At 43.4% G+C, this 281,974-nt stretch overlaps 7 protein-coding genes and 1 long non-coding RNA gene across 34 annotated transcripts; 6 read left to right on the top strand and 2 right to left on the bottom strand.

Moving 5' to 3' along the window:
- Positions 1-4,004: 4,004 nt before the first annotated feature.
- ETV5 (ETS variant transcription factor 5) lies at positions 4,005-44,441 on the top strand. The gene is made up of 13 exons (XM_083741891.1): positions 4,005-4,133; positions 6,162-6,305; positions 6,450-6,537; positions 6,678-6,725; positions 6,974-7,024; positions 20,260-20,389; positions 21,480-21,770; positions 26,203-26,459; positions 29,162-29,233; positions 32,927-32,995; positions 33,444-33,613; positions 40,326-40,427; positions 42,299-44,441. The coding sequence occupies exons 2-13, from the start codon at positions 6,261-6,263 to the stop codon at positions 42,518-42,520; spliced, it is 1,545 nt and encodes a 514-aa protein (XP_083598017.1). The 5' UTR covers positions 4,005-4,133; positions 6,162-6,260; the 3' UTR covers positions 42,521-44,441.
- Positions 44,442-87,698: 43,257 nt separating this feature from the next.
- TRA2B (transformer 2 beta homolog) lies at positions 87,699-108,881 on the top strand. Of its 7 annotated transcripts, none has more exons than XM_083741958.1 (10): positions 87,699-87,807; positions 98,336-98,613; positions 98,889-99,022; positions 99,984-100,146; positions 102,527-102,715; positions 104,594-104,709; positions 105,484-105,570; positions 106,126-106,206; positions 107,287-107,360; positions 108,333-108,881. In XM_083741958.1, exons 4-10 carry the CDS (start codon positions 100,114-100,116, stop codon positions 108,341-108,343), a joined length of 591 nt encoding a protein of 196 aa, XP_083598084.1. In that variant the 5' UTR covers positions 87,699-87,807; positions 98,336-98,613; positions 98,889-99,022; positions 99,984-100,113; the 3' UTR covers positions 108,344-108,881. The 7 variants fall into 7 exon arrangements, with proteins under 7 accessions (XP_083598084.1, XP_083598080.1, XP_083598078.1 ...); XM_083741953.1 differs by lacking the exon at positions 87,699-87,807 and adding an exon at positions 91,551-91,704 and having other exon boundaries at positions 98,336-98,570; positions 99,984-100,236; XM_083741955.1 differs by lacking the exon at positions 87,699-87,807 and adding an exon at positions 91,552-91,704 and having other exon boundaries at positions 98,336-98,570; positions 99,984-100,188.
- LOC310846036 lies at positions 106,216-106,903 on the top strand. Its single transcript, XR_014565105.1, has 2 exons — positions 106,216-106,457; positions 106,490-106,903. It is a non-coding gene; the product is annotated as an uncharacterized lncRNA (long non-coding RNA).
- A 9,760-nt stretch (positions 108,882-118,641) lies between the features above and the next one.
- IGF2BP2 (insulin like growth factor 2 mRNA binding protein 2) lies at positions 118,642-181,920 on the top strand. Of its 2 annotated transcripts, XM_083741856.1 has the most exons (16): positions 118,642-119,243; positions 120,559-120,619; positions 155,928-155,976; positions 159,421-159,472; positions 161,537-161,600; positions 162,988-163,260; positions 167,522-167,656; positions 169,765-169,887; positions 170,502-170,637; positions 170,896-171,024; positions 173,195-173,263; positions 176,142-176,258; positions 177,730-177,804; positions 179,161-179,292; positions 179,583-179,696; positions 180,298-181,920. In XM_083741856.1, exons 1-16 carry the CDS (start codon positions 119,069-119,071, stop codon positions 180,391-180,393), a joined length of 1,800 nt encoding a protein of 599 aa, XP_083597982.1. In that variant the 5' UTR covers positions 118,642-119,068; the 3' UTR covers positions 180,394-181,920. The 2 variants fall into 2 exon arrangements, with proteins under 2 accessions (XP_083597982.1, XP_083597983.1); XM_083741857.1 differs by lacking the exon at positions 173,195-173,263 and having other exon boundaries at positions 118,725-119,243.
- A 2,221-nt stretch (positions 181,921-184,141) lies between these two features.
- Positions 184,142-204,356, bottom strand: SENP2 (SUMO specific peptidase 2). Of its 12 annotated transcripts, none has more exons than XM_083741870.1 (17): positions 204,233-204,356; positions 202,146-202,201; positions 200,537-200,646; positions 198,855-198,930; positions 197,319-197,400; positions 197,033-197,193; positions 194,187-194,286; positions 193,540-193,622; positions 191,451-191,496; positions 190,399-190,459; positions 189,113-189,277; positions 188,265-188,396; positions 186,815-187,018; positions 186,634-186,713; positions 186,073-186,157; positions 185,385-185,480; positions 184,142-184,985 (listed from the first exon to the last, which is right to left on the bottom strand). In XM_083741870.1, the coding sequence occupies exons 1-17, from the start codon at positions 204,316-204,318 to the stop codon at positions 184,923-184,925; spliced, it is 1,686 nt and encodes a 561-aa protein (XP_083597996.1). In that variant the 5' UTR covers positions 204,319-204,356; the 3' UTR covers positions 184,142-184,922. The 12 variants fall into 12 exon arrangements, with proteins under 12 accessions (XP_083597996.1, XP_083597997.1, XP_083597999.1 ...); XM_083741871.1 differs by having other exon boundaries at positions 194,187-194,290; positions 197,037-197,193; XM_083741873.1 differs by lacking the exon at positions 204,233-204,356 and adding an exon at positions 203,978-204,198 and having other exon boundaries at positions 194,187-194,290; positions 197,037-197,193.
- On the top strand, positions 204,304-213,427 carry TMEM41A (transmembrane protein 41A; the record flags this gene model as incomplete). The annotated part of the gene is given in 6 exon segments (XM_083741959.1): positions 204,304-204,466; positions 204,469-204,583; positions 207,754-207,907; positions 209,390-209,551; positions 210,343-210,481; positions 211,296-213,427. Coding segments are annotated over 6 exon segments (957 nt in total). The 3' UTR covers positions 211,520-213,427.
- A 1,052-nt stretch (positions 213,428-214,479) lies between these two features.
- On the bottom strand, positions 214,480-255,761 carry MAP3K13 (mitogen-activated protein kinase kinase kinase 13). Of its 9 annotated transcripts, none has more exons than XM_083741802.1 (18): positions 255,150-255,760; positions 251,450-251,579; positions 243,766-243,911; positions 242,596-242,823; positions 235,855-236,429; positions 234,238-234,421; positions 232,481-232,672; positions 232,203-232,361; positions 231,870-232,028; positions 230,313-230,421; positions 229,300-229,409; positions 228,617-228,733; positions 227,766-227,903; positions 226,065-226,776; positions 225,806-225,876; positions 221,128-221,184; positions 220,402-220,699; positions 214,480-219,634 (listed from the first exon to the last, which is right to left on the bottom strand). In XM_083741802.1, the coding sequence occupies exons 5-18, from the start codon at positions 236,354-236,356 to the stop codon at positions 219,533-219,535; spliced, it is 2,910 nt and encodes a 969-aa protein (XP_083597928.1). In that variant the 5' UTR covers positions 236,357-236,429; positions 242,596-242,823; positions 243,766-243,911; positions 251,450-251,579; positions 255,150-255,760; the 3' UTR covers positions 214,480-219,532. The 9 variants fall into 9 exon arrangements, with proteins under 9 accessions (XP_083597928.1, XP_083597929.1, XP_083597932.1 ...); XM_083741803.1 differs by having other exon boundaries at positions 242,596-242,724; XM_083741806.1 differs by lacking the exon at positions 255,150-255,760 and adding an exon at positions 252,454-252,894 and having other exon boundaries at positions 242,596-242,825.
- Positions 255,762-256,951: 1,190 nt separating this feature from the next.
- Positions 256,952-280,740, top strand: EHHADH (enoyl-CoA hydratase and 3-hydroxyacyl CoA dehydrogenase). Its single transcript, XM_083741827.1, has 7 exons — positions 256,952-257,374; positions 264,441-264,544; positions 266,838-267,013; positions 267,383-267,494; positions 268,257-268,361; positions 273,839-274,180; positions 278,137-280,740. Exons 1-7 carry the CDS (start codon positions 257,301-257,303, stop codon positions 279,405-279,407), a joined length of 2,184 nt encoding a protein of 727 aa, XP_083597953.1. The 5' UTR covers positions 256,952-257,300; the 3' UTR covers positions 279,408-280,740.
- The last annotated feature ends 1,234 nt before the right edge of the window (positions 280,741-281,974 follow it).

Raw genomic sequence — 281,974 nt, 5'->3', positions numbered from 1 at the left:
CAAGCTTGCAAAGATTTATCATTTGCCCGATAATAAACGTTGGAAATGCAAAGAGACTGAAGGTACATTCTTTCACCTTTGGTGGACATGCCCAAGGATTAAGGCTTTCTGGGAGATGATCTACAATGAAATGAAAAAGGTATTTAAATATACCTTTCTGAAGAAACCAGAGGCCTATCTCCTGGGCATGGTCGGCCAATTGGTGCTAAAGAAGGATAGAACTTTCTTTATGTACGCTACAACAGCAGCAAGAATACTTATTGCAAAGTACTGGAAGACACAAGATCTACCCACCCGGGAAGAATGGCAGATGAAGGTGATGGACTACATGGAACTGGCGAAAATGACTGGCAGAATCCGAGACCAGGGAGAAGAGTCAGTGGAGGAAGATTGGAAGAAATTTAAAGACTATCTACAGAAACATTGTAAAATTAATGAATGTTAGAAGGATGTTGGAATGAAGTTATGTGGCTTTAGCAGAAATGTTATAAAGGTTTAGAAAAAAAACAGACTGTTAATTGGTGAAAGGAGGGAAAGTAGTTATATTAATATTAAGATAAATTACAGGACAAAAATTGGAAAAGATGGAAAGGATTTGCTGAAATAGCTAACCGAACTAGAACACAAAAAAGGGAGGTGTGAGGAGGTCAAGGAAACAAGCAAATGAAAGATAAGTTATGGGAAGATTTGCTGTCTTTTTTAATTGTTTGTATTTTTCTGCTTTTCTTTTTTTCCCTTCTTTTTTCTTTTACTTATTGTGATGTGTTGTTTTGCTTTTGTTTAATATGGTGTTTTTACTTTTGTTTTTTGTAACCCTTAAAACCTAAATAAATATTACTTTTTTAAAAAATAAACTTTATTTTAAGTGATATACTCTGCTGAATTCACAAATGTGAGGAAAGAATGATAATATCTAATAAATATATCCTCTCCTAGCATCTGTACTTATTCCTACACAAAGTCTCTAAGTAGCCCAGCAATTACAGTAGAGCTTGCCTAGGAACTGAACCCAGGACCTCTTGAACCCTAAGTGACCATCATGCCCCTAGACTAGCAAGCTCAACTTGCCTTATGCTTTCATTCCTGACCATATATAATAGGTGTATGTATATATATGTGTGTGTGTGTTTGCTCTTAGAGAAAGACATGAAAAGACGTGAATTAAAGATAATCCTCGCTAGGAAAAAGATAAAGTAACTCTCAGCAAGGAGAAGGTGAAACCTCGCAACAAGCTGCTCTGCTTCCTCGTGCAACCCGCCTGTCTGTCTGAAACAGCAACTGACGCCAAAGCATGACTTGGAAGCACTCACTGGTCCGGACCCAAGTGTTCCCACAAGTTTAATTACATTGCTATCAGTTGAACAATTCATAGGAGCATGTTAAGATCAGAACAACTCAACGGGTTGTGAATTGGTAGTGTTTTTATAAGCCACCAGAGCAGCTTTTGCCAATGCAGTGCCCTGCAGATGTTTTGGACTACAACTCCCATCAGCCCCAGTCCCATCAGCCCCTGCCCATCTGCAGGGCATGACGATGGCAAAGGCTGAATCCGTGAGATAGTGAGGAAATGTGTGGAAGTGAAATGGCGTGGGTCAGCTGGTGAAGCCCAGACCAAGTTTGACTTCTCTTTTTCCTGCTGGCTTTGTCCCACTTTTCTGCCTCTTCTTACTCAGAGCTACTCTTGCAAGCCCTCTTTCCTCTTTCCCATGCCACAGTCTGCATCTGCTGTCGCTACCTCTACTTCTGTATGAACTTCAGGCCCATGCCACCTCGACTTCCCTTTTCCCTCACACTGTTTCCTTGCTTACTTGCCTGCTGCCGCCATGTGCACACTATCCTGTACCTCCCTTTTAAGGCTACCTGCATTGCCCAACAAACCTCACTTGCCAGGTATAATGGGCGTCCATTCTGAGATGATCTGTGCCAATGCCTTAGACTCACCCTCCCAGTGTCACTGGCGAAAGTGGCTCCCTCCAGTGGCAGAGCTTCATGCTCTGGCACCGGGGGAGGGGGGCGGAGAGCAGGCGGGGACATGGCTGGCACGCGTCCTGGGGGCGGGGCGTGCCACCCACAGGGGCGTGGCGCCCAGCACGGGCAGGGGGGCAGCTGCGATGGCACCCCACCAGGATCACGCTGCTGGGGGCAGTGCGCTCCCCCGCTCCCCCTTCCTCCGTCAGTGGCTCCCTCTCCACTTCAGAACTGAGTTTAGGGCCCTAAAAGATCTCACTTGAGCAAACTGAAATTCAGGCAGTCTGGGGGACCCATTGACTTGCTGACTAGTTGTGCTAGGTATATATGCTACCTCCAGGATTAGAGGCGCTGCCTTCATGGGCAACCTTTAGCCATCTGTTTGGCTATTGTGGGGAACAGGATGCTGGACTAGACGAGTCCTTCATTGGATCCTGCAGGGTGCTTCTTGTTTTCTCAACCTGTAAGTAAGAATAGTGTCTCTGAGTGGGTGCAGCCCAAAAGCACACTTAGAGCAGCAGTAGAGAAGCTGCTTTGCATATGGGGGTCTAGTTTAATCCCTGGCATCTCCAAGCATGGGCATAGCCAAGGAGGCAGGCAGCTGTCCCCACTAAATCTATCAAAATCAATAAAAATCTGAGGTTCTGCCCCCCCCAACAAAAATCATGGCTACGCCCATGTCTCCCAAATCCCAAAGGAGTCCTGAAATGCCAGTCAGTGTAGGAGGGCCAGTGGTCTGACTTGGTTAAGGCAGCTTTCAAGCAAGTAAACAGGCACAGGGCACTGTAGTTACAATGCAACTCAATGCCTCTTTACTCATAGGGAAGACCCCACTTCATGCCAGGTTAAGTGTGTACACACTGGGTTGCAGCCTGAGGCTATTCCAGAAGTCCCAGGAAGGACTTGCAGCAGTTTCTGCAGCCCGATCCTATCGCACTTCTCTTTTGAGTTAAGCATTACTGGCGCGACCAGAGCATGGATCTGTCCAGCGACCCAACGGTCTAAGCCTATGCGTGCATGGGCTGAAATGTTAACAGCATGGGGAGGCAAACTAAGGTCCAGGGGCCAGATCCAGCCCAATCGCCTTCTAAATCTGGCCCTCGGACGGTCTGGGAATCAGCATGTTTTTACATGAGTAGAATGTGTCCTTTAATTTAAAATGCATCTCTGGGTTATTTGTGGGGCCTGCCTGCTGTTTTTCCAAGAGTAGAATGTGTGCTTTTATTTAAAATGCACCTCTGGGTTATTTGTGAGGCATAGGAATTCGTTCATTATTATTTTTTCAAAATATTATCTGCCCCCCCACACACAAGGGACAGTGGACCGGCCCCCTGCTGAAAAAGTTTGCTGTTCCCTGGTTAACAGGCTTTGCACTGTTTGTAACGAAAAATGCGGTCGTTGGATTAATGCCCCAGACGAAAGGCCAGAAGATTTTGTTCCTGCCATTTCCCCCTTGCAGCTGAATGAGCAGGGCAGTGCTGGGGGCACGGTGTTCCCTCACTGATTTCTGGTGGGGGTGGTAATAAGAATGAAGTTCAGGTGCCAAGATCGAGGGCGACCTGCTATGGCGATTATTTCTTATTCCGGCCGCCGCCGAGCTGGCCGGTTGTCGTGAGATGGTCCTGCGTGCGGCCACGAGGCGAAAAAGAAGGCGGCGGCGGCACGGGACTGTGGGCAGCCAAGGAGCGTTCACTTCGTAACGGAGCTGGCAAAAACAGACTCTCTGCCGCCGAGCTGCGCGTTCCCTTTAAATCCCTCCCTGCGCCTCTGCCTCGCCCTCGGAACGCGACCATTCTTTCTTTTCCTTTTTTTATGAATGAAAACGCTCCTCGAAAAAAGTATGTAAATCAAGGCCGCCTTGATTGGCTATATTTCCCTGGAGGAAAAAAACATTAGGCAGTTCATCGTTGCGAGGAGGCGGGCTTAGAACGCACTGGCTGGGCCGCCGCAGCCATTCAGGACCGGGAGGCGTTGCAACATCCGAGCGCCATTGGGTGCGTGGTAGGGTAAACAAGCTGAGACTGACAACCTCTGGCGGGGCCGTGGGCCAATGGGGACGGGGCAGGGCGGGCTCTGGAGGCCGCTCGGGGGCTCCGGCAGCAGCCCGAGGAAGAACCAGGGCTTCTAGCGACTGCACAGCGGCAGCGCGCTAGTTCTATGGCCAGGTGAGGAGGGGCGAAGGCGACGCAGCCTCCGGGGACTGGGGTCGGGGGTCCTGAGCGGTGGGGTGCTGGGAGTTGTGGGATCGGCTGGGCGGCCTGAGAAGGAGGCTGGCGGGGGCGCAGGTGTTCGGGGGTGCAAAGTAATGCGCGCGGGGGGGTTATGTTTGGGTAAGCTTGGGATGCCGTGGCTGAGATGGAGGCAGTGATTCGGTCTGCTGGAGCCTGGGGTAAGCAGTGGGGCTGGATCTCAGGTGCGGGAGGGGGCAGCTCTGGGGGCTGCAACAGAGTGCCGGGAGGAGAAGCTACGGCGTAGCCTTTCCAAAGGAAGGCTGCACAGCCGCGCCGCCACAGGCTGCAGCAGGCACTGGCTGGGTCGGGAGGTGGTTGCTAGTGGTGGTGATGTGTTTTTTTGTGAATGTGGGCGATTTTATGAATGGAGCTGGTTTTGTGTGAATGAAGCCTTGAGTGCGGGGGCGGGGGCTGCGTCTCCTCGCGGCGTTCTGCACAGGGCTGTAGGGGTGGGGGCGCCTCTGAAGGCGTTTCGTGAATGGAGCGAGCTGGGAAGTGCGTGCCTTGTTTTTGTGAATGGGGCCCTACGCCGGGGATCTCGTTACACTCTACCTGCTCTTGTTGCTTGCTCTGCCATTCATAAAACTTAAGCCAGATTTGCACACGGGGGAGGGGATGCTAATTGTATTGTTTGGCTGCGTTAAAGGCTTTTCCTAGGGGTACGGGGGGGGGGGGAGAGAGGGGAGGCGAATCGCAGCGGCCAGATAGAAAAGCGGATTTAGTACGCGCGACATAATGTTTTTAAAGATGTTGCTTCCAATCGCCGTTTTTGCCAAAAAAAAATTTTGCTCTGAATCGACGGGGCAAGTTCGGAATGGAAGATATGTGTGTCCGCGGTGATATTTAGGAGCAGTTTGCAATAGTTGGCCAGCTAGGCTAGATAAAGTTCATAACCGATCTCGCTACCACCACCTTTCTTTCGTCTCTCTCTCCCCCCGCCGCCAACCCCATGTTATGAAACGCACTCATTTTTTTATTTTTTTTTAAGACCACAGATTCTGTATTTTTGAGAGGAGTTCGTAGAAAACACTGCCTTTAAAATACTGCTTCTTTTAAACAGGCCATAAATCTCTCTTGTGTTTAAACTTCACGGTGAATTTACTTAAGGGGTGACTGAAAACTGCCCTTTGCTTAGCAGATTTCTTGAAGATATACGAGCTGCTCAATAGCAGCAAAAGTTGCATCAGCAGAACAAGGGACCGAGCAGTTTTCCATTTCGCGCTGGGTCTTATGCCAGCCTAACATGGATATTTCTTGCAGTGTGTTTTTAAGCTTTCGAGTAAATTATCCGAGATTTCCTTGGCGATCAAAGGTTTAGATCAGCAAAAAAATAAGCTACTTCAAACAATGCTTGAATGGCTACAGTACCAGTTTCTGGTAGCATTGAAATCAAGGGATCTTTTCGGTTTGCATTGGTTAGGCATAAGTTAAAAGAGCATTGGCTCTCTTTGTAACCTAGAGGAGTTGCATGCAGATAATTATCATCTCCAGAAAGCCAAGCTGTTTCGCTAACTCCAGTCGACTTTCCTGTGCACTTGTTGCTATTTATATTTTATCTTTCGACCATGTAGGGAGAAAATGTACTCCAAGCCATGTGATCTCTGCCTTATAATCCATGCCGTTCCCTATGTTTGTTCTTAAGCGGTTGTAATTCGCATTTAGTGATGTCACGACTGTTTCCATAGTAACTCTGTGACATCATGGATTAAAGGTTGGGGCTTTGGTGTGTTGATTTAAAAAGAGCAGCAACTTAATGAATGGATATCATAGCAACTAGCTAGAGGGGGGTAATACTATAATTTGTCTTCCTCCCTCCCCCATGTTTAATGTGTGTTAACTAAGCACAAAAGATAATCCTCAAAGCTTGCAGAACATGCTTGTGTGCTGTTAGAGATGGTCTCTTCAGGTGCCTTAAAGGCAGAACATTGTCTGATTCCTCTGTCTTTCTCTTCTCCCTTCCAGCCTGAAATCTGCCAGAACTAGATTCTGAAAACTCTTCTCATCCTGGAATTACTCAATGCTAAAAACGTTCGAGGGAATATTAAAGAATTTGCAAGCACAATGGATGGTTTTTATGATCAGCAGGTCCCTTTCATGGTCCCTGGGGTAGGACTTCATTTTTTTTTAATGTGGTTTTGTTTTCTTATCATGTGATGCCCCCTGCTCCTTTGTACAAAGTTCATGTTGCTTCTGCTCTTTTGTGTTTTTGAATGATTGCCCTTCATAGTTACATTTCTTTGCTTCTACCAGAAACCTTGCACAGATGAATGTCGAGGCAGGCCAGTAAATGACAGAAAAAGGAAGTTTCAGGACACTGACTTGGCTCATGATTCTGAAGGTAGCGAAGAATTGCCTCCTTTTTGTTGTTGATGATGTTTGAAAAAAGCATCTTTGAAACATCACCATTTTAACCAGCATGTGAAAAAAGCATGTAAGCAGGAAAAAAATACGCAATTTTTTGTTCTTATTTTCTTTCAGAATTGTTTCAGGATCTCAGCCAGTTGCAGGAGGCTTGGTTAGCTGAAGGTAAATCCTTGTTGATATCACAATTCTGTGTCCCATTGAGCTTTGATAATCTATTGGCTATGATAATTGGTCGTGCTTGTCATTTCTATGGAATCTTTCTTCTTTTTTTCCTTTTTTTGCTATTTTGTAATGTATGTCATTAATATTTATTTTGGCTTGTGAGCTCCTTTGTCTTTAGATAAGGAAATGTAGGCTTTAATTTATTAATTAATTGGTGAAAAAACCTTGTTTTTTTCCCTTTCTTTTAGCCCAAGTTCCTGATGATGAACAGTTTGTCCCAGATTTCCAGTCTGATAACTGTAAGTCATTCTCTTGTTCATTTGTCTGCCTGCTGTGAAATCTGTAGTGTCATTGCAAAATGTGTGACAGGTTTTAGTTGCTCCCTTGGTTTTTGCTTCTGTTAATTTAATGTAGCTCCAAAGTGTATTTTTGCAAGTTTTTTGTTGAATCTGTGGATCTTGACGAGAAGGGAGCAGACAGAAGGTGTGGACACTGACTGTTCTGTTAACGGCACTGCTTTAATTGGCAGACTTAGGATATTTATTTGAGCATCTCTGGGGCTGCCTATTAACCTTGATCTCTGCAGAACCCTTTCAAGCCCCCATGAATACTTCATAATGTAAGAGATATTAAAATCCATTTGACAGCAAACACAAGAGCACTCTGTCTCTCACCAGCCCTGTGCCTTCCAATTCCCTCAATGACTTTTCTGGCTATTATAGCCGCAGCTATAGCGAAGCTGTGAAGGACAAAGCTTTGCTGGTGAAACTTGAGCAGCTTTGGGGAGCATTCGTCATTGGCAAGCCAGCAGCTCTGAGAAGGCGGCTAGAGCAGCCGTCCCTCTCGCACTGCACCACCCCCAAAACTCTCCCTTACCTGCAGCATCTGAGAGCTCAGCACCTGGGCCTCTGCAGGCAGCAAGCTATTTAGGCACACATGCTTTCTGCATATTTTTTGACTGTGATTTGGGGGCGTTGGAGGTTAAATAAAAGCAAGATGATGTTCTTAAAAGTGTAAAGTGGAAATGTCACTCCGCATCCACTCAGGGTGTGTGTGTGTGTAGCTGTTCCGATTGCCACAGAATTTGAAGGGAAGAAAACATAGCCTGCAGTGGAACGGATTCTTGATTCAAACTCTGTCACAGCATGCAGTGGTGTATCTTGCGCTACAGTAAATGCATGTTAATTATTGCCCTTTGATTACTTTGAAGTAAGTGGGAAGCTTGCCATGAAAGCTTCCTCAGACTGGTTGGTGTGTGTGTGTGTGTGTGTGTGTGTGTGTGTGTGTGTTTGTTTTCTTTCCTCCTCCCTGAGATGAAAGGCAGCCTGGAGTAAGAAATTTTCTCTCTGTGTTGACATTCTAACCCAACCCTTCCAGTTCTCCTGCTCGGAGCAGTATAAACTGCAGCCGGGCTGTGTGGGAGGAGATGTTGTTGGCAGAGGCGCGCTCTCTCTCAGTAAGCTTTTACGGTTCAGGAGCCTGAAGGATTGTGGGGAAAACAAAATGTCTTCTCCAGAGTTCTGGGCCTCCGCAGCAAACCTTTTGTGAGAGGAGTTCTGTTTGGGTTAAAAAGACTTTTCCTTCTGGCCTGAGCATCCTCTATGTATTCTGTGTTTGTGGCGAGCAGGTCGATGGCAGGAGGGGATTCTCAATGGAAGCTGTTTATATATCAATGAGTTGCTTCCTGCCTGGAATGGATCTAGTAATGCCAAATTTAAATCTTACTGGAACCATGTGTCTGCAGGGGAGACAGGCTTCCCTTCTGACCTGTAGAGGTCTTTCAAGCCACTCAGGCTAGTGAAACCGATTGCCAGGGGTTGAAGAGAGGATTGTGCCCTCTGTATAGCAGAAGGGCTAAATTCTGAGTGAAGGTGAGAAGACATATCGCTAAAACCTGCTAAAGTTCCCAAAGGGTGAGGGGATCTGCAAAGTGTAACTCTATGGCCTTTGAGAGGCTCAGTAATTCAGTTTGCTGTATAGCACCAGAATAGCTGATTGAATAGATGAATAAAGAGAAATGAACAGGACATCTTTTGCACTTGAAAGGGTTTCTGGAGCTCTTGCTTAATATGTCATAGATGGATGTATGATGATTCATGGTTTGCATTATTACTGTGGTTTCTGGCACAGAAATCAACTGCTGCATGAGTAACATGCTAATCCTAAACACCCTTAACTGGAGTTCCATTTAAAATTGGTGCGACTTGGTGCCAAGTAAATGAGTTTAGAATTGGGGCTGTTCAGGAGACAGTTGGTGCTGTTTTGCCTCAAAATGTTTGCTTGGAATGTGTGGTCTTAGAATTAGGACCAGTCCTATATATTTTAATTTGGATGATGGTGGTGGGTTTTCATTTCTTCTTCTGCTTCCTATTATGTAATTACATGAATGCATTTACTTGAGTACCCTTGTAGGTGGCACTTAGAAAAGCTAATTCTTTTGCAAGGTCTATAAAAAGCACAATATGTCTGCACACATCTCTGCCTCTGTTCTGACTCTCGTTCTCTAAGAATGGCACTGTGACAAGCTTTAGGTTAAGGTGCCTGTTTCCTATTACTTGTTGGTCTTACTGTCCTATTTTTATTTTTCTACTATTTCTTCCGCTTTAATGAGGGCTCTTCCAGATGTTGGGTGACATCCAATGCTGTCTGCACACTTGCGTAATGAGACTTTTGGTTTCTCTTTGCCCCCCCCCCACCCATGTGCTCCCCAAATCTACTCTGAAGGATTGGGGGTTGCAAGGGGGAGGAGAGTAAGGAGAAGCCCCACAGCACAAGAGGATGCCTGCTCACACTACCTTGGATCTCGCCCACTGTGTTTTTCAGACAATTGTTAGCGTTTGTTGAGCAGGCTCCAGATGGCTTTCCTCTATGGTAACGGTTCTGTTTTGGTGAGAGAGATGAATTCCCTTGGCTAGCAAATTACATAAAGGTTAGCTCTCTCCGTGTTTGTGTGTGTCACCTCTGACATCGCCAGTGGACCACTCTCTTCCCTTATCCACACATCCTATCCTGTGACAATTTAAAAATGCTTGGGAGGATGAGCTCTCCCTTTCTGTGCCCAACAAGCATCTTATTGCTATTTGCTATTTCAGGGGTTTCTTATTGCTCATATTTTTTACATTTTAAAATGTGGGCTACTTTGGACAACTGATTGAAAAAGTGAAATGTACAATGAAAAGAACAAAGAAATGAAGAAAACGTCAATGGTTTTTTTAAAGGAAAAGTGAGATATATACATGAATTGTAACTTGCCCAGGGATAATATGATGGAGGTGAGGTTAAATGTAGAGTTAATACATAAAATATTGATTAGAATAAATGATCCTCAACCAAAAAAAAGGTGCAGGAACACTTGTGTAGCCTCAACATGGGAACCCAGCCAAGCTGCAACTCTTCCCCACCCCAGCTATAGCCTGCCATTTTGTCAACTTTTTTTTCTTCCTTTGGAGCAGTAAGGGTGTATTTTCTCTTGAAGTAGCCTTCGATAACCCTGTGAAGGTTAAAAGGGTGAACAGTTACAACCTTCTTCCTGTACGTTCCTGATAATGACTTGAATTATTAAACAGGCAACTACTTCCTGTGGCTAAGGATGGGTTAGTGGATAAAGATAAAGCAGCCAAGGGAGACAATGGTATTTCAGAGAGTTGATAACAGTCTTGAAGAGGGATTGCGGTTCCTAATGTATACACTCGAACTTGCTTTACTTTATGATTTATTGTGCTGCATTTGGACTTGCCTGCTATATTTAAGCTCCATTGTGGGTCTTAAGTTAGCCATCACTAACTTAGCCCTTTGTTGTTGTTTAGTCGTGTCCGACTCTTTGTGACCCCATGGACCAGGGCACGCCAGGCACTCCTGTCTTCCACTGCCTCCCATAGTTTGGTCAAACTCATGTTGGTAGCTTCAAGAACACTGTCCAACCAACTCGTCCTCTGTCGTCCCCTTCTCCTTGTGCCCTCCATCTTTCCCAACATCAGGGTCTTTTCCAGGGAGTCTTCTCTTCTCATGAGGTGGCCAAAGGATCTGTCCTTCCAGGGAGCACTCAGGGTTGATTTCCTTCAGAATGCATAGGTTTGATCTTCCTGCAGTCCATGGGACTCTCAAGAGTCTCCTTCAGCACCATAATAACTTAACCCTATCTTCTATGAATGGGTACTGGCCATGATGGCTTCATACTACCTCCAGTGTCAAAGAGGCAATATGTCTCTGAATACCAGTTGCTGGGAATCACAAGTGGCAGAGAGGGCTGCTGTGCTCAAAGCTCCCATTGTTTTCTGTGCATTTTGCGACAGGGAATTTCATCAGCGCAGTTTCTGAGCTCTGGGTGCAGTACTGCGCCGAAGATTTCAGATTAAAACTGCAGAGTGGAAGGAAAGGAGGGCTTTTTCTGCCTCCCCACTTCTAACTACTCTGAAGACTGGAGAAGAGACCCTCTTAAGAATATTAGGGGGGTGGGCAGGGGAAGGACTAGACCACGTGAAGAATGAACATAATGTTTTAGCAATTCATTCATTTTCAGCTTTGTATTCTTGTTATAAAAAAAGCACGCCTAGACATTCCGTTGTTGTGCCCCTAACCAAGGTGTAAGATGCCCTTTAGCTCCTGGCTTTCATATCTCAGATTCTAACACTGGCTGTCCTGTGTCCTGCTTGCAGGCTTCCCATAGGCGTCTTCTGGTTAGCCACTCTGAGAACAGGATACTGGACTAGATGGGGCTTTGGCCTGATCCAGTGGTGCTCTTTGCATCTTCTTAACTCCCATTGTTTTCAATGGTTCTACTCTTAAATCAGAATTCAAGCTGTTGCTCCAGTTAATGACTTTATTTACAAGGTGGCTTACACAAAATCAACACAGCGAAACCTAAGACGAGAGTGAGATGCAACAAAAAACAAATACAGATTACTTTTGGTAAACTGATCTGGATCAGTGTACACCTGCTTAAGGAATGACATACACTTAGGGCAACACCAGCTTGGCATTTGAGCCTTAATCGCCTTGCCTCTTGTCTTTGCAGAATGGATGAGGTCAGAGATCAAGGGGCAAGTTTTTGTATCCTTTTGTATGGGGAATAACATTTAACTTTCGTTCAGAGTCGGCTCATTGAAATTACTGAATGTATGTTTGCCATGGCCATTAATTTTAATGGGGCTACTCTGAGTAAAAATCTGTATAATGCTACTCAAAGTGTATACGTCATAGGAAGCAGTTCCCTTCCTAAACAACTTTCAGTTCTCTTGAAAATATTGTTGGTCTCTCAACAATGATCTCTGTGTTGTGACAACATAGCTAAAGAAAGTGCCTAGATTTCTGCTGATCAACTCCCATCTCTTTCCTCATGAAGTACCGGTATTTTTAACCACTTCATTTGGGGTCAATTCACATGAAAGACTATTTTGATAATACACTAGTGCCAAGAATGGGTAGAGAATGTTGAAAACTCAGAATTATGCTTTCTGCACTTCACTTTTTCCTTGGTGAAAGCATACAGGTGCATTACTGTGTGTGTGAGATAGGGAGAGAGAATTTGAAGAAATTGGGGCAATTGTTTTCTGGTTTGCGTCACATCTATTTGTAGACACCCTTTGTGGGTCATAAAAAGGGGAAAGAAGAGCAGAGTTCAGAGATAGGTTCAAAATTGCATGAAAAGCCTTGAAGCATAGAGACTTTGTCCCTTGCCCCTTGATCTCTGACCTCGTCAGTTCTGCAAAGACAAGAGGCAAGGAGATTAAGGCTCAAATACCAGGCTGGTGTTGACCTGAGTGTACGTCATTCCTTGAGCAGGTGTACACTGATCCAGATCAATTGGCTTTCCATACCCACAAAGCCACACGGTTACCAAGCAACCTGTTTGTGTGTACAAGTCGCTTAGGAGTTGGGAGCAAGCCGCTTCAATGTGGAAACCAGGTAATGATGGCTGCAGGTGGTTGGTATCATGGGCAGGTGGTTGGTATCATGCAAGCAAAGATACATCCCTGCATAGAGTCTTAAATAGATATCACCAGCTTTCTAACTGCAGTGTGAGGATTTGAGCACAATGCAGTATTGGCAAAGAGTTTGCGGCCGCATACCCTGATATAACCCATGCAGGCACTACAAACAACACTGTGACTTCTGAGAAGTCGCTGTCCATAGGGAAGTATCCAACGAACACATCCTGTCAGCGCAAGGGTTTCCATTTGTGCAACATAGCTCCCCCCCCCCTGTACACCCCCAAAATCTGTTCTAGAGGTTTCCCAAGCCCTCCAAAACAGATTTGGGAATGGTGCAGGGTACGCGCAGGGGGAGGAGGGGGGAAGTTCCATTGCGCAAGCGGAAATCCTATGCGCTGACGGGACACGTACTACTGCCCAAACAGATTAGATAATTTGCCTCCTTCGGGCCACAGGCTCCTTTTTTGACTCTAGTTCTGTTTTTCCAGCTTATGAATGTGTGTTTCCTCCTCTGAAAAGTGTGCGAGTCATCAGACTCATGGTGAAAATGCGTATTTCAGCACAGGCCTCCATCAGGAAAATCACACGGTGCAGCTTTTGCTGCACTGTTCTGCTTGAGAGTGTGGAAGGGGAATTTCATTCCCATCACCCGCCCCTCAAAAGGATTCCCAGCAACTAGAAAGAAAGCAAATCCAAGGAGAGGAGTATCAGGCCAAACATTCTCCTTGATGTGCTAGATTTCTATATGCAGGGAGATGTCAGGGGGAGACATGCATTCCAACACGTGATCCCGCAAAGAATCTCTAAAGCGGTGCAGTCTAGCAGCACCACGTGACTCTGCTGATGGTGTATTCCAGGTCATTCTATTTGCAAAGTTAGAGCTAAGGCAGTAGGAGAGAGTGTGACTAATTTTGAAATTTGGACATTCAGGATCAAATGGGACACCTGTCTTCTAAACCTCTTTCACCCTCTGAAAGCTTACCTCTTTAAACTGGCAAACTGTACCATGATAACTCCTGGTGAAAGCAGTATTGTGGTGTCTCTGCTATGGCATCTGGGAATGGGGTAGAGAGCTCCGCTGGCACAAAGCTCTTTGCATGCAAGTTCCTGGCTGATTTCTTGGTGCTGCTTCAGCATCTATTGTCCTGCTTCACTGCCAGTGCACAGATAAACAAGGCAAAAGCCCTTGGCGCCTCCCACCCCAAGCAGCGCTGCATTCCTGACTTCCTCTCTACCTTGGCGTGTTGAGACATAACCTAGAGTTGTGCTGCTTGCTTCTTTCTTTCTAGGTTCTAATTATAGTTAATGTATTAGAACAGGGAAATGAGAATGTGTGCTTTCTCTGAGGCAGACACACAACACACACACACACATAAATATCTGCCTTTGAGGCACTGAGCTCTTCCTCTGACTGCTGGCATAGGTGTCAGCACCCAACGAAGGCCCTTTAGGGATGGGCTGCTTCTCTTGTTGCCTGGTAAGGCTTCAGAGGCTGCCGTTGCTAGTACAGTGGTACCTCAGGCTATAGACGCTTCAGGTTACAGACTCCGCTAACCCAGAAATAGTACCTCAGGTTAAGAACTTTGCTTCAGGATGAGAACAGAAATCACACAGTGGCAGCAGCAGGAGGCCCCATTATCTAAAGTGGTACCACAGGTTAAGAACGGACCTCCAGAATGAATTAAGTTCTTAACCCGAGGTACCACTGCTCAGTAATGGATTGGGTGGTTAGGAGGGGTGTGCAAGGGGGGGAGAGAGAGATAGTACCTTGGTTTTCAAACAGCTTAATTCATGAGCAACTTGGAACTCCAACGCCGCAAACCCGGAAGTAGGTGTTCTGGTTTGCGAACTTTGCCTTGGTTTCCGAACGTTTCGGAAGTCGAATGGACACATTCTGTTCGAAATCCAAGCTATGACTATTAAAAGTTTGATTTGCTTTGGAAGTTTTTAGGTGGAGGTGGTGTTTTGTTCCTTTTCCCCTTTGGCTGCTCAGAAGCAGCATAATGCATGTCTGTCACTTGCTTGATCAGGATTTCCAGACCTGTCTCAAATGTGCCTCTTCAGTGCGGATGCTGCCTGCCTTACTGTGTTTGATGGAATGCACACTTGGATAAATGACCCAGTGGGCACCTTGCTGTGGATTGAGGGGGGGCAGCATCCCATTGAAAACTTGGCAGTTCCAGTAGGCAATGTCTGCACTTGAACCTGTGTCTGATTTTATCCAGCAGCCCTTTTAAATTGCAACAGTGCTTTGGCTTTCATGGATGGAAGCGGGGAAAGGGAACTTGTGGTCATCCAGATGTTGTGAGGAGGGACTTCTTTTAGATAAGCAGGATTTCCCTGCATACTACAGAGGCCTCTTCAGTTTGTGAGGACTCCTTCCAACCCTACCCCCGTCTCTCTTGTTTGCATCCAGAGTTTCCATACAAGAGACATCCAATGGTGTGGGATGGGAGGGATTTTTCAAGCTGAAATATTGTGTGGGTGGGACATCAAAAGCCAGCCTGTACAGGCAAGTCTTGGCTGGGCTCCTAAAAGAGTTCATATGGGCAAATATCGGTGAGCCTGTGCAGTGAGGGAGTTGGCAGAGGGATGTGCTATTGTACTTTGTTATCCTCTGTCCTGGGAAAGGTGGTATCAGACTTAAAGAAACCAAGCCATGTTTTGAGGTTCAGCACTGCCCACCTTCCTAGGAGCAGGGTGTTTGGTGTAGTATCATCTGGCTGTCCAGATGAATGATGGACTCCATCTTCCATCAGCTCCAGACAGCATGGTCAATGGCTGGCAATGATGGGAGTTGGAGTCCAATGACATCTGGAGGGCCATAGGTTCCCCACCTCTGCCGTAAATGGTGGGAGGATAAGAGCTCTGCAGGTTGAAACCAAAAACTGGGGCTGTCTCCAGAAGCTAATGTGAGAGCCCATGTAACTTGCATAGGATGTTACATGTCTTAAGCAACATGTTACAGCTTCCAAATATCCTTCAAGAGCTGCCCCTTCTTGAACTCAGTAAGAAAGTGCTTTTCCCCCTAAATTGTAGGTGTTTCTTTTTATTTGGCATTATACTAGCAACATCTTTTGTCTTTCCTCCTCCGGGACCCCTATTTGCTGCCTTTTTTTCCTTTTGTGAGCAGTTTTTGAGCAATTTGCACCATTTTCACAATGCTGTAGTCCTCAAGAAATGCTATTTTTCCTACACTGGGGATAATTAGCCCCTCTCTTAATCCTCCCCATTAATGCAGGGGCTACAGTAGCTGCTAATAGATGGAGCTGAGAGTGAGGGCACCGTTAGCATCAAGAGGAAATATTCTGTCCACTGGCAGGCAGCCGTTGTTTTGAAGGGGAAAAGTTGATTTTACAAATTATTTTTACTCCCCACCCCCACCCCGGCCAAAGGGCATTTCCGGACCTCACCACAAGTGGGGTTGCACAATCATTTGCAATGAACTCTTTGGAGAGGCTGACTCCCTCCTAGCTATGCAGGCTGTTTCTGCAGTGTTTGAATTCCTTACATAAACGTTGCCCGCAGCACAAGCTTCTCTGTGCAGGACAGCTGGTCTCTGTTATGATCTTAAGTGTCATTTCCCTTCCCCTGATTGGTAGCGCTCAGCTGTGGGGAGAGAGAGGGGGTTTTTTTGTGAATGGATGGAGTATTCCAAATTGGTTGTGAATGGAGGGTGGTGCCTGCTTGCAGATTCTCTCCCCCTCCCTCAACCTCCTTCTTCAATGAATAACTAAGCCCCATTGTGCTGCTGGCAGAAAAACAACCGCTCAAACAACACAGAGACTGTTGGAAAGAAACATGCTTGTGACTGACAGCTGGAACACCTCCAAAGCTAGTTTCCTGCTGTTTGCTGCTCAGCAAGGCCATGCCTATTAGGAAGTGGGGGTGGGAGAGGACAGAGAGCAAATTATAGGGAGTGGGGGGACGGGGACACATTAACACTTGAAATGCCAACATACTGCCAGAATGAAAATGTATGAGAAATGCAGCTGCTGGTGGTTTCTTTTTTAAACAAAAACACTAGAGTTTAATGAAATGAGTTGTACTCTTGACTTTTTTGTGTAGCCTTTTCAAACAAGCAAAACCTTATCCCTAAAAAAAAAAGCAGCTCAATCCAAGGCACTCTTGGCTCTTCTCTTTTGCCCTCCCGTAGAAAGAAGGATTTGAACAGGTCCAGGGCTTAGCACTAAATGTTCCCTCCCAGATGTGTCCCAACTGCCCCAAAGGAGTGGATGTCTCTGCCCATCTCTGACAGCACATAGAATGCAGGGAACTGCTAATTGGCGGTGATGGCTGGAAGCTGTCACACCCAGGCTATCCTCTCTCACGGGCAATGGCTGTGCGCTTAGCCTTTGTGGAGATAATACTCCACTTCCGACTAAGCCAAGCTGTTCTGTTCTGTCACTATTTAGGTACAGAACTCTGACGCACTTGCCTTCTCCTAGAACGTCTTCTTTTAGAAATTAATTAGGCTAAGCATATATTAGTTGGTTTAAAAATTATATATAGTAGAAGAACTCTCTGCTGTGGCATGAGGGCCATCACCAGCCTTCCCTTCATTTTGAGTTCACCATTTTGGCATTTTAGAGGGCCTGGGTCCTTTGAACCGTTCCCCTCCCTCCCCAGTTTATATACCTTCTGGAGACCCCTTGCTCTTTCTAACTCTAATCTGAAATCTGCTTCCAAATTGCAAAGTGGCAGAATGTGTGCAAGTTGGAATGCATCCTCTTTGGTGATTGCAGAAGGAGAATAGGGTTTGACTTCCATTTCCCTTTGGAGGATTATTGACTGGTCTAGCCAGGGCAACGTGCAATCTCCCAGCAACTATCCAGCGTGCTCCAAACTGGTCTATGTTTTTCTTGATGCCCCCACAAAGCATGGGAGAAGGGCCACAGCTCAGTGGAAGAGCCCAAGCTTCCAGGACCTAGCATCTTCAGGTAGAGCTGGGACAAAACCCTGGTCTGAAACCCTGCAGTGCCACGACCAGCCTGCTAGATGGACAAATGGCCTGATTCCATATAAGGCAGCTTCCAATGTCCCTATGCTTCATCTGGAGTGAGATATTCTCTTGTGATGGAAAACCAGGTTTGGTCTCCTTCAGAATACATTCATCCAGATGCTGGAACAAATAACCTGCCATTCTGGGCTTTGTGTTTTCTGCAGCATTGCAGTGAGTAAGCCCCTGCTGTTATCCCTCTGCAGGGGTGGGGAGGAGTATGCTGTAAAAGGCAAGTTCCTCTAGTAGGACAATTATCTGTGGAGTAAAAGGATGGGAGCCAATTAGACTGACAGCTTCCACCAGAACTAATACTAGGGAAGCCAGTGCCTGGAAAACGTGGTGGTGCAATATGGTGTAACAGTAGAAATTGTATTGGGTGACGTTAAGGAATGAGGCTCTAACCTGCAGATCTCAAGTGTAGCATAGTGATTGAAAGGCACCTGGGAAACTAGATGGAATAATGGAAATTATAATAGAAGCTCTTAAACAGACACTACTGGCGACTAATGACACTTCTTATGTTAACAGGAGTAGAATGGTAGCTGGTCCACCAGGGTAATTTTGGTATTTCTATATAGAATAGATGATGAAGGGTGGGGTGGTTCCTTCCCCTACCCCATCCCTATATATCATGGCACCTTTTGCAACAATATTAGAGGCAATGGCCAAATCTTAGAACTCTAGGATATAACACTTCCTTCTGTTATTTGGGGCTCAGGCAGTCAGGCCAAAAGCTTCCAAGGGCTTTCCCCCCTGCTGTTGAGATACGTTTTGCTGCAAGCTTTAAAGATCTTGCCAGTTTGGCAGTACATTCCTATATGAGGAGGGCCATGCTGCCGCAGATGCCCAGATGAACAGATGATGACAGAAGTGATTCTGATGGCACATAATCTTGCTGAAACAGGAATCTGGGACGTTCTACACAATTCTGTCTTAAACCTAGGAAAAACCCATTCTAGCTGAGATTAGGGTGTGTGCTTCGTGCCTGTTGATTAAAAGCTTCCTGTGAAGAAACTACATTCATGCAGCTTTTGCACAAGTTTGGTACTGCCTTGTGTAGTAACATGGAATGCAAATAATGCTGTCAACATGATGTTCTGCGTGCTTCAGAGATGAGAATGTACCTCTTAAAATGAGGGATCTGATGAAAGGGCCAACTTAGCCAATGACCAAATGCAGACATTTGTTGGGTTCAGCACTGTGTATTTTTAGAACCAGTTAAGCTGAGAGTTGCTGTGACCCTTGTTGAGGCGAGGTGTTTTTTCTAACAAGGTCGTTCCCTGCTTTGTAATTTATCACCCGGCATTGGCATAGCTGCAGCCTTTGCATCCTCGGAAGTGGACTTCTGTTGCCAAGTCTTGTTTAGGCAGTATAGCGATGTGAAGGATGCATCCCTCTCAAAGGGACATTGGAATGCTAGGAGAGCAAGATTGAACGATCCAATTACAAGCCTAGTTCCCTTATTTCTCTCCATGGAAGCTCAGGACAGGTACTTGCCCAAATTAGCCACATCCCTTGACATTTTCCGATAGCATTTATTTTTGTTGTGTTGGCATAAAATGAGGTGGAAGACACAGAGGAGTTGTGTTGCACTCAGAGTGATCCTAGAAATCCTTATGTGTGAGACAAGAACAGTTGGTGTGATATGCAAGTAGTGGAACTCATTGGTGTGGAATCATTTCTGCCTTACAGCTCTGTATTTCAACCACAATGTTTTTCTCAAGCTGTATTCCATAGAGGTTTAGTGGAGTTCCATAAAATGCAGCTTGTGTACCATTAACCATATTTCCCTGCAATACGCAGCTTGCAGCCAAGGGCTGAGTTTGTTTCAGAGGCACCTGAGGACATGCCCTAGACCTAGAATATGCCCCAGAATTCCCTGCAACATGCATGATTACTGCTGGAAAGGAAGGGTGGTTAAACTCCATGGTTCTAATAGAATCCTATTCAAGATGTAGAAATGTGCCCATGCTTATGGTACCAAACATGTACCACCATGTTCTCAGTTCCTCTGCGTATACAATCTGGTATCCTGAGTTCTCCTCATGTTCTGTTCATGCTATCTTGGAATATGCCAGAAAGTGGAGGTTTGGTCCTTGGGAATGAGAAGTTGTAAAAGCCATGCAGAAACAAGTGTTCTGTGACAATTACCACCCCCACGTTCTCATTCATACCCTCCTTTTCCCCACCCTAAAATGCTCTTGCTGCTGCCAGCAGTTAATCTTTTGCTGCTGTGATGCAATGCCTGCTGTATCCAAGTCTAGCAATGTGGATTTCTGCCATTCGCACAGCCTCCATAGTTCTGACACATTGCTATGGAAGTCTAAATGTGCACCTCTCCAAAGACAAGTAACTCTCCTTAAGGCAAGGAGAGAGCTGTGCATGCATGCTCATCACTGTGTAGTGCTGTGACACTAGTATGCACAACTTTAGCTCTGGGGCAGTGAGCAATGTCTGGTTGCAATTTTTTTGGTTATTCCAATCCATGGGAATATGGTTAAGTGCTAAATTACATGATTGCTTGCTTGCTTGCTTGATTGATTGATTGATTGATTGATTGATTGATTTGTTTGTTTTTCTTCCACTTTTAATTTTTATTCAGTGGTACTTCATGGACCGCCCCCAGCTAAGATCAAGAGGGAACTCCACAGCCCTTCTTCTGAGCTGTCTACCTGTAGCCACGAACAGGTGCTCTGTGCTAATTATGGAGAAAAGTGCCTCTACAACTATTGGTAGGTTGGATGAATGGTGCACAGCTTAAGATGCTTTTGGATGGCTTGGGGAAGCATGGAACCTGAACTGGGTTCAGTTACAATTTGCCTCAGTTATGCTGATAAAAACATTAAGAACCACTTAGTTGGGAGCTGAGCTTGGTAGGCAAAGTTGGGACCATCAGGAAAACAGAAACCAACTTAGATTTGCATTCCATTTCTAGGAAACTAAATACATGCCCATGTTGTAGTGCTAGTTATTACTCAGTATTCAGATGATTTGACTAATGGGCAGAAAGTTTAGACTCCACTCTTCAAATCCTTCTTGTGGTTAACCACATCCCTTGGCAGTAGGTCACACATCCAAAGAGCATCATATGTGCTGGTGTGCATGGTACCTGTGATCTTCTAAACTTAAGATATTCAGGTAGCTTCTTTAACTATAAAGCAAATGACAGTCTTAACATTTACTGCTATTGGGGCTGAGTTACACCAGGCCCTTTCTCGTGTACCAAAAATCTTCAAATAGCAGTGGGGAGGGACACATAGTAGATTGCTTGTGTCTTATCCGTACATGCAATCTCTCTGAAGCAGACATGCGTGGCTTTTGCACACAAGTGTACAATAGGTAAATACTCCATCTTACACTCATGTAGGCGGGAAAGCCACATTTGAAGCAGCCTGTGGGCATGATTGGGTGTTGATGAGTGACAGGCTTATGTGCCATTCAGATCGCATCAAATTCTTGTTGGTTATCACAAATGGGGGAATAGAAAGCTCTCCCCCCCCCCATGTTTTTCAATGCAATGAGTTTGTTCCTGAAATAATGGTGATTTTTTTTTATAAGAAAAACCAACAACAATTGGAAGCTACAGTTATCTCCGAGAAAATTGTGAGCGAAGTGTTTTCGAAATGAGCCCTATGACTCAGCCTGTTTTGTCGCTTGCCTGAAGTACAAAGATTCCCTTGAGGCTGTGAACAACCTCAACTGTTACTTCCTGACAACCATGAAATGCAAACAAGCCAGAGCTGTCAAGTGCAGCCAGCAGAAGCTGTGGAAATGGCTGCTGCCCATATTTATTACGGCCCTCTCTGTCTTCTGTTCACACAGTGCCTACGACAGGAAGCCCCCTGCTGCATTCAAGCCATTAACTCCGCCTGCCACCCCAGCCTCACCTGCGCTCCAGAGCACCTCCCTTCCACCCCCACCTCTGCCAGCAACACCTGCCCAAACTCCTGCCCATGCCCCCAGCACAGGCCCTCTGCAGGGAGCGCCCCCTCCACCTGTCCCTCATGCCCTTCAGGAACCAAGGCAGCAAACCTTCGCTGTTCCCCGGCCGCCTCATCAACCTATTCAGATGCCAAAGATGATGCCTGAAAACCAGTATCCAACAGAACACAGGTAAAGAGAGAAAAGTACATTAGTTCTTTTTGTTTTCTTTTTTACAAATCTGCATTCAAGGGCATTTTTTTTTAATGGAGCTAAAATATAAACTTGGCAGCATTGCTAGTGCACACTGATTGGCACACTGAGGTGCTGTGTGTCATTCTTGAGTGCTGTCGGGAGATTCTGAGGGACAAAGTCTTGTTCTTATTGCAAGAAGGCATGCAGCTATATCCTGAAGTCGCTGAGGAATGCGATGTTTGATTATTTGAAGTCAGGGGAAGATGTTCAATTTGGAATTGAGGCAAAAGTTCACGACTTCAGAACTATGACTCATAGCTGAATTTACTTCCCTGGTATCTAAGGAATGTGGCTTTCTGGCAGGCAGCATCCCACTTTCTGGTCCTGCCATCCCAGGCACATTGTATGCTGGATGGATGCTAAATTAGGGTTGCCATATTTCAAAAAGTAAAAACCAGGACACTCCAAAAGTTGCCCTTGCTAAATTTAATAACTGCCGGCACTTTGAATCTTACCATTTTAATATTGGGTACTTGGGTCCCTTTCAGTTGCCTTCCTCCTCTTCTGATGCAGGAGGCCAGCCTTTTCCACTCTTCTTCTCATTTGCCTTGGGAGAAAATGGCTTGGCTTCTTCCCTTTCAGGAGTAACCTACTCCTACAAGAGACCATTGTTTCAGCTTTACAGAATACGAATTCATCAACAGTCAGGCCTGTCTTTCAAACTGGAACACACTATTTCATTTATTATTAAAGATTTATGTCCTGCGCTCTGATAAAATGGAAATGGAAATACAATTTAAATAGATAAATAGATAAAACTGAAATAGATTCAATTCTTATCTTTTAATAGTTTCTCAGGGGCTTATTTATCCTGCTTGTATTCACAGTGGCATTTGCCGTCAATGAAACCCTCATGTGCTTGGTTGGTTTTGTTTTTCCATAAAGTTCTCTAATCTCCTTTTCCTTTCCTGGTGATTCATTGATCCACAAGACAAAACAGTGCCCTGGTTCACACAACACGCTAAGCCAAACCTTGGTTTAGCAAGACAGTGTGGGCTCCGGGAGAGGCCATTTTGCTGCTCTGCCACACTGCACAAAGCCAAAGTTTGGCTTAGCATGTCATCTGAACTAGGACTTGTGGTTGAGCCCTTTCTTCACTAAACACAAAAGGTGCTTCCCTGTCCTGTATTTTACGATTGCTCTCTGTGCTGTGGGTTAACTGATTTAGTATATCTGCCAAAAAGATGCTTATAAATCTCCCTCATTCTGAGCCTGCATTGATATTTGCATTTCCATTGATCTTTAGAGCTATCACTGTTTTCCAATTGCCAGCTCCCTGTGGTGAATGACTCCCATTAGATTTAACAGAAATTTGTGCACTTGATATTGTGCAGTCTATGTCTCCTGTTTTCATTCTGTGGCTTGCCTGATACTTCAGCCTTCCCATCTTTACTAGAATCCTTTTTCTCTCGCAATTGGGATTGGTGACCTTGTGTAATTACTGCAAACTCCTTTGACACTTGCCCAAATTTTATTCCAACTGCTTACATCTTGGTGGTTCTTGAGACACATCCCAGTTCCCCAAGTGTTGAGCAGAAGGCTAGGATCCTAAGACCACAGGCACCCCAAGGAATGGGATTTCACAACTAGAGCTGAGGATAGCTTCTGTTTGGGTTCTTTGTTTTGCTGTTCAGGAAACTACTCTGCCGTTTTGGCCACTGTAGATGTTCCAGATTTGCACAGGGCAAGCTTTTAAAAGTGCCCTGAATTATTTGCATGGATGCAAACCTTTGCAAATGGGCCATGAAACAACCACCATTTGGCATTTGGCAAGGAGGCAATTCTTAGAAATGCAATCAGCCCATGTGTATGTAGCTCATCTGTGCACGTCTTCCCCATAAAAAAGATAGAAAATATTGGGTAGGGGACCAATGTGAAATGAGCTCTTAAAGCTGGAGCAGGTGGGGGTGGGGAGGACTTGAAGGTCGGTATGCAAAGCTACTCAAATCTGTTTTGTGCAGAATGCCGTGAGAAATGCTCTGCTAATCTACACAAGAGATGAAACCATAGGAACATAAATCAACATTAAAGCTTCAAAAGATGAGCTTACCTCCAGAGAGAGATCTGTGCTCATCTGTCTCTGTGACCCTATCTCCACCTCATTTCTTTCTTTTTCTTTCTTTTTTAAAAAGCAGCTTCTCTCTATCACCAGCATCTAAAATTGCTTTTTAGACCCCCAGGCCCTGAGCTCCCAATGACCTTAAAGCTATGCTAGGGACACTCTGCGCAGTCCCATCTGGAAGTCCCTCTTCCTGCAGAGGCCATACCAGCCCAGCTCTAGAGTTACATTCTGGAAGGTTAGAAGGAGGTGGATCGGAAGTTGAGTAATCTGGGCCTGTCAGCTGCAGAGGATCATGTTACAAAGCCAAATGGAGCCTGTGCGCCTCTGGGTGCTTGGGAAAGGAATTGATTGATAGCAATCGCCTTTCAAAGTGTGAAGATGCCTCAGCAGAGCGGAGGGAAGGGAGAGGGCGGGCCTTGCTTGCTAGCCTCTCAGACTTCAGAAGGAGGACTCAAGGGGCTTCTCCCCTTCTACAGCTTGCTTAATCCTTTTAGGGGCTCACCAAGACACATCTAATTTGGGAGATATAGAGCTATTTCAGGTGCCCATCATCCAGATGTCCAGGTTCTGCCCCCCTCCCCCCACAAGCATAAATAACTGATAGGGAGATGTGTCTATTTTTATTTTTATTGTTTTTTAAATTTCTATACCACTTTATATTTTAAAGAAAAATCACAAAGCGGTTTACAGCATATTAAATCAATAAAACAATCTGAAGAAAGTCCAATATAGAATATATAGTCAAAGCAACATAACAGAAAACTAAAATGTTAATTTAAAGATTTCAAAATAAAACATTACAAAGGAGGTCAACTACAGAATACGTATTTAACCTCTCCAGCTGTTTTTAGACTCCAGTTCCCATCATCCCTGACCACTGGTCCTGATAGCTGGGGATGATAGGAACTGTAGTCCAAAAACAGTTTGGGAAACCCTGGTCTATACAGTCCCCACAGCTGGTTCCTGTGAATAATGGAGGCATCCGTGGAAAATGGTCCTGCCTATTTCAAGTCATTTCCCATCCTTTTAAGAATCCAACCAAGAATCTGGTCCACTCCAGGAAACTAAGCTAACATCTGGACATGCACTTAAGAGTAATTTCTTCCTAAATGACTCTTTTCCTTTTATCTCCAAACCCTTTTCAAGACACTGAAAAGCCCCCGGGCCAGAGTGGCATTCTGTCAATAGGTGTTCTGTTAAGATCTTAGATCTGAGGATGAGTGTTGCTGCTCTCCTGCCAGGGCTCTGCTTTGTTGAGCCTCTGTGTGTTCCATATAGCCTCAAAGCATTTCAGAAAGCACACACATTTTCTCCTGCATGGAGAGTTAAAGGCTTTAATCCCTCGCCTTATAGACAGATTAGCAGCCACTTTGCATTCATAGATTGCTGAGTGGATTCAAAATTACATAACCACTTGTTTGGTTTACTAAAATGTCGCCATAGTGAAATAGTCCTGTTCCTGTTCTTTGGCAAAGGGCAAGCTGCTTCTTCCTCTCACTGGAGATGGTCTTGCCCAGTTGATGGTCTAGCTCGATCAGTTCTAAGGCTGCTCCATCGTGGTGGTGTCCCCCAGGGCTGTCATATATTATGTCAGGTGTGGGGCAAGTAAAATGACTGGCCAAAGGGAGTTTGCAGGTGCTGCTGATTGGCAGCAGCTACAATGCCCATGGTGCAGTGTTTTGCAAGTGCTGCCAATCTGCATGCAAAGCTGAGCAGATACCTCTAGTCTCCTTCCAGCTCCTTCTAGCACCTCCTCAGCAGAATTCCTTTTCAGAGCACTTGTTATCCCACAAAATGATCCAGATGTTGGCTCCTTGCATGTAGACAGGGCTGTATGCCTCCAGTTTGGTCATGCTATCACAGGCACCTCAACTGGGGTTCCACCCCTTCATAACAGATGGTTGTTGCTATATTGGACAGGACTCTTGGTGTTAAATATGGATTTCTGTAAGCTACGTATGGTGGGCTGTTGAAGAAATGATTCTGCATCTGAAATGAAAGTTCAGCATCAGAACTTCTCCCTTTTCAGGGGTGTGCAGCCTGGAGGAAGGTTGTAGAATGGGGGTAGCCAAGGCACTGCTCTCTAGATGTTATAGCTCCCAACACCATTGGCCATATTGACTGGGGCTGATGGGAGTTGTGGTTTACAGCATCTGGAGGTACCACATTGGCTGTCCTGCTGTAGTGGGTCTGGAGTGTGTTGACTGTGATTATAACTCTCTCCCTCTCCCTCTTTCTCTTTCTCTTTCTCTCTCTCTCCCTCTCCCTCTCCCTCTCCCTCTCCCTCTCCCTCATATTTCAACCAAGGTTTCAGAGACAGATGTCTGAACCTTGCCACCCATATCCTCAGCCAGGACTTTCTGGGGACAATCGCCCTGTCTACCACAGGCAGATGTCGGAGCCTATTGTTCCAGCAGCTGCCCATCCTCCTCAGGGATTCAAGCAGGAATACCACGACCCGCTCTATGATCACGGGGTCCCAGGCATTCCAGGGCCCCCAAGGCATGGGTTCCAGTCTCCAATGGGAATCAAGCAAGAGCCCCGGGACTACTGCATTGATTCAGGTGAGTCAATTCACTTGAATCCCTCTTAGCCACATGCAAAGGCTGGCTTGTTCCCACTATCTCATCAAGCACATAAAGTAGCCAAGGTGAACAGTAGTCGCTCTGTAGCCCAGGAAAGGGGGACACTGTGGCTTTCCAGATGTTGTTGGACTTCCATCTTCCACCATCCCTGACCATTGGCCTTGCTAGCTGGGGCTGATGGGAGCTGGAGTCCCACAACACCTGGAGAACCACAGGTTCCTTATCCTGGTGCAGCCAGTGGTCCAATCTTCAGGCAGTCCTTGGAGTATGGAATAAATCCTGTTGTGCTTGTTGGATCACCCAACAGTTTGGAGAATACATCCTTCCTTGGCAACAATGCAGGCACCGGTGAGCCCTTGCATGGTTATGAGAGATGTCTCACCTACAGTATGCATTTGTTCTAGACCCATGGTTCTCAACTTGTGGGTCCCCAGATATTGTTGGACTACAACTCCCATCACCCCTGAGCTCTGGTCTTGCTAGCTAGGGGTGATGGGAGTTGTAGTTCAACAACAACTGGGGACCCACAGGTTGAGAAAGGCTATTCTGGACATTCCACCAGGCTCCTCCCATGTTAGTTTTCTAAAACCCCACCCCTTTTTACTGTTCCTTTAAAGCTCCGCTGTTTTCTTCACATTCTAGCAAAGGGAGAGGGTGGAGCAGCTGTCTATTGTGGCAGCGTTTAACCTATTTAAAATGTTAGATTATCTCTTTCTGGCTTTGGGGGGCGGGGAAACAAATGTTAAAATCAGGCATTCAACAGATGTAGCAGAGAAACTAAGCTTCCATAATCTGAAAGGCATTACTGGTGCGGGAAGTGGAGCAAAGAAGAGAAGGCAGCTTTTCACCTTTCTCTGCAGCAGCTCTTTGTCTTCCCATCTTCTCTCTGGCAGCTCTAGCGTTAAGCGACCGGCTCCATGGAGCAGCTATGAACCTGCAGCTGAGCACTCACCTTGGGACATGCAGGGGGGAAAGGAGGAGGGGGTGCCTGATCACTTTAGATTGTGCAGCTGCTGTTGGTGCAGGGCCCACTACATATCTGCAAATCGCCTTAGGCCTAAAAATACTGTGACCTCTTGGAGGCAGGGTGGAACAGATGGGGAAAGATCTAAAGTTAAAGGCTTCCCCCCCCCCTCTTTCCCTGCTTCTCACGTGCTATCGGAGGGAATGCAAAATATTAAGCTTGACTTTTTCAGTGTGTCCAACCTCTCCTGCAGGTTCATTAAGTTATTTTCTCACATGCTCTTGGAAAGGCTTTGCCTTCTCGGGAGAGACAGCTGCAGCAGCAAAAGGGATTGTATTGCAGCTTCCAGGAACAATATGATGTACCTGATTTTTCAAGGCATCATATTATTGCCCACAAATTCAGGTCATCTATTTAGCTGTTGATTCATCTTGTCTCTTGATGCCAAATCCCAGTAGGTTTTTTAAAAAAAATGTAGATGGCAGAAATAGTTTGCATCTGAAGTCCGGCCTCTCAGATGAGGGGAAATTCATGGAAGGGGCTGTAGCTGAGTGGCAAAGCACCTGCTGTGTGTACAAAGGTCATGGGTTCAATCCCTGCCATCTTCAGTTAAAAGAGTCAGTTGCAAGTGATGGGAAATGGCCTCTACCTCAGATTCTGGAAAGCCACTAGCAGGGAGTGTAGACGGGACTAGACCACATGCTCAGGTTTCTCTTCCATTACTACTATGACTTGCTAATGTGAGTTAAGTTGAAAGATCAGACCTTCAAAAATTATATATTTGTTTTTGGATAACCACATTGCCCAGTCTTCCACTTCAGAGATTGCTTCTGGACCACCATTTGTCTCACAATGGGTTTACCTATGTAGTCTGTGTGCCAACCTTAAAACCATGTAGAACAGTGTTGGGGAACTTGTCACTCTCCAGATGTCATTGGACTCCCAACTTCCATCAGCCCCAGCCAGCATGTCCCAACCATCAGGAATTATGGGAGTTGCACTCCAGCAATGTCTGGAGGGCTCCAGGTTTCCCATCCATGAATCAGTTTAGCCTATAGGATCTTGGCACACAGAAATGCGAATCTTGCTATGCATCTACAGTTGATTGTTGGGGCCAGGCAAAATGTGCTTCACCACATAGCTGGATTCTACAGATAACCAGGGTCTCCACTTGGTGAGTTTTGCCGCAGCCTCTGTGGCACAGACTGTTATCTGAATCCAGCCGTGGAGAATTTTCACAGAACCTGCTTCTGTTTGTGGGGTTTGCAGACGTGTAGAAATTGGATGCATAATAATTTGTGCATGGTTTCCATTTAATTTTAAATCCCACCTGGGCCCATTCCAAGGTACATTTAGAAAGCTCTTGGAAAGCCTTGCAGTACAACACTATATATTTTTACTTGGAAACAAGTCTTATGGTTGTCAGTAGAGCTTGCTCCCAGCTTGGGACTGCAGCCTTCAAAAGTAATGGTGCAGAAATACATTTCTTTCCAATCTGGATGGAGGATGCACTCTGCAAAACATTCAGAGAAGCATTACTGGAGAATCGTAAAAATAAATGCTGGATTTCCGAGAAACTGTCAAGTGGAATCGTGCAAATCTAGACATTGGTGCACTGGGGATTTTCTTCATTGGTCTGTCCACTGTTTAACCTGGAGAAGAAGTGAAGTGTGTTTGGTTCAGGGTGGTGTTAACCCCAATTCCATCTTTATTTCAGAAGTGCCTAACTGTCAATCAGCATATGTAAGAGGAGGAGGAGGAGGAGGTTACTTCCCCAACAGCCATGATGGTAAGTGGGGAGTCAGGATGTACAACAACCTTCACAAACTTTGTGCCGTCCATAAATTTTGGACTACAAGTCCCATCAGGTGCAGCCAGCATGCTGGCTGGGTCTGATGGGAGTTGTAGTCCAAAACATCTGGACAGCACAAGGTTGACCAAGGCTGAGTTACATGTATATGCTTATGTATGTCTATGCACATATGAGGTAAAATGGAAATGAATGTAGATGTGATTATCCCAGCAGGAAGTGAAAGGGAAACACCTTCTCCCATGAAACCAGAAGTGCTGGCTTACATGCCTAGCTTAGAGGCCCTTTTGCTGTAACATTAGAGACAACGTTAAGGGAATTGTGCCAGGAAATTTAATAATAGCAAGACACTTCAAGCATTTTTACAGAGCTTAAGGGTGTTGAGAGGTCTTTATTTTTCTGATCCTTACAGCAGCCTAGGGCTATATGATGGGGGAGGCAAGGCTGCAAGAGAGTGGCTTGCCTAAGACCACTTGTTCATTTTTGTTTATCATGTTTCCATCTTGCTGTCCTCAAAGGAGCTCAAGGTGGTGTCTACACAATCCCCTCTCCCTTTTAGCCTCACAACAACCCTGTGAGGTAGGTTAGGCTAAGGGTTGGTAACTGGTCCAAATGAGCATCTGAACCAAGGTCTCCCCAGTCCTCATCAAGTGTTCTAACCACTGCACCACACTGGCGCTCACCTAGTGAATTCAGTGGTTAGGTTTGAACCAGGGACTTCCTTGTGCTCTAGGCATTTTCCCTTCTTCCTCTTACTATCTCTGAGCCTGTTTTTATGGCTCTTTCCTGACTCTTCTTGTGCTGTGAAACTCACTGCCCTAATTGAGGTGTACTGATTGCTCAGCAAACTCTGGGGAAGATCAACCCACATTGAGCACTGATCGAGAAGACTGATTGTCTCAGCAACAAAATTCAGCCACGCTGAGCTTTCTTCAGTCCGCTGAGTTCTGTGTTAGATCTTCACAGATAGTAAGTGCTCCTACCCACCCCAGCAGAAAATTGGCAGTTGCCAAGAGTAAGTATGTCATCTTGCAGCTGTTAATTATGTATTTATGCCATAACTTTAAATGGACTGGGGAAGCCAGTTTTATTCAGATTGTGATGTTATCTGCCTTCTAGTAAGTCTTTGTTGTCTTGCTATAACTCCGCTTCCCCCAGCCTGATGCCCTCCAGATGTTTTGGACTAATTGCTGGGATTGACGGGAGTTGTAGTCTAGAACATCTGGTGGGCACCAGGTTAGGGAAGGTCGAGTTACTGCAGGAGTGAAGAACCTGTAGCCTTTCAGATGGTGTTGAACTGCAGCTCCCATCTTCTCTGGCCATTGGCCATACTTGTTGGGCCTGATGGGAGCTTCACAACATGGCAAGTAGATTGACAGGGCTGTTTTCAGGCCTGTCAGAAATTCAATATCTCTTTCACCCATTTCCTTCCTTGGACACAGATATGGCTCGTTCCATTTTACCCACAAAGTTCCTTCCTGCCTCCTCCTTTGGCACATTAGGTGGCAATGCCAGCTGCAACCGTGGCTCTAAACACCTGACTTCAGTGGAACTTTATCTGAGCAAGAAGGGTCTCTCTCACATGTATACAGATAACGCAGGAGAGAACTATCTTTAAACTCAGTAGCTACACCCTGAAGCAGCAAGCCCATTTTGGCATAGTTTGAATGGAGGGGGTCCATCTAATAATCACTGCCCTTACGATGACAGCCAAGGGCTCTTCCACATGTGACAGATTTCCTACACTGGCATGAAGTTTGCATGTATTCCATGCTATGTACTGAAAATGGCTATCTTACTGATAAAATACCAAGGAGGTTTGGATCTACTCAATGCCTGGGAACTTTGCATATGCCACCTGTGATTGAAGCGACATAGGAAATAATTGTAATAAACAAAATCAAGTTCCAGAACACTGGCCTAGCTGATAAATGTGGCAAAACAGATCCATGTTTATGTGTCACATTTTTAAAGCAGTTTGCACATATACACAAATCATATTTGTGTGAAGCATTCCTTCATGTCACATTAACTGTGATAATGACCATAGCTGGAAGGATAATGGATCCATTGGCCACAGCCAAAAGAGGGATTTCATGGCAAGGTTGTTGATTGTGATTTTCATAGTGCAGAACTAGAGGTTACATGTCAATGAAAGATTTTGCTTTCAAACCAGTTTCCAAATAAGGCATGTGACATTTTTGTAGTCTCCAGGATCGGATCCTTTAAACTGCTTCTTGGATCTGTTTTGAGGAGGCAGCCTACAACAGGATCCCTCCCTCCCTTTCTAGTCCAGGGATAGGAAACATGGAGGCCTCTCAGATGTTGGACTACAACTCCCATCACCCTGACTCTTGGCCATGCTGGATAGGACCAATGGGGAGCTGGAGGTCCAACAGCTTTCCCATCCCTGTTCTAGTCAGTTTGCAAGTGTTCTGGCAAGGCAGATGGTGGATCCAGTTACACATCGCCTCACTTGAACTGGCAAAGCACTTGCAAGTTGATCAAAGGGGATGGGTGGATGGAGAGTCCAGTATCATCAGTGAGCAAAATGTGCAAAGCCTGGCTTGTCCTCCAGGCCCTACTTGGCATGGCTGGTGTAGTGATTAGAGTGTTAGACTAAGACCTGGGAGACTGGGGTTCAAATCCCCACTCAGCCATAAAGCCAGTCACCCATCTCTCAGCTCCTTGGAGGAAAAGTGGGATATAAATGTAGTTAAGTAAATAAATAAAAATACAGCCACTGATGTTTGTTTGTTAAAATTGTTGACTAGTGGAAATGGCTATAAGTAGGAAAATAAAGTGAAAGTGTTTTGCTGCTGCTGCTGCTGCTGCTGCTGCTGCTGCTGCTGCTGCTGCTGTGTATCCCTCCCTCTGTTGCAAATGCACAGCTATCCTGCAGTCTGTGCTGAACTGGAACTAGACCCACAGTCGTAACAGGAAACTGCTCCATGGACACAGAAATCTGTTGACAGCTTAAAAGTGATATGATGAAATGCAGTGTAGAGATTTGGTGAGACTTAACCAATGCAGTTGGAGCACATGGGAAGGCTCTTTCTTTTTTAAAAGCAGTTTAAACTGCTTAAGAGTTTGGTCAGATCCAATCAATAGGGATAAAAAGCAACCCTAGGAAGTTCTTAGATTTTTTTGTTTTTTAGGGTATTCTTGAGTGCCACACATGCTGATACTCTTGCAAGCAACATTGGGGTGCTTCTGCACAGACCCCCATGCTTGTCCCAGCCAGTCTAAATGCCGGCCTGGGGATGGGGAGAGGCAATGCAGGGGACAGAGTTCAAGTGAAGGACTGCAGTGCAAGAAAACCAGCTTCTCAGTACTTTGTTTGCAGTACTTTTTGCTCCACTTGCGGTTTAGCACTTCTGTGTGAAACCAACTATGTGGGAACTTTCTGTCTGGACAAGCCCATGGAGTTGGCTGAAGCAGCAGCTGGCACATTGGCAAATAAGCATTTCAAGGCCTTACCTGTTGCTTTTAATGAATGGCTGAGTAGCTGCCATTGCTGCCAACAAGCAATGCAATGAAGCGAATCAAACCGTCCAGGAAGGAACAGCTTAAGTGTGTGTGTGTGTGTGTGTGTGTGTGTGTGTATGAGCAAGTGCAATACATTGCAGAGAATTTGTGGTGAGCTAAGAGATGTGTATTTTATCTTCCTAGGATTCCCCTATGAGAAAGATGCCCGGCTCTACTTTGATGACACCTGCGTTGTACCAGAGAGGATGGAAGGTAAGGGACTGTCTGCTTAGGTTTGTCTGGGGTGAAGAGATTTTGCAGAACTCTAGAGAGCTCAGAATTGGCCACTAAATAGCCAATTCGCCCATGGGCTTCAATAAGATCTACCTCGTTTGTGCTGAATATTATGGGGAAATTTGCTGCAAGACATAGGGCTCCAGGATTAGAGCTAAGTACCAATCAATTGGATGCTAAAGCCTATGAAGGAAGTGATGCCAGCCAGGTACAGAGTTGCTTTCACATTCAGCTGCCTCTATAGCATATTGTTTCATGGGGAGAGGAGTAAAAAAAAAGAAGCATCTGCAGCCAGATGTGTAGCCACTTCCTCGCTCACCTGGCTTCTGTCAGACATCCAGAAGTTAATGGAAACTGCAGCAGGGGAGAGGTTGAGGCACTTGGGATGTCAGTTCTAACTGGTGTGTGTTGCTGTTGTTGGGAACAGGTAAAGTGAAGCAAGAACCCACAGTATATCGTGAAGGACCTCCATACCAGAGGCGAGGGTCGCTCCAGCTGTGGCAGTTCCTCGTCACACTCCTCGACGACCCAGCCAATGCTCACTTCATCGCCTGGACTGGCAGGGGCATGGAGTTCAAGCTGATTGAGCCAGAAGAGGTAAAGGAAATCTGAGAGTGAGCCTGCAAAATGGCTGTGACGGTTGCACTTTTAATTTACTGACTGTCAAAACAAAAGGTTTGAATTTCAGCTGACAGAATGGCTGGAAGCCTACTAGAATGTAACAGAGGATGAAATGCTTGAAGTTCAAATGAAAGTGTCACTGGGAAAAGGGAGCTGGATGAGACCTTAGGCTGGCTGATGTGAAATGCTGCCGCTTAGTTTCTGTTGACCTCTGGACCAAGCCACTTAACCTGAGGGCCTAGTAGCACTAGGAGAGACCTGCCAGAGTAGGAAGGTTTGGGGTCTTGCTAACTGAAGGGGGCACAGGTTGTGGAGTAGGGCTGGTGATGACTTCGGCCTTATAGTGGAAACTGGTGTGTGTTTTTTGCTTGGTGCTAAAATTGGACATGTACCAGAAAGATTGCAAAAAGTTGGTGGTTTTGTCCTAATTCATTCCCAACTATCCTTTTCTGTCTAAAATGACTGATGTTGAGAATCGAATAGCAGTGGTTCAGGACCAGTCGCAGGGTAGCCAGCAACCCAGATGCTTGTTCAGGAGCTTCTGTAAGTCAGCCTGGTGGGACACAATGGCTGCAGTTCACTGATACTGGCGCACCCAACCTGGAATGATGCCTGTTGAGGCAGGGACATGGCATGACAAGTGCTCCCGAGAGAAAATACCAATGATGTGTGCCATGCTGGCCGAGCATTGCCCTCATGCAGAGATGCATGAGCACCCGATGTGGTGACAGTTCCTATATCTACCCATGGTAGAAGTGTGCGATGTCACCTTTTGCACACTATGCATAAACAGGGTATCTCTTGTTGGTGCTTCCAGTGAAACTTCCAAATCTGCCTCCTTCACTGCTGAGCAGTGGTGCACTATGCAGGCATTTCATGTGGCAACTTGGCAAGGGCACAAGTACACCCATCTCCTCTCTGAGTCCTCATTATTAACTTACTCCAAGTTGCAGATGGCAGGGCTCAATGTCCAGGGCTGCAACAGTGGGCAGAGATGCTGTAAATCAGGCATAGGCAACCTTTGGCCCTCCAGATGTTTTGGCCCACAACTCCCATGATCCCTAGCTAACAGGACCAGTTGTCCGGGAATATAGGAATTTTAGTCTGAAACATCTGGAGGGCCAAAGGTTGCCTATGCCTGCTGTAAGTGAAGCCATTTCTGGCCTTGTTATTTATTTGCTTGTTCATTCTTTCCCGGTCCACATTAAGGTCAGATGGGGAAACTGCAGAGCAGCAGATGGCACAAGGCTCTGCTTCCAAATTTCTTGCTGAACCTGTTGAGCACAAACTTGCTTAGTTTGGCTGTTCCCGGGCCTGATTATTTGCCAGCAATGGCTCCCTGTCTTAACTGCTTGGGTTGTCTTTCAGTCTTCAGAAGATCTTGTCCAGCTAGTGTGGTTTTATAACCTTATTAGAGATAAAATGCAATTGGATTAGACCAAACACAATGCACCTTGTCTGAGGCTCTGATTCTGGAGCACGACTGCAACCTATTAGACACTGCCTGACTCAACAGAACGTTCTGTTCAGTTCACACTGGGGCCCCTGCACACGTTCTCAAAAGTGGCTTTGACTCTGAGCCAGGTGGGGTGAGGAAGTTGTGGGACTCCACTTGCAGTCTTGGTGTGCAAGAAGAGCATTGGCAGGGTCTGATAATCTCATGGCGAGGGAGGCCCGAGTGCAAAACGTGAGGTGGGCTCTGATGTGCAAGATGAGCCTGAGGCTTCCTTTGGATCCTAGAGCTACAGAGGAGAGGGGATGAACCCTGCACTCTCTCCAGCCCCAACCTGAAATTTGTTTGGATTCTACTCTTGGTGAGTGCAAGTGCAGAACTATAGCAAGCCTTTGTCTCTCATCTCCACGGTGGAAAGGGGAGGTGGGGGGGCTGTATCTGCACCTGATGGGTCCCCTGAGATTGGAGCACCCATTGGGCGCAGAGGCAGAGCAAGCAGGGAACCTTCCTCCTGTAGCTCAGAACCACTGTGGAGTCAACAAAGTGGGGAATTGCTCCTATACCTGTTGGGTGTTCCGTTTCGGAACACAAGGCACAGAGGGTTGTACCTAACTAAATGCTATCCAGAGTAAAGGTAAAGGGACCCCTGACCATTAGGTCCAGTTGTGGCCAACTTTGGGGTTGCAGCGCTCATCTCGCTTTACTGGCTGAGGGAGCCGGCGTACAGCTTCCGCTTCTAAGCCGCTTCTGGCGAACCAGAGCAGCACACGGAAATGCCATTTACCTTCCCGCCGGAGCGGTACCTATTTATCTACTTGCACTTTGACATGCTTTCAAACTGCTAGGTTGGCAGGAGCAGGGACCGAGCAACGGGAGCTCACCCTGTCGCGGGGATTCGAACCGCCGACCTGCTGATCGGCAAGTCCTAGGCTCTGTGGTTTAACCCACAGCGCCACCCATGTCCCTTGCTATCCAGAGTAGATCTGTTTAAATTAATGGATCTAAGTCATGTTCGTTAATGTCAGTGGGTCTCTTTTGAGTAGAACCAAGTAGCATATAATCCATTGGCAGAGCCAACCTCCACATACCCCAAAGCTCTGAGCTGTTGGGGAGTCAGGGTTTATCTTCTGCCCCTGCAACCACCAGCTCCAAGCTTAGAGCAGGAAAATTTCCCCCTGATTTCATGAAACTTCTCTGAAATATAGCATATAGTCAGATTCTGCCCTTTGGATGATAAAGGGTCTCACTGTGGGACTCACTGGGGATATGTAGGTCTGAGCGCTAATGCTGAGCTATCCCTTACCCTTTTCGTTCCATACCGATTTCTGCTTTGTTTGTTTTTTCTGTTCTTTTGTTTTGCTGTTTGCTTCTCATCAGCTTTTAGGGAAAGTTGTGGGTGAGTTGTTGTTAGTTTTACAAATGTGCACGATACAAAAAGCAATCAAAATTTGCAAATGTAAAAAGTAGACAGCACATAACACAGAGTCTAGCCAGGATCCATTTCTTGCATGTTGTTTTCTTCCTGGTCCTTTGGCACAGCTTACTTAGCTTTACATAACAGCTCTCCAGATAGCAGGTACAGAGAGTGTGCTTCTTTTCTCATAACTAGAGGCACAAGAAGTCTACCCCCTTTTAAACAAATAAATATAAAGCTAAACACTGTAACGTGAAAAACAGTTCTGCTTCTTGGTCCACCATGTGATTGGTAAACTGCAGCAATAATATGCAGTGAGCAGAACAAAATATAAAGACACTGGAAATATAAAATAAATGGAAGACCAAGATAAACAGTGACCTCATAGGGATAGAATTGTTCAGAAGTCCATCAACGCAGTGGAGCTATTTTCTCAATGTTCTGAAAAAATGCTGATGGGAGGCTAGTTCATTCACCCATTTCGGACAATTCTTATTCATGGGGAACGTATCAGTGGGAAGGCCAAAAAAAAAGCTACCTATTTGTTAATTAGTTATGGTAGAAAACTATTGCTCTCAGCATTCTTAGAGAGGCTGCAATATGTGTTTGCTGCATGTCAAATTTTGCAGCTCTGCAGCAATCATAAACTATAACAATATTTTTCATTATAGTTTGAAAGAGTAGTTTGTTTTTGCAGGTCATATTCAATGACGAGGAATAAGCACTTCCTTTTTAAAAGGTAAAATACCTGAAGCACCATCACTGATTAACAGTTTGGTGTGTTTATTTTTCTTGCTGATGTGCTTCTTCATTAATAAAGATAACCTAAATTGGTTAAGTAGACTGAGATTGATACAAAACACAAAGAAAACATTTCATAGCGATGAAATCAGGAAACAGAGACTCACATTGGATAGTAAGACCTTGATCTTGGTTTCTACATGATCCTGCTGTGTTGTTGTTCAGGATCTGTCCTTCCAGTGAGCACCCAGGGCCGATTTCCTTCAGAATGGATAGGTTTGATCTTCCCGCTGTCCATGGGACTCTTAAGAGTCTCCTCCAGCACCATAATTCAAAAGCACCCATTCTTCGGCCATCCTGCTGTATTTTTGTCTATTTGTATTTTCAGCGTTTTGTCTTTCATATTGTTCATTATGCATTATCACTGCAGGTATTAAATTACTTTGTGACAACATAACACATCTTATTTTTTGCCATTACACATATGAGCTTCCTAACACATATATTTTTAGTGATGGATTTTTTATGCTTCCAATTTTATTCGTATTGGCTCATCCCTCTCTCTCCCCCTACTTCCTCTCTACCACATCCCCCTCTCCCCCCCCCACGCCCCACTTTTCTCATTAAGCTTCAGACACTTGGTTGTGCCTTGCAGAAAGGCTTTCTGCTAATTCCCTCTGTTGCTGAGTAGGCTTTGCTCTGTCGTCGCCCTGTGGAGACACTGGTTTTTGTAAATAAACCCTTGAAATTACCGAGAGGAATCTTGTGGTGTGCTGGGTTGTGCTGAATGATACAGAGAAGGAAGCTGTTTGACTAATAATTGAAACCAGCTGCACAGCTGAGCCAGGCAGTGCATGGTGGGTAATTATCCATAATATACAGTACACTCGGCATGGAAATTGTGGTTTTTCAAACAACAATTTGGCAGGCCCCCCCCCCCTCTAGTCAGAGGTCTGTGAGAGTCGGCCGTTTCACTCCCTCTCCATTAGGAAAAGGCATGGCTTTGATCTGGAAATGCTTGAGCCATGAATCTTGCGCTGTCTGGCAGTTTTCCTTTGGCGAGTACTCCAGAGGAGCGCAAGTGGGAGATGCACAGCCACATTGCAGGGCCCTGCTCCCCACGCACACAAGGTGAAAAGCTTTATACATTTGAAGCCTCTCCTCTCAATGAAGTCTGCCCCAAGTAAGTGGAAGTGGGTTCTCTTATATGATCAAAAGGCTGTTAAGAGACCTTGCTTTCTGACCCTATGGTCCAGCGAGAGGATAAGGGGCTTTGGAGGAGTTTGTGGCTTTCTGTGCCCTGCTGTGCAGCAGCAAGAGGAAGCTCTTGCCATGTAATCAAAGCCCGTGTGCTGAGAGATGGTTATGTAACAGCAGCTCCAGGGCTGCTTGGAATCTGTGCATTGGCAACGCACTCTCCGCTCTCTTCCTGTCGTTACATCCATATGCAAAGAACTTGTGTCTGAACATGCAAAATGTAACCGAACATGCTTCCATCCTGGAGCCTGTTAAGAGAGGCTCAGTCCCCCGCGATACTGAGAAGCCTATTGCTCACTGTTGCCTTAAAACAACACAGCAGAGCTTCTTGTGCTTTTTCTTCCTTTTGACACTGCGGCAACTGGTGTGCTGTTGAACTTGCTAAGCGCTGCTGTATGCGTGCTGCTGTGCTTTGCTCTAGACATGTTCCTCCTCAGGGTACGAGAGATGAGCTGTGCTCAAGGTGGCAGGACAGAAAAAGCTGACTGCGAAGGGGAGAAAGATGTCAGTACTGCTGGAGGTTTTCCTGGAGCTCTAATTGAAATCCTGTAATAGATGGAGAAGGGGCAGAGAGGCAGGTAGTGGGAAATAGATGCTTTTCTCTGTGTTGGAGCTGCAGTGAGGCAGGGTGCTGCTTTCTCTAAGGATGGTGAACCTATTTAATTGATCCTTGCATCTCCATTCCTCTTTCTTTGCTCTGATGAAAAACCAAACTGACTGGGTGCACCATACGAATGTAGCTATCTGCTTAGCTGCTGAGTTCACTGGAAACACCCTGTGTATTGGCTCGGACTGCTGTTCTGGGCCTTTGCGATGCCTCAGGTGGATGCAAGCTGCCTCGGTGCACTTAGTGCAAGGAAATCCCATTAATCTTCTCTGAGTGCCTTGCAGATTGTCCATTCCAGAAATCCCCTGGGAAACAGTGGGTTGGTTGGCAGCAGGCTTATGTCATCAGAACCTGCTCCCAAAGAGAGCTAAAATGAGTAATCCCCTCCACACGACTGCTCCAGAATCATATTAGAATTGAGTCGGTGCTCTTGCAACCCATTAGGAACACACTCACTGCAGCATTGTTGGGTTTCCTGGCCATGCCTTTGCTGGCTTTGGTTTCCATTGCAGTCAAAAAGTGTGACATGCTAAAGGTCTGTTGGTCAGTACTCTGTGCCCTGGCCAGCAAAGTTTGGCTGGTTGTCTGTGACTTTGTGAAGCACCAAGAAGCAATAATTAACTATGTAATAATTAACTCCAGCAGAATTTTTCTGAGCCTTTGAAAAGTACATAGAGCTGAAAGGGGGGGGGGAGTATCACTTTTCCAACTTTCTTATTCAACTCTGTGCTTTTCAAGGGAGGAAAGGGCAATGCCCCTCACCTCCTCCTAAGCAAGGGGGCCCAAGGAGGCTCAGTGGCTTCATAGGTGTCATGGTAAGGCCCCCTGGAAGATGCCAGCACCCTGTTTGATTCACCCTGTCTAGGCCTGCATAAAAGTACAGTGGTACCTGGGGTTACATATGCTTCAGGTTACAGACTCTGCTAACCCAGAAATAGTACCTCGGGTTAAGAACTTTGCTTCAGGATGAGAACAGAAACCGCGCAGCAGCAGCAAGAGGCCCCATTAGCTAAAGTGGTTCAGGTTAAGAACAGACCTCCGGAATGAATTAAGTACGTAACCAGAGGTACCACTGTAGTTCAGAACCTGTGGCCTTGCGGGTGGTATTTCTGTCTCCTCTAGAGAGAAGGGCTTGATCACAAAGACTTTCCACCCAATATGCCCAAACATTGACAAGCACTGCAGAGCTTCATGGCTGTATTCTTCACCTTCTTAGGTAGCTCGTCGGTGGGGGATCCAGAAGAATCGTCCGGCAATGAACTATGACAAGCTTAGCCGTTCTCTGCGCTACTACTATGAAAAAGGCATAATGCAAAAGGTGAGCAGCCCACTCCTTCCTCCGAACATCCTTGGTACGTGAGAGCTGTGTGGTTGTAAAGGAACAGTCTTTGGCACAGTTATGGCTTACTTTTCAGGACCACTCTTCCTCCTGTTCCATCTGCCTAATTGGAGGGAAGACAGCCAACACACCATTTCTTGGGGCATTTCCAGACAATCAGTTTACAGCATGCAAAAAAGCAAATTGATTTTTCATTTCTTTGCACCGTCGACATTTAATTTCCCCAGTCCTAAAGCTGCAATACTATGTTGTGTGTGAGGAGATTCTTCTCTTCCTCCATCCAATAGTACACTAATATCTCTTGCATTTGTTGCATGGAACGTGAGTGTTGTGAGCCACTCCCTGCTGCTTGTTGCACCTGAGATTTCTCAGTACCCTCCCTGGGACCTTTTCCATAGTATGTCTTTTGATGTTTGAAGTTGCTTGGTTAGGTATATACTGCATTGTCTGTAACACTTCTTTATCAATTACATTTCTGCAGGAAGTCTGTCATTGACTTTCTACTCACTATTGATCCAGGGGCAGATTCCAGCGTATAGTTAGCAGAGTAAAAACTTAAACACATTGCAGGATTCCCAAAAAATAGACCAGAGGCAATTAATAGTTCATCCAGCAGAGTTTTACTGCTACTAAACGCAAATGAGCATAATGGTCACAAATCCAATACATTGAGGATTGGCACTATCCATAAGAAATCCAGTTGCAGCAGACTTAACTTAAACTTAAGGTTTAGACTTACTATAAGTTATTTTAACACTAAACATACTATGTACAGAACACCACTCAGCTTCTCTGAAGGAATAACCCAAACATCATGAACCCTCTGCTTGTTTCTTTCACACAGAGAAGCTTCCAGAACCCTCTTGAATTAATTAGAATAAGAAAGATCGCTGCACATCAGATCAATACTTTCTGCACTAAGAAATGCAAACTGACAAACTCCACCACATCTAAACCTGACTTGAAGTTCCCAAGTAGCTTGTCAAGGCTTACTTTTGTTTTCTTTGCTTCTCTGAAGGTTGTGTGACATGGGCTGAACCCCAGCAGGCACTATTGTTCAAAGAATGGAGCCTATGAGATTGCCATTCCAATTCTGCATTGTCACCTTAGCAAAGCTTTTCAAAGAGTCTGTGGCACCTTAAATACTAAGAAATATATTATGACACAAGTAACTGTGCCCCAACCCCACAGCAAACCTGTTTCCTTACATTATATTCCTTACTTGTATATTGCAAGTTCTTTGTGTACTCTGTGCAAAAATCTTACTGCACAACGGCAGACTACACTTAGCCTTGCCCTCATTCAGTATATATCATGCCCATCCCACTCTCAGGTTCTGAGATTTCACCAGGCATACTTTTGAGTCTATTTTTGCCAGTTTAAGACCTAGAAATATCCTTCAAATAAATAAATTAATTAAAAGAATGGTTTTCTCATGATGACTAATATACTGCAGCCTACACTTCTGCAATGTTCTTGTAGAATCTCAGCTCTCACACAGCCTAGCTATAATGCTTTACAGACTTGTACGAATATCCTAGAAAGGATAAAATAAAAAGCCAGGTTTTTGAAAGGCGCTTGCTTGCACATGCTCTGCACTCTTTCTTCACAACAGATTTTGAGAAGTTATGTTGCTACTGGAAAGTAATAAAGGGCAGTAACAATTAGAAAGAAACCCCTGAAGAACATGTTACAACTGCTATAACAATGACTCTTCACTTCCTGTCTCTCCTGCATAACTTCCTGCCTGTTAATCCATCTTCACATGGCAGTTGAACCATCCCTCCATATATGCAGTCATACATACCTGCCCCTTCCTTACCTGTATTGCCCGTCTTCTTTTTTTTAAGGTGGCTGGAGAGCGGTATGTCTACAAGTTTGTTTGTGACCCCGATGCCCTCTTCTCCATGGCCTTCCCTGACAATCAGCGCCCGTTCTTAAAAGCTGAACCAGACTGCCATGTGAACGAAGATGACACCTTACCTCTGACACACTTTGAAGACAACTCCGCATACCTCCTGGACCTGGATCACTGCAGCAACCTCCCCTACGCCGAGGGCTTTGCTTACTGACTCACCAGGCAGCTTGAATGCTGACCTTAAGAGACTCTGGTTCCAACAAATAAGGGCAAAAATGTTTTGTTTTTTGTTGTTTTTTTGTAAAGAATTTCTGCTGTTCATAAAACTGCTCTTTGCAAATATTATCGGAAGAGCCTAAAATACTTTTAACGGCCCTCCACCTTGAAGACAGACAGTAGCATGGCTAGTGAGTAGGGCCTCCTGTTGCGGATCGCTTCAGCTGCCACCGTCAAGAACAGCTGGGGAGGGACTTGCAACAGGGGCTGTCTTCTGGGCCCGGTTGCTTAGGGTCGTGTGTGACAAAAAGGTGTTCACAGGACTTGAATAGACAGTGTGTGATTAGCAAATGTCAAGAAAATACGCTATGTAACAATCACAATCCTTGTATCTACCTTGTATAATGGAAAGGGCTCCCGGATGCTAACATAAGCCCTTTTCAGATGGGTCACGGCTTAGTGTGGTGCTTCTCCTGGCATGGCTGAATTAGCTCAGCCCCTCTGGGTTCTCAGTCGACAGCTCTTCAGTCTGAGGAAGCCTTTCCTTCTGATTATTTTTATTTGTTTTGTGTAATAATAATGATAATAATAATAATAATAATAATTTTGGTCCATAATAAGCAAACCCAACATAAAGGACAGCACTTAACCTACCAGATCCCTATGAGCCACACAGGCACTTGGCCGCCCCCTCTGGTGCAAGGCTGCGCATGGATGGCTTGCTTTTAGGGGAAGTCGGGGGCTCGGCCAAAACTCTTTTTATGTTGTGGGGCAACATTTGTAACCAGGTTTTTTGTAGGTTTTTGTATCTTAAGGCTAAACCAGCTTTTGGCAAAGCTGAGCTGCTGCTTTTTTGCTTCCAGCAGCGCCAACGCGAAGGTTGCTGCAGCTTGGCGGGGAATGGTGGAGTCCCTTGCCCTTCCATGTGCATATCTGCTTTGTGCTGTTCTGCAGTGAATGCTGTCCAGGACAGTTTGTACAGTGTGCTCTGCATTCAGAGTATGCTCCCGCGCAGCAGCAACAGCAGCAAATGCAAGCTGCTTGGCTTTCCCTGCAACTGGGGACTGTATGTATATAATACAAGGCAGCTCCAGCCATTGAACTTCTCCCAGGCAGGGCAGTCCTGACCGTGTGGCGGCATTGTCTTGTAACAGCTGAACTACCTTTTCCAGTTCTCCCTAGCCTTGCGAGCAAGAGAGGTGCAAGATGTGTATACAGACATATTTTTTAGCTTCATCTGTAAGTTGCATTACCCTCCTTCAGTTCATGCAAGTTGCATATTTTAAGAGGATTTTTTAAAAAGGAATATATATATATATATAACTTGGGTTTGTAAAAAAAAAAAGAAAAAAGAAATCAGAGAGGAAGGGGAATTGGTCAGAGTTGATCATTATATGTAAAAGATCTCTGGATCCTTCAGAAATTCCCCCTCTTCTTGCTGCGAGCTGCATTCAGCATGCACCTGTACCATGCTTGACCCAAATATGCATATCTTTCCCTGCGGACTCCAATTTTTGTTGTAAATGCTGTATAGGATTTATCTTTATGCTTTGATAACTTTGTTTGGGTTTTTGACTAACTTCACTTCTTCTTTTTTAAAGTATGAAGATTAACTCTTTGTAGACGACTCAGCAACTCTCGCCAGAAAGTATCACATGGCCTGTCAAAAAAAGCACAGGGCAGCAGCAAAGTCAGCTGCAGCGCCCCCCCCCCCCCAAATTATGCCCCAGGGCTTAACCAAAACAGTGGGTTTCGTTTTGTTTAATTGGTTATGGGAAGTCTATAGTGCAGAAAGGGTTAATCTGAGGATTGATGTGAAATGACTGTTGCCTGAGCAGGGCTATATAATATATCTCCTGCAAAGCTGCATTACATTCTGTACTGTGTACAATAAAGGATTTTTGCTTTCTGTTCAGGCACTGCTGGTGTGCTCCCTCTCATTCAGTTGTGTTACCAGCACTGCCACGCAGAAATGGATTGACACTGCCCTGTCTGCTCCTGGAGTTCTGGAGAGCTCTATCCCTGGGCAGGATTCACCTAACAAACCCCAACAATGGAGCCCCTATGCAAGGTCTTCCACAATGGGGCTTTCCTCCTCCCTTCTTGTTCCCCTCACACTCCCTGAAATTAGCTCAGGGGGAAACTCAGAAATAAAACCCAGAACAGCACACCGAGGGAGGGGGCTTGTTCTGTCTCAGTTCTGCCTTCACCTCAGTTTTGCCTGCTGGGCTGCAGTCCCTCAAGCAAGCAATCTTGTTTCCGCAAAATTAGCACTATTTCAAGGACCTCTATATTCAATGGACATGGAAGTGAGCGGTTTTCGCAGAATGTCTTATCATAAGGTGTTTTGACCCAAAAGTTTGTTTTCCTCTAAAAATCAACATCTCTTGCCCTCCATTTCTTCTTCTCACCTTGCTAGCACTTCTACAGCTTCCCCTACAATACCTGTCCCCCAAAATGTTATTCTATAATTCCTCACCGGCTGGGGCTGATAGAAACTGGGAATCCAACACTATCTGGAGGGCCACAGTCATGCCCACCTCACCTCAATCCCAGGAATAAACAGGCTGCATTGTTTAATTCTGCCCTTCCTAGAAGGAGCTCAGGACCAGTATATATGACTGTGTTCTCCTTAGCCCCTTGATCCTCACATCAGCTCTGTGATAGGTTAGGCTTGGATACTGTGACTAGTCAAGAGGCTTTGTAGCTGAGCAGCATTTTGAATCTGACAGAACAATGCACTGCCCACTGCACTATAGTGGTGGCACTCACTTGGGATGCTCTTCAGTCAAAATATTTAGAAGGGCAGGCTGCTATGTAAATTGATGTCTCTTTTGCAACTGGGTAAAACAGTGATGCAGTTGGATCAGATCCCAAAATGGACACTTAAAAAGGGGGAAAGGGTTAAGTAAGCCTCAAGTTTCCTATAATTTTTGCTTCTGTTACTCTACATCTGCCCCCTGTCAATAACATGCTCTCCAACTTCCGTGCTTGCAATTAATTGATAAACTATGAACAGTTAATCACTACTAGCCTAAAGGACACATGCTTTCCCTGCAGATGCTGCTTCCAAGATGGACTTTGCAGAGCTTTGGGATGCACAGTCTTTCAGTATCAGCTTTCATTACCTTGCAGTCAGGAGTAGAATATATTTCCAACTTGTTCATTGGATGAGCAGCATTTACCAATGACCTGGATTTAGCAGCAGGTCACTTTCCTATATCGTGCCCCCTCCCTCTCCTGTTCCCTTGCCCCTTGGAATGGGGCTTTCTCCAGCCTTTGGCGAAATTCCATTTCCCAGCCCCTGGAAGGTAACAGAAATCACAGCTAAATCCTTATGAGCGGCATCAGCTGATTACAGACATGGTGTGTGAGCAGCCTGATAGCAGCTTGAGCAAAGTGCTCTCTCTTGAACTAGGAGATAAAATCTACTTTACCTAAGCATTGCCAACCAAAGCACATTCTGCTTAACCATCTACAGAGAATAGACGCAGAAAGAAGCCTGAATATCTTTTTTAAATCTATTGTGTATGGTGACCACTTTCTCATTGCTTACAAAAGAAAGAAAATCACCAAATGACAATTTTGCATAAAATGTGCTTGTGCCTATATACAGTATATGCAGAAATAATTAAACTGAAATATAATACCTATGGCAAGGTATAGTGTGATTAGGTGACCTGTGTGCTACTCGTACCCTCCTGCTTTCCCCTATCCTTATTGTCCTCTTAATTTTTTTAAAAAATGTAATTGTGGTTTCCAATTATTTACTTAAGGGTCGTAGTAGACCAAAACCCTCCAGTGGTAAAAGCCTGAAAGCCTTACCCTGAGTGCCATAAAAGAAAGCAGCTTCCAGGACACATAAAAAAACTTTCTAAAAAGAAAGCTTAAACCCTGCAGCTCCCAGCAATGCTTCCCCCACAGCCATCATTCATTCAGCTCCAACCACGAGCAGCAGAGATGTCGTCTCCTATCACTGCAAACTACTATTGGATTGTGGAAGAAGAAGAAGAGTTTGGATTTGATATCCCGCTTTATCACTACCCTAAGGAGTCTCAAAGCGGCTAACAATCTCCTTTCCCTTCCTCCCCCACAACAAACACTCTGTGAGGTGAGTGGGGCTGAGAGACTTCAGAGAAGTGTGACTGGCCCAAGGTCACCCAGCAGCTGCAAGTGGAGGAGCGGGGAAGCGAACCCGGTTCACCAGATTATGAGTCCACTGCTCTTAACCACTACACCACACTGGCTCTCACTGGAGAGGTGCCCATGTACCCTGGAGGACTGTCCAGGGTTAAACAGGGCATGTGGACATCCTTTTCATCAGCAGTTGAGTCACACAGTTAAGGAGTAGAGCCCACCATAGCTGCCAGTTAGGGAAAGATGACAGAGAATGCAGCTTCTCCTAACAGTGCATAAGACAATTGAAACAGGATTTAACAACACAATGGATTAGCTTTATAAAGCCCCTTGAGACTAAAATAACTGAGTTGTCAGGAGGGGGGAGGGAATAACACATATTGAAGGCTGCTAATGAAGCCTTTGAAATAAGCCTCAAGCAGCAACAGAAAATTTCAACTGGCAGCAAAGGCCCTGCAGATCGCAATGGAGGATCTTGAGAAAACAAAATTGCCAACAGAAATTGAACGGGGGAGGGATGTAAAAGAATTTCTGACCTGGTGATTTTCTGAGCTTTTACCAGACCTCACAATTACTGCAGTGTATTCTCAGAGACCCTGGGACGCGGGTGGCGCTGTGTAGCCTTTTCTGGGGGGGTGGGTGTTTGAGTCAGTTTTAAACTGACTGCTCAGAAACCCATTCCTTCACTAGGACTTGCCGATCAGAAGGTCGGCGGTTCAAATCCTGGCGACGGGGTGAGCTCCCGTTGCTCGATCGCTGCTCCTGCCAACCTAGCAGTTCGAAAGCACGTCAAAGTGCAAGTAGATAAATAGGTACCACTCTGGCAGGAAGGTAAACGGCATTTCCGTGTGCTGCTCTGGTTCGCCAGAAGCGGCTTAGTCATGCTGGCCACATGACCCAGAAGCTGTATGCTGGCTCCCTTGGCCACTAAAGCGAGATGAGCGCGCAACCCCAGAGTCGGTCACGACTGGACCTAATGGTCAGGGGTCCCTTTACCTTTACCTTACTCTCAGAGAGCCCAAAATCCGCATTTGCAAAATCTGTTGCAGAAGCAGAAGAAACTTCCATCCCTCTGTGAATAAATTACAAAGAGCAGGAATTTCATTTTGTTTGGGTTTCCCATCCCAGCTGATGGTGGTCAGTAGCATCTTGGATAGTGGGGGTGGGGAGGGATTCCAGAGTTATGGAAGTGGTCCAGGATGATGGACATTCCAAAACCGGATTTCATGTCTTTTGAATTATACAGGCCAATTGCACTTTTTTAAAAAGATTTTTATTAAAGTTTCAAAAATTATATAAAAACAAAACAAAACAATAATACAAACAGACAAAAATAAAAACAAGTATAATTTCAATCCCTTATTTTCTTATAACTTACTTCCCCAACTTCCTCATACCTCCCCTTTCTGTATTCCAATTTCTAATTTATTAATTCAGCAAATCCTTTCCCTTAATTTTCATTTAATTTTTGGCCTTTCTTTTCTTTTTACTTATCCATTACAGCTGGAAACCACATAATTTCTAAACCAACATCATTCTAACATTCATTAATTTTGCAATGTTTCTTAAGATAGTCCTTAAATTTCTTCCAATCTTCTTCCACTGTCTCTCTCCCCTGGTCTCGGATTCTGCCAGTCATTTCTGCCAGTCCCATGTAGTCTATCACCTTCATCTGCCATTCTTCCAAGGTGGGTAGATCTTGTGTCTTCCAATACTTTGCGATGAGTATTCTTGCTGCTGTTGTAGCATACATAAAGAATGTTCTATCCTTCTTTGGCACCAATTGGCCGACAATACCCAAGAGAAAGGCCTCTGGTTTCTTCAGAAAGGTATATTTAAATACCTTTTTCAGTTCATTATATATCATTTCCCAGAACGCCTTAATCTTTGGGCACATCCACCAAAGGTGAAAGAAAGTACCTTCATTTTCTTTACATTTCCAACATTTATTATCAGGCAAGTGGTAAATTTTTGCAAGCTTGACTGGGGTCATGTACCACCTATAAATCATTTTCATAATATTCTCTCTTAGGGCATTACATGCCGTAAATTTCATTCCGGTGGTCCACAACTTTTCCCAGTCAGCAAACATAATGTTATGACCAATGTCTTGTGCCCACTTAATCATGACTGATTTCACCGTTTCATCCTGCGTATTCCACTTCAACAGCAAGTTATACATTTTTGACATTTTTTTTGTATTGGATTCTAACAATTCTGTTTCCAATTTTGATTTTTCCACCTGGAAGCCAATTTTCCTGTCCATCTTATAAACCTCCATTATTTGATAATAATGAAGCCAGTCTCGCACTTTATCTTTTAATTTCTCAAAACTCTGCAATTTCAGTTTGTCCTCCAATTGCACTTTTGAACCAAGACTGCAAGCTGTTTGTAAGGGTTGGGACCATTGTGCACAACTACATTAAGACAGAAAAAAACAGGATTCGAACCAGGAACATAGTCTGCAAGCTATGTCTTCCTGGTCCTGATTATGGGGATCATACACGCAACACATTCTGATGCCATTGCTGTTTAATAGCAAGAGGGAGCATTTCTTAGCAGCAGGAAAAAATACACATGGTAGCCACACCTCTCTCATTTAACAGAAATCACTTAGAAGGTATCTGTACATTTTGCCCCATAACTTTCTAGGACTAGAAACTTGCCCACAGGATGCCATCATAGGCAACTTGGTGCCAGTAGGTACTGGGTTGACAACCCCTGGCATAAACAGAGGAAACCTGAGTTTAATTTAAAAATCCTCCCAATAGAGACAGGTTGGTGTTTGGGAAGCCTGTGATTTCTCAATAGTTCCATGCAGTTTTCAATACCCGAAAGTCAAGAAACCAAATCAACATGCTCAACTAAATAATATTAATTATGGGACTCTATCCAAAGACACTAACTTATATATTTGGAATGACTTAAACTTATCCTGGCTGAGCTGAGTAGGCATAATATTAAAATCTTGCCCAAGCTAAATTTACTGTTTCCAGTACTGTATATTGCAATATAGATTGATAAGTGAATGGAGAAATTCACTTTAATCCTGTCAGGTTTGAATAAAGAAATCTGAACACAAAAATCATAAGGTGAGTCTACTAAACTCCACCTACTGTATATTCTGCAAAACAATTCATTGCAGTCCTGGAAATAGACCCAAAATGCAATCCCAATTTCCTACTGGCATGCACAAAATCAAAGAACCATTTAAAAATGTTATAATATGGGAAACAGTGGATGACTAAAATTTTTCACTTTGGAGGGTTTTTTGGGGGAGTGGAGCTCAGCACTTGCTCAATTCTTTTAGGTAAAGTTTAGAAACCAGATAGGAACTTGACCAGAACTTGACCAGAAAAATCTTTCAGCTACTAAAGTCTTCCCGTACCTCCTAGCTCATCCTATTGCTATACGTAGAAAGCTAATAATGCCCTCTCCCTTTAATGTGTTCTTTTCTCCACCTTTTCTAGCTTGCTGACATAATAATTCCACAAAACCCCAATAGACCTGGAGCTAATAAGTTTCTTTAGAGACAAGGCAAGGTTCCTACTTGAACATAATTAGCTAACAGCAGCTAACAAGCCAAAGAAAAAGTGAAACTAAACAAGGCTGCAATTCTATCCACACCTACCTAAGAGTAATATCTATAGAGCGTAGTTGGGCTTATGTTTGAGTAAACCTTTAATAAAAAGCCATGTAAAGCACCTGTGTGGCATGTGGAAGGTCCTGGTGTTGTGCTATACAGCTGCTGACTCATATTTGCGTTCATGAACATGTTAAACTGAGCTCAAGCTGCCAATGTGTGGAGTTGAGCAAACTCAGCCTTTCCTCCCCTGCTCTCGCAGACTCTCTCTTCTCCTACTTCCCAGAACAAGCTGGAGCTGCAGCATGGCTCTGAGCTACATGAAACACCAGGTGAACTGAATCTCTCCAAAAAGAGATTTTGACAGCCTGCAACTTTGCTAAGTCAAAGATTGCATTACCATTTTTGCAATGAAACCAAGTTGTTTTCAAGTTTGGAACCTTTTTCTTCTTCGTTTTACTGCCAATGGACGGAGACTTGTTTGCTGTAACTTCTGAAACTTTGTAGGTAAAAATCTTCACTTATTTGCAAAGCTAAGTGTCCGTGATTTATTCTCGCCTAATTATTTTCATGGGGATCGTTTGTTTAAAGGCGGATAAGGACAAATGAAAATCTAACCAAGTTTTAATGTGCTTGGAGCAGTCACCATTGTGCTAACTCTGTTATGAAAACATAAGAATCTGTCTTCCAAATCTTTCTCTTCAACATTGGGTAACTAATGAGGCATCTAATCATAAGCCTGCATTTTTTATCAAAGCTTATATATTGCAATCAAGGCTTGTATTTAAAAATGAGCTTAAAAAAAAAGGATTTTCAAATGTTTCATGCCAGGCAGAAAGAACCTTGGCAAGAGGTTTTTCTCCTAAGACAAGGGGGCCCCATTGATTTATAGTAGAAAAACAATTCTCAAAGTCATAAAAAAGGGAGAATTACATATGCTGCCCCAAGGCTGAAAAAACACAATTAAAGGCAAGGGTAAATAGTAAAATAATACCAATGTGCCTCTCAGTAAAATGAGCCAGATCTTCTTTCCAAGGTTGAAAGGCCAAGAGCAGTGAAAAAGGCAACTGGCTTGGCTAGAAGAAAAGAGAGCATTTTTGGGAAATTTTCTAAAGCTGTTGGGAAGAGCTAATGGGAGAAGCATCTAGCTGGCTGGGAAAGGAGGGGGAAAGGGGGGAGGTGTAAACTGAAGAGGCTTCTTTTTAAAAGCTGTTTTTTACTGAGTTCCTTTTTACTTTACAAAGGCTTTATTCTTTTAAAAGGCTACCTATGATAAGTGAATGAAATATATTAGCTTAAATATATTGGCTTAAATGTAATTATGCAAAGGATTTAAGGAATGCTAGATTCTTATTTCATATGGTTGTAAGAGTTGTATTTATCCTGAAATTAAGTCAGCCACCAGCCTAGCCCCCCTGCTAGACAGAAGACGCCATCCAAGCACTCTTGATATATATGGTTGTCAGGCATTTGTTTAGAAACTTTCAAATGAAGGAAATCTTTCAATATTGATGTGAAACTCAAGATCCTTGACATCTGTTGAACATAAAAATGTAAGATTAAACATTTGTTTTAGAAGGCAATAGGGCAAGGAGGGCAAGAGGTGAGCTGGTAATTAAGATTCCATGTAAGATATATTATTACTTATTTGTCATTTATATATAGCTCTTTGTCTCCCTTATAAGGGCAAGGAAGTGGGTGTATCTTTTGTGGGTGTATCTTTTGTGATTGGTTCTACCAAACAGCCAATAGGAATTTCAACCAGGCTGATTGGACAGAGGCAGCCACAGGAGGAGCAAAGGGGGCTGGATTAAGGGAATATAAGTGCTGGCCAGGATGGCAAGAGGCCAGGCCAGAGCTTGGTAACCATATACCACTGAGCCTCTCATTTATTTGTCTGACAAATAAATTATTATTTTAATTTCTCTATTGCTGCGTTGAATATTTCATTCCAGCTAAGCGTTAACCACAAGCAGGGTGCTACATTTTATGGTGCCACTGTGACTCGGATAAGTGGTCTGCTGGAACGCAGCCCCTTCGCCCTACTGGGCAGGGTACAAGAGAGAGGACCACTGCTTACCCAGCGCGCACTGGTAAATTTTTCCAGGGGGAACGCAGAAGACTCGTCTGTCTGATACCCTGCTCACTGGCGGCGACGGACCGGGGGAAACAGGGAACCAACCAAGGGTAAGTGCACAAAGGGATTTTTGGCCCTCCAATTAATTGGGAGGAAGAGAAGTCTTGATCAAACTTCTGCGTCTCAGTAAGGGGAAACTGAGTACGCTAGGTGGTTGGGTACATCAGATGTTGGTCTGGTGGAGGAAAAGGGAAAATTGGGAGGTAGAGTGTGGTGAAGTATCTAGCGCATTGTATGTGTGAGAAAGTACAGAGCAATCTGTAGCTGACCTGAGTGTGTGAGTGACTGAGTGGATACTTCACAGGGCCATACAATGGGAGTTGGGGGTTCAAAGGGGGAAAATACACCTCTTGAGTGTATGTTAAATAATTTTAAGAAAGCCTTCTCAGGGGCATATGGAGTCAAAATGACGCCAGAGCGCTTGAGAACGTTATGTGAACTAGAATGGCCGAAACAAAATACTGAATGGCCATCTCAGGGAACTTTTGATATAAATTTAGTAAGCAAACTTTGGTCTAATATCGCCAAAGAAACTGGAGGGTGCCCAGAACAATTTCCATATATAGATTCCTGACTGAGCACATTAAATAAAAATCCTCCATGGATAAGGGAATGCAAAGTCAAACGATGCAAATTATTGGCTGTAAAAGCTGAAGCTAGGAAAGGAATCTTGCCAAATAAACTCAAACCCATTTTTGAGGGACCAGAGGAAGAGGTGCTTCCACCTCCACCCTATGCTCCACATCGAAGGGAGCTTAATTCAAACACTCCGCCAGTTGTAACCCCAAGGCAAGAAAGTGGAATGAATAATGGGAGTGGAGTCACAGAGCTTGATTCCTTGATAGATTATGATAAATATCTTCAGGAGGCATTGGAGTCCTATAATAAAGCCCAAGCAGAAGTGGTTATTCCACCTGTGACTCCTAATAGACCTGCATCTACAGTCTCCTTTAGTGGAACAACTGATTGCCCACCCCAAACCCCTGTACATCCAAGTCCTAGAGAATTATTACAGAAGTTACAGGGAGACCTTAATCGGTCAGCAAGCAATACAGCCAGGCGTATAAAGCTGCTAAAAGAACGCCTTGGGACAAATACCATCCCCTATGATTTGAGGCCCCTAGAGCAAAGCGAAGAGAAAGATCACGTAGTAGCCCCTCTTAGAAGAGTATTTGATGCACTTGAGGAGCCTGCGCTGGTTAACGGGCAACCCGGACCACGGCCACCTCGAACTTCGACCCTGCAATATATTCCATTCACAACTACAGATTTGATGAATTGGAAAACACACACCCCATCTTTTGCAGAAAAACCTCAGGCTATGATGGACTTGGTGACTTCAATAGTAAATACTCATAGCCCTACTTGGACAGATTGTCGCCAGCTCCTAAATACTCTTTTCACCACTGAGGAAAGGAGAGACATAATTGAAAAGGCACAGATATATTTGCGTGAGCAGGCCAGAGTGGGAAATATTTTTAATATTGACCGTCATCTCCAAGATAACTTTCCCTTGGAAGATCCTAATTGGGATCCAAACAATGGAATTCACCTGGCCAGACTTACCACCTACCGCCAGACGCTTGTGCAAGGTATCCGCAGGGCATGCCAGAAGCCCACTAATATGTCTAAAGTCTCAGAAGTAGAACAGAAACCAAATGAGAGTCCAGGAGACTTTTTAGAGAGGCTGCAAGAAGCCTATCGTATATGGACTCCTTTTGACCCTGAAGCCCCTGAAAACAGCAGAATGATTACTGCTACATTTGTGGCCCAGTGCGCTTCTGATATTCGTAAGAAAATTCAGAAATCAGAAGGATGGGAAGGGATGCTGATGAGCCAAATTATGGCCATTGCACGCCGAGTTTATCGGAATAGGGATGAGGCTGAGAAGCAAGAGAAGAAGAAGTGGCAGAAGGAAAAGATGGTAATGCTAGCCACAGCAGTGAAGCAAGACCACCGCCCCTTAAATGGAGGGAGAGGGCGAGGAAGGAATCCACCACTGGGAAGGAATCAATGTGCAAATTGCAAGAAGGAGGGTCATTGGAAGCGAGAGTGTCCTGAACCCCTGAGGTTGGAAGAAGTACGCCCAGGCCCAGGCCCAGGCCCAGGCCCAGGCTCCGGCCCAAGAAACCAGGGACGGGGACGGGGAATGATCCGAAATGGAAGATATCAGAGACCAGGACAAGGACAGAATAGAGACAATTTCATTGGACTGGCAGAAGAGGATTTTACTCAAGACTAGGAACGACCGGACTCCATAAAGTTAGGCTTCCAGGAGCCCACGGTCACGATTCAATTAGGGAGCCATTTAATAGACTTTATGATTGATACTGGGGCTGAATACTCAGTACTCCCAGAACTATTGCAGAAAAAGGCATCCAAAAGTGTAGTCATTAAAAGTGCCACTGGACAGTCAGCTAATAGGTCTTTCCTCCAACCTTTGGAATGCCAGATTGGGGGACATCGTTTAACCCATCAGTTTTTGTATATACCTGAGTGTCCAATACCTCTCTTAGGCAGAGATATGCTGTCCAAATTGCAGGCCCAAATCACCTTCACTCCTCGAGGTCCAGAAATGAAACTGCCATCAAAAGCAGCAGGAATAATTACCCTCTCAGTACCTAAGGAACAATCATGGCGCCTAATGTCAGCCCTGCAAGTCCAACCCACATTGGATACAGAATTAAACAAGCTCCTCCGAACTCTACAGGTGCCACCAGGAGTATGGGCCGAAAATAGCCCACCAGGAATGGCTAAGAATATAGCTCCAATTGTAGTAACCCTAAAACCTATGGCTACCCCCGTATCTGTAAAGCAATATCCCTTACCCCGGCGAGCAGCAGAGGGCATCCAGAAACATTTGGACCGCCTATTAAAATATGGTCTGCTTAAGCCTTGCCAATCAGAATGGAACACACCCCTTTTGCCTGTTCGAAAACCTGGGACAGATGAATACAGGCCAGTGCAGGACTTGAGGCTCGTAAACCAGGCTATCGAGACCTTGCACCCAAATGTACCAAACCCATATACCTTGTTGAGTTTGATCCCACCAGAAGCAACATTTTTTACTGTATTGGACTTGAAAGATGCATTCTTCTGTTGCCGGCTGGCACCACAGAGCCAACCTATATTTGCCTTCCAGTGGGAAGACCCTTTGACAGGAACAAAAGGCCAGCTAACCTGGACAAGATTGCCCCAGGGATTTAAAAATTCCCCAACTTTATTTGGCACTGCCTTGGCGAGGGATCTAACAAGTTACCCCTCAATACCGGGAGAAAAGGTGGTTCTGCAATATGTAGATGACCTTATATTAGCGGCAAAGGATTTTAATACCTGTAAAGAAGGGACAGAGGAACTGCTCCACTTGCTCTGGGAAGCTGGCTACCGAGTTTCCCAGAAAAAGGCACAGTTATGTTTAGAAAAGGTCAAATATTTGGGCTTTGACATCTCACACCAACAACGAGCATTGAGACCAGAGAGGAAAGAAGCTATTTGCCTTATCAAGGAACCTACCACAAGAAAACAACTTAGAGGATTCCTGGGAACAGCAGGGTTTTGTAGACTATGGATACCTGATTTCAGCAGTCTGGCCAAGCCCTTACATGAAAGCACTCGAGGTGCAGAAAAGGACCCATTCGTATGGGGACCTGAGCAGAAACAAGCCTTTTTAGTTATCAAACAACGACTTATGGAGGCCCCAGCCCTTGGATTGCCTAATTCGGAAAAACCCTTTCAGCTGTATGTACATGAACAGAATGGGATTGCAGCTGCAGTCCTGACCCAGAGATTAGGAAGTTGGAACCGCCCAGTAGCTTATTTGTCTAAACAATTGGACTCAGTAGCAAAAGGATGGCCTCCATGCCTAAGGGCAGTAGCGGCCACTGCAAGCCTTGTCAAAGAAGCTGATAAATTTACCTTCGGCCAGACGATGTATGTGAATGTACCTCATGCTGTTCTGACACTCATGGAATATAAGGGTAGTTATTGGCTAACGAACCCAAGGATGGCTAGATACCAAGGCCTATTGTGTGAAAATCCCAGGATTCATCTACGAGTAGTGAATATGCTCAATCCAGCGACTTTGCTGCCCCTACCAGAGGTAGATGATGAGGAATCACATGATTGTCTCCAAGTAATGGATGAAGTTTATTCCAGTAGACCTGATCTGAAAGATGAACCATTGAAAAATCCAGATGTTGTATATTATACGGATGGTAGCAGTTACCTTCATGAAGGTGCCAGACGAGCAGGATATGCTGTGGTCACCAATGAGGAAGTTGTGGAAGCTGAAGCTTTGCCTGCTGGCACATCAGCACAAAAGGCTGAACTTATAGGCTTAACTAGAGCTCTGCAATTGGCAGCTGGATGTAAGGCAAACATCTATACTGATTCTAAATATGCCTTCTTAACCCTGCATGCACATGGAGCTCTATGGAAAGAAAGAGGTCTAATAGGAGCCCACGGGAAGGCCTTGAAATATGGACCTGAAGTAGAAATCCTGTTAGAAGCAGTATGGGCTCCAGAACAGATTGCTGTAATGCACTGCAAAGGTCATGGACGAGGAAGGGATCCAATAACCAGAGGAAATCATGCTGCTGACAAAGCAGCCCGAGAGGCAGCCCAAAAGCCTGTGGGAGGATTTATAGCAGCCCTCATACCAGAGGTAGTTCCAGAAGAAGTTAAACCTCACTATACCCCAGAAGAGAGGAAGTGGGCTGAACAGGAAGGAGCGGTTATGAAGGACGGTTGGATGATCCTGCCGGACAATAGGATTTATGTACCTCATCATCTAGCAGGCACAATTGTAAGAAATTATCATGAATCTACTCACCTTGGCGGTACTGCAACCAGAGAGAGTCTCAGTCAGAAGTTGTATATTATTAATCTATCACAATTAGCAACTTGCATTTCACAGAAATGTGTTCTTTGTGCTAAAAACAATCCCAGGCAGGGACCAGTACAACCTCCTGGAATTCAACATGTGGGATATGTCCCCATGGAAAGTCTAATTGTGGACTTCACAGAGCTGGTCCCTTCTAAGGGATTCAAGTATCTCCTTGTGTTTGTAGATACTCTTACCGGATGGGTTGAAGCTTTTCCCACCCGAACTGAAAAGGCACGAGAGGTAACTAAGAGACTCCTCACTGAATTGATCCCAAGGTTTGGATTACCTAGATGCATTGGAAGTGATAATGGGCCAGCGTTCATTGATCAAGTAGTACAAGATGTATGTCGAGTCCTACAAGTAAAATGGAGACTGCATGCAGCATATAGGCCTCAGAGTTCAGGGAAAACTGAAAGAATGAATCGGACTCTGAAAACCCAATTGGCAAAATTAACCCAGGAAACGGGATTGGGATGGGTAGATGTGTTACCCATAACACTGTTTCGTGTTCGGTGTGCACCCACAAAAAGACTTAAGTTGTCACCTTTTGAGCTCCTGTATGGGAGACCGCCCTCCTTTGTTCAGGATATTCCAGCTGACCTTAAACAAATAGGAGATCATGTGACACAGGGACAAGTGCAATCTCTCTCCCGTGTTTTTGTTTCTCTTAACAGGTGGGCCCTCGAACGCACGCCGTGCAGCATTGCCGAGCCGATTCATCAGTTCCAGGCTGGCGATAGCGTATGGGTGAAAGAGTGGAAACGTGATCCACTTGCACCAAAGTGGCGTGGACCTTACACCGTCTTGCTCTCTACTCCAACAGCGGTGAAGGTAGCTGAGGTGACCCCCTGGATTCATCACTCTCGTTTGAAGAAGTCCGAAGGCAGTTGGACGTGCAAAGGTGACCCCTCTAATCCTTTAAAACTAACTCTCTCCAAAACCCCCTGTATCTAGCCCTACCGGGAACGGGCTAGGTCACGGGCAACATTTGACGACCGGCCTGCTGCAGCCACAACCTGGAAGCTGGCTGACCTGCGCACGCCTGAAGCTTGAGGAGCGTCTGAACCAGCGACTGTGAACGGAAAGATTCTCTAATACAATTGATTGACTGCCCCCTTGTGGAACAATTATCAGAGATATTACTCATTGGGGATCCTCGGGATATATGTTTTGGTCTTGGTGGTACCCCATTTCTGTCACTGGGGGAATTATATTGGGGCTAATAATTATTTGCTATCACAATAAGGTAATCTTTTGTGGAAGGAATGCATATACTAGACATCAACATGATTTTATTATTAATCCTGATCCCTTGGGAAGGGGAAGGGTCCTTGAATCTGACCAAATTGGCTAAATATGGATTCAGCCATGACCACAATATGTGGGTAGGCTTAGCTGAGATGGTAGCCAATGTTGCAAATAGGACCAATTGCCTTGTTTGCTCTCTTGGGCCAGATGATTCAGAGGGAGGTATGCCCTTATTACCGATACCATTAGATGCCATTGGTATGGTAAGCGAAATGCCACACCAAACAGAAATACAGAATTTCCCCGGATGGAACTCAACTAAACCATTACGAGTTATACCTGTACAAGGGGAATTCTGTGTACATAAATCATCAGATGCAGCTGATTCTCCCATGATAGGCTCTTCTCATTGTCACTATACTTGGGATTATATTAAGAATAGTCATACCTGGGCACACGGTACTACCTATCGAACTCGGAATACCTTGCCCTGTGCACCTCCTTTTATTCACGCATGGAAAGTGGTGTGGAACATAACTGTGACAGAAAAAGGCAATCTAACATACTGCACTGTGAACTCTCTACCTCTTTTGGTATTTCGCCTTCTGTACTCCACGTACCAAAAACCTCAGACCCGATGGTTGTGGTGGATATGTGGAGAATGGGCATACAAAAAGCTCCCTTCCAAATGGAGTGGGACTTGTTTCTTGGGTTGGGTATTACCACCAATGTGGATTATGCCCACTAGTTCGCCAGGCGAACACGAAGGAATGCTGATATTTCTCATATAGCAGGAGGAAGTACCCAAAGTTGGAGCGGTACTGATGATTGGCCGCCAGAGCGCATTATAGCCTATTATGATCCTGCCTCCTGGAATCCTGGTGAGCTCATACAAGGGGCACGGGATCCTATTTATAATCTAAACAGAATAATTCGATTGCAAGCAGTAGTGGAACTTGTAACCAATGCAACGGCCCAGAGTTTGAGACTTATTGCACAACAGTTGGATGAAAGTAGAGCCGCCATTTTGCAGCTGAAAATGGGAATGGATTATGTACTTGCCAGGCAGGGAGGCCTATGTGGAGTCTTGAACTTGACAGGGAATGCCTGTTGCTTTAACATTTCAGATAATGGTGAGGCAATCCGTGTGTTGGCCACAAAGATGGAGAATATAGCACATGTCCCAGTACAAACATGGGAAGGATGGGATATGGGATGGCTCACCAATTGGTTACCTAATGTCACAGGACTCAAAGGGATACTATTGTCTTGCTTGTTTTTCTTGACAGTAGTGGTAATGGTTTTGTGTATGATGCCATGTATCATTTCATGTTTTAGAAGTACAATTAGCAAGATGGTTTCAAATGAAACTCTACCTCATATCATGGCCCTATACAGAGCTTTACCTCAGGAATATGATGAAGGTCAAGCTATCAAGGACACTTGGGATGAAGGTCCTTGAGCTTGAAAGGGGGGAATGAGGCATCTAATCATAAGCCTGCATTTTTTATCAAAGCTTATATATTGCAATCAAGGCTTGTATTTAAAAATGAGCTTAAAAAAAAAGGATTTTCAAATGTTTCATGCCAGGCAGAAAGAACCTTGGCAAGAGGTTTTTCTCCTAAGACAAGGGGGCCCCATTGATTTATAGTAGAAAAACAATTCTCAAAGTCATAAAAAAGGGAGAATTACATATGCTGCCCCAAGGCTGAAAAAACACAATTAAAGGCAAGGGTAAATAGTAAAATAATACCAATGTGCCTCTCAGTAAAATGAGCCAGATCTTCTTTCCAAGGTTGAAAGGCCAAGAGCAGTGAAAAAGGCAACTGGCTTGGCTAGAAGAAAAGAGAGCATTTTTGGGAAATTTTCTAAAGCTGTTGGGAAGAGCTAATGGGAGAAGCATCTAGCTGGCTGGGAAAGGAGGGGGAAAGGGGGGAGGTGTAAACTGAAGAGGCTTCTTTTTAAAAGCTGTTTTTTACTGAGTTCCTTTTTACTTTACAAAGGCTTTATTCTTTTAAAAGGCTACCTATGATAAGTGAATGAAATATATTAGCTTAAATATATTGGCTTAAATGTAATTATGCAAAGGATTTAAGGAATGCTAGATTCTTATTTCATATGGTTGTAAGAGTTGTATTTATCCTGAAATTAAGTCAGCCACCAGCCTAGCCCCCCTGCTAGACAGAAGACGCCATCCAAGCACTCTTGATATATATGGTTGTCAGGCATTTGTTTAGAAACTTTCAAATGAAGGAAATCTTTCAATATTGATGTGAAACTCAAGATCCTTGACATCTGTTGAACATAAAAATGTAAGATTAAACATTTGTTTTAGAAGGCAATAGGGCAAGGAGGGCAAGAGGTGAGCTGGTAATTAAGATTCCATGTAAGATATATTATTACTTATTTGTCATTTATATATAGCTCTTTGTCTCCCTTATAAGGGCAAGGAAGTGGGTGTATCTTTTGTGGGTGTATCTTTTGTGATTGGTTCTACCAAACAGCCAATAGGAATTTCAACCAGGCTGATTGGACAGAGGCAGCCACAGGAGGAGCAAAGGGGGCTGGATTAAGGGAATATAAGTGCTGGCCAGGATGGCAAGAGGCCAGGCCAGAGCTTGGTAACCATATACCACTGAGCCTCTCATTTATTTGTCTGACAAATAAATTATTATTTTAATTTCTCTATTGCTGCGTTGAATATTTCATTCCAGCTAAGCGTTAACCACAAGCAGGGTGCTACACTATGAGAATATATGTGTGAAATCCTAGAAAGCTGCTGCTGATCAGTGTAGGCCAGACTCCCTCAACCTCGGCCCTCCAGATGTTTTGAGACTACAATTCCCATCATCCCTGACCACTGATCTTGCTAGTCTCATGGGAGTTGTAAGCCAAAAGCATCTGGAGGGCTGAGGTTGAGGAAGCCTGGTGTAGGCAATACTGAGCTAGATAGTGCATTTCTTAGTGCAGAAAGTGTTGAACTGATGTATAGAGATCTTTCTTAGTCTACTTAATTCAAGAGTGTTCTGGAAGTTTCTCTGTGAAAAAACAAGCAGAAGGTTCATGTTCTGAAGGGCCAAGGTTGAGGAAGCCTGGTGTAGGCAATACTGAGCTAGATAGTGTCAGTTTGCATTTCTTAGTGCAGAAAGTATTGATCTGATGTATAGAGATCTTTCTTAGTCTACTTAATTCAAGAGTGTTCTGGAAGTTTTTCTTTGTGAAAAAACAAGCAGAAGGTTCATGATGTTTGGGTTATTCCTTTAGAGAAGCTGAGTACAGCTGGTTTAAACTGGCTCTCTTATCTCTTCTGTCAAGGTCATGCTGACTATAAAAGTAAGGTCAGAAGCGAGCCTAGGTTTCACTTTCTCTTTCTCTTTTCCTTCTAGTGTAGTGTTCTGTATATAGGTTAATGTCTAGTCTTATTATAAGTTATTGTAAACTTAAGTCTGCTGCAACTGGATTTCTTATGGACAGTGCCAGTCATGAATGTATTGTACCATCAAATCACAGCATTGGAAGAGTTCCAATAGAACATATCATTTTAACTTCTCTTAAGGGTTGGACATTTTTATGTTAAGTAGCCTTGAAAGTTTCTTCTTTCTGTCTCTCAGGAAAGAAAATCTTCAATCTCCTTAGGCAGTTTAGTTCCATTGTTGAACAGCTCAACATCTAAACCTAAGTGCAGCACATCCAGTTCCTTTGCCTTTCCTTGTCTTTCCAAACAAGTCTACAAGTCTAGACCTTTTATATTCTAGTTTTCCTCTGAATGTTTGCCTGTTTTTGGAATCGTTCTTGCACAGAAATGCCAAGAGAGGGAGAAGGGGAGCCCAGTTAAAATAAGCATGCAAATTAAGTGAACGTATGACTTTGGCTAATAATGACAGATACTGGAGAGCTTCGCTAATTGGGGAATTTGGCCTATCTAGTGAAGGTTCTCTTAATGGGATTGGCTCTCCAAACTAGACAGAAATTATTCAGAAGTTCAAATAGCACTCTAAAGTCTGTTGCTTCCCCACTATGCTGAATTTCATTGTAAGCTGTGTAAAAGAGTTATTCTAATGCACTTTCTTCCCACTGCGCTATTGCACACTGGGCAATTTTTTAAAGATATCAGCACAACTCAAATTAGCACACTTTCAGTGGATTTTGATAAGTTTAGCCAGTTTTATGGCTGTTTCAGCACATGTTCAAATTGCAACTTGCAATGTCCTAATTATTAGCCCCATTCTGAAAGCTCCCCTCCCCTCAGGGTATGAAGAATCAAAACAAAGCATGAGGGGGCAGGGAGGAGAGAGAATGGTCATGTGAATCTGCCATTACACTTGCAAAACTACCTGTGCCTTTGGGCTAAAAAAATATATCCAGGAATGCAATTTATCTGTTGTTGAAGTCCAAATATGGACCAGGCATCTATAAATATATTGCACTATATTCAAGTGGCAGCTTTGGAATGAGTCAAGCCTCATTTACTTGTGATTTCTTGATACTAATCTGACATGTTTATTGGGGCTGGGGGAGGCTCTGCAGTAAAGCACAGCTGAAGGATTCCAGGAAGTCAGCAGGGGCCAGCAATTACTAGAATTTGTCAGCCAATAACATAAAGCTTCTTTGCGCTGAGAATCTATTTTAACCCAAGCGTTTCAGGAATGGTATAAAAACAAATGTGGTCATTCCAGCACTTCCTGTACCTAAGAATTACTGGTGCTTTTGGAAACTGAGAGCCTATATGGTAGACCTTCATATCTCTTGCTTTGTCTATTTCTATCTTCCTGCTTCCAAAACAAAGTGCAACATGCTGATCTGATATGTGTAAGTACCAGTACATGTGTGTGCATTATCAGGTTTGGTTTCCATAGTGATTAATATACTTTAATGTGGGGTATTGCTCTTGAAAGGATGAGATGCACTTCCAGGAAGCCTTATTTCCTAGAAGGCGCCTCTATGAGTAGAAATTAACATTATAATGAAAGCACAGGCTTTTCCCTAATTTATCAGTGGCATGAATGCAGCTGGATAACTGATCTGCAAGACAGAGTGGCTTAACCCTTCACCCACCAATTGATGCTCCATTGCAAACGTGCCCCCTGCCAGTTTTGAAATAATTTCCCCAAGATGGACTCATAGATCAGAGGTAAGTTGTCTAGCTAAGGCACAAACTACCGAGGGAACCATTTAAAGAGGAGAATATGAGGGCATAAGAAGGATAAAACACACCTCCTTCCTACCCACCAGTCCCCATCTGTGATTGATCTCATTCCTCTTACCTTAGGACCAAACGTGACACACATGAGATCCATCGTAAGATCTCACATGGGTTTTCATTAATTGGTAATTGTAGGCAGCAGGGAGAAGGCAGAAATCAGGCTGGGATCACAGCACCAAGGGAGGGAGATTTTTAACCTTTCCCCCCTGAATTGCTTTCCTGAGCTAAAATCCACCCTGAAACTCCTGGTTCCACACTGGATAAGACCTAGTGGCACAGCACAAATATCAGTGCTCCACCTGTGTGGCAAACAGCAACATTGGGAAAGCAATTTTAATTGATTCAAAATTAAAGCCCCAAGCACCATTCTCCTGTTCTGATCCACAAACACATCTCATGGCTGCTATGAACTCTAAAATGATTTGCCCTATCTGAAGCATTAGTTGCATTCCCAGCAAGTACAGATTTGGGAGCACGTGTTTTCCAAGATAATTTCTAGTTCAGTCACTGAGATTTCTGCCCACCACCCAGGAAACCATAAACCTGAGCAGCTCAAGCTCTGTACACACTGTAACTTCAAAGGACATTTGAAGCCTAAAATATGAAACTAATGTAGGCTCTGCCAAAAGTCAGGAAGGCATATCATGACTGCACTTGCATCCTGATTTGGCCAACATAAGAGGCAAGCACCCATCTGAGCACGCATGGGACTAGAGTGTTGATATCACACTGGCAGACCATGCTCAGTGATTAATGCAGCCTCCATTCTGCCTCCTGACCTCAGTAATTCACAGGATGAGACTAATTAGAAGCATAATTTTTTTTGAAGGCTTTGGTTGCTGGAATCAGCACTACTGAAGATCTAAGGCACCAAGGGAATTGCTCTCTTGCTATTGCTAGGTAAAATGTTTCAGTATAGACATACTGCTCATCATCAAACAGCCCTTCCAGCATGCAAAATGTTTTACAATTCATCAACAACCAAATGAAGGAGGTTGGCTGAAAGTTTATGGTTCTCTTGGTCATCTGGCAAACTTCATGCAATTTGAACCTGGCTTTTCTACTGCTAAGCCCAGTGTGATGTGTGTATTGTACACACTGATCTAATGAGTCATATAAATAATTCCTAGCTAAACTTTAATGAAAAGCAGCCTTCGCCAATCTAGTAACATGCAGATCTTTTATCTCCCATCAGCCCTGACCAGCATGGGCAATGGTAGAGACTATGAAAGCTGCAGTCCAGAAACATTGGAGGGCACCACTTTAGCAAAGGTTATTGTAAAAGAACATCGCCACTAATTTCTCATTCTTTTCTTGATACCAATGATTGTACCGGAACTTTCTGCATGCGAGGCCAATGCTCTACCACTGAGCTGTGGCCCATCCCCAAAAAGCAGAAGCAGGTGCTAATAGTAACGAGATCTATTCATCTTTTTTAAAAAAAAAATCAAAATCACAATGTATTTATTTCAATATACTGAAGAGGGAAGTGTCAAAAAGTACAGGAAAAACTTGGTGGCCAAGGTTATGCAAAGGATGCTCATGCTATAGATGAAGATAACACTTTCTTGCTGTATCAAAACTTGGTATGTTAGCAATGCCTCTCCACCAGCTGGCCTCTTGCCACATCCAGTGACAAAGCCACTGGCTTTTATTCTTCCTAGCACTAAAATCTCCATTGTTTGAGAGCCCTGTAGATTGTCATCATCATCACCACAAGTATGGCTTGAGGAGCTCAGCAAGTGAAAACTGAATTATATGCTAGGGATGCGAATTTTGTAAAAGCAAGCCACTGACAAAAGAGGTAGACTCATCATTGCCATGGAAACACTTGGATTTTTCTTTTTTCGTAAAGCAACCTTGTTCTACTTAAAGACTTTTTGCCTACATTACAAAACATATCTACTGTGAATGTTCCAGACTGAATGAGTCACTGGAAATTATTATATTCCTGAGACACCCAGGAGGCAACTTCTATAAATTTATAGTATCAATGATATAAATCTCCTAACTGTACAGTGATCAAGTTTTTCATGGACTGATCCATTTTCCAACACAATTATCTACCCAGAGAAGAAGGCTCTTGTAGAGAAGAAATATCATTAATGGTGAAAGCATATGCTTCGTATAGACCAGCTAGGGAACTTTTGGGTTTAACTGAAGCCCCATACTCCAGAGTCTCTCTGCCAATAAAAATATACCAGCAGAATGTTAGGGCTACACACCGGAGCACTAGGCTAGCATACACCTTCCACTGGTACAACTCTGCCAGCCATTAGTCCAAGAGAGGGGAATGACAGTGGCATGACAGGAGGAATGGGATTGCAATGTAAGCCTTATACCATTGTAAAACACTGCCTATCCTTGTGAAGTGAGTCTTCAGCATCCAGCCCTCTCCCCCATATATATTCTGAAGGATCTGACCTCCCCCGCTTCTCCTCTTTATACAGAGTCATGAAGCCCAACTCATCGCAGACACCAGCCCCTTTCTTTTAATTACCTAACAGCATCAACTTAATTACATAAAGCAATACAACTTGGTCCTTTGTCAGCTTCTGTCTCAGCACCAGGTGTCCTTTGCCTGGAATCAGAAGACGTTGCCTCTAGCTGTTTTTGCTGGTTTCAGTCTCAATATGAGAGGTGGTCATGGCTCCAGCTTCAGACAATGGCCAGACTATTCACATCCTACTGTTGGGGGACTGATCTCCTTCCTGTAGTTTCTAACTTTTCCTTGGCTGCATGTGCTCTTTTTGTGCAGCGACAGAGCCTGGTGGGGACAATTGACAACTGGTTGCTGCCATACCAAGCCAGTCACAGCTAAGGGCCGCTAATTGATGGCTGATTCAGGATTTTAAATTGTGCTCTTATATCAAATTTCCTTTTCTGCATATACTGTAATGTTTTATTGTTGCTATGGCCATTGGCTAATGTGAATAAAGTTTTAACTTAAGCCAATTGCAGCCAAACCATGTTTACATCTGAGCAGGGCAGCCATGGCATGGAATGGATACAAGCCTCAACCGTCCTTGACCTTCCACAGCTCTAGCCGGCCCTTTCTTAAACTCTTCTCCTGGTCCCTACACCAACTAAACCTCTCCCATTGTGAGGAGTAGAAATTGCTGCCCTTCCACGCCCCCACAGCAAAGCATTAACCATGTGCTAAGTCACAGCACACCACCAGCAGTATATAAACCAGGGGCAGAGAGAACATAATTCAGTTAGTAAGGCATATGGCATGGGGCTATCTGGCCTCATGTACACACTTAGAGCACACAAAGGGGAGCTTTGGAGAAGTATACTATGGACCAAGGACTCTTTGCACAAACTTTATGTATAGTAATTTGAAATAGGGCCTTCTCTGTAGTGGTGCCTGACCCATGGAATTTCCTCTACTGTGCCCCCCACCCCAGATGTATGTTTGGTGCTGTTACTGTTTACTTCTGGTGTCAATTAAAAACATACCTGTTTCTCCAGGCTTTTGTTGTGCACTGCTCTGAGGCACGAGTGGCACTTTAGTTGCTGTCAGTTTGCTGTATTATTGTTTTACTGTTCCATTTTAAGCTGTTTTAATGACTACTGGTTTAAAGTTTTCCTTTTTCTTTTTCTGGAATCATGGAGCGATGAAGGCCTAGATTCAAACTTCATGCACATATAATTAAGTAAATAAATCAGTTTTGTCAAGAATATTGTTTAAGAAGTTGCAAGAGACAGAGAAGATTCTAATTTCGGTCTGGACAAGATACAAAGATTTATTAGAAAACAAGACCCCAAGGTGGTTGTCACCTATGGAAGCTAAGGCTCTGAAAAGACTCAATATGGAGGCCAAATGGCCGAAATATTGGGAGATACTAGAACAAAATGGAGACACATGGAGATTGCAGAGTTTTGAGAAATTAAAAAATAAAGTGCAAGATTGGCTACACTATTACCAAAATAGAGAGGTTTTTAATATGGATAAAAAAATAGGTTTCCAGGTGGAAAAATCGAAATTAGAAACGGAATTGTTAGAACCTAAAACCAAGGTACTGTCAAGAATGTACAACTTGCTGTTAAAGTGGAATACTCAGGATGAAACGGTCAAATCAGATATGATTAAGTGGGCACAAGACATCGGTTATAACATTATGTTTGCTGACTGGGAACGGTTATGGACCACTGGTGTGAAATTCACGGCATGTAATGCCTTGAAAGAAAATATTATGAAAATGATTTATAGGTGGTACATGACACCAGTCAAGCTTGCAAAAATATACCATTTGCCTGACAATAAATGTTGGAAATGTAAGGAAACTGAGGGAACATTCTTTCACCTCTGGTGGACGTGCCCAAAGTTTAAGGCTTTCTGGGAAATGATCTATAATGAACTGAAAAAAGTATTTAAGTATACCTTCCTTAAGAAACCAGAGGCCTTTCTCTTGGGCATTGTCGGCCAGATGGTGTTAAAGAAGGATAGAACTTTCTTTATGTACGCTACAACAGCAGCAAGAATACTTATTGCAAAGTACTGGAAGACACAAGATTTGCCCACCCTGGAAGAATGGCAGATGCAATTGATAGACTACATGGAATTGGCAGAAATGACTGGCAGAATCCGAGACACGGGAGAAGAACAAACGGAAGAGGATTGGAAGAAATTTAAAGACTATCTGCAAAAACATTGCAAATTATTTGAATGTTAAAGAGATGCAGGATATAAAGATAGTGCGGCATTAGTGACATAGTTGAAAGGAATATGCAAAGATGTTTTATGAGCAATAAGTAAAGAAATATAGCAAAATTAATCAATGTTAAAATGATGGGGGATTAGAAGATAAGTGGGTAGTAGCGGTAATGGTTAACTTAAAAGAAAATAAGCAATATTAAAATTAGTCAAAATAGAGGCAGGATTTGCTGAAAATAAATCAGAAATTGGAATACAGAAAGGGGAGGTGTGAGGAAGTCAGGAAAGTAAGCTACAAGAAATTAAGATTTGAATTTATATATTTCTTTTTGTTTTTTTACGTTTTATATTGTGTTTTGTCTGTTATTGTGTTGTTTTGTTTTGTTATGATAAAAAATTGTTGAAACTTTAATAAAAATTCTTTTTAAAAAAAGAGGGGGGGAAAAGAGAAGATTCTAATTTCGAATGACTTTGCTGTTCAAAGTTCTAAAAAGACAACGCTAGCTGGCATCTGCACTGGACTTTCCGGATCGAGAGCTTTCATTTTGAAGACTTGTTCCTAGCCTTTTCAGAAGCAAAAGAAAATCTTCCAAAGGTAAAGAGGCTTGTCTGAGTTAATCAGTACATTTAGGTTAATATGGGTCACTTAACCCATATCATGCTTGGCTGGATTTTTATTCTGAATTAAAAGTAGCTTTTAGGTTAAACTAAGCTGTCTTCCCAGCCAAGATACAGGGAGTAGCAATGAAGAGAAGACGAAGAATAGTCCTGTCCTAAAGCTTAAAGTGTAAATGAGCTATAAAGTCGTACCTTGGTTTTCAAACAGCTTAGTTCACAAACAACTCAGAACTTGAATGTCGCAAACCTGGAAGTAGGTGTTCTGGTTTGCAAACTTTACCTCAGAAGCTAAACGTCTGGCACAGCTTCCAATTGGCTGCAGGATGCTCCTGCAGCCAATCGGAAGCCACGCTTTGGTTTCCAAATGTTTTGGAAGTAGAACAGACTTCCGGAACACATGCTGTTTGAAAACCAAGGTACGATTGTAGTACACATTTCAAAATTAAGAGGCTGATTTATAGATACCAGGCAACTAAGTGCCTCTTATATTTGATTATCAAATGGGGGGAAGGTTCCTGGGTGCCTTGTTTTACAATTTTAGAAGGCATTTGTCATCTGTCAGACAGGTTTGTACCTGCATAGAGTTGATGAAAGAAATCCTTTAGTAGCCTTATACATCTGGTATATCAATTATGAAATAAATAGTGTTTGTTAAAAGCACTGTTGACTTGCAAGAATGTAGCATTTCAACTTAGAGAACCAGCCTACAGAATCTATTTACCTAGTGCAAAAAACATCCCCATGATCCTGAATTGTTTAGATAATAAACATTATTTGCCTAAAATGTTTAAGATATTCTGGTTTGTCCCCTGGGGAGATTTCCTAGTGTCTACTATGGAGCTGATGAATTCCCACCAGTAAATTCAATTAAATATTCTCATCTGCTGAGTGAATTTGTGGTGTACATCATAGAATACTAATTGTATTCTGCTCTGCTGGAGTGGTTAATTTAGGAAGCCCGAATCCAGAAATTATGATATACCGAGGCACAAAAGTGCAAAGTACAAACTAACAAACTAATAAATTGCTAGCTAAGTAGCTCTCATGACAGAGCACTGCATGTCCTAGACATCTTGATGCATTATATGTTTGCCTCAGGTCTGCACTACGTTTGTTCATCACTGGCAGAACTGCGTCTTTACTTCGGACTGGTTCAAGTACAACTAGAAGCAAAGATTCAAAGGTTCTGAAGTAGGCCCATGTTCGTATTCACATTTTTGAGAGATGGACATAGGCAGTTGTAGAAGGACAATGTAGGGTTTTTTCAGAGCAGAAGTGATTACATCATCTGCCAAATAACAAACCGTCTTTGCTCTGGTATGTAAATGAGAGGATAATGAGACTTTCAAGTTCATTTATGATTGACTAGCATAGAGAAAGTTAGAGAATGATAATTGGCCGAATACTTCTTTCCTTTTCTTTGATGAAGTTGTCATTAAAATTCTGCACGATATTGATCAAGAGCAGATTCCAGCATATAGTTAGCAGAGTAAAAACTTAAACACGTTGCAGGATTCCCAAAAAAATAGATCAGAGGCAATTAATATTTTATCCAGCAGAGCTTTACTGCTACTGAAGTCAAATGAGCATCATGGTCACAAATCCAATACATTCAGGATTGGCACCATCCATAAGAAATCCAGTTGCAGCAGACCTAAACTTGCAATAACTTACAATAAGTCTAAACCTTAACACTATACAGTGGACCCTTGGGTTATGTTATGTTCAGGTAACGTAACTTTCAGGTTGCAGACACAACAGACCCGGAAGTGGGTTTGCTGCTTGCACACACGCAGAAGTGCTCTGCGCACCTTGCACATGCACAGAAGTGTTCTACGGCGCTGCGTGCATGCACAGAACAGGCACCTCCTGTTACGAAGATTTCGGGATACAACCAGGCCTCCAGAACAAATCCCATTCATAACTGGAGGTACCACTGTACAGTATAAGAACACTACACCAGAAGAAAGAGAGATAGAAAGAAAAAGTGAAACTCTGGTTCCTTCTGGCCTTTGATAATCAGCATGACCTTGACTGAAAGAGATAAGAGAAGAAGTTTAAGCCAGCTGTACTCCGCTTCTGCTTGTTTCTTTCACACAGAGAAGCTTCCAAAACCCTCTTGAATTAATTTGAATAAAGATCTCTATACATCAGAGCAATACTTTCTACAGTAAGACATGCAAACTGACAGAAGTTTCTATCTCACAGGTGTGCCAACTCTAGAGGGCCAAGGTGTCTTCCGCCCCCTCAATAGTTGTTTGAAGGGAGGCTGGTCTCCTCAGTGTTGAAGAGGCCTTCTGCACCTCAGCATCCTCCAGAGGACGCAACGTCGTGATGCACGGTGTCAGGAGACGCCATGGAGACCTGCACACCCTGGCATGAGGTTGCAACAGCCTGTGCAGCGTCAAGAGATGCTGCAGGGCCTGGCGCAGCCCAGCAGAAGGGTGTACTGGCTTGTGCGGTGCTGGGAGATGTGTGTGACGTCACACACACACACAACGCACACCAGGCATCCCTCAATCTTGGGGTCAACCTGGTACCTCTGCCCTATCAAGTCAGCCTAATGGAGCTTACCCCCCCAAAAAAACAATGCATGGGATTGCAGTTATGCTGAGAATAATAAATTGGATATTATGCTATGTATTGCTACTCTTCAGTGTATGTGTGTAGATAGGTTGATAGAAATAGATCACTGTGACTGTACAGTGGGACCTTGGGTTACAGATGCTTCAGGCTACAGACTCTGCTAACCCAGAAATAGTACCTCAGGTTAAGAACTTTTCTTCAGGATGAGAACAGAAATCGCATGGCAGCGGCACAGCGGCAGTGGGAGCCCCATTAGCTAAAGTGGTACCTTGGGTTAAGAACAGTTTCAGGTTAAGAATGGACCTCCAGAACGAATTAAGTTCTTAACACGAGGTACCATTGTATACATTTTTACACAGCTATGGACTCTCCTTGTCTACTGTAGTGGCTGCTGGGCATCAGCTGAGGGGGTTGTTCTTATGGGCCATGTTTGGCCTGAAAATTAAAGGAGACTGTTGGTTTCCTCTAATCTCACTTGGGAGAGTGGGGGTAAAGTCATAGCAGTGCTGTGGAAAGCGTCCATGAGTCCAAAAAGTCAAAGTTCAGAGCATGTAATTGCATAGCTGCTTACAATTTTTTGACATGCCAGCAAGCACCTTGATGGGGCTATCTCACGAGTGTGAAACAGTCTTGGTTACTTAATCTACTGGAATAACTGGAAACACAATGTTCCTTTCAAGGCTAATTTTCTTCTGGTCTCATGAGTAATTATATCCTGTGTTGTTAAACCTTTCTCTGGCGTGCTCATTAATTTTATTTCTAATGATACTTGGTTTGATATTCACAAATTCTAGTAACAGTTCATGAGCAATTCTTTAGCATGAGGAAATATATCACTCAAGCAGAGATGACAGCAATTTTTAGAGTGCTTTGTACAGCTAATCCCATAACAAGCCCATCAAGACAGCAGTTCTTCATTATTTTTCCCTCATGGTTGCAGGAAGTACAACTTTTGCCTGTGAAAGATTTAGAACTGCTTTTCCACACAGCTACCTGATGCAATGGAGGGAACTGTGCATGAAAAGTGCACAAGAGGGATTGTGTGCATGTTTTGCTAGCCTATTAGACTGAAGGCAATGTACTTTTAGTACAACACATGCATTTTTATTGTTCATTGGACATCATTCATGTCTGTCTCCTTGAGGATGCACTACCTGAGCATTGACTGCACGGTGTATGGAGAGGGGGGTTACTTGGGAAAATACAATTCTGCCCTCTCCCAGGTTTGGCATCCATGGGGTGGGGCAGACACTGTGGAATGTAGTTGTGTCAGTTTTATTACTGAAGAGCATTATAATTATTCCTATGCCAGTGCCTGGCGTGCTCTGGTCCATGGGGTCACCAAGAGTCGGACACAACTAAACAACTAAACAACAAATGCCCATGCCATTCTGTAAAGTCTTCTTTGAAATTTATTTGCATATTATTATTTTGTAGCTGTGCAGGTCTGATGCTATTCTGAATAACATAACCCATATTCTGAGGCATTCATTCATGTCTATGTGAGAAAAAGAAAAAGTGACAAACATCTGGCTATACTTCCTATCGAATGTTGCAATATTTTAATTTTTTAAAAACGTATTACTTTTGTGCTTTCTGGAATAGTCATCCAAGGTGGAATCTACACACATTAAAAACATTTTGAAAATGCTTTTTTAAAAATAGTTTTGAAAAATGCATTGAATTTGCTATAGCTCACAGTCACCATCTAGCGTCACAATTGTATGTTGCACTTTACAACACATTCCAAAAGTTATATTTGCAGCTGTATAATTAAGTCCTAACTGTTTTTAAATGAGGGATGGACCGAGCACTGACTATTCTCTGTGCTGCAGCTATCTTCCTAGTCAATGTATCGAGATTGGGATTTTCAGCCTGAGAGACACATTCTTTTCTGGGCAACCTTCAAAGGACCACATACAGTGAGATGAGTGAAGCCAGTATCATTGAAATTCTACTCGATATTGATCCAGAGCAGATTCCAGCGTATAGTGAGCAGAGTAAAAACTTAAACATGTTGCAGGATTCCCAAAAAATAGACCAGAGGCAATTAATATTTCATCCAGCAGAACTTTACTGCTACTGAAGTCAAATGAGCATCATGGTAACAAATCCAATACATTCAGGATTGGCACTGTCCATAAGAAATCCAGTTGCAGCAGACTTAATTTAAGCTTACAATAACTTATAATAAGTCTAAACCTTAACACTATATACAGAACACCACACTAGAAGAGAGACAGAAAGTGAAAGCGACACCCAGGCTCCTTCTGGCCTTATTTTTATAGTCAGCATGACCTTGACAGAAGTGATAAAAGAACCAGTTTAAGCCAACTGTACTCAGCTTCTCTGAAGGAATAACCTAAACATCATGAACCTTCTGCTTATTTCTTTCACGCAGAGAAGCTTCCAGAACCCTCTTAAATTAATTAGAATAGGAAAGATCTCTACCCATCAGATCAATACTTTCTGCACTAAGAAATGCAAACTGACAGCCAGAGGCAAAAGTAAGTGTAAATTATACCTTTCTGCAGTAGGGTAGTTTCTCCAGATGTTCCCACATCCCATCTAGACAAGCGTTTCCCAAACTTGGGTCTCCAGCTGTTTTTGGACTACAACTCCCATCATCTCTAGATAGCAGGACGAGTGATCAGGGATCATGGAAACTGTAGTCCCAAAAATGGCTGGAGACCCAAGTTTGGCATAAACACTGAAGAGAGACATTCCAGGCAAGCAGCACCAGTCAGGTGTGTGGCCTTGGGAGAGGTGTTGCACTATACGCTGGGAGAGGTCCAAGGGTCAGGCCAAGGGGCTTCGAGGGTTGCATTCAGCCTGGTTCTCCATTACTACATTACATGGTAATGAGATACTGTGGTGTTTGCACAGGACTGGGCCTTGCAAAAGTCTGAAGGATGTGATGAGGCACAGTTTTCATACTGAAAGGATCTCAAGAGCACTATGGAATTCACATTGCTGGCCACATAGCACAGATTGCTGCCTCGCAGGAAATGTGTGCGGGGGAATGGGCAACCTCAAGCTGAGGAGCCAAATGCAGCCCTCCAAGCTAACTAAAATTATTTAATCAGTTGACAACCCTACTTCTTTGCCAACTGTGTGTGCGTGTGAAGCTTGTTAACAGACATGGAGCTTTACATTTGATCCAAAGAATGTGTTTAGTCATTTTCAGTGACTTACTTAAATGTAACCACCAGAAGAAGAAGAAGAAGAAGAAGAAGAAGAAGAAGAAGAAGAAGAAGAAGGACGACTTTGTGAACAATACCAGAAATCATTAGAAATATCCCCCTCGTAATACACATATCTGAAGAATCCTCAAGGGAACAACAAAAAGTTCACTTCTGGGGCAGAGAGAAATATTGGCAAATATTGCCCTCTGGTGTCCAAGTGAATTAGTTACTTTCCCTTAAGGCTTTTTTTTTTTTTACAGTACAGTACTTAACAATGAAGAGTGATAACAAATATTTTATGAACAATCTCTCTTTTTCCCAAATTTTTTTTTATTGGGTTTCCAAAAAAAATTAAACAAACAAACAAACATAAATCATAACCTTATTTAAACCAATCTTATTGACATTGTTAAGTGACTTCCTCGTATCCCCCTGGTTGAATTTCAGTGTATATCATTTTAACGGTTTTCCAACAAATATTTTATGAACAATCTTAAAGCAGGGTATGCAACACCTAGAATAAAACACCAAAATATATTATTCACAACATCAACAACCAGTAAAACAGCAAGCCCCACCAGGCTGTGTGATGACTAAAATATATCATAATGGCTATCTTCCATCTTTTACAGGCTTTTGATAGGGGTTGCTTTGAAGTAAGACCTAGCCAGCAGCTCAGCCCTGACCAAATACCTTTAATAACCCATAGCATTCAAGTGATTGCCTCCTTGGGAACTAAGATGGCCCAAGGAGGCCAGGTGATGGTCAGAGGACATTTCCCTGTATTGACATAGCTATATTTCTGATTGTTTTAAGCATTGAGTATTTCAGATTTTGGTTTTGATGTTGTGGTTTTTTGGTGTGTGTTTCTTTGTGGTTTTTTGTTACCACGCTGTGGTCTGTCTAAGGGCAGGGTGTAAGATTATTATTATTATTATTATTATTATCCCTCCTCAGAAGGGAGAGAGAAGAAACAAGTTGCAGAACTGCAGTGTGCACTCAATGTGTATCTTTTTAAAGAAACACAATTATTAGGAAATTACAATAAGCGTCCAAGCAACTACAGTGGTACCCCGGGTTAAGAACTTAATTTGTTCCAGAGGTCTGTTCTTAACCTGAAACTGTTCTTAACCTGAAGCACCACTTTAGCTAATGGGGCCTCCCGCTGCCATCGCGCCGCCGGAGCACGATTTCTGTTCTCATCCTGAAGCAAAGTTCTTAACCAGAGGTACTATTTCTGGGTTAGCGAAGTCTGTAACCTGAAGCGTTTGTAACCTGAGGTACCACTGTACCTTCCAAAGGAAGCCAAACCCAGGACTGGAGTGCATTACTGGAAGTTCTTGCTTCTTAGAACAGTGATGAGGGGTCGGTGTAAGACTTTCGTCTGCTCACTGGAGGCAGAATCCCTTGCTTTTGTTAGCTCTATGTAGCTGAGACTGGTACAGGAGCCCTGAGAGAACAGAATGTTGGCAACTCAAGTAGACAGAAGGGAGCTAGGTCAGATTTCCCTTCTGTGTTTCCCACTGGCCTGGCCTTCCCCAGATTCCCCTGAATTGCCTCCTCCTTCTACAGTGGCACCTTGGTTCTCAAACTTAATCCATTCCAGAAGTCCGTTCCAAAACCAAAGCGTTCCAAAACCAATGCACGCTTTCCCATAGAAAGTAATGCAAAACGGATTAATCCGTTCCAGACTTTTAAAAACAACCCCTAAAACAGCGGTTTAACATGAATTTAACTATCTAATGAGACCATTGATCCATAAAATGAAAGCAATAATCAATGTACCTGTACTATAATATAAATAAGACAGTATTGTAGATGATAAAAATGAGACCATTGATCCATAAAATGAAAGCAATATGTACCTGTATTATAAAATAAATAAAACAGTATTGTAGATGATAAAAAACCCTCGGCACATGTACATTTTATTTTTTTCTCCATAACCATTAATCAGATCTCTTTGAAATTTTACACAGAGCTCAATAAGAGGATGAGGATTTCAGGAAAAAATACACCAGCACTCAAAAGACTTTATAAATGCCTTTAATATATATATATGTGTGTTCTTTTTTGGTGGAAAACCTCAATTTTCAGCGTATGAGTATGATGGAACCCAAAGTTCTTGATGTTGAAAATTATTGCAAAGGCATGCTCTTTCTCAACAAAGAATGAAATTTATTGTCAGGGGCTCAGGAGCAGAGGCACAGGAGAGGGAGGAAATGGAGAGCGAGGGGGAGGAATCCGAGGGGAGCGTAGGCGGTGACAGTGGTCAGAGGGATTCCACGAGCCTCTCCAGCGAATCGGAAGATTCACAGAAGGGAGCGCCGATGGCCAGGGCAAGGGGGGTGCCAAGGGGGAAACCCCAGAAGGAAGGGGCCAGCGGGGACTCCCAGAGCAGCAGTTGGAAATCAGGACCAGCTTCCCCACCAGAGCGCAGTGGGGGGGAGGAGTCCCAGGAATCGGGACCAGTGTTCTCACCACCAGCGAGAGGAGATGAGTCAGGATTGGCCACGCCTCCATCAGAGAGCGGGGAAACGGTCAAGAGGAAGGTTACCGGCTGGGCGCGCGCGCCAAGTTCAAATGTACAGGCGAGCGGCACAGCAGGTAGCCCGGATAGGGAGCCAGGTCCTAAAGCCCGCCGGAAGGAGGGGCAAGACTCAGGGGGGTCAGCGTCAGAAGAGTCCAGAAAGGAGGAAACCCCAGGGGGCAGAAGGACCCAGAGGAGGAAAGAACAACGGAAGAGGTGGAGTAAGGCTAGAGTCTTAAACTGGTGTCTAGGAGGCGGAGACTCAGATGGAGCTTCGCCGGTCTAAGTTCTAAGACGTAGAGTTGCACGCTGCGGTTTGGAAATGGAAACTAATCTTCAATAAAGACTTTTATACGTTATTACTGACTAGCGTTGGTCCTCTGTGAGCTGGGACCTGGAGGCAACCCTGACAGTAAGCTCCATCTCCTAAAAATAAAACCTCGCAACGTGAGTGGACGCAGCGAGGGGGCGAAGATTGGTGCTTCGCGAGCTCACGAAGGCAGGACAAGATGACTACCGAACAACAAATAACAGACCTGCAAAACGCAGTGGCACAACTTAACTCAGAAATACTGGCATCCAGGAAGAGGGAAGAAGAATCCGCTGCTGTCTGCAAGGATCTGCAAATCAGGTTGGAAATATTGGCTAAACAGGGGGCGCCGGGAACCAGACCAGAGGGGATTGGGCTGGGAAAGAGAGGAGGCACCCTTGTGTCGCATTTCGATGGGAATCTGCAGCAGTATCCTAACTTCAGAGCAGACGTGGTTTTCGCCCTAGAATTGCTGGAGAAGGACTTTAGAGATGAGCAGGAGAAAGTAGGCTTCATACTGACGCATCTCCACGGAGACGCCAAAGCGTGGCTGCGGAATCTGTACCGAGATAAGGACCCAGCCCTCCAAAATGCGAAAGCCTTCCTTAAGGCGATCGATGCGTGCTTTTTATCAGAGATTGATGTAGATATTGCCAGAAAAGAGGTACATGGATTGAAACAAGGCAGAGCCACTGTCAGGCAATATCACTCCCGCTTTTTTGCATTGGTCAACGCGCTGGGATGGGAAAAAGATTCAGCTGCCGTCAGGGACCTGTTCTGGGAGGGGTTGAACGGGGCTGTGAAAGACGAAATTGCGAGGGGGGAGCGACCCCAGACCACTAAAGACGTGATCCAGAGAGCGCTGACGATTGGGGTGAGGCTGGAGGAACGTTCCTGGAGCAAGGACGAAGGGCGTTGGGGACACACACCAGCAAGAGCACCTCCTTTCTTTCCCAGGGACACAGCGTGCGCTCAATCCACACCTCCACTGGGAGGGGGAGAGGAGCCGATGGAGTTAGGTGGTGCCAAGGCTCAGTCAGCAGCCAGAGCCCTAACGCCGGGAGCAGTCAAACCGAAGCCTCCTAGAGGGAACAGGAAGTGTTACATCTGCGACAGTGCTCAGCACATGGCGAAAGAGTGTCCCCAGAGGATTCACAAGCACACTGCAGCCTCAGCGACAGTAAAAGAAGCAGTTCAGCAGAAAGAAGCACAGCAGGGAAACGAAGAAGTCTGGCTGGAAGTGGAGCCACTGGGGCCCAGCCAGACGAGTCAGTGAAGCAGTCCCCAGGAATCTTACAGCCCACAGACCCCCTCCCACCCAAACCAGTGGTGCAGCTCACCGCATCCCTCCAGCTTCCCAATGAGCTCGCCATGGAAGTCCCTATTACCATTGACTCTGGTAGCAATGCAGACTTTATAGGAGTGGATTTCATCAAGCAACAAGGCATAGCGCTCCTGCCTGCCACGATGCCCCTGAAAGTAGTGACAGTCGACGGCAGAGACTTGCTGGGGGGACAGGTGGTGCAGCAGACACCGCCAATGGTCATGCAAATTGGAAATCACCGCGAAGTCATCAGCTTCAACGTCACCCAACTGTCGGACATGCCCATAGTACTGGGCATGAGTTGGCTGGACAGGCACAGCCCGGCATTAGCATGGTACCAGCGTCAATTGACCTTCTGCTCCTCCTACTGCGCAGAACACTGCATCCTCGCTAACCAGGAAGATGAGGGGCACGAAGATGGACCACAGCTACACTTAGGCATGTTGCAAGCGGTACCCAACAAGTACAAAGAGTTTTTGGAGGTCTTCTGCGAGAAAGAAGCGGACAAGCTGCCTCCCCACAGGCCCTACGACTGCAAGATTGACCTCCTGCCGGGGGCGACGCTGCCGACGGGGAAACTGTATTCCATGTCTGAGGATGAACTGCAGGAACTCAGGGAGTTCATAGATCACAACTTGAAGCGGGGATTCATCCGATAATCCAAAGCAGTGGGGGGCAGTCCCGTGTTTTTTGTGAAGAAGCGGGACACGCCCCAAAAGAGGCTTGTAGTTGATTACAGAATTTTGAATTCGAAAACCAAGCCCACAGCCTTCCCCATGCCCAAGATCGATGACCTGCTGGCGACGGTGAGGAAGGGTCGCATCTTTACCAAGTTGGATCTACGCGGAGCGTACAATCTCATAGGCGTGAGGGAGGGCGACGAGTGGAAGACGGCCATGTTTACGCCGCTAGGCACCTATGAATATAGAGTTATGCCTTTTGGATTACAAAATGGTTCCCACTGTTTTCAAGCCTTCATGCACCACGTCTTAGCGGGTCTCCTCTACAAGAAGTGCGTCTGCTTCCTGGACGACATCCTGATCTTCTCGGAGTCGCAGGAGGCCCACGAGAGAGATGTCAAGGAAGTCCTGCAGAGGCTGAGGGAGCACAGGCTTTATGCCAAGCTGGAGAAGTGCCAGTTCGACATGACGGAGGTGGATTTCCTGGGCTACAAGCTGTCCGACAAGGGGCTCGCCATGGACAGCGCCAAGGTCCGCTCGGTGCTGGACTGGAAAAGCCCGTGCAATCGGAAGGAGGTCCAGAAGTTTGTCGGCTTTGCCAACTTTTATCGCAAGTTTATCAAGGGTTTCGCTATGCAGACGGTGGCCATCACCGACACCCTCAGCTCCAAGAAGAAGAAGTTCATCTGGACGGAGCAGGCGGAGCAGTCCTTTCAGAAGCTCAAGCGTCTCTTCGCGTCCGAAGAACAACTACTACATGTGAACCCCAGCAAACCCATGAGGGTTGAGACGGACGTCTCAGACAGAGCCGTGGCGGCGGTCCTGTTGCAGCGAGACCACCAAGGGGACTGGAGGCCGTGCGCTTTCTACTCCAGGAAACTCAGCAAGTCGGAGCAGAACTACACCATCTGGGACAGAGAGTTGCTGGCCATTCATGCAGCATTCAAGGCGTGGCGGCACTTCCTCATCGGAGCCAAACACACAGTGCAGGTCCGCACGGACCATAAGAACTTGGAGTACTGGCGCACGGCGAGGTTCCTGAACCAGAGACACATCCGCTGGGCGGAGTTCTTTGCAGATTTCGACTTCAGGATAGAATACATCCCGGGAGACAACAACATCATGGCGGATGCGCTATCCAGGAAACCGCAGTATCTCGAGGAAGAGGCACCGCCGGCGGCCAAGCACATTTTCGCACCGAAAGCGTGGGCATGCGCCTCAGCCACGGTGGACCTGGACGCAGTATGTCGCACGCTGCAGACGGACTCCTTCGCACGAGCCAAGATGGAGGAGGTGCGCAGCAGCACAGTGAAGGACGACGAGTTCCAGATACGCGATGGACTGCTCATACGCAAAGGGGCCCTCTACGTGCCGGGAGACAACCTCCGCGCGAGAGTACTGCAACAGTTACACGATGCGCCCAGTGCTGGGCACTTCGGCAAAAAGAAGACGGTAGAATTAGTAGCCAGAGACTTTTGGTGGCCCAAGATGCGGGGAGAAGTCGCGGATTACGTCAATAGGTGTGACACCTGCCAAAGGGCCAAGCCAGTACACAGGCCGCCGGCGGGACTGTTGGAACCGCTACAGACCTCGCTCGAACCGTGGGAGAGGGTGGCCCTGGACTTTGTCACTGATCTGCCCAGCTCGAGGGGCAAAACAGCAGTACTCGTGGTAGTAGACTTGTTCACCAAGATGGCACACTTCATTCCTTGCGCGAAGGTGGCCACAGCGGAGCAGACCGCCAAGCTGTTCATAGACCACGTGTTCAAGCTGCACGGCCTGCCACGGTCTATCCTGTCCGACCGGGGGCGCCAGTTCATCTCCAGCTTCTGGCAGAAGTTGATGGGCATCCTGAACGTCAAGGTCAGCCTAGCGTCGGCAAGACATCCGCAGACCAACGGACAAGCGGAGAGGGTCAATGCCATCATGCAGCAGTACCTGAGAGGCTACGCGAACCAGCAGCCCTCGACCTGGGTGGACTACCTACCGCTGGCCGAGTTTGCCTACAACAACACGAAACACATGTCCACGGGGGTGACACCGTTTTTCGCCAACAATGGGCGGCATCCCAGAACCTTCCTGGGTTTAGAGAAAGTGAGGGAGGGGGATCCGCAGGGAGCAGAGGCCTTGGCAGCAGAGTTACAGGAGGTCCACGAGCAACTCCGAAGGCAGTTAGAGCTAGCTAAACACGCGTACAAAATGCAAGCGGACAGACACAGGAGAGTTGGGGAGGACATCCGGGTGGGGGACTGGGTCTGGTTGGCAGCCCAGGCAGTGCCAGCCAGATCGTTAGATAAGAAGAAGCTCGGACACAAGCAGATAGGCCCTTACCAAGTCGAGGCACAGATCAACCCAGTGGCCTTCCGGTTGACACTCCCGGAGGGATCCAGAATGCACCCGGTCTTTCATAGATCGGTGCTCACGCCCTACAAGGCACCTCACAGGTTCCAGGCGCCAGGGTCAGCTCCTAGCCCGCTCAGAGATGCGCCCACGAAGGGGGGCTCGCTGAGGGCAGAGCCGCTCAACGAGGTCACAGAGATTTTGGACTCGAGATGGGGGGAAGAGGGGGTTGAATATCTCCTCGCCAGGGAAGGTACCCCGGCCAGTGCCAACAGCTGGGTACCGTACTATGCGGTAGAGGAGCACTACCTCAAAGACGAGTTCCACGCACTTTTCCCACACAGGCCCATGCCGGCAGATTATTTCGACGAATATCTTTTCACACCCACACTCTCAGCCAGCACCTTCCAGGGTTTCTCTTCAGCTGAGGAGACAGCGCCGGAGACTAGCTCCCCAGAGGGATCACTCTCAGGGTTTGGCACAGGTGGATCTTATTGGTGGGAAGATCAACCTGAGGTGGGCTGGCGCAGAGAACTGCCGAGAGGACCATTGCACGCAGTGTCATCCCAGGCGACAGGGGGAGAGGGGGTCATGGACGAGTTGGGGGACGATCCAGGGTTCGAACACACCGCCCAGGAGATGGACGCAGAGGAGATCGCCGTCGATGAGACCATGGAGGACTTCCCGGATTTATCCGGCTGGCTGCACGCCACGGGGGACAAACTGTATCCTGCACTCACCCCCACAACACTGGAGCACCCAGAACCCGCACCTGAAGAGGGGGAGGGGGAAGGGGGGGCTTCGAGGGGGGGATGGATGTCAGGGGCTCAGGAGCAGAGGCACAGGAGAGGGAGGAAATGGAGAGCGAGGGGGAGGAATCCGAGGGGAGTGTAGGCGGTGACAGTGGTCAGAGGGATTCCACGAGCCTCTCCAGCGAATCGGAAGATTCACAGAAGGGAGTGCCGATGGCCAGGGCAAGGGGGGTGCCAAGGGGGAAACCCCAGAAGGAAGGGGCCAGCGGGGACTCCCAGAGCAGCAGTTGGAAATCAGGACCAGCTTCCCCACCAGAGCGCAGTGGGGGGGGGAGTCCCAGGAATCGGAACCAGTGTTCTCACCACCAGCGAGAGGAGATGCGTCAGGATTGGCCACGCCTCCATCAGAGAGCGGGGAAACGGTCAAGAGGAAGGTTACCGGCTGGGCGCGCGCGCCAAGTTCAAATGTACAGGCGAGCGGCACAGCAGGTAGCCCGGATAGGGAGCCAGGTCCTAAAGCCCGCCGGAAGGAGGGGCAAGACTCAGGGGGGTCAGCGTCAGAAGAGTCCAGAAAGGAGGAAACCCCAGGGAGCAGAAGGACCCAGAGGAGGAAAGAACAACGGAAGAGGTGGAGTAAGGCTAGAGTCTTAAACTGGTGTCTAGGAGGCGGAGACTCAGATGGAGCTTCGCCGGTCTAAGTTCTAAGACGTAGAGTTGCACGCTGCGGTTTGGAAATGGAAACTAATCTTCAATAAAGACTTTTATACGTTATTACTGACTAGCGTTGGTCCTCTGTGAGCTGGGACCTGGAGGCAACCCTGACATTTATGTTTTTTTTATTCCTTGTAATGAAAATTTTACGTTTTTTGGACATCGTGGGGGGAAAAATGGCTACTGGGTACAACTTTCCTACAATCCATAGCTGTAATAGAAAAAAGTAATGAAACAAAGTTGTTCATCATAAAAATTAATATAATATTGGTTATCATAAGTTGTTGTTTTTTTTCAAAAGTGCATACAGTACTTGTTTTAATTTAGGGATATTTGAATTTGAAGTTATGAAAATTGGCAATCAGGAAATCAATAAAAAAATACGTTTAGAAGCTTTGAATGCTGACAAATTAAGTAATAAGACCTAGCAAGAAAAAGATTAAGAGAATTTAAAATTGTGCATTTTATTCAATTACGCAACATTACATGATCCCCAATTTGTTTTTCAGAATATTATTGCATACATAGACATGTCTGTCTTACAAAATAAACGAAAAGAAAAGAAATGATGTTTGTGTGCCATCTTGAAATAATGGATGCATGGAGACTTTTTAACATTTATGTTAAATATATTGAGGCATAATTCACAACGAGGCAGTTTTATGACAGCAGATACATTAATAACAATAAAGACAACAATTAAACTAAAGTAAAAAATTAAGTAAAAAATTACCATAACAGATTGTGCTATTATCACAGTTGATTACCTTACAAGTTCAATGCTCCTCAGTTTCTTTGCTGTAGCCTCAGTATCACATGTAAGTTTTCCATTTTTTCTTCCATCAATGCTATACACTCGTCAGGAAAGAAGTCTCTTCTGCCAATGATTGTCTGCGGGAGTTGTACAACACCAAGCATATGAGGAAATGGTAATGCGCAAGAATCGTCATGGCTAGGCCAGCAGAATGAAGGTGAAGGTCCCTTTGGGTGAAGAAATTTTACAAAAGCGTCTCCCTCGTCTTCATTAATCTCTGATATCATTCCAAAGTACCACAAATGATCATACTTGCAAGCGACAGAACATCCAGGATACAGATCATTAGCATTCACAGGAAGTTTGGGGAGGCTCCTCAGGTTTAAAGTGAAGGAGGGTTCTTTATCAATGCTCATTCTTCTTACTTCAGTTGTGCCTGTAGAGTTGAGTGGTTTAAAGTTGTGGAAACTGAGTTCCAGGGACTGTCTGCATGTCTCTGAAACGGGTTTTGAGGGAAGAGCGGATTATGTCTATGTCTTCCTTTGCAATATAATAGAATCTGACCTTTTCGATTTTTTTGTCACAGAAATCAAAAAATGGTTTTGGAGTAGTACTCTGCTTGTCAAAGGGTCTCTGAAGACTCTCTTTTCTAGCTAGACGTTTTGTAGTTCCACTAATACCGTCGCATTCTGACTTGCCATGACTAGTGGCAAAGAAAGACCACTGTGCATTTATTTGGTAATCTTCCTGATGGTGACAGAGATTTAGGAAGTTGAACTTATTTTTGTACTGTGCTGCACAGCCATCACTAAAGTAGTGTATCTGTTTGATGTGAGGAAATTTATCTTTTATATATTTCAAAACTATTTCTTGAGTTTTGTATACCATATTCACATCATGCTTTAAATTATCAGAAACAGTGCAATGGGGCGAGATCATATTCTCTCCGTCAGAACTTTTATAATGCACTACCACAGGATGCAAAAGGGACGAGGGTGGCGCTGTAGGAAAACCTCAGTGCCTAGGACTTGCCGATCATATGGTCGGCGGTTCGAATCCCTGCGGCGGGGTGAGCTCCCATTGTTCGGTCCCAGTTCCTGCCCACCTAGCAGTTCAAAAGCATGTCAAAGTGCAAGTAGATAAATAGGTACCGCTTTATAGCGGGAAGGTAAACGGTGTTTCCGTGTGCTGCACTGGTGCAGGCTCACCAGAGCAGCTTCATCACGCTGGCCACGTGACCCGGAAGTGTCTCCGGACAGCGCTGGCCCCCGGCCTCTTAAGCGAGATGGGCGCGCAACCCCAGAGTCGGACACGACTGGCCCGTACAGACAGGGGTACCTTTACCACAGGATGCAAAGTACAAGAATCATTTGAGGAATCAAATGTTCTATTTTGTCTATTAGGTCATCAATGAACTCATCTAGTGTTGAAGTGGTTTTGATCAAGTGTGTTCGATCTGTGGAAATCTATTGTGAAAATTCAATGGAGTCACTTCTTGATAGCCAAACCGTTTGAGATAGAGGGGAAAAAATTAAGAGGGTTTCTTGCAACCTTAAGGGGGTACATCAAGTATCATCAAAATCTGAGACGGTGAGTGATATGACCGCATTGACATGACATGGAAAGACCCAGCACTTACTTCCGGTTTTTAGGTGTTTAGGAACCAAGGCATTTGAGAACCAAGGCTGCACCCTCCACCTCCTTCCACTAGTAACTGCCTCTTTCTCCTCAGCCACCATGTCCATTTGTGACTATTGCAGATATTAATATTGCATAGCCTGAAGCAACTGGAAGCATAAAAACTGACTCCTTTTGGAATAAAATTTGTCTGACCCATTTGTTCAATTCAAAACTATACTTGCAGAACTTTATTCAAAACAGAACAAAAACATCAGATGCATCCAAATAATTCTACACACTGTCTTGTGCAAGTCCAGCACAAGTTCATCTTCTTAGAAATACAGTTGTACCTTGGTTTTTTAACAGCTTAGTTCACGAACAAATTGGAACTCAAACACCGCAAACCTGGAAGTAGGTATGTCAATTTGCAAACTTTGCCTCAGAAGCTGAACATGTAGCGTGCCTTGGTTTCCGAACATTTCAGAAGTCAAACAGACTTTTGGAACACATTCTGTTTGAAAACCAAGGTACGACTGTAAAAGATACTGTATTTCCAAACAGATGTGGAAACAAGGGTATGTGTCTCCTTACAGCCTCCATTAGCCTGAGGCTGTGTGCTGCTGGAGAGCTTCATTTACATCCTTACTCCCACAGAGCCTGAGAAAAAAAGACTCAGCCACCACCCTTCCAAGATGGAAGGCTATTGAATTGCAAATTCCCCAAGTGTTAGCTACTAGAAAACAACACTTAGGAACTCAGAGTCCTATTCTTTTACTTCAATATAGCCCCATGGAAAAACCCCAAGTTATAGCCTTTGGTAATACACAATGGCATTCTCCATTTCAGTATAAACAATTATACTTACCTGAGACATCACCAGGAGTCAGTAGCCGACGGCAACAGCCTCCCATTATCCATATTGGAGATGAACACTACTTATTTAAATGTATTTAGAAAGACATTTATTTAGAAATAGAAGGTGGCTTGCTTCAGCCCTGCCATTCTCTTCGTTACTCTCACAGGTAGGGAAAACTGCACAGGCTTTTGACATTCCCTAAATGGCGCAAACAGGAACTGTGAGGATAGTTGCAATCTGACAGCATCACCCAGGCACCTCCACTGGCTTCTGCCTGGCAACTTCATCCCTGATGTCAGCCTGCCAACTTCCACCAGCTTTCCCCATGAATATCCACTGGTTCATCCATTCTCTGTGCACCTGGAGGACAAACACCCCCCCCCACACACACACGAAATGCATAATTCCCAATAAGGTCTTATATGGAGGGCAACCTACGCCACTCCTAAAAAGCACCATTTACCTTGACCACATTCAGAACCTCCCATTCACACACACGTTTACTCATCAGTCATTCACATACACACCCAGCTTCAATCCACAAATATCCACACAGCTGCTGTCAACAGGGCTTCCAAAGGTGAATTTCAGCCAGCTTACATACACAAACATCAGCCTTCTTCTGCCTTGTGGCATCCACTGGCTCTCAAATGCAAACTTCACTGGTGTCTACTCACCAACATCTACCAGCTTCTACCAGGTCCACTGCCAGACATCAGCAAACTTCCAACTGTGGGTATCAACTGCCTTTAAGCTGCAATCCCACTCAGCAAGCAAACTTGCCTTCTCATTGCTCCACAGCTGGGTGATCACTCCCATCCATTTGCCAGTTTGTCTCCAACTGGAAGTAGACTGCCCAGTGCTGAATGCCATAGCTGCTGCCCACTATGTTGTCTTCGGGAGGCGGGGAGCTTTTGCCTTGGATTTTCTGTTGGCCCACCTTTATATAGCTACTCAGCTCCCATGTGCTTTTGTGACATCACAAGCATCACAAGCAGTCCCCAGCCAATGGCAGCAGTTGAGGAATCATCATAACCTCTCCAGCCCTCAGCAGTTCAACCGCTTGTTTATTACTCAAAAGATGTATGGCCAGGGAATAGCACCCCATAAATCCAGGGGGGTAGGGTATTTTTCAATGGCTGCACCCCTTTGTGTCAACATCCCAGGTAACACATGCCAGGGAGTGGGGAGTTAAAAAGGGGAACAGAGTGATGAATGTGACTCTTACTTTGTACAGTGGGCTCCGTTCCAGAAATTTCTACACCACCACCTACTCCATCCAGTTACGCAAAAGGCACAATGACATTTAAGGAAACATCCCAACCAGGCAAAAGCACTCAAGGAGGGGACAAGATGTTCTTAAGGCCTCTGTGTGCCATCTCTTAGATTAGGTGTGTGCAGCCTGTAAGCCTCAGCCTAATTAAAAAAATCATCTGCAAGTTCAGACCTCTTGCAAGGACAATCTATCCCCTCGCCAGTAACTTGCTGGGCAGAGTGGGAGAGAGAAAGGGGGAGTAGTGTGGTAGGAAGAGTAAAATGGGACTGCAGCTGAAAAAAGACTGCCTACCTGTCTTAGATTTTGTTGTCCCCGAGAGGGGGCAATGACAATAAAGATATTATTATTATTATTATTATTATTATTATTATTATTATTAGATGGATAAGCTGATGGGAGTTGTCCAAAATTTCTGGAGGGCACTAGGTTGGGGGAGACTGTGCCATACAATGCTGATATGTATATTATTCTATCTTTGGAAATATGGGCTGACTGCACATTATGCAACCTTAATGAAGCTAAGCACATGCGAGTCTCCTAAGTGCCTATATGGGAACCTTCAGAACCCCAAGTTCTATTGAAGAAAGGTGGATTAATGAATAAATAAATGTCCTATTTTTGCCATTCAATTACTTTTTATAACCCAGTTCTACATTTGTTTGAAGGTTGGATCTTGTTTTCTGACAGGTGTTATCCAGGATACCAAACTATTGCTGTGAGTTTATGGTCCTAAGTAGTGTCCTTAGTGTAACAAACGAAGTGGCTTTGTGTCAGAGGACAAGCGAGTGGGGGGGCCCTCCCTCACCTGACTGGTAGTGAGAAAGACAAAGACCAGAGCTGTGTGCCTGTCACCTGGGCTAGAAGCGGGCAGAAGCCAGAGGGTAAGAGCCATGCTTGATTTCTTTGGATTCCAAGGCTGTGACTGTGGGAGAAGCAAGACCTTCTTGAAATGTTGATGCTGAGAGCCCCTCCATCATAGGCTCAGGTTGTGTGTGTGTGTGTGTGTGTGTGTGTGTGTATACTGTATATCTGTAAGCAGTGCTTTTTTTCTTTAAAAATGTTTAGGGGTACTCTCATTTTGACTCAAGAAAATCACCATTTTATAGTTCAAATCAGGAAAAATAAATACAGTAAATAGACAAAAGTACAAAGATTCACAAAATGTTTAGGGGTATGCATACTCCTGCGTTGTCGTCGTCCCCTGAAAAAAGCACTGTCTGTAAGTAAATTGTATATCCTAAAGATACCACTCTCTCCTCTATCCCTCATTCCAAGTGTTATAAGAAAAACTGCTCCCTTTCCCTTATGGGTTTTTCCGTATAGAGTCCTTAGGTGGGTTACCTATCAGTAGGAAAAAACATAAGAGGCAAACCATAGTATATTTAGAAGCAAAGCAGCTAATAAGCCTGATGTTTATTAAAGGAACTGTTGCCTACCCTGTAGTCCAAGACCACCCCCCAAAAACACCATGCGTACATCACAGGTGATCCACAGCAGAAATCTGACCTGCCAGGATACCTGATAATGGTCAATGAATGCATTACCTGGGTAGTCTGACCATTCTTTTGTAATGGATAATACTCTAGGTCCTGAATCTAGGTCACAGGCTCGCCCTATTCATACACATATACGCCCTTAAGACAGGATTTGCTAGCAAAAAGACAATGGGAAGGCTTTCCCCATTTGCTTCCCGTACTGCAGACGAATATTTAATAATAATAATAATAATAATAATAATAATAATAATAATAAATTTTATTTATATCCCGCCCTCCCCAGCCGAAGCCGGGCTCAGGGCGGCTAACAACAATCAACAATCAAACAATCAGATTCTAAAAAACACATTCTAAAAATATTTCATTATAAAAATCAATTAAAATCAAATTAATGGCAACTAATTAAGCAAGATTCTAAGCAGGTTGCCAGAGGAGGGAGTCAGGCTGCACCCTGGCCAAAGGCCTGGTGGAACAACTCTGTCTTGCAGGCCCTGTGGAAGGATGTCAGGTCCCGCAGGGCCCTAGTCTCTTGTGACAGAGCGTTCCACCAGATTGGAGCCGCAGCCGAAAAGGCCCTGGCTCTAGTTGAGGCCAGCCTAACCTCTCTGAGGCCTGGGACCTTGAGGATGTTATTATTTGCAGACCGTAGGTTTCTCTGTGGGGCATACCAGGAGAGGCGGTCCCGTAGGTACGAGGGTCCTAGGCCGTATAGGGCTTTAAAGGTTAAAACCAGCACCTTAAACCTGATCCTGTACTCCACCGGGAGCCAGTGCAGCTGGTATAGTACCGGATGAATGTGATCTCGCAGCGAAGACCCCATAAGGAGTCTCGCCGCGGCATTCTGCACCCGCTGGAGTTTCTGGGTCAGTCTTAAGGGCAGCCCCACGTAGAGCGAGTTACAATAATCCAGTCTGGAGGTGACCGTCGTATGGATCACAGTGGCTAGGTCAGGGCGAGAGAGATAAGGGGCCAACTGCTTAGCTTGGCGGAGATGAAAAAATGCCGCCTTTGTTATAGCTGTAATCTGCGCCTCCATAGAGAGGGAGGTATCGAAGATTACACCCAAACTCTTATTGGACGGTGCTGGCACTAATTGCACCCCCGCAAGAGATGGGAGTTGCCCCCTCAATCCCATATCGTCCCGCCCCAGCCAGAGGACCTCTGTCTTCGAAGGATTTAACTTCAACCGGCTCCCACGTAACCATCCAGCCACAGCTTCCAGACATCTCGCCAGTGTATCGGGGGCCGAGTCAGGATGGCCATCCATCAACAGATAGAGTTGGGTGTCATCGGCATACTGATGGCAACCCAGCCCAAAACTCCGGACAAGCTGGGCGAGGGGGCGCATAAAGATGTTAAAAAGCATCGGGGAGAGAATCGCACCCTGAGGCACTCCACACACCAAGGAGTGGCGCAATGACAATTCCCCCCCCCCGAGCGCCACCCTCTGTCCCCGACCAGAGAGAAACGAGCGCAGCCATTGAAGGACTGTGCCCTGGATCCCCACGTCGGCAAGGCGGTGGTCCAGGAGTTCGTGATCGACCATGTCGAAGGCTGCTGACAGATCTAGAAGAATCAGCAGCCCCGACCCGCCTCGATCCAGCTGCCTACGGAGATCATCTGTTAGGGCGACCAGAGCCGTCTATTTGAGATCTATTTGAGATCATTGGGAGAGTCAAAATGGCTTCAGGATTGCTCTCCCATACTATTTCAGACACATGGTTCATATATTTAGATATGTGTGCATTTATGAGTATTTATTCTATATTTGAGACCTTGAAATTCTTATAAGACAAGGAAACCGAACCCCTGGAATCCCGCAACTCTCAAGACTGGGGTGGCGAGCAAGAGTGTTCACAATAGCAAAGACCAAGGCCGTGAGTTTAACAAGGATCTCTGCAAAATGGCACTGAAACTCAAAACAACGGTGACTGCAAAATAAAACACCGGGGAGACGACCCCCAACCGCTCCGCGCGTGCACACAGACGATACACGCGCAGGTGCTGAACTGGCAGCAGCTACTCGGCAGGGCGATCACTAACGCCGAGCGCCACCAAATATCGCGGGGCAGGCTCGCTTCTCTTCCTAGCGCCGGAAGCTCCGAGCGAGAGAGGAGGAGCGAGGCGGCGGGCGCTCGCTCGCGCGCGGAGGCGGGGCTTCTGTGGCGTCGTCACTTCCTCTGCGGAGAAGGCTCGCGAACGGACGGTTTGGCTGTAGCAACCGCGGTCGGCGTCCAGCGCTGCGAGGCGGGAGGATGAGCGACAGCGGGGAGCAGAACTACGGCGAGCGGGTAATACGCAGAGCCTGCAAGCGCAGCATAAGCGGCCCGCTTGGCGGAGAGACGGAGCCGGGCCTTGTTTTTAGTTCGTTCCTCCCCCCCCCCCCGTCTCCTGCAGGCCGGGCGCGAAAAAAAACTGCCTTTGGGATGAAGGTACACGCGGGGCGGGGGATGAGGAGGCGGGAAGCTGCTTAGCGGCACCCGCTGCTTCTCTCCCTTCCGCCCCCCCCCCCGCCACTTTACCGCGCTGCGTGTCGGTTTGGCGCGAGAAAATGGCCCGCCGTTTCCTGCGAAGCGGTTGCACTCTGACGTAGCGCTCCGCAGCGAGCCCCGCTCCCGGCGCCATCTTGGGGCTGGTGACCCGAATGAGCGCGCCGCCGCGGGGACAAAATGGCCGCGCAGGCCTTAAGAGGAGCGGGGATGCGAGAAGCTCCTTCGTCGCCTCGGCTGCGGCTCCCTCTAGAGAGGTAGAGAAAATGGCAGGGCTCTGGCCCCCGCGATGCTTCAACCCAGGAAAGAGACGCTGTGTCCAGCCCTTTCCGCAGCCTTGCTAACGTACTTGGGACTGTTCCCGGGCGTGCGGAGAGGATAGCTGCACCAGTCTCGATTGGCCTGGATGGCAAAGGAATCGTTCCCGTGACGCTTCTACGTTGAGCTTAGCGGTCGCACTCAGCATTTCACGTGGAACAAATTTCTGGCTATCGAATACCTTCCAGTGTACTTTATTTAAAATAAACAGGCCAAAACCTTAGGGTATCTTAACGAATGAAAACATTTTTTTGCGGTTTGAGCTTTCATGGAGTGAAGTCCACAAAACTTTATGCCATAATAAAGTGCAAAAGAACTTTTCTTCTTCTTCAACAGGCTAACTTGGGTACCCTAAATGCTTATTTAAGGTACTTTTTTGAAAGGGTATTTTAGATTCAGAATAAGTGAAGCATTAGATTTCATTGAGCTAATTGGTCAAAGTGCTGGAATCTGCATTTCAAGTTGCACTGTGCTTTTTAGGTTATATGTGTTGTAATCACCAATAAAGAGCCCAGTCTTGGAATGATATTGCTGAATTTCATGCAGAGGCATAAAAACTTATGTAAGACAATACTTTGAGTGTGTGTATCAAGTGATAATGAGTGATATAGAGATGTCTGTAGCTTTACAGGTTCTCTTGACTGTAGACCAAGGAGCATTTTAGACCCCTGGCTAACGTGGTGGGAAGGAGGTGGGGTTGCCTCTTTGTTATGCCAACTTCCAGTATCACAGCAAATGGGCCCAAGTCAGGTCTGTTGCAATCACACTATCCAGTGGATTCTGTGATGCTTGGCTCCAAAACACCCAACTTTTTTTGAGGAAGGAGGATTACCTTGTGCCGATTACCTTTGAGGATTGTTCTGATTACCACCTTTGGGCAGATGCAGTAGGATATCCCTTCCTGTGATGTTCTCCCACAGGTAGAGAGATACCACTGCTCCATCCACGCCTCCTCAAGCTTGGTGGATTGGATTGTTTTGTGAGTTGGCTTCTGTTGAAAGCTGCATTGTAAAAAGTCACTTTTTTGCTCAGAGGGAATGAGCAAGTGATGGAAGGGGGAGGAACTGAACCCACAAATGCTATGAAAGAAGTAAAATGGCCAAGTATACTTTCAGTTCAAATGTCTAGTCTCTTTTACCATATTAATCTTGCACAAACAGCTGTCAACAGTAAGTCAGTGTGCAATTTAGTAGTGTTATTGGGCATTGCATGACTTGATTGAGACTCTTTCACATGGGAGCTAGTCAGCTGGTAAATTGCTGAAGGTAAAGTTATGATAATTTGTTAACTCTGATCATAAAGAGATTCTATGTATTTCTCAAGACTAGAGTATGGGTGGAAAGCATATGAGGCTCCCACCTTGCAGGTTGGGGTCTGGCCAGTGCCTGGATGGGTGAGTGCCTGGAAGTCACATGTATGCCAGCTTAAGTTCTAGCTGAATCACTGAAGTTTGGGCACTTTCCCTTCCTGTTGAGCTTCAGAGTATGCATGTTCATGTATACACAAAAACAACAGAGCTAGGAAGGAATGACTTAAGGAGAGGAAACCTTTCTAGTTTGTTTGCTTCCCATTTCTGATGCACTTACGCTTGTGTGAGCTATAAATTCCCTCTAACAAAGTGGTTACCTTCCATGCTGAGATGGAGATGGTGAGGTCAGCAAGAAAAGAGAGTATTGCTCAAGGAGTGGTACTGTTTCCATGTTACATTTTTAGGGGTACATCAACAACAAAAACAATTTGTGTGTGCATATGGCAAACATTACAAATTACATTGATCAATGGCTATAGGCACTGGAACTGGCTGTAGCTGCTTTATTTGCAGTAGCACGCACATCTTTTTCCTGCTGATTAATTGTCCTTAAACTACAGTTCAGTTTAAATTGGACCCCATCTAATACTGAATGTAAAGTCTAGTTGGCTTTGTATCTATGTTGTTTTGGTTTTGAGAGACTTGAATGATAATGCAGGTGTTGGGTGGGACAAGGCTGTTAATTGTCACTTGGTTAATTGATTATAGCTGCCATTCAGCCCTGACCATTCTTTTCCTTGGTTAGACTGAATCTTTCAAATGATTGAAACATAGGGCAAAAATGAGTGCAAATAGATTTTTGCTTTTTATTCAAAAGAAGTACAGTGACTGGGGAACTTGGAAAGTAAAGATTACATTCGGAGTATTGTGGGTATGATTACATTAGAAAGAGAATGAGCTTCACGGAAGAGGCACATTCTAAAGAACATTTAGCTTGAAACAAGTCGATTGCTGCTGCTGAGTGGTGGTATTTCAATTTGGGCCACATGGTAGCAATATCACTCATTGTTAAAATGTTGTTACTTCCCTGGAAATTTGAATGGTTCTCGATCTGAATACATTGTTTCTAAAACCGAGTCTATAGCAGAGGCAAACAACTTCACATGCTGCATTTGCTAGTTAAAGGCCTAGGAACCACCATGACCAGGGGTCAGCAACCTTTTTCAGCCATAGGCCGGTCCACCATCCCTCAGACCATGTGGTCGGCCAGACTATATTTGGGGGGGGGGGTGAACGAATTCCTATGCCCCACAAATAACCCAGAGATGCATTTTAAATAAAAGGACACATTCTACTCATGTAAAAAGACGCTGATTCCCGTTGGGCCAGATTGAGAAGGCGATTGGGCTGCATCCAGCCCATGGGCCTTAGGTTGCCTATCCCTGATCATGACCAAGACTTCACTGTGTGACAGTTTCTACTCCTTGGAGTAGCAGAAAAGGAAGAACTGCACTTTAACCTGACTGCTGGTAATTCAGTTACCATTACCTCAGGCAAGAGATTACTGTGGGAAGGGAGTGTGTAAGTGGCAGAAGGAACATGGAAAGTAAGAATGAAGTACAGTCATACCTTGGTTGTTGAATGGAATCCGTTTGACTTCCGAAAATGTTCAAAAACCAAGGTGCAGCTTCTGATTGGCTGCAGGAGCTTCCTGCACTCAATCGGAAGCCGCGTCAGACGTTTGGCTTCCAAAGAATGTTTGCAAACCAGAGCACTCCCAGATTTGCTGTGTTCAGGAGCCAAAACAGACGAGTACCAAGGCGTTCAACAACCAAGGTATGACTGTATAGGAGTTGTTCATATGGTGAAGATACAGTAAACGATTTAGCCACTAGACTGGATTTGTAGACTGGAGTAAATACACAAGATTGAGTAACTTGAGATGGCACAATAGGAATGTTGTGCAAGAAGTTGCACATCTGCCTGAGTGATTAATGCTTTGAAGTTGTGTCTTGATCTGTATGAATGGGGGGTTGTTGTGGAGGAATCATAGGTTCAGTTCACCTTTCAAGAATTACAGGAAGAAAGGTTTGGCTAAGAATTGGGTGATTGAGCCAATACCTGATGAAGGATAAGGAAGAGCTTGCAATTTAATAAGACTTGATTGCTGATATAAGAAATATTTATGCATTAAAGGTAAAGGTAAAGGTACCCCTGCCCGTACGGGCCAGTCTTGACAGACTCTGGGGTTGTGCGCCCATCTCACTCAAGAGGCCAGGGGCCAGCGCTGTCCGGAGACACTTCCGGGTCACGTGGCCAGCGTGACATCGCTGCTCTGGCGAGCCAGAGCCGCACACGGAAACGCTGTTTACCTTCCCGCTGGTAAGCGGTCCCTATTTATCTACTTGCACCCGGAGGTGCTTTCGAACTGCTAGGTTGGCAGGCGCTGGGACCGAGCAGCGGGAGCGCACCCCGCCGCAGGGATTCGAACCGCCGACCTTTCGATCGGCAAGTCCTAGGCGCTGAGGCTTTAACCCACAGCGCCACCTGCGTCCCGATTTATGCATTAACTGAACGTCAACTAAGTAGTGTGTGCTTTGACATGTAAGTTGATGTTTTCCAGAATATGCCTTGTGTGCCATTCTGCCATAAAACTAATTCACCCTATCTTCTCCAGGCAAGAGGACTAGAAAAGAAAAGAAATGGAGGGATTTGCCCGTTAACCTTTCCAATCAGAAAGGGTAGTTCTGTGGGCTCACTTAAATCATCAGAGCAATGTAGGGAATAGAGCAATCCACATCCATTCTTGCAGAATACAAATCTATACAGTGGGAAAATAACTCCCATATTGCAGAAATGATGCATCTATGAACCATTTTCTTGCTACATCATATCTTGGCATTCCTGTGCTACCTTAACCATTTTCAGTGGTGTTTGAACAGGAGAATATGTGCATAGTATTTTAAAAGGAAATTGTATTAACGATAATAGTGTTGTTATAATGGGTGGCTGGTAGTATTTTGTTGTTTGGATTTTTACATTCTGTTGGAAGCCCCCCAGAGTGCTGTGTCAAGCCAGTCAGATGGGTGGGATACAAATAAATTATTATATTTCATTTTATATGTTTTGCTTTTTTGTTTAAATCATACTGTTTAGAGTTGTGGGAATCACTTAATTTAAAATCGTCTTTCCTTTTCTTTGGAGTTGTTCCCATAATAATGTCACTGGCTAGAAACCTCCAAAGATCATGATGCTTGACTTCTAGATCTAGGGAATGTTAGTTGCTTATCAACCCATTATACTTATTGTAGTGAACTCAGATTCTTTATTTGAGTAGCCAATTTGTAGTTGAATAGATTTCCCAGCAGTGGGAAATTACAAATAAAAGAGGATAGATTGTTTTGGTCAATATGATTTCAAGTCAAGTATTCAGCTTTTATATTTTCTGCACAAGCATTTCTACTAATTAAAATTTTGAGACTGCATATTCTGCATGATGGTAACAATCTCTACTCAAACAATCCAATAGCTATTGCACAGTGTAGATTTCCTTAGGACAGCAATGTGAAACTTGAGGATTTCTGTTTTCTTGTGTCCATATACATTGAAGAAAAAATTTCTTGCTTAAGTGTCCAGCCTATGTCATGAAAATAGTTACCTGAGGACAAGGTTGTGGTTTGTCCCCATCCCAACACATTTCGTTTCAGAGGAAGTCCATAATGTGTTCTTATAGTTTACGCTATTTTAAGAATTGGGTTTAGAGGTTGTTAAAATACACCATCTAATTGCATATTATGATAATGCATTGTTTTAATTTTCCTTAGACTTCCTTTGATAGTACATGTGCATCTAGTATGTTGTTCATCAGTGGTTTTGTCAGTAAAATCTTACTACTCTATCATCATCCCATATGTTTTAGGATTTGGGGGCCATTGTCATATGTAGAAAAAATTAATAATATTTAAGCAGTAACCAATTAAGTAGCTCCATTAGCCCAAGGATTTCAATTTGTACAACAGAACCTCTTTCTACTCACACCATCTCCGCCCTACGCTCTTCCCACATCTGCTTCATATGGTGGAGGTGGGGACTCAGAACAGATCTGGAGGTGGGAAGGGAGAGGGAGAGGAAGTTCAGTTGGCAACCAGAAGTCATTCAGCTAATAGAACTACTTGATTGGATAGTATCCTTTTACTACTAAGACAGTTCATCCCTACTGTTAACATGGAAGCTCTCAGAATTCCATAAGAAATAGAATCTGTGAGCACAGAAACATTCTAGTAAGTGCAGAAGTGTTTTCAGTTGTGCAAAGTTCAAAGGTTAATAAAACATTAGCATAAACTAGAGTTGTTATTGTAACAAGATAGAATTCTCCATTTCTTCATTGTTGTAGAGGTTAGGGTACAGTCTACTTACTATAACTTGCAAATATAGGCTTGTTAATGAATGAAGTATCTTAAATTATTTTTTGAAACCTGGTTGGTATGGCTTTTCAGTAGTTCTATATGCTAAAAAGAATAACACCAAACTTGAGCAGAGGTATGTAAATTGAGTTTGGGACATACTACTAATTTCTTAATGTTTATGTGAGGAATGGCACATGGAGTTCGTGGAGTTTTGGTGTTGTAGTCTAAGATCTCATTTCAGTGGTTACACATTAATTTTGAAGTAGGAATAACTAGCACATTCATAGCTGGTCAATCATTTTTCATTGAATTGCCATCATTTGAAAAAGAAAGTCATACTAGAACTGCATATCTAGTTAAAATAGTGCAAACACATAGCATTTTTTCTAGTTTCAGTCTTGGCACTAGATATCTATCCTGGAGTTTTAAATATTCTTCATCCTGTTCTTTTTTTATTAAGGTTAATGTTGAAGAAGGAAAATGCGGAAGTCGCCATTTGACAAGTTTTATAAATGAGAATTATTTGAAGCTCAGGAATAAGTGAAGCTGAAATTTGAAAAAAAAGAAAGTGAATGCATGCTAATTATCAGACCAGAAGTCCCACTTATAGAATATTGAGCAATTTGTGTGAAGTGGGGAAGATGAAAGAAGTCAGAATTTGAAACGGAAGAATGAAGAAAAGAAATAAAAATGAAGTTAAGATAAGAAGTAATCTGGAATCTGAAAGCACTACGCTAAGTAATTACTAGTCTGTTTATGTGTCCCTGTATATTTTGCTAAACATGCATGCATTATTTGTTTAATAGAAAAAACATGCAGGTTTTAAAAAAATAAGTGCTTAACAGGTGCAAAAAAACCATAAATCTAGGCAGTTCTAATGGCAACTGCCCGGACACATAATGGAGACACAGATCATTAATGTTTTTGATACCTTTTACCAGAGCTTGTTTAGAATAAAGTACTGGAGAAGTAGCATTCAAATTAAACTAAACTATTTTTTTTTCTACACGCAGGAGTCCCGTTCCGCTTCCAGAAGCGGAAGCGCTCACGGTTCCGGCAAGTCTCCAAGACACTCACCTGCTAGATCTAGGTCCAAGGAAGGTTCAAGGCGATCTAGGTCAAAGTCTAGATCAAGATCTGAATCTCGGTAAGCCAGTCTGGAGGAAGAGGTTGGTGTGTCTAAAAACCTTGCTGTGTTTTATCTATAAGAAAAGCAGTTTTGGAGACAACTGTAAGTTGATGTGGATTTTGTGTGTGGTGCAATTATAGACTAGATTATTAGGTTGTAGCCTTGTCTAGCCTGAAGACACCATTGCAGCAAGGAGTTGTTGTAAAGCTTTCTGTGGAAAGCGGCCTCTTTCAGCAATAGTCTCAGCAAGCATATGGCTGTTTTGTAGGGGCATGGCATAGGCCGAGCCTATTAGCCGTTCTCTTACCCTGCTATTTAAGACTACATTGGGTATCTACTGTTATATTCTTGTATTGATACTTCTTCATGTGGAATCTTTCCCTGGCATTAGTTGAATAACCAGTATTTCAAAAAGTATTTCTGACTCCCAGATGAAGCACTTTTAGAAACCTGTTTCTATTTGCTTGCAAACTTTCAGTTAAGCTTTGTATATCTATTCTAATGGAATTTGCTCAGATAGATATTCTTGCAGGAAATTTTGGTTTGGCTACTGTAAAACACAGAGAATCTGTATATAACGAAAGCAGGGCTTGGCACAGTCACTGCATGGCTGAAATCAAACAGGCTGAGACTCAATGTGCATACCAACATTTTGATTTAAATAATCTGATAGGAATCTATAGCTCTGCATTTTTACTCTAAACTTCACTGCCTCTGCATTAAGGTCTTCAGCACAGGCCCTGTTACACATCTCACCTTCATCAGAAACTTGATGTTCACAACAAAGGACGGGGTTTGGGTTTTAGTGTTCTGATTATTAAAATCCCTTCTTACCATTGACTGTCAGATGTTTAGTGAAGGCCGCATTGATTAGTTGTACCCCAGACTGGCACTTATTAAGACTAAAAATACAGTAGACATAGAAACTTTCATCTTTGACGCCTGTAGTTCAGCATAATCTTAGTTTTCATATTTACAGATCCAGATCAAGGAGGAGTTCTCGCAGACATTATACGAGGTCACGCTCACGTTCTCGATCCCATAGGAGGTCAAGAAGCAGATCTTACAGCCGCGACTATCGTCGCCGACACAGTCACAGCCATTCTCCTATGTCTACTCGGCGGCGTCATGTTGGCAACAGAGTAAGGCTGGGATGGCAGCAGTTGACCAGAGATAATTCAGCTGTGTGTGTCTTTGGAGGTTCTAAAGTTTTCAAATTACCCAGAAATCATGTAAAAGTTTTAAGTTGATTTATAATATGTCTCACAAATGGTATTTAAAATGTTTGGTGGATTTCACTGTGGGCATAGATGGCATTTGTACTAATATTTGTGCATGGTTAAACCTGAACTTGTATGTTTAAGATTATTATTCCACTGCTTGAGAAACCTTTAAGCTAAGCTTTATTCTAATTTATTTTGTTTCAGTGTGCAGAATTTGGCACTTCCCCCTAAGAATGGTGTATTTTGTCTAGATTAGCTAGTTATGACATAATGGCTGGGTTGATATTTATAATTCAGTGCAGGTAAAATAATGGTTACATAATCAGTTCCAGTGTGTTGTATTGCATTTTGCAGGGCTTTCTTTAGAGGTAGCAGAAAGTGCTTCCTTTGAGGGAGCTCTTGAAATTTACACATTAGGGTAAACTTCAGTCCCCTGACATTCTCCAGCAGCTCCTCAGGGGACACGAAAGATTGCATTGGGGAGGATGGTCTTAGAAGCCCCAGAGTGCAATTAGAATTATCTTAATTGGATTCTTCTCATAGCAACTTTTACTAAATGGATTACCTGTTCTAGAAAAATGTTAACGACTGCAATTGGTCTTACAGGAAAAAGCAAGGGGTGAGATGGCTAAAAATAGCTTTATCATGTATAATGACATAAGAATCCAATGTCTCTATTCAGACCAGGTCTCTCCATGGTTTTAAGTTTGGTAATAAGTTGCAATTCAGCAACTTCTCTTTCCAGTCTCACCTCTTGCTTTTTCCTGTGAGACCAATTGCAGTCGTTAACAGTCCTCAACAGGTTTAGCACACCTATCAGCCAATCACCCATTCCCACCACCCTTCTGAGTAATTCCCCACCCTCTCACTATATACAGTGGTGCCCTGCAAGACGAATGCCTCGCAAGACGGAAAACCCGCTAGACGAAAGGGTTTTCCGTTTTGGAGGCGCTTCGCAAAACGAATTTCCCTATGGGCTTCCTTCGCAAGACGAAAGCCCATATGGAAATCTCCGGGACAGCGGGGAAGCGCAGCGCGTCTTCCCCACTGTCCTCGGACCTCCTCTGAAGGCTGGCGGTGGGGCGGAGAGACCTTCTCCCCGCGCCAGCCTTGGGATGGCTGTCCTGAAGACTTGCGGTGGGAGGAGGGTTTTCCTTCCCACCGCCAACATTCAGAATGCTGTTCTGAATGTTGGCGGTGGGGAGGAAAAACCCTCCTCCCACCGCAAGCCCCGGGAACAGAGGAGAAGCGCTGTGCGCCTTCCCCTCTGTTCCCGTACCTGTGCTGAAGGCTTGCGGTGGGGAGAAAACCCCTTCTCCGCACCGCCAGCCTGGCAAGCGGTCTCCATAGGAACGCATTAATTGATTTTTAATGCATTCCTATGGGAAGCCGTGCTTTGCAAGACGAAAAACTCGCAAGAAGAAAAAACTTGCGGAACGAATTAATTTCGTCTTGCGAGGCACCACTGTATAAGGTGACTTCTGTTTCAGTGTATCTGAAGAAGTCTGCATGCACACAAAAGCTCATACCAATAACAAACTTATTTGGTCTCTAAGGTGCTACTTGAAGGAATTTTTTTAATTTGGTTTTGACTATGGCAAACCAACATGGCTACATGTAAGGAGAGATTTACATTATTTTAGGGAAATAAGATATTAAACCCAGAAATGCTCCTTGACCAAAACCAGTAAGCCATAGAAGACACTGTACAGAGGCTAAAGGGTTGTCATACATGAGAAATCATAGCTTGTCCCGTGTACAAGCCCCACCCCGGGTTTTGTTTATGCTCTCTAAGTAAACCTGTATATGAATGAGACTTTGAGTGCATCAGCCAGATATGAAGTACAGTGGTACCTTGGTTTTCAAACGTAATCCATTCCAGAAGATGGTTCAAGTTCCAAAATGTTCGAAAAGCGGAAGCCTCGATACAGAAAACTCAAAACAGAAGCTGCGTTTCCTGTTGCGGCATGTTTGAAAACTGAGGCATTTCTTTCCGGATTTTCGGTGTTTGAGTTCTGAAACATTCGACTACGGAGGCATTCGAAAACCGAGGTACCACTGTATAAGACTGCCTGGAACTTAACAACATTTTGATTTCCTTTTTTCTACCTTCTCTTCTCTCATGAGAAAAGAAAATGAAGGGACACTGGAATCCTACCCAGCAGGGTAGCCCTTAGGCCTGTTAGAGCTTTCTGAATTTACTGGAATAACATTTTTATATTGTATCCCATAGCATTTAAACAATTTTGGGGGACATCTTGAATTCTTATGAAAACTCCTTCTTTTTTAAAAAAACCAGGCAAATCCCGACCCAAACTGTTGTCTTGGTGTGTTTGGATTAAGCTTGTACACAACAGAAAGGGACCTGAGAGAGGTATTCTCCAAATATGGCCCAATTGCTGATGTTTCTATTGTATATGACCAGCAGTCCCGACGTTCTAGAGGATTTGCCTTTGTGTACTTTGAAAGTGTTGATGATGCTAAGGAGGTAAGTGAGTGTCTGTCTTCTAAAATATTTCATTCTTTTCTAAAGCCCATGCTAATAAAGTGTTTAACATTTCCCAACATCAGTAGGCTTTGAATCAAGAAAGTGATTTAAGGTACCTACTTTTGCAAACCATGCATTTCCTGAACAAGGGTGGATCCTAATCAGTTGCTGTAACTATACAGTTTTGAGTTGATTGCTCATTTTTTTATGGTCACGCAAGCCATGTGCCTCGTTGCATTATGTCTCATTTTTATCTGTATCCTGTCCTCCCTTCTAGCAGCTTAGCACAGCATGCATGTTTTCCTTCATATTTTATCATTGCTACAACCCTGGATAGGCTAAGACAGTGGATTTCAACCAGTGTGCCGTGGCACCCTGGGGTGCCTTGAATGATGGTCAGGGGTTTTGTGGGCAGCATTGGCCTCTGTTCCTCTTGCCTTCCCTCCCTTCCTCTTGTGTCTCTGCTTCCCAAAGGCTTGCACAGCTGTTTGTTGCAGCAGCTCTGCCCACAAGCTCACCAGCTGAATGGTGCCTCTAGGGCTGCCCAGGGGGTGGTTCCCAGGCCCCTCTGGGGCAGTGTGAGGAGGCACCTCTCTTTGGGGTGGGGGGTCAGCTCAGAGACCCAAGGGCAGCAGCTGCAGCTGCCCAAAGGGACTCCCAAGTAGTGGGGAGAGGAGAGGAGGCTGAGGGAACCCTCCACAAGGAAGGGTGTACAAAAAATTAACTAGTTGCTTGGTGGTTCCTTTCAAACTCTCCAGTACTACTGCTGCTGTTATTAACAGGGCTGTGCTAAACCCAAGTGAAATAGCACCTTGCCTAGAAATGGTCACTATATATCAGGGCTTCTTTTCCTACAGGCCAGGTGGAATGCAGTTCTTGGGTTGTCTTCTTGGGTGTCCTTCATTTATATAGATTTTCATTTATATAGATTTTTATGTAACACATTTCAGATGTCCAGATCTCTTCATGAACATTCATTCTTAGTAGTAATCCTTAGAGCAACCCCATAAAGAAGGCCAGTTCTCATTGCTTGGTTGTTGTATATATGTATATATGACACAAATAAGATTTGAACAGGGGGCATTTCAGATCACAGTCCCAGTCACTACTTTTCACCAGACCTTCCCCGGTATACACCAGAAAACTTAATATACTCATGAAAATCAGAGGAGGCTGGTTTGTGATTTGGTGGGGGTTTTCTGCATAAGTATTCTTACTAACGCAGTTTTGATAAGAAAAGAGTTGAGATTTCCAGATGCAGTATTCTGCATTCCACATAGTTCTGCTCCATGGGCTGCATGGTGGAACCTCAGCTTTACCAGTTTACATTCCTTGCATGAGCAAAGGTGGAAAACCATTGTACCGAAATCATGGGCATTTCAAAAGTTCATATAAATGGAGTTTACCTGCTGTTTAGGTTGTGATTTGTCCTCGTCCAGATTATCTGAAACAGTAAACAGAAATTTCACTCATTATATTTGCATGGCATGCATGTAAGTAGGCATACTATACATGTGTAGTGACATCCTGTGTCCAGAGTGCATGTATGTCCCATTTGCTGCTCATCTCTTTTAAAATGTATGTGAGCAGTGACTAGGAAACAACAAGGTGCCTGCTTCTGTGAACAGTGCATCTATTTTATGTAACCAACTCTGGTCATAACTAAAACTGCAGTGCAGTGTGGTATGTATTTAGAATAGTTTCAAAATAGAAATGAGCATGACTAATTTTTCCTAGTGCAGTAAATAAAGACTTGTACCTGGTAAAATACCTTTCCAGCCATGCAAGTAAGTTTGTTCTTAACTTGTTTTTGATGTGAATTAAATTGGATTCAGAACAACTTTATTCTACAATTTTAAAAAAATTCAACTCCTATAGGCAAAAGAACGTGCTAATGGAATGGAACTTGATGGAAGAAGGATCAGAGTTGATTTCTCAATAACAAAAAGGCCTCACACACCTACTCCTGGAATATACATGGGGAGACCTACTTAGTAAGTTGTTGTAACTATATTGAATCTAGAAATAATCAGAGTTAACTTTATTTTTAATATTGAAAACCCGGATTTCAAATAAGAGTATCACCTGTATTTTATTTGTGCTATGTATTAGCATGTGGGAATTTAAAATTTGGGCAGTTAAAATATGAATCTGGATTTCTTCACTAAAGAGCAGGATTTAGACTAGTTGTATAGCTTCCAGAAATTCGGAAGGCATGTTAACTTCTTGTTGTCTCTTAACACTTGCAAGGTTCTTTACAAAAGTTTAAAAACAATAGTCCCTGTCCCTGAGACTTATAATCTAAGCAGGGGTCCCCAGTCGTCTTGGGCCATTGGCACATTTGGACTGTCATGGGCATCATAAAATACCCATTTCACAGGGGGGGAAATGGTGGTGCTTAGAAACCCCCCCAAAGCAAAACACCTACACTACCACAAATTGAAATAAGCCACAGTTAAAAAAGCAAGATGCCCAACCAGCCAAAAAATCCCTAAAACTAAAACAAGAGGCTCTTGGTGGGCACTTGGGTGGTGTAGTGTCTAAAAGTGCTATGGTGCAGCCAGCATGGATTCCTGTCAAAGCAGGGTCTCTTTCTCCCCCTGTCTCATACAGAGCATCTGGAAATAGATGGATGAAGGGGACCAGATGGCATTTGGCACACCAGTGAAAAATGCTTTGCATGCACTCTGCTCTGCTTTCCTACTAGATGTTTCACCCAGTATTTACTTCCTGTGTTGTATACCTATATATGGTGTGTTTCCTTACAGTGGAAGTTCCCGACGGAGAGATTACTATGACAGAGGTTTTGAGAGAGGAGGCTATGATGACCGTGACTATTATAGCAGATCATACAGGTAAGTCTACTTTTTGCCGATTATTACTTAATGAGATTGCATGAATCCTTTAGAACAGGGGTGGGAAAGCTGCCCCCTTACAGTGATGATGGATCCCAACTCCTGTCAGTCCCAGCCATCATGGCCATGGTCAAGGACAATTGGAATCAGATTCCAGCAACATCTGGAGGGTCACGTTTCCCATCCCTGCTTTAAAGTATAACATTTTATTCTGTAATTGTGAGTTCCAACAATGTCAGTCTATTTCGGTCCTTGTTGCTTTCAAAATCCTATTGGCATCCATATCCAGATATGGGCTTAAAAGCACTGGGGAATACATTTCTCCATCATACTGGTACTCCACTACCAGGAAATGACTGACTGGAACAATTTTCAAGGTTGAAAATTTACTGCATCTGTAATATCCTAGTCTTGATGTGACATTTAAGTTTTTTTGACATGGTTACAGCATTTAAGTATTTTACGTAAGACGTGACTTGACCAATAATCCCAAATATCATTTGTGAAATTCAGTAAATAAAAGTGCAAAAAATGGTTCTGCTTTTGTCTTTGCAGAGGAGGAGGTGGTGGTGGAGGAGGTGGTGGCGGAGGAGGAGGAGGATGGCGAGGTGCCCAAGACAGGGATCAGATGTACAGGTATGCTGCAAAAATATTTAATGCCTTTTTATTTTTTAAAAAAATACACAAATATTGCTGAAATGACCTGCTTGAGTAATGTTTAGAAAACCTGGGGAAATGGTACCTCCAAAACCAATAAAGCAGGTTGATGCTGAGGAAGTTAATATTTGTTAAGCAGCACAGCTTCTGGAAACACCCACCTTTTATAAGCATTCAATGTAGTCAAGATTTACATTTAGAAAAGTATTGTTTGTACTAAGGAATTATCAGTGAGGAAGTATAATCATTGCGAAGACTTCAGTGGGAAAGTGTACCACAGAACATTTGAGTCCAGAAGTCAAAATCTAGCTTCAGATAAAGATAGAGATTGATCTTGCATTCATTTTGAATATATTTTTGTCTGGTCCATAGTAGTAGCATGCCCTATATTGTCTGATTTAAATTAACTTCAAAAATGACAGTGACTAACTTTAATCAGATAATTTACTCCAAGAACAAGTCTCTTAAGACATTTCTGTGCCATCAAGCCTTTGCAGCTGCTTGATTTTTACTATGACTAACCACCACCTTTAATGGTTATTTGTATTTTTAAAAATTTCATTCATTCATTTTAGACATGTATCCCATCTTGATATGCTCTATGATAGTATAAAATTAATTATATAAACAAACAGTTATCTCATATGGAGATGCTTTTGGGGGGAAAAACAACAACCCCCTATTGCATAGATCAGTCTTAATGTTTCCATGTTCATTCACCAGTATGTCTCATTGGCATGCTATTTAAGGATGATCTGAATATCCCAACTGCATTTGCAATGGCTTTAATATTTGACATAAGAACAAGCAGATTTCTTACTAGAAAGGGAGCACCGGAATATACTAGTTTCTAACTTTTTTAATGCAGTTTTTTCTTGTGTAAGTGTTGGACTGTAAAACAAATGTATAACACAGTAAAGTCCATGTTCTGGTATCTAGTTGGTATACTTAGTGTGCATGAAATACAAAGGGTACGGGTGACAAAACTAGAACAAGTTGTGTATGAACATCTGTAGTGTAAGTAAACTTAAACCATCATCATTGCTATATTCTCTGCAGGCGAAGATCTCCATCTCCCTATTACAGCAGGGGGGGCTACAGATCTCGCTCCCGGTCTCGATCCTATTCGCCTCGTAAGTCACAAGTTAAATATACTAATATTGTGCAGTTAAGTTTTTCTAAACTTAGCTAATACTTCCATTAAAATAAAAAATATGTAAGCTTGGATTCTTTGAGTAGTATTCTGCAAACAGAGTGCTTTAGCTACATAAGGGAGAAGGCAACACTTGTCAATTCCTCCTGAAGCCCCTTCCCCCCAAAAAACCCATAGCCTTGGAGGATTGAACTTTCCTGAACATAATGGAAGGTAGCATGGATGACGTGTGGGAATTGGTGGAAATCACCTCATCTCCCACCAATAGGAACCACCATATCAGACACCTTGCCACTCCCCGAAGAGCAAGTCTGGATCCAAGCCATTTGATTTACATGGGGAAGTACTCGTGATCATTGAACTGTTTTTTTTCCTGCTGCCCCCAAGCGTCCAGCTTTTGAATTAACAGTGTATGTAGACTTACCGTATTTTTCGCCCTATAGGACGCACTTTTTCCCCTCCAAAAATGAAGGGGAAATGTGTGTGTGTCCTATGGGGCGAATGCAGGCTTTCGCTGAAGCCTGGAGAGCGAGAGGGGTCGGTGCGCACCAACCCCTCTCGCTCTCCAGGCTTTGCGGACCTCTCCACAAGCAGCGGGAGCGCTCCCTCTCCACAAGCAGCGGGAGCGCTCCCGCTCCTTGCGGAGAGTTGCCTGCGTGCGCTGAGATCAGCACGTCCAGGCTTCGCAGACCTCTCCGCAAGCAGCAGGAGCCAGCGCTGGGCTCCCACAGCTTGCAGAGAGCTGCCTGTTTGAGGGCTGGGGTCGGGGGAAGCTCGGGCCTCCCCAGCCCTGCGCCTGGGGGGAGGAATAATTCCCCCCCCCTTTATTTCCCCCCAAAAAACTAGGTGCGCCTTATGAGACGGTGCGTCCTATAGGGCGAAAAATATGGTAGTATACAGAAATGGAACCCACCCAGGTTTCTAATGGAGCTCTCAATCTCTTTACTTTCAGGTCGCTATTGAAGTGTGAAACAAAGAACTTTGTAGCTACAGACAGTGCATTGAGATTGCAATCTTGTGGACAATACTTTGTTACTTTTGTTCAAGTCTAATAGTGCCTAGTGAATAGGTGACTTTTACACCTTTTATGGAGACTACTTTTGGTGAAGTTTTAAAATGCTGTTTCATTCTGCATATTTGTGTAGTTTGTGCTTTGTTCAAAGTTATGTTTTGAGAACAGTATGTCTTCTGCATGTGTTTTAGTCTGAACTTTGCAGAAGGGTTTCTATTTCCAAAGTTCTTCGTTCAGTTTTTGGTTTTTTTTTACAGTTTCCAAGGTATTTTGAAGAACAAAACCTGTGTAATATGCTTTGAAATGGTGGCATAATAAAGTTTTTTTTTTAACTTACTTTGAAGCCCATATCTCCTACTTAGCCAAAGTTTGAGTCGGAGAAAGAATAAAACCTTTACCAAATTCAGAGCAGTATCCAAAATTCTGTACCCCAAACCTTTCTCAAATACTTTCTGTAATATGAAGTATGAATAAAAATCCACATTGTAACTTGTTATTTCTGTAAGTAGGTTAAGCTTTTCATATTAGCAGATGTAAGTGCTGGAAACTTGTGATAAGGAACGTGTATTTTATGATATAAAGGTGATCTGGAAATTCAGTTGTTAAAACAGTTTTCAAAACAGTCCCTAAATTGTTTGCATTCCATGTCCATTAATGTGGAATTATTCCCCTAGGAGCAAAGCTGACTAAACAGTTCTTGTGTTGTATTTAAGGATATGTTTGCGGGGGGATGACTTCAAGCTCATCAGTTTTTAAAAGCTGCATTAATAGTTCACATGCACTTAACATGCAATAGTGTATTGTGTATTTCACAGGTGCTTCATTTTGAATCCTCCTGTTTATGTGGGAGCTCTTATTTCAGTGCTATCAAATGTATAGCTTTATTACACAAAATAAAAGCCCCAGTAAAATAGGTTCATCTCCATTTCTCACCCATCTTATCCTCTGAAATCAATTTTTAGAATTGAGGAAACTACTTTAGACATTATCAGTACCCAGTTGCTGGGTGACAACAAATATGTGCTCCTGAGAGCTTGAGAGTTGCACACAGTTAAACATGAGAAATGTTAAACTCTTAACTCTGAACCAGGCATTTAAATAACTTACCTGCTGGCCTTTTAATTTACTGCAAAGCCCTATTTTTAAAACTAAACAAGACAGTTTCACTACCAGGTGAGTTAGCCTTCAACGCATAGTACTTTTCTCTCCCGATAAATGCTATACAATTAAAATCTTGGATGCAGCCCATGTTAAAGGCATGGTGGTTAAGTGTCATCGCATAAAGTGATCTGTTTGTTATACTTAGTAAGAACATTAGCTATATAGGCATCCTTTTTCTTTTGTTTTTACATGGTAGATGAATGACATTCTGGGTTTAAAGAATCTGTAAAAATAGGGAATGAGCTTTACACTTTAAACCAGCAGCCAAACTCTTCTCCATTGGGGCAGGGGGGACTAGATACATACCTAATTGCAGTATCCAGAGATGTAATTTAAAAGCTATGTGACACATTAAGACAAGATCTACTGTGGTATAAGATTTATGTGAACTAGAACCACTCACATTACAGGTTCTTTAAGTGTCAGTGCACTTCGCCTGTTATGTCTGTCGGAATATGCAACTGAGGATATACATTGTAGATGTGGTAGTTCGTTCTGGTCCACAAAAGGTTACATCACAGGAGTTCTAGTTGGTTTGTGGTCAGCAGTTAACATGTTTATTGTGTGGTAAAGCTGGCCAATTTTAAAACAGGCCTGATCTTCTGACTGACTGAATAAAAATAATACAGTCAAACCTCGATTGTCGAACGTAATCCGTTCTGGAAGCCTGTTTGGCTTTCAAAATGTTTGACAATCTAGGTGTGGCTTCCGATTGGTTGCAATAGCTTCCTGCACTCAAGCAGAAGCCACGTTGGACGTTTGGCTTCCAAAAAATGTTCAAAAACTGGAGCATTTACTTCCAGGGTTTCGACATTTAGGAGCCAAAATGTACAATAACAGAGGCATTCGGGAACTGAGGTTTGACTGTACACAGAATCACCAGCTCTCAAGTATTACTTTCTTTTCTCCTTACATGATTTGGCACAGCTTTCTCAAGAGCTCAAGGACTCGGGTGGTGCTGTTGCCTAAACCACTGAGCCTAGGGCTTGCCGATCGGAAGGTCGGTGGTTCGGATCCCCGTGACGGGTGAGCTCCTGTTGCTCGGTCCCAGCTCCTGCCAACCTAGCAGTTCAAAAGCACGCCCAAAAGTGCAAGTAGATAAATAGGTACCACTCCAGCGGGAAGGTAAATGGCATTTCTGTGCGCTGCTCTGGTTTCGCCAGAAGCAGCTTAGTCATGCTGGCCACATGATCTGGAAAAACTGTTTGCGGACAAACGTCTGCTCCCTTGGGCAGTAAAGCGAGATGAGCGCCACAACCCCAGAGTCGTTTGTGACTGGACTTAACTGTCAGGGGTCCTTTACCTTTTTTACCTTCTCAAGAGCATGTAACCTACTAGAGTGGTCTTCAACTTTCATGCATACATCAGTTGAATTAGATGTAGAAGGGTCATCCATATAGGTGACAGTAGCGTTACTCAGGTTATTTCAGACTCATTCTCTCCCCATTCTAATCGTAAAAAGATCAAGGAGCAGTTGGGCCCTGCTAAGCAGACAGCTTAAAAAACCTGAGCCATAACTGTCAAGACAAGATTGGTTCAATGAATATGGGGTCTGACTCTAGAAATCAAAGGCAAGTAAATATTCCCTGGAGTGAACAAAAAGGGGTTTTATTTAACTTTCTTTAAAGATGAGTTTTAATCTCCCATTGCTCTAGGCAAGTTGATACTGTACCATGTAAAGTTGCCTTCTGGTTATTTGCCAGGCTTCATGAGAATCGTAAGGATGCTGTTCTGTTAACAACTCTGTTGTGCAGCTGAAGCCCCCAAGCACCAAGGGACACCATGCTCTTTTTGAAAACTACCATAACCCCATATCATCATTGATGTGTGTGCCAGTTGCCATATATAAACCTGTTGCCTCTACAGCCCACTTTACTCAGCGTGCATGAAAGCTGATGAAACAAATTGAGAGTGGGCCCATCAGGCAGTAGAGGTACTGACTATACAATGTCTAGCAAACCCCTACAATCAAGGAAGCTAATTCTTGATTGCCGTTCTGTATTCATACTGTCAAGATGTAATAGCCTCCCTAGGCCTGCCCAGGCTTTGCAGCAGAGCATGAAGGGGACACTTTGCCCTTACATTCACCAGCATGGATGCAATCCAAACTACCCAGAAATAATGCTGCAAAGCTATTGTCCTATGAAGACAAATGGTTGACAACCACTTACCCAGTAGAGGTGGAAGCGGTGCTATATAAAACATTGAATACAGCACAAATGTTTCTTCGTACTCCACAGCAGCATTTTTGAAACTAAAAGTGCCCACTTGCAAGATCTTCCATATGCACCCAAGCAAAAACTCACTGGGTATACATGTTAGGCCCTACACTTTCCTGCCCCTTTACCTCCAAAAGGAGTTGTGATCCCAAAACTCTGATGTAGCAGTTGTTAGGCCTGTTTTTTTATCACTTATAACATGCCTAAAGCATATTAAGCGTACACAGATTAAAGGAGGGAAGAGGACATTTGTTGGCATCTGTCTCATGAGACAGGAGTGTGCTTCCAGGGGTGAAGTCAAACCGCTTTTTTAGCAGCACCAAAGTGACCTCCCTAGGGTACAAGCCCGGGCAGCATGTATGGAGGTCCTGGGCTGCCCAGATGGTAAGACCTACATCTCAGCCTTGCTGAGGTGGTCCAAAGGAAAGCAGAACAATATGTTTGATACCAGCTTGGCTGCAGGAGTTGCCAGAAGCAGACATACAAGAAGCCAACCATCTAAGGGACTATACTCTGGATTTGGGTAAGGTTTACTCCTCAGCATTTTCTCCCAAGGATATTCCACAAGGCAGTGGAGGTATAGGATCAGTTTTCCTCCTAGATGGGCTACCTTCCCAGGGTAAAGAACCTCACCTGTTCCTCACTTCCTTCTACAGCGTGTGCTGAAACCACCTCCTTGACCACAGAACCCACTATTGGTCACGTCCGCTCAATCCGCCAGATCCTATCTTTCCATGCAGAGGAAGTCCTTAACTCACAAAGGGTCTGAGACCCATCCGCTACCCTCACCTGATTTAGCCAGCTAGTCAAAGCTGTTCCTGGGGTATGGCCGCTGTTGTTACTAGGCACCACAGGTGAGAGATGAGTGCAGGGTGAGGACCAAAGGGGGAGAAACTGCCCCAGAGGTACTGAAGGTTTAAAAGGTAAAGGATCCCTGGACAGTTAAGTCCAGTCAAAGGCGACTGGGGTGCGTCTCACTTCAGGCCAAGGGAGCTGCATTTGTCCACAGACAGCTTTCTGGGTCATGTGGCCCAGCATGACTGAATCACTTCTGACACAACGGAACACTGACGGAAACCAGAGCACACAGGAATGTCATTTACCTTCCTGCCACAGCGATATCTATTTATCTACTTGCACTGGTGTGCTTTCAAACTGCTAGGTGGGCAGAAGTTGGGACAGAGCAATGGAAGCTCATCCTGTCATGCAGATTCGAACTGCTGACCTTCCGATCAGCAAGCCCAAGAGGCTCAGTAGTTTAGACCTCAGCGCCACCTGCGTCCCAGAGGTACTGCCCCTCCCCTAACATCCCATGCACCTCAGGGAAGAGGAAAACAATGAACATAGGCATCAGTTCCTAAAGTTACACCCTTCTGTCTACTTTGGCATTCACAGGTGAGTCTTGTTGCTTATGCAGCCAAAACAGAATCATCTATGGAGTGAAATACCAACAGGCTTGGGGAACACCAAGGTTGCCAAAGCACAAAAAGGGGGATAGATAAAAGGAGAAGAGAGTGCAGAAACAGCTAAGTGAGAACTGGGCATGCTTGGTGGTCATAAAATGCTGACTTGGATGGGACAAGGGGCAGGGGAACAATTTACTGAAAGAAAGTATGAATGGCTAACTGGAACACTGAAAGCAGCACTGAACACTGCTAGATTTTCAGGTCCCATTTTTAAGCTTCATAATCAGTTGCAGAATTCCAAAAACCATCTACTTCTATCATAGGTTCTATCATTTCACTGTTGCAGTGAAATAGATGGGCCACAATTAATTTCCAGAGCTTACGTGGCTGGTACATCCCCAATATTTTCAGAAGCTCACATTTTTAGCTGTCTTCCTATCCTGATCTAATACGTGGATTCAGCAACATGCCAGATCTTCAGCATCTACTGTATATATTGGGCAGCTTTTTAAGAGCACCTTGTTGTTCCTGTTCTTCTTGGAGATCAGGGGTGAGAACCCTTTCTGATGGGCCAGAGAGCTTTATCTCCCCCCACCCACGTAGGCGGGACCACACCTACGTCAATCATTGGTGGTTATCATGCTGAAAGGTGTTGCCCTGAGCACCTGTCTGAGTTTGAGGACAAGAATTTATTTTGATTACTGGAACTGAACCGAGCTCACAGTCCTTCCACACAAAGTTCAATTCCTAATCATCCCAACCATGCTTCATTTCAGCTGTCATAATTTAAAGGGGGAAAGGGTGGGGTGAGCGCACATCCTAATCTATCTTCTGCCTACCTCTGCAATAAGTGTACCATTATCATCTGCAATTTCTCTACCTTTTTGCAAAGTGTGGAAATGCTATGTGCAATGTGCAGTGCTAGCTGGGTTTTTTTGCATGCACTAGAATGCTAGCAGCCCATAGATTTCATGTTCACACAGCGCACTCTTGTGGTATTTTGTGAGTCTGGCAGCTGTAGTCTGGCAGTCACTCCTAGAGTGACTTGAGCTCACTGTAGCAGAAAAAGAGACTTACCAACTCTGTAATTTAACAGCCAAGGAGAAGTCTCTGCCTAGAGAGTGCTGGGACCAAAACCAACCTTGGAAGAATTGCCCAGTACAGTGGTACCTCAGGTTACAGATGCTTCAGGTTACAGACTGCTAACCCAGAAACAGTACCTTGGGTTAAGAACTTTGCTTCAGGATGAGAACAGAAATTGCGCAGCGGCAGCGTGAGGCCCCATTAGCTAAAGTGGTACCTCAGGTTAAAAGCAGTTTCAGGTTAAGAACGGACCTCCGGAATGAATTAAGTTCTTAACCCGAGGCACCACTGCACCTCAGGTTACAAACTTGATTCATTCCAGGGGTCCTTTCTTAACCCGAAGTAGCACTTTAGCTAATAGGGCTTCCTGCTGCCACTGTGCTGCCAGCGTGCGATTTCTGTTCTCCGGGGGCAAAGTTCTTAACCCAAGGTTAAGAGTCTGTAACCTGAAGTGTTTGTAGCCCAAGTTGAATCACACAGGTTTCATGACTAATCAGTCACACATAAAAAGAGGAATTAGCCGAAACATTGTGTAGCTCAAAGCCATACTTAAAAAGAGACTGGAGAAATTTTGGGAATGTGGCAGCAGTTAGCAAGTTAGCAGAGAACTACAGGCGATGCTTTGCATGCACAAGGTCCCTGGTTACATCTCTACCATCTCCAAGTAGAGCTAGGAAAGAACCCTGTCTGAAATCCTGCAGAGCGTGTGTTAGTCATTATAGACCATACTTGTTCCCATAGTGAACTGCAAATATATATACTGTATACTGGTATATATTAAATGAAAATATGTTGTGGAATATTGACCCAAGCAAGTATGAATGCAACATAATGTGCTGAATATGGAGGAAAAAGTTGTGGACTGGATGGATTTCCTAGAAACAGCTGTAACCCTTTAAGAGGAAATCTGCTTTATTATAGTTTTTCCAGGAGTAAACTGGGCTGGTGGGAATAAAGGAATATTTCATCAGTAGCTCACCTCCCGTACAACACCCCACATATAGAAGCCAACTAGAGTGAATCTTTTACAAGTGCTCTTCTCCTGGAGGTGCCCAGTTCTTCTCCATAGTATATGGCAGCAGTGATGTAAGCTGCCCCTGGGGCTGTGCCAGGCCAGATACATTCTGGTGCTAATGGTCCTGTGCCACATCTAGACTAGTTTTGTTTGATGGTCACTGTGTGGAGCTACTTGGAAGCCTCTGAGCTGGTCATCTTCTGCAGCAGTGCCTTGCCTTGTGGACATCAACCTAAAGTTTCCCACATGACAAGGCTTGAATTGCAGTTGCCTTTTTCCAATTTGAGGGCTCTTCTTCCACTGAGCTACCAGATGGGAGCCAGGGTTAGCTCTGTGAGATGTCTGCTGTGAGTCCCACGTGTCCTTGGGTCTTTGGCCCTCTCCTTTGCTTAACAGTTGATTCCCTCATGCAAGAAGCAAGGTGCCTGACTTGTTTGGAGTCTTCTGGTCTGGTGACGCTATGACAGCTCTATTCCACACAGTGGTATTCAAACCTTCTCCAATGCTACTTGTGGGTTGTCTGTGCATGCTTCCTCCCAAACATGTAGCGTAATTTTAAGAAAACCTTTGTCCTACACAAGCCACAGGTGATAGCACTGAACCCCTTGACAATTTGCAATTTAGCATTTTCACTTTGCAGCCTCCTTTGGTTCTAAGCGATTTCAGAAGCTGATTTTGGTTGAAAAACAAGGCATTAAATACAATGCATACAAACTTTGTTAACACACATGTAAAGACAAAATAAAAATAAAAATCAGGTAACCATGTTGGTTCATTAGTGGTGGTGGGGAATACCAAAAAGCAATAGCAGTGTCACACTTTCAATAGGACTGCAATCCTATTCAAATTTACAAGGGAATAAATATAGCCTGTTGAACAAAGTACTGACTTTTGAATAAGTATGCAGAGGATGGCGCTGCTCATTATCTGCAAAGTGTCTCTTGCAGTCCCTCTTAAGATCCTTACAAAATGCAGAGTTGGTCTTTTCTATTTGTCTAACAAACAAATAAGGGGATGATATTGAGAGGGGGAGAGCCATGTATGACACCTTGTGCTCCTTTGGAGAAAAGGTGAGCCATTAATGCAACAATCAATAGACCAGAGCTTTCCAAACTGTGTTTCACGACACATTAGTGTATCTGCTGTAGTGTGTAGGTGTGTCGCATGAATGCTCCCCACATTCCTCCCGGGGCTGGAAATGGGTTAGTTTAACCTCCGACTTGCTAGTAAAACTGATTTACTGTGTTGCAAAATTATGCATGTCTAAGAAGTACATGAAAAGTTTGGAAAGCTCTGCAGTAAACACCTTCTTTGGGTTGTTTCAGTAAATCCAGTTAGCCTTAATTTTTTTAATGCAATATTATTTTATTTAAGTATAAGTAGCTAGAGGCAATGAACACCTAGTTATTAGTCTTGTGATTTCAGTCTATATATATAACTGAAAATATAGTCCAATTGTTTCTTGGTTTAAAAAGTATTGTTTATTATTTGTGGAGGGGGGGGGGGCTCAACTCTGACTCATCCATGGTTCCAAGACCATGTCTGCTCAGTGGGCAGATCTAATCTTTCCGCAGCATAAAATGTATTTTTGAAAAATGTTTTGAAAAAGAAGAGGGGAGGGGGAGGTTTCTTAAAAAAGTAATAAAATAAAATAAAATAGCCCAAGCCTAAGCTGCCTGGGAAATACGTGCAATCTACTCTCTTGGCCCTAACAGAGCGTTTGGAGCCAAGAACCAACTTCAGCATCATAACACAATCCCCTTGGGCTGTGAAAGATGTCTTTCACAAGCTCACTCGGGATGAATGGGAAATGCACAGAAACACGACGAGGCGCATCGCATCTTCCATTCATCTTTCGGAGCCTGCGCAGAAGAACTTCGTTGAGCCCTCCTCTCTCCTCGCCAACGATGCCTCTAACTTTGGCTCCTCTTCCGAGCACCTTGTGGCTAATCCCGACAGACAGACATGAATAACGGGAAGGAGATGGTCCGTGCGGCGGATCCGCCCGTGACGTCGCCACGAACATCTTTAAAGGTGGGCGGAAACGCGCCGCCGCGTTGCTTTTATTTACCCAGCCAAGAAATTCAGGGGAAGCGTCTCCCCCACCGAGGGGTAGTTGTGACAGAGGGGCTTCACAGCAGACAGGACTGCTGAGCCTTCTGCAAAGGGGAAATGGAAACTCCAGGAACGTCCGTCTGCCCATTCTAGCCACGGATCGTCAATACTGACCAGCAGCAGCTCTCCAGGGTTTTTCACGCAGATCACTTTCCCTGCCCTAGCCGGACATTGAACCTGGGGCCTTTTGCTAGCAAAGCAGATGCCCTCCCCCCTCACTGAACTAGAGCCCCTCTCCCCTACACGTGGCCATCATCGTGCTTCTTCTGCCACTGCTCATTCACAGACTGGATAGCCAGGCGCCACCGCCGTCTTGAGAGGGGGTGGGGTGGGCATCTTCTTCACAACGCTGCTCTTATTTCCCCAGCTGACGCCCTTGTATCTCGGTCAGGATACTTTCAACACAGTCGCGCCACCATCCTGAGCGCATCTTCCCATGGAAGTCAAGAGAAATTGCTCCCGAGTAAACGCCGCATGGGATCGAGACGGTAGTCTCAAAATCGCACTGACTCCGGTTTCACTGGAGCCCAAACACCTCCGTTCTAATAAATGAGCCCCTGGACTTGGGCAGAGTTTCCCTCCATCGAAAGCGGAAGTGGGCGAGCAGGAGGTAGAGCGCGGCTTGCCCGCAGGACAGCAATCCTTCGCCTTTTCTGATAGGCTATAATCGCTAACAGAGACACACAGACAGAGCGCGCGCGAGAGAAATCTCACTCAAACCCAGCGGAGAAACGTGGGCTACCGGGGAAAGTCGCGCTCGCTTTCAGAATCCTGCCAAGCAGAGAAAGTAAACAAGGCTTTGTCTTGCCCTCCAGGGGCATTCAGACTTAATAAACACACCCGCACGTAAACATGACCCGCTTGTCCTATGACTGGGTAAAACTAAGTCGCCCTGCGCTCATGCGCACCCAGCAAGCAAGCGCGCAAAAAAAGTTGCCAGTTGTTTTAGATCACCATCATTAATATCATCATCATCATCATTATCTCGGACTCTTTTACGATCTGGCTCCTGAATGACCTGAAAAAGCATAGCTTCTTCTTGCAACTCCAGCGCCCCCGCCGCTGCCGGGAAGAAGGCTTGTCCGGGACCGCCGGCCTCGGCGTGGGCCAGGACTCTTATTGCTGCCGCCTCCGTCCGCCGAGAGGCGCGCCGAGTCTCCAGGCGGGAGCGAAGGCTTCGCCCGCTCGGCTCCGGGGCTGCATCCCCGCGCGGCACGTGGCCACGTGCTCCGGGCGAAGAGGAGAGGAGCGAGGGAGGGGGCGGCGCTTGCTTGGCACTCGGCTCCGCTCGCCCAGCGCGCCGCTCCATCCATCTCTCGGCGGGCGCCCGGGCCAGGTCTGCACCAGACGCGCTGCCTCCTGCCGGTCCCGGGAGTGGGAGACGCGGGCCCCAGCGACCCGGAGTTCGGAGGAGGTCCGCGTGGGGCTGGGCTGGGCTGGGCTCCGCCCGCCCGCCGCCCGCGCGTTCTCTCGCTCGCTCGCTCGCTCGCTGCCCGCCCGGCTGCGGGGCGCTGTTGAGAGCAGCTGGAGGAGCGCGCTGGGCCGGGCCGGCTGGCGGGGAGGTAGTGGCTTGGGTGGCTCCGCTAGGTAGGTGGGCGGCCGGCGAGCAGGAGGGGGCGGCCGCGGCGGCGGCCTCGGCTTCGCTCGGTCCCTCCCCCCGTCCCGAAGAGGCGGACGATGAACAAGCTCTACATCGGCAACCTGAGCCCGGCCGTGACTGCCGAGGAGCTCCGGCAGCTCTTCGGCGACAGGAAGCTGCCCCTCACCGGGCAGGTCCTGCTCAAGTCCGGCTACGCCTTCGTGGACTACCCGGACCAGAATTGGGCCATCCGCGCCATCGAGACCCTCTCCGGTAAGCCTGCAGGCGCGGCGCTCCGCGTTGGTCAGGGGGGCGTGCGCGGAGACCGCTTACTTTGCTCCCCCCACCACCCTCGGCTAACGTCCCTTCCTTCCCCCGGGTTGGTCGAGGCCCCTCGGAGCCCGCGAGGCAGCTTGCACGGCCAGGGGAAACCCCGCTCGGGCGGGAGTCGGTGGCGGCGAAGGGGCTCCCCGCTTGACCCAGACCACCTCCGGCGATCGGGGGTCCCTGCCGACCGACGGGGTTCTCTCTTCCCCTCGGAGGGCGATGCTTCCTTGGGAGCCTGCGAGCCGGTCCCCGCGCCCCGTGCGCCCCTTCCCGTTCGCCCCGCGCGCGCGCTGCGCTCCGGCGAGCGGCCCGGCGGGCGAGGGAGGGATTTTTCGCTGATTTTTTTCTCCGATTTTATTGAGCGGCTCCCGGGCGCTGGGGACGGCTCCCTCCAGCTCTCGTGGCACCCACTAGATCTCGGGCACCTTTCTACGAGGTGCCCTGTCCCAACTCGACGGGGACCCGGAGCAAAGAGCTCGAGACGTGCCTGGGGGCCCGAGCGACGCGCAGCCCTGGGGCCGGCAGCTGCGCCGCGAGTGAGCCGAGCCAAGGCCGGAGCAGCCGGAGGGGGGGATTGGCCCAGCCCCGGGAGGGAGCCCGGCCACCGGGATTCAGTGGGCCGGGCTGGAAGCCGCCGGGAAAGGCCGGTCGGAGAGCAGCGCGCAGTCCGGATGGCCCTTCGCTGATGCGTGCGGCTGGGCCGTTTCTTGGGTGGAATCAGGGGGCAGGAAGATCAGGCAGGGCGAGCTCGCCCACGCAAGAGCCCTCCGGCGTGGGGATGAGCTGCCCGGCTCCTCGGTAGTTCGCGGGGCATTCATACGAACAGTGTGGGGTAGAAGGCTTCGAGCTGAGGGGGCGGTACGGGAGCCGGACGCGCAGTATTCTCCCGCCTCGAAGTGCGTGTTCATGTGAACGCTCCCAACTTTCAGATCAAAAGGACTGAGCCAAGGAATAGGTCAAAAGGATGGTTTCACGGGCAGAGGGAGGGGTAATTCCTTTGGGCAAAAGGAGTCTATGCCCCCCACGCCCACCCCGAATATAGACACTTCCCTCACAAAGTGCTTAAAATCCTTTCAGAGCTGGAACTTACTTTCAAGGAGTTCTCACCCCAAAACTGATGCCTGATGCTACGTTCCCCACAGTCCTCGCTCTGCCGTGGACTGTGGCGAATCAAGAAGTGTGCCACCCTCCCTCAGCTCTGAGTTTCGTTTCTGAGCGCCACAACGCTTCCACATTTCTTTTTCTTTTCCCCACTTTTAAGGTAAAGCGGAGTTGCATGGCAAAGTCATGGAAGTGGATTATTCTGTCCCTAAAAAATTAAGGTGAGTACTTGAATGTTCTTTTGTTTACTACACTCGATTTACTCATATGACCCAGAAGCAGAGCGAGGTTGCGTCACTTAAGTTTAGGCTGTGGTGCGGTATGTTGTTTAGTAGCTAGCTGCATGTTTGCCTCTCTCTCTTTTTGGTGCTTTTGAGTCGTTTTCGTTCTTGAAACCATCAAGTGTTTCCTCCGCTATGGATTCGGTTGTGAAGAATTGTTTTCAATTCATCAACTTGATATTTTCTTTGAAATGTCATGATGCCTTAACAAAAGGCTTCCTGTGACGTCTTGAGAATCCATTTATAGTACAATCCTGCACACAACAACTGCCTGGAAGTAAAACCTTAGTTGATGGGGTTTGGGGGGGCAGGGAGGTTTACATTAAAGTAAACATGCCTAGGACTGCAGCCATTATGCTGGCTAACATTTTTAGCAATTCATTTAGTGTTCCTATTTTGACCAGCCAAAAGTTAACTGAAAATGAGCAAGCCCATGGCATTCCCTGTGTCTCTTGGTTTGTATTCAGAGCTAAAGAAGTGTTAAAAGATACTCCTTAACTTAAAGATGCACCTACCTCACACTCCAGAGATCTTTGTTGCCAAAGGACCTTGCCACACAACCTGTAAGACCTGTACTCCTTTGGAGTAGTTTGGGCTTTTTTATGGATCCATGGCAGATGTGTGATTTTACGTTGTTGTTGTTTAGTCGTCTTAGTCGTGTTCGACTGTCTGTGACCCCATGAACCAGAGCATGCCTTGGAAACTCACTTTCTTCTCAAAGGTTCCCCTTTTTTATGTCCATGGAGTTTTCTTGGCAAAATACTGGAGTGGTTTGCCAGTTCCTTCTCCAGGTGGATCACATTTAGTCTAAACTCTCCGCTATGACCTGTCCATCTTGGGTAGCCCTGCAGAGCATGGCTCATAGCCTCTTGGAGTTATTCAAACCCCTTCGCCACGACAAGGCAGTGATCCATGAAGGGGTGTGATTTTATATGGGGTGCTAATGTTACCTTCTGATTTAATCTTTGTTCTGATTGCTGTGTTCTGATTGCTCATCTGAGGGTTTTCTCTCTTACTCCATGCAAAGCACATTTAAAAAGTTGTGGTATTTTAGGTTATTATAATGTATAAAGTATGGTGTTCCTGATCTGTAGAATTCCAATTTGCTTTATGAATATTGCTGCATAAGCAACTGTTCTTTTACCACTGCAGCTGTCTAACACATAAGCACATAAGTTCTGCTGCAGACTGTTTCCAAAGCTCTGACATAATGGGTGAAGTGCTTGTGGTCTTTCTCTTTTTTCCTTCCCTTCCCTCTCCTGTAAGTGTCATTCTTCATCACAAGCAATGTAGCAAGCCATTGTAGTACACAGGAAAATTAGTTACACCAATACCCATTATTGTTGAAGGCTGTGACTTCATACCTGCTTTGCATCAGAGTAGTAAAATTTGCTTTGCATTTGGGAGGGATGCATTGAACATGCAGTTCCTGAGCGTGTAGAGACATTTATTGACTTCCTGAGTAGTGTGCAAGCTCTAGACATATTTTTGAGGTTCCGTTTAAGAAATAGCTTCAGCATGTTAATTTCTCAAAATGCACAGTTTAGTTTTAGGATTAAAAAACTGAAGTTGAAACTGGTGTTTGAAATAAAGTACTGTAGGGAATTCCCTATAGATGCCTTTAGTTAAAAGAAACTACTCCAACGTTTAAAAGAAATAGTGCAGAAATATGAGAAATGTTGTGTTTGAAATATTTGTATAGAATTTTGGTAGTGTGATAATCAAGTGGAGAGAATATATAATGTGAGAAAACTTATGCAGTCCGGAACTTGTTACTCAGATCATTTGTATGAGTAGCTTCAGAACATGAAAAATGCCTTACCATTAAATGGAATACTATTGTGAGATTACATGTAAGCTGCATTCTTGGTGTTAGTCTGTAGCAGCAAAAACCTTGATTTGCAACAGCTGCTTAGAAATTCTAGACTTCATACTGACATTTGTACCCCAGTGTTTTTATTATTTTCCACATAACTAATTGTAACGTCCTAATTTTGTCATGTGCTATATGGAACTAAACTGTTTGATCACAGTGTTGTTGGTAGGTGTTAATTTGGTAACAGTTCTTAGTGTACAGAGTATACTTCTCACTGATAAATCCTCACTCCCAGTCCTTTTTTCCCCCTGGGGGTACGCAGGAGTATGCATACCCCTAAACATTTTGTGAATCTTTGTACTTTTGTCCATTTATTGTATTAATTTTTCCCAATTTGAACTATAAAATGGTGATTTTCTTGAGTCAAAATTAGAGTTCCCCTAAACATTTTTTAAAGAAAAAAAAAGCACTGCTCACTCCTAAAAGTGTTGAATGCTAGATAAAGAAAGCCAAGCTAATGCAATTCTGTGCATGCTCATTCTTACATTTGAGTTGTCTCTCTTCAGTGGAGCTTACTCCCAAATAAGTAGGCACTGGATTAGGAATGCATCAGAAAATTTTGATTATTTTCTTTTAAAATGCATAAGTGGCAGAAGCTTGTCACTCTGTGGTCAGTTCCAAATATTTGCTTCACCAGCAAGTAAACAAGTTTAGGATTGGATATTCTGATTGTTATTTGCAGAACATGATTTCAGGTAGTTAGACTGGTGCAAATATTTAGTGTCATATGATTAGCAGCTTTTCACCCAATTAGTTCTGTTTTTCTAACACAACACTTGCTTTAACTTTTTACTATGCAAAAAAAAAAAAGGCACGAGAATGGCAAATTCTTTGAAATTATTAACATTGGGGGGAGTTGAAACAAGGGAGACAAATTAATAAAATTATGTTCTAATACCCTTTCACCTGCCTGTCATGCCTAAGGTTCTGAAGGTTAATTGTCCTATAATTAGTTGTAATCAATTTGGAGAATGGGAACTAACTATATGTTTCAGTAGGACTATTACAATGCTCCTTAAGGTTAAATTCTCAGAAGCTGAATGCACGTCCATTTCCGAATTCAGTCAGATCTAGGTATGCATCAAACAGCTCTAACACAGTTAGCTTTCTAAATGTTTTCATGGGCTTAGTTGGGAAAGCTGGTTGTGTGTAGACATGGAGATGGTTCTGAGACAACCTTCCAGATCAGATGTCAAGATATGGTCATCTTTAATTAGAATGCAAAAATGTTTATATTAATAAACAATAAGTACCTTTCACACCATGGTAAATTAAACACAGCTTGAGGATTTTCTTTTTAAAAAAAAAATGGTTAGATTTTGTAATGAGGAGTCATTTTTTGCCGTTGTTTGGTGGGAGAATGTTTAAATTCACAAGTTTACCTGTCTGATCAAAATATAACTTGTTAAGGAAACCTACTTTGTATGACACCTCAAGCTACTCTCGATGCCATGTTTTAAACTTAAATTAATTTCTGCTCAAATCCATTTGGATTTAAGCCTACTATCTTAAACTTTTTAAAATGTCTGTTCCATCCAGATCAGTAAAAAAATAACACCCAAGAGCCAAAGTGTACTCTGACCCACAAAAGCTTGTGTCACAATAAATACGTCCATTTGTAAAGTGCCACATTTTGGTATGTGTGTGTATTTTGTAGCAGATTAGCTCTCTACAGTTAAAGCCAGTGAGGCGTATTTCCAGTTAAACATGCTTAGGATTTGCAAGAGAGAGTAGGCTGCAGATATGGTGTATTTAAGTGGGTTATATAGCTTTGCCTTGGTGTATAGAAGCGCCTCATTCTTTCCACTCTTGCAGTAGAAAACAAAGTTTTCAGAAAGTAGCAAGAATTGAGGATTCAATCTGGATTTGCTAATCTGCATTGTGTTCTGGTGCCTCTCTCTCCTTAGTGAGCAAGCAAGATAGGACTCTCAGGCAGAAGTAGCTTTGAAAATGGTGTCTGCCATATGACAATTCTGGGGGCGTGGGGCCAGAGGCTGACAAAAGGCTCTTAATATATTTCATGAATTCAATATTGCCAGTTTTCAGTGCTTGGGGTGCAAATGTTTTAGGGAAGTGCCCTGTTCATGTTGTTGTTTTCTGCTTCTATTGTTTTGTGCAGAAATGGTAAATAAAATAATTCTCCTCAAAATGTGTTTTAAATCCAGATGTTTTACAGAACATTTAATTTGCTGAAAAAATAATCCAGTTTGTTTAAGGAACTTTTATGAATTAGAAGCTTTCTAAGTATAATTATTATTGGAATGGAAAAATTTACACAAGTGTTTTACATTAAGCACTGATTTTGATTTAGTTGCACACCCTGAATGGAAAGTTTGCAGTAATATCATGTTGTGCTTTCCTGTAGAACTGAACTGATAAAGTTTACTTGTATAAACTCACAGCGTATACATGGGGAAATATAGCAGTAATGTAGCAACTGGTGTAAAATGTTCTTGTTCTCCTATTTGGAGGAAAAAGTTATTTTGTGGGCTAAAATATTTAATATTAAGAACATAAAAAGTGAATATGCAGTATCTAAATAAAAAGACATAAAATGTAAGTGAATGGAAGATTTGAAAATGCCTTGATAAATTTTAGTTTGCAGCTAATTTGCATTAAGAGATTAAAAGAAATTAGTAACATGATTATTTTAAAATTGAAAAAAAAAATCCTTCCAGTAGCACCTTAAAGACCAACTAAGTTAGTTCTTGGTATGAGCTTTCGTGTGCATGCACACTTCTTCAGATAGTATCTGAAGAAGTGTGCATGCACACGAAAGCTCATACCAAGAACTAACTGGTATCTGAAGAAGTGTTCATGCACACGAAAGCTCATACCAAGAACTAACTTAGTTGGTCTTTAAGGTGCTACTGGAAGGAATTTTTTTTTGTTTTGACTATGGCAGACCAACACGGCTACCTATCTGTAATTTTAAAATTGGTTAATCTTTTTTTGGTCTCTTTGAAGAGTCATCCAAAAGTTATGTGTTCTTAAAGGAAATAATTTCTGTTGGAAATGAAGTGTATGAATCCTGAAAATCTCTCATGTATTTGTAACAGTTCCTCATGAGATGAAGGCAAGGCGCTCCTGTGATCCTGTTTTAAAAACTATTGTGTAATAGAAACAGTTAGTTTTCTCATCTTCCTAAAGCATCAGAAACTGAGTTTGATTTTGCTCATGTATGGTGGTCTTGTGGTGCTCTTTTACAAATCTATTTTACAATTTATTTGAAAACTCTTGTTTTCAAATAAATCACATAGAAAAGTGTCAGTGAATATTTGTTAATTACAGCTGTGCAGTGGCGTAGCGTGGGGGGTGCAGGGGGGCCGGCCGCACCGGCCGCAACATCTGGGGGTTAGGGTTAGGGGGTGCAAATCCACGGGTTAGGGGGCGCAAATTACTTGCCTTGCCCCGGGTGCTGACAACCCATCCTACGCCACTGCAGCTGTGTAACTGAGTTGTTCCTAAAGCAAACCAGATCTATGGTTTCAATGAGTCTTATCGAGACAGAGACAGAGGAGAGAGACTTCTGTTTAATTATAACATGTTGAATCACCTACCGTTCCCATCCGACAAAACAATTTTTTAGACTATAAAATTGGTTCCCCAGGAGTGACTGGAGTGTCTGGTCTGGATTATGTTGTTTCTGTGAGTCATTTCTGTGGTAGTTAACTGGATGTAAAGAAACACAAAAGTTAGAGGGATGAGGGAGTTGTGGAGAATTTGAGAATTCTGTGAATAGAAGTCAATAGTGAATATTCTAGTGGAGGGATATTAAGGGTTACTAGAGAGACAATCCATATTTTTGAATGTTCTATCCTTTGAATGTGCTTTTGTGATACAAAGGATCTGCTTATGCTTGAAATAGTGGCAGTGCTGTAAACCAAAATACCTGTCCTTGGTCCAGGATAGTAGCAAGAGAATCTGACACTCCATTTAGTTATTTCATTAGTGGCACAAATGAAAATCAGTGATGATTTTCAAATGGTCTCAACATGGTTAAAGCCCTATCCTGAAGTTTGTTTTTCTAAGTTCTTGCCCATTATTTTTAGAGCCAGCTTCTCTACAGTGGGAATTTTGGTGTGCATGTGCAACCATTTGTCATCTTATGTTAAAAAACTTAACTGATAAAATGTGCTGAATAAAATCTTGCCACTGAGAGTGCAGGGAGTATAGTTGATTGGGTTAGGATTGCTGAATATATTGATGTGGATGTATCATTTTCATGTTAGTTATGAGTGACACCATTTGTATACATTTAAAAGCATATATATGTGCAGAACCCGATACTGTGGAGTTAGTGTTAGTCACATGTACAAACTCAGCACATATTATCACATCTTAACTATTGAACCAATGAATAAAGCTGTAAATCCCTGTATGGGCCAAAGGGGTGGTTTTAAGAAATGTTAAAAGGTACTATAGTAGTTGGAAAGATTAATTGTCAACTCTCACAATGGATTTGCTGGTGCAAGTTTTATTTAACACCGTCTACGCAGTGTTCGAAACTCCCATTGTTCTAGGCACATTTTGTGACAGGGAATTTCATTAGCACGAGCAGTTTCTGAGATCTGGGCGCAGTGGTGTATCTAAGGTTTCAGATTAAAACTGCAGAGTGGAAGGAAAGGAGGACCTTTTTCTGCCTCCCCACTTCCAGCTACTTTCTGAAGTCTGGAGAAGAGACCCTCTTAAGAATATTAGGGTGGGTGGGTAGGGAAAGGACTAAACCATGTGAAAAATTAACATAATATTTTAGCTGCAGTTCATTCATTTTCAGCTTTGTATTCTTGTTACAATGTCTGTGCCTAGACATTCTGTTGTTGTGCCCTTAACCTAGGTTTAAGGTGCCATTTAGCTCCTAGCTTTCATATCTCGGTTTCTAACATTGCCTCTATGTGCCTTCAAGATTGTGATATAACTTGATGCCATGAACAAGCATTTTCCTTCTGGGCTAATTTTGTTCAGTATGATTTTAAAGTTCATATGTTCCTGCTTTTGATAATTAACACATTCTAGTTTCCTACATATTAATTCGCATTGATCTGAACATTCATTCATCATTTGAAAAGGGTAAGAATGCTTTTTCTTTACCAGCATAAAGGTACAACCCCTAGGAGAAGATGTTTAGGGTATAGGATAATTGCTTTTGAAAATCTATAACAAATCATAGCATAACCAGGATACAGTATACAAAAATGTGAAATTAACATTATAGTGTGTATAATGGGAAGGTGTAATGTAAATTTCTTTCCTGCATTTACTAAAGACTTATGAGAAACTATTCCAGTTCCCTGAATATTTCCATTCTTGCCTTATAAGCAACCCCATTCATTTTTCCACACCACAGTTCATTTCTAACCAAAGGTAGACTGAACTTGATTTTATAATACCCTTCTGTTAGGAAAGGAGAGATTGGACTGTATTTAATAGTTACGGACTTTTTAAATGAATGCTAAAGCTGTTCATATTGATGGACTCATTCTATGAGATGTTATGAATAAGATGTTAATCTTTATTCACTTCTATTTTGGAAATCTCTTTTATCTGGATTTCTTTAATCCAGTTACCTCCTTCAACAATGCCTCATGCCCCTATTTGTATCTAGTGCAACTACTCCCCCCCCCCCAAAAAAATGATGTCCAGATTTTGGAGATTTTTCTTTGATGTCCCAGTCTATTTTGCAGCATTTATGTTTTGAAGCCTGGAAGATCACATAGTAGACTTAAGTGCACAAGTAGGTATACAGCCCCTGTGCAGACCAAATCATAAAGCCTTGTAGATACTTTTGTACAATTCATTCTTCCTATTTTTAGGTGCATTCTAAAGTGTTTAGCCATGCTAAGCTTTCAAACCTCCTTATAAATTATGATAACCGGCAGATTAGAACAATTAGATTTTCTTAATTGTAAAGACCAGCCCAGATAGTAAGGTCTTGCATAACTTCCGTAAGATACTCAGACTTGGGCTTTGACAGCTCTTTAGGTGAAGGGAAGTATAGAAGAATCACCAGAGATACCTCTCTGTGTGCTTTTGTCGCATCAACTTGGTGACATGCTTCCCCCTTTGCTTATTTGAAGTTGTGCTATGTGAGAGTCTGGCTAAGTTTTGTACAAAGTATGCGCAAATGAAACGATGTAAAAGAAAGGGCAATGAAAACTGGGAGCATGGAGACTGAGTTAAAGGGTTTGAGGTTTGCCTATGCATGAAGCCATACATAAGTGACTCTGTGTGGTGTAGTGGTTAAGAGCGGTGGACTCGTAATCTGGGGAACCGGGTTCTTGTCTCCGCTCCTCCACATGCAGCTGCTGGGTGACCTTGGGCCAGTCACACTTCTTTGAAGTCTCTCAGCCTCACTCACCTCACAGAGTGTTGTTGTGGGGGAGGAAGGGAAAGGAGAATGTTAGCCGCTTTGAGACTCCTTAAAGGGAGTAAAAGGCGGGGTATCAAATCCAAACTCCTCCTCCTCCTCCTCCTCCTCTTCTTCTTCTTCTTCTTCTTCTTCTTCTTCTTCTTCTCTTCTTATTTCAGCACAATGAACTATCTCTAGTGTGAGATTCCTGGTGAAGTTATATCTGTTAGTGTATTTGAAGATAAAGACAAAATTTAAACCACCCCCCTCACCCCTTTTGACCAGGTGAAAATATAGGAGATGGGAGGGAGCAATCTCTTCTTTGTGCATGATGAGATATTGGTCTTCACAAACTGAGCTGGGAGCAACCAGTACGGTGCCCTTCAGATGTTGCCAGAGCAGCCAGACTACAGATCCCATCATTCCTAACTACTGACCTGAGGCTGATGAGAGTTGGGGGTCCAGTATCTGAAGTGCACTGTGTTGGCTACCTCTGAGCAGGAGCACTTCAAACTGTTTCTAGGAGGCTGAGAGAGAATGTGAGAGCAGCAGGGTGTGTTCCTGTTTGAACCTCTGATTGTAAAAAAGAAAAAAGGGGGTGATAATTAGAAATCTTGCAGTGGCCTCTGTGACTCAAGCTGAACTAGCACTGTTCAGAAAATCTGTAAGTCTCCTTAGCCCTAGCACATGAAAGTTGGAAAATCTGCTCTTATCTGAGGTACTGCCTGTGTGTGTGTGTGTGTGTGTGTGTGTGTCTGACACCGTATCTTTTTCATTTGCAGCCTCAGCTGCTGTATTGCTAACTATGGGTGCTTGAATGGCATGATTCAGCCCTGTCCAGAATCATAAGACTGGTTGACTCATGCTATTTTACTGTGATCTGTTTGGGTACTAATTGTTCACAAGTATTGGCGGGGGGAGGGGGGAGTCACGGTGCTAACCTTTCCTTTGAAAGAAACTAGCCACAGAGGGTTGTTTTCCCACCAATTGCAAACTGTAGTTCATACATGTATTTGCCTCCAGAAATTCAGCTGATGGTGCTGATGCTATATCTGGTTTCACCATACTTGGTTCATTTCAGATTCCAGTGTGGATCATTCATTCAGCTGTGGTGACTGTCGTGGGGAGTTTTCCAAAGCACTCTCAGTTTCCCATACAGCTCTGGCCAGCAACTAGTCTTACCCAGGATGGCTCTGAAAGGGAGACATTGCCCCCCCCAATCAAATTGAAAATAGTCCCCCCCCCTTTCGCCGTTCCATTGTGATTGCATCAAAATGAGTTGATAAAGTTTGCCTGCTCTGAGTGAGAGCTATGGTTTCTGAATTGCCTTTGTTTGCCTACATACTGTTGTGATGTCACCCCACTCACTGTAGAATTCTTCACTGGCTGCAAGAAACATTGCCCCCTCCCTTCAGTAGGTTTTATTTGCCCTTAATGATATCACATAATCGAATATAATGGGCTATATCAGTGGCTGTCAACCAGTATGCCGTGGCACCCTGGGGTAGAAGAAGAAGAAGAGGAAGAAGAAGAGTTTGGATTTGATATCCCGCCTTTCACTCCCTTTAAGGAGTCTCAAAGCGGCTAACATTCTCCTTTCCCTTCCTCCCCCACAACAAACACTCTGTGAGGTGAGTGGGGCTGAAAGACTTCAAAGAAGTGTGACTGGCCCAAGGTCACCCAGCAGCTGCATGTGGAGGAGCGGAGACGCGAACCCGGTTCCCCAGATTACGAGGCTACCGCTCTTAACCACTACACCACACTGGCTCTCATTCAGGGGTACCTGAATGATGGTCAGGGGTGCTGTGGACAACACTTGCCTCTGTCCCTTTTTCCTTCCCTCCTTCCTCTAATTCCCACTCATGCCTCCCAAAGGCTTGCACAGCTGTTTGTTGCAGCAGCCCTGGCTACAAGCTTCCCAGCTTGGTGTCTCTGGGGTTGGCCAGAGAGTGGTTCCCAGGCGTCTGTGGGGCATTGCAAGGAGGCACCTCTCTTTGGGACAGGGTGAGGTAGCTTAGAGCAGTGTTTCCCAACCTTTTTTGGGCAAAGGCACACTTGTTTCATGAAAAAAATCTCGAGGCACACCACCATTAGAAAATGTTTAAAAAATTAACTCTGTGCCTATATTGACTATATGCCGCTTGGGGCGGCAGCCTGTTGCCCGAAGCACAGGGAGCCCTACGGAGGGCTCCCCGTGCTTCCGGCGAGTGTCTGCAACCCTGCGCGCCCGGCAGGAGCTCCTGCCAGGCGGTAAGGCTTGGGGCGGCAGCCTGTTGCCCGAAGCACAGGGAGCCCTACGGAGGGCTCCCCGTGCTTCGGGCGAGTGTCTGCAAGCCTTGCGCGCCCGGCAGGAGCTCCTGCCAGGCGCGCAAGGCTTGGGGCGGCAGCCTGTTGCCCGAAGCACAGGGAGCCCTACGGAGGGCTCCCCGTGCTTCGGGCGAGTGTCTGCAAGCCTTGCGCGCCGGGCAGGAGCTCCTGCCAGGCGCTCAATGCTTGGGGCGGCAGCCTGTTGCCCGAAGCACAGGGAGCCCTACGGAGGGCTCCCTGTGCTTCGGGCGAGTGTCTGCAACCCTGCGCGCCCGGCAGGAGCTCCCGCTGGGCGCGCGAGGCTTGGGGCGGCAGCCTGTTGCCCGAAGCACGCGGAGCCCTCCGGAGGGTGCCCCGTGCTTCGGGCGAGTGTCTGCAAGCCTTGCGCACCCGGCAGGAGCTCCCGTCGGGCGCGCGAGGCTTGGGGCGGCAGCCTGTTGCTCTAAGCACATGGAGCCCGCCTCCCTCCCACGGCACACCAGGCAAAGTCTCGCGGCACACTAGTGTGCCGCGGAACACCGGTTGGGAAACACTGGCTTAGAGATCAAGGGTGGCAGCAGCGGCTGCCCGGAGGACTCCCAAGGAGATGGAACAGGAGAGGAGGCTGAGGGACCCCTCCACAAGGGAGGGTGTTCAAAAAAGGGTGAGAGGCTGCCAGCTCTGCAGGCAAGGGGTGACATAACTGGGCTCCTGAGCCCCACAGGGGTGCTACAGAAAGAACGTAGTTGGTCAAGGGAGCCATGGACCCAGAAAAGTTGAAAACCTCTGGGCTGCAAAATATAATTATTTTCACTAAGTGGTTCCCTATTGACCAGATTGCCCATGTGACTAATCAAGAGAGACAACTTGGTAATGAGAATGGATAAAACGGCACTGGAGAAGCAGATAGGTGAGCAGCAAACAGAGTTGGGAAAATGGACAATTTTCTCACAATTCAGTTTTGGGGTTTTTTATGTTTACCGAAAGCTCCACTTTTGACCTAAAGCTTGAAATGGGTGAGCATTCAATGCAGCCCTAGTTTTATTTAGTTATTTTTTTCAACCGTTCTTCATTCCAAAAGGATCTACCAACAAGCAGGCTTACTCACAACATCCTTTCCCATATATATCAAGGGCCCTGCTGGCAGATATGGCCACTGTATTTGAGGAGGGAGGAAAGCATGAAAGCCAGCTATAGCAGGCAGCAGTGCACATGAAGAAAGGAATGATATTTCCCCCATGCTCCGCTGGGTTCCTGTTGCAAAGCTGGCAGAGACCTCTCCCTGAGACCTTGTGAGCTGCTGACAATGACGGAGGAGCAATGACCTGCGTCGGTATAGGACAGGTTTATGTAGGATCACATGAGCTGAAACACAGCTCAGAAAGGCCATTGGGAGTGGCCAAAGAGCTCACTATTTGTGAACCCCTCTTTGTGCCTGGAGAGCAATAATGTTTTAAGAGAATTGATGGGGGAGCCAGGCGGACCCATGTATGCATGGTATGTGCTTTCCTCTTTCCTTTTGTTCCGCTGTTGTACCTGGTCAAACTAGTTTTGCAGGCTACTTGAAGACAAACTGCAAGATCTTTGAACAAAAGATGGTAGTGGGACAGAGAAAAATGAGCATCCCACTCCAAATCATGGTGACTCTATCATACTTCTCCCTGCTCTTTGAGAAAACTCATCTCTCTCCCCCACTCTGATACCAAATGTGAGGAGAACAGCTGGATGGGGACAGGTGGCACCCCTTAGGTAGTTTAGGGTGGAGATGGTTGATTACTCGCCTCCTTGCATTGCACCCACAAATGCTCACATATAGCTGTGACAAAAGTGATGGAAGAACGCAGTTGCTGTATTCCAGCATTTCCCAAACGTAGATCGCCAGTTGTTTTTGGACTTCAGTTCCCATCAACCCTGACCACTGGTGCTGCTAGCTAGGGATGGTGGGAGACGTAGTCCAAAAACAGCTGGAGACCCAAGTTTGGGAAACCCTCAGATAATCCAAAGAGGATGAGCTATGTAGTCTCTTTGCTGCTTCCTACTTGACAGGCAATGGCTTCTTGACATTTCCTTGGAGCAGTCTTCCTGATTCAGAACTGTGCTTCAATCTGCAAGAGAGCTGTGCTCCACCTAGTAGTACCCTACCCTTGTTATTCCTCCATTGCCTACGACTGATCCAGACACACAGGTCAAGCTTGCTTTATTCCAAGCTCCCATCAGCTGCAGCCAGCATGGCCAATAGTCAGGAATGATGGGAGTGTGAGTTAAGCAGCATTTAGAGGGTCACAGGGTCCCCATCACTGCTTTAGTAGGTGAAATGGAAAGACTTTATCTTCACCTTTAATTGGTGGAAATTGTGAATGGTACTTGCTGTTTTAGACAAATGTTAAAGGATGCTTTCAGTTATGGAACTTCTGAAGTTCCCAGCAGTTTGCAATCTTATGAATGAGATCTGCTGCCACCAGGCACTTTGTGAATGAAACCAGTGCCACAAGATCATTGATGTTGTAAATTACTGAATGAGAATAAATTAAGGAGGGGAGAGGGGAGAGCAAGGACTTACTCATGTTTTGAGCTTTAAAACCCTGCTTATCTTTCTGCTGATGTCGTTTAGTCCATGAAATGACTTCCAACAGTTAAAACGATACAAAGAGTCATATTGTGATGTGCATACAGTTTAAAAAATAGATAATTTATACTCTCCACCTTTCCTCCCTCAAAAAGAACATCATATAAAAACTGAAAATGTGCTCTTGAGTACTAAGTATGGCAATAATTTCAGTGCCAGTTCAAAGCTATTCTTCAAGTGAATTACTTGATGTAGAATTTTGGCAGAAATCTAGAGTGAGCATAGAATGTTGAGTTCTGAACACTACCAGAAGATCCTTCTCTAGCATTCCAGCTGAAATGAATAAGGAAGGAATTAGCTACATTTCTGTGAATGGACAAGCAGAGTTTTAATGAATGAAACTTTCTTCTGCCTCTTGATTCTTTCGCACAATGAGAACCTAAAGCAGTACCGATGTAGGAAGAAAGGTCAGACTTTTGTTTTCTGTTGGTACTGCAGGCTGCTTTCTAGAAAAAAAATTAACTGTGCCAAAATGAAGAAAAAATTAGTGGAGTGTATGGATTATTTCTATGGACAAGAAGGATAATGTCAGCATTCTTTCTGGTAGGACATGGAGCTGATCCAAAAGCAAGAGGTAAAGTGTAGTATAGCATAGGAACATCCTTGGACCATACTAGGCTATGGCTCTCTAGACTACAACTCCCATCGTTTTTTATCATTCACCATGCTGTACTGGGCTGATGGATGTTGGACTCTAGCTACATTTGGAGGGCCATGGCTCCCCATTCCATGCCTCCTGCATGGTGCAAGAGTCATGATGTTTGGCAGTGCTGTACTAGATGCTGTCGATCATATAAACCATGGCTGCACATGCTCTAGAGCATGGGTAGGCAAATTAAGGCCCAGGGGCCGGATCCAGCCCAATCGCCTTCTCAGTCCGGCCCATGGATGGTCCAAGAATGTTTTTACATGAGCAGAATGTGTGCTTTTATTTAAAATGCATCTCTGGGTTATTTGTGGGGCATAGGAATTTGTTCATTTTCTCTCTCCAAAATATAGTCCGGCCCCCCACAAGGTCTGAGGGACAGTGGACCGGCCCATGGCTGAAAAAGTTTGCTGACCCCTACTCTAGAGCAGAGATAGCCAACATGATGACCTCTAGATGTCGTTAGACTACAACTCCCATCAGCCTCAGCCAGCATAGCCCATGATCTAATAATGCTACAACATCAAGAGAGCAGTAAGCAGGGTGTTGTACAACGGCACATGGCAGATGCAGAAGAAATTGATCAGTTTAGTTGATCATATCTCAGCTTGCAGTATTCAGCTGTGAATCATTTAGCATTCCGGAGTTATTATATTCTTGTTGGGCCAGTACTTTCTAAGAGCATGTGGAAAGGGCCAGTTAAATCCCTTTGTACTAGGGCAAAAGATTCCTCCTTTCCTCCCTCCCATCCTTCCTTTTTAAAATTGGTTTTTATTAAAGATTGTCTTGTGCTACAAAGCAAACAAATAAACAGGGGAAGGTACACCCTCCCATCCTTCCTTAAGGCTCAACCAAGTTTATGACCTCCCTGTGAAAGAGCACAATTATGGAAGTAGCCTAAATAGGAGTGAGTAACACAAGTCGTGTCCTGTGCATCTTAGAACTCCTGTTCAAGAATACAGACTGTCCAAGGTCAGCAATTCTCAGGGTGGCTGCAGTGTACTTTGAGACTTTTCCAGGGAAATCCTTGAACTTGAGCAATGCAGCTGCTGATGTTCAGGACACTGTGAGATAATACTGGGTTATGAACCAAATGCCTTATTTCCTTTCTATTTATAGACCTGGCAGCCAGCTAGAAACTGAATTTCGAGGCATGTTTTTTTCATGAGTACTTCTGACAGTGTGTAGCACGAGGCTGTTTTCGAGGTTTTCTGAGTGTTGAATAAACTGCATTTGATTATGTGAGCGGTCCAGAGATAACTCAGCAGGCAGCTCTGGGAGACTGACTGGAACATTGTTTCAGCATTCGATCGAGAGAAGCACAGCAAGTTATACGATACTGCGTGCTGGCCAACTTCCTCTGGCAAGCTTCACGGCTTCGTGAAGTTCTTTGCGCAGGAACGGGTGAGGAATTTCTGAGTTCATTTTTTTTTTAGGCCTGAATTGTTGGTGTGTGGCATGAGCTGTGGAAGAGGCTCCAGAGTGAGAAGATGGAGCGCAAGGGCATGTGACCAGAGGGTGCCGATGTGAGCCTGTAGGGTAAAATGGCAGAAAGGAACATGGGAAGCTGCCTTATTCTGAGTCAGGATACTGGTTGGTTCATTTAGTTCAGCATTGTCTGAACTGACAGGCAGCAGCTTCCAAAGGTTTCAGATTGGGGTTTCTCCAAGCCCATCCTGGTGATACCCAGGGATTGAACCCAGAGCTTTCTGTATGCAAAGCAAGCTAAAGGTAAAGGGACCCCTGACCATTAGGTCCAGTCATGACCGACTCAGGGGTTGCGGTGCTCATCTTGCTTTATTGGCCGAGGGAGCCGGCGTTTGTCCGCAGACAGCTTCCAGGTCATGTGGCCAGCATGACCAAGCTGCTTCTGGTAAACCAGAGCATCGCACGGAGACGCTGTTTACCTTCCCACCGGAGCGGTACCTGTTTATCTACTTGCACTTTGATGTGCTTTCAAACTGCTAGGTTGGCAGGAGCAGGGATCGAGCAACGGGAGCTCACCCCGTCCCGGGGATTCGAACTGCCAACCTTCTGATCAGCAAGTCCTAGGCTCTGTGGTTTAACCCACAGCACCACCTGCATCCCTGTATGCAAAGCAACTCCTCTGCTATTGAGCTACAGCACTTCCATGTGCCCAGATGGCAGCAATCTGACTCCTGACATCTATGGTAGTCCCTTCTGTTTCTTCCAGCACCTCCACCATTTCTTAGGAAGAACAGCAAAGGTAGATTGTGCACTGTTGGTTTAGAAGTCCTGAGACCATAGGAACCAACTCCTAGGGGCTGAGGTCCCTTCAGTCTCTCCCCTCCCTCCAAAAAAATACTTGAGGGTGGTTTGGCCCCTCCAGCATTGATGGGCATTGCCATTCAAATGGCATGCATGCACCGTGTCGTGTGATTGGTTATGCAGGGTGGGATTTACCTGCCCCCGTCAATATTTTATTCAAGTTGGCACCCCTGCTTGAGATGTATGAGTGATACAGAAAACTGTGGCAAGTGAACCCCCATAGTCCAAGTGTCACCTTGAGCAATCCAAAATCAGGTCCCCCACAACATAAATTCAGTACCAAATAAATTAATGTCTGCTGTTATGGAATATATTGTGCAAATGTACATGTAGCTGCTCCAGTGTGCTTCCAAGATTTAGGGTCTCTGATTCAGTCTCCAGCACCTGGAGAGCCAAACATTACGGAGCTGGATGGACAAAGAATTTGACCTGCTTTAAGGTAGATTCTGATGTTCCAAAGCTTTTGCAGTGCTTCAGATCAGGCAAGAGATGTTTTACCGCTGTTAAAAAATAATAATATCCAGAACAGCTTGGATATCAAAGTTGAAATGAATTAAGTTCAGTGCACTATATTTTAGATGACTCCGTGATTGTGCTGATGTTTTGCTTGTGATTTTCACTGAGCATCTTCATACTTGGTGGCATTGCGGGATGCGGCATGTATCATCTGTCAAGTAATAAATAGGTTTGCATGTTGTCTATTATATGTTATGTTATATGTTATATCTTGAAACTACACTGCTGTCCAAAATGATCAGAAATCATCTGCACTAGCTGCAACAAAACTTGTCTGTCTCTACCACTGCAGCAGGAGCTATAACACTTCAAAGGTTGGACATCACCCTTGAAGGCATACTCCATTGTCTCCCAAGACAGACTGATGTCAACAAATATGTTGAAAATACACTACTGTCCCAAAGGATCAGAAATCAAATAGGGGTCATATATTCACCGAATATTTGGTAAATATGCCACCACAAGGAATATGATATTGTGGCATAATGCTTGCCCAGTCTTGTAGCATTTTATACGGCCAGAAAGGGGCATTGCCCAGAGCTAAGCAATCTTTAATGCTTTTTACAAGTGATAAATTGACTAGTCCTTAGGTAGTGTTGCTTGTTTTGTTTTTTTAAAAATTAGGAGCATACAGATAAAATCAAAATTTAAACTGTAAAGTTGTGGATTTTCTTCATTTTATTCACTTCCATCTTCATATGACTGCCTTTTTGCCAATTTTTAAATAACATATATTGGACAAGGCTGTATAAATACAGACCCCTATCAGCTGCATTCCCCATAAAGCTCTGGATCTGGTGATTAACACCTGAGGTGCTGAAGAGGAAAAGTTGCCAAGTCCTTTTTTTATGCATGCTACTGCTGCTTGCAGAACCTCACTGTTCCATCTTTTTAGCCCATCCTTTTATTCGTTTCCCAGCTGATACAGGTACCGCATTTCCAGTGCACGTTCCATGCATTATGGTTTGTAATACTCACTGTTCAGTGCCTTTAATGCAGAGATATGTTTTAGAAGAGGGGTTTGCTTTTCTCCACCACCCCCACCCTGTGGGGGCAGGAACACTCACCTGTTAATCTCTGATGTTATCAGAAGACAGAATAAATGGGCAATCCTGCCCACTGCGGGTAAGAGGGAGGGTTCTACTTCACCAGTGCATTCCCCACAGAGAACAGACTGGTGAAACCATGCCCAGCAATATTGAACCCTACCCATAAAGCTTATGTCATCCAGTGACATCAATTGATGGACAAGTGGGCATAGTTCGGAGAAAATGGCCTTGTGGGCCAAATTGACATGCCGAGATTGGCCCATGGGCTGGATGCTCCCCACACACTTTGTTTAGAAAGTAGCCCACTTCAGATGTTAACAGGTCTTCTCCATTCATATAGTGAATATGCAGGAGCAAGCTTTACTACTATCCACACATTGAATGTGTCTGTTTGCGTGAATTCATGTGCACATATTGACAGGCCTCCACATCATAAGGGGCCTTGTTTATTTAAGGTTTCTGACTGTGTGTCCTGCCACTTGGTATACCCTTACATACAAAGAGACAAATGTGCATTTCAGCACCTGCCGCCACCACCCCACATTCATAGGACATGTGGAGGGGAGTCCTGGTTTCCTAAGAGGGCTAGTGAGTGCATGTTGCACTTTCAGAGATGGGCATGAGTACTGGAAGGGAAAGGAATGGGAAGCTACAAGCCAGGAGGGATCATAGTTCAGTTTTGTTCAGCGGCTATGTTTCAAGCCACTAAAAGTGCCTGAGCAGTTCTTCCCAAACAATAATATGCCTGACAATGTGGTGTAAAGAAACAAAAATCCAAGACTGGAAGAGGAAGCTGGTGAAGACAGACTGCCTTGCTTTGCGCACCAGGCATGAGGAGTGAAATGTGTGAGTTCTCCCATTCTGAAATGGCTGCTTTTGCATTATGGAGAAGTTTTATAATGCATATGACAAATGTTCACATACAGGGGCTGGAGATGGCTTATGAATATTGCAAATACAATTCCTCATAGACTATTTTAACCCTAAAGTAAAAAATGACTTTGAAATATATATTTGAAGCAAGCAACACAGTAAATTGTGGGGATAAGCCAGGCTAAGCTAATTGTCTCTGAATTATGTTTTTGGAAATACTGGGAGATTATCACAAATCATAACTGTACAAACTGATGGAGAAAACAAGGATGGTCATATTTGTGCAGCTAAGAGCATAAGAATAGCCTTCTGGATCAGGCAATGTCCTTCTGGATTTGCCTGATGTTGCGCAGGCAGAAGGAGCCCCCAGCCCCCCCCCCTATGCTGCCCATCTCATTTCCCACCTGGCACGCAAGTGGCATCACAGCATCTCATCTACATGAGGAGTAAAAAGGTAAAAGTAAAGGGATCCCTGACCATTAGGTCCAGTTGTGACCAACTCTGGGGTTGTGGCGCTCATCTCGCTTTATTGGCCGAGGGAGCCAGCGTATAGCTTCCGGGTCATGTGGCCAGCATGACTAAGTCGCTTCTGGTGAACCAGAGCAGCGCCGTTTACCTTCCTGCCAGAGCGGTACCTATTTATCTACTTGCACTTTGATGTGCTTTCGAACTGCTAGGTTGGCAGGAGCAGGGACCGAGCAACGGGAGGTCACCCCATCACGGGGATTCGAACTGCCGACCTTCTGATCGGCAAGTCCTAGACGCTGTGGTTTAACCCACAGCACCAACCACATCCCCACATGAGAAGTAGGCATCTACAATTGCTTGTAGATGCAGGAGCAGCTGGCAACATTACAGAACAGGTGAAGCAACATTTACAGGCCTGCAGGAGTGTTTAGCACCTGAACACATCACCACTGCAGTATTTTCCATATGAATCCAAAGAGAAGCCATGAATCGAAAGGCAAACTGACTGCAGTGGTAAAATCAGCAATGAATGAATACCCTTGCGACAAATAGCATCTCCACCTCACCCAGAGAATCTGTTCTTCTCTCCCTATTCTCCTGGGGCTAATGATAGTGAGGAACAACTCTTGAGTGCCTCTGAGGCATGGCGTAATAGGGATAAACCCCTGCCCTCTTTCTGAGCTGGGAAGTCCCTATATCCCCTTTGTCTGGATCAGGCATAGGCAAACTCGGCCCTCCAGATGTTTTGAGACTACAATTCCCATCATCCCTCACCACTGGTCCTGTTAGCTAGGGATGATGGGAGTTGTAGTCCCAAAACATCTGGAGGGCCGAGTTTGCCTGTGCCTGGTCTGGATCCTGAATAGAGATAGTTTGGCAGCAACACTGATGCCATTTATTTGTCAGGTGAGGACGCATCTCTTTGCCCAGACTTTGGGCGGGAGAGAGGCATATTGAGCGCTTGAACTTCTAACACTGCTGGTTTTATCTGTCCACCAAATTGTCTTTCATCACTAGTTTTAATTCATTATTTAATTTCTGGTTTGGAACACCTCGATTTCTGCCCCGGGACCAGGCCTAGATTTGGGCAAATTGTAGTTGCTTCTGTGCAAGCAGCCAGATGGCCAATTAAGCGGAAATCTAGAAGCTGCACTCGGTATGTTTTGAGCCAAGCACTACTTACTGCTGGCTGCACGTGGAGCAAGAGAGAGGAAGCCAGAACTGGCTGCTGCCATATCAGGCCGTCCAGTTGGCTCATTTTGTCTCTTATTTTGGGCACCAAAGCAGTATGGGTAATCACTCTTTTAGGAACATGGCTGTGCTATGCTCTGTCCCACATTCCTTTCTTTTATACCTGCATCTGATTCTAAAACGGGTTTAAGGTGATTTGAATGTGAAGCAGTCAGAGCTGAAACCAGGAAAGGCAGACTCTCCAGTGGACCAAAGGGACAGTTTCTACATGGTACAGGTCAGATTTTTGTCCTGCAAGCATTGCAATAATATAAATATTTAATAACTATGTTCTCATCTTTCTGTCACTGCTCTTTTAGATCACGGCATTTTCTGTGTCATGCATCATGCTGAGCTGCTCTTAACAAACCATGTATTAGATCTAACACTTGAACCCTTTACTCTGCTCTCTAAAAAAAAATAACAACAAATAGTATTCACAATAAGCTGAGAGCGCAGGCTTGGGAGAAACCAAAGAGTCGACCCTACATTCAGCGAGACGGCTGCTTGTCACCTTACCCCGTACATTTACATTGGGCGCTATGGATACCTGGGCGTAAAACACTTTAACCTCTCATCCATTGAGAATGGAACAAGCAAGATTAAATTGCCACCTTTCTCAGAAAATAGACAGAAGCATGGGGAAAGGCCTGCTCATTTTCAGAGTTCCTACTACTGTGGGTTCCCCCTGCCCAAGGAGAGCGATCATTTAATTGAATGCATTCCCAGTCAATGTCTGTACTGAAGGGCAGAGAGAGAACGAGAGGGAGAGAAGTGTTCTTCCATAGGATTTATTCTAGCATCCCAACCAGTGAATACACGCTAGAACAGTTGTAACCAGAACAGCATTAATAATAATAATAATAAATCCTCAAAACTAAAGGCATTTCCAGACTCCTGCTCTTATCAGGTGCAATTCAGTCTGGCACATTCAGGCTGATTTTGATTTGGAGCTCTTGCACAGCAAACCCACTTCTCTACAGAAGCAGACTTTCCATTTTTACTCTAGTCATGTGCTAGCACATTGCCCAGGATTGGCCTAAGTGTTGTTGAGTAAGGCCTGCTGGGTTTATCTTTCCAAGCCAAGTTTTGATGTCTCCTTGCTGCTTACCAGAGGCCTTTCTGTTCAGCTTGTCACAGGGAGCATTAGATGAATAGCTGGAATACTTTCAGGAAATAATTCTGAAGAAGCATGAATTATGCTGATGCATCAGAAACCATCATGTTTAGTAGCACCCTGCAGCTTGACAAACCCTTTGACATCAACTGCAGCAAACTTGCAAGTGCACACCTTGGCACTGATTCATACATTGGTGATGATCAAACAGTATTTATATGATTATCACTGCACTGTTGAATTCCTTTCTCCACAAGCATCTCCCCAGAAGCGCTTGCCTCCCACAGTCTCTGATCATTCTGGCCTTTATCCGTGCCTATATGGGTTTACTCTTAGTAAATTATGAGCATTGTTACTGCAGAATTCTAGCTTCATTTATGTGATGATTTGAAGCTAGGTCTTTAAGGAGCAAGGCATGAAGTACTTTCCTGCTGCCATTTATTCAGAATTTAGTACTGAAACGCAGCCCATTTGAAAAGCGGTGGAAGATGTGCATGATTTCAGTGGGTGAGGCAAAAGGAAGAGAGGGGAGAAGACCTATATGTGTTACAGGTAAGAAGAGACTGGACGAGTAGTCAGCAAGCACACAGTGCTGGTATTATCATTCCTCTGGAGGTAATATCTGGTCTAGAGGTTTGTTGTTATTATTTTTTTGAGCTTATTTGTGATGACAAAAAAATGGTTTCCACATTAGAGGAACAGGTTTTTTTTAATGTCAAGCCGCAGTTGGACAACTTTTCTCCCAATTGGTCAACATTCAGTGGTCCTGACATGCTGGCTGAGGTTGATGGAAGTTGTAGCCCATCTGGAGGGCATCAGTTTGGGGAAATCTGCCCAAAGGAGTCAGTGCCTAAGTATTTATTCTGATGGAGTGGAGAGATGATCTTCTTTCAGTTGCCAACCTGATGCCCTCTAGATGTTTTGGACTCCAACTCTGGACAGCAAACTGCCATGCTAGCTGGAGAACCAACCAGGAGGGCACCAGGTTCACTAATCTAGTCAGTATGCTCTGGTAGAGCAGATGTTGAGTTTAAAGGTCCAGGCTTAAATCCTTGTTCAGCTATGGAGCTTTTAGGTGAGTTCCTCTTTCATATTCCACTGGGAAAGTGTTATAGACTAACTTGAATCTTGAGTGTCTCTGTTTCACAACTCTGATCTTAAATACCCATTTGCAAACCTAGTCTAGGAGGAGCCTGGAGTGGTGAGGTGTGTGAATGCATCTGATTATGCATTTTCTTTTATATAATCATTTTCTTTCTTACTTACTTTCTCTGCCAAAACAATCTTTGCTGTCCAGGGAAAAAAACCACGTCTCTGAGGATAAATGGAGAAGTTTTGTAAAATCATTTTATACAGTGAAGCATGCTACCAAAATAGTAGAAAAGCTCAAATGGCATGTTGATGTTTTATCTGTGGAATATAACTTGGGAAGCCCAGGAGCTAGCAAAGGGAACCTCCTTCCATCAATACCCCTTTCCCCTGCACGTGCTTCTCAGAGATAGCTTTTAAAATAATAAAAAAAAAAAACCTCGTGATAGTACCGTATTTTTCCCTCTATAACACGCAGATTTTTTCTCCTAAAAAGGGAGGGGAAATGTCTGTGCGTGTTATAGAGCGAATGTGTGGTCCCTGGAGCCGAAAAATCAGGCAAAAATCAAATCGCGCTTCACGGAGAAGGGAAACCTGAAAAGAGGAAGTGGCTGCTTTCCTGCATTCTGCCTCAGGGTCTTATTGCCCACCCTCCTCTGTTTCGTTGCTGTGTTTGCTGAAACGGAACAAAGAGCAGGGAAAGCCCCCCCCCTCCAGGCAAGCAGAGGGGAAAGCAGCGTGTGGTCTCTGTGCTCAGGTGCTGCTGGGGGAGAGGGAGAGAGGGGGGGAGGGAGAGAGAGAGAGAGAGAGAGAGAGAGAGAGAGAGAGAGATGGCTGGCTTGGGTGGGGGGAAACTTTTGCCTTTCTTTCCTCCCTCCCGTTAAATCCCTCTCCTGCATTCTTAGCCAGCTGCTTCTCTGCACACCCCTCTCATGTCCCTTCTTTGTTTTTCCTTCGCTCCCCACTTAAAATGTGGTTACAAAGCATAAATCCACATGGATCCTCAGGATCTTTGCATTGGGTCACCCCAAATTCACCATCAGATCACATAGCATGTCCATGGCTACAGCCTGCACCAAAAAAATCACGCACCCACTGTTGCCTGGGGCTGCAATGGTGCAAAAACGTGGTTAAAAAGCATGGATCCACATGGATCCTCAGGATCTTTGCATTGGGTCACCCCAAATTCACCATCAGATCACATAGCATGTCCATGGCTACAGCCTGCACCAAAAAAATCACGCACCCACTTTTGTTGGGGCTGCAATGGTGCAAAAAGGCGGTTACAAAGCATGGATCCACAGGAATTCTCAGGATTTTTGCATTGGGTTACCCCAAATTCACTATCAGATCACATGTCTGTGGCCACAGCATGAAGCACAAAAATGATACATCCACTGTTTCATTCAGAATGTTTTTTCCCTTGTTTTCTTCCTCTAAAAACGATGTGCGTGTTATGGTCAGGTGCGTGTTATAGAGCGAAAAATACGGTAAATCAAGGAGGATTGATTTGAATAGTTTCCTCATCCCCTTCCTCTTGCCCTTTGGACCTGTTTGTTTGTGGACGCTTCCACTGTAGGACTGTCAGCATCTGTAGATGGCGTGGAGGTTGACTCATTTCCTTAAGTGTCTTCAGTATTGCCATGCAGCTGGCCAGCATGCCCTGTGATGTCAGACTCCTCCTCCTCCTATCATTCCTAGCAAGCTGTCTGGGCCTGGGTGGGAGCTATGCATTGTTCTGCAGATGGGCACATGCTGTTGTCTGAAAAAGGATCTCTTCATAGCTTTCCTCTTCTTTGCAGCTTCCCTTCGTATTGGAATATCTCTGTCTTGATAGTGAATGGGTGCATCAGCCTAATGAAGGCTATGTCAGTGCCTTTAGAGAAGTCATGACAAGGAGTCAGGCCATTGGTCCATCTAGCTTAGAACAGTGCACATCAAGTGGCAGCAGTTTTCCATGATTTCAGAAAAGAACACTCTTCCCCAGACCTCCCTGGAGAGGGCCTCCTGCATGCAGAAGTATGTCCTCTACCACTGAGTCTTCCTCAAAAGGATAGCAAAGGGAACTGGGAAGTATGTATGTATCTGTTTTGTTAAGCTGAGACACTTTTCTCTGCAGACATTAGTCCTTTCCAGGAGTGCTTTTCCATGTGATCCACATTGCAGAAAGTTGAAATGAGGGCCAAGTGTGCTCATCCCACTGTTGCCACCTGCCACGAGCTGAATGGCGATTGTTTGCAGTGTGGAGCCTGCTTCAGTTGAGCATTTTAGCTGGTTTCCCAGAGTACTTAAATCTATACAAGTAGACCGGGTTTCTCACTGCAGATGGGAGTGGGGAGGGAAAGCATGCCCATCTCCATATTCTCATGCTCAAGGTGCTATTTGTGTGGAGAAACAAACGCCTAAAAAGTGCTATGGTTAAAATTAGATCATCATCACTTAGATTCATAGGACCACCTCATGTCTCCATTCAGCTTCACAAAAATGTTAGGTGAGATAATTGTCCCCATTGTACAGAAGAGGATTGGAGCTAAGAGATGAAAACTCCCATTTTTTACTTTAAGTCTGACTCTCTTTATCTACTGTTCCATGTTAAAAGGTAAAGGTAAAGGTACCCCTGCCCGTACGGGCCAGTCTTGACAGACTCTGGGGTTGTGCGCCCATCTCACTTAAGAGGCCAGGGGCCAGCGCTGTCCGGAGACACTTCCGGGTCACGTGGCCAGCGTGACATCGCTGCTCTGGCGAGCCAGAGCCGCACACGGAAACACCGTTTACCTTCCTGCTGGTAAGCGGTCCCTATTTATCTAATTGCACCCGGAGGTGCTTTCGAACTGCTAGGTGGGCAGGCGCTGGGACCGAGCAGCGGGAGCGCACCCCGCCGCAGGGATTCGAACCGCCGACCTTTCAATCGGCAAGTCCTAGGCGCTGAGGCTTTAACCCACAGCGCCACCTGCGTCCCTGTTCCATGTTAGCTCACTGAAAATCAGAAGATGGCAACTTTTGAGAAGTGTTATGGTATACTGTTAGTTGCTGTGGGATACCTGGTTCAAATGCTCTGTCTCTCCCACCACACCTGTGAATTCATTTGGTAGTTGTGGGCCAACCATTATTTTTTTGGCCTCTACCCACACCTCAATTCCTTTTTTCTGCAATGGGAGGATAATATTGGGTATCTTGCAATGTTGCAAGGGTTACTAAGGAAATGTTTGAGAAGACATATTAATATTTGCTATGAATACTTGTGTTGTTGTTAGGACTAACATCTTCTTAGAAAAGGCTTAACCAGCAGTGAGTGGCAAAGGCCTCAGAAATGTTTGTTATCTTTTTAAAATAAAAAATCATAGGGACAAGAATAAAAGTTGTTTGGCCCTTCTTTTGTTTGTTTTTCTCTGAGGATTCCCTTCACTGGGGCAGAAACTGAAACCAAAAAAGGATATTTTTTCCTGTTTGTTAGTTTGAAAAGACAGGTGCAAATGCACTAACTACCATAGTATGTTAACCACATTAGTTTCCGCAGGAAAGTGTTTGACTTGTGTGCAGCTTGTATGTTCACACCAGTAGCATTATAGGGCTGTTGTTTCTTTCTGTCTTTCCTCTGAATTTAAGAAGAAAAATAGTGCCTATCACTTTTTGCAAAGGAATGCGGGGGGGAGGGGGAGAGAGCAGTCTACTCAACTATTTATTTTCAAGATAAAGGTAAATCAACCTCCATCATACTCCTGAGCCATCTTTCAAATCAAGATTATACCCACAAGAGAAAGATCAGTTCCCGCGGAAAAGCAATGTTAAACTGCTAGTACTCTCGTAAGAAGCATGGACTTTCACCAGCAGTTACTAGGGTTTACCTGTGAGTAAAGCGTGCTGGTGAACAATGTATGTATCTGCGTAAGCATACACTTTAAATGTAATTGCTCTGTGGGGTTTTTTTTAAAAAAGAAGAGAATGAGATTTATAAGTTGAATAACATTCACCAAGTCCTTCAGTTTGGATACATGTGAAGCCAGTTGTGCCATAAAACTTGTCATTTGAAGGACTAGGGCAAAACTCCATCTAACAATCACCCGCCAAATTGGTGGGTTCCATGCAAATACTGTTTGTGGTTTTTTAAAAAAACCCCATGGTCTATTGTATCTAGACTCCCCTGTGCTGAAATAATGGGCTGCGTGCCCTCTTGTGGCAGGATAGAAAATGACTTTGAAATCAAACCACCTGAGGTTCACTGTTCTCTCCTTAAGAGATATGTTCTGTCTCTCTTGCAGGAGAGCAAACCTTTTTTTAAGAGACTGGTGTGCAGTGGTCTGTTAGGGCAGACCTTGTTGGCAGTCGCTGCCTAGATGCTCATGCCCAGTTGCAATATGCATGCTGCTTATCTCTCTAAATGCGGTGGGGTGAACATGCCTAGTCAGTTTGTAAGGATGGGCTGTAGTTCAGTGGTCAGGTCCCAGGTTAACTCCCCAGTATTTCTGTGTGTGGCTAGCAAGGAGAACCACTGTCAGTGCTGAGCTAGATGAACCACTGATCTCCTATGTTCTTCTTTGGGGTCCCCTCCTCCAAGCAAATGCTTTTATATTTTCTGACTTCTGGGGTAGGGAAAGGCACTGAATTTGCAGTGGGGGGGGGGGGGGAAAGGTGTGCTGCCAGGATTTATCAATGGATGTGCTTTGTGTGCATTTGTAGAGTAAGGGGGAAGGGAGTTGCATTGTGAAGAGTTTGTCGCATTGTGATTAGAGTTGTTTACTGAAAGGTGTGTCTTGAGCACACACTTAGATAATACATTTCCATTAGCCACATTTTCGTCCTTCTTTCCTAGATGTAGAGGAATTTGTGCTGATGGCATACATAGTGTGCCCTTGCTACGTCTGCATACTCTGATTTAGTGCTGGGGCTCCCCCTGAAGCTGACTGTCCTTTTTTTTTTAAAAAAAGTACTTTTTTGTACTAGAGAGCCCATTTGTTTCTCTGCTGTCACTCAGTCTCCTCCACTGCTTTGCTGCTGCTGCTGCTCCTGCCCTGCATACATCTATTGAACATTCCAGGGTTATATAATTCTCTCTCAGTAATCTTGATCTCATTCTTGATCTCACGATACAATCTTTAGTAAGTGATTCACACAGCCCACTGCCCCCAATTCACAAGTTTGTGCTAAAAGTTTTAAATTGGTCATGTATGGACCTTGTGCTTCACTCTGAGCACTAATAAAGAACCTATATGTAACAATTTTGCCAGGTGTTCGGTATGCTTCAAATTGATCAGTCAAGACTATTCTCCTTATGGGCATTGTCATCAAGCTGAAAACTATTAAATACCTCTCACTTGCCACATGAAAGAAAACAGTACTGTCTAAAGTCTTTCATCATTCTTTTCGGCTCCACTTGCAATGCAGTAAAACTCAAACCCATAGTTGTTGTTTGGATTTCCTGCCCAGTTTTCTGCAACAGTTCCATCAATTTCCAACTTTTCCAGGAGGCCTTAGCTGGATTTAAAATAAAAATTAAAAAATGGCCTTACTGGTTTATTTTCAGATTTTATTTTCACACCATGTAATCTGTGCTGCTGCTGCTGCTGCTGCTGCTGCTGACGTTGTAAAAGAAGCCTAGAGGGGGCTGAAGTGTGGAACAAATAGACTTTAGCAGTGTGCAGCTCTCTGCTACAAATTATTTTAAAATGGGTGGTGCCTTGTGTTTCTTTTCTCTGCTGGTGTTTTCGAGAAATGCTTCCCTCCATTGGCAAGTTAGAAGGATGGATGTGTGGTCTTATTCAAGAGGTGACTCAGATCACATGTTGAGTTCTTTATATCAAAGATTTATTACTGCCCATTCCTCATCAAGCAATACCTGCCACTGGGTCAGTGATACCTCTAGCTTTGCTTTCTCCAACTCTGATAGGCAACTCTGTATGTGCAGGAAAGCAAGTAGAGCAACAGTTTCCCTCTAGCACTTCAACAGCAGGGATGGGAAACATGTGGCCCTCCAGTCATTAATTGGACTACAATTCCAACCATTCCTGACCATTGGCCATACTAGCTTGGGCTGATGGGAGTTGGAGTCAAACAACATTTGGACTAACTCTGATGGAGGGGAAGTGGTCCCAGGTTCTCTCATGACACATCTATTACAGAGGATGCAGAATCCGGAGAAGCCTAGGCTGAACATTGCTACCCGATGTATTCATTTACAACTTGTAGGTTTGTTTATTTTGGCAGACCTTCAGCGAGGAGTGAGTGAGGTAGCACTGGGGTGATTTGGAGGAAGGGGTAGTTTGGGTGGTGTTCCAGTGTGGTGGGCTGTGCTTGTTTACTTTTCATACTCTGCTTCTGGCTCAGTAATGGGAAGTATGCTTGAGCAGAGTTTATTGATTCATTTGATGCAACACTAAAACAGGTGCTTTCATTGTTTTCCTGTCTTGCTTAGAAGCCTCCATCTCACTGGTGATGCAAATGGACTCATGCTTGCACCTTGACATTGCTCTTGCGTTTCCACAGTGATGGAGCTTTGAGTCAGGCTAAACTTGTGAGAGCTGGCATTGAATGTTAAAACCATAGGAAACACACCCACTTGAATGAGTGGTAAGAAAGCCCTAACAGCATTTTGACTGTGTTTGCCTTTAGCTAACCTCTCCCTCTCCCTCCAGTCTTCATTTCTGCTCTCCTTTCATAACCCTTCATTTGCCACCTTAAAACCAAATTAAGTTATTTGGAGTGGTGGCTAGTGCCCATTGCAACTGGTAGGGTGGGAGGCAGGGAAACCAGCAACAGGCGGACAAGCAACTACTTCTAGTTTTGACCCCATCCTCCTTCCTGCTGGGTTGTACAAGGACAAAATTAAGACTGAATGTGGCCTGGACTGCATTATGCTGGTCCTTTGCCAACATAATTTGAAACCAGTGCCATTGCACTGATATGTGACTTAAAGTGTGAAGCTTTGCCTCTTGGCAGTTAGCAACACTTCACAAAGTCATCAAACCTAGATATACAGCTTTTGCTGATAATGAAATGTTTCCATAGTACCTATTTCAACATGATACAATGTAGAGTAGGTTATTGATGGGGCTTTTGAAACTGCTTCCTCTCATGAATCTAAGGTGAACGGATGTCAAAATCCTAGTTTAACCTCTGAAATGTTGTCTGGTTTGGAACAATGGGATTCAGCATAGGTTCTAGATGAGTTTCTGTTGCTTCAGGAGTTGTGCTTGTGATTCTCTTTGAGTCTTTAGTCTCTTCCAGATGACCTCCTTATTGAGCATTCATCCTAATTAGTTTGCAGGGAGATAAGATGACATTGGCCATTTAATGAGCATTTGTTCTGATTTGTTTGCAGAGAGGTTAAATGATATTTCAAAGCAAGTATTATCCCACACTTTCCAGTGGGTCTGTTGCCCAAGAGCTCCCAATCAACTGTAATTGCATAACCTGATTTTGCCTGGCATCTGATCTAACCTCTCTGAAAAGAGCTACAATCTAGAAGCGTCCTTAATCGTTTCAAGGGCTGCTTACCTTCCTTGCAAGCAAGAAAATATGATGAATGTATTTCACAGGCAATAAGCATGGTGGCCAGCCAGATGGGCAGGGAATGAATGAATGAATGAATGAATGGTGCATGTGGTATCATTTGTTTTATGTATTGGAGAGTTGAGAAATGAACTGAAAATCTACCAGGCATTGAAACAACTTGGGGAAGCAAAAGTACTAAAGCATAAAAAGTGTGCTAGCATTTTAAAGGATACGACTTCCCCCAAAGACTCCTGGGAACTGTAGTTTGAGGGTAGTGAGGATGGGTAATTTCAGGATTCTTCGGAGGAAGTAAGGTGCTTCGTGTGGTTTAAATGTATGGTGTATATGCAGCTAGAAAACAATGGCAGTTGTGTAACTGTGAGCAGAAACTAATAGACATGGTACAAAATGGGGAAAGGAGATGAGGAGGGAAAAGGCAAAGAAGCAGATGCAGGTCACCAATTCTTTATAGTTATACAAGTATTTCACAGCCAGATGGATTGGCCACTGACAGAGTTGGCTATCCTGTCTCACATCCCCCTGTACTGCAGACATGTGGAATAAGACTCTAAAGATTTGGGCTTCTGAGTCACATGAATGGGAATGTTGGCCAGTCTTCTCCATTGTAGCAGATGACTAAACATGGTGTATATTTACCCCACATAGAAATCCATGAGAGGATTAATGTTCAGTGAATTATTGGCAGGCTGAAAATTGGATTTGCCACTGGCTTCATTTTTTACCATTTGCACTGATATTTCTGTCACTGTATAAAGACACTTTGCATTGTTTGGATACATTTGATTTCTGAGAAAATTAAAGTGGAACCTGAATTTTCAGTTCAGACTGCGCTTGAGCTCTTACCTTACTGTTATCTGCTGTTGGGGAATTATGTTTTAGTTTTCCCTGAATGAGCACTGCTGCTGTCAGGAGAGAGAAAGCAATTATCACAATTTGGGATTGGCTGCAGAACCTGTGAGGAAGTTAACTCGCCTTTTGTAATCTGGTAGAATGAGAAGTCAGTGTTCATAGAAGGTACCTGGATGTCAAATATTGCTGGTGTGTTAGCCATAAAGGCGAAAGGGCTGGCTCACATAACGAAAGTGCATTTATGGTACAGTGTGTGGGTAGAACATTGGCACATGCAAACACTCTGCCTGTGGCTACTGTTGTGTCTCTTTTGACCCAGTGGCACAGGCAAATGTTTCTATGATTTCCCCACTCCCCAGTGTGAGAAACTAGAAGAGATTCAGCAGAATATCCCCCCCTCCAGCCAATTTCAGCTGCTCACTCCTGTTTACTTGTCTTTTGGCTCATGCAAGGTTGCTGGCAACTGTTCCGTTACGCATAGGAGGAAGATCTCTGATAGAGCTTCTCTGTTGCTGGAAGGGGGCAAGAGACGAAAGCTGATATAGGAGAAAGAACTGAATGTAACAGGACCAGGGAGGAGGGATGAAGAAGCTGGCAAGTGTTGTTGTTTCCTTTGGGGAGGAGGATATAGGGGATTATCTCAGTGTGGAAAGAGAATGGGAGAGGATGGGTAGCAATACTTTGGGATGCATATGGGGATGGAAAGGCGAAAGTACAAAAGAAAAGCCTTTCCCGCTGGATCCAAAAAGCCACAATACCTTCAGAGCAAATGTCTGCACTTGGCTTCGGGAAAGATGAATGATGGAACTCATTGCCACTGTGGCAAAGAATATAGCAATTTGCAAAGATGGATTAGAAATTAGTAGAAAGTTATGTCAATAATTGTGTGCAGACTCTTCCTACATCTACCACCATTTTGAGACTAGAAGGCCTCAGACATTTTCAGCCAACTGGGCCTTGGGCTAGCAGGTTTGAAAGCCCCAGATGTGGAAAACATAGGATTTCCTCAGTGAAAGTAATATTTGCACAGCAAATTTATTGCATGTGAATTGGGGAATGCACAACAGCATGTTGTATCTCTTTAGTAGCATCCATGGCTTCTGCATCCCACCTGTGACCTAGGACAGCTTCTCCAGCCCAATGCCCTGCATATGTTTTAATAAGAACATACGAAGAGCCTGCTGGATCAGGCAGGCCCATGGCTCATCTGTCCCAGCATCCTCTTCTCACAGTGGGCACCCACAGGCCTGTAGGAAACCGACAAGCAGGCCCCAAGCACAAGAACTCTCTCCCCTCCTGCCGTTTCCAGCAACTAGTGTTCAGAAGCCTGACGAGGCTAAAGAGCCATTGATACCCTTATCCTCCATGAAGCTGTCTAATCCTCTTTTAAAACCATCCAAATTGGTGGCCATCACTGCCCCCCGTGGGAGCAAGCTCCCTAGTTTAATTATGTGCTACAGGAAAAAGTGATTACTTTTAGATGTCTTGAATTGTCCGACATTCAGCTTCACTGGATTTCAACTGCAGACATGCTGCCTGTGGCTGATGGGAGTTCTACGTCAAAACATCTGGAGGGTGCTGGGTTGGGGAAGGCTGACACAGAAGTAATATCAGCACATTGCTTTTCCTGAAGGCAGCCCTGTTTAGGGAAGCTTTTAATGTTTGATGCATTACTGTATTTTAATATTTTGTTGGAAGCCGCCCAGAGTGGCTGGGGAAGCCCAGCCAGATGGGTGGGGTATAAATAATTTTTTTACCGTATTTTTTGCCCTATAGGACGCACCTTTTCCCCTCCAAAAATGAAGGGGAAATGTGTGTGCATCCTATGGGGCGAATGCAGGCTTTCGCTGAAGCCTGGAGAACGAGAGGGGTCGGTGCGCACTGACCCCTCTCGCTCTCCAGGCTTCAGGAAGCTCTCTGCAAGCCTTAAGAGCTCCGCGGGAGTTCCCGTCGGGCTCCCAAGGCTTGCGGATAGCAGCCTGCATCCCGAAGCCTGGGGCGCGCTGCACAGCGCGCCCCGGGCTTCGGGCAGATATTGGGCAGCCCCACAAGCTCGGGGGACAGTGGGCAGGCGGAGCGCTGCCATCTCACTGTTCCCCGACCTGGTTTTGATTCCCCGATCTGGTTTGGGGGGGGAAATAAAGGGAAATTTTTTCCCCTTTATTTCCCCCCAAAAAAACTAGGCGCGCCGTATGGGCCGGTGCGCCCTATGGGGCGAAAAATATGGTAATTATTATTATTATTATTATTCCTTTTAACACACAGGCAATCACTGCTTCTCACCGAAGGAGATGGAGCTGCAACAAATGGTCTTAAAATAAATTAGTTGTTTGTTTGTTTTGCAATTTAATCTTTGCTTTGTTGAGGCCTCCAGTCCAGACTTGATAAGAATCTTCCCCCACTTACCCCAAAACAACCCTAAACTGGCAGCCCACATTTTTCCTCAATGATTGTACAGGGTTATAAAGAATATCCATGCATTCTATTGTATATAAACATTGTGACAAGTTTGTTTCGATGGGTGTGCATGTTCTTGTGCAATGTTCACACATCTATCTATCATCTGTCAAAAGTACTTCTATACTGCAGTTTATTTTTTTTTTATTATTATTATTATTATTATTATTATTGAAAAACAACAACATTGGTTTACAAATAAACACACACAAACACACAAAAAGCCACATAATTTTAAAAAGCAACAGCAGATGGTATACACTGCCATAAATGGTTTTTCCGTGTGTGAAATGGCTCAAGGGGTTAATACTCCTGCACCTACCCAGTTTAATTTTCTATTATGAGCTCATAATTTTTGTGAAGCCCTTTCCGTGTGTTAGAAGGTTTGAAGGTCAGTCACTACTTGTTAGCTTGTTTTAATGCAGGGGCCAGTTCTAAACCCCCAGGCCTTAGGCTAGGCAGCGCTCCACAAAGACCCAGCGCAGGGGCAAACCAGATGGGAACGGCCTGTCCAACCTGAACACTCAGGCCACTGTCTTTCCCTCTAGCTGCTCCACATTTTTCGCCAATAAAAAGGAAGTGACTCGCATTTACGAATGAGGAACGCAGTGGCTCCCATGCTTCACTTAATTTCAGTCACTAATTTCACAATTAATAGAGAAGGAAAAGAATTCCAGCACTCTTTCAAAAAACCCCTAATAGTTCTGAGGAATAGTCATACGTTGTCTGAAACACAGGAGGGAGGGGACAGCCTCCTCTTGCCTTCCCCAAATGGTGCCCTGGGGTTGGGGGTGTTTATGAAGCAGCCCAGTGGTGAGGATTTACTGGGTGCTGACTGTCACACCTTTTGTGTAATTTGCCTTTAAATCGGGTCTCACCTCAGCTTTACTGCCTGTTTACTGCGACAGTAGAGTTCAGTGCAGGGACGCGGGTGGCACTGTGGGTAAAACCTCAGTGCCTAGGACTTGCTGATCGCAAGGTCGGCAGTTTGAATCCCCGCGGTGGGGTGAGCTCCCGTCGTTCGGTCCCAGCTCCTGCCCACCTAGCAGTTCGAAAGCACCCCTAAGTGCAAGTAGATAAATAGGTACCGCTTTATAGCGGGAAGGTAAACGGCGTTTCCGTGTGCTGTGCTGGTGCTGGCTCGCCAGATGCCGCTTCGTCACGCTGGCCACGTGACCTGGAAGTGTCTCCGGACAGCGCTGGCTCCCGGCCTCTTAAGCGAGATGGGTGCGCAACCCCAGAGTCGGACACGACTGGCCCGTACGGGCAGGGGTACCTTTACCTTTACCTTTTTAGAGTTCAGTGCATGCCAAAATGTACTACCCTAATGTACTCTCCCTAATTTCAGATTCCCAATGCTTGATAAAACTATTTGGGTTCTGCAGCATTTTCCATAGTGCTATGCAATCCATTTGTAAGTAAAGTATTGTCCCATACCTGGCTTCTCCCTTAATGAACATAGCACTCAGCTGTTAATGAAGGAAAGTGAAGCTTGTATTTTGAGTATGCCTGCCAGTTCAAGTTTGGGCCAGGATCACTAAATATGTAATCCTATACACACTTAACTAGGAGTAAGTTTCATGGAATTTAATGGGGCTTTCCTCTGAGTAGATATGCATAAGCTTGAACTGTAATTTATTCATATATTGATGTGAAAGCAGTTGATGAAATTCAGATAGTATAGCAGTCATGACTTGGTGAATTTCACAACATCCATTTGGATTAATTTTGGGTTACACGCCTTATGTTGACTTTCACTTACTTGTTGAGGCTGGGTTGCTGAGAATCCCAAACATTTATTGTGCTTCAGGGTTTGGAAGACAATAGATGGAGAAGTTATAGTTTGTACCAGCTCTTCATATGCCTGGCTACTGTTAAGGAACAAATGGTGTAAAAAGGGTTCACTGTGCTGTCCTAGTTATCTCTCAGCTAAAGTTGCTGGTGTGTGATGTCAAGAAAGCAATTTCTTGTCCCGTGACTCATGTGATCTCTACTTTTGGGGACTTTATATCTTTACAGGAGCAGAAAGATTCAGATCCGGAACATTCCCCCTCATTTACAGTGGGAGGTAAGTGTACAGAAGGTTTTATTATTTCCTGCTACCTCCTTTCCCATAAGAAAATAAGTATATTTTCTTACTTGTTTACGGCATTTAACCAGGCCACCCAGTAACATGGTTTTCTGGGCAGCTGACAACATCTAATAAAAAAATAATACAATATTAAAACCACAATATCATAAAAAAGAAATTGCAGCATAAACATTTCCAGCAGAGAGAGAGAGAGAAATGTAGTTTTCCCACAAGTATAAAAATACACAGCATATAATGCAGTGGTTCAAAATGCTAAGATCATGGGTTTTTAAAGGCTTACGACGTATTTGTGCTAAAGTTATCCAGGGTGTTGCAGCAAGTGTCCTCCAGAGAATGAAATCGTCATTGGCTGCCACTTCTCCATTGACTAGACGTTCTTCAGCTAAATTGGGATTTAGGGTCCAGGTGGCCTTCCTGATGTGGTAGGAGTCACAACTCCCCACTACCGCCAGCTAGCATGGCCAGTAGACAAGGGCCATGGGAGATGTAGTCCATCTGCATCTGAAGGACCATAGATTCCCCATCCCTGGTGTGTGGAGAGTGGTGTTGACAGAGAAGCACGCTGAAGCGCCCAAAGGGAGTTTAATGACCTCTGTCTTGCAGGTGGTCTCTGTAGTCCCTTACAGCTTTTTAAAATCAGCCACCTGATTTTTCTTCTCAAAACTGAATAAAACTGGGGACTGGCCTGCAGTGCCTATTATGAACATACAGTCCCACCTGATGTTCCCCCCTTAGGACTTAATTATCTCATTCAGTTTTTTAACATTCATTTCATTACAATTATTTCTATCCTGGCTTTCAGGATAAGAATCCTTCCAAAGCAGCTGAGAGGAAACATTAAATTGCATTTAAAAATGAAACAAAAGAGGAAACAGTACTGAGATAGTAAAGCAAATCAGGATCCTTCCCACAGGGCAGTTGGTGGTAAAAAGGTGTTTTGTGTGTGTGTTCCAGCTGTAGCAGATGCTGAGGTGGTTTTTGTCTGCCACCTCCTCCATAGAGGTTAAAACAGGCCCCAAGATAGATCACTTGCCACCCTTTCTCTTCATGGGAAATCTTAGTTTCACACTACAGTGGTACCTCGGGTTAAGAACTTAATTCATTCCGGAGGTCCGTTCTTAACCTGAAACTGTTCTTAACCTGAAGTACCACTTTAGCTAATGGGGCCTGCTGCTGCTGCTGCTGCACTGCTGTGCTGTGCGATTTCTCTTCTCATCCTGAAGCAAAGTTCTTAACCCGAGGTAATATTTCTGGGTTAGCAAAGTCTGTAACCTGAAGTGTATGTAACCTGAGGTACCACTGTATATTTGAAGCCTACATACACACACAAAACCCCAACAACCACACCCCTATAGGATATGTGGCCTGCTGCTATGGAAAGAGGAACATGTGATCAGGGACCTCGCTTTGCATTGGAAACCCATTCCCTTTCCAGATATCCAGCATATTTGTACCTTTGTGATTTTCATTGCTTTTTTTTTTACTGATTTGCTTGTTGCTTGGTTTTTTAAAAAAATAATCTTTACATCATTTTTATTTTTTTGATGTTGGCTGCCCTGGCCTCTCAGTGGAAAGGTGGGATCCAAATGTTTTAATAAATAAATGCAACAGGAGAAATCGGGGGGTGGGGAATGTTTATCACATAGCAAGGACAGCTTAAACGACCTCTTGTGGTGGCCACATCCTAACAAAAGAATCCAGTGGAAGTTAGAACAGTGTGATCCAAATAGTAAGCAATGTGCATTGTCCATGTTTTGGGAAATGAAATACAGACAGTGGCACCAGGTACAGGGAGCTTCAGCCCCCCCAATGTTTTTTGGCAGGGAGCAGTGCCTCCCCCAATATTGAGGGCACCGCCCTGTGACTGCCAGGTGCCCTCCGTGCGCCCCAGGAGCTGGGCTGCAGCTGTGATGAGTGAAGCAAAGATCGTCATGTGACACGTCACGTGACCGCGCCCCATCAGTGTGGGAGGCAAGTTGGTGCCCCTGAATAAGAACAGCCTATATCAACAAGGTAGAACATCTGGGCCTAGACCAAAAATTGCGAGCCTCATCTGGGGCTTTATCTGCTCTGTTGACACCCTGCATTGGGAAAGCCTGACTCTGGATCCTTCACTACAGCACACATGATGAGGCAGTGTGATGTGAAAGCCTAGGGTTCATTAGTCTCAAGGGTTATAGAAAGATTTTTACAGAATGCATCTTTTTGTGTGAGAAAAAGCATTTGGGGTACAGGAACTTTTGCTGAAGGGGCCTCTTATGCTGATCCTGTCAGTCATAAGGCATAAGCTTGCTTGTTACACCCTGGGTGCAGAGCATCAGGAATGACTACATGGCGTTAGTTGTTTTTCTTAGTCATCCTCATTCCCACAAGGACGATGACAAGGCTCTGATTAGAAGGCCCCCTTGCTGCTTCAGTACAAAAGTTCACATGACTCACTGGCAGTAAGTCAGGTGGTTGAATTCCTGGTTTCAGGTGTTGGATGAACAGGACAGCTTAAATTTTTACTTCTGGGAAGGGTGCTTCCTGACAATCTGTGCCTGTGGCTCTTTAGGAGGGAAGAGTCACACTTTAATGCTTCCTGGAGGTTTACTGCTATGGCTGTTAGCCAAGGTGACTAGGATGCATCTTTGTAGAGCCATATTTTTGCAGTGCACAAAGAGGACCTCTTGTGCCCAATCTCATGCCCTGAAGCAAGACCTCCCATGTCTGAATTCGCCCCTATGCACAACATGTTGCAGTTAGGCCCTCAGTGAGTTATGCTTATGCCAGACTTCCCTGTTGGAGAGGAAATAATTTTAGAATAACCTGCCTGGCTGACGTTTTAAAAAGCAAGTTGTTGGTTTAGTTACTAAGTCTCTGAGGCAGTCCCACTCTCCTCTTCGTGCTGCAGCTGAAGTGGAGAACCTGTGGCTCTCCAGATGTTGCAGGATTACAACCCCATCGCCCCTGATCATTGGCCATGCTGGCTGGGCCTGATGGGAGTTGGAGTCTGACAACCTGCAAAGGACCAGAGGTTCCCCACCCCTGTGCTACCAAATATATGTTAGAGCCAATGACTGATCCAGTTCTGATCCTTGGTTAATTTATTGGCCCAGCTGTGACTGATTATTGAGAGAAATCTAGGTCTTTTTGTTAGGTTCTGCCTCAGAAAGCCATTTCATGCTTGCAACTGCACCAAATCCCTTTAAACAAATGTTGGGAATAGTTCTAGCCTACAAAGGTAAAGGCAAATTATTCAGACATTATTACGGCTCTGAAATCCTTGATGAAACAATTGTCTCTTCCCATAGGCTTGGAGCCTAAGAGACATGCATTGATCACTGGTTTGTTATGGTGAGAATGTTCTGAGACAAAATTTGTGCCTCATTCATCCAGACTATTTTCCCCTCACGTAGTACATCCTGGTTTCTCTTTCAGGTACTAGATGGTCTTTTAGCTCAGCATGGGACAGTAGAGAATGTGGAACAAGGTAAGGAAATGTCTTGCTACTCTCACTCTTGCCATTGGTTTTTATTCAGGCATCTTGAGCCTTTCATATAGCTTTAAGTGCTTATATATAAATGATTCATTTCACGGGGACTGTTGTACTTATTAAACATCTGCTTCATAGTACTCTGGAGTAATGTGCGTCCTTACTGTCTCCCGTGCAATAAAATACAGGGACGTATATTAATAGGGTATAAATATGTAACATGTATAAGAAAAATTGTCTTGAAGCACACCCTAAACATAGAATTATTCTGGACTTCAGGGTAATCACTGAATAAAAGCTTATCCAATAGCCACTTCACAAGTTGGTTTTGACACACAGGCGTATTGGCACAGGAGAAACACAGTCATGTGTGAAGTGTCTAGCTGTTGGGAGAACGCTTATTGAGCCTGTGTGATTGACACCAGATTCAAAGCAAACGTACATCCACTTTCTTATCCCCAAATCCTCTGAAGGAGAGTCTTGCTGGATGCAAGAGTACTGATTTATCTGACTGATTTTTAAATCAGTTGTGTTATTCTTTCAGGGAGCCTGAGATACTAAAACACTTGCTTGCTTGCTTGCTTGCTTCTGCAACAGTGGCAGATCAAATAAACTATTAGGCCTCTTCCTTCAATCTGCAGGGTTCTGACACTCTCAGCATTAAAAACTTCAGGCCAGAAGTCAGAATCTGCGGATGACCACACACCAAAGACGTTACAAAGACTGATAGTTTCACATTATGACAGCCAAGTGATTTCCACATTCCTGGCCTTTCCCCCTTTGCTGTCTAGACCACTTAACCACACACAGCTGAGCACATATGTGTATCTGAGAGGATGCAAGAGAATTGCTATCTTATTAGTTCTGGAGCATATAGATTAGTCTAGATATAGGGAAAATAGAAGGCATACCCACCCCACAATATACCATGTGCTTGTTTGTATTTGTTGGAACTTGGGCAGTAGTAGTGCACTGTATTCGTGTGTGATATTGAGAATGATCTGCATTTCCTTGGCTTACCTAATATTCATAGTGTCATTCTGTTGAAATATGAAGAAAACTCAGTTGGGGTTCATACATTGGCCTGGAGGCAGGTTTTCAGCATAAAACCAGAAGCACTGGATATAGAAACAAACCAGAATGAACATGTTCTCCGTGTTATGTTATTATGCCTGATGTGTTTCAGAATTAGAAAATTCCTTCATTGGGAGCAACTTACATTTCTTACGGACAATTTGCAAAGATAAACCTCTGTAGCTTTCTCCTTTCTTGGTTTCTACTGATTCTAATTCTGAAAAAACACTTTGAGCATAATGAAACATTTTGTTGTTTTTAGAACCTGTTCTCTCTGGGGTTTTCAAGACTTTCAGTATAAACCCCTATGAGATTTTTTTAGATTTAAAAACTATGCAGTAAATTAGGTTAGTTGTCTAGTCACAGCTTGCTTCTGTCTTTTCATTCAGCAAATTCTACCCTGACAGACACAATATCCTGTAAAAGAAATGATCGCCATCATGCTAATCTTTCAAGAGAATTAATCTATGAATGTAACCAACAGTCATGCTAAGTGCTTATCAAAGTCATCTCATTAAGCGGATAGCTGATAGAGGGACATGCTGGAGGAACAGGTTCACAGGATTATTTTAACCCATGACAGCTTTTTGTCATTATGTGCATAGAAAGTCACAGGCTAAATTCATCCTGGATATGGTTTTTCATGGTGCTGTGAGCTAACTGAAATGTGGGATAGTGATGGGGTGCCAAAAGCCAAATCCAGGCCAAATTCAGCGGATGGCACTGCATCTCCAAATCAGCCTATCATAGACTGGAGTGACGTTCTGAGTCTCCAACACAGCTGCTGTGGACTGAGGTGACCATGTGAGTTTCTTAGGACGCAAGTTTCTCAATATGAAGTCCTAGAAAACATTTTGTATGACAATGAATACGGGGGATGGGGTGGAGAGAAACTCAATAAATTAATATGATTCAAAACAGAAGCTCCTCTTGTGATATTCTCCCACATGGTAACCCAAACATTTGTTTCTCTCCACTCCCCTTCAGTTAATACAGAATCAGAGACAGCAGTTGTCAACGTTACATATGCAACAAAAGAAGAAGCGAAAGTGTAAGTGGCAGTTCTAAGTGTAATTTTTACTCTTTCTTATCTTTCTGCTCTGTTTTTTCTCCTGGCAATGTTCTCCGAATTTTCTTCCTTTATTCGCTACAACAAAACTAGTGTGTGGTGCATTGTGGCCTAGCTACCACTGTACCAGAAACATCCATCTATCTACCTATCTGTGCTATTTGAGTGCTAACCAATGAACGGTTTCTCTGAGGGCCAAGCAGAATAGCTACTGAGAAATGGGAGCACCCTGTTTGACCGGCATGGGGAAGCTGTGGCCCTACCAGATGTTGCTGGGTTTTAGCTTTGATCAACCCTATCCAACCTGACTCTTGGTCAGGAAGATGGAAGTTGTGGTCCAGCAACATCAGAAGGAACACAAAGTTCACATCCCTTATGTATGAAATGCCAAATACTTCCAGCAAATGAAAAAGGGGACAATGGATTCAACATTGCTTTGACCAGTGGAATTTTATTCTAAGGACAGGACAGGCAAGCACCACCTTTGTGCCCGTAGAAAAACAGAATTAGGGTTCCTTTATTTAGTGCACTTAGCTGCAGATAGTAAACAATATCCACAAAATGCAAAATAATATGGCCCCATTTCAGCTAACATTAGTTGTAATTTAAGGTTGCAATCCTAAACTCACATACTAGTGAGTGAATCCTATTGCACTTAACAAATTAGGTTGGACTTCTTAGTAAGCATAGTTAGGTCTATGCTGTTGGCCACAATTTTTAACTCTCAATGCTTTCAGTTGAAGTTAATAGCAATTAATATTAGCTAATTTGGCATTGGTCTTTTTTTAACCTTTTAGGGATTGCTAATCATTTTTGGCATGAATGTGTTTTTCACAAAATATGGACAGTTATATTCTCAAGAGTAGACTTCTAATTTTCACAGTTTAGCCTTTTCAGTTGAGTTTTCTGTTTCACAATCCATTGAATAATAATTCACAGGAATCACTTGCAAGAGCCACAAAACAGAGCTGGGCAGAAGGTAGATAAGGATCTACTGATAACTTCCTAGGTGATTTGAAGTAGATTAACAAGGAATTTTGACTCCCAGTTGTTCACCAATAGTAACAGCATCTAAAAACTCCCTCACCCCAAATGAGGTATCTTCAACCTTTTTAGACTGGGGACCCAAAAATGTATTTGGAAACCCATTTTTTAATCTTCTACCATATAATAAATGGCCGTAGTGCTCCTGTTGTGACCCACCAGTTGAAGACCAGCACACTCAAATCATACTACTGAGATGAAGGAATTTTTTTGGGGGGTGGGGCTGAGAAAATACAAAGAACTGAACCAGGGAATGATGTTGGATTTTTCTTTAGGGTTAGTTTATTGTCAGGGAGGGAAAAAAATCCCCTTTTTTCTGTTTCAGAGCAATTGAGAAGCTTAGTGGTCACCAGTTTGAGAACCATTCCTTCAAGATTTCCTACATCCCAGACGACGAGGTGAGCTCCCCTCAGCCCCCTCAGAGATCCCGGCGTGGGGGCCACTCTTCCAGGGAGCAGGGCCCCTCCCCTGGGGGCTCCTCGCAGCCCAAACAGCTCGATTTCCCACTACGGATCCTGGTCCCCACGCAATTTGTTGGTGCGATCATAGGAAAGGAGGGCTTGACCATAAAGAACCTTACTAAGCAAACCCAGTCCAAGTAAGTACCACAAATGGTTTAATTTCCTTCCACAGGGGCTCTGTCTGTAGCCTTTATGTCCCTAGTTTGTGATTTTTTAAAAGACCAAATGCAGAGCAATGGGCTCTGGTGTGCATTGTGTAGCAAAAGCTTTGTCTCTTGCAGCAAATTTTAATCGCGTTCTGATGTGTTTTGTATACCTATGTGGAAGTTGTGGCTTGATAGGTATTACAGCCCTGCAACTGTGATGGTTAAATTGTCCTTTTCAGACTCACCCTGTGTTTGCAGAAATTCTGGATAGTTTCACTAACCTGTTTTGTTATGTACTGTCACCCAAAGCCCCTTTACCCAGAGTTTGTTGTTGCTGCTGCTTCTGCTTCTGCTGCTGTTGTTGCTGCTGCTGCTGCTGCTGTTATACTACCAGCAGCCTATAGCTGGTTGCTGCTATTCAGCACCAAATATCTTCTGCATAACTGGGGTGCAAGGGGTGTTTATAATATTTTAATCATTTTGTCATCAAATTGCTACTGTAATTCTTTTCTGTAAGCTCCTCCATCTCTTCCTGGAATAGTTTAATAACTGTACTCTAATCTTAATCATGTCATCTGCGATTTAGCCAGAAAAACATGTTGTGTGAAACAACATTATGCTTAGGAGATCATCAAAACCATCAAAAAGTTCAAGTATTTATAAGAAGATATATATGATCCTACAACTAAGAGAGACCTTCATTTTGCATTAGGAAGCTTGCTATTCCTGTGAAAGCATTATCTGAGCTAGTCAAAGTAAAAAAGATGAGGGAGCCCTCTCATCTCCTTTAGAGAGGAGCAAGAATTCCTTTGACTATATTATTTGATGCTTGGTATTCTTAAGAGTGCAATAGTTTTTTCAAGGAAGTTTTACATTGGATGTAAAATGCTATATATGTTACATTACAGTGTATGATCTGGGTTTTATTGAAGCTGAAACCCATTCCTTAGGTGTAAAGACCTTGGAGAAGGAAAGCCATGTAGCACTTTGAACTGGAATAATTAATATAATAATAATAATAATAATAATAATAATAATAATAATAATAATAATAATAATAATAATTTATACCCCGCCCTCCCCAGTCAAGACCAGGCTTAGGGCGGCTAACACCAGGTATAAAAACAATGGATTAAAATACAACTTAAAAACAAGATTAAACTACAACATTAAAATGCAGCCTCATTTCAGTAGAAACTCAAATCAAAAACTTTTTTGGGGATGAAAACATCAAATCTTCACCAAGGCCAACTATCCAGACTGGTCCTACGCAGGCCAGAAAAAAAGTACCCTTGTGTAGAGTACACTTCGTCTTGTAATTCAAACTTCAAATCATTTCCCTTGGTCTTCATTTTTCTCGAAAGATTATTCTCCAAGTGACACGTTAAGCTAAAGATTAGTGTCCGTTTTTCTATATCAAAGCTTGTTTTGGCGAGACACTAAGCATAAACCTGTGTGAGGTAGAAAGGGCAGGAGTCTGCCTGTCCTGATCACAGTTTGAACTTGTTCTGCCTCTGGCTCCAGCAGAAGTAACTGCACTTCTTGTTTGCGTAGGGTGTGTGTGCGTAACATCCCATGCATGCAAACTACATGATGGTGATCCTGGAAATTACTGCATGGTTTAGGCTTACGGTCATTGAGCGTTACGCATTTTTTGTCTTGTGCAAATACTGCATCAAGTGTATGACCACCTGATGGACCTAGAAGTGGGACGTGCATGCCTGATGAATGGGTGTGATCCCATCCAGTCTACTCTGCTACATACCTGGGTTCTCCTCCAAACTAGTTCCACATTTGTCATTTTTAGTCAGCAGCGTTAAGCTACTACAATACTTTTCTTTTGCCACACTGTAAACAAGGATGCCACAGGACAATGGCAGTGACTGGCAGGTCTGCTTAACCCAGCGGTGGAGAACCTTTAGCTCTCCAGATGTTGCTGGACTGTCTCTCCCATCATCCCTGACCATCGGCCATGTTGTCTGTTGCTGATGGGAGTTGGAGTTCAACGATATCTGGAGGGCCACAAGTTCCCCATACCTTATTGAATCCTTCTAAGTTCCTCATCCCAGAGCCACCACCCACCCCAATATTGGGATGCTATGGCTTCTTTACATGTGTGGTGTTCTCCTGCATTGCGCCCCAGACGAAGGCCAGCACAAAGGAAACCGGTGCCATGTGAAGGTTAAATGACTCAGTGTGGCAGCTGCTTCTCGCAAGACAAGACGTTTTGTGTGCAGTGCCACATAGATTGGGCTGATCTTTTTGATTTAATTTTACTTATTTATTGGGTGGGCGAGCCTCATGGTGGCATGGAGAAAAATTGCCTGGCCTCCAGGATGAGCTGCTACCCACAGACAGCTTGTCTTGCCCACAGGAAGCCATTTACAACAGCCTCCACATAGTGACTGTTTCATGTGCACCAGCCTTCAAAGATGCCTTATAAGATATTGCATTGTTTTCCATTTCTGCAAGGTCACTCACAATCTGAATCGAAATGCTAGCTTGGTTTTTCAATGCATGCAAATTGTGCTAATGTCAAAAGGCCAATGAATTATGTATTTTTAAATACATTCTTTGAGTCTGTTTATACATACGATTCTGGGAGCATAAAGGGCCATTTCTGTACTGGCAGTCTTGCTGGTGTGGGGTAGAAGCACTTTGGGGACGTTGTCTGTGGCCTCCCTGACTCTCATCATGATGGTGACTCATGAGACAGCACTCTCACGTGGGCGGGGGTGATGATGCAGCTTGTTTGAACCAGTCCTGTGCGTGAATTGAGCATGAACATGCTGTGGCCCCCCAGATGTTCTGGGACTACAACTCTCATCATCCCTGACCATTGGCCATGTTGGCTGGGGCTGGTGGGAACTTGAGTCCAACAACATCAGGAGGGCCACAGTTTTTTCATACCTTATGTAGATGATTATACCAGTTTTGCTTGCAGCAGGGGCAGATCATTTTTTAGCTCCTGTATTAGGGTATGTTTGAGTATATCCATGCATGCATATACAGTGGTACCTCAGGTTACATACGCTTCAGGTTACAGACTCTGCTAACCCAGAAATAGTACCTCGAGTTAAGAATTTTGCTTCAGGATGGGAACAGAAATTGCAGCGCAGCGGCAGCAGGAGGCCCCATTAGCTAAAGTGGTACCTCAGGTTAAGAACCGTTTCAGGTTAAGAACAGACCTCTGGAATGTATTAAGTTCTTAACCCGAGGTACCACTGTATATTCATGCACTCTGCTTCATTTAAATTTGGTTCCATCCCGAATCCATTTTCAAGGGGTTAGATAGGTGAGTAATCCTCTATAGAGAACTCAGTCATCCCTGGGAATCTCCCTTTGTGGGATCCAGAGCATTGTTCCTTGTAAGAAAGGGAGATGTACTGAGCAAGAAATCTAAACTTCTGCAGCAAAGCTAATCTTTCTTGCTTCTAACATATAATTGTATTAATATTTAAGTTAATACTTTTTTGAAGAAGCACATGATATGTTTACTGCTTTGGAGCCTTTCAACATCATCTAATGTGTCCAGGAAGGTCTGATAATTCAGAAAACAGTGATTTGCATGGCATCCAAACCAGAGAAGCATTTAGCTGTGATTTTCTTTCACTCAATTTTTTTATCCTCACAACAACCGGTGAGTTAGGTTAGTCTGAGAGTGAATGGCCCAGGGTCACTCAATGAGCTTCATTGCTTAATGGAGATTTGAACCCACGTCTCACCAATCATGGTTTGACATTCTAACCACTACATCACTCTTCACATGTTCAAGCTCACATAATCTCATCTCCTCCCTTGACTTCTTGGGTTTGCAAGAAGTGCAAAATTGTGGTTTCTGCTTGCCCTGAAACAGAATTGGAAACCGTGGTTTGAAACTGGTTTTTGCGTCATTGGAAGGCAAATGTATACCTTAATCTGCTGATGTAATAGCAAACAATGGTTTGCTATGAGCGTGGCAGTCCGGAAGGGCATCATAGCATGAGAGGAATGAGCACAGGAGCTGGAAGCTTGCTCATGTAATGCTGAACCATGTATAAATGTGAACCGTAAATCTTAATGCTTTTCTTGCATTATCCTTTATTTATGTTCAATGCTTGCTTGAAGATGGGTTCTTTGCTGGTTGTTAATCATGTCAAATAGCCTTGTACACTGTTACATGCAGTTCCTTCGCTGGTTTATTAGGGTGCCAGCTTCAGGCACCTTTCTCTGACCCCTAGCAGATTTCTTTGTATGGGCTCTGTTGCTGCAGGGTAGATATTCATCGGAAGGAAAACGCTGGGGCCGCAGAGAAGCCAATCACCATTCACGCCACCCCAGAGGGGTGTTCAGAAGCATGTCGCATGATACTTGATATTATGCAGAAGGAGGCTGAAGAAACAAAATCGTAAGTATCACTGGCATTGATAGGGAAAGCACAAAGCAGAACCTTTAGCACCTCAAATAGCAAGTCTTGCATGCATGTAACATTGTGCATCAAAGGTTCATACCGCACAAATTCACCTTTTAGAGCATACAAAAGGCCTTTTGCCTTTTCCACTTCTACAGGCTGGAATCTCAATTAGCTAGAGGGAGAAGACAAAGAAATACCATCTTGACGCTCATGGAGTATGGATTTTTAATTAATATATGGTTTATTAATTAATTAATATATAGTTGGGAATTAATACATTGTGTTTTTATTGATTAAATAAGCATTTCTACCCTACCAGAAGCAGATGCTCCTCATGTTCTGAGAATTAGCTTGAAGTTTCTCTACAGGGCCATGACTCAGTGTCAGAACATATGTTTTGCATGAACTAAGGTTCTGGGTTTCATCTACAGCCATAGGAGCCAACTCCTAGGTGCTGAGGTCCCTTCACCTCCCCCAATAAAATATTTGAGGGGGCTGCCCCCCGCAGTTGACAGCCATTGTCATTCAAATGGTGTGTGGGTGCCGTGTCTCATGATCTGTTTTGTGGGGTGGGGCTTACCTGCCCCCCACCCCAATATTTTATACAAGTTGGCACCCTTGTCTCTGGCATCTCCAGCTAAAGGATTTTTGACTATAGCATGACCAGTATAAGATTCTGGAAAGCATCTACCAATAAGGATGCACAGTAATGGGCTTTGGGATCGGGTTGCAGCTCAGTGGCTGAGCATTTGCTGTGCTTTCAGGAGGTCCCAGATTCAACCCTCAGGATCTCTAGGTAGGGCTTGGAGAAACTCCAGTGGTCTGACTTGCTATAAGGCAGTGGTTATGTTACGTTAGGTGGAGTAATGGACTCTGTTTAAAGCACCTCATATGAAATATATGTAAATACATATGCCTGCACTCAGGCACACATACTAATTTGGTCCAGTGGTGAAGGCCTTAACCCCATTGCTAGCTGAAAAGACTCCTTTGTGTTGTGTTTTTTAACACACACACCCCCCTCCCTTTTCATGGAATGGATGAGGTCTTGCTGGATCATGGAGCTCCTGGTTATGTAAAGTTTGCAGCCAGTGTTTCATTCTACGGCAACTAAATAAATAAAGCCACCATTGGCGTATGTCACCTCCTCTCTCCACCTTCTTTTTTGGCCATTTCTAATTTTAGCACACTGGTTTCATTGTAGACATTTGAGAAGTCATACATCTTTTCACATCCTGCATTGCTAGCCTGATGGACTGATTTGGCCCATGCTAATAGGTGGCTGGAACCCTTTGAGTGATGGATTGGGACACTTATATGCTTTGTGGTCAAAAGCAGTCTATAGGAAGCAGTTATCTAGCTAGGCTTGCTGGGCAACAGGGCCCCAAATGCAATAGTTGCAAGGGTGGTAATGGCTTGGGTGTGGGGTTTATGAAGTCTGCTATGCAGATCACATCTATGTCATTGAAATGCAACTAAAACAATTGTTGCCTTCTATACATGTCATTACTGTGAACACTGAAAAAATGCGATGAGGAGAGAAATTTAAATACTGCTCTTTCACAGTTTAGCTTCTGAGTTTGTACCTGGAAAAGCAGTGTGTGCGGCCAAGTGTTTATGAAGCTCACTGGTTTTGCCAGGACGTTGTAAAAGGCTGCAGATATGCTGGGGGTGGTGGTGTTGGGAAATGTACCATAGTCTTCTCCAAGGACCAACAGTGAAGACTTTGGAGCTGCATCTCTCTGTACAGTGGTACCTCGGGTTACATACACTTCAGGTTACATACGCTTCAGGTTACAGACTCCGCTAACCCAGAAATATTACCTCAGGTTAAGAAATTTGCTTCAGGATGAGAACAGAAATCGTGCTCTAGCGGCGTGGCAGCAGCAGGAGGCCCCATTAGCTAAAGTGGTGCTTCAGGTTAAGAACAGTTTCAGGTTAAGAACGGACCTCCGGAACAAATTAAGTACTTAACCCGAGGTACCACTGTATTGCTGAAGGGCCCTGTAAAGTCCAGCTAGGGAACCTACTTCAGAAAGGAGGACTGGGGGAAAGACTAATGCCAGAAAAAATGATTTAATGTTTTTTTTCACATCTTTCAGAGCTGAAGAGATTCCCTTGAAAATCTTAGCACACAATAGCCTAGTTGGGAGATTGATTGGCAAAGAAGGACGAAACTTGAAGAAAATTGAGCAGGACACGGGGACCAAGATCACCATTTCTCCGTAAGTACCGCTGACCAGATAGGCAGTCAAATTACACTTCTCAGTTAGACCAAGGAGAAATTTACAGTATGCACCTGAGCACAACCCCTTCACCCAAAATATTGGGTGGCATCCAATAAGCTGCCTCTTTTTGTAACATAGAGCATGAGTAGCCAACGTGGGGCCCTCCAGATGTTTTTGAACAGCAAACCCCATCACTCCTGACTATTGACCATGCTGACTAGGACTGATGGGAGGTGAAGTCCATTAACACCTGGAGGGTACCTTGTTGGCTAACCTGGCCTTTTAGCAGTTGGAAAAAATCCACCCTCGATACCATATGCCCGGGTGTGTCTGTGGGTTGGATACTTCCTAATTTGTAGATGCTCCAGCTAATCCACCTGACGGAGTCGGGTGGTGGGATTATCCTCTGTACAATTTGAAGTGAAAAACAAGAGGCTCTTGCACCCATCTGCGCTCAACCTAAATAACTTGTCTTCTTGATCTGCGTTGTTCTCACCAATAGATTTAACTTTCTGGATTTGCTTTATAAAGATGATTATTGCCTAGCCTGTACTGTCAACCACAGGGCACGTTACAAATCCCAGGACATTTGTTCTTCTCCGATTGTCCAGTTTGCAGGATTTAACCATTTATAACCCCGAGAGGACCATCACCGTGAAGGGTAGCATTGAGGCCTGCTCCAATGCTGAGGTGGAGATCATGAACAAGCTTCGGGAAGCCTACGAAAATGACATTGTAGCAGTCAATGTAAGCTCTTGATCCTGCCCGATTTGCGTGTGTGCTTGCTGTGTGAGAATCCAGTGGTCCTGGGGTAAGAGTCCAGTAGTCACCATGGGGGCACGTAAAGATGGGAGGTGTGTGGACGCCTTGCCCACCCCAAAGAAAATGCCAGACACCTTCAGGTCTTACTTCACTGGATGAAAGTTAGGTGGCCCAAACATAGTTTCCCCAGCCCTCCCTCAGGTGGCTTGGCTGTTTCTCATTTCCCCTTGTGTTTCTTTCTAGCAACAAGCCAATCTGATCCCTGGACTTAACCTCAATGCATTGGGCATCTTCTCGACAGGCTTATCCATGCTCCCCTCTGGAGCTGGAGCCCGCAGGCCTGCTGTCACTGCCCCATACAACCCTTTTGCTGTAAGTAGCTGGTGCATCATCTACCCTGTTATGTACGTGCCTCTGCAAATGTACTCTGTGGTGTTGTCCTGCTGCCCTCTAGAGGCAAGGAGGAGACACAACTACCAGTTCCTGCAAGCAGATCTTTGCTTCAAGTGTAGTGTTTTGCAGTGTGCCCTGCTACGCAGTTTGGGGGAAGCGGGCAGGTGCAATGGAAGGGCATGGAAGTGAGGTCTTTGGTGAAGACAGTATTGGAGACTCATCCCTATGGGCTTTTAAGAAAGCCGGTCTCTTCTTAAATCCTAGGGCAACTTTCAGACAACATCAGCGTCCATTTTGTTTACCTGGTTGGCTGACTTTGCTTACCCTGTTCAGAAAACAAGGACCTCTTGGGGGTTTCTTTTGTGAGTGTGCCAGGTATCACAGCCCACACATTTGGCCACAGAAACAGGGTGCTGCATGATGTGACCCTCTTCCTCGTGGTGATAGCTCACCTCTACCCCTCTGTGGTGAGCTGACTTTGAAAACAAGCTGCAGAAGGTATTCTGCATATCTTTGGGAAACAGGGCTGTCCCTATCTGATTATGTGTAACAGTGGCATAGCGTGGGTTGTCAGCACCCGGGGCAAGGCAAGTAATTTGTGCCCCCTAACCTGTGGATTTGCGCTCCCTAACCCCCAGATGTTGCGCCCGGTGCGGCCGGCCCCCCCTGCACCCCCCACGCTACGCCACTGATGTGTAATCCCATGCAGAACAGCATGGATTTTTTTGTTCAGCAGTGGCAGCACTCATGTGCAAAGTACACCATACCTAGCTAAACCTTTTATTGGGCTTTTAAATATATATAGGGGGTGTCCCGCAGCTCGATGGTAGAGCACATGCTTTACAGGTGCAAGGTCCCAAGTTCAGTCTTTGGCATCTCCAATGAAAAAGAAGGATCTGCAGGTAGAGAGAGGTCTTGGAGAGATGCTGCCAGCCAGAGTAGACACTACTGTGCTAAATGGGCCAAATGTGTGATTCAGTGCATGGCTGTTTTACACACACACATTATATATATAATTTTAAAATATTTTAATACCACAGTTCATCAAAATCAATCAAATTATAAAAGAAACAGTAGATTTAAAAAATACCGTGCAATAGAGGGGGAAACTTAGCAGTGTGGTAAGAGATAACAGTAGCTGCCAGCAGATCATAACAGTTAGCAAAAGCAATCTGAAATGTAAAATACAATTGATAGTAGGGAGGTTCATTCTTGCTTTTTCTTGACCCACTTCCAATCCCCCTTGAACTGCTGCCTCAGTTTCCTGGACCTCCTGGAAGCTCAAGCTGCCTCTGAAGGTTTTACTTTTTAAAAATAAACATATTCATTTATTTAAAATACTTTGACACACACACACACACCCTTATGATGTGATACCAGGATGGGAAACAAGAATAATATTAATAAACCATCCCCACAAAGAGAAATAAAAGGACCAGATAAGGGTTTTTTTGTTTTTAAAGATGTATATACATGTGCATCCCTAGATAATCCTCCATGTATGTAGAAGCATTTTTTTTTAACGAGACTGGGTGGGCCAATTTTGCTCCTAAACTGATAGGCACACAGACACCCCCCACCCAATAGAAACAAGTGGGACCTGGAACAAAACAGTGCACCCTCTTCTCATCTATTAATAGGAATGCTCATGGTCAGGCTTTCACCAGCCATTCCATTCCCCTCTGGCCCCATTTTTTTTAGATTTCCGGCTGACATGTAACATTCTGTGGTGGCCCAGCATGCTCAGTCCTCATTTGGCTGTGTTTTGTCCCCCTTAGGTTTTGTGTTCAAAAAGGACGTTTTTGTACCGCTCTAAACCTTGAAGTTCCTTCCCATGCTTGCTGACTCCTCCCTCTTGTTTCTCTGTGGCTCGGTTTTTGGCTACAATCCTGTCAGCACTCGCTACCTGAGCTCACAATCAGAAAGGGGGATGATACTGTTCCATGTCAACTTGGACACAATCTTTACAGTGGAGGCAGTCCGTGAATTGAGCTGAGAATCATCCATGTCACACTGGAAAGGGACTGATGTCAGCGTTAAGGGGGCCTTGCAGAAATGCCGGTTACAGACACCCACACCCACGGCTAGGACATGTGGCCCTCTGCCTCCAGCCCCTCCCCACTGACTGTCACTTTCTTTCCTGCCGTAGAGCCACGCGGCATACCTCTCGGGCCTCTATGGAGCCTCGCCGACTGGCGCATACCCGCATCAGCACTCTGTAAGTGCATTGCCCTGCTCTTCCTGGATGCTGGCCTTCTGTTCACCTTGCTTTGCAGCACGCCCTATCTTCTCGCTTAGGAGGCTTTTAAGTGGTTCTGTTCCGGAGCAGTTTTTCCGTATGTTTCTGCCCACTCTGTTGCACTGGTGACAGTAACACACAGCAAAGCCACCGAGAAGCTTCTACACTGCCCTGCTTCTTACCTTGTACAGGGGTACCTCGGGTTACATACGCTTCAGGTTACATACGCTTCAGGTTAGACTCCACTAACCCAGAAATAGTACCTTGGGTTAAGAACTTTGCTTTAGGATGAGAACAGAAATCGCACGACGGCGGCGCGGCAGGCCCCATTAGCTAAAGTGGTGCTTCAGGTTAAGAACGTACCTCTGGAATGAATTAAGTATGTAACCAGAGGTACCACTGTAGTCACAGGGAGCCAGGTGCCAATTCCATTACCTTCTTCATACATGTATTTTCTAGAGTGTTGCCACTTTGCAACTTGCAAAGCTGCCTTATACTGTCAGAATATTGGACTGCCTTTGCCCAGTATTGTCTGACTGGCAGTGTCTCAGCAGAGGTTTTCCAAGCTGTCCTACCTGTGATCTTCTTAACTGGAGATGCCAGGGATTGGATCTGAGAGTGTCTGAATAGAAAGCATGTACTCTACAATTAAGCTGTGACCCATTCCAAATAGCAGGACGACACCTTCATGGATACAGGCTTTGTCGTTCCATAGCTCTGCAGTAAGTAGATCTTTGTGCCATGAGCACCTTCGCCTAATGTTATGGAGCCATTAAAGGTTGCAGCCCCAATCCATCAAAAGGTGGCAATGCTAATAAGCCTTAGCCTTGCCTGCTTTGTTCCGTATGCTAGATTTTCCTATCCTAGGAGATGATATCAAAACAATCCTTGGCAATATTCATCCATGAACCCTACAGTGCCTGGTTCTTTCCTTTCTGCTCTACTCTTGTGCTTTCTTGTGCAGCTTGCATTCTCTTTCTGATGGTGCTGTGCCAGGGGCCTTTCACCCTAGAAAGGTGAGGCAGTGTGGGTATTGCTCACACAAACAAAAAATGTCTCTGGGGTTAGGAAGCCAAGCCTACTAGCACTCTGCGTTCAATTCTTCATTCCATTAAATTGTAGAGCAGTAAGCTCGGAGGGGCAAGAAAGGTAAATGAAGTATGATCCTGATGGAGATGCTTATTAGCATTCCTGAATTAATTTTAGCCTCCCACCTAAAGTGAATGCTTTGACATTTTGGAGGGTGGCATTCCACTTCTTTTCTAACAGGATTCGGATAAACCCATTCTACATCACAGGGAGAAAGCAATCAGTACTAATGCTCTGCAATAAGTCACCTCCTATTTCTTTTTTCTGTTCCTATGTCTTTCTTTTTTAAAACAAAGTTTGGCTCTTTCCCAACTTCTTGGCCTGAAAACAGGTTTAGCCATTTATTCCTGCAAGTGATTCTTTGCTGGCTGCCCCATCCTGGGCATGCAGTTCTGTGTGTGTAGAAAGAATAAGTGGTCCTTGCACATACATAAAGAAAACAGCAGCAAAATGCATGTTTAAGTGTGCAATCAAACAGTCCCTATAACTTCCCTGCTTTCTTCTGTTGTTTCCAAAAGAATGTCATATGTGACTGTTTCACAGTCTACATCATGCTGTGGAAGATTTGGAACTGAGAGGGCAAGGGGACATGTCAGTTGAATGGAACCTAAGTTGTAAGCTAGCACAATATATAAGACTGTAGAATAGCTTTTAAAGTTTATATAGCATGAAATTGATCTACAGTTTCCTTGTGTTTTGATTCACGAGGAATTTGTAAAGCGTACTTGAACTTACAATTTCAACCTCTAAATGCCTACTTTAAGGTACTGTTTTTACTTTTTTTTAAATGTCAGAAAGTAGAAGAAAAACTGATTCCTCTCCAGGCTTTGTGGTCTGCCGAGGGCACTTACTTGGTTGTAGCCTGGGAGAATCTTAGTTGAAATTCCAGTTGAATCATTGTTCTGTAGCTGCCTGCAGCATTGGCGTAAAGTCATGTTTTGTGACTTCATGCAAAGAGATAATTCAGTACACATTAATTAAGCACATTCTGGCAAAACACGTACCAGATAAGAAAATACTTAACTAAATTTCCCTAGACCAGGAATCCCCTTAGACATAAAGCATTGTCTCATTCAGATAGGCAACCTGTGTTGGTTCTTTGCTCGCAGATGCCTTGTTACTGAGACTCAAGTGGAAATAGAAAGCAATAGTTTTATTTCTTTTTGTACCATTACAGTATATATCAACAATCAAAGGGGTACGACACCCTTGTATGTTGAAAGAGGGGCAGTCGATTGAGAGAAGATACAACACCACACCATGACCATCGTTTTGGCTGGATTTCGTTGGCTTTGCCAAAACTCTTTGTCATAGCAGCAGACAGCAACACACACACACACACTTAATACTCCCATCATTTGCTTTGACCAGATTGCTCTCCCTGGTTTTGTTTGCCCCACTGAACTTGATGAGACCTGCTCCTCAGTAGGCGTATATAGGTTTGCACTGTAAATCCAGTAGATTTCAGTAGGTCTTCAGTTGTCTGAATAGTTTGATTTGCATGGTGCTCACTGTATTTAACTCCCAGTGCCTGGTGATAGCTCTCTGCCTTAACTCTTCCTTGCATTCTCCTTTCCCCCTTTCATCTGAGATTTCCTTGAGGAGTGCTTGTCATTTCACTGCTGGGGTGGATTTTGCCTGTCGTCTGACATGAGCCAGGGCTTGCTTGCTTCCTTGCTTGCTGCCCCCCACCTTGGGAAAGCGATACAGGTGGGAATGCTTCGTTTTTCTTCCCAATATGCATTTCATGTCCCTTTGCTGTCCACAGTTGCCAGAGCAAGAGGTGGTGAACTTGTTCATCCCAACACAGGCAGTGGGTGCAATTATCGGGAAGAAGGGCCAACACATTAAGCAGCTGGCAAGATTTGCAGGTGCCTCAATCAAGGTAAGAAGACCACCTACCCAACCCTCACCCTTTCCTGCATTGCCTCTTCCTCCAGCTCAGAAGCCAAGTGCTACAGAACTCTGCCTGCCTCCAGCTCTGATTTCTTAAATCCATGGCCAATACTGCCAGGAGCAGTTGTGTGTTAAGACCTTCCTGCAACATTAAGTGTTCTACCACCTCTTCATCAGTTTTTCTTAACTGCATTCATATTCCATTCTTCCTCCAAAGAATTCAAGATAGCATTCCAAAAATCTGGTTGAAATAAATTGCCATCAGCAACTGGTGTGTCTGCAAACAAAAGAAGCCCCATTAGATAAGGAGAGCGAGAATATGCATCAACAGGAGAGGTGCCCAGCCGCATATCTTGGCTATGGACAGCTCCTCAGAAACCAGTTATCGGTTTAGAAAAGACAGCTGGCTGCACACCCAGGACAGCTGATATATTTGGGAAATGACTCATTAGTGGAGACTGACTCGTTACTCTTGGGGCTTGCTGATGATTGAGTGGGCCTGACCAGCCCTGCATGACACGAGCAAGTCAAGTTTGGGTTATACATAGCCATTTGGGGAAAGCTCCTATGAATCATTGCCTATTGTGGCTTGTATTTTTAGGTCGCAGTCTGTGATATACCCAAACTACTGCACAATATCTGGGTATACACTAGGCTCTAACACTACTCCTTGTTTCTATACTATCAGAGGCTGCCTCTCATGTATGTTTCAGGTTTTGGACATGGAAGTGCTCCTGCGGCTCATTACTGATACTAAAAACGTAACACAGGATGTGTCCCTTAAGGGGCTCTCTTACTAGCACTGAGCCAAAGCGGTGTGTGTGCGTGTAATATGCAACCCTTTACACTCTTCATAGTGGCGTTGTGTCCCACTTCCCCGTTCCAGTGGTTTCTTGGGTTATGTGCAAACAGTGGTAAAGCATCTGATAAGATGGAGGGAGGCGTGTAGGTTGTGCAGTGGATCATTTTCTCCTCTTTTTTTAAAGTGCAGACTACTACTTGAAGGGGGCACCTGGCAACACAATCTGCAGCATGCCTCCCCATTGCCTGCTGTCATACTTGCCAAGCAAGGGGAGGAGTCGTGCTGCAGAGAGAGAAATGCAATTTTTCAACAGAAGTGTCAACAACTCTGCCACTGAAACTCTCCTACCAAAAATCAAACCCTGCTCAAAATGTGGTGCAGCATTACCTTTAAGCTAGGTGCTTTCAAGAACCCAGAGGTGAATGTAAACTAGTCTACCATATCACAATAATTAAAGAGCCCAGGTAGCAAGCCTTTGGTATTGTGGAGCCCAGAGTTCATGTGCAGTCTCTGTTTTTAGTTTGGAAGCTTTTTAAGTGGATCCTGTAATCTAGAGCTTGTTGCAAAACCTCTGCACCAGGGCTATTGATGGAGGGCAAAGGGCCAATGCCACTGGGACAAATTTGCTGCACTGTGCTGTGTTCTCTGTGACTTGCAGATTGCACCAGCCGAGAGTCCAGATGCCAGCGAAAGGATGGTGATCATCACTGGGCCTCCAGAAGCACAATTCAAGGTCAGTACATAGCAATCTTGTGTCATGAAGTGCAAGGCATCAGGGCCTGCTTGTGTCAGCTGCTGAAAACATGAGGGAAGCAGCTGTCCAAGAAGGCAAGAGTGGCCAACCCCAACTAAAGCAGCCTGCCAGTAGAGTTCTGATGTTGCTGCTAACCCGAAATATGGAGAGCAGTAGAGTCATACAGCCCCACGTTCTTAGCTTTGAGCACCACACCCACCAGCCTTCCCTTACATATTTCTCGATTTCCAGCAATTGTTTCAAACTTGACAGCGTCATCCAATAATCACAGGGTACTGTTTCCCCATAAGTTAGACCACTTTGGGGCTTACTTTCCAGTAAGTGTGCATAGGATCAAAGCTTAAATCGGCTAGTTCCAAAATAGTTGCCTGAGCACCCCTGTATGTTCATGGTGCTATAATTAGAAGTGCAGTACAAAAGGAGAGGTTGGGCTGGAGGGGATTTTACTTTCCCTAAAACTTGGGGAAATAATCCTATTAAGGGGTAACAGAAACAGGGCTGTGTGAAAGAAACTTTGAATCCCAACTGGAGAATGTTACCTGCCCCGCTGCTTCTTAAAACTTGCAGAACTTTACAACTGTTACTGGCCCTGATATAAAGAGCATATATTAGTGTTTTAAAAGCAAACTATTGTTTTTCCCTCCCCCTGCCCCCAAATATCGTCTGTTGACACGACAAAGTGCGCCACCGCTCATCCTTTCAGTTCAGGAAGCTACTGGAAGATTAGACTCACTTTGTGCCTCATCAGCATCCCCCTGCGAAATTCATATATGGGCAGCTCCTATAGAGTGCCATTAGATGAAGGTCCTATTGTGCTAAAGTATGCACATATTTATGCTTTGACTCTTAAGTCAGCTGTTTGAGCAGAACAGCTGCAGCCCAACAGAAGAGGACAACACATGGCCTTGTGTTACCATTAGAATCTAACCTTGTTATTTGTAGCGACTAAGAGCTGCCATGCTCTTTTAAGAACACAGATCTAGGACCCAAAAGGCTGTTTGATGGAGGTAGGGTTTTTAACCCTGAAATAAGGGTAGGAAAGCTGGTATGGGTCTGTCCTGGTTTCTAGGGCTGGATTTTAGGTGCAGCAGGACAAGACTGTTCGTGTCGTTGTAGCTACATTCATTTTTGCACACCATCTGGGAGAACAGCAGGCATGAGGACAGGGTCCTGATAGGACAAGTGGTTTGAGACTTTTCACGTAGCTACTAGTCAGGAACCTTGTTCCTTGGAAAGAGAATGTGAGTTCTTTTAGAGTGTACATTACCTTTATAACCACAGATTATAGACTCTGGGAAATTTAGCAGCTGGTCTTTTTTATTTTCTTGATCCCAGGCCCAAGGACGAATATTTGGGAAACTGAAAGAAGAAAACTTTTTCAATCCGAAAGAAGAAGTGAAGCTTGAAGCCCACATTAAGGTGCCTTCCTCCACAGCAGGTCGTGTGATAGGAAAAGGTGGCAAAACGGTATGTGGGGTTGCTGCTATCAGGGTCAAGGGAGGTAGAAAAATCTGTGGGGTTGCAACCGTCCAACAGCTTGACCTCACCCGCCAAATGAGCACTCCTCTGTTGAATGCCAAGTGACGAGTCTTGATACTTAAAAGCAAAATGAGGGGTTATGCTTATTAGATTGGATTGCTTGAGTAGATACACAGCGCAGGAGTGGCAAGAACATCTAATCATGTTTGCTCCGCCTACTGATTATGCCATTAACCTTTTCGCAGTTCCAATCAGATTTTTTTTCTGTGCTGTTGCAGGTGAATGAACTACAGAACTTAACTAGTGCAGAAGTAATTGTACCCCGTGACCAAACACCTGATGAAAATGAGGAAGTCGTCGTCAAAATCATTGGTCACTTCTTTGCCAGTCAGGTGCAGTATTTTATAATGGCTTATTCAACAATAGGATAGTTATGAAAACGTTAACAAGTTAATGAAATGACAGCCTTGAAGCTACATGGAAGTTATGGAAATGTGTAGTCAATGTGCATGTACATGTCATTGATTTACATTCATAGTTGTTAAGGGACAAATATAGCACACGGTCCTAAAATGGGGAAATTGTAATTCTCTGGGACTTAAGAGTATAATGCAGAAACTACTTAGCAGCTTTTGAAGGAAAAACAACAAGTAGTGCTTCTTCCAGCTTTGAAAGCGCTCTATATTATACACAACACTTTTCAGAGTTGCTGCCTGAAAGCATGTTTGTGTCAGCCTGGCTGAATATAGAGAATACAACTGCTACTGAAATAATTTCATCTAAGCTGACCTTAGCAGGGCTTTCACATAAGTCACAGTTGTTTATGTTAGCTCAGCTGAAGACAGTGGAATACTTACCACGGGTACCACAGAGGACCCTCACCTGGGTCTTTCGTTTTGGGGAGATGGCTCGCTGCATTTCCTGACCACTAGCTATAGCAAGATTGCCTGTTCTTTTTCTATTAATAATAATTGTTCTTTTCTCCCCACGTAGACTGCACAGCGCAAGATCAGGGAAATTGTCCAGCAGGTGAAACAGCAGGAACAGAAACACCCTCAGGGAGCCCCCGCCTCTCAGCGCAGCAAATGAGGCTCCAAGGCTAGCCAACAACAACCGATGAATGTAGCCCTTCCAACACCTGACAGAATAACCAGACCAGGGAGCAAACCAAAGACTATCTGGAGGCATTGGAGTCTGCCCAAGAAGCTGGGGCTCTGCAGAGGACTTTCAGTACATAGGGAGTGGGAGGGGGTTGGGCTTCAGCCAGCAGGGAACTGCTTCCCTCACACCACAGCCCACATGGAGTCTGTCTAACAGTAAAACGCTATCCCTTTAGTTGGACTAACATAGGCAAAAAATTTTGCAGACAAACCCATTCAGAATAATTTCTGTACATGTGTGTACATACTAGGAAAGCATTTTTTCCCCACACAGTGCATGGGCTGCTGTACAGGACAGCATTAATATATTTTAGAATTAATATAGCTAACTAAACTAACTCCAGTCTTTAATTTCTTTTTTTAAACAGTCGCATTTTGTTTTTAGAAAAAGCAGGCTTTTCTAGATTAAAAAAGAAAGAAGCTAGTCCATTTTGAATTTCTATCAGAAACTAGCATGGAGGACTTTGGAATTCCACTTAAATTTTGCTCTGGTAATCCAAAGTGAACAACATTTAGAAGGACTTTAGGAAGACCAATGGCAGCTCCATGCCATATTGGGTTGCTGCCTGTATGTGCCAACAGAAGGGATACCGTCTCGTTAGCAGAGGAATCTCTATGCATTTCTTTTCTCCAGCTCATATGATCTTCTCTTTGCTTCATAGATCTCAAACTGGTTTTTGCATACACTCTCTCCTTTTGTACCACCAGACAATGCAGTGCTCCAAGTAAACACATCATAGATGCAAAAAGAACCACCCAGCCACAACTTCCACTTTGCTTATCAAAATGCCAAGCTTCAGTTATACCTAGGCTTCCTAAAAGGGGTGGAGGGGAACCTTCACCCAGCTTGCAGGAAAACAGAGCACACTTGGTACATTTTGCATGGAGGATGCTGCCACCAATACTTTGGGAAGTGGGTTTTTTAAATGGGATTGACAAGATGGTGTTGGCCCAGGGCATGAAAATTGCAACTTTTTTTCAAAAAAAAAAGAAAACAAAAGAAAACAAACAAACTACCTCAGGTGTTTTCATACCTCAGCACCTTGCTCTTGTGTGTCCCTTTTTGAGATTTTGTATGCCTTGTAAAACTGAGAGTTGGAGCATTTTTTTATTTTTTTAATAAAAATGAGTTGGAAATAAATTTAGGCAAAAGACAGCTGCCAGGTGGAAGAAAGCATCATTCTGCATGATGACTATTCTGTATTCTTCTTCTGCTAGATGAGAGCAAATGGCCTTGGAACATAATAATAATAATAATAAAGGATAGAAGTGCAAGAGACACTGGAGCAGAACTCCTGAGTTTGACAGGTTACACACACGGTTAGAGTTTTCTGTGCTAACAGATGGATGTTATACTGGTTTCTGTGAACATACCATTGTACCAACAGACTGCAATGCCAGTTTCTCTACTTCAAACAGTGTTCTGTGAAAAACAAAATATATCCAGCTAACAAGAGCCTGACCTCAGTAGTTTTATTTAACAGAAAAAGGAAAATAGGAAAGTGGGTGGTATGCTAGCACTCTCCCCTAATCTACTTCCTCCCCGGCCTTAACGAGCGGATCCTGTGCAGTCTTGTGAGGTCAATGGGTAAAAGCAGAATCAAGGGCTGCGCTTTGTAGAAGTACCTGGGTGACTTTCAAACTCATTTGAATTGCAGTGACCCTTCAAAAGTATCATTTGAGTTAACTTGTCACTATGGACTTAGAAAATAGGTTGCAACCATTTTTCATTAGTTTCCCACATAGGCGAAAACTTTTAACAAACCAGCTTAGAAGAATATTAGACACATACGCACACACTCAAAAACAGGACTGGACCAGCACAAGCTAGTGGCCAAACAAACACGACGTCTTGTTTCTTACTGTGATAGAAAGGATTAACATATGCTAAAAGAAGCAGTTTACAAAGAGGCTAATCTCTTACAGGATTAACCGATTATTTTTGTAGCATAATAGCTACATATTTATGTGCCAACTAACAGTAGGCAATTATGCTGTAAATATAACCTGTCCTATAGCATCAGCTCCCATATGCAGCTTCATGCACAAGATGGGGGGCCCAACATTGGGGTGGGGGTGGGGAGAGAGAAGGAAGCCCTATGGAAGTGGATGGAAAAGCCCACTTGTGAAAATTTCACATGCTTTGGCTTATTGGTGGTGTCAGATTTTTTTTTTAAAAAAGAGTGCTTACCCCACAGCTGGTGATGCCTGTATTTTAAATGCTTGTGTGGTAGAGATCCTATGCAAGTGTCCTCAGAAGGAAGCTCCTCTGACTTTGATGGGACTTAGTCCCAGGTAAGTGTGTAAAGGGCTGACGTCTAAGGCATGGCCTCCCAGTGGTTTTAAGAGATGCAAGGATACAAAGACTGAGTAGCCTTACTGTGGTGTAAGGATTATTGGGAATGCATGCTAAATAAATACTGTATTTGTAAACATAAATTCAGGCTGCAAAACTTACGTTTAAGCCACCACTAATTCAATTCTAGGCATATTTCAGGGGAGGAACCAAAGCACCTTTCACCAGACTTAACCCGGCCTGAAGTGTTGCAGCTTTCCCTTCTCTGAATTAAACTACAGACAAGTAGTGCATGGAGGCATCTGTTTAAAGGAAAGGAAGGCTTATAAATTAACAGGCCACACACCTGTATTTAGCCACTATATTCTATGATACAGGACGCTCTGCCTTGTAGGTAGCTTTCGTATGTTCCCATTTCACTTATGTTCCAATAATGGGCATACAGTGGGAAGCCATCACCAAATCTTTTGTACACAGCAAAATAGCTGCATATGCAGTTATTCATAAAGGACTCTTATCCAGAAGTGCACAACACTTGAAGGCTGTCCAATATAACTATAGCCAAAACTGGGCTGAGCAATTTCCAGAATGGTACTGCACAACTGCCATCTGCAAAAGTGTTAAATATAACCAGCCTCCAAGAATAATTGGTCAAAGAACTAAATAACAGCATTATGAGTCAAGAGGGGGATTGCAGTATTTGGGGGGGGGGGAAGGTTCCTTCAAACTTGACCTAGGCACAGACCAGTTGTCCCACAATCACCCCCAATGGTCTCCTGCCCACTGCAATTTCCTTCCACTCTTCCCATTCCACAACATCAGGGATAGGCAAACTCCGACCCTCCAGATGTTTTGGGACTACAACTCCCATCATCCCTGACCACTGGTCCTGTTAGCTAGGGATGACGGGGAACTCTAGTTCCAAAACATCTGGAGAGCTGGAGTTTGCCTATGCCTGCACAACATTAAAACCCAGAGTTAGTTTTTCTTTCTGTACTGATTGACAAGCAGATAATGAATGTAGCAAAGAAGTGGGATACTAGATTTCTTTTGGGTTTGGTCTTCTGTGTGTGCTCTGTAGTCAGACCACAACTTGCTACCATTCAGCTTGCAATGCTAGTGAACACTTCCTTTTCCTCCTCACCAGAATGCAACGTGCTTCTGCCTACTAAAGACATGCAGATACTGTAGGAAGAAAGTTAGTAGAGCTGTTTTCTCTTACCCATTAAATTATATTAAGTTAAGGTTCTGCTTATGTTTGAAAGAAAATATATGAATTCTACCCATTCATCTATTAACGTTTTTCCTTTAACCTTAGCACTACTACCTCAAAGCTTTTCCAGATGAAGTACAGTATCAGATGAAAAGATTCAAATTGAGATTTGCTAGATAAATATTTATTTCCATTTTTAGTTCTTCAAATATTTCAGATTCCAACACATTTCCATTTAAATATATGAATGCAAATAAATAAGTCTCATACAAATCATAATCCTTTTAAAGAAAGATGAGTCCCCACTTAGGGTGTTTGCTATGGATTTGTTACAAATCAAAAGGAAATTTCTATCTTCCAAAATCACCACAAATCCAATTTTAGAAAAAAAAACAAAAAACCAAACAAGTGTGTTTTCCACCTTCCAATCCAAAATATCTTTGTCTGGTGGTCAGGAATATGCCACAGGTTCATACACCCACCCACCCACCCACCCACCCACCCACAATTGCACACCCATTCCTTACTCCATCTTGGAAGTGTTTCTAACCGTAGTTTGCCTAGGAGGGATGTGCTGGCAAACTGGTGAGGCTAACCTAAAAATGGAGCTGGGAGCTGACATACGAGCTCATAGCATATTTCCTGATTAGAGTCAGTGCCTTGAAATTATAGTACATAATGTACAGCCATTGGGAAGATGGCAATTTTCCATCTTCATGTCACTGAGGTTGCTCATTGTTTATCCAATATCGAATTGTCGGGCCGCTTTTCTTTAACAGTCTTTCACTACTCTGGTACCATCAAGCTGATTCTGCAGAATCCCTTTCTTAATCCAGGTTTCAGCCCTTTGGATGGAAATTCAGAACTAAGTACTTGGGTTTGGAACGACACGTCTGCATACCTCCTATCTCTGAACGGAGATCAGGAAAGAGGATACTTTGAGATGGTGTCACAGCAATCTCTGGTGAAGTATCTCCCATGCCATCCTTTTGCGGTAGTAAGGCATGTGACGCTGCAAAAGGAAAAAAACACCTTGGAACACTGAACGCAGTCATACAAGCAAACTTCCCCTCTATCACTGCTCAAAGTCTACTACTACTACGTTCATGTTTCTTCTCTCTCCATCACCACCCCAGATTATTTCTTTGCAATAGCTTGGTTTATCAGCTCATGTCATGAACAGAATATATGGGAACATATCCAAACAAAGGAATCAGATATGCAAAGTCCCAGATGTGCAGTTGTGCAAGATGGGACACCACTAATAAGCAGCCACTTCTCCACGGAAATAGGTGTCGCAGAGAAAGCCTATGGCAGCACTAGCCGTGAACAAATCCCTGCCTACCTCAAGGGAGGCAAAGCAGGAGGAAAGCAAGCTTTAGGCTTTCCTAAAGTGTTTCAGGCCACTCACCTGTGTAAATGAAATTGGTTTATCCCTGGAGATGAAGTCTGCATATTTACAAGCAAACATTCCACAGTCACTGCCATTCAACTGCTGTGGAATTTCCTAAGATTGAGGGAAGGGAGGAAACAGAAAAATGCAGAAATATGTATATAGAGATATTGCTTCCTTTCTGCTTCCCCCCCCAACTGCAGAATACTGAACATTAAAGAGGCTCTGTTAGTGTCATAGATACTATGGAACCGAACCCCCACGTATGATGCGATTGTACTGCACTACATTTCCCATTTCCTACATTAGACAAGTTTGCTCTACGGAAAACTTAAAAGACTACAGGAGAAAGTTCCGAAAGTAGATCGACCATATCGGCACCACAGTCTTACCCAAGTGAGCTATACATTCTGTGAAATCCACTCTGCTTGAAATTTTTAAACTTTTCCCAAATTAACCTAACTCAAGATAGTAAGCATTTCACATTAGAATCCCTTCAGCATAAAATTTCATTATTTTTATCTAAGTCTTCGCTGCATTATGGAAACCCTTCAACTAGCACAGCATTCAACACTTATGGGTGAGCACCCAACATTTGTTCATAGCTTAATAAATGATGCTTTAAGGGAGGATCAGTATACCCAAAGCAACACTTTAAAGAACATGTACTGAGATGCACATTAGAGCCGTAAAATCACACACGCACATGTGGTTCCATACTGTAAAGTGTCCATGAAGAAGCTTTTATGACCATGTTTCTCCTGGCTTTGCTTTCTTCCTGCAGAAAATGCCTGTTCAATAAAAGCATGAGATAGATCAGTCACAATTCTCCTGAAATAGAGCTTATCACTCTACAGAGTTAGCAAAAAAAATTATCACAAACCTTTTCAATATCTGGCAGAATGAGAAGATGCTATATATCTTTAAGAGCATACTTTCACTTGATGATTTAAATTGAAAGCTTATTTTAAAAAGTTGCGAAGTAAACTAAGTAGGGAATACAGTTTTACAATAACAGTGTCTATTTCTAAAAATGACAGTCATATCTAAGGGGTTAAGTAAACGTCTCAATATATCTATGAGCAATTTAAGAGTTGGTGCAGTATTAAGACAGCTTGTCAGACAGTTGCTTGTGTTTGGTTATTTATTTGGCAATGCATGACATCTCTGCAACTTTAATTAGAAGGAGTATTACACAAAAATGAGCAAACATGGGAAGAAAAAAAAATACTTGTAAAGTAAATTGTTATTAGAAAAATTGACTTACAGCAATCTCTTACATATCATATGGCCATCTTGTCCCATTGAATCAAAATATTTGATGGTCTCTCTCCTCATGTCTATAACCTATCATCAAAATAATAGTATTAATGGAACACTCACATTTGCTTTCCTTTCTTCTCGCCTTCTAAAAATGAAATAATGAGAAAAGCCAACAATGCGCTCACCACTAATGCCCAATGTACTCTGATATGAATGGGCACTAAGATTATATCATGCTGAAACAAGTCCACTTGTTTGGTCCATCTTCTGACCCCATTATAGCCCTCAGAACTTAGCTTGGGGTAGAAAAAAGTATTAAACGCATACAGTACTGGAAAGCCCAGTTGTTTATTTCTCTCCATCAGAAGGTTCATATAGAAGTTAATAACCTATAAATACAAGAAACAATGAAAGAAAGAAAAGAGCAACGATTAGATGTTTATCTGTTAAAGAGGAGGCAGCTGTCATGACATCATGTGGCTAAACTGCTGGGCTGTAGAATTTGCAATGTGTCTCCAGAACTGCTAAGACCTTCACTCCATGTAAAATCTGCACATTTTACCTGGGTTGCTGGTCTGATCAGGATATTTGGAAATCAAGTCTAAGTACTTCCATTCCTGCCACGTCCCCCACCTGTGGGCCCCCATGACCCGAGCCTCCTGATGAATCGTGCGAGTCTGCAAAAACCCCACAGCACCCTCTTAGATAAGGTGGAGGCTGTTTCCGAAGCTTGCTTTGCAACTCTTGTGTGTCAAGATTATATCAATGGTACAGACAGGGAAGAAATCAGAACTGATGTGGACCAATGTATCTAGAAATTTTTCAATGTTGCACGACAAATAGAATCCTTTTTCTTACAAAAAGTGTTGCGGCCATCTGTCCAGAAACCAGAGCAATTAATTAAAGAGGTTGTTTCAGAACTGAGGAAATAAGTACTAATTCAGAAGCACTTGTATAAACTGTGACACTGGCAGCAGGTTCTGGAGGACATTAATATACAATGCACACCAAACCCTGCTGAACTGCCTCAAGGATCTTCAGCATAGCTAGAAGCCCTGCTTCAGCTAATTTCCCTGCACTCATTAGCAAACTTGAACATGGCATGGCATTCAAACACCAGAATGACCTTTGTTATACAGTGGTGCCTCGCAAGACGAAAATAATCCGTTCCGCGAGTCTCTTCGTCTAGTGGTTTTTTCGTCTTGCAAAGCAACCCTATTAGCGGATTAGCGCTATTAGCGGTTTAGCGGCTATTAAAGGCTTAGTGGCTAAAAGGCTATTAGCGGCTTAGAAAAAGGGGAGGGAAGCGAAAAAATCGCAAGACTTGCAAGACGTTTTCGTCTTGCGAAGCAAGCCCATAGGGAAATTCGTCTTGCGAAGCACATCGAAAAATGGAAAACCCTTTCGTCTAGCGGGTTTTTCGTCTTGGGAGGCATTCGTCTTGCGGGGCACCACTGTACCAAACAGTGTAGAACAGATGCCCCCGCCCAATCATGTCAAAGTCCTTACCAAGCCAGGATGGAACACTTAAAAGAGCTTTCCTTTCCAAGAATTCAAGTCCACCTCACAGCATGTGACCTTGCCACAAGAAAAAGTTAACAAAGTTTTGACTAGAATTAAAAACTTGTATTTTACCACATCATTGAGCCACTGGTGGTCTCTTAGTCTCTGGATGTCTCCACGTGTAATGTTCAGCTTGAAGGCACTAGTCAGGACTTCGTTGTCGTCGCCACAGTTCAGCACATTCGCTATCTCTCTCTCCATATCCTGGAAGGGCACGTGTAATGCTATTAGATGCATAAGTAGAAAGCAGCAGGCAGAATTAAACTTCCCATGTTTAGGAGCAGGAGTGGGGACAAGTCATGATATCTCTAGTTTGCTCAAATTCCTCAGATTATAAAATGATGCTAAAGCTCTTGCTTGCAACATGTTAAAGGTAAAGGTAAAGGTACCCCTGCCCGTACGGGCCAGTCTTGACAGACTCTGGGGTTGTGCGCCCATCTCACTCAAGAGGCCAGGGGCCAGCGCTGTCCGGAGACACTTCCGGGTCACGTGGCCAGCGTGACATCGCTGCTCTGGCGAGCCAGAGCCGCACACGGAAACGCCGTTTACCTTCCCGCTGGTAAGCAGTCCCTATTTATCTACTTGCACCCGGAGGTGCTTTCGAACTGCTAGGTTGGCAGGCGCTGGGACCGAGCAGCGGGAGCGCACCCCGCCGCAGGGATTCGAACCGCCGACCTTTCGATCGGCAAGTCCTAGGCGCTGAGGCTTTAACCCACAGCGCCACCTGCGTCCCTTGCAACATGTTACATACTGAATATTGCAGCTTGGGTTGCACCTGAATCTGAACAGCTAATTTAAAATAATAAGTTACTGCTCATGGGCATAGTACTGAGGACAGAAGAAACCAGTGGCATTTGTTCAGGTCAAATAGCCCATCAGATAGGAACTTATCCCAATCAACCCTACCACAAGAATGGTACCTCTGTAAGGTAAGGAAGGCTCTTTGTAGCCTTGTCCAAGCTCAGATATTTCTGTTCTTCTGTCTCAACTACAGAATGCCTTCCATATGATGATTCTTCCTGACCCAGGCTTAACCTAAGTGACACATCCTCTGATAGATCATTTGTCAAGCAATGCTTTAAACTCTGTTAAAAGAAAATGGACCATTGTGAAATACAAGTCTGTGACAGGCCTGCTCATGGGAAAGGAAAATTCAATATATTCCAGTGCCATCTTTAAGATTCCACTAAAGCTGTATCCTCAGTCTATTAGTCTAGTAGCAAAACAGGGACTCCCACAGACATGATCTCTGCATACTTGAGGTATGTGGAAATAAAAATACAAGTATGGGAAGGAGTGACCTAGTTGAAGCCCTAAACTTTATTGTATCCCAAAGTGGGGATTCCCTTTGCACTGCAGTGGTACCTTGGTAGTCAAACGGCTTGGCTCCTGAACAAATTGGCTCCTGAACGCCACAAACCCGGAAATAAGTGTTCCGGTTTGCAAACATTTTTCAGAAGCCGAATGTCCGAAGCGGCTTCCGCTTGGGTGCAGGAAGCTCCTGCAGCCCATCGGAGGCTGTGCCTTGGTTTTTGAACTGTTTCAGGAGTTGAACTGACCCCTGGAATGGATTAAATTCAAGAACCAAGGTACCACTGTATATGGATTACTTAAGTTCCAAGTCCACAAAATGAGGCTTAGCACATTAGTCTTCTAGCAATACAGCCAAGTTATGGTTGCAAGATCCTTCCCCCCAAAATATAATATGAAACACCAAATGTGTGTTTGCTGAGTTGCGCTTATGGAAAAGGTCACTGTTTTGATTTCTACAGCCTGGCAGATTGCCATCTGCAATCATCAGAGACAGGTACAACATTGATATGTGACACCCTGCAGAGTCCACCACTGATGTCTGCCCTGGGTTCCTCTGTTTCTCAACAAAACTGACTGGGTATTCTGTAAAGATTCAGAAAGTGACATCAGCAATCCACAAGGAGCAATCAAACCAGCAAAGCTGACTAGAAGAGCAGAACAAATCTCAAGAAGCAAAATAACCTGAAGTGAAATCTCTGACCTGCAAACATCCTTGCTTCCTCTCTCCATACTCTAATATTCCTCCCAGCATCTTACATTGTATATTTGTGATGTATTTTAATCCTTATAGGCTGTTATAGGAGCCAGGTTATACATAAAATATTAATCACATGGAAAAATGTAATTATGCAATGAAGGACAAAAGCTTCACTAGTACAGAAAAACGACTCACCTCTTTTTTATGTACTACTAATTTTTTAGGTTCTGGAGTTCTTTCTGCTACTGTCACTGAACTGAAAGAAGCAAAGATTAATTCACGGCAAGAAAGATGGATTTTGCTAAGGCAGAGGGGAAAACAGTTTTCCCATGAAGAAGAAAGCATACTGGCATTTAATTCCTGCTAAAATCAATGCTCCTTTGTTCCCATGAAAAGCAGTTGCAGCAATGCTTGTGTGGAAAGAGAAAGAATGAAGGAACAGCAAACTGCAAAAGTGTATGAGGCAACGTCTATAATACCTAGATGAGTGGCTCATCCCTCCAGAAGCCAAAGTTGTACAGTACAGAACTAGACAAACATTGCCAGGTGGTAAGTTTTTAGTATAAGAAAGAAGTTTGACTAGGCAGTTACGATCCCATTAATATGGAAGCTGGTGAAGATACTTTGTTTGGAAGGGCTCCAGAACTGAAGGCTAGAGAATAAAAAATGTACCTAGTAAATTTTCATTATATACAAACAGCATGGAACTATCTATCATTTCATCTAGTTTCTCTCTACAAAATTAAGATGCAGAAGCTTTAGCAACCTAGGAAGCCACAGAGGTTAGATGGCCACCTAACATGGTTGCTTAGTTGAGATTACTGTATTGCAGGAGGCTGGAGCCTGAGGATCCCTTCCAATTCTAGAATTCAATGATTCTAAGATGTGTTCCTGCCTACATCCAGTCTGGTTTTGCCCCCAAGCAGTACTTCTCTTACTCCTTATGTCCTAAAACGTGTATCTATAGGAGAAAGAGAAATAACAAATAAATAGAGCCATTGCTAACAACAGCTCACATACTGTTTTTATGGCTTCTAGGTTAGCCCTAAATCCACCTAAGTATCAGTGCTCTAACACTTCCCCTTGGGGAAGTTAATGATACAACTAAGTACTACTCATGAGAATAGTGTAAAAGCAAAACCTGACGCACACAATGATTAAAGGTTGTTGTGCTCTTGCATCAATGTGCAGCCAATCAACTCCAAAGCCAAAACCAGCAATTTTTTTGCAACAAGATTTTCACATACCTGTTTGCTGCTCTTTGAGGGCACAGGCAGCCAAAGTTTGTGACACCTTTAAGGAAAAAAAGTGCAATGAACACAGTATTTTAGTCAACTGTAATTTTAGCACGGCACTGAGTGACATATTTAGAAAAGAATTTTAAAAATATTGGCTGCCATACTCATTTCACATGTAAATAATTTCTCCTCTTAATAATATGCCAAGGAAACAGCTTCTTATTTCAAGTATATCATAAAGAATAATAAACCAATAAGCTATTTCTGCCACCTTATGACAAGACTCAATTTTAATGTATATCTAATTTACAGTTGTTGTTTTTAAAAAAATTAAGCTGTGGGTGAACAACAAAATATGCATGATTGGCTACCTATACCAAAGTGGATTTTAAAAAGGAGAGAACAAAGTACTTATGAACTTATGAACAAATTTTAACATCACCTTTAGTGATCCTCTTATAACCATCTAAAGCAGGAGCGTGACCTTTTTTGGTTTTTTATCAGAACTTGCCTTGAAAGCCAAACCTGACTAGTAATCACTGCTGCCCACCTGTCCATTACACGACATCATTATGACACCATGTGATTGACAGGCACAGGCACACAGTCAAAATCTCTTGTGGGGGTTCCCATATTAGAGGTTACCGTCCACACACTTCTGCTGCACTTTCTGCTAGTATGCTGGCACCTCAGTAAAACCTCGTCTTACTGTTTTTAGCAGAGTTTCCCCCCGGAGGCAGACAACAAGAACAGTAGTCATAGTCAAAGTTCTCAGTCAAGAGCTTCTTTATCTCTTGACTGGTCACACAAGCATTTCTATTACAAATACATAAACTATTTGCATTCTTTCTATAACTCACCAGCACGGTATAAACTCAGTGTGTGTGTGTGTGTGTGTGTGTGTGTGTGCTTTCTCCACGCTAAATTTGCAGCCTGCAACTTCCTCCCTTTAATTGCACCTCCAGCTGACACCAATCAAGCCAAGACTGCCACTCCCACACACTAAAGGAAATTCCAGAAACCTTTTTTTAAAGGAACTTTTATCTGTTTCTTGAAGAATGTTTTCCTAACATCCCAAGCACCTGCTGCTTTTGAGAACTTCTTTCTGGCCATTGCCCTAGTAGCAGGAAGTGCTTGGGAAGGAAATTGGCTTCCTTCTCTCTCTTCTGACACCAGTGAGGTGGGGAAAAGCTCGTTTTCTCTTTTGATGGAGAGATAGAAAGCTTTGTCTGTCCCTACCTTCATCCCGCCAGTGACTTAAGCGAAAGAAGCCAGCACCTTCTGCTGTTGTGTGAAGCCTTTGGGATTACAGGAGAACAAGGCATAAAAGGGAAGCAGAGGAAGAAGTCTCCTTCCGTCCCTTTTAAGCCTGATCTTGCTGCAGTCTCAGTGGAAGGGGGAGGGATACTAGCAAAAGCTGTGGAAAGCCTTTGGGAAACTCACACCTTCCCTTTTCACTCTCTTATCCCTAGCTTAATCTTTGCTCATCAGCAGGAACCCTGTCCACCTGCCCATCAGGAGATGTAGCCAGCTGAGGGAAAATGGCTTGGCAGGCCAGGTTTGACCTGAGCGACTGAGGTTCTCCACCCCTGGAGTGTGTATAAGCTACCACCCCGCCTGTGCGCTTCTTCAAATTAACAATTAAGTTCTGCCATTTTCAAAATATTAGCCAGAAATTCAGTGTAACTTTCAGAGACATTGCATCTCTTAAATATGTCTTCTTACAGGAAAAGTAGCTTTAGGAGGAGTTCCTATAACATCATGAATGCAGATAATTATCAGAGAAAGCTGTGTCATTATTATTTTTTAGATGCAGGAAAAAGCATATGAACAGGAGGAATAGCATAATTTAACTGAAGTATTAATCACTTTGAATGATTAAGATGGCAAATTAGGTTAGTTTAATATACTGGAATGCATCAACCAAAGTCTGAAAGACTGGTGATTTTCCCAAGCCTTTCAAGTTAGTGTGCAACATAAGGAGGAAATATAGCAGTAAGAAAAACTGGTAGAACTGAAAGTGTATGAACTAGAGGTTAGAGTTTGATTTAATTATATACTTAATTATATACCTGTATAGTGCTTGTATAGTACCTACCATTTCTTGGTGTGTCAAATGAAGGGTCATCGATTTCTACACAGCAATGAGATTTTAGCGGCTGATGGACTTCACGCTGGACACTTGGTTTAGCAAGAACAGAGATAAATTATATTTTCAGCTAAGGAAAAGAATCCTCAAATTTCAACATGGCATTGAACAAATACTGAATACTGAACACACATAAATACTGATACTGAAAACAAGGTATCATTCAGAGTTAGGTAAACCCAAAAGGATCTGAAAGGAGGATAACCTATTAGCTAGGTTATCTGAGATTTTTTGTGTGAAGAAAATGCGAATGCCCCTTACTGGGAAGATAGCTGAAGAAGTGGCTTCCTGCTACACCTGAAAGTGATCAGATTGCCAACTGCAGCTTCCTCTCAGCGTGTAGCTCTGCACAACCACAACTACTCACTGATGCTAACACCTATTAGTTCCTTGATATTAAAGACACTATTGTTGCCCAAGTGCATGAATTAAGGAGATATTTCAAATCCAGAATGCCAATAACCTGAAATTAACTATCTGTTTTGACTTCCTCAATGCATGTTAACCTTCACCAAGAAACACATGAGCCTATTCAAAAGAAAAACTTCATTATTTCATTCTTTGACTTTATTAAAATGTTTTTATTAGGGACTTACTCCAAGCACTTTGCTCTTGTGGGAGAGGAGTGGTTTTTATAGCATTTTTCTTTTTCTTGTTCCAGCAGCTGTTTGTATTTTTCTCGCTCCTCTCTCTGTACTCCCTGGGAGGAGACAAATAATGAAGTTATTTATCATTAAAAGGGTGATGATATTCATACCTGCATTATTCTAAACATACTCCTATATGTTACAATGATATTCTTTTATTATTATTTATTAATTTTGCATACCGCAATTCATCTGAAGATCACAGGGTGGTTTGCAACATAAAAATACAAAATATATTAAATACATTGTTGTTGGCTGTGGTTTTAATGGATCTTTTCAATATTATTTAATTACATTTTAATGGTTCATCTTTTCTATGTTTTAAAGCTTTTTCTATTTTCTCATTTCCTGGACTGGGAAAAATGTGGGGTATAAATCAATATAATAATAGTAATAAGAATACTCCAGCAGTGTGCCTCAATATGCAAGTTCTCAGGCCAGCCACCTATAATCACTCTGAAAGACAGATTCAAAGCAATAGCAATCCACATAAAGAGAACTCAGATACAGAAATCTTATCTTATCTTATCTTATCTTATCTTATTTGGGAGTAAATTCCCCTGGGGAAAAATAGTAAGCTCTATTTCTGAGCAAACATGCATAGACCAAGCTACTGATCCATCCAACTGATCAAGTGGACCAAGACCAATTGATCCTCCCAGTTCATATAGGATGGTTATATATGAACATGGGGCCATAGCTCAGTGACAGACCATCTGGTTGGCATACAGAAGGTTTCAGGTTCAATGCTAAACATCTATAGGAAAGGCTGTGAAAAGCTCCCTTTCTGAAACGCTGGAGACCTGCTGCCAGTCAGTTTATAGAAAATACTGAGCTAAATGGACTAATATTCTGATAAGGCAGTGTCCTATGTAACAGGAAACTAGATCAGAGATGGCAGATTACCAGATCTGCCACCCAAATTATCATTTCTCTACTTCACTGGTTCAAACTGAGGCTTCTTATTGTTCCAGAGAGAATATTAGTAGCTGATATGCAACTGAAATCAAGTTGAAGAACATTGGTTATTTTTGAGGAACAGAAAGGACAGTTAATATTTTATTAAAAACGGAAGTGTAATGGAGGTGGGGGGTGGGGGGAAGCTACATAATGGCCCACCAACCAAATTCTGGTGGGCGACCTAGTGCCTGCTCAGATTATTGCACATAATGGTAAGGTAGAGCTTGAGCTGAATCCAGGTCTTAAGCAAGAATGCATACTCTGAATCACTTAACAATTAAGGCAAACCTGAGTGTTTGAAAAGATAGTGAGTTTGTACTCTTGGCAAGAGGGATGCGGGTGGCACTGTGGTCTAAACCACAGAGCCTAGGGCTTGCCGATCAGAAGGTCGGCAGTTGAAATCCCCACAACGGGGTGAACTCCTGTTGTTCGGTCCCAGCTCCTGCCCACCTAGCAGTTCGAAAGCATGTCAAGTGCAAGTAGATAAATAGGTACTGCTCTGGTGGGAAGGTAAACGGCGTTTCCATGCACTCCTCTGGTTCACCAGAAGCGGCTTAGTCATGCTGGCCACATGACCTGGGAGCTGTCTGTGGACAAACGCCAGCTCCCTCGGCCTATAGAGCGAGATGAGTGCGCAACCCCAGAGTCGTCCTCAACTGGACCTAACGGTCAGGGGTACCTTTACCCTTGGCAAGACTCTCTCACAAGAAAAATTTAACACATATTAGGTGTCCATGAGAGTTCTAGGGGGAAATTCAACTACACAAACTGAAATCAGTCTAGCCCTGATCTAAGAAAAAAGATGCAATAAAATGTAAAGGATGAAAACATACCATCTAACCAGCCTTACTGAAATACACACCACATTTAAATATCTTGTAGCCATTTCTCTATTGCAAGGCAATTCTGTACATTACAAGCTTGCTGTACATTACAGTGGTGCCTCGCAAGACGAAATTAATTCGTTCCGCAAGTCTTTTTAAAATGCTGGCAGGCGGCAGCGAACGCTTCGCTGCCGTCCCCCAGCATTTTAAAGACTTCTCCGCTGTCCCGGGGCAATTTTAAAATGCTGGCGGGCGGCAGCGAAGCCTTTGCTGCCGTCCCCCAGCATTTTAAAAACCCCGGGACAGTGGAGGACTTCTCCGCTGTCCCGGGGCGATTTAAAAGCCCCCGGGAAGGCAGGCATGGGGGACAAAGACTTTTGCCCCCCGCCCGCCTTCAGAAGAGGTCCAGAGGGCTCTCCAAGCTGCGGATAGCAGCCTGCTGCCCCGCGCGAGGGGCGCTCTGCTTACGAGCGCCCCTCGCGCGGGGCAGCAGGCTGCTATCCGCAGCCTAGGCGGGAACTCTTCTGAAGGCTGGCGGGGGAGAAGGGCTTTCCTCCCCACCACCAGCCTTCAGAACAGCCTTCTGAATGTTGGCGGTGGGGAGGAAAACCTTCCTCCCACCGCAAGTCTTCAGGACAGGTCCGGGAACAGAGGGGAAGGTGCGCAGTGCTTCTCCTCTGTTCCCGGACCTGTCCTGAAGGCTTGCGGTGGGAGGAGGGCTTTCCTCCCCACCACCAACATGCAGAATGCTGTTCTGAATGTTGGCGGTGGGGAGGAAAAACCCTCCTCCCACCGCAAGCCCCGGGAACAGAGGAGAAGGCGCGCTGCGCTTCCCCGCTGTCCCCAGAGATTTCCCTATGGGCTTTCGTCTTGCAAAGCAAGCCCATAGGGAAATTCGTCTTGCGAAGCCGCTAAAAAATCGGAAAACCCTTTCATCTTGCGGGTTTTTCGTTTAGCGAGGCATTCGTCTTGCGGGGCACCACTGTACAAGCACTATATATGTCAGTGGACTTGCCTCTTCCACCGTACAGTGAAGTTTCCTTAGATGTCTTCCAGTCTCTGGAGGGGAGGTTTCTAAGAAATGCTTGTGGGTAGCAATTTTCCATGCTGGCAAGCACTCTTGAACCGAATTATGGCTTTTCTTGCTACTCTTTTTGACATTACATTCATGCCTGGGAGGATGAAAGAAAGCATTACAGAATTAAGAATGCTACAAAAACTTACAGGTTTGCATAATTCCAAGTAGTGCATAATAATTAGTGCCTATCAAAACAGATTGAAAGAACAGAAGATTTACCTCAGACAGGTTTTAACTCTGTGACAATCAGTTACCATCTCTTCATTTGGATGCATACTGGTACTGCAACCAGTTTTTGTATCTATAAAAAAGAGGAGGATTTACCACAAATAATTCTATAGACAATTGCTGTGCTGATCCCAGAGGATTACCAAACTTCCTTTGGTAGATAGGAGGAGAACACTATAGACCTTTAAGGTTGCTCCTAGAAGCACCTACTCATTCAGGTAGAATAATCTGAAGGCTCCAGCCTGCTGTTTTAGAGACAAGCTGTTATGCCCGCACATAAGCGTGTCTAATCATACGAAAGTGGGTGTTGTTGAGGGCAGGCAAAAGCTGTCCTCCTTGCAAGCTAATCCAGTAGCAAGGAAGGGCTGGCATCCATTATATGAGACAACAGGTGTGAGTCCTCCTTGCCAGCAAATGACTTGCAAGGAAAGCTCCAACATGCTCAAGCCCTTCAACATAAGCAGATCTGCTTACAGCACGAGTGGGGAACCTCTGGCCCAGAAGACAAATACAACTCTCTAGGCCGCTCTATCCGGCCCTCAAGACCCTTCCAAGACCACAACCCTCTCAAGCCCTGCTTTGCATTCTCCTTTTGCCTAGCTAAAATGTGTCCTTCAGCACTGTTTTAATGCCTCTTGCTTGCCTGAATGGGGGATGGAGACATTATTGTGTGTGCCTCTGTATAAAAACCTCTGACTTTGATGTTGCTGGAATGTAGCCTATTTTACAAATGTAACTGTCACATCTGCCCAACTTTTGCTCTAGCCCTGCTAACCACTGGCAGGTGGCCCCCAAAAGGTTGCCTGACTTACAGGTAACCAAACCCACAAGGAAAAGAACAGAAACATAATAGGACAAAGAAGAACAAACTGTACATGCACACACAGGCTGAAAGACAACAACCAAGGCAGACCAACCTAAGCTAGTATCATTGAAGGTTATTCCATGCCATACAATAATGTCTCAGCACTTCTTAACAAGTGAAAAAATAGTTATAAATACCATACAGTGAGGGAATAAAGTATTTGATCCCCTTGGAATCTGCTGGATTGATTGCTTCTGTCAACAGGTGTCTTTTGTACTGTAACAAGCTGGGATTACAGGTAAGACCTCTCCCTTACAGCAGGTGTTTCTAATCTCAGCTCGTAACATACAGTAAGGCTACCAGGTAGCCTGGTTGATAGGGGATGAAATACTTATTTCACTCATTATAATACACATCATTATAATGCAAATCTCTGACTTTTGTCTTCTGGGGGTTTTCCTGTTGTTATTCTGTCTCTCACAGCTACAATAAACCTACCATTAAAATTATGGACTGGTCATTTCTTTGTCAAAGGGCAAACAGGCAAATTTAGCCAGGGATCAAATACTTTCCCACCTCACTGTATATGAAGGGAGTATAACCACTACATGAGAGAACAACAAAAGACGAAGACAGAGTGCACTCTTCAATGCTTTGAGTATTTTGAAAGAGTTTGCTAAAGCAATCATAAATGAAATGTAGCGACATTACACATCACTTACCCAATTCAAGCTTCTGCATCCCAGAGAAAGGTTCCATCTTCTTATCATCTGAATTACCAGTTCCATTTGAAATAATCTTGAAGAAAGCATATTTGTTTTTGTAAGTATTTTTCCAGACATGTCAAATGTACAAACCCCACAGTTCCCTGGACTGCTCCTCTTCCAATACTTTGGATTGGAACAAACAAACTACATTAATTACTGCCTTCTAGTCTCTCAATCCCCACATTCTTTCTGCCATTTTAAGCCATCAGTGACCAGGGCACAATCATGCATGCACAAGCCCCAATAATTTCACTCATGTAACTTGAGAAAAATAGCATCAGGCTCAGGTGTGTAAAGCTGCAACTTATCCTGAATGGGTTGGCAGAATAAGAGGTGTGCTTTTAATACATTTGTAACAAAATGCTTAACCCTGTGTGTCACTTGATATGATTCATTCACAGTTCTCTGTTTTCACAACCGGAGCCATAAACACACTGATCTCAGATTAGAGACCTTAAGAAAGAATAAAACAGTAACAGGCACTTACTGTGCAACAATACACTTGGAGATGTATTAGCAACATTTATATTCATCTATGCCATAACGTTAAGAGCCTAGAGTGTGCAGAATTGGGGGTTTTGTTTTGTGATATAAGATGTTGAGTTAATAATTGAATGGTAAGGTGTCAGATCCCCAGAGATCACTTTCACCCCTGCTTTTCATTCAGCAGAAGAACCAATTCAACATAATAAAAGACACAACCTCTGACCCCACAATTATTTCTCTTAAGCTGGGCAATTAATGAGACTCTTTTTGCCACAAACCCCTTTGGTCGACAATTCTCCAAAAGGGCAACAAGCAAGTTTTACCTAAGAAAAGCCAAGCAGTCCAGCAGTGCATGGGCATTTCTCATGGCCTTCCATTCATACAGCCCTACACTCTCGTCTTAAGGGCCTGCAAGAAGAGTTCTTTCTTAGCCAAGGTCTATTTCTTATTTGTTGCCAACAAAGGTCCATATAGTAAAAGCTATGGTTTTCCCAGTAGTGATGTATGGAAGTGAAAGCTGGACCATAAAGAAGGCTGATCGCCAAAGAATTGATGCTTTTGAATTATGGTGCTGGAGGAGACTCTTGAGAGTCCCATGAACTGCGAGAAGATCAAACCTATCCATTCTGAAGGAAACCAGCCCTGAGTGCTCACTGGAAGGACAGATCGTGAAGCTGAGACTCCAATACTTTGGCCACCTCATGAGAAGAGAAGACTCCCTGGAAAAGCCCCTGATGTTGGGAAAGATGGAGGGCACAAGGAGAAGGGGACGACAGAGGATGAGATGGTTGGATAGTGTTCTTGAAGCTATCAGCATGAGTTTGACCAAACTGCGGGAGGCAGTGGAAGACAGAAGTGCCTGGCGTGCTCTGGTCCATGGGGTCACAAAGAGTCGGACACGACTAAACGTCTAAACAACAACAACAACATTTCTTATTTGAAGGAACTGGGGTGATGAGAAGAAAATTGTGCAGGGAATTAAGCTTGTGATGTACAGTGCCAGAGGAAAGCCTATCCCTAAGAATCCTTTCCACTCAAGTGAATTCAATAGTGTTGCCACTCCAGAGAAACAGGGTAGTAGTTCAATGGATCTAATTTGGTTTGAAGGTGCATATCAAATCTGTAAGTCTCTTCCCAGAATGCATACAAACCTCGTCTGTAGTTTCTGCATGCCAATCTCCAGTCTGAAAATACTTAGTTGTCAGATGGGAAGGCAGTTTAATTAGAGAGGCAATCCCCTGATGCAGTGTTTCAAAAATACCTAGGAAAAATTAAACAGACAAAAGGGAGGCCTCTCATGAATCTCATGTAGTACAAAGTAGCATCGTAGTCATAAGGTGAAAACACCTTATGGACTAATGCTAAAGGCTAGTAGACTGAAGGCCCAAGAGGTACCACAGAATACATTCACACATGGCAATATGTATATTTATGGAAACAAGTAATCTTGTCCTCCTTTTGCTCTCACCAGAAGATGAACTGGAGCAAAAAAGGAATAAGTTAGATACAAGATTCTTAAAAATGTATACTAATAAAACCAAGACTTCATGGTCTGGGACACTTTTTGTTTCCTATAAGCAGATGTCAGTCAGGGTTCCCAAGGCTATTCTGGCTCAGTGGTCAATGGTAATACTGGTTTGGGTTATCAAATGTCAGAATAAGGAGTATCTAAAGGGATTGCTACCATTCTACATGCCTTTTCTGTGGTGGCATCTTGTCTGTGGAACGTTCTCCCCAGAGAGGCTCGCCTGGCGCCATCATTACATGTCTTTAGGTACCAGGCGAATAAAATCCTCTGGCTGGCCATTAAATAATCTATGGCCTGTTAAACAGGGGTAGGGCTGTTATTATGATTATTTTATCATTATGTTGCCTATTACCTTTTAATTATTATGCTGCATAAATTATGTTCTTAATGTTATTCACCACCCTGGGATCTTTGGATAAAGGGTGCTATATAAATCAAATAAATGAATAAATTTTGTTATAAATTCTCGTGGTACAGCAGCTTTCTGAAATTATTCCCTCATAGAGCAGCAAACCACGTGAATGAAACCCAATTTGATGGGTGAAGCAAACTAAGTGAAACAAAATGCACTACAAAATTGAATGTAGGCATCGGCTGATGCTACTTACTGTCACAAAGTCCTTCATGTTTAGGTTCAGTAGACCTTTACATGGTTTCAGAACTGGGCTGACTTCCCTGGGGCTCCAAGATTTGCAAGCCCAATTTGCAGGGTGTCCCTCTGCTCTTATCCAGAGAAAGAGAGATTTTGCCTAATTTGGTGGCTCTCCTTTCTTGGTTTGAACAGAGACACATTCCTGGTTAGCCCCTCCAATATGAGGTTTCTGAACTGGGACCTTACTCTTTCTGTACTGTTATTTAGTGCTCTGGCAATTTTCCAACTAAAGCCCCTCTTCTATGTCTCTGCTGGATAGTTATGGCAATACAAAAAATGCCCTTGCATTTATTGATTTATAAACAATATTTGAATAAATTTGTGCCCTGACCAAGTCTTAATAGCACTGACTTTCCATGTTTGCACAATGTTGGATTTTTCACTTGCAGTAAAGAATGAGTTATGGCCATTTGAGACAGCTGTGAAATCTCTGTGGGAGGGCAGGGAAAGAAAAATATTTTAAGATCTACCTAATTATATTGCAGTAATGACAGGGAGTTGTCAAAAACAAGACAAAAACAGTCAGTTACACCCAAAGCCAAAGTGCTTAAGATATGGGAAGTGATATAACAGGTATTACCAAGCTTCTGCCTTTTTGCTTGCTTCTCATCGGGGTCTTCAGCATGCCACCAAGTACTGTGGAAGAAATAGGTAAATCTTTTTAAGAAATGAGGCATTCTAAGCTGAGTTACTTGTTGCCAAGAGACCCATGATTTCAGCTGCTGCAGATGTCACTTTGTTTTTGACCATCAAATAGTTGATCACATATCTGCAAGCTAAATTCCACCCCCCTTTGACAGCACTATACATCAATAAATAGGATGATGCTTTATCTGCAACATTTCTGTGCCATTTTGCTAGTATCCTGTGGCAAAAGCACTGAGTAGGGCTGTGCACTGAAAACAAGATTTGGTTCAGATCCACTTTGGCACTTCAGAAAGCAGAATGGTTCAGCATGGACCACTTTGGAGGGCACTTCATCTCATGCTTGAATCAGAAACTAACTATGAAAAATCTGAATCTTCATGTCTGCTCATGGACTATAATTGAGAAAGTTGTAACTTGTTTCCTTTTTAACTTTGGTTCCTATTTTCCTTCTGCAAGAAGGAAGCCTGCCATTATTATTCTTACAAACAACGAAGATATGCTTTAGTAAAGCCACAGCAAGTAACCACATCCATATTCCTAACAGCAATAAAAGCATACTGAAGTCTACCTAGAACCACAGCTGTCAACTTTCAGATTTGAAAATAAGGGATCAGCAGCCTCACCTGTCCCGGGGACAGTCTACAGGATATCTAACAATCCGGGGTAGAAGTGAGAAACGGCGCTGGAATAAGGGAATTTCCCACAAAAAAAGGGAAGGTTGACAGCTATGCCTAGAACCAATGTCTGTCTTTTAAATACAGCTTGGTGTCTTAAACATTATTAGCAAGGATGTGTATGCAGCACAAACAATTTTGAAAGTTTGTAAAAACAAACAAACAAACCGTAGAAGTAAATTTTTGCTAAAGCTGAAGATAGATTTTCGGGAGTTGCAGCTATTTGTCTAGCTTCCAGACTAGTAAGGAAAACTACTCAACCAGAAATATCTGCACCTCTCCTCTGACATCTTTACCTTAATACAATAATATGCAGATTCTAACAAGCCTGCATTGCCAATAGACCAAATCACACACACCACTGTGTACACAGCATACATTTAAAGCACCTTTTCTCCTCCCCATAAATTGTGGGAATTGTGATCTGTTAAAAGTGCTAGTAATTGTAGCTCCGTGGGGTAAAGTTCCCGGGATATATTTTTTTTTAGGGGCGGGGGAAGGGGGCGTGCTTTAAACGTGCGAAGCGCTTGCAACCAAAGCCCCGCTGAACACACAGTCCGGCATTCTTGCCAACTCGGAGAGACGGCCTGGCTCGAGGCATGAGACCTTTGAGGCTCTTTCATTCAGCTCCCTAAGCCTCTGAGAACAAAGAGGGCCACGCAGGGAAGGGGAGCGCAAGAGGCAAGCTGGAAGGCATGTCCAGCGGCTGCCACAACCGGCCCACCCTGAGGCTAAGCAGACCCTCCCCTCGGGGCCCTGGTTCCAACTAAAGCCCCCTCTGACCTGGGGTGGCGCCTTTTCCGCGGCCGAGGGAGCGAAGGCTCCGCGTCGCGGCGATAAGGGGGAGAAGGGAGCAGCCAGGAGCGCAGCGCCTGGGAGAGCCATTTGTACATAGGCCTCAGCCACAGCGGCCGGCCCGGAATTGCGTCACTTGTCCGCGACCGGCGCGCAGTCAGTGACGAAGTGATTAGGAAGGGAGGCTGTTTATATACTGTATATCTATATTTCGAAACTTTTCTCTTCACCCGCCGTCTGCACTAAAAGAAAACAAAGTGTGCGCTTCATATGCATGGTCATAGTATTCTCTCACTTTGGGCCGAGCTCCATGTCTGCAGTCCTGCTCCTCGCGCACCCGTCAGGCGTCTTTCCATTCGGGTCTCTACTGCCTGACGGGCGGGGGGAGGGAGAGACCCTATTTTATACCACGCGGGTGCGGAGAACATAGGCGGGGGGACCACAGGAGCCAGTAAACGCGGAGAACGCGCGCTTTTTCGCAGCCCTGTGCCTTCCCCACCCTGGTTCCCCTCCACTTCTTTGCCTGCCTTTAACTCCCGTCAGCCCTCACCATGGACCGTCCTGGCTAGGGCTGATGGGAGTTGAAGTCCAACAGGAACCCCCATAGACTCGGAGGCCGGGATGGCGGGCGGCCATTTTTACAGGAAGTTGTGCTGTGCGTCGCCACGTCCCTCCTTTTCCGTTCGTGAGAGGGACGGGGCGCCGCGTCACGCGGGGGCAGGTCCCGGAGTTCCCCGCGCGGCGCTTTCCGTTCCTCCTCGTTTTCTGTTCCTCCCGGCGGCCGTTGTGAATGCTCCGCTATGCGCTCCCTCGGAGGGTTCTTGCTGGTCCTGGGGGCGGCCACGGCGGCGCTTTACTTGCTGTCGGTGCGGCTGCCCGGAGAGCCGCGCGCGGGGAGCGGGTGAGTGGGACTCTTCCTCGGGGGCTTCGAGGCGGTTGTGGCTTGGCGGGGGCCCCGCTCGTGGAGCTGGGATGCTGCGCTCTTCCCAGGGAGGAGGAGGAGGAGAGGCGAGCCTCGGCTTCATTAATGCCTCAGCGGCTTCTTCTCTCTTCGGGATTGTTGACTTGCACTCACTTGCCCCGAGAGCAGAAGGTCCTGGGTTTTTGCTGAGGGCGCCTGCGACTTTGATTGACAGCGAGCCTAAAAATACACCGCCGCCGAAATCCGATGCTACCCTTCGCGTGTGCGGTGCTCGGAAATGTGCTGCTGCATGCTCTGAACTAAGTTTAGGTGTGTAGGAAGTTGTTATGAAACAGCCTCGAGATGTTCAAGTGGTCTCGGGTACCCGCTGAGCTGAAGGGAGTTGGTGCCCCCTTTCACCATACATTTAAAGCACGTACACACTAATAATCCTGGGAACTGTAGTTTGCTCCTCACGGTACTGCAAATCCCAGCACCCTTAACAAACTGCAGCTCCCAGGATTCTTGTTTTTTTCGAATGGGGGGGCGGAGAAAGAGGGATGTGCTTTAAATGTATGGTATGTGTACACAGCTGTAAGTAATGACTTGTGGACTTTGGAAGGCACTATCCTCTTATTCCAAAATTGCTGACAGATTGATTGATTGTAACAAAAGCAGTGGTGCAGTCGTAAGGTCATTTGTACTCTAGACTTAATAGTTGTAACTGGAGGCTCTTCAGATGGTAGTGTGTGTTGTGACACATCCTTCAGTATCTCGCACCACTGAGCATAAGCTGTGTTTCGGTTTTGTATTTGATGCTGTTTCAAGAATGCTTGTCCCACAATAAATCTGTTAGTCTCTAAGGTATCACAGCATGTTAAAATTTATTCAGCAACATACAGTACTACTCTTCAATCATACATGCCTTGGTGCATATTTCAAATGACTTCTTGCTGCTTGTTCATACATCCGTGAACTTGCAGTGGCAAGCTCAGCCACAGAATAGCATTTAATAAAGAGCACTCCACACTTCAGATGCCTTGCTTCAGGCAACATCTTGCTATCTAAAAGTAAGAGTTGTAGAGGTCTTAAAGCAGAAAGGGTTGGGTCTTTCCAGAACAACGAATATAGCTTAGTGAGAATTGAATGATCCTTATGACTGACCTCTGTCAGTATTTTTTAGGGGATCAGCCTCTCATTGTAGAGAATATCACTGATTTTTCCCTCATTTCCTTTTTACTTTAGGTTATACACATATCAGGAATTTGAATAGCTGTTAAGTTTTAAACAGTTGTAAAACCAGCGGCCTGTCTTTGCCACAAAATCAAAGCTAAGCAGTAGCCCACCATACCCCACAGGTACCAGAATTCACTGCAATTCTTTTCTGCAATTCCTAACTCAGCAAGTATCTTGTAGTAATTAAGGCTGTATTTTAAAAAATGTAATCAACTGTTTGCTTCAGCAAAATATGTTGAAATCTGAACATGATTGTTTTCCAATTTGAATTTTCATGAGCAACTAGCGATATGCAGAACTGATGCATTTCACAGACGGACAAATCCTGAGCACTGTGGAAAAAATACAGCCTAAATTATAACTCTCCTTCTGTGTTAGACTTCATTTAAGGAGGATTCTAACTTGGAATTGCTGCCTCTGATGAATCTCACCAATGTATACTGTACTAACAATTTAATACGTGGCTTGCTTTCTTAATTGTCCAAAGTTTTAGTAACTAGCACCTTCCTTGCTTTGCTGAAATGTTGCACCTTTATGTTCTGTGTTAGCATTAGGCCACAAGGTAAAGATACTACACTTGTTTCTGCTTGAAAAGTTAATTGCTGAGTTCTTGTTGAAACCAAGCAATGAATGAACGAATGGCATGAATAACTGTGTGGTCACAGTTTAAGAGAAGGGCATACTGTTAATGCCAGAGCTATGGCTGATTGCATGGACCTGAAGTATGTTTACAGCCTACTAGATTCTTGAATTGCAGTAAAGTTGTGAGGTAGAGAAGTTTATTAGGCTGACCTGCAGACAAGGATTTAGTTCTTAGAACAAAGGAAGAAGAAAAGGAGCAAGGTGATTACTATCAAAGGGGAACCATATGTTAGTATTCATGTTAGAAGCATGCACATAGACTTCAGTTAAAATACAGATAAAAAGCTCAACATTTATTAAGTTTTATAATTTCTTATCTCTCTCCTGATTTTCCACCAGCATGAGCATGCACACTAAATGACAGTATACTTTCAGTATGTTTATCACTGCTTGTTTCCAACACGCACTCCATTGTCCTATCTCTGAAAGACTGAGGATGGATGACAGGATGTATCTGATTCTCTATCCCTTCAGTAGTATAGAGGCTTACCTTGAAGCCAACAGGAAATGACCCCACTGACCAGTGTCCTTTGTGGAGTTTTAAACGCCCAAATGACTCTTTTTGAGTGATGGAAACAATGGGCCTCTGTTTCTGCCTAGTATCCTGTCCTCTCTTGGGGAAGGTATTCCTTTGTACAGTTCCTTACAAACTGAACCCACAGTTTCCTGATGCTTCCTGATTTTAGTTCCCTCTTCCTGTAAACACACACACACCTGTGCCTACACAGTTGTGCGGTTGAATTGTTATTTTACTGCATTCATAGTGTGCATGTGTTCTGATTTATGCTATTATTCTTGCTGACTATCTCAGGCATATCCAGCTATAGGTTTGTTGTTCTTGCCTGGTTGACATAACACTGTACTGTAGGCTACAGTATTCTGTAACCGCCTGCTGACCAATTCCTCCCTCTTCTCCCATCCTATTGGGGCTTATGGTATTTTATAATATTCACAGTCTTATGTAGATTTAAGTGGTACAGAAATAGAATTTGTAGTTTCCAAAAGAAGTTGGGCAACCTGAGACCTGACATGGCAGTTCCCTCACCACATTCCAGATGATCAGGCACGTGTTGCAAGAAAGCATAGTGCTGTTGCAACTTGGATACTTAACTTTTTTAATTGTCCTACAAAAGCACACGTTGCAATAAATATGTTAATATTTAAGATGACATGGTACTTCTTGCTTCATTCCCCTTATTTCATAATTTTCCATGTGTTTGTCCATAGAATGAAAACACCTTCATTGGCAGCGTATGTTCACAACTGAACTGATTATCCTCTTTATTTATCAGGTCACTAAAGTTTCCTTCAGACCTAGAGGAACTGCAAAAGCTTGCAGAGTTTCTACGGTACTACAATAGAGAACACCATACTTATGTGCTGCTACTGTTCTGCAGTGCCTACCTATACAAACAGTGCTTCGCCATACCTGGCTCCAGTTTTCTGGTATGTATGATACCTGCAAAGCTCCATGCTGCTGAAAACCCATCTGGTCCTTTCCCCCACTTTCAGTGCCTTTGGAAGACTTGCCTAATAATTCCTGGAATGCCACTTAAAGCATAAAGGGACCCCTGACCATTAGGTCCAGTCGTGGCCGACTCTGGGGTTGTGGCGCTCGTCTTGCTTTATTGGCCGAGGGAGCCAGCGTACAGCTTCCGGGTCATATGGCCAGCATGACTAAGCCGCTTCTAGCGAACCAGAGCAGCGCATGGAAACTCCGTTTACCTTCCTTACAGAGTGGTACCTATTTATCTACTTGCACTTTTGGGGGTGTTTTCGAACTGCTAGGTTGGCAGGAGCAGGGACCGAGCAACGGGAGCTCACCCCGTCGCGGGGATTCGAACCACCAACCTTCTGATCAGCAAGTCCTAGGCTCTGTGGTTTAACCCACAGTGCCACCCGTCAACTAGAGGCTAGATTACACTCTTCCTAGGGCCTGGGCTACTCCATTCACATACAAATATGTTGAATTCTATATTTGTGGAAATTCCCTTCGACCACCCACAGCAGAATTCACTGAGAGCAGGCTTCTTCAAACTCGGCCCTCCAGATGTTTTTTGAGACTACAATTCCCATCATCCCTGACCACTGCTCCTGCTAACTAGGGATCATGGGAGTTGTAGGCCAAAAACATGTGGAGGGCCGAGTTTGAGGAAACCTGACTGAGAGAGTTACTATACTCTTCAGAAGAAATTGTCAGAGTTCAACATGCATTATTAATGCCTAAACTTCCCAACAACTGAGATTGTCCTCGTGAATAACTGATTTTAAAACTAAGCTCAGTAACCATCCAGTAAAATTTCCTAAAAACTAGATAAAAATGAGAATATAATACAAATATATTACAGACAAAAAAATTAAGAGAGTCCGGGTAGCTTGGGTGTAAACCTAAGTTTTTAAGAGGTGCATTATTGTCTCTACCTCATGAATCAGAGGGAAGGCATTTCAGAGTATGTGTGCTGCATTGTCACCATGTAACAACCTGCTGATCAGCCAGCAGGGTCTTCATGAAAAATTGGCTAGGCATGTACTGGCAAAGGCAATCTACCAAGTTGTTAAGAGTTTTAAATGTCCATATTAAATGTTATATGTAAAAGTGGATTTTCCACTGAGCAAATCAGCAGCTGTCTGGTCACCCCACATGTATCGCACTGCAATAGTCTAATCGATAGTTCCTGATGGGCAGATCTACAAATGGGTTTTAGTTAAGAAAGCTAAGTAGCACCTCCACCTACTGTGTATCTAGCTTCCAGTTGCCAGGGAGGTAGCATAAATATTTTGCCTTTCTGCTTTGGGGACTTCCTGGCTAGAAAGACACTGCCGGACTGATCTAACAGAGCTGCTCTTGTTTCTATGGTTCATAGAGTCCTTCATGCTTTCCCCACAGTTTATTATGGACTGGATCACTGTCTAGTTTTGCTCTAACAGAACATCCTTGCTGGGGCTCTCTTTGGACCATGGATGGGACTCCTGTTGTGTTCTGCCTTGACTTCTGTGGGTGCCACTTGCTGCTATGGGCTGTCCAATGTGTTTGGGAAAAAATTTGTCACCTACTATTTTCCTGATAAGGTGGCCATGCTTCAAAGGAAGGTAAGTCCCAATCACCTATAATATTTTGGTCAATGCTTTGTGACTGGGTAGTGCATTATAGAGTTGGAAGGGACCCTGAGGATCATCTAGTCCAACCCCCTGCAATGCAAGAATATGCAGCTGTCCCATATGGGGATTGAACCTGCAACCTTGACTTTATCAGCAGCATGCTCTAACCAACTGAGCTATTCAAGTCTAGCTGTCAGGAATCTGCAGCCAGTATGTTACAATACAATAGCTGGAATTAACAGAAAACCCTTCTAGTGAAATGTATAATTTATAGCTCTTGTAATATTGTAATTGCATATAGAAGGGGATTCCAAGGCTACATTTATGCTACCTATGTAGGCCTAACTACTGAAACAAAAAGGGGTTTGTAGCAACCCTCTAGTCTAGACCAGGTGTAGTCAACCGTTTTTTTACCTACTGCCCACTAATGCATCTTTCTTGATGGTAAAATTTCCTTACCGCCCACCAGTGCTCGATGGGAGGAGGATTCAGCTTATGCCATAGAACCCCCTACCGCCCACCTAGAATCCCGAAACCCCCACTAGCGGACGGTAGGGACCAGGTTGACAACCCCTACTTATTCTCTACCCTTTTTATTATGCTAGTATAGAATGGTTATATAATTTATTCCTCAAACCAGGTTTATTGGTAGTAATATCAGTTCCTTGAGTGCATTGAATACAAGCTAATATTTGTATTACAAAAATTGTGTATGTATGTATGAGTTTGTGTGTATACACCCACAGTATGACCAGATCTTGTTTCTTTTTTGTCTATGGCAGGTGGAAGAGAACAGAAATTCCTTATTTTTTTTCTTGTTGTTTCTGAGGCTGTTTCCCATGACTCCAAACTGGTTTCTGAATCTCACATCTCCAATCCTGAACATCCCTGTTACTCATTTCTTCTTCTCTGTATTCATAGGTAAGATTAAAAGCACTCAATTTGTCTTAGTACTACCTAATATACTCTTCTCCTCCCTCTTTTCCATTTTAACTGGCAGTGCATGCTTGCTCATTCCCTACCACTTCTAGCTTACCTTTATTGTGTGGGTGTTCCAATTTGATGGACTATTTTTCTGGCAGTAGTGGAAATTGCAATGTGATTATAATTGGAGGTATGCCCATTTGTCTGGGAGCCCCTTGAATGGCATTTAAACTAATGTCTGTTGAGCATTACAAACCATAGTGCAAAAAATAAATAGTTATTGATTTTGATTTGTAGAGAATAAAAAATACTTGCTATTTTTATGGGCTTTTCTATATTTCTTGTCTCAGGGAGACCAGGAAAAACTGGTAGAGTTTATAATCCTCCTTAAACACATGCTCCCTTCATGTGAAAATTGATGATGTCCCTAAGGTAACATTAAAGTACACCAGTTCTCTGTAAGGTACATACTGAAAAACGTGCTTCTCATAGAGTAGCTTAAGACAATATTTTGTGTAGTGCAGGCTCTTGTTGGGGGGAGATGGCAAATACCCTTTAATTGTGCAAGCAAGAAACATTTCCCATTCTTCTTGAGCAGTGGAGAATATTCTTCAAGATGCTTAGTCCAAATCCCAAGTACTTTCTCTCTGCTGACCCTTCTTAGTTTTGTGTACGTATTTTTTTCCTTATACATTCCCAAATGTGTTCTCCTTAGCATTTGCATATTCAAGCTCTTACCTTATTCACAGTCCAAGGCAAGTCTGAAAAATGTGAAAGTTTTGCTTATATGAGTATTCTCTTATTTCTGCAGGCCTCATCCCGTATAACTTCATCTGCGTCCAGACTGGTTCAATCCTTTCACAGATCACCTCCCTTGATGCTATTTTCTCCTGGAGTACTCTGTTCAAGATGTTGGCTATTGCCATGGTGGCATTAATTCCTGGGACCTTCATTAAGAAATTTAGTCAGAAGCATCTCAACTTGGACAAAAATAACCAGAGTGCCCATTTCCTCAATGGGAGAAAGAGTAGCTGAATGGGCTGGGTTAGGACCAGATATTATAGAAGTCTATTTATGGGAAAGGTTCAATTCTCTCCCCCCCCCCCCCAAGCCCATTTTGTTTTTACTGAACTTTAAAATCCCTGGTGCAGGCATGGGCATCTCCTTTCAGTAACACATAGACAGAAAACAATTTCTCCTCTTAGTGTGTGTGTTTTTAAATAATTAGACTTGCAAAACTCATTTTTAAAAGGTGCTCGCAACTGTTCCAATGTGTTCTGTAACAAGAATGCTGTCACTGGAACAGTTTTATGTCATGCGGTTTTGCTACCACTGACTTGGAGGTTGTAAATGATAATACCTGCCTAGAAATTTGAGGTTGCTTCCTACATGACAGCAAATTCAGGAAAAGATCACATACAAAGCACCCCTTGCTGTTGGCAATCGCAGTGCATTCTATGGGACACACGCTTGACTGGCTGAAATACCAGCACCAACAATTGAATCCTGTTATCTTCTCTATTGAGGGAACCCATCTTGAGTGATTTTTCCTCCCTCTGCCTGCTTGGGAATCCCAAAGAAGAAAACTAGGTTAATGTAGGCTATGGGAACTATTGAGTCTTGAAGGACTGATTTATTGGTTTCCTTCCCTTGTAGGCTGGAGAAGTGGTGGTAATGAAGTCCACATACTGGCTTTGTTCTCAAAGCCTCAATACCTTGGTTACTCTGGCGGCAGCAACTGTACTTACTGTAAAGGTAGAACAGGTTTAGTAGAATTACGTCAGTGCTGTTGCTTTTGCAAATCTATGAGATCTAGTTAAGGATGGGTAGGGAGATGAGAGATGCCACTTCTACATCTGCCTTTGTGGGGAGCTACCGAGGTGTAAAGTACTCCTACAATCGTGTACTGACTGCTGATGAAATGGAGTATCTTCCACTTTGTTGCAATTCCCCAGGAGAGTGCACTATGTAAAATGGCTCTGGGGTATCTCTTTGTTCAGGTTTTGTGTCTATTTTAACCTCCCTATCACTTTTTCTGTGCCTCCTGGAAAACCACATTCTCTGCTTATGCTGTATTTTGTCTTCATTGAATAATGGACATGGTTGTGTCGCTAGTCCATTAGATAATCCACTGCTTAAGGGGAGAGAAAACTTATTTACGAGTGAGGTCATCCTTTTTCCTTTGCTTCTTAAGAGTATACTATCAGCCCAGAGATGAAGCCCTATCACTTCATCTCAGTATTCTGCACCCCACCCCCTTAGAAAGTATTTGGTAGTGGTCAACAGCCACTATTACAAAAATCTTTCATCGAGTTACCTTTTTGACAAGGGTCTAATTCTCACTGAAGTTTTAGAGTTGGAAGGGACCCCGAGGGTCAACTGTGAAGTTTTAACTGGGCAAAACCACTACTTCAGAGTACAGGTGAAGATGCGTCTTTTTATGTTCTATACAAAAACAAATAAAATCCCTTCATATAGAACACTAGGTGTTGGTAAGGCAGCTAACCTAGAACCCTTTTTTGCTGTTCGATGTGACAATCTGACCACCTCAAGTGTAAGTACTAGGCTAACGTTTCAGGAACTCCTGCATGGATTGTTGGGTTTCTTGTGAAAATTATTAATCTACCATATCTGTGCTGGAAGAGGTGGCTTTGTTAAACACTTTGCTATCCTCCACTAAAGTAACGGTCTCATGCTAAACTTGTCAACATTAATGACAAGCTTCTCAGGATGGTATTAGCAGACTCCATGTATGTGCTATATGCCAGAGAGATCGTAATAAACACTGATGTAACAATTGTAGCAATTTGGAACTGAGACAAGGGCAAAGAAAAATGTCTGACTTCAATTAGTCTGTGCAAAAATTATGTCTTAATCAAGTGCCTTACCTCCTGTGTGTGTGTTTACATGGAAACTGTATTATCAGATAAATGTTGGTGAAAACGGTGGTATAAGGTGTTGTTTGTATAAAAGGAACACGGTATGTTTAGCTACTTTCCAAGAGTGACATCTAAGCACTGTGCATTTAAGAGCTCCTCCTTTCCAATTTACAGACAAACTAACTGGGGGAAAGTTCTGCTTCCACTCAGTAGCTTAGCTTCCCCTTTCAGCAAGAAGCCACAAGGTAGCTGTTTTAACTCATTTGCACCTAGCCTATGTTCTCCAGCAGTCCTAGATTCCAGAATACTTTGTACTTGGCCTCCACAAAAGCAATTTGAAGTTATATCCTAATCTTGCCGAGATTTTCCACTGTATCTGTGTGCTGAGGAAAGGTTCCCTTCATGTAGAACATGGCACAGCCCCCATTGTGCGCTAATCTGATTATCTGGGAAACACGGCAAGTACTGAGAAACTAAGACCGCAATCCTGTGCATACGTAGGACTACAACCTGCTGAAATCAACAGAATTGTGCTGAAAGTGTTGACTTGTAAGATCATGTTGTTTGCCACGGAAACACACTCATCTGTTGCTAGAGGGAAAAAGCAGGTAACTGAAGGGGCAAGTGACAGCATACTCCCAAATGATTGTATTTCAGGAAAAATCTATTTAAAGTGTCACCAATCAGAAAATAATACAAGAGAATACACATTATTCATTAAACTCCCCCCTAGCTTTTAATGAAGGAGGATAATGTGGACTTTCACTATGTATGCTCTATGAAGTCACTTTCATTATTCTGCTGGCACTCTTGACATATACCTTTCAGTATATAATTAGCAATCATACAAGTTATATTGTGGAAAGAGCTGTAGCTCAGTGGTAGACCATCTACTTTGGATGCCAAAAAGTCTCAAGTGCACTAAATAGGCCAATTGTCTCACTCAGTATAAGGCAGCTTCCTATGTTCCTTTTGTCCACAAGGTCCTAAAGAGAGAACGGTCTTTGGAAATACAGAACTGCATCCAGTGGTGTGTGGGCAATTGACCAAAGCATCCACTTTTGGGTGTAATACACACAGCTACAGTCGCACAGGACATAAGAGCCTATAAAGCACTTGAGGTACACTGGCTTTTTATTCCATGCATCTGTTTTTGATAGTCTTGTTCCCAATTGTTATACACTGTTCAATACAAAACAAAAAAAATCAAGTTTGCTTCAGGAAGCCATAGAGTAGGGAGAAAAAAAACAGCATATGAAATGATTGTTTCAAATGACATGTAAAACCATTAACTCCCATTAGCCACCACACTGATTGTGCCATAGTTGCACCCAGTAGTTAAGAATGCATTATGAGTTGTGACTAAAACCTAATTAAGCAACTTGCCTTGAGTTCTCTCTGGTTTGCACTGCTTATTGTACACATACCGCAGATTGCTATCCCGTTATTAGCAAACCCTTAATCAGGCAGTTATAATGTTGTAATGCCATTGGCACAGAATAGTAAAAACACAGCCAAAAGGTTAATCACTGAGGATTGCACACATGGCAATACTGTCTCATAATCTGCATGACATGATTTGTTGGGTTTATGGCTTTCAGTTAAAGGGAACTTTGTTCTAAGAACTAAATCTAGACTCTGCAGCACAAGGCCATCCATTCCACTGACACCCCTAAGATGCTAACAGCGTGTTTACACAAAGACTGAACTACTTTCCTACCCTACAACAAAAATGCACTGTTTTGTTGGTGCCAAGAAAGCATTTCTTGTACTGCTTGCTCCTTGAACACAAAAGCAACGTAATGTGTGGAAGAAGCATGGTGGCTACCTACCCCTTTCTGCCAGTAAACTTGACACTGCTTTCTAGGGAAAAGGACAATTACAGTGTGTGTTTCTCTGTACTAGTATTTCCAGCTACCATAGTTTTGTCTGTGTCTGTTAATATTTAATGCTTTGGAGTGTTGTTCCCAGAGAAGAAAGTAGGTATATAATCAGTACCTTTTATTAGACCTACAGAACAAAGCAGGCTTTTTAGAGCCCAGAGTCACACAAATACCTGAGAGTCTGTTTCCACATTAAAAAGGACTTAGCCCTCACATTTAAGAGAGAGACTTAAAAACATAACCTGCATACTCTAAGAGAACATCAACCATTTAAAATCTCACTTCTGTTAAACCAATATAATTTTGGAGCACAATTCACCATCCATATTCTAGGGTTAGTAAGTCTATCTTTTTGAGGCACAACATTTACAGCATTTTTGTAATACAATAGTACAACACCATGTCTCTGCTTAGGGCCAGGCTACATGCTATGGCGTCACTGGGGCAAATTCGGCCCCTCCCTGCATGAAACAGCATGATCACATGAGATGCTCTGTTCCCAGCAGTGGCAATTACATGGAGTGTGGACTAGGAAACTCACAATATGATGATGCTGTATGATGTGGTGAGTGCCCCTAGACATTGGAACACTAGGGAGAAACACAGCACTGGTCTGGTATTTTCAGCCATTATCCTGGTGGTCATAACATATAGCCCAGCCCTCAGTTCACTATATAAACAAAATGTGCATTTAAGAGTACCCAAAAGTTGAGAGCTGATAACAAAAGGTATAATGGCATGGGGAAAATATGAGATGATTAATCTTATTTCTGATTACATTTTCAGCTCTTTTAAAAATGACTTTCAGTTGAGCAAAACCTGTTCAATTTAATTGAAGAAAGAGGAAATGGCTCTGGAAGAATTCTCTCAATGGCACAAATCACAAATACCAGTTTTGAATATTCTACAATTAAGTATTAGACACACCAAAGCACAAGTTGCTAGTTGGTAACACCTGATTTTCATAACCACCAATTTACTAGCTGCCTTAAATTAATGCCCCTTTATTTCGACAGCTTTTTGGGGATCAAAGCAAAACTGGATTTTTTAAAATGGAAAGGAAAGCACAGGACACACACATTTATGAGGAGAGAGCATGTCCTTTGAGACCCCGGTTGTCATAACTTAATAAATTTTCCTTAAACCTTTACATATTCCTTCAACACACTATAACTGCAGGATGACATCTACAGATGCAGGCTGTGTGCAAATACCAAAAGAAACAACCAATAACAGACACAAGAGGCCATTAAATCAGACACATTTTCACTAATGTTAAAGACTCTGGGGAGAGGTTGTACTTTAGTGCGAGAGCACATACGTTGAATGCCTAAGACTCCAGGCTCAATACCTCTAATTAAAAGATCACAGGACTTTCCTTTGCCCAAGACCCTGAGAAGTTATGCTTTAAAGCTGACAGTTCTACATTATATATCTGAGGCATTTCATACAAATGCTTCTTGCCCTAGAAAAGAGATGAAGACCACAGTGGGCTAACAATACCAAGTGCTTCATATGGGGAAAGCATTATGCAGCTACTTGTCATTCTTGACACCATCCCCCACTTTGTCTTATTGCGAAAAATGAACTTTTCAAGAGCATAGTCAGCTAACTGGACTATGAAGTGAGCTACCAGCTGTTAAACTGGAGTCTTTATGCTGGGCTCAGCTGTGGGAGAGAAAGAGTGTCTTTATTGCCAAATTGTCTTATTCCATTAGTAAAGCAGACAGTTTCCAATTCAGAGATCATCCAAACAACAGTACTCAAAGGTACCCATGAACATGAGAGTGTTAGTAATAGCACACTACGGACACAGTGTTAAGACCATATTAATGGAAGACAACCTTACTCGGCTACGAGTGATTGCCAAAGAAAGGAGAAGAGTAAAAGCAAAGCAAAGTAATTGTCCACAGGGGCCAGGAAGAATGTGGTGAAACTCAAAGGAGAAACAAAGGCTGCAAGGTAGTTGTACTGATAGTTTGGATCATGCCAAGAAAGACATGCTTCCCAGAAGAAGCACCAAGCTAGGTGTCTGTGGTGGACTTTACAGGTGCAATAATGTGCTGCTTCCCCAACAGCTTGGTCCATACACCAATGGAATGGTATTTATTGAAGTGTGGAATAAACAGCATCTGTGGGTCCCCCCCAATAAAAGTAATTCACCCTTAAGCTTGCCAAGGAGTACAAGTGACCAGACAGAATTTCCTTCAGAGTGGGCACAGCTCAGATCAGTTTAGTGTAAGCATATTAAGCTTAAGGAATTCTTGTTCAATTTCAAGTGAACAGGGCTTATTTGCTTTTTTGTTGTTATTGTTTCATTCCGATATATCACAATGTTTAGGACTGCAGCTGGGAGGCTAAAGCATGCCAAGAGGTCTTAGATCTGCATCCTAACCATGTCACACTCCATGCACATGCAGCTCAGGACTGCTTTAATTTGCTTGTACGGGTCTACTCCCCATCCTAGTGTCAGTAGGCTGCTGCAGCCAGCAAGACAAGCATGGCTTATAACACATTATTAGGTCACAACATTAAGAAAACACCTTGGCTCCTCCTCCTCCTGGGATAAGTAGCCATGAAGCAACTGAACAGGGACCACCAATATGTTGTGCTACAATAAACCCTGCCTTTAATCTATAGAAATTAAAATAAATAATGACATAACTTAAGATTCATGTAGTCCAGCTACATAATTTTAAAATATGGAATAATTTAACTCATACAATACTGCTCTCTGTATAAGTAAAGAATTTCCCTTCATTTTGCCACTAGACAATTAAAAAAAATCAAATCAAATGTAAACAAACAGCATGCAACCCATCTTTGCCCTTCATTTTGGGGGTGGAGAGTGCGGGGTGCAACTGCTACTAACTACTATAAATATGGAAACTGCTAGGATACAATTTTGCACTCAAGACAATGAATCGTTCTTCCCTGAATGAACTAGCAACAAATTGAGGGCACAGCCAAAATTACTGGCAGAACTTTGGCTATAAAACCAAAATAGAACATTTTAGTGTTTTTGTTTTGCTTCCGTTGGATATGTCAGTTAAAGGAGCCATGGTTATAAACCTCAGGAAGTTGCTCAGGAAAAATGAGGTATTGCAGAAGGAAAGTGGGGTACCATTCAAACAGGAAAGGCAATAGTCTTGGACCCTCTCCAATCCAAAATCCATCAATATGAAAATATGGCTTAGGCTCCCTCAGACCCAAGATGAAGGGCATTCTCTACTCATCGTCACATTTCAATGTTACTTTCCACCAGTCACACCATTAAACAAGCAGAGGCCACTTGTTTGGTTCAGGCCAGACTATTCCCTTGGCTTCATCCAAGTACAATACTCCCTTACGGTGTTCAACCTATAGTAGGAAAATTTCCAGTTTCTTCCTTCAGGATAGTCCTCAGGATGTACAGAATGTGCTTTTCCATGGCTTGTGAGTTCTTGATCTTCACTAATTTGATCGATTCATTTTTCATTGAAGGAAGCAAACAAAAGGCAGGTTGGAATGGAGAGGAAGGTAACTTAGAAAAACAGCATCTCAATTTCTCTCTATTCATCAGCCACTCCATGCTGTGTCTCCTGATCTCACAGTGGCATAGTGATGCTGGAAAATGCTGGAGAGAGGCTGAGGCTAGAATACAGCAGCAGGATGTCACAACCAACCAAATGCCAATTTAAAAACACAATTACTTCCCACTCTCACATGCTAGGGGAGCAGTGACTCAAGATACACCTTTCCAGGAATGTGAACAAGTTCCTATTGAAAAAGTTACGCTGGTTACACTGATGGCATTTGTTCACAGTTTACCCGATCCACTGCTTCACTGGATGTGATCAAGTCATTGAGTTAACTTCCTTCATTTCCGGTCTTTCAGAGCCGCATGGCCTGGTCCCATGTCAAAAGTAGCATCAGATCCTAGCCTTATGCATGCTGTCTAAGACTCAAAAAGATTGTTGTCCTTCATAGGCTAGTCTTCTGAACTTCTTTCTGCAATCAATTATTCTGTCTATGGATACAGTTCACTCTTCAGAGTAAAAAGTGTTAAAATGCCAAAAATATGATACAATAGCTCAATTATTCAATAAAATACATCCCTGCCATTCGTGATTGAAATGCTCACCGAGAAACCAATTCATCAGAACATTTCTCCAAAGATTCAAGTTATTGCAGATCATCTGGGTGATGGGGTGGAGATGCAGCTTCTCAGAGGAATGAAGAGGGGATTCTTGGGGGAATCAAAATGCCAGTTGATCAAACGACTGAAGGAGGGAGGAGATACATCTTTACCAAGTTGCAGAGCTGCAGGCTTTACTGGTCCTCACTGTTGCATCAGAGCATTCTGCATCTGATGAGTCACCACCTGATTCTCCAAACTCTCCAGGATTCTGCATCACAAATCCAAGGGAACAACTTTTAAAATCATTTATTGGCATTTTATCTGTAGACAGAATCGTCCCTGGTCCATCTCAAAAAAAAGCGAGAGCGCATCTGAATGTGCAGCTCAGCCTTTCGTTTTCTGGGAATCTGATGCATGCAATAGATTACTGAGCCACAAAACTCCTGACGTGATTCTGGCCATGTCCTTATATACTAGGGTTGCCATACGTACGGATTTCCCCAGACATATCCAGAATACTGCAGTCGGCAGAAGTCTGGGCGGAAATCGGGAAAATGTCCATGAAAATTGGAACATATGGTAGCCCATGTCGGCAGTGCCGTTTTTGCATAAAAATAGCTCAAAAATTGCATTTTTAAAGCGATTTTGCCCCAAAAGCTTGATGTACTAGTTTTGTTTCTGTAAAAATTCTTTTAAACCCATGGGAAAGCATGCAAATATACAATCCCACACAGATTAACTTTGGTTTTAATCTTTCATTAGTGTGGAGTAAATAAAGCTATTTGTCAAGTTGGCACTTGAGGGAACAGGCACAGCTGAACCCTGAAAAGGCTTCTCATTGAACTAAAACACTGGGGAGAAGTAAAACAATGGGACATCAAATAAAAATAGAATGATGTAAGAAAAAACTGATAGCGAAAGCAAAGGCTAGCAGAGCTCCAGTTGGAAACCTTGCAATGTATTTATTCAACAGCCCTAGTTTCCAAGCATCTAATTAATATTTTAACTTCAAGTAATGAAGAGAGTGTTACTGACCTCATAGCCACGTTCCTCTGGACATAACTTGCCAAGTGACATCTGTGTTTTCACCCTGCGTACAGCACTCTCCTTATCTGAAAGGCCATCAGACTGGGTAGATATCTCAATGGGGATTTCTGGAGTCTGTGACAACATCTCATCCAGCTTCTCAGCCCGTTGATCTTTACGCCTGTTGGCCAGCTCGTCTGGGCTGTTGGAATGGTCACTGGTATTGCCCTCCTCTCCATCAGACACAGAGAGGTTCTCAGAGCTGAAGGTCGAGTAAGACTGGCAGCTGCTAATGCAACGATGCGGCCTGCAAATCCATAAAACATTAATGGGTTTGATTTGATTCAAAGGCTGCAAGCACTTGATCTAATGAGCAGGGTATTACAAACAAGTATGAGAAGAAGGCCAAGTCCATTCCTAAAGATACATGAAGAACAGCCTTGGTAGATCAAACCAGAGGCCCACCTAGTCCAAAATCCTATTCTCACAGTGGCCAACCAGATGCTTATGTGAAGCCCACAATCAGTACAATGACCCTCTCCCACTCATGACCCCGAGCAACTGGTGTTCAAAGAAATCATGTCTCTGATACTGAGGTAGTACATAGCTATCATGAGTAGCAACTGATAGCCTTATCCTTTGTGAATCTGCCCAATCTTTTTCAAGGCTGTCCACAATGGTGGCCATTGCCGTTTCATGTAATGGTGAATTCCACAGTTTAATTAAGTGCTGTACCTCCTTTTGTCTGTCCTGAATCTTCCAACATTCAGCTTCATTGGATGACCTCGGGTTCTAGTATTACGAGAGAGGGAGAAGAACTTCTCTATCCATGCATAATTTTATACACCTCTATCAAGTCCCCTTCCTTTACTCATGTTTATTCTAAACGAAAAAATTCCTCTGATTGGTTCCCATGGAAGAGGAAATGGGTACAGCAGCCCCATGGCTGGTGTACTCTTCCCATCGTCCAGGGACATGTCCAGTGAAGGATCAACTTGCCTCCAGAATTATCCCTTTTTGTCCTCTCCTTGCTGCCATCACAGGGAGACATCTAGTATATCATATATAGCTGTTGTGATGCTCTCTTAGATTGCACTCTAAGTTAGGTTAAAATTGCTATAGTACTGAGACACCAGAGACAAATCCATTAAAAACATTTTTAATAAGAAAGCCTCCAGGTTGCTAAATCTGAGGCTTCATTTCTTATTTTTATCTTAATCCTAAAATTCATACCGAATCTTATTTTAGCCTACTGGTTCTCCTAGTAAATAGGTTGATATATGTAATGTAGCCCTATTTTGTTGTCATTTTAAGTCCTATATTGCCTTTGGCACTGAACAGCAGGTTATAAATTCAGCATTTTCTTATTCAATAAGACCTGAAAATATTGTTTTAGAGAACTATGTGGGGGAGGGGGGAGGGGACTACCAATCATTTATTCAAAATAACAGGAGGCAGCTTCTGAAGTTGAGAGAGCCAACGTGGGAGAGGATTCCCTAGAGAGCACTGCAAGGTGATGACAGTTTCATTAATGCAAAGCAAAAATCACTTTAGCAGAGATGTAGCTAAAACCAACAGTCAACATGAAGATGGAGATCTGAAGCATCTTACTAAGTGAATTCTACTTCTCCCCAAAAGTACTTATATGAGCTGATATATTTTACAGGAAAATAAGGGTGTGCAATTTTGGGGCCAAACAAGCTGATCTGCCTTTAATACCTCACCACCACCATGACATTTAATAAAACTTAACTATGTCTTAACATCATAATATTTTTCTCTCCCCCACCGATCCACTGCCAGTGGCAACCAATGAAGAAATGTAGAATGTTGTGATTCCACAGACAGATCCCTCCCCTCACTAGTCTTTCTGGGAGAGAGAGAGATAAATAAATACATATTCTTGGTGGCACAAATATATTCAGCATCACTCTAGTTTGTCCCTTTGCCAAGACTTGACTCAGCAATCAAAAGAAAACCTGTGAAAATTATCAAGAATGCTAAGAAACAGGTAAGATATTTGGTCATCACACTAGAAAAAACAGCCAAAAAATCCTGGCCATTCAAACCCAAGATGAAGAGCCCTTTGCCTTGAAGTGCAAAAACCCAGGACACATACAGGTAGGTGGCATGACCACACCACTTTGATTGCAACAGGGTAGGAATTCTCACTTTGGTTCAAAGCAGAAATGATGGAGGTGGCATGTAACAGCCTTTTCTCCCCTACCCCCAGGGTAAAAACTCAAGGGGCAATTCAAAGAGGAGAAGCTGTGGGCAACCAAGAGTATCCACACCACTCACTAAAGTTTTTCTGCTCCCTATGATTTTTCCTGGAAGAAATGGTATCAGGTTCAGTTACAGGTAAATCCAGTTAGACTCTACAATAGAAAGAATCAATGTACAGGAGTGAGAAGACAGTGCTAGTTTATGACTATTCTGGAACCACCAAAATAAAAACTGTCGAATGGCATCCATCTGAGAGTTTCTGAAGAAGTCAAATGTGAAATCACTTCAAACGGAAAGATTTAACTTGTTCCTAAGATCAGCCTCCATGCCAGAAAACTGGAGAGTGGCCAATGTAACCCCAATTTTAAAAGAGCGATCCAGTGGGGATACTGGAAATTAAAGGCCAATTTTCTGGGGAAACTGGTGGAAAACACTGTTAAAGATAAAATTACCAAGAATGGAAAAGAACAAGTCTTGCTGAAGCAGAACCGGCATGCCTTCTACAAGGGTAAGTCCTGTCTCACTAATCTATTAAAGTTCTATGAGGGTGTCAAGCAGCATATAGATAGAGAGATCTAGTTGAGATATAGCATACCTGGACTTTCAAAAAGCTTTTGGCAAAGTACCTCACCAAAAATTCTTGAGTAAGTGTCAGAGAACTGCCATCAGAACGAGAAATGGAGGCAGGGCTACCCAGCGATGCCGGAGAGGGGACGAGCAGGGGGGAAGGATTTCAGCGTAACACCCATAGAGAAGAGAGGGAGAGGGAGGAATTGGTGACAGGGCTCCAAGACCCTTCCCCCGACACTAGTGGAGAGAGCGCTGGGACGCCCCTGCCTTCCCCTTACTTGCGCAGACGCGTTCCGTGCAGAGAACATAGGAGGAGACTCGGGGTCAAACAGCTTTTATGCTGGAAGAGGTTCAAGAGACGCCCACTCTCGGATTCTGCAAGTGACTAACAGGTCATGGAGGGCGAGCTCCGACCCTAGGCATGGTTGGGGCAAGCAAACTAACTGAACTGAAGTAAGGTTACGCACAAGTAACCCCTCACAACCATTACAGTAAGCTTAGAAGTCATGGGATAAGAGGAGAGGTTCTCTTGTGTATCAGAATTGGTTAAGTAACAGGAAGCAGAGAGTTCTCCCAATGGAGGGATAAAAATGGTGGAGTCCCCCAAGAATCGATATTGGGATCTGTGCTTTTTAACTTATTCATAAAAGATCTAAAATTAAGAGCGAGGAGTAAAGTAGCCAAGTTTGCTGATAATACCAAATTGCTCAGAGGGGTTAAAACAAAAAGGGATTGTGAAATGCTCCAAAAGTATCTCTCCAAACGCAGAGAATTGGCAATAAAATGGCAAATGCAATTCAATGTAAGTTAGAATTGGGGCAATTCCCCCCCACCCAAATTTTAAATATATTCTCATAGGGTCTGAACAGTTGGTGACTTGACCAAAAATGGGACCTTGGAGTTGTAGGGGGCAGCTTGATGAAGAGATCACCCCATGTCCAACAGCTGTGAAAAATGGTAGGGATCCCTAGGGATTGATAATAAAACTGACACAATATCACAATGTTATCATACAGATCTTTGGTGTGACTTCATTTGGAATACTGTATACAGTTCTGGTCATCTCACCAGGAATGGTACAGCTAGAAGGGGTTCAGAAAAAGGTAGCCAAAATGACTAGAAGAATGGAGCAACTCCCCTTGGAGGAAAAGTTACATTAGGGAACCTTTCAGTTTAGAGAAAAGGTGAGCAAGAAAGGACATGATAGAAGTATATAAAATTATACATGGAACGTAGAAAGTGGATGACGTTTTCTCCCTTCTTTCATAACACTGGAACTTCAGTAATCCAATGAAGAATCCAATGTTGGAAGATTTAGGACTAACAAAAGGAAGTACTTTGCAGAGCACATAATTATAGAGCCTTGATCACCAGCGAATTCCGTAATATCAAGGATGAATGGAAATTTATCTCAACCCTACTTAACCATATCTACAGTTAACCAATTAATTAAGGAATTCTCCTTCCTCTTCCCAGAACACATCCGGGCACAGTCCAGAAAATAACTATTTGGGTAAGATGTTTGAGGGAGTAGTGGCTGTTCAACTCCAAACAGCCTGAGATAATACTGATTATCTAGATCCATTGCAATCTGGCTCAGGTCTGACTTTTGAAATGAAGCAATTTGGTTTTAATAGGGAATGATTTTATTCTGCAGTTTTATATTTTTAGCTGTTTTATTTATTTTTTAATCATTCAGGGAGGTATTCTTTTTAGATATTGTTGTTTTTATTCTTTTCTTTCTTACTTTAATGTTGTTTTAGCACCAGGCAAAAACCTTTTAATTTTCATAGGCTTTTAAAGTCTCCCCCCCCCAACTGTTTGGAATGTTTTTATTCTTTGCTACCGCATTTGGGAATTTCTTTAAACTTAAAAGCAGACTACAAATGTCAAAAACAAATATACAAAAAAAGTAATTTTTAATCATAGATCAAAGAGCCTGCCTACTTTCCAAAAGCAAGTAGTGTATGCCTCTTATGTAGGAAAGAATCATGACTAATTGTGCTAGCAATTTTTCCAGATTTTTGTAGATAAGTCTCTTGTGCTTTTGCATATCAGGAAAAACTGTGGGGGAAACACATTAGAAGCAACATCTCATGATTATCATGATTAGATCTAGACATTTTCAGCATAAATTTGACATGGGTAGAGAGTTTTAAAGCAATTTTTTAAGGTAATTTCCCTGTTCAAAGAACCTGGATAACAAATAATGTTACAGTCACCCCTCTTACGTTCTCATCATGTTACAATGAAAAGGACGATTGGTCTTACCTAACCTGTAGATTTGGTGGATAAGGAAGGGTTCATTGGGGGGTAATGTTCACAACAAAAACAATCAGATCACAATAAGCACACACAAGCAAACACAGAAGGACAGAATAGAAAAGAAAATGGGAAGAAAAACCACTTAACTGACAGATTCGCCAAGGCAGGAGAGAAAAAACTGAGATTATCTCCACCCCCCAGAATTCTGCTCTCCTGCCTTTGTCATAGCTCATGAACATTACCCAACCATTAACCCTTCCTCATCCCACCAAAATTTTAACTCCCCATCCTTTTGTTAAACCAAAGCTTTGTTTAGCAATTACGATAAAAATAGAGCAGTTCAGTGTCCTACCTCTGTCTCCGTGGGAATTCCACTTCACTATCTACTTCCCCTTCTTCTTCTTCTGAAGAGTCATCTCCACTCTAGTAGAAGATTAAAGGCAATGTTATTTGCCACTTATTTACAAGCATGCAGCCACCTGAGCAACTTTCATGAACGGAAGTCTCCAAAGATAGTATTCTACAGAAAGAACTAAGAAATTTAGGGTGCATGAGAAAACAGCAAAATGTAAATCTGTCCATTGCTTCCAGGATGGTTGGAGGGATCTTACCTTTGGGATGGGTCGTGTTTTACCCGGCAGTCCTGGAGTACTTGCAGGATGAGATGAGCCAAGAGAAGACACTGATCTGTGGCTGTTGAATTCACCTTCCTCATTATTTCCAGGAAATTGCTTATTTGCATGCAATGGTGCTTCAGACTTCTCCAGCCCTGGCTCAAGTGACTGTCCTTGTTTTTCAGTATTTGTCCCCATCCTGCACTGTGGGCAAAGGTTGTATGTATCTCCTTTACAACATTCCCAATGATTAGCCTCGCCCTCCCCATTCTCGTTCTCCTCCAGATTTCTCCGTGAATCAGCTTCCATAGCAGCAGAGATAAGGTCAGGACTAGAACCAGACATCCTCCTTTGGGCGTGATTACTAAGAGGACTGCGTAGGGCTGCAGCAGGGCCAAAATATCGAAGGTTGTTAGCACAGTTGGCTATGTCCTGCCCATGGATGTTCATTCGGGGGTGATGCCCATGATGATGAGGGTGGTGCTGATGATGGTGAGATGAATGGGCCAAGTCATCTTGAGCTGACTGATTTTTCAAGATCCCTGTGAAATCATTGTAGCTGCCTTTGCTGTTTCCTCGCCGGTGGCGTGGTTTGCTACGGTAACGTCCTTTGTTACTGAGGGTTGACATTTTTGGACTTCCTGAAAGGGGAGAGCCACTAGGAGCCACTTCAGTGCTGGATATGCCATCCGTCTTCAGCAAGTCAGGCCTGAGAAAGGATGCAAAAACCAGCATGCTCTCTATTAGAAGTAACATATGCAAGCTTCCACTCTATGGATATTTTCACATTATTTCCTTCATTTTTTTTCAACATGCCCATTGACAGATGACATTGAAGTAACACAAGTTTTGTTATAGGTCACATAGGGTAAACTAAAAATAAAATTTGGAATTGGTGGGTACCAAAGGAAGCACTGAGGTGAATCAAAGGCATGCATACATCCAGTGGGCTTCTTGACTTTTTGCCTTAAAAAAAGGAAATTAGACCTGCATTCCCACCCCATGTTGCTTGCTTAATAATTCAGGTGAACATAGAATAAATCCTGTGACTCCCAGTTTGCAACAACAGGTTTTGCAGCAATGTGAATTAGCTGTAGCATTATGCTAAAGCACTGGTTTAAAAAAATGCTTGCCTACAAAAGCCCAGCTGTGATTTGTAGGCATTTATTTCTCAGATCTGTGGTGGTTCCACACTACCCACTATCAACAGATCAGTACATACTTAAGAACTCATTCTAAATGGCAAGGAGCAAAAATGCTGAAATGCCACACCAATCTCCAGAATTAAAGCTCTCTAGATAACCCCTTAGTACATTTAATCCAGGCCAGATATCAGCTGACCATTTTGCTAATATTAAAAGCGCACTCTCTGATATAAAAGCTGCATTGGGTACTCCGAGATTCCTAAATGACTACCAATAAAACTCTTTGGTCCAACATTCCACTCTTAAATTGCACCTGCTCTACATTACTAAAACTTCCATGTTACTGGTGATCATAATCAAGGACACACATATCCCATCTTATAATGTCTAATTCAAGGATGCTACACACCAGAAGATTTGTCAGTGCCACTTGAGTAATCAGTCATTTTGTGCAATAATGGATGCTGACCCTAGCAGATGTGGCTTCCTCATTTTGTAGATATATGCACGTAATTGTGAAAGCCTTTGAACATGTTTTTGTTATTTGGCTCACCGTTTAGTCTGGCCCCCAGGCTTGTGCGAGACTCCTCTCCTCTTCATCAATTTTTCCATTGCATTGGCATGGATTATTGGTCGGACTGGGTGACGCTTGTAAGTCCCAGGATATTTCTTTTCCACAGCTTGCTCCCGCCTGCACATGGGTTAAAAATGATATTTGTAATCTTTTCATTATAAAATGAATTTTTTAAGAATATTTGCAATTTCCCCAAGTCAAAAGAATAATAAATATTACAAACTGTTGTCCACGCAAGTGCTCATGTCAGCATTTGGGAGAGGAACCTAGTTATTCTCTAGGCCACTGTCTTAAATTGGGAGATGGGGCCCAATACTAGGTAGAGCCTGATCTAAAGGAAGCAATAACAGCAGCACTACCACCAAACAAATATATGGTAAACAAAATTGGTGTGTTTGGGTTAAAGGTGGATCTGCATCTGAAGAGGTTGGAGTATGCTGATCTAGGCAACAACTAATGTGACCATAAGTGCTGGTTGTGTTTCATATCAAGATTAAAAAAACATGGATGTGCAACAGAAGTGTTGTGTTCTAAAATAACAAGCTTTCCCCACAACAATCTTGATTAGAAAAAGAAGTGTCTGGAGCAGATCCATGGAAAAACTTAATACTAAGGAATGGCAATTGTTCTCTTGCACTATGTAAGGGAAACACAAAGAGAACACAATTTCCTGCCATTGAAGCAAATTACACTTGTTTGTCATCCAGATCTCGAAACAGATCATTATGGGGTTGTTGTTTTAATCTAGAACAATCAGAAAACCTATGAATCCCTGCTTCTAATTATGTCATCTGCATGGCTACAAGGTACATCTATGTGGATGTGCGTACTTGATGAGCTCCTTTTCTCGAACCTCCAGCTGTAACATGATGGCACTGAGCTCCATGTACAAATTATTGGCTCTCTCCAGTTTTCTCTCATAATGTTCACGAATGTCCAAGGCATGCCTATGAAAAAGAAAGGAGAGCTACAGGTGAGTGGCTTTTCCTCCAAGGGACAATTTGTACAGGCAAAAGGGAAGCTTAATAGATGTACTTATGCAGAATTATTCTCAATTAAACATCTCATCTACCACTTCCAAGATAAGCAAATGATGAAAGTATCTGAATGTAATAAAACCAAAATCAGAGTTTAGATATGAATGAAGCACTCACTAAAGAGAACTCTGTTAAGATCCTTCTGCTATAATTCAGGGTCACCCAGGATAAGAGATTGGCAGTAAATTCAGGACAAACAAACAAAAGTTATTTCTTTATGCAGTGCATAGTTAACATAAAGAATTTCCTGCAACAGGATGCTTATCTCCTTGAAAAGAAATCAGACAAATTACTGACAGATAAAACTATTGACAGCTATTAGCTATGATAGCTAAATAGAACATCCAGGATCAGAGGCAGACTGAATGTCCTGTTTGCATTCTTCCCAGAAATATGTGGCAGTCTCTTGGTGGAAACAGGATAGTTAATTGATCTGAATTAGCAAAGCTCTTCTCACACACTGAAAGTCAACAGACCTGAGTTCTTCTCTTCTGCGACGAATAAGTTCTTCATCTAACCGGTGTATGCAAGTTCCTTCACTTTTAATCTTCTCAAAGTGCTTCTTCACTTCTTCTCTCCATTCAGCCTGCCAAAGCAATTTAGATAGATACATAGCATAACTCATGGCAGTGACAACTGCACAATAAAGGGTTGCACTACTTTAACATATTAAAAAGAAACCCAAGCTTCTTTATTCCAATAGTACTTTTGTGGTAGGAGGCCGCAAAGCTATCTGATCACCAGGCTTGACCAGGGACTCATCTTTTTAGCTGAAATTCTAACATTAAGTACAGACGTGTATTGCAAATCTCTCCTAGCCTATAAAACTGATTGCCATTTCTAACCTATGAACAGCTCAATTTCTTCTCAAATCTGTAGCCAACTGCTTTTCAGGCCCAAGACTACATGAAGAGTATGCAATACTCATGGAAATATAATAACAACTATTTATTTGGCTTTAGATTTCACACCACAATTCCTACGGATTTGCACTTGTAGACATCTTGATCACTTCAGTAAAATGATTTACTTTAATACTTTAATACTTCACTGGAACAAAATTTGCACCCTGCAGACACCATCCTATCAGGAGGTCCATTCTGCACAATGTTGGAATCAGGCCTTTTGTGTGACAGCACCTACCATTTGGAACTCTGTCTAACTGTACATCACACAGGATTCTTCTATATTATCTTCTAGATGCCTGCCAAATATATTGCTCTTTCAACAAGCCTTTTAAAATCTTCATCCCAGCTGGTATCTAGCTTGGAATGGAATTAATTTTATGTATGTGCTGTTGTTTTTTATTTACTGCTTTTTATTTACAACTATGTTATTATATTGTAAATCGCTTTGGGGTGCATTATGGGAAGAGATTCATAAATGAATGCCTGTGCTTTTCTCTTCCTATTCCTACCATACAAGTCTTATTAAAGAACACATGGCAAGCCAACGATACACTCTGGTGCTAGAAAAGAAAGAGATTTACCTGAGACTTGAAATAAGTCTCTTGAGGGGTACCCAACACATCAGCAGATGCAATGTCAAGGTGCATAAGTGTCTGTCGAAAAGAGGGCCGATTCCGCGGCTTGCTTTGCCTGACAAATTAAAGAAAAACAAACAGAAAAGAACATCCAAACATAATTAAGAAGCAATTTGGAATATTTTAATTGATGGTTTCATTTGAAATAGGCCTTTCTCACTGCCTATTAGAATACCACCACCCCCTAAAGAAAAACAAAGGAGGAAGCAATCAGGAATTCATAAATGTCAGTTTCCTTATTCCCCCTCCCGTATCTGGCAAGGCAAACCAAACCCTCAATGTAACACTAATGTAGAAAGATTATTAGCTAGATATGAACACTATATCCTCTCACTTTGTTATTTTCCACGCATCCATTTCAGAAGCATCTTCACTTATTCTCCCTTCTCATCCCTTCCTTTCCAGCTACGTTCAGATTTTTGGGTATTGAATTACAAGAGGATCTGTCCTGGAGTGTCAACACAAGGGGGCTTGTGAAGAAGGCGCAGCAGAGACTGTACTTTTTAAGAATCCTAAGGAAAAACCATTTTCCGCAGAAACTGCTGCTTGCCTTCTATCACTGTGCCATTGAGAGCGTGCTCACTTATGGCTTATGTGTGTGGTACGGAAGCTGTACTACCCAGGACAGGATGGTGTTGTGCAGAGTTGTTAAGGCAGCAGAGAGCATTGTTGGCTGCCCACTCTCCACCTTAGAGCAGATTTATGCCACAAGGTGCCATAGGAAGGCACTGGACATAGTAAAAGATCCACCACATCCTGGTCACTGTCTCTTCGAGCTCCTGCCGTCGGGACGGAGATACAGGACGATGATGACAAGAACGAGCCGCCTCAAGAACAGCTTCTTCTCCAGAGCGATCTCGGCCCTGAATGGGAAACCTGGACTTTGAAAGTCATCTAATCTTCCTTGCTGTATTATATTATATTGTTTTAATTAGTGTTTTTATAGTTGTTCCGATTTTGAGTGGAGTGCCCTACCTGGGTGGATGGAGCAGCCAAGTAATTTCGTTGTCCCCGAGAGGGGGCAATGACAATAAAGATATTATATTATTATTATTATTATTATTATTATTATTATTATTATTATTATTATTGGAACAATTATGGTGGAAAAAGAAAAGGGCACCAAATTCAAAAATTCAAAAAAGTGACTATGGTCACAAAGGAAGTATTAGGAGCGTATTTGAAGTGTGTCCCCATTCTTCCTTTGCAGGCATGGCTTCTACTTATTACCTTACTGTCTGCGGCAATCATAATGCATTCATATCAGTTCATACACTTGAAGAAGTTGTTTTCCCCCAAGCCAATGTATTATTCTAAACTGTGCTTTACAAAATAACAGACTGCAGTATCACAGTGTTAATGCCAGTATCTTACTTGTCAGTGCAGACAGAGATCTCATCCTTCACTCTCATTTTGTGGGCATACTGTGGCGTTTTGTACTGGGGGTGGAAGAGGAGTGTGCACAAGACCAGCTGGGCTCAGTGTGGACAGAACAACCCTTACCATGTTTGCTTCATAAGGATCTTGAATCCATCTGGGCAAGTGGAGGGCACAGGAAGGTGCAAGCTATTACTGCCTACCCCCCAGATGATGGCTGAGGAGTCGACATCCTTATATGGAATCTCTCCAGTGAGAAGCTCCCACAAAACTACTCCAAATGACCTGATAGAAAATGAGAGAGATAAAAATCAGAAAAACTGTATACAACAGGGAAGTTAAGACTCAGATCTTCTAAAACAAAGCTGCTAGTGATGCTAAGTCATGAGAACAGAGTTTGTCTCAGACGTTCTGCTGGAAACACTGAAACTGACAAGTACTTATTAATGCATTACTCACCAAATATCCACCTTTTCAGAGACAGGTTCATTGCGAATCACCTCTGGCGCCATCCAAGCTACAGTCCCTGCAAAGGACATTTTTGTACTCTTATCGCTGAGTTCTTTAGAAGTACCAAAATCTGAAATTTTTACTGTATCATTGTGAGTAACTAATACACTGAAAAGAAAAAAAAGGGAAAAATGGGGAATAAAGTTTGAATGTAATTCCAACTCACAACCACAATTTAGGTCAAATCTCATTTTTTGTCTTACACTCCCCACATGCTAACAACTCACTTGGGCGACTTGAGGTCTCTGTGGATGATTTTATGAAGATGTAAATAGTTCATTCCACTAGCAATCCCTGTTGACCAGTCCACAAGCAGGCGAGGTGTGACCTTCCTACCTGCTCGCAATACTTCATACAGCTGTCCATGAGCACAGTACTCCATTATTATACAGTAGCACGGTGCCTGAGTACAAACGCCCCTGGCATAAAAAAGAACTATAGATTAAAAACAACAACAACATTTATAATAATGAGAACATGCAAGTGAAACAAAATGAAAAGTGCTGTCCATTGCTAATTCTCCTGGACAGTAAAAGTACTTCTCACCTTGAGACCAAATCACTCTTTCTTTTAATTTATTCATATTCGCATTCTATCCTTCAAATAAATTCACATTATTTTCACTTTATCCACCAATTATTTGGTCATATATGTACCAGAATAGTAAGTGGAATAATGAAATGTCTTCCCAGAGCTATTATTATTATTATTATTTCATTCTAAACATTCTATTTCATTCTAAAATTGAATTTCATGAGGTGGCGTTGATTATTATTCAGAGTCTTGGAGCAGAATAAGGAGGATGAAATGCTGCTGAATTAGCTCACATTAAAACTCTTTCCACACATAACAATAAAGTTTTCACAAAGAAAGGAGTGGGAAATAAAATTTAAAAAATTGCTGCAATAATGGATTGGGAAGAACTCAGGCTCCCACAGAATACAAAGCATGTTATCCAACTACAGTCATACCTCCACTTACGTATCCCTCCAGTTACGTAAACTTTGGGATACGTAACCGGCAAAACCGGAAGTATATTTCTGGGTTTTTGCCACACATACATACACAGAAGCGGTCTCTCTGGTTGCGAAAACCTAGGGATCTGGACGGACCTCCCGAATGGATCCCGTCTGCAACCAGAGTTACCACTGTACCATGCATCCATAAACAGCAACTTTGTTCCTCCCTTCATATGAACTGGAAGCAAGCCAAGAAGTTTCAGTTTACTACGGTTTCCATTTATATACTGGGAAACTATGGCTAATGGCTCCCAAATAAGAAAGGATATGAAGCCTTAGTTTAAAGCTGGTTTAATATCCTGGTTTGTTTGGAAACTACAAAAGGAAGCAACTATTAAGTGACACTTGCCGGCTTGTTCACTCACCAATATCTGATCATCTGAGGATAGTCAATTAATATAAGGATTCTGTTTTACCATCAGCAGGCATGGCTAAAGAAATAACCTTGAAGTTGAGACTTTCCAGCTAGAACTACTGTTTAGAGGACAGAAGGAGACCATTGTAACCTGAACACAGTTTAAGGTAAAGGACCACTGATTGTTAAGTTAAAGGCGACTATGGGGTGCAGCGCTCATCTCATTTTTCAGGACAAGGGAGCCAGTGTCTGTCCACAGCAGCTTTCTAGGTCATGTGGCCAGCATGACTAAACTGCTTCTGGCACAATGGGACACTGCAATGAGTGCCAGAGCACACAGAAAGGCCATTTACCTTCCCACCACGGCGGTACCTATTTATCTACTTGCACTGGTATGCTTTTGAACTGCTAGGTTGGCAAAAGCTGGGGCAGCTCACCCCGTTGCACAGATTCAAACTTCCAACCTTTCAATTGGCAAGCCCAAGAGGCTCAGTGGTTTAGACCACAGTGCCACCCACAACACAGTTTAGCAGGACATGAAGACATATAGCATATGAGTCCAAAAAAACCAACATTATTGTAGAGTCAAGATAATCAAAGTATGACCTACTTGAAAGCAATGATGTTGGGATGCTTCAACTTCCTCAAGTGCTTGATATCCGTTTCACTCTGTTCTCTCACTTTCTTGATGGCCACCTCCTCTGCTCTGAATTTCCCTAAGAAAACAGCTCCCTGCGCTCCACTGCCCAACCACTGAAGTTCAGAAATCTCCTCAAAAGGAACTTCCCATGTATCTGATAAGAAACAAGCATTGTTATTCTGACTGCTATAGCTACCTTTTGTCAAGCCTCAAAGTAATCAACCAGTTAGTGCCTTTGTAGTCTGATGCCCTGTTGAACTTTGCTAGCATGCAAAATGCTCACATCTAGATAATATTGTATTTTAAAAGGAAAAAAAGCACTAGTGCTTTCATTAGCTGTTAAGCTTCCCAGGAAATAACTAGGTGAGCATTCCCATAATAAATATACTGAGATAGAAGGACAAACACTGTATCTCTTCAACCAAAACATCCCAAATGTTCTACTCCTAGAGGTGCTTTGGACCGGAAGTGCTTCCAGACTGGAAGTCAGTAAAGTAAGGGATAGCTGACTCTGAAATTGCCTTTGGTGCTCAGGGGTGATGCTACAAGGGGCACCAAACATTTGAGAGCACAAGTGATAGTCACCTTCAGCTCTGTACAAACAGGAGGGGCCCCATTCCTTTAATCAAAGAAGCTCCGAGTATTCATTCCCACTGTACATGGAGCTCTTCCCCACAAATCAGCCCCACAAGCACAGCTTTTCCATGCACAACAAATGCACATTTGTTTTGCTTCAATCACATTTTAAGGAGCTCAGACTATTTGTTTCTTGATCTGGTTTGAGGATCCCTGCTTTAAAGATTATTAAGAACAACTAAGAATATGATCTTGCCACACCTAGGAAGAGATTTTGCATGCAGTCATCCCCGCATCCCCCCTCCCATCCAAGGGTAGAAAAATAATACCCCAGATCAGGGACATAGTGTAGGTGGTGCTGGGGGGCCATGGCCCTGGGCACACAATTTATGTGGGGGCGCAAACCATGCAAGCAACCCCAGTGCAGCCCAGCCTGGCTCTCCTCTCTGCCCACCAAGGGCAGTGTTGGCCATTCAATCTCCCCCTGCACTGGTGGGCAGGCAACTCAGCAGGGCCCCGCTTTGCTCTGGTGGGGGTGGGATCAGGCAGTGGCAAGGGCTGGTGCCTGCCCGGCACACCCACCCCGGGCATCGACAACCAATCCTACACCACTGCTCCAGGTGTCCAATAAATGACCCAATACAAGAAGCAACACAGAATAGCAGAAATCGCTGTTTGGTTTTGGGACTGCCTTATTTTTAGGCATTATGAAAGGTGAGTGGCAGTGCTTTTTTTCAGGGGGTACTCAAGGGTCCACAGCTTCGGCACCTCTTTTCTTTTTGTTAAAAAGTGTGAGACAGTGTTAACAACTTCATGGTGAGTACTGGCACCTATTTTTCTAGAAAAAAAGCACCGGTGAGTCAGATAGGAAACATTGATCCATAAATTCAAATAGATGAGATTGAGGCTACTGCAATTTTATGACACTCCAGAGGCTATACTTTCCCCTCCTTTATATCTGAGAACATTTTTAAAGCCACAAAAATACATGGTTTGACTTTTTAGGTTTACCTTGTTGCTGCAGCTTGTAGTCAGTGGAGTAAGCTTTCCCTATAATATTCCATACAGGCTTCAAACAACCAAAGAGTCCTTCAAGAAATCCACCATTTCCACTACTTGATCTGTTGAACTGGATCTTGATATCTTCTGTTCCATTGTTGGTCTCTCCAGGTATATTATCATTGGTGCCCTGATGAACAGTAGTTTCCAATTCATCCTGTTCTGTTAACTGTAGCACGCTGTTTTCAAATTGGTCCCTTGAATCCTCACTTACACTGGTCAATACTGTTGTGGCACCTGGACTGCTCATGTTCTCTGATGCATTGCTATGAAGTAAGCCCTTGTCTCGTACGTCTTCTATGATCTCAGATGAAGGATGGAGACCACTGGGTATATGTTCTCCATGCATCCTAGTGAAATCTTTATCTTCATTGAGGGTCTTGGCGATCACAGTCGTAGAGGAAGACCAGCTCAGGGGCTCCTGAGAACTGGTCATTGTACTGTGGGTGTGCATGGAGTTGACAGTCAAAGATATTGCTCTAACAAACACCAGTGCTCACTCCCAGTGTAGAAAGTGGCCACAACACCTGAAAAAGGAACCACAGAAAGGTTATGAGACTCATATATCTGATTACATTTGGAGACAAATATTTTAAATGAACAATAAACTGATGTAAACTACCTATTTATTCTTCAGATTAAGCCCAAGGATTAATTTCCTAACAAAAAGGCTATCCTGTCCCAAGGAACTTTTCATACAACAACAGAAGTAACAATTGCTTGAAGTTACAACTGTTCTCCCACAGTTGTGGTATCTCTCAGCAATATATTGCATGCTGGACTTTGCCCATCTGTCACATTAAGCCACCTGACATCGAAACCAAACAGGCTCATGTGACAAAACTATAGAAGTATTTACATAGCTTGCCATGAAAAATCCAAGCTGCAATAGGGTCATTCCATGCATCGTAAAACAACAATTTTATTAATATAGAATTAGGTATTTAAAATTAAATTTAAACAAGGCTGATATACTTTGTAAATTGATTTGTTATCATAACAGCCATTCAAAACAATTGTGCCCAACTGTAATGCAAATTTTTAACAAGTGTGCATTTAGGGGAAAACTATGGTATGTTGTGTTGTAACTCTAAATATAAGGTGTGGGGAGCCTTGGACACCCAATCACCTCAGATGTTGCTGAGATACAACTCCCACCAGCAAGCACAGCCAATAGCCAGGGGTAGTGGGAGTTATAGCTCAGCAATATCTGGAGGGTAAAAGGTTCCCTACACCTGTTTTATAAATAGGTAATTTCTACTGGGCTACTGTTTGATACTATGAGTTTGGACTTACTCAGGCATTATTGCAAGGACAAGTGTGAACTTCACCCATTTAAAGGTAAATATTACTGACAAAAGTGAATTACTGAGGTACATAGGAATGATCTTCTGTTCAACTATCTTACTATTACTAGGTTGTTAGTCCCAGCTTAGAGTGGTCTAACATAGAACACAGTCGTTCCTTAAGACAGGACAGGCTGAACTGAAGGAGAACTGACAGCTATATATAAGCAGGCTGAAACTAACAGTGGAGAAAAAGCTGGACTTGAGTAAGCTGATCTTACAGGAGACTTGCGTTTACTAGAATATGAACAATCGAGTTCCTCCAATTATGTTTTACTATACAGTATTGTTATACTATAGCTGTCTTTCCATATTATGTAACACCCTTACAAAGTGGTTGCATCTATAGCAGCTGTTTGTGATTTATATTCAAAACAAGGGATAGAAACCTTATTTGCCTTATGCACTTATCTATATAAACCTGGAGATGAGTAACAATTTTTTTAAAAAATATATACGTTAAAAATATACATTTTAAACCAGTTTTCAAGATACAACTGCTGAAATCAACTTTACATCCCTGGAAAAAGGTCTTAAAGCATGTCTGGAATATGCAAACTTTGGAAGACAGAAGAGTTTCACAACCTGGAGCTGAACCACCACTGAGAGCACATCTATATGTGCCTTTCCTGCTCTAATTTGTCATGTTATGTTCCACTATTATGCTTCTGGGAGCCCCCCTTTTGCAGATACAACTTTTATTTTGTAATTCTGTCAAGCAAGAAGAAGAAGAAGAAATGTTTACATCTTTGTTCTGGCACTGGAGAAACCAAAGCTAATTACATATCTGTACATGAATTGACAGAAGGGCTGGATTCTGCTCCCCCAGTCTGAAAAAATATGTCTCAGATAAGCTGTTCTTCACACAAATAAAATCTCAGTTTCAATTGCCCAAGAAAATGTTGCCTTTATTCTGTAAACAATACATTTTATATGTATGATCTTCCCATGTGATATAAAAGATATTTTTAGCATTGTTTCCATTCAGAGCATTTTCATGTTCACAGTCCAATGGCTCTAGATTGCATAATGTAGTGTCACACAAAATAAATAAGGTTGCATAATGACTTCTGGTAATATCAAACACAGTATTTTTTAAAGTTAAGTTAGAAAAGGAAATGCACATTCATTATTATTATAGAAATATCACTGAACTGATATTTACACTACAAGGTATAGTATGAAAATGAGAATCCACTATCACACATTTCATTAATCTGTTTCTCCCTGAAGGATTCACTTTGCAATCTCTATATAACCATTATGCAGGCAGAAAGAGCTCTCTTCAGCTCCTAGTGTTGTCATATTAAGATATGAAACCAATAAAAGTTCCTGGCAGAAGCTACTCAGAATACCTCTTTTTACATGCCTTCCATTTATATACACTATACATTTTATTGCAGTAGCCTAAGTGGGATAGCAAATTTGTCATACAGCTTACAGAGCATGACAAAAAAACCTTATTTCTTTTAATTTCATAGTTGAGTTGGGGAATGGGGGGAAGAGAGTCAAGTAATTTTTTAGCATGCCATTGGCTTTAATTTTTTGACAAAAAATGGATGTGAAAGTCACCCATCAAAACCTATTCACCACAAACTAAATAGAACTCTAAATAGAAGACATAGGATATTTTGGGATTTTCCTTTCTGAAAGTGTGGCAGACCTGGTTAAATTAAACCCAGTTCCTGAATATTTCCAAAATGGAGAACTGTGGTTTAATGTGGTTTACTGACAATAATCTTAATTGAGGATCGAACCATTGCTTAAGAGCCTGGTTAGCCAACTGACATCAAACCCATTTGATGCCAGTTCCCTATTTGACAATGGTCCTCCTAGCGCTGTTTCCCAGGGAGAGACACCCACTTAAAGAGGCCAAAAGGAAGTTCTTGCCCGTCCCTTTTACACTGCAGCCCTCAGGACCCCCTGAAAATCTGTTATGAGGGTTGGTGGACTGTCCAGAACAGATTTTCAGGGGGCACTGGAGACTGCAAGAAAGAGGGAGAAATCAGCAACATATTGCTTTTCCCTCCTCCTCCAACAGTCGACAGATATAGCACAATATTTAGTGGATAATATATCACAATGTTGAAAACTATGTATCACCCAGCCCTAATATGGAGATATATATTTACAGCAGACCCTCCAAGTGCCCCTATTTTCCAAGAACATCCCTGATTTAGAGAAGCTGTCCTGGTTTCTGATTTTGATCCTGGAATGTCCCACTTTTCCTTAAGCTGTCCCTATTTTCATTGGAGAAATGTTGGAGGTATGGAGTTATCCAACCCCCAAGCCGTCTGAAGGCAATCCTATATAGGGAAGTTTTTAATGTTTAATTCTGTTTCTATATATATATAGAAAGCTGCCCAGAGTGGCTGGTGCAACTCAGTAAGATGTGTGGGGTATAAATAGTAAAATTATCATTATGGAATGGGACATCCCTACTTTCATCGGAGAAATGTTGGAGGGTATGGTACTGTAGTCTACCCTACCACAGGTGGGAATTCCTAGACATGGAGGAGACACATACCGGTACATACAAACACCTATTCTTTGATGCCAAGGCAGAACGATCAAGCAATCATCTTCTCCTCACTACCACACATACCACCATCAAATAACAATCCACACAACAGTATGGAAAATAGATGCCTGCCATAGTAAAATACTGTCTGAAGTCATTCTCCTCCTTCGGAAAGGCATTTATACATGCACTCATTCATCCATTCTCATTGCCTTTAAAAAGGACACTTTTTTCTATCCCAACCCTGATGCCTACTCCTGTAGTGTCAAAATGATCAAGTAGCAGGTGGTGTGAAAGGTCTCTTCCTGAAAACTGGGAGAGTTGCCTGCCACTCACAGCAATATAATATTAGGCTAGATGGGCTTGGTATAAGGCAGCTTCCTATATTCCTATCATGTGGGAGGGGGCTCAGGTTTGGACACATCAGCCCTGATCTTGAGCATTCTATAGTTAGGTGCTTGGGGTAGTAAGAGACAGTCTATGGAGTAGGAAAAGGGAATTTAACCTCATAATGTGTATTCCCCCCCCCAACCCCAACTCCAGGGAAAGTTAGTGTAATCTGATAAAGGCATAAGCAGTCTAATTTCCTTATCTTCCCTCTCTCCTATCAGTCCCCCCCCCCACGTGAAACTTATCAGGCTGTTGTTTTTGTTTTCTTTTGTTTTGCCTTTTAATTTACAAGCTTATACACTTATAGGGAGCAACTCTACCAAGTATGAACTACAACAACCTTCCTTTTGGAGTGGCCCCATTTTGATTCCAAACTGATGGTCACTTGCCCCCCCCTACTCCCCAAAATTGCTACTAAAATAAATTATAGAATAGTACCCTATTTTCACATGTACAGTTGCTGGAGTTTTTGAAGGCAGAAAAAATTATTAATTTATTTTTTACTCTTCTTAAAGCTTTTAGTGACACTCTGAACACCCTTAAGACAAATACTGTTTCTTTGGTCCTTAAGAGTTCCAAAGATGCAACAGAATTTATGTATTTTGACCGGGACCACAAGCTGAACAACAAAATTACGGTAATTTTAATTGATGAAATAGGCCTTACATCTTACAAGTTTATAAACATGGTCAAATATTTCATTAATACCAACTCACTTAAAGCACATCTGCAAAACAATGGAAGAAGAGTTGGAAAAATCCTGGTCATTTGGTCAACTGTAATTTGAACTTAGCAATTTCTGTATGCCATAATGGGCTGCTGGCTTAAAAAAATTATTCTGACAGAATTTTAAATGCTTTTTCCAGTTCCAATGATAAACATGAAATTTATCAGAAAAATATCAGAAAAAGAGTAAACACTCTGAAGCTACTTTCTCTGGAGTAGTTGAGAATTATTAAAATGAACTTTAATACTTAAGGAATTCTATTTAACAGGAGGAAACTGACCCTTCCTGTAGCAAGTAGTGCAAAAAAGAGAAAACCCTGACCTCTGCTGACCACAAGAGACAGAAGAGATGCAATGCTCTTTGTCAATAATCCATTTGAAGAGATTAACAAGATGCCAAGCTTCACTTTTTGGAATTAATTAACATACAAACCACAAATCAAAGCTGCACTAGCCTTATTACAATCTGAAAAGATAGCCACAGATTTAAAAAACCCTATTAAGCAGTTGTTGTAATATTAAATGCCTATAAATAAGCATAAGGGTCCCCCCATCAATTAAGAATGGATTTAAGTTAATTGTGTAAGAATAGAAATTTGTCATTCAGTTTCCACTACTGTACTTTGAAACATAGAGGCATGTGAACCCAGAGAGTAACAGAGAAGTAAGTAACAAAGACAACCAGGTATCAAGGGGGTGGATGTCCCAGTGAAGAGAAAGGGTAAGAAGCATTTTTTTTCCAAACATGGAAACCAGGGTTGTGGGGTGGTTTTTTGTTTTTGTTTTTTACTTTTCTTGCTTTGTTACTCTCACCTTTTTTTTTGTTACACTCGTCTTTTATTCTAGGCACAATGTCAAAAATAGAGCTTTACATGTATTTCCAATTTCAGCAACAAACTCTGGAAAACACTATGTTGTAATTTAGGATGGGAGCATTAAAAATGAAGTGGAGCCAGAACTATTAGGTCCAAGGCATTTGCCTGAAATATGTTTTTGTCACTTCTGGTACTTCTTTTTTTCAGCAATTTCTGAAAGGGCAAGATTCAAGGGTAAGATACATTGCCATTCCGTATGAACTCTCACTGATTTCACTAGCAAGCAGGACAATCAAACCTCAGCAAGGATAATCTCAGTAAACAGTAAATCATTGGGACTTTATACCTATTTTTTTATGCTAAAAGAAGCCCTTTTTATTTCTATGGAAGGATTTAATCATTAAACTTCTCATTAATACCTAAATTGTTCCCAAATCCAGTCAAAATATATTGACAAACATGTTACGTTTTATTAAAAAGCTGCACCACAATTGAAGATTACATTTTCACAAGGACATGGGAAGAGGGAGAAGCCTCCTGTTTTAAGATCAGTTGCAATTTTCTTACTTGCTATTTGCAATCTCTGCCTTTTCAGACAGCCACAGAAATGCATTCTCTCCCATTTTAAAAAGAGGGAAGGACCATTACACAACCTCCAGAACAACCTCTAGAACAGTAAATGAAACATGTCTATGTTTCATTTACAAAGAAGTAAATGGGCAGAAACAGAAATATTCTTGGCTTTAATATGGTGTCTTTCAGCATTTTTTCCAGTCCACTCGCACCCCAAATGCACCATCCATCTGCTCCTCTGAAATAAATGGCAGGAAGGTAACATCGGTCATTTTGCAAACGCAGCCCCTTGAAGGAAGACAGATTTTGTTAATATACTTACGGTGGTGAGTAATTTCTACAATCCTGCTCCATTTTCATGTGTTATGATGTGGACGGCAGAAAAACGAAACCCAAACCTGATCTGCAAAATACAGCAAGGAAATTCCACCCACACAATCCTGCAACCCCGCTGCAAAGGAGAACACAGACACTACTGACGTCACAGATTCATGAATGGATGTATACGGGGCTGTTTTAGGTTTCAGAATACAGCCTGCTGTGGTGTGTGCTCTGAAAAAGGAGGGGGGAAGAGGAGAGGAGAGTCAGGTGGGACAGCCAATCAGAATCAGGCAACAACAGCCTGCCTTTCTTCAGAGGAATCTCATCACAGAGCAGGCAGATGCTACCAATCAAACCCCTGCGACACAGCATCAAAGGGTTATGATACAGACCCTGCCAGCTGGGAGGGGTGTGGGGCAAGTGGGACCGGATGATAATGAAAACAATGCTGATACGTGAGGTGAATATTAGAACAGCATGTAGAAAAGCTGCAGAACAGAAAAGCTCTCTTCCTTCATTATATGACGAGTGCATAACAATATCACAGCAAAGCCAGCCATCCGAATAGATCTTGCATGACAAACCTATCAAATATCTGATATCTGCTATAGGAAACTAGTACATTTATTAACCAGAGACCTACATTACTTCAAGCATACACCATGACACTAAGGGTTGGATCCAGACTTAATCGTACTTAGAGAAGGCCCACTGAAATCAATGGGATTTAAGTTAGCGTAACAAACCTCATTGGTTTCAAGGGGAGCTACTCTAAGCATAACTAAGTCTGTATCCAATCCCAAGTTAATAACTAAACATTATACCCAGATTTGAGGAGTATATAAAAGGAAAATAATATAGGATGGTATGCATAATTAAGGGAACACAGTAAACAATAAATATAGAGAAACCTAGAACTTTGTTTTGAAAATGGCGGTTCCTCCCAAAGGAGAACAACATTTGAAGTGTTAGATGCAATTTAAAGAACTGTATGAAATTGGTTGTTATTGTTATTGATATTTACTGGTATATCCCACCTTTCCTCCAGAATTGTAGAGTTATGTTGGTACAGACCCTAACATTTCACATGTTGTATGTTGAAAAAGTAAGCTACTATAATTCTCACCTATTAATAATCTTTCCGTTCTAAATCTAAGGTTCATTCTGGTACCTGATCATTGTTCCAGGCACGGCAACATCCCATGCCCTCTCTTCAAGCTGTGCATTGATTTGCTCTTCAAGGTAGATAAACCAAGCTGACACTCAGTGCAGCTTCAAAGAGCAAGAGTAAGACATTCCAACACTGGATTCTTCTATCTGAAAATAGCCAAATAAAACAAGACTAATAAGATTTTTTAAAAGAACGTTTTGGCTTGAATTGCACCAGGCTCTGCATATACTTTTCACATGGTCCTCCAAAGAGAACTGAATCCCTAAATACAACAATATGAAATTCAACAAAATATAACTATGATGTTTACATTATATAAGATTCTATATATTGTAAACTAATAAATATATTTTTTTAAAAAACCTGTTCTCATGCAGCTATGTGAACTGTACAAGCTCAGGTGTCTCACTGGCTCTATTCAACCATAATTCCAAGCCATATTTTGGAACCACACAACAAAACTTGGGATCATACACTCCCTCCTCCCTCAAATTCCTTCCAGTACTTCCTAGTTCTGTCAAAAATAGTGTATACATAGTGTGTACAGAAGAAGGAAAGAGCAAGAAAAGGGGGTACACAAGCCTAAGGCTTGCTCATGAAACACCAAACAATTAGTATTACATCAGAACTGAACCAGTATCTTGATGACTCCCAAACCATCACCATATTTTGAATTAAGAACTTATAGTCCCAGTTTGCATGTGATGCTAAGCCAAACCATGACTTAGTAGGAACATGAAAGTTCCCAGAGAGGAGACTGTGGCTGCTTTGCTGCTTCATGGTTTATCTGGAGCACAAAAAGTATAAGCCTGGGTTCTGGCAATATGCTACATGAAATCATTGCTTAGCTCACAGTACTGCAAAAGCAGGGGCAAAGGAGAAGCAAAGCAACCAGAATCTGCCTTTGGGGAGCCTGTGTGCTTGTGCTAACCCATGGTTTAGGTCTACATTACATGTGAACCAAATCATAATCAGATTCTTGAAAATGCATTGTCAGGTTTCAGCTCTGCCATCACCTCTAGAGACACCCAGGTCAATTTATAGAGAGGTCCATCAGTACACACTAACTTCTTCCTGTATTTTACCAATCTAGGACATTCTTCAAAACATGACTCCTGCTTTAGGCTCTATCAATGAACTTATCAACTGTCATGACAAAATCAAAACACGTAGGACTCTACAGTGATACCTTGGGTTACGAACTTAATTCATTCTGGAAGTCCGTTCTTAACCTGAAGCTGTTCTTAACCTGAGGCACATTTTCACTAATGGGGCCTCTCGCTGCCACCGCCGCACGATTTCTGTTCTCATCCTGGGGCAAAGTTTGTAACCCAAGGTACTACTTCCAGGTTAGCGGAGTTTGTAACCCGAAGTGTTTGTAACCCAAGGTACCACTGTATTTGACATCAGAGGAATGCTGCAACTCAGGAATGATAAGGTACATTCTAGACCTAGGGCAACCTTCTTTCTAGTGGTTAGGCAATCCTTAATATTTGGGTCTGTAAAATCCCAAGTTCTGACTACAATTTTTTTTTTAAAAAATGTTATCAGAACTTCTCAAAATAGTGTATTTTCCAACAAATACAATATTTCTCTTAAAAGATAGTAAATTGTGCTCAAACAAAAACTGATCAACCCATCCAAATGTTTAACAAATGTATAGACAGTTGAAACTCAATGACATATAGAGAGAGTAACAATTAGGTGACAGGTGCTTTTATTCCAGTTGGAGAGGTGTGTGCTTAACAAGTGCAAGAGTTAAGATATATTAAATTAGGAATGAAGGATTTTATTATTTGAACTAAGGAATTAAAATATAACTGAGAGAAGAATATCATATACAAGTATCTTGAACAAAGAAAATTATATTCACAGTGCGGGGGATTTCAGAATGGTTCATTATAAACAGTGGGTTTTTTTTTCTAAAAAAAATGTTTAGGGATACTCTCATTTTCCTACTCATATTGAAATACTGCTCCTCAAAAAGGCCAAACTTAGATTCACAAAATGTTTAGGGATATGTGTACCCCAGCATCCCCCCAGAAAAAAGCACTGATTATAAATATAAATGTTCTTAAATAATATGACTGAAAAGTTCTATAAAACAGATGTCCAACCACTGGGAAGAAAAAATTCAATAGCTTTATAAAACATTTGCTAATTTTTCAAGAGAATAAAAATTTAAAGCTTGTGCTGCCAATATTTATTCTTTCTACTATGGTCCCATTGCTAGCTATGGCAGATTAAATTCAGAGTGCATGAGACACTTTTCTCATTCATAGCAGACAATAGGAAAACCCACTCACTCACCTCTTCTGCCCTCCACAGGAGTCATTATGTGTATTTACAGATTACTTTAATGTGCATCATTTGCTAGCAGGAAATGGATCTCTCTCTAGATAAATCTATTGAGTTAAAAACTAAGTATTTTAATTTAAAATACTCACTTTAAACTGCATTGGACTACATAAAACAATGCAAAACTTTTGTTGCAGTGGATCTCTTCAGTGTGTAAACTTTGTCCCCATCAAGGCTGACTGGTATAACATTTGTACACATTTACTCTAGCCCAGAAGCCTTGGGGAGTTTCTGTCCAACTCAGCAAGGTGGGAGGGTTTGTTATTTTAACTGCTGGTTGATAAGGGCTTATCTCTACGTACTCAAAAGGTTGAATTCAACACACTTAAGAGATAGATCAAAGAACACAAGGTAAGCCCAGGAATTTTACTTCCTTATGCAAAAGCTTTCCGCTCTTTTCTCTGCTCAGGGCTTGTAGTGCAGTAGTTAGGCTCCACCATGCTACCCACACAATTCATAGCCATAGTTTGCTTGGGTTTGGACAGGCATACCGCCGGGTGGTATATAACCACACTCTGGTTCCCAAACTGATCCTGGGCAATGTATTGATACATCACCCAGGCCTAGCATAGAGTTTAGTTAGCAACCAATGACGCATTCCTTAAGGAAGTGAAGATTACTGTATTTTTTGCCCCATAGGGCGCACCGGCCCATAAGGCGCACCTAGTTCGGGGGGGTGGGGGTGGGAATAAAGAAAAAAAAATTGGGATGCTTCGGGATGCAGGCAGCTCTCTGCAAGCCTTGGGAGACCGGCTGCCAAGGCTTGCAGATAGCTTCCTGAAGCCTGGAGAGTGAGAGGGGTCGGTGCGCATCGGCCCCTCTCCCTTTCCAGGCTTCAGCGAAAGCCTGCATTCACCTCATAGGACGCACACACATTTCCCCTTCATTTTTGGAGGAGGGAAAGTGCGTCCTATAGGGTGAAAACTACGATACACTCTGGATTTTGCTTGAATCCAGCGTGCAGAATGCACACATACACCTGCCTCACAACTCTTTTCCCCTTACAAATTATTTTACTGGTTTCTTAAAACGGTCTAGACAAACATAAGTGAACAGAGAACTATTACTCATGGTAGTTTTCATGTTCAAGTGGCAATATACTTTGCAGTACACTGGTGACACGCAACAGACAAAAGCCATGACCTGTGTGTGCGCTTCCAAAGACATTTGGCCAGCCACTGGTGGAAACATAATGCTGGACTTTGGTCTTCACCAGCAAGTAAACTCTTAATCTGAAAATCTGTTGATAAGCATTTCTAAGTATATTTCAATTTGTCTGTCTGACTAGAAATGTTCCCCATGTAGGTTAACAGCCCAATTACAGGCATGTTTACTCAGAATTCCCACTGAATAGTATCAAACTTGTGTCCTATGACACAAGTGAATATGAGAGAGGGAAGCAAATTTTAAAAGTAGCGGGCAGTCTCATCACAGCACCTAACTCAAGGGTAGGGAAGCTTTGGCCATCATCCCAAACCAAGCAAGTATGCTGGTTCACAGGGAGAAAACTGAAACTAGGTCACTCCTCCCTCGCTTTTGAGAGCTAAGCCATGGTTTGGTGAGTTATTTTCGAACCTGGGCTTGTGAGTTACATTCGAACTTGGGCTTGTGATTTGCCCTACTCCCAACAAACCAAGCGCTGTAACCAAGGCATGTTCTTGATGTACCACTCCTTGTCTGTTTGGGTGGGGCAAATTACAATCCCAGGTTTGGACATAAAACAAAGCTAAACCATGACTTAGTTCCTGAGTGACAGAGGTGTGGACAAGCTGCACGTTTCTGTCTGTGAATGCTTGCTTGTTTTATGGTAAGTCATAGTTTGCTTGGGTTTGGACAGGACACTAAGATGTGGTTAAAAACAGAAGCAAAAGTCACCCCAGAGTAGTGGAGGAAAAGGTGAAGATGACATGTCTGAGGCTCATTCACATAATACTAAGGTTTAGCAGTTCAAACACAGCCAATAATATTAATGTTGCCAATACAAACTGGGACCCTGTGTCCAGCAGTTGAAAATGTTACTATGTGTAGTTTCCCCACCACCACCACCACAGATCTACAGTTTGAGAAGTGAATTTGCCAAAATTCTCTCTTCTAGCCAATTATTTGAGGCATAGTTGGCCTTTCGTTTTCAAAATCTAGTAACCTTAATTGTGACTGTCACAGCCTAAGTAACTGTGTTTTGATCTGTGCTTCATTTTGCAACTTTCCTTATTTATATATAAATCCCTGTTTATATAACCACTTTATATAACTATGAACTAGAGCACACTGTGGCAGCTAGAGCTACAGTTGCCTAAAGGTAATATGTAATTCTTGCTTCTATTGCAGCTATTCAAGGGACAGAAGCTCTATGCCATATGGAACCTGGCAATCCTACTAGAAAACTAGACTATGGAAGGATTTCAGCTATAATTCCATCTTCTTTCTAAATTGGAGCCTGAAGCAACATACACCGGAATCACGCTAGAAAAGGCCTACAAGAAAAAGGTGGAAGACCATTGGAGAGGTTAGAAACTTATCCACAAAAAGTTATTGTGCATATTGTGCAATAGTATATTAGCTTTCTAAAAAATTCCTGTCACTGAAGTTTCAGTCCAGTTTATTGCTGGGGAAGAAGCTTGAAAAAACCCCACATATAGTGATACTCTTGACAGCTGTAATGCTTTTTGACTTAACTGGGGCAAAGGAAATTGTGAAAAGCCAGTTCTATATTAACAATCCTGGGTGCTGAGAAATCCTCCTTGCAGAATAAACTACTTTAACATCCCTTTCAAATGCATGCTTTGTCATAATTTTTGCAGAACACAGTTCTCTGTTCTGCTCAGTAACACAAACATGTATAGTACAAACAGCAGCTATAAACTGAAGCTTACATTTTAAATTACCATTTACAGTTGCTTTACAGCTCTGATTCACATGTATAATAGGGACTAGACACATTCAATGAATACTGGCCATATCTGGAGAATTGTCTATAGTTTCATATACTACTTATGATTTATGATGCATGGCCAAACCTCATGACCACATACACACACCTCCTTTGCCTGTCCTCCCCTTGCATACCAACTTCAGCACGGAGATTCTAGTTTACATTAAGTCAGAGTTCTCCAGTAAATCCAAACTGGAGTACTCTGGCTTAATCTTGATAAACTAATCAGAATAACAAGACAGGAACCAACAGAAAAATGGTTGAAATTTTAAGCCTTCTTTTAGTCGACTCAGCTAAAGGCTCAGCATTCAAATATGTCAAATTCTGAGCCATTTCAATAAAAGTGTGGCAACAGTATCCATTAAAATGTACACCTTAACCCTAAACATCTTTATCAGGAAGGATTGCAGGTGAAAAGCTGTCAAGCTATAGTTTTACTAGAAGCAAGTTAGTGCATATAGTAATAGTATTGGTTTAAACTTTAACCTGAGATGCACTTCATATTATGTTCTGGATGCTCATTATATTTTGAAAGCATCTTTACTTACAGTTTTCCAACAGCAAGGGTACTTGTCAAGTCACATTTAGCAGAATATTTTCTATTAATCCAAACAATTACAATTGTCCCTCACATTCCTCATTATACATTTTGGCTATAGAAACCCTAGCTATTGTAATTAGAACCAACCACTAAGTGAAGATGAAGATTCCCCCTTTCCCTATAAGAGTTTTTATTATTAAATATACTATATACAGGAGGGAAGCCTTACAAAATGTTAAGAGAGCACAAGGAAGAACAATAAAATGCTGTCCCAAATGTATCAGATTAAAAGCTAGAGATAAAAAGAAATACATATAAATAACAGTGAACTGTACTGAGGGAACATAAACTATTGAATCTAATGCTAGCGTGTTAAATAAAATATTTTCTCAAATGTATTCATTATTAATTATTGTTATCAAATCAAATCTTACCCACCCTTCATCACACAGGGCTGATCTTAACACCCAAGAGGGTCTGTAGGTAATGAGATAGTCTTTCAGATATTCAAATATTGAAAATGTCAAACAGATCACACATACATTTTTTCCATCTTTAGTGGAGATTTCAATATATTCAATGCTATTGGATATAGGTGATAGACTATAATTCTAATGATGAGCATCAGACCGAGTCTTGATATGATAACTTTAATAGTGAATCATTTGGAAGGAGTCTATTAATGGACAACTGAGTTACAACAAAATCTTGTAGCGGCTGTACAGCCTGTTCTTCCCTGGCACTAGAAATCTGGATCAGCTTCAACAATGATGGATTGGATGATGAAGGTTCTGAACAGAAATGGATAAAGTACGTTGAAGGAATGGACAAGCAGTGCCAGGGGATTCATTGGAGAAATTGACAGTTTATTTCTTATTGGAATTTTCACTACATTTTTATAAGACAAGAGAGATTTTCTTGTAAAAACATGATAAAAATTGGAAAAAAACAAAATATTGCTTGAGATGCAATGTAAAGAGAGGCGTATTTAGAGCACAAAGGTATCAAAGAGAGACCAGAAAATATATATTTAACTTTCATTGGAGAAAAACAGAAAGGACTGTAAAATCAATACTATGTATCAGTGGTTTTATTTCAGGACCTGAAATTTAATGCAAAATATGGTTCCCTATGATTCTTAGAAAAATGTTAAAAACTAATGTCTTGTCGTCGTACTTAACACAAGTTTTGGAATGTAAGAGTGCTGCCTAAAAACTTTGAAACTTAAATGGGATTAGTCAAATATGTGAAAGTTAAAGAGTCCTTTTGGCTGTACAAGCAATCCAACACCAGTTTCCTCACCCATCTCTCCCTTCATTCCTTTCCTTCTTTGACCTCTGCCTACCCTGACCTTGCCAAAATTATTTGGAAGCCCAATTTGGAAGCAGATTTATGAAAAATATATGAAGACTCATCATATCTACAGTTAATTCCTTCAGATCATGGAGCTTTTCAAGCCATGTTCTCAAGCATATTTTTTTCTTTTTTTAACTGAACATCTAGTCTTAGGAATACTTCTAGGGAGCCTGAAATCTTGCTCAATGTTTTGAGAAATTTTAGTTAATCCTAATAATGTTGTTCCACGATGTTTTCTAATGGCCCAGGATTGCTACCTGCAATTTCTTCCACAAAACACAATGGCTGTTAAAACCTACAAATAAATATTTAAAAGGTATCAACAGAGAAGAGCTTATGTTCCTAACATACAGAAGCCTTTATCATCAAGTCCTTTTGGGTGACACCAACTAAATGTCAGTGTGATTTCTCTCCCTCTCTATTTTTTGATAGTTTGTTTGTTCACTTGACAGGATTGCATCTCCAAAACACCAGACAAAGCAAAAATAACTACTTACTGTCCTCAAATTGTGGATTCCAGAAGAAGGGTAACAATTCACGACTCATTTTTGGAAGCTTTAATTATCCATGCATTCCTGCTGATTGGGTCCGTTTGACGCTATCCCCAAAAATCTGGATTTTAGTGCACTGGGGGGAAAATTCAAACAGTTAGTCAAACATATGCACATTTTGTGATTTATGACATTTACAAAAGAGATCACACTATGTAAATAAACTATGTTTGTTTCCTGCCAAATTCTAGGGAATGTTCTTGTTGGATATATAATCCAAGAGGGAAGACTTCATTTAAGGTGCAGAGCTTAGGCACAGGAGGATTAGGACACCTTAAAAATACTACAAGAAACAAATGCAAATTGAGTAAATCCTGCTTTTTTGTGCACAGCATGGGGGGATTTAACTCTGCACTATTACATGAACCTGCCTATTTGCTCAACACTGCATAGTGTAAGACTGCAGAACTCTCCCCCCTTTTTTTCTGAAGCAAAAATAACATCACAGTAACATTAAAATATTATTGTCAACTTTAAAAATCTGGCATTTTCACTAATGCATACTATTTTTAACATTTTGTTTATTTAGATATTTATTCTCTCAGAGTCAAAACATACAAAGGTCATAGAATAAGATAATTGTAAAACAGGTTAAAAACCAAATCTAAGATTTACAACAATAACTATCTAAAAACAACTGATTTCAAAATCTGCAGTAAAATAGCAGCAATACTTAAACATTATAACATTAAGAACCTAGATAGACTAATACCATTATCACTTAAAAGCAAAAGAAAACAAAACCAGTCAATAAGAGAAACACACATCCCATGGGAGGGAATTCTGTAACAATGCAGTCAAGCATTGAGAAAGTCTTCTATCTGCCTATCTCTCCATAGGACAAGTTCATTTAAGCTGGTGATACAAAAAGAGCACAGACTGTAAAACCTTTAGACAAATTTGTATCTACTAAATGCTCACCGTTTTATAATAAACACTCCATTCAGTACCTGATTCTGGGTTCGCCTGCTATTTCCCCACTTAGGTAATTGCTGTGCAAGACAACAACCCTGTGGTGGGCCATAAATCTGGGGAAAATATCTTGATATGCATGCTTTCATTGATGGCAGGTGTTTTCATGTATGTTTGCATGTAACATGTGACCAGGACACCATGAGCAAATGCCTAAGCCAAAAAGATATGGCAGGAAACAAATTTAAATGAACTTATTTATTGTAACATATCTTACTAGGAACTCTTTATAGAATGTAAATCCTTCAGGCCCTTTTATTGCACCCCCTGTGCATCAAACATGAATAGGAAGGTCATAGAGAAGCTCTCTTGATGATGCAAAAATTAGCTCTGCAACTCACTTCCAAGTTACAACCATGTATTATTTAATTTATATCCTACCTCTCTGGCAGTGCTCTACTTTACAAATGGAAAAACCAGCTGCAACATTTAATCAATTAAAAGCTTAGTCAGTTAAAAGCTTGCTTTTTTCAGAGCTGTTGTTTTAATGCATATGCAAATTTAACAAATGCATTACAGTATTCCATTCATTAATCAACTAAGAGTTATTTAATCACATGACAGCCCTAAAAAAATCCTCGTTTTTGATATTATAATAAGTAGTTAATACATTACAGATTGTAGCAGCATACTTAAAACAATGTGCACAATCAAGCACAAGAGTGTTCGGAAAGAAAATTCAGAACATGAGCTAGTCTAAATCTGGAACCATGTTAAATCATTTCACTAGGCAAGGACAACATCTCACACATCCCAAACAATCTGCATAAAAATATGGTGTTTGATTTGGCCCTAAGTACAAATAAAAATTATAAAATACGGTATGTACACTTATCTACAATCCTTCTGTCAAAACCGTTAAAATGATTTGAAATCACAATCACTAACAACAATAGGACTGCCTTGCTGAACACTCACATAGAGGAGATTATGTCAATTAATTACATACAACAGGTTAGAAGGAAGAACTTGAAGCAATTAAACTATAGGATCAAATTTAACTTTTGGACAGTTGTATAGGAACATGTTGCAAAAATTAAGACTGTTGATTTAACAGAAGCTAACAGCACAGACTCATGCTGCTATTTCCACTGTATTCCATTGGGCTTATGAACAGGCACATTACAAAGTTTGTGCATATTTACTGAGAAGCAAGTCGTCTGAGTTCAATGGACCTTATTCTCTGGGAATTGCATTTAGGATTACAGCAGGCATAGGCAAACTCGGCCCTTCAGATGTTTTTGGGACTACAACTCCCATCATCCCTAGCTAACAGGACCAGTGGCCAGGAATGATGGGAGTTGTAGTTCCAAAACATCTGGCGGGCAGAGTTTGCCTATGCCTGGGTTACAGCCTGAAAAGGCAATTCCCCCCTCTCTGATTCCTGGGAGAGTTAGGATGGTGCATAGGTGCCACTCCACCAGGTTCTGTCAGCAGAGAGGAGCACTGCTGGTGGAGAGGAGGCTCCACCATAGCAGAGGGCCCAGCTTTGTAGTAACAGGTGGAAAGTTACAACTGGCAGTTCCCTTTCAAGCAGTAAAGGTAAAGGGACCCCTGACCATTAGGTCCAGTCGTGGCCGACTCTGGGGTTGCGGTGCTCATCTCGCTTTATTGGCTGAGGGAGCCAGTGTACAGCTTCCAGGTCATGTGGCCAGCATGACTAAGCCGCTTCTGGCAAACCAGAGCAGCGCACGGAAACGCCGTTTACCATCCTGCCAGAGCAGAGCAGTAGCTATTTATCTACTTGCACTTTGACGTGCTTTTGAACTGCTAGGTTGGCAGGAGCAGGGACCGAGCAATGGGAGCTTCGAACCGCCGACCTTCTGATCAGCAAGCCCTAGGCTCTGTGGTTTAACCCACAGCGCCACCCCCATAGCAAGCAGTAAACTCTGCAACAAGGCGTTGCAAGGTGTGGGCCATAGATGGTATCCACTGGGTCCCTTCCAAGGATCCAAGGATCACACACAAACCACATGTGTGGTTTCCTAACACATCTTTACCAAAAGAACAGTGATTCACTTGACTTGGGGAAGTGGTAAAACATATGTTTGGCACACAGAAGGTCCCTGGTTCAATCACAAGCATCTCTAGCAAGGGATGAGAAAACCCACTGTCTGAAAGACTAAGGAGCTGCTGCCAATCAGTGCAAACAATACTGAACGAGATGGGCCAACGGTCTGACCCTGTGTAAGGCAGCTCCGTATTTTCCTAATCGATGGAAAGCAGAATGGAGTCTGCAGCTGGTGGCGAAGAACATCCAGCCATGTGAACTGGCGGGAAGGGGTTTCAGGGAGCGATTTTTTGGGAATCGGAACAGGGTTGTTACAAGCGCGTCCCTGTTTCCATCTGCCAAATATCGAGGAGGAGGATACGCCTGGTGGCGCGGATGTGCGTGTACCAAAGACAACAGCACTGGGCTGCGGTCCTGCCCGCACCACGTAGCCAGGAATCCGTGTCTGAGGTGAGGGAAATCCCCTCAGCCGGCGGGGCAAAAGAACCGGCAGGACCCCCTGCCTAAAGCAGCGCCCTCTCACAAGGAAATGCTGCAGGAAACTCCCGCCGGCCAAACCCCGGAGGTGCCTCCGCGCGCCCAACCGCCGCCACACCGCGACCCGAGCCAAGGACGCGCGTCCCCCCAACTAGCTCGCTCGCCTCACAGCACCCCGTTACTCACCGCCCAACCGCCGTCCTGAAGCCACTAGCGGCCATTGGTCCTCCTCCCACCTGCCGGGCCATCAACAGCGCGTCACTTCCGGCATCACCTGACACTAAAGCAAACGCTCTCGGCCGCCAACCTTGTGTTTTGGGTCCTCGACTTCCGGCTCCACGACGCCTCCGGAAGCTGCGCAGTGCTTGGAAGGCTTACATAAATGCGTTTAATTCGGGATGCGGCTTAAAGCGTGTTCTGCCAAATCGCTTTTAATGCCAATGTGAACTCTGAAAGGCCAGCGGCTTGCGGCTATTCCAAGTACCGAGTTCTCCCTCCTGCTTGCTATTCCGCAGTAACCAATGCAGCGCTCTCATTATAGATAAATAGCGCCGCGGGGTTCGACGGCAGTTGCAGCAGAGATGGAAGCTGGAATTCTATATACACACTTACCTAGGAGTAAGCCTTAATGAACCTAAGTGGACTGACTTCTGAGTAGATGCATACAGGATTGCACTGTGATCAACTAATTCACACCCATAGGAACCAAGGTTCCTACAGCCCTCCCAATAAAATATTTGAGGGGACCGCCCCCTCCCCCCTAAGTTGATGGGCATTGGTATTCAAACAGTGTTATGTGATCGATTTTTATTTTTATATTTTCACACCTAAATGAAAAAGCTGTTTTTCTTTTGTGAATTCATCTCAGGGGCGTACCCAGGGGTTGGCCAAACTGGCCTCAGGGGGCCAAAAATCCCCCCAGAAATCTGTCTCCAGTTTTCTCTCTCTCTCTCCTTGACTATGCTGGAGATGGACTTAAAAGGGGACCAAAAACAAAAAGGTGTGGAAACCTCTCATCGACATCGCTAAGCAACGATTATTTGTTCTGCTATGCACCCGCAAGGGTATCCGGCTGCCTGTGGAGCAGCTGATCCATTGTTTGGGAAAGAAGAGCAGGGCTGGCGGGGTGGGCGGAGCGGCTTTCCCTGCGCCTGTGTATGTGAGTGACTTGGGTGGGCATGAGGAGGAGGAGGAGGAGGAGGAGGAGGAGAAAGAAATGAATAAAATTTGCTTGCACAGCCAGACTTCCCCGTTTCTAAAAGCGAGCGATCCTCCCCCTTTCCCTTTCCCCGGTGAAGCAGAAGATGCGATCCCCTCCTATCTGGTTTTGCAGCTCTCTGAGAGTACTAAAATTATCCCTGTACAGGCGGCCATTCGTTCATCTAGCTCAATATTGTCAACACTGACTTTGGCAGCGGCTTTAAAAGTGGGCTCGACAAATTCATGTAGGAGACTGCTGACTGGCTGCTAGTCCTGATGGCTATCATACCTTATGATTTTTTTGATGCTGCCTACAGACTAAGGCATGGTCTACAGTATCATGGCAGTTTTATTTAATTTGAATGAAAAAAATCACATGAATTCATGAGGATCCGCCTTTTACCCGTTTCCCTCTAAGGGCAGCAGCAGTATGCCTCGGGAAACTAGTTGCTGGGGATGGCAAATGGGAGAGAGATTTTGCAGTCCTGTCATGGTGCAGCTTCCTATAGGCATCTGAATGGTCCCTCTGAGAACAGAATGCTGGACTATATATAGCCCTTTAGTCTGATTCGGGGGGCTACAGCGTGTTCACTCTCAACTTGGTCCTACTGATTTGAGTGGGACCCTTTCTCTACCAAGCTTGCAGCTCTTACTTGCTGCAAGTATTTTGCCCTGAGTACGCATGCGTGAAGGCAGCCTCTGTGAATTCTCGCCCTGAAAACTGCTTGTCGTAGCAGAGAGTGAACGGTTGTATAAATTGGAGCAATTTCAGAGCGTAGGCTTAGCCAAGAGGGCAGGGGGAGGGGGCAGCTGCCTCCCCTGGATTAAATAGAAATACTTAACTAACTGACCAATTACGTCGGTTCTGCCCCCCCCCCAACAAAAATATCCTGGCTCCGCCCATGTTTCAGAGCATGCATCTGGCAAGTGTGGGTCCAAGTAGCCGCGAATTCACGATTTGGTGCCCCAGCTGGAACCTCCCCCTCGGGTGCAAACGGGGCCAGCCTCCTCCCCAGCCCGTCAGGGAGTCTGGTTAGTCCGGGTTTTCTGGTTCCCACAGGGACCGCCTTCTCCTCGGTGCTGCTTAATCGAGCTCGAAGCGTCTCTTGGGCTCGTGGGGTCCGTCCGCGCGAGATCATGGCTCTGTACACGCGGGGATCGGCTGCAGTGGCCGTGATTCGACTGTGTAATCCTCCACTCAATACGCTCAGGTAATTTGCAAGGGAAGACTTCGCCCCAGCCAAGGGATTCTCGGGCTCCTGGTTGGCGGGTGGAAACTGCTGGTCTGCAGATTCGACCCCAGAGAGCGCATTTTTGACCCTCGAAGCAGGCTCGGCCCCTGAAAGATACGCTGGCAACGAGCGAGCCGGCATGCGCTTCTTCTGCATGACTCGGAGGGTCGCTTGCTGTCGCACCCAGATTCTGCTTGCATGCTTCCCATAGGCTGACCACTGTGAAAACAGGATGCTGGACTAGCTGCTTATGTTTACATGGAAGAAAGTCCCATGGTACTCGGTGATGCTTCCTCTTAGGTGTAATGGATTGTAAGCAGAGCCTTTGCACCCTTACTCGGATTTGTTTAGCAAAGGGTAAAGGGATCCCTGACCATTAGGTCCAGTTGTCACCGACTCTGGGGTTGTGGCGCTCATCTCGCTTTATTGGCCGAGGGAACCGGCGTACAGTTTCTGGGTCATGTGGCCAGCAGGACTAAGCTGCTTCTGGAGAACCAGAACAGCACACGGAAACGCGGCTTACCTTCCCGCCAGAGCGGTACCTATTTATCTACTTGCACTTTGATGTGCTTTCGAACTGCTAGGTTGGCAGGAGCAGGGACCGAGCAACAGGTGCTCCCCCTGTTGCGTGGATTTGAACCGCCAACCTTCTGATTGGCAAGTCCTAGGCTCTGTGGTTTAACCCACAGCGCCACCCGCGTCCCCGGATTTGTTTACTTCCAAATAATTGTGCCTAGGACTACAGCCGCAACTAGCTTCTAGCTTGCCAACCCTAATTTTCCAGCAGTGCATAAGCCAGCATGATATTGAGATGTTTTAGTTTGGTACTGCAGAGATACTTTCACCCTAGTTGGGTGGTTAGCTTTGTTCTCAAGTTTAACAAGCACACACAAGCAGCATGAGGACCCTAAGTTATGGCTTTCCCCCTGCGCTTCAGAGTTTCAGCCCTGAATTTCCTGTTAGACAAAAGATACCATATATACAAGAGACATGTGAATTACAATTACAATGTGAATTAATTCCAGACTAATGCAAAAATTTCCCTATTCTCAAATATTGTTTCTTGCTTGCAGCAAAAGTTAGTTCAAATCAGCATGGGAAATCAGCACCCACACACTCTCCTTTTCTTTTTTTCTTTTTGCCTTCCTTTATCCCTTGTGGGATCAGTGACAGTAGAAATCATTAGCTGGCAGATTTCTCCCTGTAAGGATCTGGACTTTAAACCTACCACACTTATGCCCTCTTGGCGCTTTGCCCCACAGTTCCTCCCCCTCCAAAGCTTTGCTTTCTTTCCTGCCTGCCAGTAGTTTACAGCCTCAGTCCTGTTTTCCCTTCCTTCCTTCCTTCCTTCCTTCCTTCCTTCCTTTTTATTAAATGTTTTCTTGTGTTACAAAGTTATGTCCTGTTTTCTTTCTTGGCTCTTCCCTTCAACTGTTTGTCTTCACTATTCTTGCTTCTCAAGCTACAGAATTAGCTAAATTCCTTTTGCTATTTTCTTTATCAACTTCCTTAACACTCCTTTCATTATACAGAGCCTCCTGGCTTTGTGACTGAGAACTGATTAGCTTCATTTTGCCTCAGTTCTCAGTCTTCTTAACCCTTTTATTTAAACCTTGTTTTCTGGCTACCTTTCCTTCATGGTTCTGTTTCTCAGTCCATTGCTTACGCTGCATCCATCCTCTGGCTGACCTCCCTTTTCCTATGTCATAGGGCTGCTTCCCATATAAGCTTTTCATCACAGCCAAACTAACAACTTTTCCTACCCTCACAGAAGTTGGACTACAAACTGGTCAGTGTGCCTTGAATAACTGAACATTCTGTGGCACCACACCAGCCCAGATTGTAAACAATAGAAACCTTACTGCCACAAGTGGAAGGCAATATAGATAGTACAGTGGAACTTAATTCGTTTTGGAGGTCCGTTCTTAAACTGAAACTGTTCTTAACCTGAGGTACCACTTTAGCTAATGGAGCCTCCTGCTTCCGCTGCACAATTTCTGTTCTCATCGTGAGGCAAAGTTCTTAACCCGAGGTACTATTTCTGGGTTAGCGGAGTCTGTAACCTGAAGCGTCTGTAACCCGAGGTACCACTGTAGTTGTGAACTACAGTTTCACCTACAAACATTCGTTGATCAAGTAGAGAAACTCTCCTAGCTGTGCAATAAGGAGATGATTGAAATATGTAGGATAAGCACTAATAACTGGGAAACACTGGCCTGTGAGTGCTCCAAATGGAGAACATCCTTTACCAAAGGTGTCATGGACTTTGAAGAAGCAGGAACTCAGGGTGAAAATGATAAAAAAGCTAAGAGGAAGGCATGTTTAGCAAACCGTCACTGTGATCACCTTCCACCTGGAAACCTATGTCCCCACTGTGGAAGGAGGTGTGGATCCAGAATTTGCCTCCACAGTCACTTACGGACTCACTGTTAAGACCATGTTCATGGAAGACAATCTTACTTTGCTACGAGTGATCGCCAAAGAAAGAAAGAAAGAAAGTATAAGGCAATAATATGCTGAGCAATCTTCAAAATGTTTTACAAAGTATAAATGGCATATAACATATTTAGCAAAATTTGGCTTCCCAAACTGGAGTTTCAAAATAATTTAGGACAGCTTTGTGCTTGTGCACAGTGAACCCAAAGAGATACAGAATAGCCAGATATGTGTATTTGTGTCTGACTTAGCAATATGCTTTGTGTAAGTCTGTGACCCCTGTCCTGGTCCTCTATACTGACTTCCTGGTGTGGACCAACAACTTTGCACCATATTGTCTTCCACAGGTTCATAGAACTGATATTCCATATACATTCCTCATTTTGATCCTACTGTCATCATCTGCAGAGAAGCTACATAACAAACATAGTCTCCATCTGCCTGCTCATTATCTCCCAGGAGCTAGAACACAATTCTGTATTCACTCTTTCACTAATCAGAATTGCCATGTGAATTCATCTTTATTGAACACAAGTACCCATTCATATTCAGAAACTTAAAGTGTTTCCAAATCTGAATGAATTTTTCAATGCAATTTCAGTAATGCATCCCTAGAAGAAGGGACCTGTTGGTCCCTCTGAAGTGTAGCATTTTTAGGAAAGGGGCTGACAGAACATGAGTCCCAAAGCATAAAACCTTGGTTGTAGAGCTCAGATAGCTTTATTAATTCATTTGGGACATTTTATCTTGCCTTTCAGTTGGCTGCTGTCCAGGTGGCTTTTCTTTCGTTTCAGGGCTGTGTGGGCCTATAATGGAGTCACCACCTCACCCAGAAGGAAAAACTGGGAATTCCTGTCACATCACATGTTTATGGGTACTTATGGGTCACAAAGAGATGTACACGACTAAACAACAAGAACAACAATGTTCAATAAAGATGAATTTGCATGCTGAAAATGAGATGACTGCCAGCAGCTATTGTTACTACTACTATTGCAGTCAGTCATGTCACAAAACCTATGAGCCAAATAGTGTAGGTAGTAGCCTAGCCTGAAGTTACATTGGAGCAAAGGAGAGTATGCCTTGGATTACATTTTCCTTCTCATTACAGGAAGCGGGAAGTAATCATCTTAATTCTTTTTTTAAAAAAAGATTTATGTAAAATTCCACTTTTAATGGTAAATTGTAACGTTGGCATGATAAAGATCATCCAAAGAAAAGGAAAAAGTCATGGGCTGAGAATCTGGTTAATATGTAAACTCAAAAGTCTTGTGTTTTTCAGGACTTTGGATACTATTAGGTTGAGCCAGGATCATGATCACATTACCTCGCAAGACGAAATTATTTCGTTCTGCGAGTTTTTTCGTTCTGCGAGTATTTTCGTCTTGCGAAGCACGGATTCCCTGGGTATTAACGGTTTTAAGAAAAAGGAAACAAACTCGCAAGACGTTTTCGTCTTGCGAAGCAAGCCCATAGGGAAATTCATCTTGCAAAGCAACTCAAAAAACGAAAAACTCTTTCGTCTTGCGAGTTTTTCGTCTTACGAGGCATTCGTCTTGCGAGGTACCACTGTACTGGGTTACTGTTTGCTAGTAAATAACCTGTTTTTCTATTCCATGTTTAGCGAGACAGTTTCGGTATGGAACCCAGACTTAGCCTTTTTGTTTTCCAGTGGTAAGATAGTTCCCTAACAAATGATGCATAAACAGATAATTAGCTACAATGCATTGACGACAACTGTGTTTCTGTATTTTAGCTATAAACTAGTTACTTCACAGGCAGTGTAAAGATTGTCAGAGATGAAGCTCCATAGAGAATGTAAAATGTCATCTTACTGAGTTTGTTCAAATGACTCCAAGAATACAAGGCATAAGGCATCATTGGTCCATCTAGCTCAGTATTGTCAACACAACAAGGCAGCGTCTCTTCAGCTTCTTAGGCATGTATCTATTTCCAACTCTACCAGGAGATGCAAGGGATTGAACTTGGGACTTTTTGCTCCGCCACTGAACTATACAGCACCTCCCCTTAACTCTGGCCAATGTTGGTAGATCTCTGGGCAATCATCTGTGTGGGTTTCCGACTCACAGTAGTTCAACAACAACAAGACTCTACAGCTCAATATTAGACTATTAAAATGAAGAAAGCTGGGGGGTGGATATTTTTGTGAGAGGACTTAGCCCCTGTTCTGGTGAAAGCAAAAAGTTAATATACATATTAGTTAGTAAGTGTAAGAGCTCCCCTCCCTGCCTATCTTGCACCTGACTCCAATTGGTAGATCTTGGAATTTAAGTAACAAGCAAGGTAGATCCTGCAGTCTCCATATTCCTGCAATATAACATTTCTGATATATTTTCTGTCACACCACATTTTGAAATGCTGAATATAACAAATAGTAGCCTAACAGCCCTCTCCTGTGTATATTTGCTTGCAAGTAAGTCAAATTGAGTCCACTAAGGCTTATTCCTAACTAAGTGTGCATATGATTGGAACCGTAAGTCATATTATCCCTGACTTTTTTTGAAAAATCAATTTGGCATTGCTAATGCCCAACCATGTTATAGGATTTGCTTTACAGTTTCAAACTGACTTGTCACAATGGCTTAAATTCTCCCACACGAATGATCATGGAGCCATGGTATGGAATTGTATACAGTGGTACCTCGGGTTACAGACACTTCAGGTTACAGACACTTCAGGTTACAGACTCCGCTAACCCAGAAATAGTACCTCGGGTTAAGAACTTTGCTTCAGGATGAGAACAGAAATCGCACAGCGGTGGCAGGAGGCCCCATTAGCTAAAGTGGTGCTTCAGGTTAAGAACAGACCTCCAGAACGAATTAAGTTCTTAACCTGAGGTACCATTGTATGTTGCAAGAAAGAACCACACAGGTACATGCTTTATGCTTCAGAAGTACAAGAACAGGCATGCAGTAAGGGAGTTGAGATGCTAATTGGGAAGGTGTCCAAAACACAACATATAACTAAAGAAATTAGCATTGAACTTGGGAAAAACTCACTTATCTATATCAATATGTTGAAATGTTCACATGATGCAGTAGTGTTTTTAAATTAAAGTTGTGCAATACCTGTCTGCAAAACACACTTACTCCCCGTTTACTCTGGGCCACATCATTATAAAATAATCTCTGTGTAGGGTGTGTTATGTTTACTGTGATGTGAGATGTGTAGCACCAGTGTTTTTCATGTAACAAATCAGTCAGCCTGGGTTCAAACTGGTGTTTTCAAATGCCTTTAAGATTACGTACTGCATCTTCAGTTTCTAATTGTGACTTTCTGCTGGCCTTGAAGGTGGAAGAAGTAATGGGGAATCGCCACAGTTTTGAATTTATTTCAAAGTTTTTGCTGCCATTTTAGCTCCCTCTAGAGGTAGTTCATATCTTTTCAGGCTTCATGTTTTATCAATGGCCTGGTATGCACATAACAGTAATCCAAATGATGGCTTATTGTGAACAAGAAAGTATAATAATAATAATAATAATAATAATAATTTTATTATTTATACCCCACCCATCTGGCTGGGTTTCCTTAGCCACTCTGTGCTGGTGCCCAGGGAGAAAACTGCAGCCGCTTTGTTTTCCCCCAGCTTTGCTGCTGCACATTGCAGAGCACAACCACAGCACTGTCTAGGATACATATTTATGTACCTATGTTGTTTGTATGGCTACTGTTTTTCCCATAAAGGGAGGTCTTTGCAAAATCGCCTTTTCACTCAATATTTTAGAAACAGCTCTGTATCAGTATAGCTACTTCATGTTTCTTTAGAGTATATTGCCTGCTGTTCATCATCAAGCTTCTAGGAGAACAAAAATTCAAATATTCTCATGTTCACTCACACCTTCTCACTCCTCTCTTCTCCTCATACCCAATGTCTTCTTCCTTCTTTTTCTGCTTTGACCATTTTGTCGGAACTGACCAACTACTGGCCTCAGTCTATGCACAGAGAAGAATGACATGGTAGAATACTGAAGTACTAGACTGGATTTTAAAACTTCAGAATGCAGCTGCTGCTGCTGCATATTTGTAATGTCCCCATGCGTAAACAAAAAAAGAAAATGGTTGCAATTTAAAACAAGCAAACAAACACCACTGCATATCAGGCGATTCTAGCCCAGCCTACTTCTTGTGCTGTTAGATTTTACTTACCAATAAAGATTTGGGTTTTTTTTTACATAGGAGCAGCATTCAGAAATGGTATCCCACACCTCCACCATGAAGTAATATTATCACTTTTCCATCTCAGGTCATTATCACCTTCATCCATCTCTTTTTGCTCATGTGTGGATCAGGCCTACAGTTAACTTCAAACGATGATTAGAGGGAGGCACATGGAAGAGCATACAATTCTAAGGCTTGGCCATCTAATTGCCATTATTTCTGAAGAAATACATTACATGCACATAGGTTTTACCTGTGGACTCAACATAACATCTTTGTACAGTTCAGGTCAGGTTAGAATGGTTAGAATCCTCCATTGAGAGTTCCCAAATAGATTCCACATGATTTAAAAAAAAATGTTTTAGATATTTGTTTTATAACAAATCAGATATTCCCCTAACACTTTCAATGATTATTTTCTTTATTTTAGCCCTCCAACATTACTGGCTTTAGAACGAGATGTGAAGCATGCAAATACTGATCCCACTGTGAAAGCTGTTGTGATTTGTGGAGCAAATGGGAAATTCAGCGCAGGTAAGAGCCTTTGAACTCATGCTTGTGTATCACCTTTTTTCTGCTCCTGTTAAAAATTAATATGTTTTGCAACTCTGCACTGGTACCATGGATTTGCCTGGAATCAACTGTATTCTTAGTATTTACTGAAAATAATCCTGGCTAATTAAATGCCACTATACGTATTCTAAACTAGCCATGCTGTACTAATGAAAGTAGAGTTTTGGGTGCCTTTCCTTATATCTTGTGATGTCTATTGATCCTTTAACAGACCATTATTTTTAAAGAACCATAAAGTGATTTTTATGTAACTGAAATAGAGAACCATTTCTCAGAGTTCCAAGAACTGAAGACTCATATTCATTATAGTCTCTGGTGACACCAAACATTATTGTTTTCCTCTCATTCACTAATCTAGTGGTTCCCACATATTTTGGTATGATGACTCATAACCCTAATTTACTTGGTAAGGTGACCCATCAGTTTATTGTCACATGAAGTTTGGACCATTTGTCTTCAGCAGCCATCAATTTCTGGCATTCCAACTGTAAATTTGTGTATTTTGTAATTATAACTTGAGGTATCCAAGCAAAAGTGTACTTAACATTCCTGTTAATGTGGAATTTGTTGAAAAGTTTAAGGAAAGTATGACCCCATCCAAAGTAGGCAACTTACCAACTCAGGAGTGCCAGCTTGGCCCTGCGACTGTAGGTGCCCGGGGCTGTGGGTGCCTGCAGCGTGTATGGCACTGGCACCGAAATATGTGAGTGCTCGGCCCTTTAATTTGGTGAATTTTGTGGGTGTTCAGGCACCCAGGGCCCCAACTCATATAACCCTGCTACCACATTTCATCTTCATAGCCTGACTCACAAAGAAAAAAGTAAAGGGACCCCTAACCATTAGGTCAAGTCGTGACCGACTCTGGGGTTGTGGCGCTCATCTCGCTTTATTGGCCAAGGGAGCCGGCCTCGTGGGTCATGTGGCCAGCATGACTAAGCCGCTTCTGGCGAACCAGAGCAGTGCACGGAAATGCCGTTTACCTTCCCGCCGGAGCAGTACCTATTTATCTACTTGCACTTTGACATACTTTCGAACTGCTAGGTTTGAAAAGATAGGTACTATCAAATAGCAATAGCACAGGTATTGCCTCATCTGCTAGCTCAGGATATTCAGCAGCAATTGGGTAATGTGAGTAACATGAAGCCAAAATTCAGATAACCTCACTTCCCCAAAGTTTTCTTTGAGAATCATGTCACAAAAGTTCACTGAGTTGTTGTTCATTTTGCACAGACAAAGACTACCTTGTAAGATTAGTTACACATGGGTTTCACATTCACTCAAACTTCTGCTTCTTCAGCAGAAAAGTAGCGGACAAATGTTGGCGGAACAAACTTCAAATCACCCTTGGCTAAACTATTAACTAACCCTGGCAGCAGATCCGGTGATGGTTTGCCAAAAGGTGCTCATCAGAGGAAAGCTGTAACAGTCACTCAAAACAACTCCCCAAATGAGCACTTTGTGGCAAACTCTCACTGGATCTGCCGCCAGATGCCAGAGCAGTGTTTTTAAAAAAGTAAGACTCAAGCCTTTCCTACATTTGGTTACAAGTGACAACAGAGCATTATAATATGCCAACAAAACAAAATGCTGTTACAGGTTTCATCATACCAGTTAAGTATTAAAAGCAATAATTAATTTGGGTTTGCTTATAAAACCCAATGACCCACTTGCACGGGTTTGGAAAACACTGCTCTAACCTGCCTTTATCTTTACCTTGCTTATTATGGCTACCTTTGCCTATGTTAAAGTTTACATTTTGTTGGCCCTTTTGTGATTAATTGAATCTGTTTGTATCATCAACTTAACCCTAGAACTTGCTAACCATCTAACCCTTGTATCTGGTTTTGTGTTAACTCCACTAGTGATTAAATTTTCCTTGATTGTCAGTAGGGATGTTGAATGTAATTGGCCACAGCAGATCAATGCAAGATCCTATACTAGAGACCCATAGTGGGAATTCTTATTGACTTGACACCTGTCTGTATATAATTTATGGAATGAGTTCTTTGATTTTGTCTCTTAAAAAGCATTACAAATGTCTCAAGAGCAGGTTCACTATCCGCTATGCAAGTGTAGTTCCATTGCTTTGAAAGACTGACCACATGACTGAAAGTGAACAAAAAGCAACCCTCAAAACCCACAGATAACCTTCCATGGAGCAAAGCCAGTACCAACCCTTAATAAATTACCCACTAGATATATTACATCTCAACACAATTGTATATATATTCGTGGTTTTGTTCAATTTCTTTAGGTGCTGATATCAAAGGATTTCCCAGGATAGGTCAAGGAGACATGCCCAGCTTGGAAGCAGTAGTTTCTCTGATAGAGAAGAGTGAAAAGCCAGTGGTGGCTGCTATTGAAGAGGTGGCTTTTGGAGGAGGCCTGGAAGTAGCACTGGGCTGTCATTACAGGATTGCAAATAAGCAGGTACAATGATTTTTTTTTAAAAAAAAAACAGCTTAGATAGGTCAGCTTGTTGGAAAGGCTCCTTAATATATGTTCTCTCTATGAGTTTGAACTTGGAATTTTACCTCCAACCAACACACCACCCAGAGACCTTAGAGTCATAACCCAGGTAAGGGATACCGATTTATCATTAAAGACTATGACATCATTGATAAATGAGAGTGAGGTAGCTCCACATCCCCGCCCCCTCTGTTTTCATTCAGTTTTGTTTGGTTTTTTGTTCTTGGGTGCTATTGAAGTGTATGTCCTTGTTTAAATAAATAAAAAAATATATTATAAGCCCTAGTAACTCTCTAACCAAGCATCACAAATACCCAATCTTTGTTCCAGGCTCGGGTAGGTTTACCTGAGGTCACAATAGGCTTACTTCCTGGTGCTGGTGGGACTCAACGACTTCCCAGACTGATTGGAGTACCAGCTGCACTTGAAATCATCACCACAGGTAAGCTCCTCCAGATGTGAATGCTAACCATACAGGTGTCAAGTATATTAACAGCTGGATAACTATACTGACATTACAAGATAATGAATATCTATGCAAGTAACATGCTAGAAAATGGCCGTGACAAGCACACACTATGTATGTATAAGGTCCTAAGTTCGATCCCTGAAATGTCTAAGTAATAAGATGTATATAAGGTCACAATATTGGACATTCAGACTGTTTTGGGTGGAGTTGCACTCCCCTTAGGAATCACTTCACAAGTCCCATCAGTGGAAGGATTTGAGCTTGCACAACAAGGCTCCCCGACTCTCCTCCCCCATGCCCCCCCAATGGCTCTGGGTTAGGGTTAGGAAAACCCCCCAGAATAGTGCATGGGGAGAGGAGAGGGAGTGATGATTCCATCTGCCAAGCTGCAGACAGAACAACTGGAAGAGCGTGGCATTGCATTGCACCCTATATTTCTAACCCACTTTTTAGCTAGAGTCCTCAAAGTAGCTAATAACATTTATAAATGCAACAGATACACAAAGACCCACATGCTTAAAACAAACAAACAACCAGACCCACTGGAACTGGAACTGGCTGCAGATATTCCTTCCTGCATAGCAGTTGCTATAAGTTGGCTCAAGGTGAGGGAGTCCAAGTGATATAGGTCCCAATCTTGTCGCTGCCTGCCCCCCTTGTTCAACTGGAGCAAACCCTGATGTTGTCTTGTCTGCCTTCCTCACTCTCTTCTTCCTTCCCACTTCTTCATGCCAGGAAGACATGTGCCAGCAACTGAAGCGCTGAAACTGGGAATCCTAGATGGGGTTGTGGAAGGAAAAACAATCGAAGCGGCCATAAACTTAGCAGAAAGAGTAGTAGGTAAGAGTTCTTAACTGTATTCGGCAGCAGCATAACACATGAGGCATGATCTGAAGCCCAGCCTTAATATGAGCCATAGACAAATATCAGTGAAAATATTTATTTAGCAGAGCAATCCTATGCATGTTTATTCACAAGTGTTGAGTGGGGCTCCTTCCCTGGTACATAAGTGTGCATAGGGCAGTAACCTTACTAAGGTACAACATTGGAATGGTACAAAGCCCTGATACACAGGATAGTTGGTGGAAAATACTAAGACTGTATTACCAAATCATAAATATCCATACAAAAATCCTTGGTTAACTTGATGCCCTGCCAATTAACTGGTGGAGCTGTTTTTATGTTTTTGTTTTTCAAATAAAGCTATAGGATTCTGAATATCGATGATCAAGGGATTCCAAAAACATTGCTTTTTTCAAAATAATCGCATGGCTAAGGTAGGAATTCATGCAGCCTTGGTTGTCCTTAGTTAATATAACCTTGTTCTCATAGGGGTGGAAGAGCGTTCCCTGAAGTGTTTCTCCAGTTGTTCGCATTTATTGCTGATCATGGAAAAAATTTACTGGACCTTTATTGTCTTATTGTTTATTGTGTTTTTATTTTAACATATTCAATGTTAGGTAGTATATAAATGTTGTAAATATATGTCTGAAAATAGTAATTCATGTCAGGTGTGGGGAACCTGTGGCCTTCCAGATGTTGATGGACTACAACTCCCATCATCCCTGACTATCCTTGGCCATGCTGGCTGAAGCTGATGGGAGTTGGGAGTCCAACACATCCAGAGAGCCATAACTTTCCCAGTCCTGTAATATTTGCCATCATAGCACTGAATGTCTTCCTGTGTTCCACCAAGGCTCTTTGCCTGGATCTGCTAAAACACAGGAGTTACAATACCCCTGGCAGGCCAAAAAACACGGCTCAAGGCTTTGGAGGGTGTGTGAAACCCACTCCCAAAAGAGGTAAACACTTCCCAAGGAAGATTGGGAGCCTTCCAAGCAAAGACTTTTTATAACCTGCACAAAACAATCTGCTATGCTGCTAATCTGGTTTTGCAATTATGAACTTCTTTCTATAGTTTAACCTAAATCTTTCTGTTTCCACCATTTGCAGCTAAAGCAGTTTCCATATATTTGTCTGTTTATTTCTTTGTTGATATCCAGGCATCTGCTGTGCAGTGAGTTAAAGGACAAACGCCAGCAGGGCCCTACAGGAGCACCTGAGGCCTGTCTGAATCACTGAGCAGCACATTCCTTGGTGCATATACCTCGTGAAAATGTGCCTATGCAGACTCAGTGTCAACAAATGGCTGGCCTATAATTTTGGAGTCAAGCATCATTACTGCCAGTCGTAATGAAAACACAATTGGTTATAAATTTTAAAACAGAGGCACACTTGTGACTGAGCGGGTCTAATAATCACACCGTCAAGAAACTCCTATTTTACGAAACACAAGCAAGCTTAATACGACAAATATAACATGGCCAACAGGTGACTAGCAGCACAATGCTATACATCGCTACTCAGAAGTAAGTCCCACTGAGCTTAAGTGGTGTCACTCGCACTTACCACAGTTGGAAGAGCACAAGCACCAGATTGGCTGCACTGGTGTGCTTGTGTAGCTCTGATCTCATTGCTGCCCTGTCCGATACCAGTAAGTGACAGCAACACTGCTGTGGGAAGGGAGGCTGAACACTCATGCCCTGTCATGCTGGTCATTCCTGGTAAGAGAGTATAAGATTGCAGCCAATGGCTGCCATCTTGTGCAGGCTGTCGACATGCAGAGGGCTGCAAGGCCAGCTGGATAGCCCCAGCTGGGCCATCTCCTTCCAGCCGTCCTGCTGAGAAGACCCATCGGCCTCTGCTCCAACGTAAATCAGTGACCCGGGCTTCAAAGCCAGGGCACACTATCAGCAGATCGAACTGCGCACACAGAGTAGGCGTGAGGCTTGTGAAAGCATACTACAACTACAGATTTATTAATCATAAATCAGGACAAAGAAACATGTCGTCTGTCTCTTCATCTTCTCAGAGAGACAGAGAAGAACAAAAGCAATACACACAATGGACGTTCCCAGCAAGCTGTGCTGGAATGTAGCAGACATGTGACACGCAACAGTTCCACACGTCTGCTCCTTAAGGTGGAATGGAAATTCTCAATGAGCAAGCAGCATTTACTTCTGATTAAAATATTCATAGAATTCTGCTGTTAATATGTTTTTTAAGCACCAGAAAACAAATTATTGAACAACTACATCTTTCCACATTTGGCTACCCATAAAATCGTACTTCTTCTCACTACCCTTCTGAAGGCAATAGTTGGTGAGACATTTCCAATGCACAGACGTCCACATTTCAAGCAGGGTGACTCCAGGGTGCTGCTGGCTGAGTCACTGAGGGAGAGCAGTTTGATTCAGTTCACATTTTTAGGCAATCCTACTGACTTTGCACTTTCTGAAACAATATGTGAATTGAAACAGACGTTCTTCAAAATCTGCAGTTCTCTACATTTTGCCATTCAGCTCTCCAGCCAAGTAATGTTTACCAAAATGCACATGCTAGGGTAAAGCATGCATTCAAATGCATATATTCAGGAAAATATCATACAAAAATTCATTATATAAGGGAAAATAGCTTTGCAAAAATGTGAACGTTAGACAAAATTGCATACAAAGATGTGCATATGAGGAGAAATCCATGCTAAAATCTGATGGTTTTCATGAAGACTTAAAAAAACCAACCACTAACTAACTTATGAACTGATGAAGGAAGGTGGTGAACTAAGCTAAAGGGTGGGAAAATGAAAAACTAGGAGAAACCAAAATGGACAAATTCATCTATTCCTACTAGGGAATAAATCCCACTGAAACCAAAGGGGCTTGCTTTTGAATAAACATGCACAGGGTTTCCCTGTGATCCTGTTCCACAGATTACCCAAGTGGTGTGCAACTTGCACCTCTGTAAAAAGGAGGGGGAGTATTTTCAATTCAGCTAGATGTCTCGTGAGCAAGGAAGAGAAAACGTATTTGGGGGGGAATATGTTTGCATCAGCTGTTTTTAACATCACACTATCCACTTTGTCCACCTGATGGCACTAAAACCTGGAAAATAATGCTGCTTTCAGCATACAGCAGCAAATGCCATCAATTTATCAGAGTTCCATAGTTCTTTGTGTTCATGGAGGCAGCTACTGTGCCATTGTTCAGATGAAGTCTGAACAGTGGCTGCCTTTTAATACTAGGCTTTTTGAAGGAAAGATGGGGCACAAATGTAAAAAATAATAATAATGATTACCATTTAGCTGTTGGTAATTCTACCCATGACACAACAAAGTTCGGAGAGTTTCAGTGCCCAGTAATTTGTATGTCTGAGGAAGGTTTCCTGCAAAGCAGACCTTACTGTAATTATGTTGCCATAATTTTTCAATGGTGTTTCAAGCAGAGTTTGGGGGAGGTGAGCCTCCAGCTCTTGTCTGGGTGGGTCTCCTTCCAAAAAACCAAAGACCTCCTCATCTCCTCTTAAGAATCAATTGGAAAAGATCAGTAATTGCTGACAAAGAGTGTGTTTGCATCGGGTTTGGGGTGGGGCTCATATGCACATTTCACTACCTACAGTCCACAGATGGTCCAGATGGTCACCTATGGCAGGTAGGGACAAGTATAGGTTGTGGTATCTGTGGAATTTAAAGTAAGTGGTAGACTGTCACTTTGAGAGGATTACCTCCTGAACATTGATATGTAATAGATACGATATGGCGTAAAACAGGGGAGGGAAACATCTGGACTGCAGGCACTGGTCCCAGTTTGGCCCATGAGGCTGTTTCCCACAAACCATGCCCACCTACCCTATACATGATATCAGGTATGGGGCAGGTATGGCCATGGATAGAAGGGACCACTTGGGAAAGGAACAATTCTATATTATAGAATAGATGTACTGAATTTGAAGCAGGAGAAATCCCACTAGAAACACTCAACTGTGTTTTTTTTTAATCTTTTGCCAACACCACCACAACAGGAATCTCTCTGCATCAAATTAGGCAAGTCCAGACAAGTACTTTAATTCAAGGGACCAGATAATATATGGCACTTCCTGGCCATTCTTGTGTTCTCACTTTCTTCTGCTTCCAGGGGCTCCGTTTCCCTATGGATTGCCCTGCCTGTACAGGGAATCCTAAATAACCAGGTGTTTGCATGTTGTAAATGAGCCTTTTGATATAAGCGGTTGAAGTCCTTGTACCAGAAGGTGGTATACTGAAATACCTGGATATATTTTCTCACCTTTCTTTTTGTAAAGGTTTGAGAAAGTTATGTCCCATAAATAATACAATGTATATTATCTTGGCTTTTTCTATATTGACAGTAACATGAGCTACAAAGAGATCATCCTCATTATTATCAACAATCATGACATTATTTTCTCCCACCTCTATCTCCTAAACAAAAGAAGAAAGAAACATACAGGGTGTTTCAGAGACTGTGGTTTTGTAGAACACTCAAAATATGTGATCTAGGATTGTGATTGGAATTTAAAATGTTGTGTATTTCTTAGGTCAAATTTCAGGGGAGATGAAAATATTTAATATGGCTCAATTTAGATTGCCTCCGTTTTTAATATTACTTTTGGAAAATGTAGGATGCTTAAATTCTTTACTGCAGTGAGGTTTTGAAATTCCTCTCTGCAAGCATAAGGGTTAGAATATCCCTTTTTACACTTTTTTAAAAAGTGTAAATAAATATTAAATACTCTAAGTTGTAAGTTCCATTGAACTTAGTGTTTACAAGTAAACATACTTTAAAAATACTTATCTGGATTCATTTCAGTCTGGGTCAGGCACAGTTTTAGCACCAAAACAATCTTGGTCACCCTGATGTATCCTCTGTTGAGAGCAGGACATGGAGAATATGGCTCTGCTTCTGCTTTTCAATCTGTCAACAGCTTTTGATTCCATTGACTATGGAATCTTTGTAAGGTTAGCAGTTCAAATCTGTGTGACGGGGTGAGCTCCCATTGCTCTGTCCCAGCTCCTGCCAACCTAGCAGTTCGAAAGCATACCAGTGCAAGTAGATAAACAGGTACTGCAGCAGCGAGAAGGTAAACGGCATTTTTGTGCATTCTGGCTTCTGTCACGGTGTTCTGTGCAGTTTAGTCATGCTGGCCACATGACCCGGAAAGCTGTCTGTGGACAAACACCAGCTCCCTTAGCCTGAAAGTGGAGTTGAGGGCTGCACCCCATAGTCAAATTCAACTGAAGTTAATTGTTCAGGGTCCTTTACTTCTAACTTTTACCTCCTGGACCAACTCTGTGGGATTGGCACTGCTTTACAGTGGATCCACTCCTACCTACAGGGCTATGTCAAGAGAGCTGCGTTGTGAGACTGTGTTTCACCTGCAGACGGACAAGAAATTAATTTTAGTTTATCAGGAAAAGATATGGACTGACTAGTTTTGTCATCTTGATTTCTCCGTCCCTACAGGACAGCCGTTGGGCCCTCGCAGGCTCTGCCAAAAAGAAACTCCTAAGCTACCCAACATGGAAGCCGTTCTTGATGCAGCTTTTGTGAAGGTGAAGAAGCAGGCTAATGGGTGCCTCTCGCCAGAAATGTGTTTCCATGCTGTAAAAGCCTCTGTGTACCTGCCATTTGCAGAAGGAATTCGCAGAGAAAGGGAGCTGTTCATGTTCCTCTTGACTTCAGGACAGGCTAAGGCATTGCAATATGCCTTCTTTGCACAAAGGTTGGTGGAGAAGTGGGCATTGCCGAGTGGAGCATCTTGGAAAACTGCAGTCCCTCAGCCAGTCCGGAGAGCAGCTGTGATAGGTAAGACTATAGGATTTCATGAGTTAAGCCATTTCTTGATATCTTGTTCTCAGTAGCAGTTGCAAAGTTCCTATTTTGTTCCCTGTTCATTCTTAAGCATCACCTAATTTGCTTGCAGGAGATCCAAAATTGGTGTATCACTTCTTCAGTCCCAGCTTCCCTTCTCAGTAGCTGCATCACTGTTTAAAGATCCTGGAGCTCAGCCTTCCTTTGAATCTCGTTGCCTTGCTTCTACTTAAGGTTGCCACCTCTAATTCTGAACAACTTGAGATGCCTTTTTGTAAATCTCCCAATACAGGGGGAGAAAAGGAAACCAATGACCCATTATCCCTTCCTCTTCTGTGATAAGTTAAGTAGAGGGAGATTGTTTTGCTCAGCCGGTGTAATAATAATGTATTGACTCTATGAGATTCTTGTGTTTGGAATGTGATCTTTGAAAGTAGGTCTTCTGCAACAGATGCAGAAGGTATTTTTGTCAGGTGTCATTTAGAGGTGACAGAAGGTGCACCTACACCTACACAGCCCATAGAAGCTCCTTTGCTTCTGGCCACCATGGGTAAAAGTTCAGCAAGAAAAAGGGGCTGTCAGGCTTGGGTTTCAAAGACTGCTTTTCCCTTGCACAGAGGCTGTTTACTGAAAAGTACTTAATCATTTGAGGATGTATTCATCCCAATATGTTTTGTTGACAAGTACCTTTTAAGAAGCTTTCATCTCATTGTAGCGAGCCACTCTTCCCATTTTGCCGTCTCCTATTTCTCTCACCCCCCCCCCCAAATAATGCCTTCATTAATTTTTTATACAGGCAGCTGAAATAAAGCTCTTTGATGCACTGCACAGATCTCTCAACAGTCCTTTGCTGTTCTGCATATTGATCGGTATACTCAGTGGGAGACAGCTCTCTAAGTAGCCCAGCCCTCAGCAATGCCCCTTTGATTTTTAAGAGACTGCCAGCTATCTCATCCCTCCTCTATCCCTCCCTCCCTCCCCAGTTATTAGATACAGGATGTGCTTTGCTGCAGTGGGTGCAACCTGAGCTCTTTGCAAGCTCACCTCAGCACGAGGTAGCCTTGAGGACTGTGGCTTCATATGCCCCTTTGCTTCTTCCATTTTGCAATCTTAATTAACATTCTCTGCATGAGTCATACCCCTTTAGAGCAAAAATCTCTATGTCGTCAGTTACATCTGCCAACAAGCCTGAACTCTCAAGTTGCTATGAACTCATCCACTGGAGAACTGACATTCATGTTAAGCAGCATGGAGCCTGAAGCTCAGCACATGTGGGAGGGATGTGGTTTATTGTTCAGTATGCAGACGTAAATGTGTGTCAACCTGATCTGCATTACCACATGGGCTTTGGTGGGAACAGTCTCCATTTTGAGTTTCATGGGAAATCATAAATGACAGGTTTGCTGCTAGACAAGTGACAGATATGCAAAATGGATATGTCTGTTATGGAAATACAGATACAGGTCAAAACAGAAATATTAATTCTGAATTATCATTGGAATGGAATGGAGCAAGAATAGCTTGCCCAGAGGAGGCTCTTACTCCAAGCTAATATTAATCTAGAGAATATGTAGTAGAAACACTAGCATCTACCAACATCTGTTCCTCATGTTGGCACCTTATTTGCATATTCTTCAGAGACTACAAAGAACTTTGAAATAAAGCAGCACTTTAATTGAACATTTACAATCTGAATATGTTTCAATACATTTTAAGCCTACTGAATTTTCTGTAACAAGTTTTCCATCATTATACATGGGTCACTGTGCGTTGCTACAAACTTGCTTCGCTGCTTCGAGCAAACTGAATCTGAAATGCTTTTAAGGCAGTGTAGGATGAATTTTGCATGACTGACTGCTGCTTGAGCATATCTGGTGCTCAGCTACCTAATAAATTGATTTGGTCCACTTTTGCTGTAATATACAGAAGCAGGGTGTAAGGATAGCATTATCGAAATGAAGGTAACGACACTTTTCTGTGGTGGTTGCATTATATATAAAACCGCCTCCCCTGCCCCTGCAAAACTTGAATGTGATCCCAGTCTTCTCTTCATTGCAATGGGTAGTGCTTCATTTGAGTCTGGGCTTCACTATTAGACCTAAGGCTCTCTTTAAAGAGCCAGTGTTGGGCCTTGCCATTTGAATCTCCATTAATCTTCTGCATTAATTAGAACTGGTTTTCTCAGATTCTTCTGAAGCTAAGGTTCTTCTGCGTATAAAGACATTTTTCATCCTTCCCCACTAACAGCCAAATTTGGAGAGATTCATAAACAAGATCTTGTGTGTGTGTGTGTGTGTGTGTGTGTTTGTGTGTGTGTGTGTGTGTGTGTGTGTGTGTGTATGTTTTTAAATAAGGCGGAATCGTACCTATAGATATCACTATTATTCAGATTTGGTCCACAGCAGTGGGCGGCAGAGTTTTTTTTAAACAATTTCCCAAATGAGCTCCCCCCCCCAAAAAAGCTGTTGTGTGCCCCATATGGGGAAGTATACAGGCCCCATGCATACAGGGATCCAGCTGGAAATCAACCATACAACTAGAAAATAACTACAGTGGGAACTGAGGTCAGATCAACTACGTAAGATGACTTAGAGGGGGAAAGGACTTCCAGAAGTAGTAGGAAACATTTAAATAGAGACAAACATGTTCCAGCTTTTCTTTTAATTGTGTCTCTGATCTTGTAAACTCTTTATTCAGCTATTTTTCATCCCATAGTATACTGGAAGACTGAGCCAAATTGCAACCTTGTTTGACCCGCATTACTAGGAATTGATCTTGTTTTACTGACAGCATAATTTCAGCTATTCTTCATAAAGCTGCTTTAGATTAATTTTTTAATCCCTGTGGTTTGTGTTTCTTTGTCCAGCTAAAACAAGTCACATTCATAGACCTGATAATATGGGCCATGAGTTTTTAAAATAATTAAATCACTGTACAGCAAAAGTGTTAGTCACATAGTTTTGACCCTTTTAGCAAGCCTCAGACATTGACAGCTGGTTCTAAATATTGTTTATTACAAAGTTTCCTCATTCTGATCTTTGGCTCCTGCAATACAAAGGGATTTTGATCTGATCCTTATCAGGTAGCTGTCCCAGAACACAGATTGAGTAGCTGTCCAAATATAAAATCAGTGGGCTGAAACTAGAATGTATTGAGCATATAGCAGGCCAGCCTAGATAGCTGTGTCACTGAGGAAGCACCATGTGTAAGGCTCCATAAAGCTTTGAGCAGAAGGCTTTTGGGGAACATTGACTAATAGCAATTTGATGCAGCCTTTCTAGAATAAATGAAGATCAATAGGTTTTGAAAGCATGCTCCACCACACTTCATGACAGAAAAGATGGTTAATCAGACAAAAAAGGTCACTTGATTGTGAGGAATTCCTATTCTGCTACACTACAACTTTATCTTGGCTGCATTCTGATATGATGGTACACCATAATTTGTATTATGAACACAAGCATCCAAGAGCCTTAGGCTTGCACATTCCCTCATCTTCTTCTTTCTATAGGTGGAGGAGACTAGAAGTATCTAGTGGGGATTTGCAGCCGTTTTGTCCAAACCTAATAACTATGATTTGTGTAAAAATATAGTTTGCTGGAGTTTGGCAAGACAGCAAATATGAATTGCTACATAGCTTATCTCCTCCACTCATGCATAGAGGAAGAAAAGGAGGAGAGTGCAATTTCTAGTAGCTATTGAACAGAATCCCCTATGAAATGCATAATCCCAACTCACTTGCACAGACATTAACGTTGCTTTCCATCTTCAGCCTTACAGTAGTTTCTTTTCAGGATGGTAATGTTAATTCAAATGTGGATCTTCTCAATGGTTTCCCCCTCGATTTATTTGCCTATTTTGTAAGTTAAAAGATTGCCTAATAAGCTCCTCTCTGTAGAACATTTCTAATTATTCCTTCTCCTTTCTCTCCCTGCCCTTTTTATCACAAGGTTTAGGGACAATGGGACAAGGCATCGTGGCATCTCTGGTCAAGGCTAAAATTCCTGTAGTGGCTCTTGAACAGGATAAAAAGCATTTGGAGGCGGCTAGAGGAACTATCACAGCTCTTTTAGAACGGGAAGCTTTAAGAATGCAACAGAATGGCCAAACACTGGCTGCCTCTATGCCTGGTTTGCCTCAGTTCACACTGGACTTTGGTGCACTGAAGGATGTAGATATGGTTATTGAGGCTGTATATGAGGATATGGCTCTGAAGAAGGAAATCTTCCAGAAGTTATCAGCAGTCTGCAAACCTGAGGCCCTTCTGTGCACGAACACCTCTTGCCTTGATATTGATGAGATTGCTTCTGTCACAAACAGCCCTCAGCAAGTAATTGGCACCCACTTCTTCTCACCAGCTAATAGAATGAAGCTACTAGAGGTAATCCATGGTCAGCGAACATCTCCCAATGCCATTGCCACAGCCATGAGAGTTGGCAAAGCTATGGGCAAAATTGGGGTTGTTGTAGGGAACTGTTTTGGTTTTGTTGGGAACCGAATGCTGAATTCTTACACTGAGCAAACATACTTCCTCTTGGAAGAGGGCAGTACTCCAGAGGAAGTAGACAAAGCTCTGTGGGAATTTGGTTTCAAAATGGGTCCCTTCCGTGTTTCAGACCTTGCTGGGCTTGATGTGGGCTGGAGATCTAGGAAAGGGCAAGGCCTTACTGGACCCAGCCTGCCTCTTGGCACACCTCCTCGTCAACGAGATGGCAGACGATACAGCCCACTCCCTGATATTCTGTGTGAGAAGGGGAGATACGGCCAGAAAACTGGGAAGGGTTGGTACCAGTATGATAAACCTGGGGAAAGGGTAACAAAGTCAGATCCTTGGCTTCATGGTTTTCTTGTTGAGTACAGAAATGCTCATGGTATTTCAGTACGCACCATTAGCCAAGATGAGATCCTGGAACGCTGCCTATATTCCCTTGCCAATGAGGGTTTCCGGATATTATCTGATGGAATAGCTTCTTGTCCAGAAGCTATTGATACCATCTACATCAATGGCTACGGCTGGCCCAGACATAGGGGTGGTCCCATGTTCTATGCTTCTGAGGTAGGGTTGCCTACAGTTCTGGCAAAATTGCAGAAGTATGCTGAGGCTAATCCTGACATACCCAAACTACAGCCCAGTGCCTTTCTGCAGAAGCTTGTAGCCTTGGGCAGCCCTCCTCTGAAAGATTGGTCATCACTTGTAGGAACTCAGAACAGCAAGTTGTAATTGCAGTGCAATCAGTCTGGTTTTCCCATTCCAATATTTTTGACTGTTCCAGTCCAGACTAAAACACAGCGCATTGTAGAACACTGTCAGTGTCTCTTCTGATTCTAATACGATGTACACATCTATGTATCCTGCCTATGTGAGTGAAATATTGCTGCTTGCAGCGTGCTTTTTATCATACCTTCTTGAAACTGTGCCTGAGGGTCTCACCTGAAAACATAATACTTTCATGTCTAATGAAACTACTCAGCCTCTCCATGAGATCATCATGGACCCTGGCGTAACAGCTCAGAAAGGGAAGGACAACTGAGGGGGGAGGCACAGAGCTTGAAAAATACAGTGTATGTGACTTTCTGCACCCACTGTTTTTTCCTCCAGTTCTTTGTTAACTACATTTAAAGTCGACCTGCCCATGAGGCTGGGTGAGGCAGCTTTGCTGCTGGTCTCCCTGGACTCTGGGGCAAAGAGGGACTGATGCCAAAGCTCTGTGGAAGGCCTCCCCCCCCCGCCAAGTCGACAAAAGGAGAAGCGTTCCTCCATCCAGCTTTGCCACTGGGCAGAGGTGGAGATTCACACACACACACCTGGTGGTGTAGTGGGGCTTTGCGCTGGCTTCTCCTGAAGGGAGGAGCTAATGCAAAGCCCCGCTGCCTGGCAGGAGATAGTTCCAAATAAATTCAGAGGAGGGCATCTCAATTTCACCTGCTTCTGATAGCTATCATTCTGACCTTTGCTCTTCCACAATTGATATGTGCTAAGTAAAAAAGACCATTTCAGAGATGAAATGCAGTGAAGTGGATAAACACTGCTAATGAGAAATGTAGCTGAGGAACAGAACTCTCAGCCTTGGAAGGCTCAGTTCCACCTTCTTACACATTGATGGTGACCAATGAATCTCAGCAACTGATGCTTCAAATGCTCTTCAGTCTAGCGTAAAGATGTGCCTCGTTCTTGCTGTCTGCCTTTTCTAAATCAGTGTCTCCTCTCCTTTTCAAACCTGTGTGATCTCCAAATTCCTCAGTCTGTTTCTCTTACATAATTTGGAATTTCTGTATCAGCAAGTACAGAATAAGTGCCTTCAGGAACATTGATTTTAGGGCGTGCTGGAAATAATGTATCTCAGGGATTCCATAAGCACCAATGGTGCCAGCAAAAAGGGCTTCCAAGAGTGCCAAGCCAACCTCTGAGTCTGAATTACAGTGCTGAGGCCATAAGAGTGTCCAAACATTTCTTCTCAGACTAATTATTTCTGGAATACAGGAAATCAAAAGTAAAATCACCAAGATTCAGCAAGGATTTTTCTCCCTAAATAAAGCTATTTTAATTAATCACATGTGCCTTTCTACAGTGTCCTTTCCTGATCTCACACTCAAAACTAGTATCACAAAGCACCTAGAACTGGGGCTGGGAATCGCCAGCCCACTGGCCAAATTTGGCCCACCAGGCTGCCTCATTTGGCAAATCACACTAGGGGCGAACTTGGGTCTTTGAAATTTCAGCGGCTCCTGGTGCAAGGCCAAAATTTGCTGCTCCCCTGCCTCTCACCTTCCATACATCATAGCTGCAGCACCATGATGTGCCCTCTGGGCTCAGCACCCAGTGCAGTGGAACTAGTTATGCTGCCCTAAATCTGCCTCTGGTTACTCCCAGGGCTTGGCCAAAGGAGGCTGTGCAGGCATTGCCAATATGGCAGACCTCAAGATGCTGAATTGTCTATTCATGATTATTCAGAAGATCTGGTGACTTGTATTGGTTAAGAACATTAGACAAGGAGACCCAGTGGATTGTGTATCCTTCTCTCATGCCACTCAGCCTTGAAATGACCACACACTATTGCATAATGTGCTAGCCACAGGATAGTAACTAGAACTAATATGTTACTTTCTCAGAAATAGAACCAAACTATAACTTCCCTCCCTCCATAATGGGTTTCAGTTCTAAGTAGTTTCTGAAATTCCTTTCCTTCCTCTTAAACCTAGCTGCCTTCTTAGGGTGTCCACATATAGCCTGTAAGAGGGTTCTTGTGCTTGTACTTTCATGGAAGGAAGAATTTCATGTGTTGTGGCTTTTCCCATCATTGTACTCTGGTGAAGTGGGAATTTGCACCAGCTAGAATCCTTCTGTGCATCCCTTTAAATTATAGACAGCCTCTCCAGGATAGACTTGGCAACCCTTTGCCCCTCTTTCCTGTCTGGTCCACACTTCTCTGACTTCCAACACACTTTCCATTCTTGGCAACAGCAACAGCGCATAACCATTCTTGGACCTACTGTAGGTCCTGCATAGCTTGTCTGCAGCCCCATCTTTTTACTTGCCCCAGTTTTGTTCACATCAATGCCTTTGCTGCCATTGTTTCAAGTCCCTTAATTTCCTGCCAGTGCCTAGTTGGTTCTCTCTCCTAAAAGCTGCCCTGGCTCTCAGTCAACATCCTGCATTGCTCAGTGTTTCGTTTGTCCCTGGTCCTCTCTTGCCAAAACACTAGAATTTCTCATGTCCTTAGACACTGTGAGCTTTTTCCAAAGCCCTTTCCATCCCTGCCAACAGCTCAGAACCATTCCTTGTCTTAG

The sequence above is a fragment of the Podarcis gaigeae genome (genome assembly GCF_964106915.1).
Source record: "Podarcis gaigeae genome assembly, chromosome: 5".
Lineage (NCBI taxonomy): Eukaryota > Metazoa > Chordata > Lepidosauria > Squamata > Lacertidae > Podarcis > Podarcis gaigeae.
Note: the sequence above shows the minus strand (reverse complement) of the source record. Positions and strands in the feature narration are given on the sequence as shown.

Excerpts from the sequence above, each read along its gene's own strand:
- MAP3K13 (XM_083741807.1), bottom strand. The coding sequence starts at position 236,356 with ATGCACACCCACAGTACAATGACCAGTTCTCAGGAGCCCCTGAGCTGG. Across the intron at positions 230,422-231,869 it reads ATCCTTATGAAGCAAACATG|GCAAAGCAAGCCGCGGAATC; the intron begins GTAAGGGTTGTT and ends TTAATTTGTCAG. Across the intron at positions 226,777-227,765 it reads CCTGGGGGCCAGACTAAACG|GCCTGACTTGCTGAAGACGG; the intron begins GTGAGCCAAATA and ends ATCCTTTCTCAG.
- EHHADH (XM_083741827.1), top strand. The coding sequence starts at position 257,301 with ATGGCTCTGTACACGCGGGGATCGGCTGCAGTGGCCGTGATTCGACTG. Across the intron at positions 267,014-267,382 it reads ACAGGATTGCAAATAAGCAG|GCTCGGGTAGGTTTACCTGA; the intron begins GTACAATGATTT and ends TCTTTGTTCCAG. Across the intron at positions 274,181-278,136 it reads CCGGAGAGCAGCTGTGATAG|GTTTAGGGACAATGGGACAA; the intron begins GTAAGACTATAG and ends TTTTATCACAAG.
- ETV5 (XM_083741891.1), top strand. The coding sequence starts at position 6,261 with ATGGATGGTTTTTATGATCAGCAGGTCCCTTTCATGGTCCCTGGG. Across the intron at positions 26,460-29,161 it reads GGACTACTGCATTGATTCAG|AAGTGCCTAACTGTCAATCA; the intron begins GTGAGTCAATTC and ends TCTTTATTTCAG. Across the intron at positions 29,234-32,926 it reads CTTCCCCAACAGCCATGATG|GATTCCCCTATGAGAAAGAT; the intron begins GTAAGTGGGGAG and ends TTATCTTCCTAG.
- SENP2 (XM_083741865.1), bottom strand. The coding sequence starts at position 203,780 with ATGTACAAATGGCTCTCCCAGGCGCTGCGCTCCTGGCTGCTCCCTTCT. Across the intron at positions 191,497-193,539 it reads ATTTGACACACCAAGAAATG|GTGTCACAAACTTTGGCTGC; the intron begins GTAGGTACTATA and ends TTTTCCTTAAAG. Across the intron at positions 186,158-186,633 it reads ATGATATGTAAGAGATTGCT|GCATTTTCTGCAGGAAGAAA; the intron begins GTAAGTCAATTT and ends TTTATTGAACAG.
- IGF2BP2 (XM_083741856.1), top strand. The coding sequence starts at position 119,069 with ATGAACAAGCTCTACATCGGCAACCTGAGCCCGGCCGTGACTGCCGAG. Across the intron at positions 119,244-120,558 it reads CGCCATCGAGACCCTCTCCG|GTAAAGCGGAGTTGCATGGC; the intron begins GTAAGCCTGCAG and ends CCCACTTTTAAG. Across the intron at positions 179,697-180,297 it reads GTCACTTCTTTGCCAGTCAG|ACTGCACAGCGCAAGATCAG; the intron begins GTGCAGTATTTT and ends CTCCCCACGTAG.
- TRA2B (XM_083741952.1), top strand. The coding sequence starts at position 91,669 with ATGAGCGACAGCGGGGAGCAGAACTACGGCGAGCGG. Across the intron at positions 100,237-102,526 it reads TCAAATTACCCAGAAATCAT|GCAAATCCCGACCCAAACTG; the intron begins GTAAAAGTTTTA and ends TAAAAAAACCAG. Across the intron at positions 102,716-104,593 it reads GTGTTGATGATGCTAAGGAG|GCAAAAGAACGTGCTAATGG; the intron begins GTAAGTGAGTGT and ends CAACTCCTATAG.